The following is a 255,406-nucleotide window of genomic DNA, read 5'->3' as shown; positions in this document are numbered from 1 at the left end:
CACTAATCTGTACACAAAAAACCTTCCTGATTTGTAACTCCTCTAGATTAGATTAGATTAGATTCAACTTTATTGTCATTGCACAGAGTACAAGTACTGAGACAACGAAATGCAGTTTAGCATCTAACCAGAAGTGCAAAAAAAGCAGTAAAAATGCAGAGTATGTGCATATGTAAACTGGAATATGTAAATAAATAAGATATGTACAGTAAGAAATAGATATGGAATATGAACAGTATTGATACAAGACTAGCAGCAATAGAAGTAGGTAGTGTAGATATGATAAGTGTATATAAAGTGCAGGTGTAAGTATAAGTGGTGGTAGTAAGTGAGATAAAAATGAGAAATGAAGTGAATGAGGTAGTAGTAATATTATATACAGAGTAAGTTAAAAGGTATGGTATGATATAATTACGATGAATACACTATGAGCAAGATAAGTATATAAATAGATATAAATATGAATACACTATAGGTGGGATAATACAGTAGTAAAAAAATAACAGTCTAGTGCAAATGTGTGTGGTGGGGGGGGGGGTTATCACCGTGGTGCAGAGTTCAGCAGGGTGACAGCCGCAGGGAAGAAGCTGTTCCTGAACCTGCTGGTCCAGGAACGGAGGACCCTGTAGCGCCTCCCAGGGGGGAGGAGGGCAAACAGTCTGTGGCTGGGGTGTGAGCTGTCCTTGACGATGCTGTGCGCCCTCCGCAGACATCTCTTGCTCTGGACAGCCTCAATGGTGGGGAGTGAGGAACCGGTGATGCGTTGGGCAGATTTCACCACCCTCTGGACCTCTATTCTGTAGGCCGATTCATCATTGTCGCTGATGAGGCCAATCACCGTTGTGTCGTCTGCAAACTTAACAATGGTATTAGAACCATGTACAGGTGTGCAGTCGTAGGTGAAGAGGGAGTAGAGGAGAGGACTCAGCACACAGCCCTGTGGCACGCCGGTGTTCAGGATGAGGTTTGAGGAGGTGTGGTTCTCTAACCTAACAGACTGGGGTCTGTTGGATAGGAAGTCCAGTATCCAGTTGCAGAGGGAAGTGTTGATACCTAGGTCACTGAGTTTCGTGATCAGTTTGGAGGGGATGATGGTGTTGAAAGCTGAACTGAAGTCTATGAACAGCATTCTCACATAGCTGTTGTTATTGTCCAGGTGAGAAAGTGCGGAGTGTAGTGCCGTGGAGATGGCATCCTCCGTACTCCTATTCTGGCGGTAGGCGAATTGGAAGGGGTCCAGTGTGGGTGGTAAACAGGTTTTGAGGTGAGCCAGGACCATCCTCTCGAAGCACTTCATGATGGTAGGGGTGAGTGCAACAGGGCGGAAGTCGTTAAGGCTCGCTGCAGTGGAGTGTTTTGGCACTGGCACGATGGAGGTGGTTTTAAAGCACGTGGGGACAGCTGCTTGGGCTAGTGACAGGTTGAATATGTCAGTCAAGACCTCAGCTAGCTGCCCAGCACAGGCCCTGAGCACACGTCCGGGGATGCCATCAGGGCCAGCAGCCTTACGTGCATTGATCCTGCTCAGTGCAGCACACACGTCGGTGGAGGAGAGTGTGAGGGGCTGGTGGTCTGTAGAGAGCAGAGCCTTGATGGCCGCCCCCTGGTTGTCCCTGTCAAAGCGAGCATAAAAGCTGTTAAGCTCGTCAGGGAAGGAGGCATCGCTGTTTTGGGGGGTGGTGTTGGTGGGTTTGTAGTCCGTTATGGCCTGGATGCCTTGCTACATGCGTCTGGGGTCAGAGTTGTTCTTGAAGTGCTCCTCAATCCTTAGCGTGTGGCAGTGCTTGGCCTTCTTGATGCCCCTCTTCAGGTCAGCCCTGGATGAACTGTAGGCCTGAGCATCACCTGATCTGAAAGCGGTGTCTCGTGCCTTCAGCGGTAGGCGGACCTCTCTGTTCATCCATGGCTTCTGATTAGGGAATGTAGTGATTCGTTTGAGGGTGGTGACACTGTTGATGTTGGTGTTGATGAAGTCCAGAACGGAAGAGGCATAGGAGTCGATGTCCGTGTGGGAGTCCAGTGTGGCCTGAATGGCAAACACCCTCCAGTCCGTGTGTTCAAACCAGAGCTGTAGTGCAGAGTCTGCTCCCTCTGGCCACACTTTAACTGTCCTCACTGTGGGTTTCATACGTTTGATGAGTGGTGTGTACTTGGGGAGTAGGAACAAAGAGAGGTGGTCAGACTGACCTAGGTGGGGGAGGGGATGGCTTTGTATGCACCAGCCATGCTGGTGTAAACATGGTCCAAAGTCTTGACTCCTCTCGTGGCGCAGGAGACACGTTGGTGGAATTTGGGGAGTACAGTCTTCAGGCTGGAGTGGTTGAAGTCACCCGCAACAATAAAGGCTGCCTCCGGGTGTGAAGTCTGTCGTTTGCTAATGGCAGCATGCAGTTCTTTCATTGCCAGTTTAGCATTAGCATCAGGGGGGATATAGGCTGCAGTCACAACAGTAGATGTAAACTCTCTGGGCAGATAGAAAGGTCTGCACTTAACCATGAGATATTCTAGGTTAGGAGAGCAGTGACTCTCGATGATGATAGTGTCCGTGCACCAAGCTTTGTTCACATAGATGCACAGACCCCCACCTCTGCTCTTACCGGAGTCATCAGCTGTTCTATCCGCCCGGAGGAGCTAGCGCCCCGTTAGCTCAATGGCACTATTGGGAACGCTGCTGTTGAGCCACTGTAATGCTGCCACTGTAATGCTGCCACAATCGCTACTATCTCCATTGTGTAAACTGACATGTGATCTGGGGTTCTCCTGTTCACTGAAACTTTTAAATCTGGTCTACTGAAACCAAAACCTGTTCTTCCTGTAATAGGATTTTTGGATCCATCTGTATATACAGGAATAAATCTTTCCACAGTGTGTTTCAATATCCCACTTGTGTCAGTAGAGTAAACAAAACAACTGAAATCATACTTTTGAAGCCTAAGAGTCTAAGATGCCTATGATATCAACAGAACAAAGGATCAGTTGATCAATACGAACAGGTTCAGCAACTGAAGCAGGAGAGTAACACGTTTGAAGTCAATAAACCAGTCAATAAACCAAACAGAAGAAGAAGAGAGAAATCATTGATCAACTTTGTCATGTAAGTCTCTTTACACAGTTTCATTCCTCATTGACTCATATAATCTGAGAATAGCTAACATGGCAACAATACAAGATTGACCAGTCCAGCCACTCATCTCTTTGTACACCTTGCACAAGAGGCATGCCTACTGCACTATTTTGCAGCAGAAATGAGTTGTGCACTCCGCTGACCATCATGACATTTAACAGGAACATTAATACACTCAAATAGGTAAATAGAATAAAGTCAACATAATTATTGACAAATTATTAACAGCAGACTAATGTAAGCTATGTAAGAATTGTTTTCATATTATAACAACAGTAAATATGGTCCCAAAAGGCAATGGCTTGTGTTTTCCTGTTTTTATTTTTAATAGAAAAGTGAAGTCATGGATGTGAAAGAACAGAACCTCAGGAAATCCGTATTTGCTCTCAAGAGGGATTGTGGCAATAATGCTGCAAGCTCCAAGTCATCTCACAAACTGCAAGGATCAAAAGTATCTGGGAAGGAGAAAGGTATTCTATTCAACATGATTTAATTTGTGTTGAAGGAATTGGGTTTTTGGTAAACACAACCTAAATATATTGAATCAAATTCCTACAAACATGAGTAAATACACCCTCCACTCTCTACTCAGTCAGAAAAACCCAAGGAACTGTTCAGAGCCAATGGTTGAAGTTGCCGTTGAACAAACCCCAGCTGGTTTCAAACCCAAAGACTCAGTGTGACAACCTGATCTGCATCAGTGAGCTGAAGATTGGGGAGGGGGATCTATCGCAGCAGCTGACTGAGGACCGGAATGAAAACAAACTGCTGAAGACTCTCCAGCATTACGACACAGTGACAATTCAGCGACAAGATCCAGGAGACAGTATTTCAGAGGTAGGTTGTTGGTTGTTCCTTTGGTGTCTCCCATTCTCAGTCTGATCTGAATCATTGCCGAATAGTTTGCACAGGAAGTTCAGAGACAAACAACACAACTTTTGGTTACCCATCAATCAAATTTTTGATTGAAAAAATTAATGCTTCATCGCTCCAGACAAAATTTGGTTGGTTTTCCCTCATCTTTTTCTAAAATTTCTAGTTCCTAACATTGTCTTCATGCCATTCTTGTTCCCAGACCATCACCAAGTGTAGAAATGAGGTTCGGGCCTTGCTTCGTAACACCCTCGCCTACCGTGACCAACTGGAAGCTAAGCTAAATGCCACAGATAATAGGTTGCTGAACACCAAGGACCCTTTCCAGCACCTGAGGCAACACAGCCAGGATCACAACCTATGGGAGCGAGAGCAGCTCAGCAGCATGATGGCCCAGCCCTCTGCTGAGCAGCAGCAGGAGGACAAGAGGAATGAGGTACAAAGATGATAGGTGGGATGGTTATGAGTGTGTGGGAGTCCAGTGTTTCAGCCACCAGAACTCAAACCAGCATCTGTAGTTGAAGCCCAAATATGTTGATTATAACCCCTGAGGTTTTAATTGGTAATTGTGGATTTTTATGATTTCTTTTCTTTTTTCATTTTTTCTTCCTGTATTCTCGGACTTGGAGGGGCATATTCAGTTGAGCCAAGCCTGGTACAATCGCCAGGTAGCCTCTGGGCAGAAGTCCAATGGCCCAATGTGCTGTTACCCTCATTATCGAGAGCATCAACTCATCCAGGAAATGCGGGTAAGTTGAAAAGACATGCTTTCTTGTTCTTGGTAATATATCATGGGGCAAGCTTGTGTCTTCTAAGATGTCACTAGTAGCTTCCAGTATCTTTGTGTCATATCCAAGTTTAATATAAACTAAACATTTATGGGAGAGTTAGGTGTTTTATTTTTCACCTATGATTGATCACCATGAGTGAACCAATGATACTGATGACTTTATGCTTGACTTGTGTTGTTCCTTCTTAGTGGTCACCAGTGATACAGATAAAACTTACAGATTGTTGTTTATATTATATATATTATATATATTATATTGTTTATATATTATATTTATATATATATAAGCATTTTGCAGACATTCTCGAATATGAAATTATTTGTAATATTGTTCCAATGATCTGTCACACCTTTGCTCATGTAGGATATTAGACTATATATTTATTGCAGTTTCTGCTTCCCTTTTACAGGATGAAGCATGTAATCTACAAACACAGAAAATCCAAAAAAGGATGGCCCCGTTAGGTAAGGCTTAGAAACACAAAATAAAAAATAACAAGTTGTTGTTGTCACGCACAAGATATTGTCTGACACACACATCTGATTCACAGCAAGTCAAAGCAAGGATATTCCAACTGATGGAGTTGTTCTTCCCCCCACTGAGGCTGTGGGTCCTGTTAAGTCAGAAACGTATGAGACTGTGCAGCAGGAGGAGCAGAAGGAGGAGCAGGAAGATGAGCAGCTGGAGGAGCAGCAGGAGGAGCAGCTGGAGGAGCAGGAAGATGAGCAGCTGGGAGGAGCAGGAAGATGAGCAGCTGGAGGAGCAACTGGAAGAGCAGGAAGATAAGCAGGAAGATGAGCAGCTTGAGGAGCAGCTGGAGGAGCAGGAAGATGAGCAGCTGGAGGAGCAGCAGGAGGAGCAGGAAGATGAGCAGCTGGAGGAGCAGCTGGAAGAGCAGCAGGAGGAGCAGGAAGATGAGCAGCTGGAGGAGCAGCCGGATGAGCAGGAAGAAGAGCAGCTGGAGGAGCAGCAGGAGGAGCAGGAAGATGAGCAGCTGGAGGAGCAGCAGGAGGAGCAGGAAGATGAGCAGCTGGAAGAGCAGCAGGAGGAGCAGCAAGATGAGCAGATGGAAGAGCAGCAGGAGGAGCAGCAAGATGAGCAGGAGGATAAGCAGAAGAACCCTGCAAACTTGGTAATTCATTGAAACATTGTCCCATGTATTTTCAACGTTTTTTATTGATTTTTTTCAATATTGATGTATTGCAGAATATAAAAATTGTAAAAACATTAGATTTTTCTTTTGCACTGGAGACTTTCAGATCTATATTTTTGTTGATTTAGGCATTTGTTTTTGTCCCAAAAAATATTTAAGATTCTGCTTCATACTAACAAAGCCTGTGTATCATTTCAGTGCTGTTACGACCCAGTGCAGGCGTCTTTGGATACTGAAACAGAAGATCCTACAAATTCCACAAAGAGTCATGTTGATGATCCTGCTGAGGAATCCTCAGATGAAGAGGAGAAATCAGAGTCACCAGTGGCATCTGAGAACCCGCTGGTGTTCGAAGAAAAGCAGAAAACACAGGAACATGTCTTTGAGGAATCTCTGAAAATGCTCACCAAAACCAAACAAAACTATACATTCAAGAAAACTATAGAGAACCTGCACAAAGGAATACCTGCCTACAGATGTGAGTATGTAAGGAACCCAATGAGATCTCCAGCCGCCGGGAGCGGAATTCGTAAACTTCCGCCTAAAAACCCACCACCTGGAAACCCCACACGAGATGGAGCAGGTAGTCCTCTGAATAGGGATGCCACAATGAGGAAGTTTTCACACTGGGTAATAAACAGGTGAAAACATTGGTGTTACCGATAATGCTGGATATTTCATCTGGAGATCTGTAGAGCAATTATAACATTTATGATCTCTAACTTAATATTTTGTGCTGCGCTCTGCACCAATCTTTCTTTCTTTCTCTCTCTTTTGTGATATTTGTGAAATCTTTGCATTTTATTGAATAAATGACAAAAATGGAAATAAAACTCTGAGTAAAACATCCATAAAAATTCCCCTGGCATACAACAGGACTCCACCGGATCGTTGGACCAGAGGACCCCAGAGGTTGGACAGGGAGAGGAACAGAGTGTGTGTGTCTGAAGAGACTAAATGAAAGATTTCAGGACTTTTCTGTCATGTGCACAACAATTACATACAGCAGTCACTGGCAATGAAATTCTTGAGTCACAGGCATCCTTCTAGCAATGCTCAAAAATATTTAAAAACCACACAAGCAAAAACCAACCAATTGCCATCCTTTGATTTTCTAGTAAATTCTTTAATTAGTAAACAATATTAAAAAACAGTGTGTGGACTACATCAGATAATGAGTATTTTTGATTTATATGATTTGTTATGTTTGTTAGTATTAAAAGGCAGTGGATTGCAAGCTAAACTCTGATATAGCTTAACTAGGGGTGTGCGCGTTTGCATGTCAGGTCACATGACGAGTCATCCCCTTCTCTTTCCTCTTTCACCCACCCTGTCTCCCAATCAAGTTCTTAGCCTGTTTTTAGCATTTTTTGAATTGTTATTTAAAGTGTTTATGGGAGACTTTTACGGTTCACTGCTTGGTGATATCACCGTGGAGACGTGGCACAGAAAAATAAGCTTTATCAGGCTTTGGCTACACTGGTTATGATCAACTCAGTATTTATTTCGGTATTTCTTCTTAAGAAAAAAATATCCAATACAAACAAATATATACAAACAAACAAAAAATGTAATAATGTCCCCTATCAATGACATACCTTTGAAGCTTAAAAATCAGAGTCTTATGATATCAACAGATCAAATGGTCAGTTGATCGATGCCACTTTGTATATCTATGTCTATTTTCTTCCTGTATTTTAGTATATTAAGCATCGTGTTAATTTACTGTTTTATCGTTTTTACTGCTGCGGCTGCTGTTGGCCGCCAGTCACGGGAGTGGCTAGTGCAGTGGTAGTTCACCTGTTGATTTATGGTTATTATCATTTGCGGTTTGCTGTGTAAACACTGACAAATATTAACATTATTAATTTAGTAACCCTATATTTTTTAAATAATGTCCCCTATCAATGACATACCTTTGAAGCTTAGGAATCAGTCTTATGATATCAACAGATCAAAGGGTCAGTTGACGATGCCCCTTTGAACATCTGTCTATTTTCTATCTTTTTCTTCTTTGTTTTGGTTCTATTATCATTTACTTGTAAATGGCAGTAATGCACCTGACGTTGGTTGCCACTTGCCAATAGACGGAACAAAGAAGAACTTTTGTCATGTAAGTCTATTTTGGGGAAATAATCTGAGAACAGATAATTGGCGACAAATAAGTCCAGCCAGCCATCTCTCTGTACACATTAATAATAATAATGAAAGATTTTATTTATAGGCTCCTTTCACAGCATTCAAGGTCACCTTACTGCAGAGAGAACAGAACAAAAATATAAATTAGTGTAATCTTCATGTTAATTTATATTGAAATATAGAATCCATAAAATGTATTTAACAGCAGACTAATTTCAGTTATGTATTGTTTTTATATTATAACAACAGTAAATATGGTCCTAAACCTCCTTAACTTTCGGTAAGGTTGAGTTTAATGTTTTCCTGTTTTTATTTTGAATAAAATAGCACAGTGAAGCTATGGATGTAAAAAAGCAGAACCTCAGGAAGCCTGTATTTGCTCTCAAGAGGGATTGTAGCATTGATGCTGCAAGCTCCAACTCATCACACAACTGGCAAGGATCAAAATTGTCTGGGAAGGTGAAAGGTATTCAATTCAACATGATTTAATATGTATGAAGTCGGAATTGTGTTGTTTTTTTGTAATGTAAATATATTTATTTTAATTCAATCTAAATAAACTTGCCACTCTCACCTCAGACACAAAAACCCAAGGAACTGTTCACAGCCGAAGCGTGAAGTTGCCTCCGCACAAGCAGGTTACAGTTCCAAGGACCCTGTCTGGCGACATGCTCTGCATCTGCAAGCTGAAGAACCAGGAGACGGATCTATTGCAGCAGCTGACTGAGGTCCGGAAGGAGAACAGACAGCTGAAGACTCTCCACTATCACACAACTGTGGCACTGGAGCACTACCAAGAGGCACAAAACAGTTTTCCAGAGGTAGTTTGTTGTTGGTTATGTTCCTCTGGTGTCTCCCATGCTCATTCAGATATGAATCATTACTAATAGTTGTGTGTACAGAAATGTCCGAGACAAACAACACAGGTGTTGGTGGTTTCCTATCCCTAAAAATGGAAACGCTTTTATCTGCCCCATGCATTCCAAATCTGCTCCCATGTATTACCCAAAATTGAAAAATCTATGGTTCATCTCTCCAGACAGAGAATTTTATCAATTTTGTCTCATCATTTTCAAATTCTCCAGTTCTGTATTATTATGTGTGCCTAGTAGTATATATATCACTATAGATATCTATATCTATAGATATTTATAGATATATATCACACATATTATTAACTTTATGCCATTCCTATTCCCAGACCATCACCAAACACACGAACGAGGTACAGGCCCTGCATGCTTTGATCCATGACACCGGTGCCTGCCGTAACCGCAATGCAGCTAAGCTCAAAGCCACAAAGGATAAGTTGGTGGAAACAAAGGACTCTCTCAAGAACCTGAAGCAAGTCACCCAGGATCACAACCTACGGGAGCGAGAGAAGCTCACCTGCATGTTGAATGAGGCCTCTGCTCAGCTGGTGGAGAAGGACAAGAGGATACAGGTACAAAGAGGATGAGTGGGGTGGTGTGGGAGTCCAGTGTCTCAGCCAACAGAACTCAAACCAGCATCCGTAGTCAAAGCCCAATTATGTTGATTATAACCCCTGAGGTTTTAATTGGAAATGTGCATTTTCATGATTTCATTTTTTGGATAATTTTTTCTTCCTGTATTATAGGACATGGAGAAGCATATTCGATTGAGCCAAGCCTGGTACAATCGCCAGTTAGCTTCTAATCAGGAGTAGCTCAACGTCATGACTTCTTCCTTTTGTTGACAAGAGCATCAACTCATCCAGGACAGTCAGTAAGTTGAAAAGACATGCTTTCTAGTTCTTGCTATTATATAATGGGGCAAGCTTGTATCTTCTAAGATGCCATGAGTGGCTTCCAGGGTCCTCGTGTCAAATCAAAGTTAAAGTCAAACTAATATGATTGAGTCGGAATTGAAGTCAAATTGGCTATCAGTCAATTAGAGTGAGTTGACAGGGAAGCGTCACTAACCGGATCTTGCGTACTTGTACGGCTGTGACTAACAACAATGATACATTTCCAAATCATCTCCAGTTGGCACTGCAAAATGTGTAAGCCAATCCTGCCTTCTCAGTCATGATTTCATTCATAGTTTTATTTTCTTTTTCGCTGCAAAACAGAACACACTACAGCGGTACTGCTCAATCTTGGATTTTCCTATGAAGCCACGTTCAATCATGCAAGTTTTCCACACTCCAGTTCAGAAAGTGGTGGTAAAGCACCTAAAAGTTGTTTGCCAACCACCATAAAAAAAGAAGAACTGAAGAAGAGGAGCTGGAGTAGGAGGAAGATAGGACAATCTCCGGGCTGAGAGATGAAGCCAATGCAGAAGTGCAGAAAACTGCAGATCACTAGTGGTCACCAACACTGAAGTCTCCATAAACAGTTAATTTATCACATCAATACAAATTCAGTTGTTTGTTATGTCTTTATGTGTGCCTGATGGTGTAACACACCATGTTTTATATTTGTTCAAATATAAAACATCTCTCAATCTCTCTCTCCCCCTCTCTCTTTCTGTTGATTTCCTAACGAACACAGTCAAAGGTTTTGATAAGATCTCTTCCGCAAATGTAAACTTGGTAAAGAGCGAGGCACTGGTGGCGGGGGAGGGGCTGCTCAGGACCCGTGTACCTGATGGGCTCAGTTGGAAAAAGGGAGGGATCAAATATCTGGGTGTGTTTTGAGGGGGCCACACAAATGTCAATAGAAACCATGAAAACATTCTGGAGAAAGTGGAGGGCAGACTTTAAATGGTCGGTTAGAGGTAGTGTTCTGATCCTCAACAATTTAATTGCATCCATGTTGCTGCATCGTTCGTTGTGTGTGGACCCTCCAGCCAACCTGATCCAAAAATCTAGTTCCAGTATGTGGAACGTAAGGAAGTTCTGCATGATTAACATCACCTGATTGAAGCAGTTTTTGACCTTTTTGGACCAGACTTAAACAATGCTGCTCCTCTCCAGGTCTCCTCTGTCAGACTGATTTTACAACTGTTAAAAGACTGGAGAGACCAGCTGACCCCTGAGGAACGTTGTGTGTCAGTCAGCACTGTGAAAGCTCCTCACAGTTAGAGGTCATTGATCCATTTCCAGTTGACGTTCTATCACCTGATTTTAATATTTACACTGGGGTGTTTTGGGGTCAGGTGCATCAGAAAAATGATTTCTAAGTAACTCAGTAACTCCAGTGGAGGGTGTTACATGGTGTTGTTGCAGTAAATTCCTTTGTGTCCGTGTTTAACCCAAATGTAGGTGAGACCTGCCCATTTTGCTGTCAGAGAGACGGTGTTCTCTTTCAACATTCGTTTCGGTATCTCACTATGGGACACGCTCTCCGCGCTGTCCCCCAGAAGCAATTTTACACTACGCCAGTCCTGACTGGCAGGCAGACGTGACGTCTGTCACTAGAGGAGGGACGTCCTCCTTCTATATAAGACCGGATGTCACGTCATCGCCTCAGTCTAAAACCTCTTCTCGCTCCTAGAAGCATTATCTCAGACAGCAGGTGTAGCTGAAGGGCTAACAAAACTGTTCACAGAGCGAGCTAACCACTCGGTCGACGAGCGCTACCTGAACGCTGCATAGCTGGCTGAGTTTAGTAGATAGTCACCATACTAGCTACTCACCGCTTCCAATTTATCGGAAGAGATGGCAACCATGGACCCTGCTCCTGTTCTCACCATGGACAAAAGCAAAGTACCACAGAGGTTGTGCACATGTGGAAACAAAATCTCGGGGGCAGATACCCACTCTGTATGTTCGACGTGCCTCGGGCTGTAACATGCCCGAGAATCACTAACATCCCCGGACACCTGCGAGCACTGTGCACGCCTTTCCACAAAAGCCCGCCGACGCAGGCTAGCGCGCCAAGCTAGCTTGTCAGCAGTGGATCCTATGATAGGGGTAACCATCCCCTGTCCACAGGATAGTGCGGAAGACACCCAGGGAATCACCTTTCCCTCGGGTGCCAGCTGGGGCGATAAGCTTGACGCTGTGGCACCACTACATGACTCCGACGAGCCTGAGACCGACCTAATGTCCGGGCAGGGCGTAACGGTCGGAGGTGACTCCGACTCACTGGAGTCTATTAGCCTTGGCTCCGAGGATGACGAGGTGGACGTGGAATCCGCTTTCACCCCACCAGCCGCGAGGCTGGCGTCCGAAGATGGTACATGCAGCCCACCGGCTTCCAGCATGGACCTGCACGAGGTCTGTAGGAAAGCGGCCGTTAAACTTGGAATTGCGTGGCCTGAAGCCCTCACCGAGACCACCATGTCCCGCTATGAGGGTAAAAGGCTCCCCAGAGCAAAAGCTTCCACCAAACAGCTTCTGCCTGCGTTTCCCGAGTGCCTGGAGGAGGCGACACGGTCCTGGAGTAATCCACTCTCCGCCAAGAACCCCGTCCAGGGAGGGGCGACATTGGACTGGGCTGATATGGAGGGAAAAGGCTTCTCCCACCTGCCCCCGGTCGAACCTTTACTGGCGACTCACCTCCGCCCGACTCAGAGGTCCACTATGACCTCAGCCGGCCCCACCCTGCCCTCCAAAGCAGACTGTTTCCAGTCGTCGCTGACAGAGAAGAGCTACAAGGCGGTGGCCACATCGGTGAAAGCTCTGAACGCCTCATCGCTGCTGCTCGCCTACCAGGCTGAGTTGGAGGATGACATGGTGGCTTCACCTTCCACGGCAGTATGGGATGAGCTGTGCGTGGTTACGGACCTCTGCCTGCGTCTGCACAGATGCGCTGTCCAGGCATCTGGAAGAGCCATGGCCCTGATGATCACCCAGGAGAGAGCTCGGTGTCTAAATTTATCTAGCCTCTCCCAGAAGGAAAAGGCCCAACTCCTCGATGTTCCCGTGGACCCGAAAGGCTTATTCGGCCCGGCGGTAGCCACCATGCAAAAATGCTGTGAGAAGAAAAAGAGAGAGGGGGAAGCGCTCCAGCTTTGCCTCCCCAGGAAAGCGCCGGTCGCTCCCCCAGCCGCACACCGGCAAATATTCGCCCAAGCCGTGGCATGGCCAGGTTCCCGTATCCCGAATTTGCTCCACTGATGGCACAGCGACCCAGCCTGCCTATTGCAAAGGGCAATATGAGCGCTGGAACCACGCAACCCGTGTTACCCACCGCTGCTCAGGCACTAGGGCCGCTGGTGGCTCGAACCCGACAATGGCGAACCTGTGGGGCATCGGAGTGGGTAATAAAGACTTTGACCAGGGGATACAGGCTTCAATTTGCGTCCACTCCACCCCGTTTCAACGGGATATTGCAGTCACAGGCGCAGGGAGAAAATGCGCATATCTTGCAGAAAGAAATCACTTTATCATTTTATATTGTTCATTTTATATTGTTTTACTACCTTTACTTTAGTATATTAAGCGTCCTGCTAATTTACAGTTTTATCGTTTTTAGTGCTGCGGCTGCTGTTGGCCCCCAGTGGCGGGAGTGGCTAGTGCAGAGGTAGTTCACCTGTTGATTCTTGGTTATTATCATTTGCAATTTGCTGTGTAAACACTGACTTGCCTTTGAAGCTTAAAAATCGGTCTTATGATATCAACAGATCAAAGGGTCAGTTGACGATGCCCCTTTGTATATCTATGTCTATTTTCTATCTTTATCTTCTTTGTTTCAGTTCTATTATCATTTACACTAGTAAATGGCAGTAATGCACCTTGAAGTTGGTTGCCACCTTTCAATAGATAGAACAAAGAAGAAGAAGAAGAACTTTGTCATGTAAGTCTATGACTTAAAAAAAGGACATTTTTGGGAAATAATCTCAGAACAGCTAACATGGCACCATGACAATTAATAAGTCCAGCCAGCCATCTCTCTGTACACATTATTATTAATAATAATAATACATTTTATTCCTAGGCGCCTTTCACAGCATTCAAGGTCACCTTACAAGGCAGAGACAACAGAACGAAAATATAAATATAAGTGTAATCTTTATCTTAATTTATATTGAAATATACAATCCATAAAATTAATTTAAGAGCAGACTAATTTCAGTTATGTATTGTTTTTATACTATAACAACAGTAAATATGGTCCTAAACCTCCTTTAACTTTCGGTATGGTTGAGATTAATGTTCTCCTGTTTTTATTTTGAATAGACTAGCACAGTGAAGCTATGGATGTAAAAAAGCAGAACCTCAGGAAGCCTGTATTTGCTCTCAAGAGGGATTGTAGCATTGATGCTGCAAGCTCCAACTCATCACACAACTGGCAAGGATCAAAATTATCTGGGAAGGAGAAAGGTATTCTATTCAACATGATTTAATATGTATGAAGACGACATTTTGCTGTTTTTTTGTAATGTAAATATATTGATTTTAATTCAGTCTAAATAAACTCGCCACTCCCACCTCAGATACAAAAACCCAAGGAACTGTTCACAGCCGAAGCCTGAAGTTGCCGCCGAACAAGCCACAGCAGGTTTCAGACCAAAGGACCCAGTCTGACTACCTGGTCTGCATCAGCAAGCTGAAGAACCAGGAGACGGATCTATTGCAGCAGCTGACTGAGGTCCGGAAGGAGAACAGACAGCTGAAGACTCTCCACTATCACACAACTGTGGCACTGCAGCACTACCAAGAGGCACAAAACAGTTTTCCAGAGGTAGTTTGTTGTTGGTTATGTTCCTCTGGTGTCTCCCATGCTCATTCAGATATGAATCATTACTAATAGTTGTGTGTACAGAAATGTCCGAGACAAACAACACAGGTGTTGGTGGTTTCCTATCCCTAAAAATGGAAACGCTTTTATCTGCCCCATGCATTCCAAATCTGCTCCCATGTATTACCCAAAATTGAAAAATCTATGGTTCATCTCTCCAGACAGAGAATTTTATCAATTTTGTCTCATCATTTTCAAATTCTCCAGTTCTGTATTATTATGTGTGCCTAGTAGTATATATATCACTATAGATATCTATATCTATAGATATTTATAGATATATATCACACATATTATTAACTTTATGCCATTCCTATTCCCAGACCATCACCAAACACACGAACGAGGTACAGGCCCTGCATGCTTTGATCCATGACACCGGTGCCTGCCGTAACCGCAATGCAGCTAAGCTCAAAGCCACAAAGGATAAGTTGGTGGAAACAAAGGACTCTCTCAAGAACCTGAAGCAAGTCACCCAGGATCACAACCTACGGGAGCGAGAGAAGCTCACCTGCATGTTGAATGAGGCCTCTGCTCAGCTGGTGGAGAAGGACAAGAGGATACAGGTACAAAGAGGATGAGTGGGGTGGTGTGGGAGTCCAGTGTCTCAGCCAACAGAACTCAAACCAGCATCCGTAGTCAAAGCCCAATTATGTTGATTATAACCCCTGAGGTTTTAATTGGAAATGTGCATTTTCATGATTTCATTTTTTGGATAATTTTTTCTTCCTGTATTCTAGGACATGGAGAAGCATATTCGGTTGAGCCAAGCCTGGTACAATCGCCAGTTAGCTTCTAAGCAGGAGTAGCTCAATGTCATGACTTGTTGTTCCTTTTGTTGACAAGAGCATCAACTCATCCAGGACAGTCAGTAAGTTGAAAAGACATGCTTTCTAGTTCTTGCTATTATATAATGGGGCCCAGATCCTAGTGGCCCAGAGCAAGCACCAGTAATTATTTGGACCCATGCCAGGAGTTTTCACTATGGACCAAACCTCCATCCTGGCCCAGAGATGATAGTGTTGGACAAATAAAGTGGACAGGCCCTGGACCTCTCAAGATTCCATATTGTGTTTGCTAACTGCCCGGTGACTGAAATGGAGTCATGGGAGCCTGTGCGCTGTGCTCTCCCTGCTGGGGTTGTGGTCCCCCCATGTGTTCTCCTTCCCTCAGAAATGGAAGTGAACAGATTTTCTGTGTTACTGAGAAATGAGTGACTCAAATCTAAAGCCATCCCCAAGGGCACTGTAGTAGCCCATGTCCACAAAACAGAACTAGTGACTGGGCTTCAGAGAGAGGACGTCTCTTCAAAGAAAATAGATCCTGGATTATTCAACTTTGGAGATATTCCCATCCCTAGGGATTGGAAAGAGAGACTTGCTAGCAAGCTATCAGAGAGGGAAGCAGTCTTTTCCCTGGGGGAATGGGATGTGGGACTGGCTAAAGGTGGAGCATGCCATTCGCCTCAGTGACAGTCGACCTTTCATAAAGCGTTCCAAGTGCCTTGTGCCAGCAGATATAGATGACGTGCGTTGTAACCTGCAAAAGTTACTCGGGCTGGCATAATCAAAGAGTCCTGCTGTGTATAGACTACCGCACACTCAATGCACGGACTATCCCCGACCAGTACACTGTCCCAAGAATCAACAAAGCCATCGCAATGGCAGATGAGGACAAGGAAAAAACTGCCTTTGTATGCCCACTGGGGTTTTTCTAGTTCGAACGCATTCCCCAAGGAATCACAGAAGCCCCTGCCACGTTCCAGCGGCTAATGGAAAAGGTTTTTGGGGACATGAATTTGCTCCCGAGTTTGGTGTACCTTGACGATCTGATTATATTTGGCAGGACGCTGGAGGAGCATGAGGAACGCCTCATTAAATGCTGGACAGGCTGCAGGAATACGGTCTTAAGTTGTCCATTGACAATGTAAATTCTGACAGCGTCAAGTCAAATATCTTGGCCATATTGTGTCAGCCTTTGGGATTTCCACCGACCCCGAAAAAATCTGCGCAGTCACCCGCTGGGAGCAGCCCACAGACCTCAAGTCCCTGAAATCCTTTCTGGATTTCTGTTGGTATTATCGACGATTCATTGTCAATACTCAGCTATTGTGAGACCCTTAACGGACCTGAGAAAAGCCAGCACAGAGTGCCAAAAAGGTCACAAAGCCCAGTATCACCTACTTCAAGAAGTAAGATTGCTCTGGAGATAGGTGGACCACAGCATGCACTGCTGCCTTTCAACAGATAATCCACTCCCTTACAAATGCCCCTGTCCTGGCTTTTGCCAATCCTACAAAACCCTATTTACTGCACGTGGATGCAAGCTTCGATGGTTTGGGCTCAGTGCTCAAACAGTAGTATCCAGAAGGATTGCATCCCGTAGCCTTCGCCAGTCGGAAGTTAAGGAACTCTGAAAGGAACTACCTAGTCCACCAACTTGAATTTCTGGTACTAAAGTGGGCAGTAGTGTACAAAGTTCATGACTACTTATATGGGGCAATGTTCACAGTCAGAACTGACAACAATCCTCTGACTTATGTGCTCACAATAGCCAAACTCAATGCCACTGGTCATAGGTGGCTGGCTGCCCTGTCCACTTATGATTTTGGTATAGAGTACCGGCCAGGCAGAGGGAACGTTGATGCCGACCTGCTGTCACGGAATGCGTGCACAAGAGCTGAGGGGTGGATACCACCATCAGGAGTAAAGGCCCTCTGCAAAAGAGTAAGTGTCTTGGAGTCAGTAGATGCCCCAAGTCGGTGAAAGGACCAGTTAGGTGGATTCCCCTCAGCTACCCCTGACATGTATGTGTACCCAGTTCCGCTGAATGAAAGTCATTGCATGATGATTTTGGACATCTTGGGATTGAGAAGACCACTGAGTTGGTAAGGGACAGGTTCTACTGGCCCAAAATGGCCGCTGACATAGACCAGTATATCAAGACCTGCGGGAGGTGTGTGGCTCAGAAGACCTTGCCACCCAGGGCTACCCTGCTCCATCAGATCACGAGCCGGGGACCTCATTGATTTATTGGCCCTTGAACCAGATTCCCAGGGGGTATCTAATGTCTTAGTGGTCACGTACCATTTTACTCGAGACAGAGTACTTGTTCGTGCCTTGGGAGTTCCAGGAAACCAGGTAAGCTTCCCAACATACCTGTGTATCGTGTGAGACAAGAAGGCGGAAAAGGGAAAGTAAAGACGCTCCACAGAGACCATCTTCTACCCATAGGTTTCTTAGTAATGATGCCAGAAGTTCAAGAGGTGGGGTTTTCATCTCGGAGACCAGCCACCAGAAGCCTTACTGCTCCTACTCCGAAAAGAGCCCAAGTGAATTAGAACAGACAATTAATGAACTAGAGCCTAGTGTATCAGAGACTGAGGAAGAGGATCCCCCCTACACTTCTAGAGGGGTCACAAATGGGATCTGGTCAATGTTGCCCCCTTCTTTCCAGTCTATTAACTAGTGATGGCGAGATGAAGCTTCATGCAGCATTGACACTTTCCATCCAATTGGTTCACTCATGAGCCGAAGCTTCATGGTGCTTCATTTGCTCTACTGTGCCATCAAGTGGACAATAAATGTAAAACAGGCAGAGTGATTATAATGACACCATGGCTTTGGTGTGTGAAGCTTTGAATTGAATAAATAAATGAATGATGTTTGTGATGCCAATACATAAATTATGAACTTATTAATATGGTGTCTGTCTTTATGATACAATGGCGGGGTCAAAAGGGAAAGTGGAAACAAATTGGGCAGAGGGTTGTGATGTGAATGTGCTTGTGTTACTTGTAACATGTAACACGTAAAATAGGGACATTTTATTAATCTTTTTTTTGCAAACAAACGCGCAATAAAGTCCCAAGTCCAAAGAAGGGGGTCCATTGCGTTTCGCTGCTCCTTATATTTCAATTCGCACGCCAAACCTGTGAACCATTTCCTGACTCAGTCACGTGGTACGGCCGGCTCGCGAGGCTTTCAACGTCACCACATACATAATCAACACAAGCCTCGATACACGCTTCACAAAAATCTTCCTGGATTACTCGACACACGCTTCGAAGCCTCGACACGAAAGGACACATCACTACTATTAGCCATGCTGAGGAAGAGCAAGATGTGGTTGGTCTGGATGAAAACGGTGCCCCTGGTACTCCTGTCAGTGAAGAAAGGGTGTCTGACTCAGTTTTAAGTGCAGACGAGGAATCTTATAGTGTCATACTACCATCGGAGGACCCTGTGGTGGACACAGGACTGGAAATGGGAGACGTCCCATCTTCTAGTGAGTCTGATAATGGGGACAACTCTGACAGTGTCCCTGCTGCTAAACGAACTGTCAAGCCAGTCATTCGGTTGAGCTATGATGAACCAGGAGAGCCCACTGACAAACCTCTTATCATTGTACACAGAGGAATGACGTAAGGATATACCTTATGTGTAATGCAGGAGACATAGTCATTGAAGCACCAACTTCTTCCCACAACTTCATGGCCCAGTGTGGCCAGTGCAGAAAAGTAGGGACAAGGCTCTAGAACATGGCAGTCTATCCTGTCTCCTATCACAGACTATAATGTCTTGTCTGGTGAGGACATCCAGACTTTAAGAAGGGGGAGGGTGTAGCCCCAGGTTAATTCCCCAGAGCTATGAGTGTACATAATAATAATAATAATAATAATAATAATAATAATAATAATAATAATAATAATAATAATAATAATAATAATAATGCAGTAGCCACAATATAGGGTATGTCACTTTAAGATGTCTCACCTCCCTATAGTTTCTTATGGTGGTACATCTCCTAACATGTGGGGTGACACACTAACTTCATCACTTTAGGTGTTGTTTGGACCCAGTATTTGTGAACTATAGTTCGGCCTACATTTTTAGCCAAAGCCTGACCACATGTCTTTTTGTTCTGGGGACAAACGAGAGCCTCAAGAACTCAGTCTCCCAGAGTGCTTCAACTTCACACCTTGGTGTTAAAACTGCCCCTGGACACAACTTTCAACCACTATTGGTCACTCTGGGCCCCATGAGGTCACCAGGCCAATATGAGCCCGGTTCCCTCACTCTTCCCATTGCAAAGCGGTGTAGCTCTCCAGCTCACCACTTTCTTTCTACACTTCTCCTGGAGGGGAGGTGTAGCTCTCCAGCTCACCCAGCCAAGGAAACATCCTCCCTACCCAAGCTCTACCAACCTTCAAGCAGGCCTGCCTGGAGCAGATTGCTGAAACCTTCCAAAAGGCAGCAACGCAAGAGTCTGCCTAAGAACTTCAGCACAAGAGCTGCATCGCACAGCAGAACCACAGCAACAGGAGCCACAAACCAGCAAGACGACTTTAATGGACTTCAAACAGCACAGGGCTTCCCACCCATGAGTCAGGTAATACGATAATAATGCACTGAGGTGTTGTAGGCAAAGGCTACATGTTGCAGATAGTCGTCCCACTCACCTCCACAGGCTAGCAACGATCTAGCTAGCTGGTCAATGAGTGTCCGATTAAAGCATTCCACCATCCCATCTGATTTTGGATTATATGGCGTGATGCGCGTTTTCTTAATCCTCAGAAGCTGACAAAGTCTCTGAACAATTTCCGCCTCGAATTGCCGACCCTGGTCACTGTGAATTATCTCCGGAACACCATGAACCAACACATAACCCTCAAACAAACACTTTGCGACTGAATGAGCGGTTTGATTAGGAAGATCATACAGATTCACAAACTTGGTAAAGTAGTCCTCAACAACCAACACATATCTGTTACCCTTAGATGTCACTGGTAGTTCCAGAATGTCCATCGCCACTCTCTGGAACGGTTGATTAGCTTGGGACCCCCCCATCGGCGCCCGATGTTTAGGGACAGGGGCCCTGCGGGTCTGACAGGGGACGCACTGCTCACACCACTGCCGAACATCTTTAAACATACAGGGCCAGTAACACGATTGCCTCGCTCGTTCCCACACCCGCTCTGCAGAAAAATGTGCTGATGCAGGGCCTCCATGAAGGTGCTGCAGCACATCAGGGATAAACGAGGAGGGCACAACCACCTGATACTGAGTGTCCCCTGTGAGAGAGGAATTCACTGACCGACAGAGCACTCCATTCACCACAGAAAGACGAGGATATTCAGTCCATAGTTTACGAAGCCACCGAGAGCTCCCTCTCATCTGCCACCGCGGTGGTAGAGACCCTCTCACCTCAATCCAGTCCAACACTGCACTAATGTCGGGATCATCCTTTTGCCGCAGCTTAATCTCAGTCATATCTTGGGAAAGTGAATGAATAAAGGAAAACTACAGCCCACAGCTCCTTGTCAAAAGTGGACCAGCGTCTTTCGGTGGAAGTGAGCGACTGACTGGCATACACTACCACTCTCTCCAATCCATCCCTGTCCTGTGCCAATATGGCCCCCACAGCGTCCATGGAGGCATCCGTATACACTTTAAAGGGGCAGTTGAAATCAGGAATGGTGACCACCGGAGCAGATGAGAGCACCCCTTTAAGATACACAAAGGCTACATCACACTCCGCTGTCCATTGGAAAGGTGTGTCTTTACATGTGAGGCGGTGCAACGGAGCCGCACGCTGGGCAAAGTCCCTAACAAAGCGTCTATAGTAAGAGCAAAGGAAAGGCCCACAAATGCCCTCACTTCAGTTGGAGTCTGTGGAGTAGGCCATGTTCTGACCTTGTCTGTGTTTCGTGGGTCTGGCTGCAGGCCACGGCAAGACACAACATGCCCCAGGAACACCACATGTGCAGCGCTAAGAAAAGCCAGGCGCCTCCTTTCCGCACCCCTGTTACACAATTGTGCTGTTCACATTGGCTGCGATGCGCCGCGCCACGTCAAGTGTATTTTTTTCGCTCGCCGCGAGCGTATCGCGCCAGGAAACACACTGAAAAATGATTTTTAAACGATATAAATTACATATTTTATATGATATAAATGATCAAATATGCATCCCATACTTTGGATTTCCCTTCTGTTGTCCTGGAATTTCAATTTCCCCCGATTTTTCCCCTCTCATTATTAAATTTCCCCATCTGCCCATCCACTACAAGCACACAAGCAGACAGACAGAGAGAGAAAGAGGGGGGCTATGAAGACCATCATCATTTACCCCCGAACCCCTACATTGAACGGGTTACATACAACAACAAGTGGAGAAAGCAGAATCGAGGGCTGACCGGCGCGGAGAAATGCGCATCCAGTGTGAACAGCCAGGCGGCTACGCGCTTGAGAATGGCGCTGTGCGGCACGGCGCGGCACTTCCGCGTCCGGTGTAAACCCGGCGTAAGACCCGCCGCCTGAATCCTGGAGAAAACTTCACGCAGGCTGGATAGATGTTTCTCAAAGGTGGGGCTGTATATCAGCACATCATCGAGATACACCATACACACCTGCCATGGGAGCCCTCTAAGCACGAGCTCCATCATGCGCTGAAATGTTGCAGGCGAGTTGGTGAGACCCATCGGTATCGAACGCTACTGGTAGAGGCCCCGCCCCGTTGTGAAAGCGTTTTTTCCCTGTCATCTTCAGCGACCTCAACTTGCCAGTAGCCATTAGAAAAGTCCAACGTGCTAAACCACACGGAGCCTCCTCTGATGTACTAAATATCTGCCTATATTCCTCCAGCAGCTCCATCAACTGTGCCCTCTCTTGCTGATTAGTTGGAGATTCCCTCAGAGACACAAAAGGCACATCCATGGATGAGATGGTGGAGACCGTCGCCGCTGGGGTCTGAGGGAGTAGTACTAGCTCCGATTCATCGACCGACAAAAACCCAAATGCATGCCTTCTCTTAGCACAATAACTCTGTCTGTAGGGTTTAAGACACGGGCTGCAGTGACTCAATTTTTCACCAGTGTCACAGTGTGAGCCACGACAAACTCACTATTCTGCTGGAGATTGGGAGCTAAGTATCCCACAACGTCTGGGAGCTGGTCAACGGGCCCAGCTGGGGATACACTGACAGGAACTATCATTTCACTGAGTGGGGGTAGGTTCAGGGCAGTGGAGGCCGTGACATTACAGCACTCAGGAACCAAGTCTTTGTCACTTAAAAGGGGATCCAACAGGGCGTGATTAGGAACAAGAAGTCCAAACCCAGCAGTACTGCTTGTGTAGATCCCCTAAGTCAGAGGTCTTCAACAGGGGGTCCGCGAAATTTTGGGTTGATTAGACAATTTTTTATATTTTTTTAATAAAGAAAAAAAATTCCAACCAATTTTTTTTCCACAAATTTAAATGTATTTAAATACACATTAACATGAATCCAACATATTGTAGCGAACGGATAAATGGAGGCAGAAGACATTATCTTTCATTCAGCAACACACAATAATAAAAACATGAATATATGAACCTGTGTATTATTTGAATAGCTTAGTATTGAATGCACAATAACAGGGTAGCTATGTTTCTACATGGCACTAGGCCCAGTTTAATATAAAACACAATTTTTTACAATATATATATAGTAGGGGGTCCCTGCTCCATCTCTCCATCAGTTTTGGGGTCCTTGGCCTGAAAAACGTTGAAGACTCCTGCCCTAAGTACATAGAAAACCTGCTGCCAGGACTCATTACCCAAGCGTAGAGTGGCAGTTATGGTGCCCAAAGTGTCGAGCATCTGGCCATTCACTGCACGTGCAGCAATGAGATCAGGGTTCAGGGGTCGTCTGCGCAGTGCTGGGACAGCCATGTGGAAATCAGCACTGATGAATGACTCTGTTGCCCCAGAATCCACTAGTATATTGACTTCAGTCCCTTCAATGCATCCTTTCACATATGAGGTGCTCTTTTCCTTCCAATGGCCCATAGGTGTTGTAGCTGGTGTCTGGGCCGCAACATCAGCTACATCTCTTTTCCCGACTGATTGGCTGAGTCCTCTCTTTTGGGGGAGAGAAACCGTACACCGCGCTGTCTCTGCGGTTCATCATAAAAGGGTCAGAAAATGTCTTTGTCCAAAAGCCTCTTGTAGTTTTTCCTTTACTGCAGAATAGTTAGCATGAACGGCTGCCGGCAGGCTATCCCACAATAGAAAAGCGGCTCTGGCCAGGTGGGTTGGTAAAATCCGGACAAGTTACTCATAGTCACCTCCCGCGCCAGTCACCAGAGCCTGCACGGCCACCTCAAACTGTCGAGCCCAGCAGGGGAAACTTTCCTTTTCCTCCCCAGTGAAGGGCAGCGGGAGCTCGATCCTGACGTTGCTTGCGATGGATCTCTCTCCGTACTGCACCTTGTAGTCCAGGGGATCAGCGTCACCCCTCCACGTCTTGATATATGTTGTCATTCTTTCAATTCCTACACTCTCTTATTGCTATAGTGAGGGAGAGCGCTGGATTTCCACGTGGAATACGGCACAGAATATCCGTCCACAACTTTAGCGATACGTCGGTTAGCTTTGGCTAACATTAGCTAACTTGCTAAAAATTTATGAGCTGCTTCGTTCATCTTCACAGTGCACTTATCTTGCGATGGGCTTTGAGTGGGCAGGATCCCACGGCTGCCACCAATGTAGCCGAGCGTTTAGAACCCCTTTCAAAACAAGAGTCCCAACCAAAAACCTGCTTATAACAGGAGCTACACATCAACCTTCCATAATAAAGTCACTAAATAAAATAGCTTACAGTATCTCTAAGGTTCATCCTCCTCGTCTAGACCGCAGACAGCCTGTTACACTCTCTGTCCTGCACGGGATGCTGTGAGTTGTCAGAAATAGCATCCCCTCCCCGATGCAGTATTCTAATTGGCTTATGGATTTATTTCTTCTGCCTTCACCTGCTATATTCGTGTCATGACTCTGGACTTTGACCCTTTTTATGAAGAATATTTTGGATTTTGTTTCTGTTTGTGGACTCTTTTGTTTATGGTCTTTTCCTGTGTCTCCCTGTGTTTTGGGTTGTATTTGATTTGTGTGTATTTGATCTACGTAATCGACGTAATCGATTGAGTAAATACGTTGATTTACGTAAAGTAACTTTGTGTTTTCTGTTTGCTTCATCGGCCACGTATAAGAAGAAAATGGCTCAAACTAATGCTACAGACTATTGTTAAAGTGAGTGAGTGATGTTACAATTTGTAAATTGTTTCAATTACTTTACTGGCCACACACTGATGGAAACATAACTGCATGACTCCTGTGAATAAATAAATCCACGTCATAACCAGTTTACATTTAATTGAAGTACTTAAAATAAAAATAAAATGAAATACTCATGCTCCAGTTCAGGAAAAAAATGTTGCTATGACACACAGGGATTTTATTCATCAATGTGTCACAGCAATCATTTTGAATTCAAGCATCTCACAGTCACAAATGGGGTCTATTGTTATTAATGTAACACAACAGTGATGTCGAATTTATACAAACTTTAAAATATGACACCATTATAATGATTGCAATGTGCTTTATGTGTGTTTTTCAGAATGAGACAAAGCAGTTTGGAGGACTTTTTCCCCAAAAGGAGCCAAAGTGCAGGCACACCCCAGATGTCTGCTGAGCTTTCAAACAGCATCTTGCAAATGATTAGGACATGAGACCCCTTGCTATTGTTGGTCAAGGTTTTTGTGAAATGATCAAAACATTTCACCCAGGCTATACACTTCCCTCCAGGTGCAATTTTACAGATTTGATGGAGAAAAAAATATGAGCCTACTGTTGAGAAAGTGAAAGCTGAACTCAAAAATGTTTCATTAAAAATCACATTCACCACAGATGCGTGGACAAGTATTGCCACTGAGGCATACTTAGCAGTCACTTGCCACTTGAATGTAATGGAAAATTCCACTGATCAATGTCTTATTACTGTTTTGACTATTTTCTGTGCACTTAGCTGATACAACATCAATGTCTTCCACCTCCTGTTGACCTTTATTTGTGCAACTGTGTGCTGGATTTGATTCCTCTTTCTATAACAGTGCCAGACAGCAGACGGTTTGTGTCTGCTTTCTGTTCTGTATCCCATTCATCACATTGTATAAAAACCCTCCTTTTTCATTCACTTGTTGTTGCACTTTGAGCCATGTTGCAGAGCTAATAATTAAACCTCTAAAGACAACTCCGGTGTGAGAAACTCATTATTTCAAATCTCATGATAAGTTTCCACGACAAACTTGGCGTCACAAACAGGATCCCTTGAAAGATCGTTTGGACCCTAGAAGTCTTCGGTGGTTGGCCACCCAGGAGAGAAAAATCTTCTGCCTCTACCTCTGACATTTAAGAGACGAGAGGACCGAAGTGACTGGGGTTCCGGACCTTCTTCACAGGGATCCAAAGACCTCTCTTTGGTCATCTTATATCTGTGAGATGTTGAAATTCTGATTTTTCATGACTGCTTAGAGGATTTCTCAAATAGAAAATCAAACAGACATAGGAAATAACACGTTTATGGTTTTATTTGGAATGGGTGTATTAGTCATTGTCTCTGGATTATTGTTGCTAATGATGTTTATCTGACCCATCCTCATGGCAATCATCCTAGTTGAAGGCATTTTTCCTGTTTTGACAGAGAAAGAAACAAGGATTCGTGGAGACATCCGCGTCTTAAATTGAGTGTTCAAGGGAAATTGTAGATGTGCACCATTTCACACACTTAATTGATAAGGATGGGTAACAAGGGAAGTCAGGGACTTCAAAACCCAGAAAGTCCAAATGGTGGGCTTTATGGTTGCAAGAGTGAGGACGGGAAAGTGTGACATTTCTTCCAATATGGTCCAGAGACTTTGCTTTTCCTCATAATGTGTCATTCAGTGTTGACAAAATTAAACTCCTAAGAGAAAAAAAATAGAATGTAGGGACAGAAAACAAACGTTTAAACAGAAAGAAAAAAGAAGAAAATGAGAAGGAGATTAAAGGAACTGAGAAAGTTGAAAAGAAATCACATAGATCTCTGTATCCTCCATTTACAGGGTGTGGCGGTCCTCTCCTCAACGCCTGCTTTCCTCCTCCTCAACGACAAAACCCTCCTCAATATGATGCAGTGACAAGACCAGACTCTACCAACCAACGAAGAGTCAGTCGCTGACTATCTGACTCGTCTCACTGTCCTGTTTGACCAGCACAGCGGCATCCCTGTCCCTCCGCAACTGGGTGACCAACCGGGTGCTTATGGAACACATCTGAAACAGGCCTTCCTCAATGGTCTGCTCCCTCCACTACGGGCAAAAATATCAACAGTTCCAGAAAGCACAGCTAACCACGATGCAGGCTGTGCCAGCACTGGTGGGGCCCCGTAGTCAAGATGGCGGCAAAAGCAGAGCCAACTTCACTGTACCAGGAAGAGAGGGGCGCGGACGGGACATGGCCGTGGGCGAGGCTTCCCTCGACACCTCCCACTGGGCTGAGACGAGTTTTTTGTCTGCAGACAAAAAGGACATTGGACAAAGGACCGCCCCCAGCAGCGAGAGGATGGGGGGGACAAGAACTTTCACTGCTGACTGAAATACAGGAAGTGAGGGGGGAGCGGGCGGAGGGAAGACGACTTGCCTACCCACAGAGGTGCAGAAAAAGGGAAGTGAAACACACACACACACACACACAATGTTAAATAAATTATGCTTTTAAGAAAATGCCTCAACTCGAACTGTGTGTTAACGGTCACAAACTAAATTTCATGGTCGACTCTGGTGCAGGTTATTCTTTGGTTAGGATGTCTGATTTACCCACATCTCCTGAAATGGGTGGTCACTTTATTTTCTCTCAAGGCTCAACAGCAACAGTAAAGGAAAATTTCACAAAACCTCTCCTGTGCACGGTTAAATTTGACAAATATCCCATAAGGTTTGAACATGATTTTCTGTTGTCTGCTTTATGAATCTCTGTTTTTGCCTTTTCCCGATGATTCTCTGAATGTGTCCAATATTGTTCGGTTGTAGACTTATCCAATGTTTTTTGTTTGTTTTTTTTGGACGACGGGGAAGAACACAACTGTGTTGCTGAACTTCAAGTCCAGTGTTCACCACGACCTGACCTTTCTGACAAACATCTTTCTAACTCTGACTTGACTCTGTATGTAGATGGGTTATCTTCACGTGACCTTGTCTCTGGTACTAACTGTGTTGGTTTTTCTGTTTGTTCAGATAACGATGTTCTCTTCCTCATCACCTCTCATTCCAGACAGCACGGAAGTATGCAATTGGCTACTGGTAAAACACTCACAGTCTACACTGACTCCAGATGTATGCATTCGGTGAATCTCATGATTTTGACGCCCTTTGGCAAAACAGAAACTTTTTCATACACAGACAGTGTGTATCACTTCTGAGATGTCCTCCTCTCTCTCTGCAATACAGTTCACTGTTACTCCTCCTGAGATCTCCCTATGGAAGACATCCAGTGCTATGTTCCGAGCTGGTGTGTGGTATGGTCCTGACAACAAACCCTGTTTGCCAAAACATTTCTTTCCCCATTATGCTAAGTTAGCTCATGGCAAAGATCACACATCTAAAATGGGGATGTTATCTATGATCACAGAACATTGGTTTACGAAAGGTTTCTCCACTTATGCTCAAAAATAGTCAGGCATGCGTAATCTGCGCCAGGCATGCGTCAGGCATGCGTAATCTGCGCCACACACAATGTTGGCAGACCAGTGGCTGGAATGAGGTGCTCATGTATTTTGGTGAACATTCTATTGCAAGGGAAAAGAGTCCACTCCAATGGTGGAAAGACAACGCTGCAAGGTTCCCCACCCTGGCTATTCTGGCCAAGTCATACCTGTGTGTGCCCGCCACACCTACTCCACCTGAATGCCTCTTTTCAGCTGCTGGGAACATTGTGTTAAAAAAAAAGAGCAAGCCTGACCTCAGAGCATGTGGACATGCTCACCTTCCTCCACAGCAATGCTTAGCTAAATTACTGTCAGGACACATGGAAACCCATGGCCTAAGAGAGAGAGGGAGTGAGAGGTAGAGGGAGGAGCAGAGAAAGGTAGGAGGAGAGAGAAAAGTATGGAGGGAGGGAGAGAGAAGAGGAGAGAAGGAGAAGATGAGGAGGAAGAGTAGGGAGGGGAGATAATGAAGAGGAGATTGTGTATCTGGTTGGGTGTGTTTGTTACAGAGTTGTAATATTTGCTGAAAAATTAAGTTTTACTTAAATTGCACTAATTATACCACAAGTGGATATTTTTAGGGCCCGAGCACAGACAGTGCGGAGGCCCTATTGAAACTGTAAGGATTTTTTCTTATTATTGTCTGCCAAATAAATTGGCTGTTTGAGGGCCTAAACATGCTCAAATCCTCACCAAAGTTTGCAGAAAATTCAAAAGTGGGGAAAATGTACGTATTCTGGAGTAATTGGAAATGAGTGTGGCAAAATGGCTCAACAGCACCACCTAGAACGCAGCCCCTGAGACGAACAAAAAAGTCTCAAGGAGCATTATGAATTATTATGAAGCCATTTTGGCTTTAGTGGCCATTTTGGCCATTTTTCACATTTTACTTTGACGAACTTGTCCTAGGGCTTCCATCAGATCATGGTTTTAAGGAAAGGACGGGCGTGGCAAAATAACTGAATAGCGCCCCCTTAAGTGCAGCCCCGGCACCACGATTGGCCGACATATACAAAAATCGGTAGGGACATGTGTCTTTTCATACCAAACAAAAAACTCTTGGATCGATATAATAGAACATGGAGATTAAAACTACCTCGATTTGTTTAGTGTACATCACACGGTCTGACCGTGGCATGGCGTCAAAGTTTGAGGATTCGCCAAAAAAGAGGGATTTATTGTAACTCCTCTGTGCATTGTTCTATCAGCCTCAAACCTCATTCACACATTCACAGGCCCGCCCTGATCAGATCCATGTGTCAATATTGACTCATCGTCACAGTCCCCCCCACCCTGCTGGCGACAGGAAGTAACATGTTTTATATTTGATGCACTGCTCTGGGCTACTTTACAATATACAGCTCAAAAGAGCTCAGACAAGTCATAGGACCATGGTCAGATTTGTGACATTTCCTCAAACCGTGTAAACATTGAGGTGCAGTTGTGTCCTATCACCACCAAAATTATGTCACATGATCAGAGTCCCGGACTGAACAGCTCAATATGACAATACTAAGTCAGGGTAATAATAGTGATGACGCCACCTACTGGCAACAGGAAGTTAGCCTCGTTTTACAACTTTAATAAGATTAACTTAAAATTTGTACCTATGATCAGAGTCCTGACCTGAACAGCTCCATATATTAATATTAATTCAGGGTCATAGCGCCACCTACTGATCAGTTTAAAAATTAAGTTGTTGTAACACCACTGTACATTGTCATGACCACAGACGTCAGGGCGACGGGCCTGTAGTCATTTAATGCTGTGATGGAGGATTTCATGTGGACTGGGATGATGGTGGAGCGTTTGAAGCAGGAGGGGACTTCACAGAGCTCCAGTGATCAGTTGAAGATCTGCGTGAAGATTGGGGCCAGCTGCTCAGCACAGACTTTCAGGCAGGAGGGTGACACGCCGTCTGGGCCTGGTGCCTTCCTGATCTTCTGTCTGTGAAAGACCAGACTCACATCCTCTTCACAGATCCTCAAGGCAGGTGGGGGGTCGGTTTGGAGAGGTGATGGAGGTGGTTGTCTGATGTCAGAGCAGTTGGAGGGTGTGAAAGTGGGCTTATCAAACCTGCAGTAGAACACATTCAGGTCATCGGCCAGTCAGTGATTCTCCACAGTGTGGGGGGATGGTCTCCTGTAGTTGGTGAGGTCCTGCAGGCCTCTCCACACTGACACTGGATCGTTGGTTGAAAACCTGTTTTCCATCTTTTCAGTGTAGCTCCTCTTTGCTACTCTGATCTCCTTTGTCAGTGTGTTTCTGGCCTGGTTGTACAGGATCCTGTCCCCACTTCTGTAGGTGTCCTGCTTGGCCAGACGCAGCTGCCTGAGTTCAGCAGTGAACCAGGGTTTATTGTTGTTGTATGTGCAGAAGGATTTAGTCTGCACACACATATCCTCACAAAAGCTTATGTACGGTGTCACAGTGTCAGTGAGCTCATCCAGGTATGTTGCAGCAGCCTCAAAAACACTCCGATCAGTGCAGTCAAAGCAGGCCTGTGACTCCAGCTTTGCCTCATTGGTCCATCTCCTCACAGTCTTGACCACAGGCTTTGCAGATTTTAGTTTCTGCCTGTAGTTTGGGAGAATATGAACCAGTCATTACATTTACATTTCAGAGGAGGTTGCACCTTGTTAAGCCCTATGAGACAAATTATGATTTGTGAATATGGGCTCGACACACAACATTTGATTGATTGATTGATCCATCAACTCAGTGTGGCAGGTGGCAACCAACGACTGAACAAAGAAGAGAAGAATATATAAACAAATAGATACAAATAGTAAATAATGTTCCCTTTATGTAACATGCCTTTGATGTTGGTCATCTGATCTGTTGATATCATAAGCCTATGACATCAACAGATCAAAGGATCAGTTGACCATTTCTCCTTTTTAGATCTATTATGTCAAGGTGCACCACCACCAATGACAGGTTAATAAATACAAGCCCAATAACTTTATCATGCAAGTCTATGACTTAGAAATTGTGAATTTTGGGGCTATAATCTATAATAGCTAACATGGCGACAATTTACTATTGACAAATTCAGTCAGCCATCACAACATTTAGCAGGAACATCAATACAACATAATTATGGTAAACAGAATAACATCAATATGAATATGTGTGTAGTCTATATATAAATTTATATTGAAATATACAATCCATTCATGAAGTTACTTTGATTAACAGCAGGCTAATTTATGTTATCTAGTGTTTTTATATTATAACAACAGTAAATAAAACCCTAAAACTCCTACCTTACAAAAACACTTTCTGTAAGGTTAAGTCTTATGTTTTCCTGTTTTTATTTTGAATAGAAAAGCAAAGTGAAGCCATGGATGTGAAAAAGCAGAACCTCAGGAAGCCTGCCAGCAAGTGGCAAGGATTAAAATTATCTGGGAAGGAGAAAGGTATTCTATTCAACCTGATTTAATATTTGTGAGGTTGGAAATGTGTTGTTTTTTTGGAATGTAAATATATTGATTTCAATTCAATCTAAATACACTCGGCACTCTCACCCCAGATACAAAAACCCAAGGAACTGTTCAAAGCCGAAGCGTGAAGTTTCCTCCGAACAAGCCCCAGCAGGTTTCAGACCCAAGGAGCCTGTCTAACAACCAGATCTGCATCAGCGAGCTGAAGAACCGGGGGGCTGATCTATTGCAGCAGCTGACTGAGGTGCTGAATGAGAACAGACAGCTGAAGACCCTCCACCATCGCCACACTGTGGCACTGCAGCGCTACCAAAATGCTGATAACGGTATTTATATGGTAGGTTGTTGTTGGTTATGTTCCTCTGGTGTCTCCAATGCTCATTCAGGTCTGAATCATTACTAATAGTTGTGTGCACAGAACTGTCAGAGACAAACAACACAGGTGTTGGCGTTTTCCCATCCTTAAAATTTGGAATGCTTTTATCTGCCCCATGCATTCGAAATCTGCTCCCATGTATTAACCAAATTTAAAAAATCTATATTTTTTCTCTCCAGACAGAGAATTTGATTAGTTTTAAATAATCTTTCTCAAATTCTCCAGTTCTGTGTTATTAACTTGATGACATTCCTATTCCCAGACCATCATCAAACAAACAAACGAGGTCCAGACCCTGACTTCTTTGCTCCGTCAAACCCGTGCCTGTCGTAACAACACGGCAGCTAGGCTAAACACCACAGAAGATAGGTTGCTGAACACAAGCGACTCTCTTCAGCACCTGCAGCGCCTCAGCCAGGATCACAACCTAATGGAGCAAGAGCAGCTCACCTGCATGATGGCCGAGGTCTCTGCCAATCTGGAGCAGAAGGACAAGAGGATAAAGGTACAAGGGGATGAGTGAGATGGTTATGGGTGTGTGGGAATCCAGTGTCCAGCCACAGAACTCAAACCAGCATCCGTAGTTTAAGCCCAAATATTTTGATTATAACCCCTTAGGTTTTAATTGGTAATGTGGATTTGTATGATTTCATTTCTTTGTTCATTTTCTCTTTTTGTATTCTAGGACTTAGAGAGGTATGCTCGGTTGAGCAGAGCCTGGTTCAATTTCCAGTTAGCCTCTGGTCAAAGAATGTTCAACATTACAATGAGCTGTTCATGCCCAGAGCATAACCTCACCGAGGATAGACTGGTAAGTTGAAAAGACATGCTTTCTAGTTCTTGGTAATATTACATGGGGCAAGCTTGTATCTTCTAAGATGTCACTAGTAGCTTCCAGTATTTTCGTGTCATATCCAAGTTGAGGTCAAACTAAGCATTTGTGGGAGTTAGATGTTTAATGTTTTTCACCTATGATTGATCACCATGAGTGAACCAATGATACTGAGGATTGTATGCTTGAGTTTGATGGTGTTGTTCCTTCTCAGTGGTCACCAGTGATACAGAGAAAACTTACAGATTGTTGTTTATGTTTTATGCATTTTGCAGACATATTCACGAATATCAAATTATCTTTTAACCCTTGTGTTGTCCCTGCTTCCCCCGGCTGTTGGCCCCCTCACATAGCCCACCACATATTAGCACGCACACGTAGGTTAATAGACAAGTGAGCAGCCCTTGCAGATGTATTTGTTACACCCGCGGCACACGGTGTGAGTTTTACAGTCCTTTTTCCTGGGGCATATCTGACACCTCTTCCTCTTACTCGCCCCGGGGCTGCTGCTAGGGCTATGGAGGAGCCCGGACGTTCGTGTTGAGCGTCGTCGTCGTGGTCAAGATCTCTCCATGCGGCGGCGGTGGCGGCTTTTACAGCCTTCACAACCGCGGCGGACGTTTCCGTGCGGGGGATGATCTCCCTTCGTGCGATGAACGGAGTCACGAGAGCCTTTCCCAGCTGCTCTAGGAACACCCTCCGCTTGTTCCGCTTGCCCGGCATCCAGTCGGGGTTGATCTCTCTCCATATCACAAAGGCGTTGTAGGAAGAGACGTCGATTATGTTGTGGAAGACGACCAGGGGCCAGCGCGCGGTCATCCTCCTGCAGCTGTACGTTCCGATCACCTTGTCTAGGTTGTCCACGCCTCCTTTGTTGCGGTTGTAGTCCAGGACGATGACGTCGGCCTCCGCGTGCCGCGTGCTCAGGAGCACCACGTTTCTGTTTTTCTTTGGGATGTAGGACACCAGAGTGGCGGTGGGCGTGAATGCGAACTTGGATGAGAACGCGATCAATTGACCACGAGCGGCCCGGTCGGGAGCTCGGGCTTGTTCTTCCGAACCGTGCCGACCACGGTGATCTTCCTCTCCAGGAGCTACCGCGCGAGTTCGTAGGAGGTGAAGTAATTGTCGCACGTGACATTACGACCGTGCAGTCCCTCCGTTACATCGAGCACTACCCGCAACTCCTGGTTCCATTCTGGACGCCCGCCACTCGGCTTTCCGGTGTAGACTTGCATCTTCCAAGTGTAGCTGGATTTTGCATCGCAGGCCACCCACGACTTGATCCCGTATTTCGCCGGCTTGCTGGGCATGTACTGTCGGAACGGAACCAGTTGCTCGTCCACGGTCACTTCGGGCCCCGGGTTGTAGAGGCGCGGCAGCCGCGCCACCCACGCGTCCCAGACCTCTCGCACGGCCGCCAATTTGTCCGTGGCTCGTCTCGTGCGTCTTGTCTCGCGGTTGTCGAAGCACAGCAGTCTGGAGTACGTATGGAAGAGTTTTAGGGGCATCGTGGCACGAAATATCGCCCGGCCGCTCTCGGCGTCCCACAGGCTGGTGGCGGCCTCGCCCCGGGACCTGTACACACCCGTTAAGATCAGCAGCCCTACGTAGGCGCGCAGGTCGGTCTCGTCCATCCCTTTCCTTTCGTCGCCGTATTTTCGTCATCTCCAGGATGATGTTCTCTACTGTCGGCGTGACGAACAGGCGGAACGTCGAGGCTAGGTCACCGGCGCGGGACGTCGCGTGCATCGTGGGGGGGAGGAGGAGGAGGAGGAGGAGCAGCGGCCCTCCTCTCGGCCGTACGCCCTCGAGGACCATGTTATTTCCCCGTTTCTTGACAGGAAGGTCTCTCTTTCCATGAGTCCGGTGGTGGTGTTGGTGGTGGTGGTGCCGTGGTCTTGTCCTTCTTCTTCTTCTTCCAAGGATGACGAATCTTCAGAAGCATCACCCACTGGGTCGTAGTCTTCGTCGTCGTCGTCGTCTTCGTCGTCATCGTCTTCGTCGTCGTCGTCTTCGTCGTCGTCGTCGCCGTCGCCGTCGCCGTCGTCTTCGTCGTCTCTGTCTTCTTCTCGGCCTGCTTTTCTGTCTGCTTCTCGGTCTGCTTCTCCATCTGCTTGTCCGTCCGCTTCTCGGTCTGGCTCTTTCGCGTCCTCTTCGGGTTCAGAGGATGGTTGCTGGGTTACGTGACATCGTGACATGGTCAGTGAGGGTGGCACACGGAGAATGGCACACCGGCTTCTCTGTGGGTCTAATATACCCCCCGAGATTACAATTGGAATCAGGTGTGGGTCTAAATGACCCCACAGAGCAACACAGCGCCCTCTCTGGGGGTCTAAATGACCCCCAGGAGAATCGAGAATGACAATCCATTGGTCTCAATGACCCCAGGAGAACTGGATAATGACAATCCTTGGGTCACCCTAACCCTAACCCTGACCGGCCAGGGCTTGCGGATGATCACACGCACGCACGCACACACACACACACACACACACACACACACACACACACACACACACACACACACACACACACAAGGGTTAATAGTGTTCCAATGAACTGTCACACCTTTGCTCATGTAGGATATCAGACTATATATTTATTGCAGTTTCTGCTTTCCCTTTTATAGGATGAAGCGTGTAATCTACAAACACAGAGAATCCTAAAAAGGATGGCCCAGTTAGGTAAGGCTTAGAAACACAAAATAAAACATAACAAGTTGTTGATGTCACGCACAAGATATTGTCTGACACACACATCTGATTCACAGCAAGTAAAAGCAAGGAAATTCAAACTTTTGGATTAGTTCTTCCCCCCACTGAGGCATTGGGTCCTGTTAAGTCAGAAACGTATGAGACTGCGCAACTGGAGGAGCAGCAGGAGGAGCAGCAGGAGGAGCAGCAGTTGGAGCAGCTGGAGGAGCTGCTGGATGAGCAGCTGGAGGAGCTGCTGGATGAGCAGCTGGATGAGCAGGAAGATGAGCAGCTGAAGATGCTGCTGGAGGAGCTGCTGGAGGAGCAGCTGGAGGATCAGGAAGATGAGCAGCTGCAGGAACAGGAAGATGAGCAGCTGGAGGAGCAGCAGAAGGCGCAGGAAGATGAGCAGCTGGAGGAGCAGCAGGAGGAGCAGGAACATAAGCAGCTGGAGGAGCAGCAAGAGGAGCAGGAAGATGAGCAGAAAGAGGAGCAGAAGGAGGAGCAGGAAGACGAGCAGCTGGAGGACGAGCAGGACGATAAGCAGAAGTACCCTGCAAACTGGGTATGTCATTGAAATATTGTCCTGTGTATTTTCAATGTTTTTAATTTTTGGTCCTCAATGTATTGCAGAATATAATAACTGTAAAACATTTGACATTTCTTTTCCTCTGAAGATTTTCAGATCTATATATTTTTTTTTATTCTAACAAAGCCTGTGTATCATTTCAGTGCTGTAACGACCCAGTGCAGGCGTCTTTGGATACTGAAACAGAAGATCCTACAAATTCCACAAAGAGTCATGTTGATGATCCTGCTGAGGAATCCTCAGATGAAGAGGAGAAATCAGAGTCACCAGTGGCATCTGAGAACCCGCTGGTGTTCAAAGAAAAGCAGAAAATACAGGAACATGTCCTTAAGGAGTCTCTGAAAATGCTCACCAAAACCAAACAAAACCATACATTCAAGAAAACTATAGAGAACCTGCACAAAGGAATACCTGCCTTCAGATGTGAGTATGTAAGGAACCCAACGAGATCTCCAGCCATCGGGAGCAGGATTTGTAAACTTCCTTCTGAAAGCCCACAACCTGGAAAGCCCACACAACGTGGAGAATGCAGTCCTCTGAATAGGGATGCCACAATGAGGAAGTTTTCACACTGGGTAATAAACCGGTGAAAACATTGGTGTTACCGATATTTCATCTGGAGATCTGTAGAGCACTTATACCATTTATGATCTCTAACTTCGTATTTTGTGCTGCACTCTGCACCTCTCTTTCTGTCTCTCTCTCTTTTGTGAGGAAATCTTTGCATTTTATTGATAAAAAATAAACATCTGAGCGAACCTCTGAACCTCTGACTGCCATATAACATAGGATCCTCATCAGCCAGAACACCACTTAAAACCAAAGTATCCAGAGTATGTTATTAAAAGATGAGGTATGATTCAGATGCTTTTGGTTTCTATACACTCCAAGAAGTGAAACACCAGTCGGCGGTGAGGCCGACACCTGTTTCTGTCGATGCCATTTGTGCTGTGTATGAATGTTTATTAGAAAGAAATGCCAAAACTAGGTAACTCTGAATAACATTTGGCAGATTAGAATTTGCCGTACAATATTACATTGTTACAAATTTGTGTAAGTTAATAACAAAATAAGTTGACTAGGTGAGTGACTATGGAGTTATAATTTTAAATGAACACTAGCTAGTGTAATGTACTGAGATGTGTTGGACTCAAATGCTCGACTCAAAGACAGTCCAGTAACAAACACAATATTCCAATAAGTGTCGGGCAGCAGCAGAAGTCGAAGGAGATCCAGTCCAGGTTCGGTACACAGGTGAGGCAGTCCAATAACAAACACACAATTCCAATGAGTGTCAGGCAGTAGCAGGGTTCGGTGAAGATCCAGTCCAGGTTCGGTACACGGGTAGACAATTGTTGAACAGGCAGAGGTACCGACAGGGAAGAAGCAAAAGCGGAGTCGATTACACAGACCGGGGTCGGAATCACTAGAAACTTAATTATAATAGAAATCGCTGGGACGCTTGAGACACGGGGAAACAAAGACGAACTGGCAACGTGACACAGGAACACACAGACTAAATACACTAGGTGATGAGGAACAGGTGCAAACAATCGGGGAGGAGCAGACAATCAACAAGGTGGAGCACACACAAGGCAGGGAGTGAGGAGTCTGAAACGAGAGGAGAGATGAGTAACCAATCACAACACAGAACAGAAGAATAAACGATAAATATCAGGCCAACTTAACTAGTACGCAGGACTGGACGTAACAGCTAGCTTATGTCAGGTAAAGAAAAGCAAATGAACAATGGGCCTCGTTCAATTTGGAGATGGGAAAATGACAATGCAGATGTGAGGTGGTAAACTGAAGCCAGGTTAATGATCCACTTCATCATTCACATTAAAACCAACAGTGTTAGTTGTGCTCGTGTGACATAACTGTTCAATAAGAACCTTCAATTAAAAAAGATATAAAACAACTTACAACAAATTATGTTCAGATAAACAGCAGAGTCATCAATAGTTTTTAATAATATCTTCTAACACTGTGTGTGTAAAATCACTGCAGTGAACATGACTGTGCCATCAGGCGGGGCCAGCACCAGAAACACGAACGCTCTCTCTCTAAATATTTGAAATACCCAGGGCTTACATGAGGAAAGGATAAGTTTTACCCAAGAACCTAAGATTTTGCCTGTAGCACATTTGCATTGTTTTGTGCCCCTATTTATATACCTCTTAAAAACCCATTCACTTAAACACAGCCTGTGCCTCCATTTGTTATTCTATGGACGGCTGGCACTTTAAATCTCCCACGTTCATGGACTAGTAGCAGGGATTCAGCTCAACGTAAGAGGTCATGACCCTTCTTTACCCATTTTATATTCCAATCCGGCTGTTAAATTATCAATTAAAGGTATCTCAAAGGTTCATCCTTCTCGTCCAGACCGCAGACAGCCTGTTACACTCTCTGTCCTGCACGGGATGCTGTGAGTTGTCAGAAATAGCATCCCCTCCCCGATGCTGTATTCTTATTGGCTTATGGATTTCTTCTGCCCCACCTGCTATATTTGTGTCATGACTCTGGACTTTGACTCCTTTTATGAAGTGTATGTTGGATTTTGTTGTTTTGTTTCTGTTTGTGGACTCTTTTGTTTATGGTCTTTTCCTGTGTCTCCATGTGTTTTGGGTTGTATTTGATTTGTGTTCTCCCTGAGTTCTGTGTTTCCTGTTTATTTTGTAGTTTTTTCTCCTTGTGTGTTTCCACCTTGACTTCCTGTCTTTGTCTCTGCAAAGTTGAGTCCTCCTGCTTCCACAATATGCGACAATGTGCCCCAACAGTAACACTTTCCTTTCAAATCAAAGATTTCTGAAAGTCATGCATATAACATGGTGGTGGTTTACTATATTATCCGCTCCCTGACTCTGGTTGTACTAGTAATATGAGCAACTTTTCACTTTCTTAAGATCCTCGCTTTGACGTTGCATACACGGTCTTCATGACCCCATGGTCTTCGGACCCTATATGGTCTTCGCGATATATGCATTGTGCACTGTATTTTCTGTTTGGCCTAAGGACCTTAATTTCTGTTTGTCACGCTGACTTTAATTTATGTTCGGTCGTTGGACATGATAATCTTTTTGGCCTTTTATATAATTTGGTCTTCGGACCTTAATTTTCGTTCGGTCGAATTATCTTGTATTTAAGTTTGGTCGCTTGCTGACCTTTATATCGTTATTGACATCCCTCGTTCAATGTGCACTATATCAATCACTGGTTTGGTTGTGTAAGTAATATAAGCAACTTTTCCATTTTCAATATGCCCTTCCTTCAGATCTTCAAATTCGGTCACTCCCCACACTCATTGCATACACGGTCTTCGAGACATATACATGGCAGCACGGTAATTTACGTTCGGTCCTAAAGATCTTTATTTCAGTTTGTCAAGCTGACTTTAATTTCTGTTTGGTCGCTGTACCTTTTTACAATTTCTGTTGGCACTTTATATTACTTGGGCCTCGGACCTTAATTTTCGTTAGGTCGAATGACCTTTTATTTAAGTTTGGTCCCTTGCTGACCTGTTATTTCGTTCTACATTATACATCCCTCGTTCAACGTGCGCTATATCACTCACTGGTTTGGTTGTGCTAGTAATGTAAGCCTTTTTTCCATATTCAATATGCCCTTTCATCAGATCTTTCAAATTCGGTCACTACCCACACTTGTTGCATTCACGGTCTTTGTGACTTTGCATGGTCTTCGGACCCCATACGGTCTTTGCGACGTATAAATGGCAGCACGGTAATTTACGTTCGGTGCTAAGGACCTTTATATCTGTTTATCAAGCTGACTTAATTTCCTTCAGTCGCTGTACCATTTTATAATTTCTGTTGGCACTTTATATTATTTGGTCCTCGGACATAATTTCCGTTTGGTCGAATGACCTTTTATCCTACTTTGGTCTTTGCTGACCTTTTTTATGTTCGACATTTTAGACCCCATATCACTCATCCACCTGATATTCGGTTTGTAAACACTTTTATTTGGTTCTATGCTCACCTCAATTTCTTTTAATTATGATCTTTACCTCGTTTGGTCGCCCAGATCTTTATCTCATATGGCTTCTCTATCACTTGGGCTGAAGCTGTATTCTAGCAAGAGCTATATCACCTCAATATATTTATTTGATAAATCTGTATATTTGATACATTTTCTAATTATTGTCTGTTCTTCCTAAGGTATGAATTCTTTATTCTCTCATTGCCTAGAATACTACATTTAAAAGGTAAGAATAATTTATCAATTTCAGTTCTCTGTCAAGTTATCCATCATCTTCACTTTCTTTCCCTTCTCTAATCCCGATGACATCACATAGGGTCTAAAACGCCAAAAGACTACAACATTCACATAACTTTCTGTGCACATGTCAATAAATATTGTTAAAACGTTGAATCGAAGTCTCTCCTGATTGAAATGAAGCTCAGCTTAAGTTCAGTTAGAAAAGACTTTACCCCAATTCAATCAATCTCAAATTTCTTACTCTCTCTATGCTTATTGATAAGCTGATTGGGGGCATTTCTAAATGGCCAATCAGATTCTGCCACAGTCTCTTCTAGCCAATAATGCGGATCCTGTATCATGTTCATTGCCCAGCAATTCTTGGGCAGATATTCAAAACCGACTCCTAAAAAGGAAACCTAACCAAAACTTGGTGTGAATATGACACAGGAGAAAGAAAGTGTCTACAGATGATAAACGTTTGGAGGTTATTGGTGCACTCCTGCATTAGAGAACAGACGGTGAGAGAGACAGGAAGCCACAGACCGTATATGATTGGACGACTGAGAGGTTGGGTTAGTTGACCTGTAATTAAATGGAATGTTTTTTTCTTGATCATTTGGGTTTGAAGGACATGACATCTCCTGTCATCCACCTACAAAAAAACACCTTCTGGAGTGAACTGTGCTCTCATATCCTCCCCCTGATGCCACCATTGCCAACAGTTAAAGATGAAACATTCAACTCGTTCAGGACATTTCCTCTTTTATTTTTTCAACCCCACAGTGATGGTGGCTCGTAGATTGTGATTCAGCATCATGATGGTGGATCTGTATTAAGCATAGTGGCGATGGATCGTGATCTTGGTGCTGGATCGTGATGGTGGATACTGATTGTGGATGGTGGTGATGGATCATAATGGTGGATTTAGGATCATGATGGTGGATCCGGATTACGCATAGTGGCGATGGATCGTGATCTTGGTGCTGGATCATGATGGTGGATCCTGAATATAAATATATATACAAAAGTATACATATATGAACATATAAAACACAACAATAATGAGAATGAAATGGGGAAATAGTGCAATGGTTTATGCAGGGTGCAAAGATGCTTCAATAAATATGGAAAGATGTCACAGGATACTTTATATTCATGAGGTAGGTGGAATCTGTGGAGCATGATGGTGGATCCTGATTGTAGGTAGTGGTGATGTATTGTGATGGTGGATCCAGATTAAGCATAATGGCGATGGATCGTGATCTTGGTGGTGGATTATAATGGTGGATCGTGATGGTGCATCCTGTTTGTAAGACTGCTTGATATACAATACGCCTACTCACATATTCGACCATTACCATTAGTGATTTGTGAATATGGGCTAGACACATAACATTTGATTGATTGATTGATCAACTCAGTGTTTTTTGGTATTTTCATACTTATTCTTTGTTCGGCTTTATTGGCGGGTGGCAACCAACGTAAATATTCATGACCACAATCTACTCCTGTACTTCTCTTTCCTTATATGTTTAGAAGAAGGAAGACAAAGAAGAAGAAGTAGATCCGGTGGTAATGCACCTTGACGTTGGTTGCCACCCGCCAATACACTGAACAAAGAAGAAGAAGAATATATAAACAAATAGATACAAATACTAAACAATGTGCCCTATATGTAACATGCCTTTGATGTTGGTCAACTAATCTGTTGATATCATAAGCTTATGACATCAACACATCAAAGGATCAGTTGACCATTGCCCCTTTTTAGATCTATTATGTCAAGGTGCACCACCACCAATGACACAGGTAAATAAATACAAGCCCAAGAACTTTATCGTGCAAGTCTATGACTTAGAAATGTTGAATTTTCGGGCTATAATCTAAGAAATATTATTATTATAAGAATAATAAGAATAATAATTGGCCCGAGCACATGCTTTGGTGAGAATTTGAGGGCTTTAATTTGTTGTTGAATCCTTTGATGCTGATAATGCAGGAGTGGAGTTGTTTGTTGACGGCTCAGCATCAAAGGATTCATGGTCCATGTATGTCCGAGATACAGAACCTCGTGTTTTGATGGCATGTAATCAAACCTTGACGCCACGCCACGCGCCACGGTCACACCGTGTGAAGAAAAATCGATTTTTGAGGTAGTTTTTATCTCCATCTTGTTTAGATGACACTCATCTTAATTTGAAGTTGATCTGATGAAAGCCCTGGGACTTTCATCAGAGTTCGTCAAAGTAAAAATGTGAAAAATGTGAAAAATGGCCACTAAATGCAAAATGGCGGGCTTCCTGTTGCTTTTTTCAAAGTGCACCTCAGACTTTTTTGTTTGTCTGGTCATGATACACCTGTGTATCGATTTTTGTGAAGATCGGTCAATGTGAACGCGTTCCAGGGGGCGCGGGGGGCGCTGTTGAGCCATTTTGCCACGCCCATTTAAAATTACTCCAGAATACGTAAATTTTCACAATTTTCAAATTTTCTGCAAACTTTGGTAACTATTTGAGCATGTTAAAGCCCTCAAAAAGCCAATTCATTTGCCTGAAAAAAAATAAAAAAAGAATCCTTACAATTTCAATAGGGCCTCCCACTGTCTCCTACTGTTCGGTGCTCGGGCCCTAATAACTAACGACTTCAGATTGTCAAGTCCAGTCAGCCATCACAACATTTAGCAGGCACGTTAATACAACATAATTATTTTAGAATTCCAATTGGTAAACTGAATAATGTCAATATGAATGTGTGTAGTATATATATTAATTCATATTGAAATATACAATCCATTCATGAAGTTAGTTTGATTAACAGCAAGCAAATTTAAGTTATGTATTGTTTTTATATTATAAAAACAGTAAATACAACCCTAAAACTCCTACCTTACAAAAATACTTTCTGTAAGGTCTTATGTTTTCCTGTTTTTAATTTGAATAGAAAAGCAAAGTGAAGCCATGGATGTGAAAAAGCAGAATCTCAGGAAGCCAGCATCTGCTCTCAAGAGGGACTGTAGCATTGATGCTGCACACAAGTGGCAAGGATCAAAATTATCTGGGAAGGAGAAAGGTATTCTATTCAACCTGATTTAATATTTGTGAGGTCAGAATTGTGTTGTTCTTTTGTAATGTGAATATATTGATTTTAATTATATCTAAATACACTCGCCACTCTCACCTCAGATACAAAAACCCAAGGAACTGTTCAAAGCCGAAGCGTGAAGTTTCCTCCGAACAAGCCCCAGCAGGTTTCAGACCCAAGGAGCCTGTCTAACAACCAGATCTGCATCAGCGAGCTGAAGAACCGGAGGGCGGATCTATTGCAGCAGCTGACTGAGGTGCTGAATGAGAACAGACAGCTGAAGACCCTCCACCATCACCACACTGTGTCACTGCAGCGCTACCAAAAGGCAGAAAACGGTATTTATATGGTAGGTTGTTGTTGGCTATGTTCCTCTGGTGTCTCCCATGCTCATTCAGGTCTGAATCATTACCAATCGTGTGCACAGAACTGTCAGAGACAAACAACACAGATGTTGGTGGTTTCCCTTCCTTGAAAAAATTGCAATGCTTTTATCTGCCCCATGCTTTCGAAATCTGCTCCCATGTATTACCCAAATTTTAAAAATCTGTTTTTTCTCTCAAAAAAGAGAATTTGATGTGTCTTAAATAATCTTTCTCAAATTCTTAAGTTCTGTGTTATTAACTTGATGACATTCCAATTCCCAGACCATCATTAAACAAACGGACGAGGTCCAGACCCTGCATTCCGTGCTCCGTAAAACCCGTGCCTGTCGTAACAACACGGCAGCCAAGCTAAACGGCACAGAGGATAGGTTGCTGAACACAAACGACTCTCTTCAGGAGCTGCAGCGCCTCAGCCAGGATCATAACCTCCTTGAACGAGAGAAGCTCACCCGCATGTTGGCCGAGGTCTCTGCTGAGCTGGAGGAGAAGGACAAGAGGATAAAGGTACAAAGAGGATGAGTGGGGTGGTTATGGGTGTGTGGGAATCCAGTGTCTTAGCCACCAGAACTTAAACCAGGATCCAAAGCCCAAATATTTTGATTATAACCCCTGAGGTTTTACTTGGTAATGTGGATTTTTATGATTTCATTTCTTTGTTAATTTTCTCTTTTTGTATTCTAGGACTTAGAGAGGTATGCTCGGTTGAGCAGAGCCTGGTTCAATTTCCAGTTAGCCTCTAATGGAGCGTCTGCTGGCCCGGTCGGGGCCCGCTCCTGCTCCCGCCTGCCGCACCCCACTGAAGGATGCGGTGAAAGCGGCCCCGACTCCGCGTCCTTGTGCAGCAACAATGCGACTGCGCACACGGCTCCGGTTCCGCATCCCTGCATAACTCTGGAGAAGCCTGCGGCGGGCGTGTTGCCGATTCCGCGCCCTCGCTCATTGCTGAGGCTGGTGAAGGGTGCAGCTCCGGTTCCGGGTACGTCGGCTGTGATGTCAATGAATGCTCCAGTATCCACGCCTCGTCCTGTCTCCGCGCCCCTTCCTTTTCCTGCACTGAGGCCGGCGGTGAAGCCGTCGCCTCCTGCACCGAGGCCAGTTCCTACCCCAAGGTCTGCGGTGAGGCCGACACCTGCAGCCCCTGTCCCGGGTCCCTCGTCGGCGGAGAAGCCGACGCCTGCAGCCCCTGTTCCTGGTCCCTTGTCGGCAGAGAGGTCATCGCCTGCCGGACCTGCAGCCCCTGCTCCTGGTCCCTTGTCAGCGGCGAGGCCGACGCCTGCAGCCGCCGTTCCTGGTCCTTCGTCGGCGGAGAGGCCGATGCCTGCAGCCCCTGCAGCCCCCGTTCCTGGTCCCTCGTCCGCGGAGAGGCCGATGCCTGCATCCCCCGTTTCTGGTCCCTCGTCGTTGGAGAGGCCTATGCCTTTAGGCCCTGCAGTCCCTGTTCCTGGTCCCTTGTCAGCAGTGAGGCCGACACCTGCAGCCTCTTCAGCCCCCGTTCCTGGTCCCTCGTCGGCGGAGAGGCCAACGCCTGCAGCCCCTGCAGCCCCCGTGCCTGGTCCCTCGTCCACGGAGAGTCCGATGCCTGCAGCCCCTGCAGCCCCCCTTCTGGTCCCTCGTCGTTGGAGAGGCCGACGCCCTTATCCCCTGCAGCCCCTGTTCATGGTCCCTCGTCGGCGGAGAGGCCGCGCCTGCAGCCCTGCAGCCCCCGTTTCTGGTCCCTCGTCGTTGGAGAGACCGACGCCCTTAGGCCCTGCATCCCCCGTTTCTGGTTCCTCGTCGTTGGAGTGGCCGATGCCTTTAGGCCCTGCAGCCCCTGTTCCTGGTCCCTTGTCAGCAGTGAGGCCGACGCCTGCAGCCTCTTCAGCCCCATTCCTGGTCCCTCGTCGGCGGAGAGGCCGATGCCTGCAGCCCCTGCAGCCCCCGTTCCTGGTCCCTCGTCCACGGAGAGTCCGATGCCTGCAGCCCCTGCAGCCCCCGTTCCTGGTCCCTCGTCGTTGGAGAGGCCGACACCTTATCCCCTGCAGCCCCTGTTCATGGTCCCTCGTCGGCGGAGAGGCAGACGCCTGCAGCCCCTGCAGCCCCGTTCCTGGTCCCTCGTCGTTGGAGAGGCCGACGCCTTATCCCCTGCAGCCCCTGTTCATGGTCCCTTGTCGGCGGAGAGGCCATCGCCTGCAGGCCCTGCAGCCCCTGCTCCTGGTCCCTCGTCGGCGGAGAGGCCGACGCCTGCAGGCCCTGTTCCTGTTGCCAGGATGCCCGTGTGGCGTTGCCCATCTGCCAGGGCTCCGGAGAGACGCTGCGCACGACAATACACCAAACAAATACGCAAATATTAAACACACAGTATATAGTATCAAACAAACTATGTGACCATGCTGCACATTTACCAGGACCCCAAAAAAACAGTTAACCCACACAACTGTTTAACAAATCAGTTACTCATAAACAACATATTCCCTGAAATGAACCGGCTGTCTCACAGTTTTTCCAGAACAAGCACAGTTTGGCGAGGCTCCCTTGGGCCTGTGTCACTACCCACCAGCGGCTCTTCAGCCCCACAGTCTCCATCGGGTGACCCCTCATCCTGCAGCGAGGGAGCATGATGAGGAGAAGCTGGGGGGCTACTCGCAGAACCCAGAGGCAGTGTAAGGCTTCAGTCTGTCATAATGAACCAACCATTTCTGTCCAGGATTTTAAGGACAGTTAAAAATTAAACAAGAATGGGAAAAGTGTGTACATGTGAGTGAGTGACAGAAGCACTCCTATGCAATGTCCATTGTATAGAAGTTGGTGGACAGTATAGTCTCTATTTCAGCTCAAAGCTCAGGATAGCTGTTGTAAGTTGACGGCAGCTCCAAAGTTGGGCCACAAGTATGTGCAATTGGCCGCCGTGCCAGCCCTTCCAACGAGGTGAATATGACTTCAATTTCCTTAACACAGATGACATCAGACCCAGTCACAAATCTTAACATCTTCCGGAGGCCTATTTCATCCAATCCCCTTATGTACTGATGTAAAAACCGCAAACTATGATTCTCTGCTGGAGTAGCTGGAGAGGCCGTGATCAGCTTTAACACCTTTCGCGTTGTTGGTTTAAGATCATCACACATCTTCTGGATTTCCAGCACACTGGGGAAGAACTTCCTGAGAGTTGGTCCTGCGACTGCTGCAATGTTATCCAGTGCATATTTCGGTTGCTGGATTATTTGCTCATGGGCCACTTGGAGAAGCACAGCTTTCAAGTTTTCTTGTGTTGGTACTGTTCTTACTGCCAATGCGATCCATAAGATCAAGGAACCCATCATAACCAACTAGAGCCTCTTGCAAAGCAGTGGACAAGAGATCACGCTCAGACTGACTAAGATACAACATCAGGGAGTCAAACAGTAAATCAGGTGAGACAGAATGTTCACCAAATGTGACTGCTGCTGTAAAGGCTTGAGCGAGCCGAGAAGGGAAATATCCATGGTCCTTCAATCCCTTGACCATTATTCCACGATGGCACCCTCACATCTGCACCCTCTGCTGCACAGTCTAAAAATTCTGTCCAGAAGGCAGCATATACGTCCCTGGACACACCATCCACATCTGCACCAATTTCATCAATGAAGCTTTATTTCACTTAGTGAGTAGCTTATCATGGCTTCATCCTTGAATTGAGTTATTAGTTCTTCTAAGAGATTCACTCTGTGAAGTTTCACAGTCACATGCAAAAGTTCACAAGAAGGACTTGGGGCAGCAGGAACTGTCTCAGAATGAATAGGAGTTGAGGTGTAGGTGATAGTGTTTATTTGTGCCTCTTCTATTGGGAGGATAGGCTCAAATGGGATCATCGAAAACACCTAAAAATGGTCCACCTTGCATAGGGCCAAAAATGACTTCCAATGTATTGCACAAAGATGTAAGATCAATAATCTCAACAGCAGTAGAGAGAAACGCTGACATATTGTTGGTACTTTGCCCATCATCTTCCACAGTGTGTTAGGACCAGATTTTCCACTTTTTTTTGTGCTCAGTGTCTTCCCTTCCCCCACTGTTTCTCCTCTGCGTGACTCTACCTGGAGCTGGGAGGAGCCTCCTGTGGTATACCTGCGCAGCTGACACTCATCTCCTCATCAACTCCACCTCACTCTATAAGACCTCAGCTCATTTCCCCTGTCATCGCCAGATCGTCTGTTCACCAGTGTGGTAACTCTTCGCGGCTTCTATGACTAGATGTCTCTTGTTTTTTTATGCCTATTATACCCTGTGCTCCCTTTGCCACAGAATCAGCTGCGCACCTACCGTCTGTTCAACTTTATCTGCTCCGGCCTCTCCCTGCCAGGACTTTTGGATCCCCACTGCCTGCCACCAACGCTCCAGCTTTGTTCAATAAACCTTTTTACCACCTACCAGCTGTGTTTGTGTTCTGCATTTTGGGTCCGCTAAGAAACAAACCATAACACAGTGTGTGTTTGCTGTTCACTGTCTGGTGTTTTCTGTGTCAGCTGCTCAACAATTTCTGTTGTGTTTTTCTGTTGCTTGTCTGCATTTGTCTGTTTATCAGCTCCCTCTGTCATTTCTGTCTTCTCTATTGGTCAGATGCTCTGTGAACAGGTAACATCTTAACACCCCAATGTATGTGTCTCATAGAGTTCTCCCACACTAATACTGTCATCAAGGTATGCTTCCTGAAAGTCAACAATATCATGACTAAACTCCTCCCACTTTACATTTCTCGATTTCTCATTTGGGAAAAATAGCCTCTTAGCATGTGACAGAATGTCTTTCTTTGTGGCTTTCTTGGAAATATCAAGAAGTCTGGTTCCTCCACCATTGCGTTTTCTCACCTGTCTCTTATGTTTCCACCCTAACTCTATTTTTCTTGTCACCTTTGAGGCCTTTTTATTATTTCTTAGATGCATCTTTGTTGGTTGCATAGAATGCTCTTCCTCAGAATCTTGAAGTCTGTCTTTGTTGCTTTTGGTGTACATTTTTCTTTTTAGTTTTTTTGTCTTTTTGGATCAACTCCACCTCTTCTCTGTTTTACCATACAGAAACGCCTTGTAGCAATCCTATCACCATATGCTGGAATGTAAGCAGCGTGTCATCAATTTCTTCAACTACTGAGCTGTCAATCTGTAATTAAAACAGATTTTTGTCCATAATTCAAATATTTTATTTGTTAGTCTTTTGTAGTTCACTGTTATTTATACAGAAGGAGAGTCTGACAGTTTTAAGCGACTCTATACGTCATGGCGCTAATACAAGAAACGTTGCCAAACAAAAGACTGTCTAAGAGAGCAACAGTTACATGTAGCATGCTGAACAAGGGCTCTATGCGAAACGTCCATGCAAAATGTAGCTTCATCAAAATACTAGATAGGTTTATAAACAGAAGCTCAACACAGCTAGCTGGATCGTGCCTTAAGGGAGGCAGGTTGCTGTCACTGTCGTTCGCTCTCTTTTGTTACATGTGGTCAAAAGACATAAACTTTCCTTAATTGTATTGACACTGTTACACTTGAAATCATTTAGCACTGTTGCAGGGTCAGGATGATGCAGCAGCAACCCTACTCCATGCGGGTGAGAGCTTCAGGCAGGACTGAGGTAATGCCTTAATTCAGATGTTTCTGTTTTTTTATGAGAACTTATCTCGGAATTTCCGAGAGAATTATCTCAGAAAAACAGAGCTTTTTTTTTTCAAGTGAATGCAATACGCTTTCGTATTAATGACCTCATTTGGAGTTGAATATGAATGTCTGGGTTTCCGGATACTTGGAGAACACCACAGGAGCAGTATGGAGGCATGTTATTTTTTTCTGTTGTTTTATTACGTCTGAAGACACCATTGACTTCAATTGTCTTGGATGCTGCTCGAACAAAGTTTACCCCCTGAGACTCCAGAAGTGTTTTGTGGACTCAAACTCTTCACTCTGGTGTTGCATCTTTCCTGCCATCAGATGGATTTCGGATTTGTATTTCTGACAGGTCTGACAATTCTGCACAAAATGTTTCACCTCCAAGCTCATGCACTTGCACATTGCAATCTGAGTCACAAGGGCCCCTGGACAAATCATTTGGCAAATCATCTGGCATGTTGTACTTCCTCTTCCAGTACTCCACATCAAAATGGAACTCCTGCAGATGAAAGACCCAGCGGGTGAGGTGTGCCTTTGGCTTCAGAGTATTGAAGACCCAGACTAGTGGGGTGTGATCAAAACTGTGAAGTGTCTATCCTCCAGATAATACGAGCACTATGGAGAATACCACTGCTCCAGCTGGAGAATCCAGTATCTCTTTGATGGTTGGTAATGGATAGGCATCAGTATAGGTTACTGAATTTTATGTTATTAATTCAGAGCCGAGGTTTTCTCGGCATGAGCACTTTCATCATCTGAAGTTTTGCTGCGGATTGACGATCAGGTCTCTGCTTTATTGGCACATTTTGGGTACTAAAGATCTTGTGGGTGACTACCTCGGTGCATCCCCACTTGGTAATGCATATGTAACAGGTGAGGATGGTGATTTTGAAGAGAATTTGGGGTTATTGTAAACTCTGTGGAAGTTCTTGTGGTCTATCAAGGGCAAGAGCAGTGTCTGTGTGACCAAGGAGATTACATAGACTGTGGATGTGCATTAAAGGGATAGTTCATCCAAAAATGAAAATTAACACATTATCTACTCACCACTATGCCGATAGCTCAAACTAAATTAAGAAGTCCTCAGAATGTGGGCTAAACATAGAAGATGAGGGGTGATCTAAAAGTCCATTAGAGGAGCATTTACATTTTTAAGCCTAAACAGGAGGATGCGTGTGGTACCAGCCAATAAACCCTGGGCCATATGCCTCGCAGGTCACTGATTCAGAATCTCCCTTTCTCCCCAGGAGACACGTCCACATCAGCCATGTGCACGCAGCTCTGCTGCCGCCTGTGTGTACGCTACCACACTCCAGCCCTGCCTCCTCTCTGTAGGACTGAGTCTAGTCACTCATGGTGTCTTCTCCCATGGCTGAGTGTCGCCTGTGGCCCTCGGTGCTGTTCTGATGTCCTTTTCTCTGTGTGCACCCGTCCACCCTTTGTGACTGGTTCTCGCCATCTTTCCCCCTCTTGCTCACGTCTCACTCTCCATTCCCAGTACCTCTCGCTTGAAGCTCCCCCTCTGTCTGGCCTGTCGCTGTTTATTTAGGTGGTGCTGTTTATTTAGCTGGTGCTGTGCCACACCTGTCGACACTTTCTTGATTGAAGCCTGGGATTGTCCGTGCCTGTGATGTTCATGGGTAGTGGTGAAATAACAAAACACATGCAATGCACAGAACAATTAAAGGACAGTAATCAGACAAGGAGAAATCCCATTAAAAACACAACCAACAAAAAAATAAAATATAACAGCAATTTATAATCAAAACATGCATAAAACCCCAATAACACTGACCCTGTCACAGATACATCACTGTTTTCTTGTAGCTGAAGGAAGAGGCAACCTTTTAGCTGCTGCATCCATTTGGGTTCCAATGGTGGAATGAGCTCCCCATTGACATCAGGACAGCAGAAAGTCTACACATCTTCCGCCGCAAACTAAAAACACATCTCTTCCGACTATACCTTGAATAAAAGTTTGAACTAACAATTTAGTAGCACTTAAATGGCACTTACTTATAGCACTTTGTAGTTTGGCTTTTTTAAAGAAATTGTACTTTCTTGATTCTTGTTGTTCTGGGTTTGTACCCTCATGGTTGAATGCACTTATTGTAAGTCGCTTTGGATAAAAGCGTCAGCTAAATGAAATGTAATGTAATGTAAGCGTGCATGGAGGTAGTTATCTGTTGTATTTAGTGTACAATGAGTGCATATGTCTGATCCGGTTAATCCCATTGTGTGTATCTTGTGCTATGTTCTGGGAATTATCTTGTATTGTATTAATCTTATTGTGGCAAAGGACGTTGCCATCTCGGTCTCCCAGCAACAGCCAGAGACGAATCATTCACTTTTCAGCATGTTTATTTGTATAACAGGGGCAAAACATAAACTCAAACACTGAACATAAATTGTCCAGCAGTCTTTGCTAGTGTCTTGGCTTGGCAGCTCAGCTCAGCTCTGTCTCTCCTGAGAGTCTGTTGGAATGTGCTCACGAGGTAACAGTCATGCCATTAAACACCCACACACAGGATGCTGACAAAATTTCACAATGCTACCTGAGACGATTGATGACGTCATCATTATAGCTCATCGCACATCTTTTCTCCTTTAGGTCTGACAACTCTGCCGATATAAAGTTTCTCCTCATGTGTCTCTCTGCCATGTGTCTCTCCTCTGTGGCAGCTCTCCTGCACTGATTACTCCCCAGGTACAGGTGGAGGTTCTCTCTGAGCCACCTCCCACATTCTGAAGATGCAATTTTGCAATTGCAATGTTTTTGAAACATCTGTGGTGTTTGATTGAGTCACTGAGGAAGGGCAGATCTGCGATTGCTATGTCTTGGCATGCAGTTTGTTTTATGTCAAGCCAAGGTGGAGAATCTTATACCTAAATTTGTGATGTGCCACTAGTGGTAAGTGGGAGGATCTGTGATGTAGCATAAGAGCTATCTCCATGTATTGGTAAGACTGTGGATTTTTCCAAGTTTATAGTATAATCAGACATATTTGAGTAAGTATTGATGATTGTGACAATTTCTTTGATTTATTTATTTGGGTTTTGTAGAAATAGTGGTACATCATTAGTTTTAGTGTTGGTTTGATGGGTTATATTTATCAGGTTGACGAGATGGTGTGTATTATTTGATAAATGTCTGCCTTTGATAAATCCTGTTTGGTCTAGGTGAATTAAGGATGAGATAACTGGTTCAATTCGAATTGCTTGTGCTTTGCTGATGATTTTGAAGTTCGTGCTTATTAAGGACATTGGCCTGTAGCTTGTGCAGTGAGTTGGGTACTTGTTTGTTTTAAGCAGTAATGTGATTAGTGGTGATAGTGTTTGCCAATGGATGGTAGTGGAGTGTCTAAGCTATCTGCTTGTGATTACATCGAGAGAAACTGTTCTATATCTTCTATATTGTTTTCCATGCTGTCACGATATACTGTAAGTCAGGGTACTGTTGTCTGAAGATATTATTTATTGCTTGTGGATAATTAGTTATTTTTTTCTGTTGAGTCCTTGATTGTTGAGATTAGTGATTTCTCCTTATTTCGTTTGAGTTGATTTGCTAGGTATGTGCCGGATTTGTCATTATGATCAAAATGGTTGTAGCATAGTCTCTAATTTCTTTCAGTGTTTGCTCTGTTGGGGTGGCTACATGGGAATTGTTAGATTTTTTTTCTTCCAATTTGTTTTCTACTTTGTGAGGTAATTGCGGAGTCATTGGTTCCCATAAAAAGAATCTATTCTCTCTTGAAATATGAGTCAAATTCTTTATCTTTAAGTAAGGATGTGTTGACTCGCCATCTTTGGTTGGTTTTAGTTTCTTGGTTTTAGTTTTGTGGTGCAATATGAAGCTGATTGGGGCATGATCTGATGTGATGATTGGATGGATGGTGGGGTTAGAGATATCTGTCATTATAAAGTTGCTTGTCAGGAAGTAGTCTATTTGTTAAAAATGATTGATGTACTGGGGAAAAGTAAGTGAATTCCTTGGCTGATGGGTTTTGTAGCCTCCAAGTATCGCCAAGACCCAGATCAATTGTTTATTGTTCGGTTATCTGTGATGAGTGCCAGTTTTTGGTATGATGTGAGTTTGTTGAACTGTTTTCTGCTGGGTTGACAACTGTGTTAAAGTTGCCCCCTATGATTATGGATGATGTTGCGAAATCTTGCAATGCTGGAAAGGGATCACAATAGAATGTTGGGTCATCTGTGCTCGGGCCATAGTTAGATTGATGTTATTGATTCTGGGTCTGTTACGGTATGTTTGTGGATTAGTGATGTAGTTTTATTTATCAGAATTGAGATTTTTTTGGAGTTATTTGTGGCAAAGTGTATTTGCTTGAAATGCTGCGTTTTTAATTTCTTGTGCGTCTGATAATTTGGTTTGTTGTAGTAAGCACACATCGGCTTCTTCTCTTTTTACGTGATTCATGATTTATGTTATTTTTGCCAGTGAGTTAATGCCACGTACATTCCAGCTGAAACACTTTGGTGCTATGGGCTATGGATTTGTTTGTATATTTGGTACAATTGTAGACATCCTGATTTTTCTCCATACAATCTTCCCAAACAAGAGGGATATGTTACTGTTTCCCTGTGTACATATTTATATACACATAGAATACTACATATTCACTTCTTTAGCACATACGTACTTGTAGTTCAATTGGTAGATGAGTTTTGTTAATTGTTTATATACAGATATTCAAACATGTGCACATTCATTCACACCACCATACTTGTACAAACAGGTGGCCGTCTATTTAAAGTTTATCCAGTCAGTGGGAAAACCCTGCAACCCCTCTTCTCCCTTTCTCACCGTACTGCCTGAGAATTTAGAACATTTAGGGATAAGTACAAAAAAAGATAGACTAAAGAGATGTAGCATATGGTCTGCAGTTGTCAGATGGTACGATAAATAAAGTCTGTCCTTGTCTGATTAAACTGATTGTCTGGTGTGTTAACTAGCACATAATCAGTTCGCGCTCTAGGACATAGATGATCCAAAAAGCACAGAAGAGTGTCTGTCCTGTGGTCTGCAGCCATTGGTTTCACCAAACATGTTGAAAAGAGAATGGGATGATCAATGATGATGGGTCTCTCACCTGCAAGGACTTTTTAAAAATGTGATTCACCTTTAATAGAATGTTTTAAATTAATATAATTTCTTCATTTGGGTTTAGGGTTTGACATGCATAAAGCAAAGTGATTTATGTTTTTTTAAAAGCCTAATACAAATGTCCCACAAAGTGACCTGTCCCAGATGAACAAATTCAGACAGAATTTTCTTTTTTGGCACATCAAAGACCACTAAAAGCTGTGCCATTATTTCTTCTGGTGTGATGAGAAAACATCTTAAGGTTTACAGAATTGTATAATATGTTGATCTAATGTGTAAAACAGATATCGGAATAAATCGCATAATTACAAATTGCAAAAAATGTTTGCAGATTACACAAATTCACCCTTGAGATAAAAAGCCCTGCTTTTCGTAATGTGATAAACACAAGAAAAACCCGCCTTAATAAACAAAGTCTGTTTCATAAAATCTGAAGGTGTATTTACTTGTCACTTCTTTCAATTCTAAAAAGGTGGTTGTGATGAAAGTTTTGTAAAAAATGTGTAAATTAAAAAATAGATTTATTATGAAACTGTGGTTATTATTCATTCATTATGAAACTGTGGTTGGGCAAAATAGACTATGGCAGCCACCATGTAATGAATGAGAATGTAATGATACATAATCCATTTAACAGGATTGTGATGGGACTCAAAATCTGAACTGTTCCATTATTGTTCTATTTATTGCTTGAATTATTATTATTACTGTTATCATTAATTTTATTATTAGTCGTAGTAGTAGTATTTTTTTTCTTTACCTCTTCTATACTTTTGTTTATAGTATGTTGCTGTAACTGAAGAATTTTCATATTATTTTGCAACTTTCACACTTCATCTCTCTCGTTTGCATTGTCCTGTGCCCTATTACATGTAAACTACTGACATGTGACTTCCTGATCCCCATATTGTCCTTTTACTCTTTACATCCAGAGGGTGGTGCTACTGCACTCAAACAGAACTCAGAGGTTTGCATCATTTTGAAAGCGATAATCATTTAATACTGTTCATCAAGCTTTGACTTACTTCTGTGATAGTGAATGAATATAAAAGTAAAAGTGTTGAGATAATTATTTGACTGAGTTAAAAGCGTTCAAATCAACAAAAAAAAACTAAAACCAAAAGGGTAGTTTTTGATCCTTTGTTAACCTGTTAGTCAGCCTATGGTTTTCCTGTGCTGGAACTGAAGGAGACAGCAGTTACCCATTCACCGTGAGAACCCTGCACCCCCACTTTGTCACAGCAGATTCTGCTCTTTCTCTGGTTAGTTCCAAGATCCTACTCACATATTATTTAGGCTAGAGGTTGGAAGAGAAATGAACCACAATGTCATGGACGGTTACCTATGGCAGATTAGCAATACAAGGAAAGGGCAGCCACTGTCAAATTGCTGCATTCCAGACCTGGGAGGATTGTCTGACCTCCAGCCAACTGGAAGGATTGTTATCCCATTTCCTTTGAGTGTAAACCCTAGCATACTCATATTACTCTGTTCACCACTGCAGGGCACTGTATGAGCTTCCTTTTCATGGTATTAAGATATGCTTCGTGAAAAAGAATATATGACAACCACGCAAGAGCCTTTTGTATATTTATATTGAAAAATGAACATATTATTTCATAATCACACAATTCCAACAGCTTTTTTGTGGAAAATACATTACATCTTAACATCTTGTGCAGGGAAAAAATCTGTGCAGTGCAGACTGGAGGCAAAATAAGAGGGGGGAGTGAGACAGAATAAAAAAAAGCTTGTCCAAAGATCTTTTTCTCTAAACATTAAAGTTAATTCAAGAAAACACAAGTGAATCATGGCCGAACTAACACTGGCAAAAATAAGGATGTAAAGAAAAGAATGTGCTCACGAGGTAACAGTCATGCCATTAAACACCCACACACAGGATCCTGACAAAATTTCACAATGCTACCTGAGACGATTGATGACATTATTATTATAGCTCATCGCGCATCTTTTCTCCTTTAGGTCTGACAACTCTGCCGATATAAAGGATTGAGTTGGTCTTATTGTCCTTCACCAGGAAGATGAAGGGATGATCCACGTAGAAGAGTTTAGGGTCCCTCAGCTTTCCAGAGCCAAAGATGTTGGTGTCGAACGGATTTCCATCAGCATCCAGCTCCAGGGCCGAAGCGTGGAAGACGTTGGAGAGGTAGAGGTCCTTCTTTCCAGAAATGTTGGACAAGTCTGCCTTGGCTTTGTCTACGGCTTCAGTTAGCCCGAGATCAGCCAGGTGTTTCTAGAGAAGACAGAAAACAGTGGTGCTCAGATGATTTTTTTGTATGCACAATATATCTATGCTTGTGAGAACCATCAATTCACCACTTGTCCACCCTTTACCTGCAGATTATGGCTGACTTCCAAAGAGATCTTAGGAAGAGAGATGGCCACAGCTCTGTTCTCCATCTGACTGAGCCAAGTATCCACCTGGTTCCTGGTCAGGAGTTTCTCCAGGCGTTTCAGAGGCTCCAGGTGGTAGGGCATGATGAGGATCATGGAGGCCTGCTTCTGGCCCAGAGGCATGTTCAGCACAAAGATACCGTTCACAGTGTCCTCGTAGAAATCGTACAGACCTGTGTGAAGAGCAGTCAAACAAATCAAATATTTAGTTCACACTCTTGTTGAGTCAGACATTAAGAACCAGCAATGATGGAGAAACTCACCTGTACGATGCATCATGGGAACCCCAACGGTGAATGAGCGAGTAACCAGGAAACCACGATCGTCCACCATTTTTTCATGGAACTTCTCATCCCAGTGAGCTGTGGGACAAAGATAAGAAGACTCTGTTACACCTCTGATTTAATTAAGTCATGATCAGAAATGTAATAACTTGGCTTTGAATCAAAGAGATTATTTATACTTACGCTTGAAGAACATGGCGTTGACAATCAAGGCTCCATCTGGGTTCTGCACGTCCTTGGTGACCTCGGAAAGCTTGCCATCAGTTGATTTTGCCGCCCAATCGTTGATGGAGTTCACAGCGCTCCTCTTGTCACGTAAGTTTATTTTTGAATGGTCGAAGTTATAGTGCTTTTTGCTGCTTTTCACAAAATCGTCAGCAAAGGAGACGGAGCTTGGGCCATAAAGGCGATTGTTGATCTTCCAGGTGGTGTTGCGTGTCTTGGCATTGCTCACCTGGGAAGAAACAACATACGATCTGTGAATCTAAACTCAGGGTCTATTTTAAGGCCTCTTGGGTAGAATTACAAAGGATTAGGGGAAATAAAACCGGTTTATTATAAGGTTTCATTTATTGTATCAGTGTACTTACCTCAGAGAGCAGCTCAGACAGTCCTGCATGCAGATGCTCGTCCTTTAGTTTGTCAGCACTGAGGACAGTTTTGACCTGCGAGGCAGTGGAGGACTTTCCACCAAGAGCCATCATTCCCAGAGAGGAGGCCACCACCACAGGAGAGATGAGGATGTTCTCTGAGTCTTTCTCATTTGCCATCTTGTGGTAGAGGCTAAAAAAATAACAAGAAAAAAAAAGTGCTTTCTTCAAGTGCACAGTCAGGTAAATTAACGTTACATATGTATAGCCATCATTTTATAAATGATTATTGTCAGATTGACAGACCTGAAAGCCAGGTTGGCACTGTTGTCAGCCAGCGTGATGGCATGACTGCTCAGCTTCTTGTCCTCTGCAGAGGCCACAAGGGCCAGCAGACAGAGAGCTGCAATGTTTGTCACCCACATCCTGTCTGTCTCTGAATGCAGCTGTAGAAGCCTGCAAAAAAGAGGATAGTTAGCTTGAACATTACTTAACCTGGGTTGGTTGAGTAAAATCAAATAAATCATGTAGTGAGTAGCATGCATTTCTCCATGGAGGGAATGTGTGGAATAAATAAACATTCAGAACTATATTAATTTATCAAATATATTGAGTAGAAAGAAGTGGGAAATTGTGAGGACACAGACTGGGATGTGAAGCTGTGGTAGAGGCAGGGCTGGGCTGGCTCTGCCCAACCAGAAGTTTGGGAATGCCTCCAATTTGAGGCAGACATGTTCCTCGCCACGTCAGCAGCAGCTAGAGGCTCAGCTGTACAGCCACTGTGTAGCGTGTATAGCTCTGTGCAGACTCAAGGCTGTAACAAGATGGCTCTCATTTTTCCTGCATTCATTGCATTCGATGCAAACTGTTCTACATCTGCACTGATATTGTTTTTAGGGCATATTCTTCCCAAGCCTGTGGAAAGGATCAGAAATCACTGTGTTCGACTTGTTCTCTGTAGCAACACTCCCAGACAAGAGTTTGTACCTACTTCACACTGTATCTAACTGATCTCGTCAAACAAAGAACTGCCTTTGCGCAATCAGATTTTTCATTTATGGGCATCATACATTGGAATATGCTTCAAAAGCAGATGGAAATTAGCTGATAGCTCATTTTGAGATCAACGTTTTTGTGCATTGTCCTTGTTTGATAAAGAATAACGAATAACTAGATTCATAGCCTTAACACTGTAATAAACCAGCTGCCCTGATAGGTCTCAACACTTTTCTTCAATCCACCATTGCAGAGATACATTGTCTTTATCTCTATGCTTGCATAACTTGTTTTACAGCAGAAATTACTTTTGCATCATGTTAGGATACCTTGAGATGTTTTGATGTCTGCGACATCATTTTCATTCTGAAAGACAAGAGTTGTATGTAGTAATCTCCACAGAGCAGTCAATAAAACATTATTCAGGCTCTGATGGAAACATTCTGTGTCATCTGATTCCTCCGTCTTATTTTCCAGTTATTCATCCGTGAGAATTAGAGACTTCCAAGTTGAGGTTATTATGCAAGTCTGTTCTGCTTGTTCACACACGATCAGACATGCAAAAAGTTTTCATTTGCTGCGGTGTGTGACCCAGAAAAAAAAGTTTCATCCAATCAGATGTGCCACGGTAGAGCAGCACTGATTTCTAGAGGACAGATGAACCGTCCATCTTCAAAACCGTGATGGATCCAGATTAAGTCAAAAAGCTAGATTGGGTGCATATATCAAACTTTTCACTGAATTTGTACTGAAATACATTTGAATGCTCAACAAAGCAGTGACCGGCAGGGGGCTAACTAATATGAGAATCATCATGCTGGGATAAGTTGAAGAAGGATTTTAAGCTCTGCTGAGTTGTTTTCCTAAAAAATAAGTCATGTGAAATATGCAGGTCAAACAGCAAGAGAAATAGCAGTAGATTTCAAACGGGTTGAAATGGAGAAATGCTGGACTGAAACCTTAAACCTGAAAAACAATGCAGCCCATTCACCCTCTGCGTTTCCTCCTGAAAACAAAGACCATTATCTTCCAATCCTTACCTGGCACAGATTCACTCTATGTGTCCCGTCTGAGTTGTGTCCTGGGAATGTAATGTAACGTTAGTTCCCTCTTCTGCTCTATATACCCTGTGAGAGAACTTTCTAGAAGTGGGAATGGGATATTCAAATGAGGGGTGTCTGTGTTGTCCTTAGGAAGTTGGAGCTGGGACGTCCCACAGGCTGGAAGGAAAGGGGTTGGCTGGAGTTGAACTCCTCAGCACTGGTCTGGGCTCAGCTTTGAGACTTTTGCCACAATGGCTGAAGAGAAACTCAGAGAAAATCTGACTGTGGATCAGTTGTGGTTTGCTGATGTGCAAAGATAGTGCTCAGCCTTCAGGTCCTTATGCCGTTTGCTGACTCAATCTCCAACACAACTTTCATCACATGGAAAAGATTATGCTGCACTTAAATATGAACAGAATGATTTCAATGCACGAGAAAACAGATGGAATGTTCAAGTTGTTTTTTCAGCTGTTGAAGCTTGTGGGAGTGTGTGAGCCTCTTTAGGGAAACTGCCCCTCTGCACTCTCAGCAGACGAGGCACCAGAGAATGGAAGCAGTTGTTCTTTGGAGACGAGCAGTATTTCATTGTAGTAGAACTTGTCTGATTTCATACGGAAACATCCAGAACTTCAGTTCATTCACTTGCAGTAATCTTTCTCGGAAGTTGCAACATCTCCAGCCCAGCCCCCATCACCACCCCTGCCCCCACCCCCACAGTGCCACGTCTGTCCTTCTCAACTGCTGATTACAGGGTGGTTGAAGAATGGGGTTGTTGAGGACAGCCCCTGTCGTAAAAAAACAACAACTGCGGAAATCCTTTTTCAATTCATGCAATATTGCTTTAAATATAATAAAGTAAGGATATAGGCCTAAAGTATGTAACCCTGCTCAGTCTCAACTTATCCTACATCTGCTGCTATTTTACTTATTAATTACTTCCCATGAAGTATTTTGGACTTCTTTTTTGCACTATTCTGGTTTGCACTACTCACATTCTATCTACCCTGTGCCTTTTGACTGTGTACTATGGTGTGCACTTGAGAACTTAATATGTTGTGTACTTATATATTTCTTCTACTTCTATGTCCTGTACATATGGCAGAATTGACAATAAAATTGACTTTGACTTTTTTGGTTTTGCCTGAATGCGCCAGAATTACAAATGCTGTTAAAGGACAGAGCAAGACTGTAGATGGATAAGTTAACACTTGTCTGTGCACAGTATGAAATTTGGATCACAGTGTTTTTCCTATCAGAGGAATTCCATCAATCTCTTAATTCCCATACTCCTCCTCTTTTACGTCTCTCAGCAAACTGTCCTGACATGCCAACTGATGAGTGACGGTCGGGGGAGTTACCCAGAAAGTTTGACAAAAGTTTGAGGAAACTAAATCTCCATAATCCAATCATGTTGTAAACTTACAGATGTTTTACAACATGAGTCATATGTTGGGGACATTAACATAATTAGCAATTTTGATTTTAGATTCACAGAGCATGTTTGCAGCCTCTTCCCTGCTGTGGGGGTGTTAGTCATTCTAAGAAAACCCCAGGAGCCACAGTCAGCAGTCAAATTCCTCAGCATGTGGAGAGTGGGGGGTATTTCTGGGTCAAGCAAGTCAAATCCCCAAGAACATTTAATGTCCATTTAAAGAGTTATACTTTCATTGTGTTCCCTGAGAGGTATAAAGGCACATACTTAAGATGGGGTAAGAAGAGGAAGCTCATGAGGAGGAGACAAAAAAATGTATATAGTAACAGTAAAAGGAACATAAGTTTACTGCATTGTCGCGTTTGCTTTAAAGAAAAGGCTCCTATTATATGCAGCATTAGTGCACACATGTGATGTTACTAAGTATATCTCAATACAGTGTGTGTACAGTATGTGTCTTGAAGCACTTTTCTGATCCACCACCACACACAAACTGAGGGATGTCAGTGCTGTAGAGTGTAGACGTAACAAGAAATGATGCAATATTTCAGCAAATTGAAAATGAACATATTGTCACATTTCTTTCAAAGACAGTCGGTAAAGTCAAGAACCAGGAACATGTCCGTCACGTTTTCTCCACCAGGAACTCCAATAAAAGAGAAAGACTAGCAGACCTCACAGGTTGGAGCTACTCAACAAAATGCAACAAAATACTATTTGAGGACCAGAGCCCATTCAACATCTGCACGTCATCAAACCAGCCTCAGCACCAGTTTTGGTCGGCTGCCGTCTCTTTTGCAGTTGCTTAAAAAATAATCTGGATTTTGATCTCTAGTTTCCCTCAGTAACTTTAGTTCAGTTCTAGTGTATGAATTTGGATTGAACTTTTGTAAGATAATATCAACATTTTTACTAACAGGACCGGATTGTAAAACGACTAACAGTATTTAAGCAGACTGTTACAACTGTTTTCTAAACACCTCTCTTCCTGCTCATCCCTTTTAGATGGACCAGTGACAGTTTCCTATGTAACATACTTTCCATATCGCTGATATTGTATACTCATTCCAATGGTATATAATTCCACAAGTGCAGCCGAGACAGTTTAAGGGACACAGAAAGGACTACAAACTAAATATTTACAATAATATGATATATATATAAATAGTATATACTGTATATCTATCAGTGTTGGCTGTATTCTATCACACACTACTACAGTCACAACTCCACACTGAAGAAATGTAGAGACAAAATGAAGGAATCAGAGCACAGCTGCAAGAAGACCATGATGCAAAACCTTAGAAAAGTTTCACCTCTGCTATGTGATGAAACTGTGATGAACGGTTTCAGTTCAGGCACTTACTGGATGATAAACAGTTTGTAATCTGTCTATGTACATTGTCACTGTAATCCAGACGCATCATCATAATGTTGTAGCAACAAGGAACCTGTTTAGATCTTATGTTTTATGAGTAGCTATTTTAATGAATTTTACATTTGTCCAAGAGTTAAAAGCATTTGCTGTCTCTATTCAATGAAATCTGATATTTAGGTGAATGTAGATAAAGGCTGTGTAGCTGTGGACTTGAAAAACATTGAATGTGTAGCAAAGGCATTAAACAAATGCTGATATGGTAAATGGTCTGCACTGATTCTTTGACCCCTCAAAGTGTAAAGCACTTTGAGGGGTCACTTATAAAAATAGTGCATTCACTATCTCTGGGATTGAACCATGCACTGACATTCTGATCAGTGGACATCCCCCTCCTTCTTTTGAGCCACATTATACATGGATTATAGCTTTGATACATAGGTAACAATACAAAAGTATCACACAATTCATCTTCAGCAGTTTCTGGTGTTAAAGGCGATAAACACTGTTTTCTCAGTTATTTGATTATAAAAAATGTTTTTCATTCTGCTGTTTTTATTCATAAATGCTTCAGCCCAGAAGGTCCATTAAAACTGAACAATGTGAGGCTCAGTTAGAATATGATTGTATTCAGTTTTATGATATACTTAAAATATTCAACATTCATCTGAATTTCTTTCAATTAAAATGAATGGATGGGATGTTAAAACTTTCTAAAACTTTAATTACCTTGAAATTGCACTGTTCTTTCAGCTAGAAACTTAATTTAGGCCTTAACTTTAAACCGGTCACAAGACTTTCAGCTATTAAACTTCAGATTTTTTAATTATGGCAGTCTAAGTTTAAGGCTTTTTTCTGACAATTTTCCCGGCTGATGGCGTGTCATCAGCCGGAAAAGTTGTCAGAAAAAAGACACGTGCCTGAGGTTGGTTGATTAGAAGCTTGGTTTTGTTTAGAAGGAAAAGAGAAATTAATGTGTTGTTTATTAATACATTTTACACAATAAGCTAAATACGTGAATAAAAAATACAAGTCTTGAAATTCAAAAGAGTAAATGACCTCACAATTTAAATTTAAATGTACATAAAATGAACTTGAAAAATAATTGAGTGCCTTAGAATATTCATCATATTGGACATACCAATAAGACGAAATGCATCATGTGTCGAATATGGGAATTTGCAAAACTGTTTTTCATCAGTGGAAATTTGTGCTTGTGTACAAACACTTAGTGTTTTACTTACATTACCTGCATATTTGCAAAGGAAATAAACCACCCCACAAATATAATTTGATTAAAAAGATATAATCACTTAAAATAACGAAAAAAGTGTATTTTGGCCACATAATTTGTGAAATGTAGTTTTCTTTTGTTTGAATGTAGAGTGAAGATGCCCCCTGGTGGGAAAAGTTTGAAATTTTCTTCAAAGACCACAAAGTTTCCTTAACAGTTATTGTTCAAGTTTGTATTGTTGCTTTTTCACCAAAGATGTTTTAAAATGAAATAAAATGAATTTTATTAATCAGGATTCTTCTTACAATCCAGGTTGTTGCAAGTTTTCATTTTCCAGCACAAATATGCACATGAGCGAAACTGAATTAGAAGAGTTCTGCAGGTAAACCAAAGACATCCACCAACTCCTGTATGGTTTTAGGGAAGCTCTATAATAACTTTACATTTAAAGTATATATATTTACTGTGAATATCTACAATATTCGAGGAAGCAACTGCAAAAATATCTGAACCGTGTGGCAGACATAACTTGTACAACAGATAAACTGCCAGCAACTGTATTTTGGAGTAACAACCACTAGATGGAGTAAAAACCAACCAGATAAAGAACCACCACTGTATTTCACTGTAACTATCTTCTTCAAAACAACATCCTGAAACTCACAACAGACAGGATGATTTTGAGGACTAACACGCAAACATCCTAAAGTTACACGCTTGGTTGGCAGATCAAGGGAAAAAGCAAAGCTGCTCTGATTAGAGTCATTAAGAGGAGCTCTACACACACTGATTACCTTAGTCTGATGTTGGTTACAAATATTATATCGATATTATATTAATTTGTCTGCTTTAATAATTCCATCATATCAAATCAAAGTTTTAAATTAAACATTTGTGAGCTCATAGCTGAATCTCAACATCAAGGCCTCACTCTCTTCACCTGTGGGATAGTTATACATACATGTACTCTATATGTAATATAAACGTGCATATTTCAGATGCATGCAGTTATGTTCATACCAACTCCTTAAACTGTAATACAAAGTGAGTGCTGTTCAAATGTCTCTCTGGAGATGATAGAGGCCTCTGGGAAGATTGTACCCTGCCGCCAAATTCCAGCAGACCTTCAAAGTCAGAATGAGCTGTTGTGTTGGCATTTAAACAATAACACAGTCAAACTCTTTGCGCCCCTCCTCCCCATTTTAAAGTACATTCTGTCTCCTCTCAAACGCTATCAGTCACAAAAATCTCCCTCCTGACCCCGGCTGCATCACGTGACACCACCTGCACAGGAGACCCCTACCAGCAGTCCTCCTCCTTCCTGCCTGTGGATGCTGGTTGGCATTTTAAAATGGGTGGAGTTCTATACAACAACTCGGCAGCTGGAGCTTCTGATTAATGCAAACCTGTGGAGAGAGGAGCAGGGAAGCCCAGGTCAGCCACATCAAACAGGGATATGCCACAGGAAATCACCCTGGGAGGAACATTTCCCCTGCTCCCCCCACCTGTGGATGCACATGGAGAGACATTGTCAAGGTGTGTGTGTACATGTGTGTGTCTCCACTAGCACGAGTGGCTGCATGGTTGTGAGGTTGGAGATGTAATCTCCACATTTGTTTGACTTGCCAGATGTTTGGTCTAAATGTAAGAAATCTTGTAAAACAGCATCTACGACCCTGATTGGTTAATGTTAAAGAGTCATCTGATACTCTACTGGATTGAAGATGAGAGAACTAGAAAACACACATTGGAGCTCCCAGTGAACTCCCCTCTTTGCTCTGATCATAAGTTTAATTAATTGGCCTGGTACATTTGGATTTTTTTTTCAGATGCAGTGGGCTGCATAGATTTTGGAAGGTATCAAATTTTAAGTGAATAACAATCACATTCTTAAAAAACCAAAAGTGATAACAACAAGAGGAGTAAACCTCAGCTCTGATGGTGTAAGTAACAAGACCATCATCCAAGCCACGGACGACATGATTTCCCCTGCCAAAGTGTCTCAATTGCCACCTGGTAACTGGCTGCACTATAGGTCATAAATCCTGTATCCTCCATGTTAGTGGATAGGACATGGATCAAAACAGTCAAAGGCAAAGAGTAAAACATGTCTAATTCTTTCTCAAAGATCGTTCCTGTCATTTTAGGTAGTTGTTATCACACTGATGTTTAATCAAGTGTTCACTTTTTAAGTTTGGTTTTAATTAATCATGTAATGCTTTAAAAACAGAATGAAACATCATTATTGACAGCTGAGACTGACTCACAATTGGTTGCGCATGGGTATAGGTGGCACTTTGTTTCCAACAGCTCCCTCCCCTGATCGCAACAGCGCAGTCGCTGGCCCCAAATGGGCAAGATAGCAGAGTTCATATCCAGGATATTTTGAATACATTTTTCTGGATAGTGGGAGGAAGGGAATTAATAAGATAGCCCCAAAATCCCCAAATAAGCTTTTATTTAGCATAGAAAGCGTTAAAGCAAACATTTGTCCTTAAATGTTGTTAATTCAGAAATCATGTTAATTACAAAAAACAGATTTTCCCTCAATTGAATGCAATAGGCTTCCGTAGATACCTGCTCAGACCTCAGACCATATGTCTCAGACACGCTTGAAAATAATTGCATGTTGTTGCGTTCAGGGCCCATCGGGTTTTCTGCTTTCACCTTGGGAAAACCAACCGCGGATGGTAGTTCAGTTTAGTGGCTGAGGCATCTCTCTGTACGTGGTGCTAATTATAGCACAGGATAACGGGAAGTCACTTTGAGACCTGAACAATATCTTACAGTTTTAAATCTGCGCGGTTTAACGACGTGGCCGTGAAGGCGCCGGGCGGCGGTGGAGTCATCTCGGGAACGCGCTGCTCGCTCCCTCACTACGGGAGGGCTGGAGCTAAAAGAGCGACCCGCACTCACTCGCTGCACCCACCCACCCACCCCCAGCGTGTCAGCCCGCCGGTGTGTGCTCATGACACTGCCACACACACCAGGAGACACGCTTGTACCCGCAGACAGCACCGACAGAGGGAAACCGACACGGGACGAAGTGGAGACATGAGACGGGACTTCTCGTAGCTGACAACCGTTCGCCCGGCTCCGTCTCCCCTCCTTTGTGTTCGGTGTAAAACTTCGACCCTGTCAGCAGCTTTATAGCTCGACCGGTGAGCTGCTCACCTCCAGCCCGTCACTTCCCACACGGGTTGTCCCGGTTTGACTCTCTGCTCGCCGGGGAGAAAGTCAGGGAAAAGCCGCTGACACCTTAAGCTGAGGCAGGAGAGAAGTGGCAGCAGCCCGCACACAGGTGAGCGTGAACCGTCCACAGTTACTACACCAGTTCATACCGTGGGCACATTGGTATAGTTGTCTTTATGTTGCATATATGTATATAGATGTACATATCTTAATCTTTGTGCATTTGCATGTGTTTTAATCTATGTTGTGTTTTATTTTAACTGGACCCTGAGTCTGAATAATAAAAGTCATTATTATTATTACAGGATAAAACTATGGTAACAGTGGCTAACATGTGTCCTAATGTCAGTACAAGCTAGTTAGGTTTTCAGGATTGACATTTTCTTGTGTGTGTGTGTGTGTGTGTGTGTGTGTGTGTGTGTACACACACACACGCACACGCACACGCACACACATTACCCATCACGTGCTTACAGCAGTGATCGTCCTTCAGTTCTCTGGATGGGACACACCCATGATGATGGTTTTCACCCCATGAAATCCAGCGTTTCATTAACCTGCATGTGTTTCACATCCTCGGATTGTATTTGTCACTGAATAATAGATGGAATGCAAAGCTTCATAATGCAAGTAGGGCTTCAGAGGCTGATCGTTGGTTCATCCATCAAAATTGTTCCCCACTCTTTACTCGTTTTGCAGCACTCTTCCTACTTACTTGAATAATTCATGACACCATTAATTTCGTTTGAGGATGAGGATTGTCATGTTGATGTTCCTAGTGCATTATTTAGCATATCAAAAAAAGACGGTCATATTGTAATAAAAAAAAATACTTAATTGTAGTGGTGCCAGATTTCACAAAATTGTACATTTGCTTTGTTTAATGTTAATCATATTTATAGCAGTCTTACAATATTCATGTTTTTTATGTTGATTAAAATAAAGGATGGTGCAGAAAAGGTCTTCATAATAATGATAACTAAAAATATAAATTAAGTCAGTATGCATGTACATACATGTACAGCCTATCATACATGTTGCATATTTATACTTTTACATATTCATCTGCCCATAATCACACCCACAAAAAAAAGCATGCAAATAGACACAACTCATCAGGGCATTATTATTTAGTTGTATCCATATATTTGATCCGTTTATTCGACCGTTTCTAATATTCCAGGTCTTGATTTCCAACTTTATTATTTTTTTTTTTTCATTTCCAGAATGCTCTTTGCATTTGACCTCAAGTTGTTAAATGAAGGGATTGTTAGTTTTAACCAGCTCCTTGTTCCTTCGGGTCATGTTTGAGTGTAATTTGTTGAACAGCATCTTAAAAATCTTTGGCTGCTAGAGTGGAACCATTTGGTTCAGTTTCTCTATCCGTTACATCCCTCGAGTCTGTTTTTAACACTTCCCCATCTGTCACTCCTCATCTCCAGTAAAAACAGCTAACACTTATTTGTGTTTGTTCTGAGCTCCAGTTGACAGATGACATTTGTTTACATCCCACATGTATGTAAATAAGTATTTTAAAGAGATTAGAACCTGTTTACTCAGAGTTTCAATAAATGGATGAGTCAGGACTATTGGAGAGTGCAAGGCTGTTATCATTTTATCACTTTAAAAGGATTCAAGGGTTGTGGAGTGCAGTGCGTTGAATATTGTGTTGTTGAAATTACTTGCTTTTTCAGTACAGTTGTCTATATGCTCCTGTGTAGGACAGTGGCCTTGAAGTGCAAATTACAACGGCAAATCACTAAACAACAACAAATCACAAAACTCCACAGCAACAAGAAAAAGCTAACGAAAAGCAGTCAGCAGTTCCCTCATCAGTGTCCAATCAGTGTTGAGCCTTGTTGATAGCCGGTACCTACTTTTCTGTGAGAAGTTAATGTTGTGTTTTGCGATTTTTCATTGTGGTTCCTTTTTTGTCCTTGTGTTTTGTGATTTACTGTTTTATTGTGTGATTTTTGCCGTTGTGATTTGCACCTCAAGGCCACCGTAGTATAGAGACAGGCTCATTTCCTGATAGCAGCCATCACTGTGAAAACGTGTTTCAGTTATGACACCCAAAGTGATTATGCAGAACATGAGAATATATATATATACTACTCTTGATATTCAGACTTCTCCTATTTCAGCTGAGGAACTTTGAGAAAATGGTTGAGTTGATATTTTTGAGGTTATCTGGAAAAATTCCAACATAACATGCATGTCTACAGTTTGTTAAATTTGATTGGATTAGAATAGAATATAGGCAAGGTTATGTGCAGCCATGCGGAAACGGCTTGGGTTGTGTAAGCAGTGCTTTAAAGATCACTCTTGATTTATACAATTCAAAGGAAGAGGTCATAAGGTGGTCTGACTTAATATTGTCTGTTTCAGTCAGTCTCAACTGAGGGTCTGCATACCAGGCATTTTGATTATGACCTTTTTGAACTGCGAATCGTGCAAAGATACTCTCAGAATAAAAATATCAAGTCGAGCATAATACGCCCCCTTTAAGAGAATAAATTGATGATAAAGGGAGATATAATAGAACAGTGGAATTGGTTACCAACTCTTTTACACACAGCAGGCTTTTAGATACATTTCTCCACTGGATATATTTTCTGTTGTGGAGCTTTATCAAACGCACAATAGTAATACTGGGCAGGGCCTCCCTTTGCTCTCAAAACAACCTCAGTTCGATGGCATGGATTTACAAGACATTGCAAGCATTCCTTTGAGATTCTCCTCCATGTTGGCTTGATTATGTCATAAAATTTCACATTCAGCTCATGAATCCAGAGATTTTCTTTGAGTCATGATACATTATTGTGCTGGAAGTAGCCACTAGAACATAGTAAATCATTGCCATAAAGGGATGCACATAGCAAAACAATAGTCTGTGGCATTCAAACAATGATTGCTTGCTATTAAAAAAAGCCAAAGTGTGCCAAGACACCAACATCAGCCTGGACTGTTGTTACAAGGAAGGTTGGGTCTGTGGCTTCATTTTGCCAACACTGTATTCGAATCCCATTATCTGTAGCCTCAGTAGAAATCCAGATGAATCTCACCAGTCTACATATTTTTCTGTCTTCAACCATCCAGTGTTGGTTAACCTGTGCCCACTGCAGCCAAAGATTTATTTTCTTGGCTGAAAGGAAAGGATTCTGACACTGTCCTCTGCTGTTGTAGACCACCAGCCTCAAGGGTCAAGGTGTTCTGAGATGCTGTTCTGCTCACCACATTTGTAAAGAGTTTTGAATAACTGTAGCTTTTCTGTCCTTCCCAAACAGTATGACCATTGACGTCATGCACTGAACCCCAGATATTCTCCTGAAATTATCTGGAGGGGGTGTTTGAACTGTTTAGTCAGACATTCTCTTGAGCTTTTCCTGCTAGCCCCCTCCAGAGAATGTCAGAGTGAACCCATGTGAGAATACAGGAGGATACAGTCAGGAGAATTCACCGCAAGTGAATGGTCATGTTGATGACTTTTCTAACACGGGACATATGCAAAAACAGAAAATAACAGAATGCAAATAGTTTAGGATGAAAAGTAGAAGCCATACATGTAGAAGACGGCAAAGAAGATGTCAACTTTGAAAGACAAGAATATTTGAGAGCTTTTAGTGATAAGGGCCAACGCTGGTGTCAATGTGCTTAAAACAAAAACAGGATTTTTGTGGGTGAATTTATACATAATGTCCTGCCTACTGCATGCTCTACCCATGCATCACCCCTCGCTTGAACCCTCCGGAGAGTCCTGTTATTGTGAAGGCGTCTGCACATCTACTGCTGCGTTATGTATAGGTGAAAGGCACCTATATCTGAAAATGGCTCATGTTTGATGTGAACATTAACTGAAGCTCATGACTTGTATCTGCATGATTTTGTGCTTTGCACTGCTGGCACATAGAGTTGGGGAGTGTCCTTAAATAACTGCTTCTAACCTTAAATAACTGCTTCTAACCTTAAATAACTGCTTCTAAGCAGTTATTTAAGAAACGCACCCAGCATTTCTCCTATGAAAGATGTGGTAGGTTATTTGCTAGCTTCATATATCAGAAGATCTCAGTTGATCAGTCAAACGAGTGGAGAGTTATCCAGAGTGAGACTTGTAAGTTTTCTTGCAATTTTCATGCTGTCTCACTGTCACACGGTCATGTCTTACTGGGACAATTGAACTGAACAGAGCCTTTGTTAATGTTATTCTTAATATCTGCGGTTTTCCTACTGTGACATGTCAAAATCTTCCTGTTATTGCTACCCTGAAGTAGGGAAATTAAGTCCAGCCCTCTCTGTCTCACACCTGCATTCAGCTTTTCTGCCTTTATCCAGTAAGGATAATGAACCTCCACAAAGAGCTGGAGTACTTTTGAAAACCGTTGCTATTTATTTCCAGCACCCACATGAAAAAATAACATTTCATTTCTCAGTGGTTTCATTGACTGAAGTAGTAGCAAACATTTCATTGGATTGGGTAACAAAATTGGATTAAAGATTTGAGAAAACGAGCAGGGACATCATGTGTGCAAGGCTGCGTACATAACAGCCTTTACTCAGCCGAGGACTATTATTTCCACAGTATGTTACATCTTGCTGTTTCTTTTCTTCAACAATTTTTTCCTTCTACAATACATTTTTCCCCACGTTTAGAAGAGGGTTCCTAGAGCTAGATTCTGTGATTGTTCGGGGGTTGGTGAGATGTATGGATGTTATATGTGCTATGGAAACGGATGAATTTATAAAATCTTGGTTTTTCAAAACAGATGTTGAATACACAGTCAGTGACATGCATCAAACAAAGGCGCCTTGTTTCACAATGTTGAAAAGAACAATCTTACACAACACACTGACTGAAAATAGTATGAAATTGAGTTATTGCACCTTTTTATCTGCATGTGATAACACAGGCTTGGTCAGTAACTTTCAGTCCACAGCTTTCAATATCTCAAAGATCAGAGTTGACTGGAGGACTGAGCTTAGATCATCCATTTTCCAAGAAGGTCAGAGCCTCGCCTTTTCCCCTCCCTGTCAATCATGCTTCATATTTGCGATTCATAGCAGATCCTGTCACTGTCGACAAGTTCACTGCTCTACATTACATGAAATATGTGGACGGCTTCTACTGTCTCTACTATGATTTGTCACAAATTGTTGTGAAATGGGCACCATCGGTTAAGAGTCAGACAGAATATATAGAACATGTACTTTTCTGTGCCTCACCTTATCAGTACAGGTAAAATTTCCAGGGCTAATTGCCATTAATTGAGCTCCCATACGAGCGTGAGAGGCTTTAGTTCACCGTCTTTGCTAGTTGGCAACTTGAGCTCTCTTCAAAGCCCAACACTCAGACAAACAGGGAGGTGCACAGTTATTTTGTCAAAGCTGAGGTTCCCCTTTGAAAGACGGCAACAATACCTCCTTGACTGGATAACAGGTCGGCTTATTTTTCTTTCATTCTTGGTAATATTCCCACCATCTGATATCCATCACCATAGAGTTCAAACATTGACCTCTGCAGCTGAGACAATGTAAATTTAGAAATATGAGAATGAGGCTTTCTAGTTTTTCATATTTTCAGTGCCTCAAGTATCTCTGAATTGCCACTTATTATTAGCTAATCCTATGAACTGGAGAAGGAAAGATGTTTTCATGGTATTTCATGATGTGAGCTCATTTCAGATAGGCAGTTCTGTGCTTGTCTTGACCACTATTTTATTACTGGTGAAACAGTTTTGTGTAACCATTACATTAATAGAATTAAAGAGACAATTGTTCATGTGAATAACACAAAGCTGAGTTTTTCTCTTTATTTTCAGAAAGCCAAGTTCACTGTGGTTGCTCCTGCCTCCTGGGCTCAGACAGCCTGTACAGTAGAGGACAGAGCTTGGTGTAATGTCAACACACAGATGGTGGTGAAGAGCCCTCATGCAGACATACAGATGGTACCTTTATAAAACATGACAGTCCACCCACCTTTTTATTGGCCCCTTCCTCGCAACAGCCGTGGTTGGAGGAATTGTTGTCCATTTACTGCATAGACTGTATTTAAAAATGGACAATAGGACAGCTCCCAAAAGTGAAGCAAAATACTCTTTATTGGCTGCTGACATATTTTCAGACAAATATCTTATTGAATGAAGTGGTGACATTTTATATTCTAAACATTAACATTAATTTCTACAAAAAACACCAAATCTCAGCAACAGAAGAGGAGACTGTCACCGTATTTTCTGCAACTGAACTTGTTGGCAGAGGTGTGATGCGATAATTCTAGTATCTTCTCCTCTTTGCAATGAAAAACATTCAGACTGAGGGGTCCTGAGTGATCTGAGCCAATGGTGTTGCCCATTTGCCCACACAGTACAACAATGGTTTCAGCCGTGTTTCTGCATGCCACGGATGTCTTTGTCAGATGTTTGCTTTCCTGGCCACAGTATCAGCACCACAGTATCACCTATGATTAGGAACCAGCCCCAGAATACGTTTTCGCAGCCCTAACAGGCAGAGAGGCCGGGGGGGGGGGTCAAAACTCCTCCTGCCATTGCTCTGTGTTTCCAGGTTGAGTAACAGGAATGATTGAAAGTTTTCTGCCAGGCAGCAATACAATCAGTGATATGCAAGGCATGTAGCTTTCATTACTATCACCGATTTCACTACAACAATCTGACTAGCCAAAGAACGAATCATTTAAATCACCTGAACACCTGAATGTGTCATGCCTCTATGAAACATAATTACACATGTATGTTTATGTGTTGCAGGAAGCAAACAACTCTGTGATTGATTGTCACAGTGGTTTCTTTTGACAGGTGAGGGGAAAGGCAGTTGTGAAAGCAGTGACAAAAAACGAATTGGATCTTTATTTGAAAAGTATTTCAAGTGGGTTGGAGATGTAATTGAAGGTATATCTGTTGCCTGTATACACATTCAAAATCCATTATTTACATGCGTACATGGGCACTTTTTATGTAGGCAAGTATCCAAAAATATCTGCATACTTTTTTTCTCTCATTACCACGTTAATTAACCATTTTATGAACTGTTTGGTGATTTAACCAGTATGTGCTTGGATTGCTGGAACTGGCTGTTTAATGGAAGCTGCTGACGTGCCAGGCTAGCTGGGTAGAAGCTTCAAGCGTAGTTCTCTTTCACTATCACAGATTTAATGATCAGCAAGAAGGAACATCAAATCCAGATGAAAGTGAGACTATAAAGTTGTTTAAAAAAGAGCCTTTTCATATAAAGCTTGAATATGATCCAGATGTGGCTGGTAATGGCACGCTGAAATTAGCTTGACAAGAGGCCGTCTTTATACCCCCTACTCTCCCCAAAACTATGTTTATCCCCCTGTCTTTTTGTTCTGGCCTTCTTTCTCACCCAACACGTGGTTTTTAGAAACAGAAAGTATATCTGAATACACTTGTTTTTATCTTTGCATGCTTGTTACTTTTAGCTGCTTTCATGTAGGGTAGAAAATCATAGCCTTCTTAAATAGCCTATCTTACTGCTGTACATTTGCATTTTTATCCATTCTAGCGACATGGCCTTATGAATGGAAACATTTAGTTTTTGTTAATTGGTTTGGGTTAGCCATGAGGTTCACATCTGTGGTTGTGAGAGAAATGTCTATTGGATGGATTGTCATGATATGTGTGACAAATTAATTTGCCTCTTTTTTTTTTTATCATTTTCACTTTTCAGCTAGTGCCATCATCAGGTCTTAATTTCACTTTTTCCCAATAGTTTTATGTATGATTGAGTAAGGTGGTGTTTCAGTGTGGTTAGAGATGTTTTGTGTCCACAAAGCCGAAAGAATGTTGATTTTCATTGAATGATCGACTCGCAAACGCATCCTTGATGCGTCTTGGGTGTGTTCACACCTGCACATGAAGCTGTCCACTTGAGATCAGATCACTTGAGAAGGATGCTAATACCAGGTCTGAGCTGGGCCTTTGTGTATGAATCATGGACACTGACATTGAGCCCTGGGCTTCCTGTAAATGTCCATTGGCTCTTCTCAGCTGAATCCACCTCCTGTCTTAGATGCTTCCTTTCCTGTTCAGTGCCTGTCCAGAGATCTATAACCACAGGCTATGCTGAAGTTGATGAGGGGGTTCGGTGCAAATATACATTAAACAGGGAGTCTGTGTCATCTAGTCTTTAAAGTGATAATTATTCAGACCCACGCAGCATCAGCTGCCTAAACGGTAGCATGGTGGATCAGAGGTTAGTGCTGTCACCTCACAGCAGGAAGTTTCTGATTTCAAACCCCACAAAGGGTAACTGCGGGTGTTAAGTTCCCATCATACTCCGAAACACATGTATTAGGCGCATCAGTAATATTCTTATCCTTGCACTTTAGCTGCTCAAAATGTAGATTCCAATTTATTCATGGTATCACAGGTGATGCCTCAGTGGAGAAGTATTGCTTTGACTTTGCAAAAAACTCATAAATCAGTTATGAACCCCCCCTATTCACAAGGCTCCATAAAGCTCATAATACGACTTTATTGTTTATTTATCTACATTGCTTTGCCAAGTTCTGTCCCTGCAGCTACATGCCAGCTCATACTTCTCTATTAAACCAACTTTGCTTCTCTATCAAATCCCCTTTGCTCAGAAACCAAACCTTTCTTCAGCCCTAGGAGGTGGCTTCATACTCATATGTATGACTATACTCCTTATGATCTCAGGATGAAAAATGTATTATAAATCCACATGTCAATTGATATACTTAAATCTTAAATTAGATCAATTTACTTTTCCTCTCCCAGTCATTTGTTCCATGCCCTAATAATGGAAATTAATGAGTCATGGTACTTCCTCTTCCTGCTTCCAATATTATAAATTGAAGATACTGATAGCCTGTGATTTTATTATTATTTTCTTGGATTATCTCTGCCCCATATTTTTTCAGATTGATGAGCTGTCAGTCTGATGAGCAGTGAGATGAGAAGTGTCAGATTGTCAGTATGTCTGTACACCAGCGCCTTGCCCCCAACACTCCTTATTCGAGTTATTTGCCTCTGTCAACCAGTTTGCAATGCATCTCTCCTCATTGTTACTTTTATTTATTATTCCCCATTGGCTTTGACCTACTGCTGCACTGTTCACTATCCTGCAAGGCACAAACTAAGGCATTAAAGGGATAGTTCACCCAAAAATCTAAATTCACTCATTATCTACTCACCACTATGTCGATAGGAATGAGTGTTTGAGTCCACAAAACAGTTTTGTAGTTTCAGGGGTAAACGGCGTTGCAGCCAAATCGAATACAGTTGAAGTAACCTTTTCAAACGTAAAAAAACAGAAAATGCCTACATACTGCTCCTGTGGTTTCATCCAAGTGCCCTTGGCCCCGACATTCAAATTTGACTCAAAATGGCGTCGTTAACACCATGTTTTTCGCCTAAATGTTCTCCGATATCCTCCTAGCCTCATGTTTGTGCGCACACACCGCACAAGCTCTCGCCCAAGGGGCCGAGACTAGATCAGTGAGAACTTGCGATAGCTGATAGTTGTATTGCAAGTTCTGGTAGCATGTAAACGTATATGTGGAGCTATCGCGAGTTTATCTATTGATAGCCTTGTTAATTTCATAGAGGATAAAGTTGTTCAACATGATTGGTGTAATCGGTTCTGTTAGTTTCAGAAATAATAGTAATTATATATGAGTAGGAAGGACATTAACACCCTTGTGAGGATTTTACAGTACCCCTCTATTCTCATTTGTCAGGCCAGAATGTTCTGGCACAAGTGTCTCTGAACAAGTATGTGTCAAATACTCAACTCTTCTTTTTTCCATTTTGCTGTCATAAGCTTTGAGAGATAGAGAAACATTGATTCGTGTCTCAGGTCTTATATGCTGTATAGATAAAACATTCATTTTTGGGAAGGGGAATTTTTCTGAAGGTAACCCAGCTGATATCAAAGAACTGGCACCACCAAAGGCTGATTGATGTGTCACCTCACATTCTATGAAAGCAGACTACTAATTGTTACACATTCCTATTCTTAAGTGCATGGTTGACCCTGGTGGCCCTCACAAAGTGGAATCGATGGCTATTTTCTATCATAGATCAATCATTTATCTCCTAAAGCTATTGAAATGCCTTGGTAATTCTTGCAACAGATGCCTGGATTGAGTGGATACATAAATCTAAAAAATATACTCTACTTGGCTGAGAAACCATAAGTATGTTGTGAGGTTGTCTTTCTTACCATGTGGACCTTTAACATATGTCTGAAACGCACAAGGAAGCTGATGTTTTCAGTAGTGTCCTAAATCAAATTCCTTCTACATGTGCAATGGCTATCAATAGACATGTTGACATGGAAACCAATACCACAATATCAACCAGATTAAGGCAATAATCCAAATAATAGACTGCGATGTAAACAGCATTTTGTGAACACCTTTCTAATTCTGAATCGAATTAAGACATCTGGAATAATCTCACCTTAATCAAATTATGTAGGTATGTATACATTCACATTATAACATCCTCAGCTTTCAAAGCATTTTCAATATTGACATACAAACTACTGGACGATACATGCCCATGTTTGATTGTAAACAAGTGTTAGGATTTAATATAGTCTTGAGTCATAACCAGACCTTACTCTTTAACATGTGAAACTGAATATTTTATTAGCAACTCATGTAAACATCATGATCGAGATAGTGTCTCATTCAAAATAAGGTTAATAGTTTAAATATTGCTGTCCATGTAAAATCGTCAGTGACTGGTGCAGCTGACAGGGCAATTCTTGGCGGTTTGTGGTGTCAGACTCAGGATGAACAGGAGCTGAAGGCACAAGTCTCTGCCACACACCACGCTGACTCATGGGAATGATAATGGGATTTTCTCAGAGTTATGTTGATAACTTGGGCTGAACTGATAATATTTATGACTGCACTTAAGATTACTGTTCATGGATACTTGCCAAACATTGTTTTTAGTGGTTAATGCAGAAGATTTCTGTATGAATTAATAACAATTCTGAGCTCTAGTTGAAAAAAAACCCAAATATTTGTTAATGCACAACATGCAATACTTTAAGACTAACGGAAATATGTTGTATGCTTCTTTTCTGAACCTGCAACTCAAGGGTTCTGTGCTACTTAACTAGGTGATGTTTCATGTCACGGAGATGACAAGGAGTTAATGGATAACTTGATTTAGAAATGTAGAATGTAAATTCAGTCCATATGTTGATGATTTCGAGCAATGGGTTTTGGAACCTTAATAAGTTCTTTGACAACAACACATAAAACAAGGTGGTAGGAGCGAGAAATCTGTTTCCACAGAGGGTGAGATACTACATCGTACTGTTTACAAGACTTTATGTCTTCTCTTCTGACGTCACAATTGAATCCTCTGCTCCTCAACTCCTACATAGTTGAAGAGGGTATTAATTAGTCTGTCAGCACATAGTGATGGGTGTAACTTGTTTGGCTGATTTATTTGCATCATACAGGTAGAATAAACTAAATGAAACTGTTTCTTTTACAGCCTGAGAAGACATTTATTGTGAAAGGGTTAATTGACACGGTGAACGCAAGTCAGTTAACTTTGTTTTTTTTATTGCTACATCATTGTCTTTGAAAAATGTTCAAACTTAGTTGTGAGACACGGTCTGTTCTTTATGATACAGTTGATTGCAGGTATTATTTTGCTGCCTTCAAAATGTACCATCAAGATAATATGAATTTATGATACAATGTAATGGGGAAAAAAATGATTAATTAGGAAAATGGGTCTAGTTAGCACATAATATTTCTGATTTTAATGGTTGTTTTGTGACCTGTCATGGTTTAAGGAGAGCTAGACTGTCCCTTTTCTTTCTATACAGCTCTCTTTTTATATAAAAGTTATTTAATATTCATATAATGATCGTAGTTTCTCCCATTCCCCTTTTTGAAATAATAATAATAACATACATTATGCAGTCTGCCTGGCCAGTAAGAACATGTCTTTATTTCTTTTCTTTCCCAGGAAACTCACCCGGCTTTGTCTCATGGTGTGAGGAATTAAAGAAAGCAGTGTGAGGTGTATCCTGCATTTGTGTATTCTTCCTTATTATCTGTGCTTACCTTTGCTTGGACTCTTAAGTGCATTATCTGTAACCTCACAGACTTGTTGATAACAGAGTTTATGCTTTAAATTCCTCTTTAAACAAAAAATCTTTATGTTGAATTTAGTGCGATATTCTATTTAACATAACACAATAATGACTCTATTCACGGCTGGATTATAAAAGTGTGCACATATGCTGTTATAAACACAGGCGTGTTTTATTGCAGTTCTGTCCTGCAGTGCACAGGAAGGGGCAGGATTTACTTCAGAAAGCAGCAACAATGGTTTGTTTAGACTAAACAGCAGAAGAGGTGGGTATTGGGAGTTACTGAGAGTACTGCTTCAGTGATGATGGATCTTTCAGGACTTAATTTAAATGTTGGCAAGTCTCTCTCGAGTGAGAGCTTTCGACTGTCATTGCTGAGCTAGCTGTAATATAGTTCTGATGTAATGACTCTCATTGCTTGTTAGCTTGTGCTTTATCACTGATGTGTCATTTATCAACTCCCTCACAGGCATCTTCTGATGCCACATGGTTTAGCCAAGTCTCAAAGGTGATTTACTCTGTGTCAATTCACATCTCAGTTCAGATCGTTAAGACATGATCACGAAAAGATGAAATTTATGATGTTTGTTGATGATTGGTTTTCAGAAGACAATAGATTACTAAATGCAGATAGATATTTGCATGTTGTATTTATTCTTTTGTTTATGAAAAGACTACTCCATGCTGTTTTTGGAGTCTTAGTGTCAGTGGAACCAAGGTGCTTGTATCTAGTTTTATTGCTATATTGTCTATTAACATACAGAGAACAATAAAAGATCACTTGACAGTGGCCCTACAGTATAGATTGTGAAGCTTGGAGTGTCACATCGTTAAGTTCTGTGTTAACGCTTCGATTCATCAGCGATTTATGAACCACAACATCTTGTAACACAATCTAGTTGAAAAATAAAAACATATCAAGAGTTGTATTGAATTGGAAAGTGTCCATCATCCATTTTCCTCAGTTTACCTGAGGTTCGGTAGCCACAGCAACATCCACCCTACGTAGAAAACTAATTTCAGCTGCTTGTATCTGCAATCTTTTTCACTCAATCACTACCCAGAGTTCATGACCGTAGGCGAGGGTCGGAACATTGATGGACTAGTGGATAGAAAGCTTGGCCTTGTGGCTTGGCTGCATCTTCACCACAATAGTCCACTACAACACCTGCAGTACTGCCGACACTGACAATTGCAAGCCTGTAGTATTGGATTTCGTGATATTGAGCTGGTATTACTTTGATTTTATCCAGTCTGTAAATGACTTGGGTTTTTAATAACAGTGTAGAGGCTAACTAAGCATAATTTGTCAAATTATTTTGGTCAACTATTCTTTTAAGTGTCTCTTGTTTGTCACTAGTTGGTTGGATAGTTCTCTGCTGCTTGGCCTTTCCTTCAGTTCCCTTGTCAGAAGAAGACACTGCTTTCTGCCAGGGAATCTGCTGAAACATTTCCTCCCCTGCAGACTATTTTCCCTCGCCGGGCCAGTTGATGGGAGGAAATGAGGCAGCAGAAAAGGAGATGACACCAGCCGTTTAGGGGGTTTTCATACACCCCAATTGTTGACCTAAGCTGCACAACTTGAGACAGTCACATATGTTAAGAAAACTGCTGCTCCTGTTTTTGTTGATTTCACTTGTTGAATCTGTTTCAGTCTTGAATGAAAATGCAGATGACAGGGTTTGTGTGAAGGTTAAAGAAGAAGATTAATTAATTATAAAACCTGATGTGCAACTTTTGTGTTCAGTTGTTTTTTATTAAGATGATCAGCTTTTGTGACTTGGGTTTTTTGTGTCTGTGACATGACGAGTGATTGTGACAGTGCAGCACACTCTCCTTACGGTGGTCACATTTCTACACTTGTCAGAGGAGTTGCATGTATGTTTGCAATATAACTGCAGTCTTCCATTCAGTCTTACTGTGCAAAACATCACTTCGCTTTGCCAATTCATTGCAGTCTCTTGAAGGATTTAATGTTATTGTGTCCACTAGGGGTTATGAGTTTCTGCTGAGAATTTGTGCTGATAAAGGAATTAATTGCAGCACTTCTCCATCTGTGTTTATACAGCCCAGAGGAGAGCTGGAGCATATGAACTCTGAAGTTAAGAGTGATGAGCCAAGGTGACAAATCTGTAGCCTCAGTGCTGCTCTGTCTAGCTACAGCATAATAAACTCCAACATCAAATATTTGAAATTAAAGAGATTTCTGATGTTTGGCTCAACTGAAGTAGCAGTGATGAGTGAGATATTTTTGATATTTGAGGATACAAGTGGCTGTGACACTGCCATGACTGGAAGCTTTTTGGAAGGTAAACATGTCGCAACATAAACCACTTTGATATTACAACATGGAGACATTGCTGTGGCTACAGCTTTGAACATTATGAGTCAACAAGTGACAACATGACAGTGCAGAATGTGGTTGTTACTTTGCCTTGATGAACGCACCAACAGAGACTCACTGTGTCGCTGCTCGATTTCTTTTTCTGTCTTAAAGGCGTGGTCGACGTGCCCAAACATCCATATTTGTCTTCTGTTCATGTGTGAAGTCATTAATTATACCCAACCATCACTGAATTTCAGGTCAATCAATATTTAAAATAAATAATTTATCCAGTTGAAATGTCATTTGGCATTTGGCACGTGTTAATGATACAGGACTTGATGTAAATTAATAGTTTTATTTTTACTTTTTTACGTCAGCCATGTAAATGTACTTACAATGAATGTGTAGTTCTTAAAGTAGTGCTAGGTCAGATTTCAATTTATCAACTAGATCACAAGAGTTAAATGCTGGTGACTACATTTTTTTTACGTGAAGGAATTGTATGGAAGACATGACACTAAAATGGCAAAAGATAAATAAAATACCAACTGAATGGCACTCAGAGAGCACATACTCCCACCAAGGATAAAGCCCTATTTTGCCTTTTATTAAAGAGTGGGAACAAATGTACACATACACATTATATAGAGCAGCAGGTTTTGTGCTATTTTCCTTTTTGCATTTTTGCAAACTTTACAAATTTGAATTCTGTTCTCACAAAATTATAATCTCCATTTACCCGACAGACATGGTTTATTCGGAAGACATTTCTGAAGAGCAGTAGTCCAACAATGCCTGATTTAGGTCTTAATCCCTGTAGTGTAGTTACTAGGTGAGGTTGGAAGCATATAGCTAAATGTTGGGTAATACATTGGTACAGACATCAAATAAGATACGTTGATTATTGATTAAACACTGGTGAACATTGGTGGGACATAGCAATGTGAGTCTCAGCCTCCCTCTGGTCTGAGCTTGGTTTTGTTTGACAGTCAGTGCATTAAGATGAGTAGACTACTGCATCAACCATGGTATTGCTATTCTTAAAATGTTTGACTAATAGGGTCACTAGTATTCAGTATTTATTTTTAATTTAGCAATACTGATGTCATTCCTTCTGATGAGAAAATCCAAACTCTTCAGAATGAATTGCTTGACATCACAAGTTATTTCTAATTTGCAAATGCTGATATGGGATATGTGTTTAAGAGTTTAGATTAAAAAACAACTATTTTTAGAATATTTTTATTTTTCACTACGTGTTGTTTCCTTGTCTTCTTCTTACACTAAATGATCTATAATTGCTCTCACTGTATGTGGTTAATTAAAGTATAGTGCTCCAACCTTTTCATTCCAAGGCATAGAGCAGCACTGCACATTGCCTGTCAAAGACCCTTGTGGTCCTGCTGGGGTGGGCCAGGATTATTATACCCTCGGGGTCAGGCCCGCCCTCCTCAGAGCAGTTATACAAATAACAGGAAACATGGTTCCTGCTGCAGATGTTAATGAGCAGCTGCCCAGAGCCGGAGACGGCATGATTACAGCAAGAGGAGTATAACATGCAGAAAGCCTCTGGAACATCAGATGAGACTTAGCCACTTGCTAGCTCTGCTTCACAAACTGCAGCTAAGCATGTGGGTGTGTCTATACTTCTAATTGTGTTTATTTGACTCATCAGCAAAGAGCTGTCATTAATTGCACATTATTAATGCTTTGATGACACCAGCATGCACTTTCAACCCCAGATTAAACAAAGTTATGCATCTGAAACTGCAGCAGCACAACAGGCTCCGTCATGTCCCCGGAGGGTGAGGTAAACTTGTGATAACAGTCAGCAATTCTGTTCTATCATTACTGTTATTGCTGATAGCAGAGTATCGGTGCTGAGTCAGCAGCATGGGAAGACTTGAGTTAATGGGAAGACTTGATTTATGACTGAATATTTACAGCTAACACCGCCTGGTGCTTCCTGTGGTCGCTCCAACAGCGTTAGCCAAGAGCTACAGAATGGGTGCTGAGGTTTTTCAGCAGTATCTTGGTGCTCTGCTGCTCCTCCGCACTGGGAGGAGGTAGTGGAGCTGGAGTAGGCACAGGGTAGGGTGCCTCCCTGATAAAAGCCTTAACATTTTCAGATAAAAACATTAAATGATATAAAAGCCCTGTTTGTATTCACAACATCAAATCATCATTGTTTTGTTTGCAGGTTCTGTTGCCATGTATCCCATAAATGTTCCCCAAAGCTGAATACGCTGATTTTATTCATTTATTTTTAAACTGAAAGTTGAAGTGTTTTGCTCAAATGTCACTGTTACCTAACATTCTTGTTAGGCCTGTTGGCCTTTTCTTTCCCTGTTTTTTCTCTGGCCTGACATGAAAGGAAGAGATAGTAACTACATGCTGCCTTTTTCCGCTCAGATATGAAGTGACTGCTTGATATATTCATGGTCAATGTAATTTAACACAATGGTCAATTACTGGTCGGTTCACCAAGCCCTCTTTTCTCCTTGATCATACTTATGAAAGCTGCTTCCACTCTCAGTTGTCATTGGAAATGGGAGCTAGGTTTTGCCTCAGAAGCATGGTGCTTTTCAAGCAGTTCCATGAATTATCCAATGTGGTCTTCCAAACAACTTACTGCTTACTTCAATGTTAATCCTGTTTTCTCTTTTCATCTCCTTACAGGGTTCTTAATAGTCAGTGGGATGTTAGAGGTCTGGAAGCAGGACCAGGACTGACTGAAGGAGCATGGTGAAACACCAACCCCTCCAGGTCTATGAGCGGCAGCTTTGTCTGTCATGTATCACTGGGATCTATGGTTGCCGCTGGAAACGCTATCAACGTTCCCACGATGACACCACCAAGGTGAGTGGGGGAGGAAACCCCTTTTAGTGGATGAAGTGTAGCAATCAGAACCGCTGTGCATCTGGTTTAGAGGGAGGCCCTTAACAGTCTGACACCGTGTAGCATATTGCATAGAGTGCATGATTCAGTGCATGTACATCACTCGTGTTTGCCCTCAGCAACCAATCTGACAATGCACCAGAAAATGACATTTGACAGACCTCATGTGTCTGAATCCTTCGCATCTTACAGATTTACTCTAGTTTTACATTCAAGAGATTGTAGATAACCCTTTTCCCTGTGGTGGTTTAATATGTGGAATTGTCAAAGCATAAAAAATAATGACAAAATAACAGAGCACATGTGTTCACATCAGGTGGCAGCAAATTCTGTCTAATTTATGTCAAGGTAATTTTCCATGATAACTGCACTGCTGCACCAAGACAAATTTATGTCGCTGTGTTGGTTTGGAAGCAAGCTTACACAAAAACTACTAAACGGATTAACGGATCTTAATGAAAAAACTGGCATAATTAGGGGACTGATATTTATGAGTGTGTACAATTTGGTGCAGATCAAGTGAATTTAAATGTGGTTTCATAAGAACTTGGCGGAGGTATGTGATCTAGTGAGTGCCATTCTAGTTTCCTTTCTATTGTACTTCCAATGACGTTATCAACTTCATTTGTGTTCAAAATATTTTTAAGTAAATCATTACACTCCATTATTTGGCTGCTGAATTCAAAAGTTATTACTGTAGCTGTTACATTAATCTGTGTCTTCTCACACCTTGAATAACAAGATGGCTGTGGAGAAAGGGCTCCATTACTGACTGTCCTACTATGAGAAAAAAAAAATCAAACCCATACAAGGCTCTAGTGTACATCTGTGTTTGACATCCAAAGCAGTGTTACACCCCCTGGTCTGTAGATACCCTCCCCTGATGTTTGTCTTTCAACATTGATTTACCAAGAACAATTATCTTTGACCAAATATGTCCTTGCTGGCTTATCCTCCACCCAGTAACCTTGAGCTTTTCACACCGAGGCTCATTTGACATCACAAAACTCCAGTGTTTCCACTGTGTTTAATTCGTTTTTACAGATTTTTCTAGTCGTAAATGTCTACCTATATTGTTTGTGTGCATGTGTGCATAATTGGTATAGAACTTGGCTCTTGTTTGGTGCAGAATATAGTGTTCTTTATTGCAGTCATATCTGGGATGACTTTAAGAAAATTAAAGGATATGAGAGTAATTTATTTGGCATTCAAATTATTGTTAAGCACTTAAAGGTGCTCTTTAAAATATGCCGTTTGAGATGAATGTTTGAATGCATTTTTATTTTGTAGTTTCCCTTTTGTAGCTACAGTTTCTTTTTAAAATTTAAAGCCAAAGTTGCAACCATAGCTGTCAAATTCAACCCCCAACCAAAGAATTTAGTCATTCATTTTGTATCGTATTAGGCACATGCCAGAATCAGTATCACAGCCTGGTACACAAGATGAGCCATGTGTTCTGAGCTTTCCCTTAATCTCCTCTGTTCTCTATCTAAGGACGCAACGGTTATGTTGCTGCCACAAACCCAAACACGCAGCATATAACATTTATAACCTCTAACCAGCCTAATTTTACTCATGTCGGTTAATTTGGTTAATACGTTCCCCAATGTGTATATTCACAAACTGTTGGATTTCTGCTACGTTCCATGCTGTATTACCACGCTGCATGTCCTCCAACCTCACTCCCTTGCTGACCTGCCCTCACTTTACACGTTGACAATAAACATCAACACAGATCAGAGGTTATTAGGACACGTAGGCTACAGTACTTGAAGTTTACTTTGTGTTTAAACGTATTTAAGTATTTAAACGTGGGAAACGCGTACGTAGTTCACACACAACACGAGATGTAACGTGGTGGGCACAGGACATTAGGTTTAAAGTGACTGGAACTATTCGGTGTGTGTGTGTGTGTGTGTGTGTGTGTGTGTGTGTGTGTGTGTGTGTGTGTGTGTGTGTGTGTGTGTGTGTGTGTGTGTGTGTGTGTGTGTGTGTGTGTGTGTGTGTGTGTGTGTGTGTGTGTGTGTGTGTGTGTGTGTGTGTGATTAATTGTAAAAGTTTAAAATAATCGTGATTTTGATTTGAAGTCATATCTCCCAGCCATAGCCATATTATACTGTATATGAGCAGAGACACAGAACAACAATCTCATGTCTTGTAGGCACAAACAAATAAAAAATACATATAGCCTACAATAACCCTAAATGAGATGTTTAAACAACACACTAAGTCATTGACAGCACTTGGATCAAATACGCATAGCAGAACTAAATAAAGACGTATTGATTTTCTTTCCCCCTGTTTGCAGGAAACTTGACACTGTGTAGCTCTATTTCCTGTTGCCAGTGGTTGTCTTTCAGGCTCACTGACGGGATAGTGCAGAGTCTGCATTTTTTGTTCACGGTGCTCATCCTTTTGTTTTGACCGTGTGGTGTTGTACAGCACACGAACATGCTCTTGACCCAAGTGTAAGAAGCTAACAGACACATGCACTCTGCTACAGGCTGCACACCCTTTCCATCCAGGTGATTCCACATATCGAACTGACACACTGAGCCACTACCAAGTGCTGCTTTGTCCTGGTGCTGAAAAGACCTGTCATTTCCATTGCGAGTGCTACCTAGCGTAGGTCAAGGTGATGTCACATAAGCCTGCATCTGTAACGATCCCAGTAAACAAACTGTGACCAATCCAGGGCAGGTATCAGCTACATGTAACTGGACCTGAGCGAATCACAGAAGCGTGAGACCTGAGAGTGTCGTGTTGAAACAACGGTGCAATCCTTCATAATCCACAAGTAGCTCATGCTATTTCACCCCTTTTATCATCTTTGTTCACTGTGATGAGCCGTTTCAGGTCGACCGGCTGTCTCAGCGAAACTGCTTCTGCCTATACTCAAGGTGCTTTGTAGAGGGAAGGCCCACGTCATGCAGTGCAAGCCGATCTGACCTCTCAGTAATAATTGAAAGTATTTCCATTTAGCCACTCATTACCATTCAGTCACACAAAGGCTTCAAAAATAGAAACAAAGCTGCTCTGCCATCATCTGTCAGTGATCTTGTGGTCTTCATTTTCCCTGCACTGTGAGGTATTGGACAAGGCAGGCAAAATAATTACCTAGAATTAGGAGTTACACTTACTTGGCTGCAAGAGGATATAAGCAAATAGTTGTTGAAGAGATTTTGTTCGTGAAATTATTCTATTTGTCTTGCTTCAGACTTACTGTGAAATTTTAATTGTTCTCATGGTTTGTAAGAGTGTCCAGAATTCCATTTTTATGTCCACCAAGGAGGTAATGTTGTCATTGTCTGTTGATTACGAAAATAAACTAAAGAACTTATTTTCCTGAAACATGGTGGAAGGTTGGGATCGAGCCAATGTTGAGCAGAATTGAATAATGGGGAGGATACAGGAATAATAAGGACTAATAAGGGAAGTGTATAAAGAATAATATTGGGTTATTTCATCGGGGATGATTTTGAAGGTCATACATATATTATAATAATAATAATAATAATAAAAATCAAAACACAGCATTTAAATAATACATAAAGATGGGACACCCACTTGTTAGTGCCAAGACAGCAGAGAGGGTATGTTTTTGATTTGATTTTCATCATAGTTTCCAAATCATTCATTGTTGTTACTCACCTGAGTAAAGGCAGATATTTAGATTTACAGTCTTAATAAACCAAACCCTTTATCTACAACATATTTACAATATGCCCTGAAATATGTAGGAAATGCCTTGTTCGCTCATATTATCAATTCATCATCGACGGTAAATATTTGCTTTCAGAAGCTGTGAGCGCAGCTGTAAATGATTCATAGATTGTTAATGAGAGTTATCCTGATGAAGAAAAACTCTCACACTGTGCTGGGGAAAAGAGGTTAAGCAGGGTCAAACAAAAACTATTTTGGTAATAAACGCATTAATCCTTTTCTCATTATTCCCCTTGAACAGCCTATGATTTAACTTAACTTATTTTTGCTATGCTCACCCCACCCGTGCTCGAAAAAGCTTAACGGCTGTGTTCATGGTCAGCTCACTGGTTGGAGCGGGGTAGCTGCAGCATCCCTCAAACACATGAATTGTTTCTCTCTCTGTGTTTACTGTTTGTGTCTCTGATCTAAAGATCTAGATTAGTTTGTGTAAACTATAATGATTTGTGCTAATCCCCAGTGCCAAACATTTACCTTTACATCTTCTCGTTTGAGAGAATCAGCTACTCTGTGTCCTGTGATTGGATACTGAATATCTGATGTCAGCTCGGGCTTTAGGAAAATGTCATCAGGTTTTATGACTATATTCTTCAATACGCAATAGATAATAAAAAAAAGCCATGAGCTGCACCCTTGTTAATCACTGACTATAGTATAAAATATATATATATATATATATATTGTCTCCTGACTTCCCCACATTTCCTTCCTAGAAGATGTCAGTCATGCAGGATACTCTGACATGTTCCAGATCGTGAAAATAAGGCTTTGAAGGACAAGGGATGTATTTTTAGCTTCTCTATAATGTTAATACACTGCAAGGCATGGGTTGCAATTTCATCCTCTAGCCAGTGTGATTTATTTGAATCTAAAACCATCCAACTGTAAACATGCAAGTGTTCGGATTGTTGCAGAGCAACATATTGACTTTATTGGCTGTGATTAGCAAAGCCTCAAGCTTCTTTCTGTGCATCTGCTGAGCCTTGTGACACATATAGTGAGTGACTTGTGCCACATTGTCTGATTGCTCTGACTTAAACAAATAATACCAACCATCAAATGCTACAAGCTAAACAATTGGTAGCTGGAAATGGTCGCATGATTTGCTGCTAAAGCTTTACATTTAATATTAGAAAATGGAGTAAAAAAATAAAGGGTAATACTTTGACATTGTTATCTATATTTCTTCATTTTAAAGTAATGGGAAATTTCAGTTCAGTACTTGGCAAGTGTTTTATTTTTTGATCCTCAGTTCCTCCTCCCTATTTTTGCAGACACATTACTTTCTGTGCCTTACTCTGGTGCTGCATTATAAAGCTGTGCACACCCAGTGTGAAATGCCAGGGACTTATCGGGATATGCTCAGGAATGTGACAAGGGACTGAGGTGTTAAGTCCAGTGAAGATAGAGGCAAAGAGGGAGGCATGTGAGGCTGCACAGTCAGAGAAAGATTAAAAGCTGCAGTAGCTTTGTCTTTTTCTTTTTGCCTTCTCTCCTACATTTACATTAGTTTATAAGTTTATGAAAATATGTTTGTTTGTTTGGATCTATCTGTGAATTCATATTTTTCTGTATCCATCATATTTTCTTTCTGCAGTGTTGGCATGTTAGATGGCAGCATACTGTACTCATAGACTATATTAAAATAGATACAGAATCCAGTTCTGGAAAGTGATGTCAATGCGGAAGTGCCTGAAACCTGAATTCTCTTGAATGACCAGCAGAGGGTGACTTTACTGGTTGCAAATAGAAGTTTGTTTCTCTAGAAACTATAGAAACTTCTAATGTGAATTTCATCATCAGTAAACATTTTCATACTGTGTTTATGGTCTAGACAGCTAATATTGACGGCTGATAAGTGCAGGTGGGCGTGCAGTATCCTCAAGCTCTGTCAGGCTCCACCCCTTGATCCTCCAAATATAGTTACTTCTGGTTTCAAAAAAACCAAGATGGCGCTGGACTAAATCCCAATCTGTGGGCTTCAATGAAGAGTTTCACAAACCAATGCGCGACGTCGTATGGGTTGACACTTGGTCGTACCTAACTGAATCAATAATTTGATTGTGTGTTAACTACCGTAACAGAGATCTACTTTGCACTGAAATCGTCTTAACATAAATCATCTCATAACTGTAATGTGTATTGTGTATGGAGTAAATTATGGTCTATAAATATACATGGGTAATACATTATTAAATTACAATAAATTGCTTACATACGTGTGCTCTAATTTTTGGGTTCTATGTCTTTACATACATTTTCATCCTCTCTTTGTAGTTACTTGTACAGTAGCTACTGTCTTCATTCTGACTAATCTTGTCAGTTGTGTAACCCACACAAACAGCAGCTCTATCACAGTCAGAAGCGCATTATCAGTCAAGCACAAAGTGTGTTGGGAAAATTGTCTGAATTGTAGACAAGTTCAGACACCTTTTTGTAGCCACACACAGTAATGTACTGTACATAATGCAAGGACCACTCCTTCATACATCCTCACACACGGTAACCAGCACACACCCAAACAGGGTCATTTAGCATAACATGTGAGTTCACTCTGTAGTTATACCAAAGAATGCAGTGCTATGTGGTTGAAATGTGTGCATTTGTTATTATAATAACGATCCATATGCTTGCTTGTGTGATTAATAGGCCGTTGGGCTGTTTTCTCTCCCTGTCTGCTGGTAAGGAGGTCAGAGTTATACACAGAAGGCTTGTGTATTGTAGCTTGAAGAAAATGTACACAACAATACACAACCTGACCTATGAATCTGAAGAATGACAGGTTTTGTTATGCAACTTTTTGTATAGCTTCCTCGACCACATTGCATCCTCATTATAACTTACAAATTAGTAGATAAGATTGTCATGTGCTTTGTTTAAATAGTTGTGTGTGTGTGTGTGTGTGTGTGTGTGTGTGTGTGTGTGTGTGTGTGTGTGTGTGTGTGTGTGTGTGTGTGTGTGTGTGTGTGTGTGTGTGTGTGTGTGTGTGTGTGTGTGTGTGTGTGTGTGTGTGTGTGTGTGTGTGTGTGTGTGAGAGAGAGATTTCTTATGTGTACCTAAACAAACATGCCCATGCATGCATGTACTGTGCAATAGAGCAGCAGCTGAGCATGCATAATGTCCCTCCTGTGGATAGCACTCTGTATTGTTGCCTAAATCATGTTGGCATTAGACGTTGTGCACATAGGGAAAAGTAGGACAAGTAAATATCAGAAAACCGCTGTAACCATTATGGAATCTACATTACAAAGTGATGCTACATTTGTCTTTGATTTAACCATGTTCTGAGCATGTCATTTTCCTGGCATGGTTACAGAAAAAAGTTCTTGTAAGTTAGCTCAAAAAGAGTTTTTAAGTAACTTGAGGATGTAGTTAATCTCTTTGCACTCCAACTGACTCACCCGACACAAGACGGAATTATTTATGCAATCATTTTAGTATCCAAATTTATATCTTGGCTGCAAAATGTTGTCACTGCTTTCAGTTTAGCTGGGTATTAAATAATACTAATGATGTAAATGAACATGGCTGAAGTTAAGATAATTGAAATGATCTAAATTCAGACTAGACAACCTGATACTAACCTGATAGTGTAAGTGGACGCATAGACTGTGTATATATAAATGGACAACTCATCTCCAGTCTCCACTTCCTCCCACAATCTAGTAGTTCAGTCATAATATCATGGATATGAACACTGTCATTTTGAGCATTTGGAGCCAGAGTGTGCAAATTTGTCAATCATGACATTTCACCACATTTTTATAGCATCAAATAACTAATTAAAACCAACTTTACTGGAAAAATAACACTTGAAGAAACATCATTGTGATAAACTGCCTAAACAGAATTGTTTTTGACGTGTACGTTTTAGTTTGGTCCATGTTCCAACTGCTAAGATGAAGGAGGTGGGTTTTATGACCTTATGTATCTAGTCACCGGGGGAGATCAAGACGCTTTGGCTTCACTTTTGTGTAGCTGTCATGTCGTCCATCTTTAAATACAGTCTATGATGGGAAGCAATAAAGCACTAGATCTTTCCACTAGATCTTGAACCAGAGAGATGCTACTTTGCCGCTGTGATCACACAGCATTGAGAACTAAACGGCTTGATGGTGTCAGTTTAACAAAAAGAAATAGACGATGGTAACCGAAAGGTTTCCCACAATTACTTCAGACATTTAAGTGCTTCTTAAATGCTAAACTTTGCAAGGATATATCTGTAGACGGATTTAAAAAACAACACAATAAGCCAAAATCATAAATCTATTATTGGCTGCTTCAGTTGTAATCCACTGTACTGGACCAGCTGATAGACATTCAATTTCAAGACAGAAAAATAGACGAACGCAAATCCACCAAGAGAGAGGTAAAAGTGTGTTAGCTGTTATTGCAGTGATTTTGTTATTTTTAACTTTGTCTGAAAAAGGGCAGAAGTTACCACACCTGCTTTTCCCAGATGTTAAATCACTGATACAACTTCCTCTGAGGCAGTGGTGATTTATAGTGACTGGGGGGATTATAAATCTTTAGTAGATACAAATGTCTACATGCTGCAATTATATTTGTCCCTATCCATTTAATACTTCTGTTTTTAGCTGTGAAATTTGTCCAATATAGTTAGGTTCTTTACTTCCATCCTTTTTTCATATTTACGGTTAATTAGTTTTCAAAATATATTTAATGTATGCTATTGCAGCTGTTTGGATTACATTTCTTAAATTAGCTACAAAAAGGAATGACAGGTTTTGTTATGCAACTTTTTGTATAGCTTCCTCGACCACATTGCATCCTCATTATAACTTACAAATTAGTAGATAAGATTGTCAAAAAGGTCCTTGATGATTTTGAAAAGTCATTTGAATATTTTGGAATTATGCTTTAATTACTTGCTCAACTTAATAATTTGATTTGAATAGGAGCTAATTCAGTGGCTCTTAGTTTTCCCAAAGGTGAACTATGTCCTCTTTGTCTTCCATGATTTCTCCAAGGGGCGAACAGCGTAACACTATAGTCAGGGTAATTACTAGAGCAAAGCATGGATGGCCATTAGCGTGCACTGTTCTTCAAACAGTCTGATTCCCAAAGCAGAGCTTGTGATGTTCTGATAGATTGCTGCTGCCATGGGGGTGCTGCGCCTGAATAAAATGCCAGCCATGCAGAATGTTAACGTGATGTCGCCAGGGCAGGCTAAGTCAGGCCACACAAGCTCTGCTGCTTAGTTAGCTGGGAAACAGGAAGAGATGCCATCAGGCCTGATGGGAGGTTTAAAAGCTCACTAACAACAAATTTAAGGTATTCTTCAGAGCTTTCTTTATGTCTTATTTTTAAAACTTTTACAACTAAAATCCAGGAACTTTAGTAACTTAAAGAGATACTGTACACTTAAATGGGCTTTTTGAGCTGTAAACTGTACTGTTCTTTAATAAAATGCATGAATGTACTGATATCACAATTATGATTGTGATATCCCCCCACACACACACACACACACACTGTTGGACCGCTGGCTAAGACAGCCGTCTGTGTGGTTGTGATGTTGGAACGTCTCGGAACTTCTGCGCTCCTCACACATTGCCTATGCCTGCAGTTCAAGCGGCTCAGGACAACAATGGTCTTGGCCGTCAGGAAACTCCAGAGGCATAAGGCCTCTACTTCATACGCCATTTCTATCGCTAAAGTGTGTGTGTGCTGCTACTGGAATTGTTGCTCATAGCAACCTAGATCATTAACAAGCTAATTGGTATGTGGTATGTGTATGAGAGACACTTCAGCTGAAACTTGGGGGTTGACACTTTAAATTAAATATCAAAACGATCCACTCCTTAAGGCCAAAGAGCTACCACTAAGACCCTGGACTGTAAACACAGGATTTTCTTCCCTAGAAACAGATTCCTATTTATCCAACAATAACAGATGACTAATTGTCATATTCATGTCATGTTCTTATGGAACGTATGAAATGTTTTTTCAGTTTATTAGAAGATCTAATCTATTAAAGAGAACTTGGTTCTCTCAGGGGCATCTCGGATCACATCCACATTATTGCAGAGAGGAAGGAGTGAAAGAGTGAAGGGGGTGGAACAATGTCATCTCTCAGGAGCAAGGTCAGATTTCCCAGGTGTTTTCAGGTAGTCACCAAGGACCATGGGAACCAGCAATGGTGCTTTGTCATCAATGAGCAGAGCTGTCTGCCACTTCTGATGTTGTGTTTGTGCAGAGAAGGTTAAAAAATAAAGGTAAAGCTACAGAAAAGTCAAACAGTATTTGCTTTTTATTTCATTTTAGGGTAATTAGCTTAATGTTGAGAGATGTGTGTAGCCAATTATTATTTTGATGGTGCCCATTTTATCTGATGTAGGAGGACCTTAAAGGGATAGTTCCCCCGAAAAAGGAAAATTCACTAATTATCTAACACCACTATGCCGATGGAGTGTTTGAGTTGCCAAATCACTTTTGGAGTCTCTGGGGTAAACAGTGTTGCAGCCAAATCCAATCCAATAAAATACTGGCCGAGTCTGAATGCAGAAGACAGTGTGCATATAGACTATTGAAGTAACTGGTGATCAATTTTTCAAACGTAAAACAACAGCAGATACCATACTGCCCCTGTGGTGTCATCCAAGTGTCCGGCAGCCCCGACATTCAAATTCGACTGGAAACGGCTTAATTTATACCGTGTTTTATGCCTTAATATCCTTCCATGGAGCCGCGTTCACGTTCACACACACACCCTGGAAACACTCACACACACACGCTGCACACAAGGTCTCGCCCAAGGGCACGCCGGGGTGGGGGTTACCATCTGCTAGCATCGCCACTTCCAGTTGCGGACTTTTAGACTTAAAATTTAATTTTTTGGTGAACTATCCCTTAATAAAGTTTATTCTCACACTTCTGAAATGTTCTTCATAAGTCATGTCCAAATATGAGGGGGGATAGAATCAGCATTCCCCTTGACTCTTTTCACTTCTCTGTACAACTGATCGCTCATGCCATAGAACCATGTCCATAAATTAAGTAATAGAACTTTATACCATCATGATTCCCAAGTTCAGTTTGTCCCAGGTTTGAATAATGAAATGTGGGGAAGCAGTATGTTTTATTTATGATTAGAACTTCCATATTAAATACGTGAAGAACTTAAGATTTAGTGAACTAAACCACAGTGAGGATGAGATCAGATATAAACAGCTCGGACAGGCTGTCTTACCTGTATCACATCAGCTGGTCGAGGAGATAATAATCTGATACTTCTGGCATGTACAACACTGGTGCATTCAAGGTGACTGAGCGTCTATCTTGACACTAGTGCGTATAATGCACACATACAGATGATTCTAGGATATTTAGGCAGCAGCTTATAAATATGGATTAGTCTTTGTTTTTCTTGATTCAAATATATGACACGTTAGATCGTACAGGGCAGCGAAATTCCGTACTCTACAGATCAGGGCGCAGGTCATAGTTAACAACAACATAAGACACATAATACATGTAATGTAAAACACAAGTTAGTTTTTTCTTTTTTATTCCTTAAACCTCTTGTTTAAAGACAAACTAAATCCTCACATTGGAGGAGCTGGAACCAGTATAGGTTACATATTTCTCCATTGATTAATCAGTTATCAAAATGCCAACCAAATGATCAAGTAAAAACATGTCATACATCTTTGTTGTTCATACTCGTATTGCCCTTTTTTTGCCTTCCATTACCTTGCCACATGCATGCAAGACACTTGATTACACTTACAGTTGACCCACATCTAAGGAGTACATTGACTGAAAAAAGTGATTTGTGCAATTTTGTCCAGATTTGACTCGCTGCTAGCTAACTAACTACTTATTATCTTTTTAAAATATGCGCATATTCTCTGACCTTTCACTTAAAGAGTTCACTGACGTTGGCTGATAAAGTCCGAAATTACTCTTCAATACAGAGACATCATTCTATTAACATTGTGAACGTGTGTGTCAGCAGCTCATTTGAAGTCAGCCGAAGCAGATGCTGCTCAAGTTCTCTTGTGTTTGTTGTCTTTTAAATGAGAAATAGTTGTCTTTGCTTCATAAAAAAGGTCAACAGGTTCTTTTCTGAGTCACCGCAAAAGAGAAAATGGATTTTCAGTCGCTTACTTTGAGAAAGATGTACTGTAGCGGAGTCTGCCTCCAAATCCTCTCGGGTATGGCCCAAGTGTTCGCATCTGTCTATCTTTTTCTGCTGATGTGGCCGGTTTAATATTTGCCACAGTACAAAAGTGCAGGACAGAGGAGAACAGTAATTAATTGTCCTGCATGTGAAGTTATTAAAAGTAAATCCTTGATAATTAGCAAAGTGTATGAGGGAATACTCTTTGAAGAGTTCAGCAGCCAGTTCAAAACATGTGCTCAAAAATGGATTAGCTTTTGAAAAGTTAACTTCACTTATAAAGTCTCTGAAGATCTTCTGGAAAACGTGTGTGTGTGTGTCAGTCAGTGTATGTCCGTGTGAGAATAATAATAGTATCTATATAATAATGTAATATAATCATGTTTGTGTGTTTGCCCAGTGGGAGCTGCTGTGGTCACTCATCCTCCTTCTCACGTTCTGTCTGCTGCTGGTCTGGTGCTACTTTTGGTGGGAGGCACATAATGACTACAATGAATTCAACTGGTGAGTACACAACCAAACTGACTGCTTGTGTGTGTGTGTGTTGTCATGTCTAAACTAGCACCAGACGCCTGTCACCGTATTGGTTTGGCTGTAAATAGATTTTATCTGTGCCTGTCTGTTTATTCATTTCCTAAATCACGAGCTTAATCTGTCTACTGCCTTAATCTGAGCAGAGACCCAGGACTTCACAGATTACACCATTATGTAACAGAGGTATTGCTCAAAAAACATTTCCTATACTGTCAGCCCTGTACAACATGTACAAAAAACTACTTGATGTGACTGACATATACTGTAAGATACCATGTGTAAGCGTTATTTCAAATGCAAGTAAAATGTATCTATTTTTTAAATCATGCATACGATTTTTGTCAAAGCACTAATTCACCTAAATTGAGACTAGTTATTAGGACTGGGTGTTACAATACCTGTGGATCAACACTAATTGACTGGGGATATTCTGATGAAAAGCACCAGAGGATGTTATTTGGATCTCATCTTCATTTGTGTTTCTGAGTGTGTTTCTGCTTTTTGCTCACAAGACAGCCACTCCTGAGGCAGGCCCAAAGCAGGCTGATCAGACCCCCGGGCTCTACTGTTTATGGTCTCTAATGGCTGTCAGTTATTATCAGTGGGGGAGCTAGGATTTTTCTAAATCTGGGCCATAATTTACACAAAGGGGCCAATTCTACATCCAACATCCACGTACAATTCCTGTAAATTGCAACTAAATTGCACATATGAGTCAGTCTTTGTTGTGTAGGGAGGTGGTATCTTTAACTGTGTGAAATCTGTTGCAGCTTGACTGACTTTAAGGCAACTGTTGGGCTCTGCCATTCTTATTTATAATTGGTAATTGGAAATAGGACAGGCAGTCATCCGCTACGTCAGTCTCAAGGGCTTATCACCCGAGGAGGTCCAAGAGGACACAAGGGTAACACGAAGGAAGGGTGCCCCTTCTTACAGCATGGAGAAGAAGAGATGACACTAGTGGTGCACCGATGTATCGGCCGTATATCGGTAGCGGCCGATATTCGCCTCGTTTACTGCTATCGGCGTATCGGTAATAAACTTCACTTTCACCGATAACATTGGCCGATATTCATTGGTATGTTTTCTGCAGCCTGCCAATCTGGCATCCAGATTATGGTACACTGACGCCGGGTTTACACCGGGCGCTGAAGCGCCGCGCAGCGCCAAGGAAAGCCAGGTGCCTCCCATCCCCCCCCCTGTTAAACCTTTGTGCGGTTCACATGGGCTGCGATGCGCTGCGCCGCGCCGCGCCAGCGCCCTTCACCGATGGTTTCGGCGTGCGAGCGAGCGTATCGCGCCAGGAAACAGACTGAAAAATGATTTAAAACGATATAAATGACATATTTGATATGATATAAATGATCAAATATGCATCCCATACTTTGTATTCCCCTTCTGTTGTCCTGGAGTTTTAATTTTCCCAATTTTCCCAATCACATAATTAAATGTCCTCCTCTGCCCATCCACTACAGCCACACAAGCAGTCGTATAGATAAAAAGAGAGAGAGGGGGGGGGCTAAAGGCTTGCTTGGAGAATACGTCATTTACCCCCGACACCCGACATTGAACGGGTTACATACAACAACAAGCGGAGAATCACGGGCTGACCGACGCGGAGAAATGCGGGTCCGGTGTGAACAGCCAGGCGGCTGCGCGCTTGAGAATAACGCTGCGCGGCGCGGGGCGGCGCTTCAGCACCCGGTGTAAACCCGGCGTTACACACCAAGAAGGCCACATGCAAGTAATAAACAAATATCGGTATCGGCTATCGGCTAGATTGTTGTTTTAAATATCGGTATCGGCCAAGAATTTCCATATCGGTGCATCCCTAGATGACACTCATTCTGGAAGACTAATCAATACCCAGTAGGGTGATGACAAGGATCCTTATACTCCACGACTGGACTAAATATAGGGGGCGACTATATTGTAAAAAATAACAGTGCAAATTTCCCTAAAATTGACTTCATTAGGCCACAAACGTATATCTATCGTCCCTTGTGAATACATCGTTCTATAGGCTAGGCTACAGTACAAATAGCTACTGTGTCCCTTTAATGTAACATACACTGGTCGTCTTTCTTGCCAATTTCCTTATTTCCCTTCCCCCTCCCCCTCTGCTGACAGGCACCTCTACAATGTCACCTTTTTTATCATCACCTTCCCTTCCATTACCTCTTTTAATCTTCCTTACCCAATGCCATTTGTTTCTGTGGTATCCCAGTTCCCCTTTGTCCTCCCTTATTTCCCACCCATTTTACGTTTTAATAGACTCTTTTTCTTAACATCCTTGTATTCTCCATCCTCTTTTTTTCAGTTCCCCCGAACATTCACCCCAGTCCACCTTATCAGCAGTCTCACCACCAGTGTGTTTTCTTGTTATCTTTGGATATCATTGTTGGTGGGCAGACATTAACCATTCATTTTTAATAGGAAGTGTACACATTTCCTGCTCTTCTTCCTGCGTTTTGTGTGGATTCCACAGATAATCACAGAGATGACGTCCCTGCCCTCTATGTTCTCGTGATTCAGTAGCCTTGTGTCCTGGTCCATCTGCAGTATACATGTATTCACAAAGGCCTAAGATCATCAGTGCTAAGTGACCCTGCTGCAGATCCGGGCCTCTCAAACCACTGATAAGGCTTTTGGATGTAATTAGTGCTACAGGCCACCACACACACTTACACACACACTCAAACTCACACACACATACACACAAACAATATCTTTGTTCTGCGGCTGTAAACCTTTTGATATGCCCAGTGTCAGTCTTTTGAGAATTACAGCTCGGAGTGACATGGGTGTTTACTTATACTAGAGTTGTAACTGTGGGAAATCTTCATGTCAAAATTATAGTGACCAAAATGATCATGGTTATCTGTATTCATGTGGTTAAATGTAAAAAAAAAACATAGATATATACACAAAAATTATTTTTAATATTATTTCACTCATGTTTTCTCTCCCTCTCTTACACAAACACACACACAAAATGTAATGTCCCATGTAGGGCTGCACGATATATCAATAATGTATCTTCATCGCCATATCAACATGCGCGATTTACGTATCGCAAAAGACGACTTGAAATGCAATGAGTGGTGTGCCATGGATTCACACTGTGCATGTCAATATATTTGGCCAATCAGATGGAGCCCTACTGCCCTAGATAATAAATAAATTATTTATGATAGTCCTAGAAAATGAAAGAAAAGTAATAGCGCGCACACACACACTGACTCCGCTGCTCTCTCTCTCTCTATCTCTTTTTTTAACTTGTTGGTTAAGTGACTAAACATTATTGTGTGCGATAGGTGAATAGTCTGCTAACACAATGCAAATTGCAGCACAGGGATATGTAGGGTCATTCAGAAGCCCCCACATCAGACTTTGAGCTTTCTTTCCACGTGTTCTGCAGATAAGGTCTTTGATCAAGTTTCCCCAGCACTCTTATATCATTAAAATATGACCGCACTGATGACTTTATCGTCTTAGGAGTCAGAAGGCTGAAAAAACTCCAAGCGCTGGCACGGCCTTCCACCATGATTACACTGATGTAAAACAAGTTACACCTGTAAGAGTGTTGCTAACTTTGATTGATACTGGGCATCTACTTTTTCAAAGAGGACTAATGAGATATGTTTTCACTAGTAATAGCAACGGTAATACTAACATTACAGTTTCATGGGTATGTATTTGTGTATGTCTTGCTGCATGCTGTGAAGTCTGGATATTTTTGTTGTCTGTGTCCTACTCTTACATTCCTCCTCAAGACAGAAACCAGCTATTAATAATTTGCCACCCTTCCATTAATTTTAGCAATCACATAATCTATTTGGTCTGTATGCTCCGTGTAGCCCAGTTATAATGTCTGCGGTTTGAGGCTGCTGTCTGTTATGTTTGTGTTAGTTTTATTGCAACAATAAAGCATTAATCTCAAGGTTACTTGATCGTCTGCCTGTATATCAGAGACCTTTGAAACACAGCAGCCTACAATACTAAAGAGCATGGGTCCTCATTTTTTTAATGTGCTTAACTTTAGCTGCAGATCCACTACAAATATATAATTCTGCAAACACCTAAACTAACATTACCTTGCAAAAAGTCTGTAAATACCAGTTTTGCAATGTTGCTAATATAATGAACTGTCACTCTATATAATTTCAAGTCAATTTATAAGGCATAGTTTATATTTGAGGGATTAAAGGTGACAGATAATCATTTTAAATTCAAACCGCAGCCTTCACATCAGTTAGTTGTGATAAAATGCAGGTGAGTGTTCAGATGAAGAGAAACATTATTCCCTCTCTTGTTCCTGCAGGTTCCTCTACAACCGCTCTGGGGAGTGGAGTGATGGCACTGTTCCCATCCTGGCAACTACCGCTGCTGGCTTCACCTACATTGCATTTTTAATGGTCTGTCCCACATCAAATACACACAAATGCGGAGGTGCTACAGGCTGCGCTCATGATTAATGTGTTGCCATACAAGCATAGTCACATGTTGATGCTGAGCAAGTGGAAATCTGTGAGACAGAACTTGTTTTTGAAAGTTGTACTCTTATCTGTCTTTTTTTTTCCCCTATCTAATTTCAGATTTTAGCACTTTGCCACGTTGCACTTGGACAACAGTTAAATTTGCACTGGCTCCATAAGGTAATGTGCCAAGTGTGAGAGCAACTGTGTTTGTGTGAGTGTTGGTGTGGAAAACTTGGAGGTAGAAAGGAGGTCAGCAAGATTTATAGATGTATGTTTCTCTCTCGCTCTCTCTCTCTCTGTGTGTGTATGTTAGACTGTATAAAGATGGACAATGAGTCTCCACTTTCTCCCACTTCCCAAAAATGAAGCCCAAATCGTCAAAGCTATGCCCCCCAAACGCATGAACTGCTAAAAGCTGACTGTGACTCGCTCGCTAATTTCTGACTGTCTTCTTTGCCTCAGCCGTGTCTCTATAGCTTGTGAAGACTCTGGTTATGCACAGTGAGAGCACGGACAGGGTGCGCGCAGGCTGACAGGTCGGTTAGTGACAGACAGGTACACCTACCAATTATTTCATTCAGTCCAAGTGAAATGATTGGTTGTCTTTATTACAATCCTGCAAGGGCAACAGATCTCAACAAATAAGATAAAAAGTGCTACAGAAACGATTTACCAATGGTACCATAAAAATGAGCACTTGAACATCAGAACTTATGTAAGAACTACTTAAAAAGACAGAAGCCATCTTTGATAAACATTTTCTTAACCTATACTTTGACTATTACTGCAGCCAGCCACCAGGATGGAGATGCTTTGGCTTCACTTTTGGGGAGCTGTCATTTTGTCCCCCTAATATAGTCTGTGATGTGTGTGTGTGTGTGTGTACATATTCTGTGTGTGTATCCTCTTATCTGTTTGCTGTTTGGTGATTGCACGCTCAGCTGAACTTGTCCTGAACCAGCTTGTGAAAGCCCAGTAAATGACCTGCTCGAGAACGTTATCTGCAAAACAAACACAAGAACCAAACAGTGTTGGAGGTGTGACAGGCCTGGGAGCTGTTCAGGGTTAATCTGTTTTTTGTCTTTGTCTGTCTGTGAGAATGTATAAGTACTGTATGTAGTCAAAGTTCTCCCTTTCTGCTCACACAGGTTGGCGTGTCTGTTGCTCTGCTCACCACCGTCGCTGGGGTGATATCTATCAATCAAACATGGGGGCAAGAGTGGGACATCATCCCCATCTCCCTGCAGGTCAGCACACTAAAACACAGGAAAGCCCCAAAGACACTTTATATACCTTGACATCACTTTTTTTTCGGGGGGGGTGACGGTTCCAGTATGGACTCACACCAATGATCTTGTGGTTATGTGGCATTTTCTGTATCCATTCAGCCACAAGGGGCTCTGAGTTTGAGTTTCAGTTCTAAAGTCTTGTCATGCATTGGGGAAGGAAGTCTGTTATTCACAGTATACACAACAACTTAGACTTTAACTCTTAACTCTGACCACCTTAACCAGTGTGAAGAAGAATAATCTATCTTTTCCATATGAAACTAGAAGAGAGAGCAAACCTTCAACAAAGAATTATCCTTAAATTCAGTCAACCTGCACCAAATTTCACACACTAGAATAGAATAGAAATCAGTCCCCTAACACGCAAGATTCTTTCATCTTGCTAACTAACAGACGGGGGTGGAAACAAAATCTCCTTGGTGGAGGTAACAAAGTGTAATATCTGCATTTTGACTGGTAATATTAAGTTCCTTAATAATATCCAAGGAAGTGCATAATCAGGGTGTCTCTGTGAGGAGTGAGTGTTTGAAGTGGACAGATCACGCTACTGATGCCATTTAATCGGCCTTCAATTATATCTATTATTTCATATTTTGAGTAGTGTAACCGATGTGTTAACTCCAGATAATCTTTGTCATTCCATGCCTCTCTGACTTCTTTCTTTATATCTCTTTTGTTGTCTCTCTTAAATTCAAATTCTCTTTGCCCTATCTCTATCTCTTTTTGTCCCTTTCTGTTGATCTATTGTCTCTTATTATTCCTCCCTGTTCTGGCGCACGTCTCTGACCAGGCGACAGGTCCGTTCCTGCACATAGGGGCTCTTGCTGCTGTCACAGCACTGTCTTGGATTGTGGCTGGACAGGTCGCCCGTGCAGAGAAAACAAGTATGTGTACTTTCGCAACACAGAATACGAGACACTGTTGCATGATGTAACATTGTGACGCACACACAACACACACAGAGGCACAGGAAGAGTGGTGAATGATTAACACTTTGTGGACGGAGGCCAGGACCTCTACCCAGGGTGTCGGAGATAACAAACATTCTTTCAGTCTCATGTGATGTTTTCCCGCCCGGACACCTTGGATTGTTTTCTCCTCAGGTGCAGGACTCTCTCTGGGGATTAGCAGCACTGAACGTGTATTCTAACTCACACTGCTGTAGAATAGAACAGGTGTGAATACATTTGAAGTTAATTGTCATTTATGTACCAGGCTTATTGTATTCCGTAAAAATGATCGCCAGATATCTAAGGTATTTATTGTAAATGATGTTGGTCATGTACATTGTTTTTCAAAACTAAAACTAAGCTCAATTGGGAGCTCGGACAGCTCACATGGAGCATCGCATTTCCGGCAGACTCGCCACCATTTTTGAATTAAGTTTAAGGAACGAACACGGACGATGTCTTTCTTTTCCTTCATTTTTTACAGGATTTGTAAATAATCACAGCAGAAACCGGAAGACACGCAACACAGGCCTAAAAACTAGTGTTTCAGGGGGTGTAATACCAGCAAGACTCACATACCTATGCACAACTATGAATGCTCTGCCCTTTGCGTAGGCTACCTGCGTAGCACGCAGAAGCATGAATCGGGCTTTACCATCCTATATCAATAAAGATGAAATGCCCAAATATAAGAAGACTCCTAATCTGTTTTGAAATATGAACGTGTTTGAAGAACACTCACCAACTAGAAATATACACCCACAGGACAGTGACCGAGGACAACTTATTCAGGCATTTGCATTCACACATAGTACTCGTCTAGAAAAGTTCAGGATTGTAAGTGCATTCCTGGACGCACCTTTAGTTAATATTAAGATACATTTTATTGATGATTTTACCTCCAGTGGGTTATATATAACTTTCTGGACAAGGCAGTTTCTGCCTTGTACTGTGAGAAACAAGGGTCTTTTGCTTTTGGAGATGTAGATGAGGTGGAAAGGTTTTGGCCTGATTCCTCCCACTGTAGCATCTCTGCTGTAATGCAGAATGGAGTCTGAAAACCAAGGAGTGTGTGTGGACTGTGAATCTCCTGTGTGTAACAAGAGTTGTCTCCTCAACCCCACCCCACAGCTGACCTTGAAACAAATACATTCCTGTTTGTGTGCGTGCGTGCGTGCGTGCGTGCGTGCGTGCGTGCGTGCGCACAAAGGGAGCACGCACACACACAAAGTGAGTCATTTGTAGCCTTCATCGCTTACTTACACTGATGTGGATGCAGGGAAGGAAGTGTATTGTGTGTCCTTGGCCTCTGATGTCAATGTCACTGGCTTCTTAGTGCAGCTATAGACAGTTGTGAACATTACCTATATTCACAGCCACTGCTTCCATCATACATCTGTTTGAAAACTGAATAAGAGTCCTAGATGTTGCATCAATTTTCTCTTTGTTAAAATGTTTCTCATCATTTTCCAATGATTCTCAGAGGTATGGCTTTATTTATTTATGTCTCAGAATATGAGCTGTATTTTTTACTGGTCACACAGGTGAAGATGATAACTGTTATCGGTCTTAGACTAAATATTACCAAGGCAGTTATTTGGCAAGATAATGTCATATTTTAGTATATTTATGTACTTGTGCAGTGCACATGCTAAACCTGCCTGGTTGTAATGGGCTTTTTGTTTGGCCTGTGGTGATGCTGGTTGCGTTTTTCTTTCTGAAACTGTAAAAGTGACCTGCAGTATTTGAAGACCAGCTGTGGGGCTCAGTCCACAGAACCCTCAAGCTACGCCACCACTTCACAAAGAGCTGTTCATCTGTTTACTTAAAGTTCTGTGACGTTCGACTCGGTATGCAGAACCCTGAACTGGAGAATTGGTTGATGTTGTAACAACCTCAATTACATTGAGAAGGACCAGCCACTGCTGCTCCAGAGCACTGGCTGCCTGTTTATTCAAAGTTAATTATATTGAAAGTATTGTGTGTCCAAAATGCACCAAACAGTACACTCTATTGGTCTCCTGACAATATACATGCCAAGTGTAAAGCCAATAAGGTGAACGTTTCTCAAGATATGTGCTCCACATACAGACAGACGGAGAGAGATCTCTGTAATTATTAGGTGGATAAAAGCAAAAAAGAGACAGTACAAATTTGTATGTGATATATTTGTAACATTTAAAAAAATTGTTTGACATATTTTAAACCTACTTTTTTGATTTCTTGTTGGGAGTTACATCAGAGAATTTATGCCACGTGCATGTCTAGCTTTATAAGATGGGGTTGGGACTGGGTGGAGAGGTGAAACAAAGGTAACAGAATCTGGTCCATAACTCTCTGTAAATAAATGAGATATGACATTTTAATTAGTGATATTCTGAGGTGTTAGTGGGCAGATTTTTGATAGAGCCATGCTAGCTGTTCCCCCTGTTTCCAGTCTTTATGCTAGGCTATGCTAATATTTAATATACCGACACAGTGACAGTTGCATCAATCTTCTCATCTAAATCTCAGCAAAACAAGCTAATTGGATCTATACTTTCAACTTCTGCAATCGTATCTGGATATCAGATCAAACTATATTGTCATATGTATGTGCCCCAGTGTTCCAGGTGGTCGTCATGCTGCTGTATCTCAGTTTGTTACTGGGACTCTATGTGATGCCCATCTACATCACCTCCCCCTGCATCATGGAACACGCCTCTCTCAAACCCCGTCCTGACGTTATTGGTCTTCGGGGAGCCCCCATGGTAAGTCAGCTGACCTCTCTCATGCAATCAGGAGGTGGGAAACAGGCAAAGTAAATTGTATTACATATGCTCTTTCATTACCATACACTTTCAGCTATGTGATACTGGCTTCAGAGGGAATCAAACCCAAACCTTGGTGCCATTGATGACACTGAGGCTCTGTGAAATGGAGCCTCTAGCACCACTTGATTCTGATCTGGAGATAGCAGAGGAAAAACTCTGCTGCCTTTTATAGATATTTGTCCACCTCGTTTTTCATTAACTTTTCTTCTCTGCTCTTCCCAGAGCTATTCTAGTCTGTTAATGACCTCATGGTCCTGCAACTGAAAATAGTCCACAAACATTGGCCGGTCAGAGCCTGGAGCTTTCAACTGCCGGATGCATGGCAAGAATATATTACCAGCTGTATTCTGTGTATTTCTGGAAAATACACAGAATACAGAAGACATGCAGAGATCTCTCACTGATCCAATTTTAGACTCCAGATTACAGTTTTTAACAGGCTTCTGGTTAAGTTTGCTTTAGAAGGAGGATTTATTATGGTTTATGCAGACCTCATTTTAATTTTTCATATTTTATTTATGTGCTTAGTTTAATGTAAACGCTTCTAAACCACTCCTAAATAAGTATCAATGTACCTGGTAAATTAAACTGCTGAGTATTATACAACACTTGGAAGAAAAGGGAAGGTGGATTTTTGCTCCGAAACGCTCCTTGCTTTTTGTGGTATTTGCATAAAGCGATCGATCGTCACAGTGGAATCTAAACTTAGGAGTAGATCTGCGAGGCTGTAAGACTCTCACTGGAAAACTGAAAAAAAATCACATGACTTGACTCAGTTTCCCAGAAGGAATCTGTATTGATTATGGCATCATTCCCAGATATTAGCTTTACTCATGGGGTTTTCATGGGAAGATTATTTTTTTGTAAGTGTTTAACCTATTGACTCTGTATTGAGCTAAACCTTGACTTGAAGAGAAAAAGATGACTGCCCGTTTTCATTTTCCACCATTTCTCTGTGTTCAGTGGAAGGAGTCCATGTTCATATACATCATAATGTTTATGGTTTTCTTTTTACTTTGTAGATCTTCTTTATGTTTTTCTCACATTTTGTTCATCAGTAGTAGGACTTCTAGGAAAGTCATCTATTAGGTCATTGTTACAGGAATATGTTGTGTAATTGTGTGTTAGTTTTTACTCTGTGTGTGTGTGTGTGTGTGTGTGTGTGTGTGTGTGTGTGTGTGTGTGTGTGTGTGTGTGTGTGTGTGTGTGTGTGTGTGTGTGTGTGTGTGTGTGTGTGTGTGTGTGGGTTTCCAGCTGGCTCCAGAGAACACACTGTGGTCCTTCCAGCGAGCTTTGCAGATGAACGTCACTGGGTTGGAAGCTGATGTGGCTATCAGGTGTGCATACACACTCAAACTTGATCAATACAGCCATATGACAAAGCTTAAAAAATTAAGTATTATTTTTTTCTTCGTCTAGATTATGCCTCACTGATTTATTTCAATGACATCAGAATTCTGGTTTCCCTAAAACACATGCATACCAGTATTAAGCATTACGTACTATCAACCACAACACAATTTGTTGCTTTTGTTAACTGTCTACTCTGTCAATATAATGGAATGAGGTGGATTATGATTTCTGTCAGAAAAGACAAGTAATGGCTACGTGCTCTTTAGAAATTATGTCTCATCAAAGAGAAATGAATGAAGTAGTAATATTTCAAAATGTGACAAGAGTAACTGGACACACACTCAGGTTATTAACTGCTGAAGTCAGTCGATGGAGGCATTACATCACCAACATAATGGGAGGTGACAGGCTAAGCCCAGCGGGGCACACTTGGAGGAGGAGAGGGAGGTTGGACAGTGGATACTATAGTGGTGTATGATGGATAGCGGCTAAACTTGTCATCTCATGCATGTGAAGTGATGGAGGAGGAGTTGTTGTGTAGGAGTAGGGGGGGGTTTGCTTTGTTGGCCCAGCTAGGGTGAGTGTTTGTTGGCCTGTATTTACCACTGCAGTGTGTTTCCGGTAAATGTCAGTACACTCTTACATGTTACCCAGCTGCAGACTCTGTGTGTGTGTGTGTGTGTGTGTGTGTGTGTGTGTGTTCGCCCGCCCGCCCGCCTCACTGTCGCTCTGGTTGTCATCAAGTCTAATTACTCAGAAGCTCACCTGTCAGCAATCTGCACCAATCACACAACCCTATATGGGACATAGTCAAAGCGCACAAACACACACACACATTCAAACTATGCCAAAACATTGTTTTGTTTTTTTCTCATGACTATATCACGTTTTCTTGCAGTATATAAAGCTATTGAGAGGCAACACATATTGTAAGGTTATGCAATGAGTATTATGAGATATAGCAAAAGTATTCCTCATAAAACGCTGTGATCCTTATTGGGCGCCGTTATGTCAGGAGTTAACAGTTAACACACTCATATTGATAGAGAATTTTTTTTCTCTTCAGCTAAGTTTATAATGTCAGATATTAAAACAATCAGATGCCATTGTTGTCACTTTTTTTTGTCAGAATAACATCCTGATGATCATTTGGTATTCAAATATCCAGCAGCTTCATTTTCCAAAAAGTTTCATCCCAAAACGTTTGTCTCCTCTGCTCTCCTTTCAGTTTTTCTCGTTTGACATGATTTCATATTTTTGGTAATATATAATAATTGGGAGACAAGCACTGCTGCCTGTAAATAAACATTTATTATCCTTATTGTGACAAAGAAATGATGTATGTACCTAGAATTAAGGCACATGAATAAGAACATTAATGATAATAATTATAATAATAATACATTTTATTTATGGGCACCTTTCATGACACTCAAGGACACCTTACATGTACAAATAATACAAATAAAAACAGACCAAACATAAATACAAAAAATATTGAACAACAGACTAATAAAAGAACAAGTAAATACAACAAATTAAACTGAGTACGCCAATCAGAAGAGGTGAGTTTTTAAACAGGATTTGAAGGTGGGGAGAGAGTCAGATTCACTGATGGCTTGTGGGAGAGAGTTCCAGAGTCAGGGGGCTGCAAGGCTGAAGGCCCTTGACCCCATGGAAGACAGCCGGGCAGGAGGTGTGTTGAGGAGCATGGAGGAGGAAGAGCGGCGAGTACGGGTGGGTGTGTAGTTGTGCAGGAGGTCAGAGAGGTAAGGAGGTGCCATGTTGTGGAGAGCCTTGAAAGTGAGGAGGAGAATCTTGAAGTCGATGCAGTATTTGATAGGGAGCCAGTGCTGTTGGAGGACAGGGGTGATGTGTTCGCTGAATGGGGTCCTGGTGATGATCCGGGCAGCTGCGTTTTGGACCAGTTGGAGTTTACGGAGGAGTTTGAGTGGGAGACCGGAGAGGAGAGAGTTGCAATAATCGATACGGGAGGTGACAAGTGCGTTGACAAGTATAGCTGTGCTGGTAGGTGAGAGAGACGGACAGAGTCGGTTGATATTGCGTAGGTGGAAATATGCAGACCTAGTGATGTTATTAATGTGAGATTCGAAAGATCGAGTGCTGTCAAGGACGACACCCAGACTCTTGACTTGGGGAGATGGAGAAACTGTGGAGTTGTCAACTGTAAGTGAAGAACTGTTACATTTGGCCAGAGTGGACTTGGTGCCAACAAGGAGAAGTTTTATTGCAGTTAAGTTTGAGGACATTTTGAGTGAATCAGGATTTGATTTTTATGAGGCAGTCAGAGAGGGAAGATGGTGGGAGGGCAATGTTGGGCTTGGTGAAAAGATAGAGCTGGGTGTCGTCCGCATAGCAGACATAAGTCTATTATTCATCAGTTCTATATACAATCTCCTCTTTCTTGCCTTTTTTTTACCTTCCTTTCCAACTCCAACCTGTCTCTGATCACTAGTGTGGACGGAGTGCCTTTCCTGATGCACGACCGCACGCTGCGGAGGACCACAGACATAGAGAAGGTTTTCCCAGAGAGGCAGATGGATGAAGCCGCACTCTTTAACTGGACAGATCTGCAGCAGCTCAATGCCGGACAGTGGTTCCTTAAGGTAGTTCTGGGTTGCTAAAGTCAACTGAATTATTTTATGGGTTATTTTAAAGCCATTTCAGCTTTTCACACAGCGTGACGTGCAATATAAGTCATAGGCCATTGAATCATGTTTGTCTAATTGATCTGCCATGACGGTTTCATCTAAACGCTGAGATCCATTTATGTTACAGAGATTCCCAGGGTCAAAGCATGCGTCAGAAAAATTATTTGTTTTAACCTGATGTGCCAGACTAGTGCTCCAGACAGGATGAGACAGACAAACAAGCAATGAAAAGTGTGTATAAATTAGGGATGTCACAGTGTCGAAATTTTCCCACGGTGGCAATAAACTTGTGACAACAGCTGTGTTATCGGTCACACTGGACATTTAACAAGAAGACCGTCTAGTGATGTGGGCGCTGAAGCACAAAAATAAACTACATAAGTTTATGTCTATGAAAAAAATTTAACGATGTTGTGGCCGCTGGGCAAGTAATGAAATGGGTTTGTGCCTGAACACCGTGTAACCAAGTGTAACACCGGTAACAACGGTAACAACCACTACCAAGGCAACCCAAGTGTAAATACAGCCTGTCCTGTAGTGTGTTACAGGCTGCATTTTTCTATCCGAACCCGTCGGAGCCCGAGAGAAACTAATCGAGCCCGGGCCAAAACATTATTTTTTTTGTGTCCAAACCGAACTCAATCCCGATACAGTTAATATAACCTGCTCAGAGTATTTTTCACTTTATCCTTCACATGGTTATTAGTTGTTTTTCCTGATTACAGACATGTGCAGTGTAGAAAATGAACACAACCAACCTGACCAACCAGACTGGAACTTGCAAGTCATTTAAAAGTTAATGTCTTAACCGATGTCAAGTATCCACGCTCTACCTGCTACCCACAATTATTCTTACCAGCCTGCATCCATATGATTTTCCATCTACAGGAAATGAAATGTGGAAATGAAACGGTGACATGACATTATCCATTATTCCTACTTACCCATTGCCTGCTCCTGCACCCTTAACTTCTTACTTGACTGCTTCTTTGTGGACTCTGTAATCCTTCATTAGTCAAGAGTTTGTACTCCTCTTGTCATCTTGCTTCCAAGCTACTGTGGTAAATAATCTCTGTAAAATCTGTTGTTGTGTTTGTTTGATATTTTCTTCTGAAACTTGAGATTTTATGAGATCGGACTGCTGCACAGACACACTTTGCTGCTCTGCCTCTGCTGTGTCAGTATTCGTTTGAATCTACATTATGTTCTCCTTTCAGTCTATTTACACTGCACATGCATACATTGTTGCTGGATATGTATTCCACAAAATACCATTATTACTTCTGTACAGTCACTGTCATTGTCAGTCTGATTTATCTGCCAGAACATGCCACATAATATGTCCTGATTGATTATTAAAAGTGTCATCAAAATGACATGATGAGGTGAAGCACATCATGGATGACCTAAAAAAGAAGCTTGTACGCTTTGACAAGGAGTGAGGGAGCGCTGAAGCGAGAAAGAATGTGAATGAAATAAGGAAAATAATCCTCTATTTTTTATTTCCTGTAGGCGTTGTCCAAACAGTCTACATCACATTAAAATAAATGCATTTATTCAAAGGAACAATTAGGATTATGAATGCATATATATTTCTCTTCAGGTTTCCAAAAACACAGTTGAATTTTTAGCAGTTGAAGCGTTGTTATGTTGTTTTGATCATATTTTAAACAGTAAAACTCCCTTATATGAGGTCCTGTGTTTTAGGATGACCCCTTCTGGACGGTGCACATGCTGTCCCCGCATGAGAAGACTCTGATTGCCAACCAGAGTGTGTGCAGCCTGGAGAAGCTTCTAAAGCTGTCCTCCTACCATAACAGCACAGTGGTTTTCAGGCTCAGGAGACCACCTCTGGAACACCCCTTGTACCACAGCTGGATCAACGACACACTGCATGCTGTGCAGCAGTCTGGGGTTCCTCAGAACCTGGTAGGTGTAGAGGAACCCAATCCATGGGCCAAGCACCCACAGAAGAATGTCTGGCTATTCATTCTGAACATATTTAATGTGATAGGATGATTGGAAATGTCAAATATTCCAAACTATAAATGTATTGATTATCTTTAACCACAGTTTTAATGCATGTATATGTTGAATATGTCACAAACATCTTTATAAACACTACCTATACCTGTTTCAAAGTAAACGCACTCAATGTTTCTGAGACTGAATCCATTCATTTGTTTTTATTGTGAAATATTTCTGAGTCAAGGACTGGAGGATGCACAGCTTCATACCATAGATGCCTGGCATTTATTTAAGCACATAGACTTCTTTTATTAGTAGAAATGCAGTCGTCATGCCAGAAACCTCATGTAGCACCTCCGCAGCAGACACTCCCTGTGTGAACAACAGATGCCCGCAGCGCAGCTTCATTCACTGCACATGTGACAAGTATGGCTGAGGCGTTAGAGACAGGTGTAACAGAGGGTTGTGTGTCCTGTGCTGTCTGCAGGTGATGTGGACTCCAGATGAGCACAGAGCTCAGGTGAGAGAGCTGGCTCCTGGTCTGATCCAGACTTCAGTGGAGAAACAGAGTCCTCAAAGTCTCAATCAGTCGGGCATCAGCAGGCTGCTGCTCAGATACAACCAGGCCAGCACACGGGAAATCAGGTGGGGAACACACATGTGATGGCAATTTAACACTTGTATTATGTTTTAAAACCAATGTGTTTAGATGTGTGTGTGATTGGTTTCAGTGACTTCTCTGAGAGCTACATCAACCTCACCCTCTACACTGTCAACGAGCCCTGGCTGTTCTCGGTGCTCTGGTGCAGCGGGGTGTCATCGGTTTCTTCAGAGGCTCCGCACATCCTCAAAAGGGTGCTTTACCCCATCGGGCGCATGGTAATTATGATAAAATACACTTTTATATTAAACCTTTTATTTTAAAATCCTTCAAAGTCTTCTTCCCTACATACGAGTCTGGACTGTAGACTCTATAAAATAGTTCTGAATAAACATGGATGTAAACTGCGACTTGATTGATTGGCAGTAATTTTAAATTAATCCAGATTTTTTTTTTAGATTCTCTGTTACCTCCGCCACGGAGGTTGTGTTTTCACCCCTTTCCGTTTGTTTCTTGGTTGGTTTGTATGTTTGTAAGAAAGAGTACAGATGCTATTAGATTATAATCAACACACAAGTGTTTCTCTGTTTCTGTAACGGACCACATTTCATTTTAAAATGCTAGACTCCTCCTGTGATGTGTTCATCTTCATTCATGTTTGCGCTTGCTATAAGCTCATGGTCAAGGTGTTGACTTTTGTCCTCAGCCTGTCTCCTCTCCTTCAGCTGCACCTCCTCTACATGACTTAATTAGATTTTTCTGGGTGATGTCAATTTGGGACCCTTGCTTTCCACTGAGCTCTTCCAGTGTGTTTATTACCTGCACTGAACAGGCTCGTCCTATTATTTTCCAGCACTCATCTGAAGTCCCGGGACAGTGAAAAGACCTTTTTATTAAGAGCATCAATAAGCATAGTCACTGTAGCAGATCCTATAGAGAACAGCTCAACACTGCGTCTCTGTGGTAATGTTTCACCTGCCTCGTCTGTGCAGCGTGCCAGCCTGGTCTTCCTGTCTGTGTCGCCATATGGGAACTCAACATGACAACATGTTAATGTGACCCCGGCCCCCCTGCTGTGGTTCAGGGAGAGTTTGCACGGTGAATTTAGGTCAAACTAGAATGGCACTTGGTAGAGCGCACAGCTCCACCAAGGCCCAATAGTCCCCTTAAATTCATTCAAGCTGCACCAAATATCTAACACTCGCAGGTATCTTTCCCCTTAATGTGCATGATATTTTTAATCAATATTCATGGATTATTCCCTGGAAAATAGATGAAAATATTAATTCCTGGATCCGCACCAGATTTGATGGGTTCTTCCCTGGCTCATACCACATCCTTCAACCTAGTTTGATGGAAATCTGTTATGCTGGTCCTGTGTAATTTTGCTTAAAAAACAATCCATCTGTCAAACTAATGGACAGGGGTGAAAACATAACCTCTTTGTCAAAGGTAATGTACATCTTTCTGTGGATGTTGACAAGAATGCACATTTCAAGACCTAATAACTTGTCCCAATGTAATTATAGAGGATTCAGCCATTAAGATCATATATCGTAGGACTAATGTACATATCATGTAAGACGGTTAAGATGATGCTTCTAACATAAGAGACTGTATGTTGATATATACTGCCATCCAGTGGTGGGTCTTGCTATAACATACTTTTGCAAAGTTCACACAAAACATAACTCAGAGATTCATTTTTACTAAGTATGTTCATGTAATGTGCGTGTGGCTGTTTGTGTGCGTTTGTGTGTTTCCAGAGACCACAGGATTACTGCCTGATGTGGGTGACTGCAGACCTCATCTCCTTTGCTGTAGTTGTAGGAATATTCATTTTCCAGAAGTAAGTACGGACACTGGGTGAAGTAGCTGTAGTAAAATCACTGAAGTGAGTTCTAACGCAGAAGTTAATGTTTCTCAAATTCTATGCTGATGAAAGAAGTGGAAAGAAAATTGCGTGCGTGCGTGTGTGTGTCACTTATTGCTGCCAATTAACAAGAACCACTGTGTCTGGAACACATCATGAAAACTGCAGCTTATACCTAACAATTCTCTTCTCCTGTGTTTTCAGTATTTAAAAATGATTTGCTATAACACATACTTGTTATGTGGTTTTATAAGATGCATCTCAGCTGTCCTCTCCTGTGGTGTGACAGAGAAGATGTACTTTCTATGAGCATGTGTCCTCCTGGTTAAAGTGTATACACCCTTCCAGCATTTCTTTATTTAAGAGTGTGGTCTTTCTGTTTGAGAGTAGGATTTATGGATTTCATGTTCAGATGTCTGTCTAAATGTCCGAACCAATAGAATGCCAGGTGTAGTGTTGACAAATGAAATAACCTCACCCTCATTGTGGTTACTTTGCTGTCGGTACTGTTACCAGAAAATACAGCGGGAAAAGAAAAAAACTATTTGGTTTTATAGTTGCTTGCAACAGTTCTCCCATAATATAAAAACTGGATTGAAATCCTTGGTGTTGCTGCTCCATCGTGACCAGCAATCTTCTAGACTCCTGCTCCATGAAGGTGTCGTCCACAACGGGGGCAGGACATTTTCATTCGCCATCGCTACACCTGGCATTCTATTGGTTGGGGAATTTTGACAAACGTAAACAAAATCCAAGAGCAGAGGAGAAATCCGAGAGCAGATGTTTCACGTGCGCACAGAAGCTGCTTGAGCACGAGAGGCGCTGAAGCTGGAGCGCAGGAGATCTGAGCACAAGCAGGGTATATTTGAGTGCAAGTGCAGGGTTTTAAGTGAGAGCGTTACAAAATCTGAACGAGATATTAATCCTGCTCGCAAACTGAAAGACCACACTCTTGATTAAAGAAAGGAAATAAACATTTATTTTCCTCTGTTGGAGAGCAGGAGAGTGTGATGGTCTGTCCTTCAGGGGCCGTGATTTTGTTTGTTTGTTTTCATGATGCGTTGCAGGTTTGCTCGGCTCAGTCCAGTTCAACAGTAGCTTCTGCTGGCTTCTAAACTGACCTCTCTTGTCTCCCGTCCTTTTTTTGTCCTTCCGCCTCTCCTTCCTCTTCCTCTGCCTGATGTGCATGCTCTTCTCCTCCTCTGCTGCATTCTGGCATCTTCTCTCAGCTATCACATGATCAGGTAACTGGGTCACGTCTTTCTGACCCAAAGTCTTCTTCCTTTTCATCCTCTGTCTGTCTTCTGATTTCTTTATCCATCACTCTCTTCTTGGAGGCATTCTTTGTCTTCTGTCTTTTTTTTGTTGCTCTTTATTATAACATCATTCTCCATCAGATTTTTCTATCCACATTACTTATGTATTTATTTCCTCTCTCTTTCTTCTATGTATCTCAACTGAATCGTAAAGCACTGCTGCCACTTTCCTCTAGAGGGTCTTTATCCCTGTGGGCGGAAGATAACGCAGCACAAAATAGCCAGAGCATTTAGTCCCCAATGATATTTATTCATTTATTTTCCGTCTCATTAGCCAAAAGACTTAAACGTCCAAAATGAACGACGGCCTCATCAGGGGAAGTGCCTCAGGACTGATGCTGATGAACTAAAGCCTCGCTTGTTTGCATTTCTGTTTTTGAATGCCTCTCTGCATTAGTCCTGATTTATTGTGACTAATGCTCGTCAGTTAAGTTAATTGAAATTAAGGCTGTTCATTTAAACAAGGATGTGATTTTCGTATACAGGAAATGACTCAGTCTTCCTCCTTGACTGACGTACTAATCCCAGATAGCGAGGGATTGATCCCGTCAGCGACTGTAAAAAGTTAATTAGCTGAATGCTGTCCTAATGTTTCACAGAACAGAGCAGAATGTTCTTTCATGATTATTCACAAGGCACAGTATTATATAGGCTTATAGCACATGCAGGAAAAGTCATAAATATGCCTAGACTGAATTGTCAGATCACATTCAGTGTAGCAGCCAGTTTTAGAAGCACTCAAATTAAACAGATTTATTTGTCTCCATAAAACAGCCAGATTTTGTCAACTAACTCATTAGTTATTAAAAAATGTAAACTTTAACTTTCCACCTGTCGACCCTAAACTGCACATTTCGAGCAGAGGCCACAGCGTTTAGTGACGTCCTCATTGTCTCCAGGTGATTTCTAATGTAACATGTGACCCTGCAGGTATCGGATGAGTGGTATGCGCAGCTACAACCCTGAGCAGATCATGCTGAGTGCTGCCGTCAGGAGGTCCAGTCGAGACATAAGCGTCATGAAGGAGAAACTTATCTTTTCAGGTGAGGCCCTCACAAAGAAATGAAAATGTCCTCTTGTGCGTCTTTGTCGTTTGTTTGTATTGTGTTGTTGTTTGGGCTCCTGAACTCAAAGACAGATTCCTCTCTTTTTACTTTATCCTTTAAATTTACCGATTTTACAAAAACAATCTCACACTTTTTCAACTTGAAGATGAGGAATGGGCCTTTTCTTGAGTTTCAGGTGCCCCACTAGCACGTGACTCCATCCCAGCATGAATCTGTCTGAGTGTCTGTGAATGTTCTCGCTCCTTCTTTTCCTCCTCTACCTCTCATCCTCATTGAAGGTCAGCCCCAGTAAAGCCGCCTGCCTCCTCCATCCTTCGTGTGTGATGTGCACCACCTCCTGTCCATCCTACCTCCTCTCCATCTCTTCACCAGCAGTGATTCTTCCATTTTTATTCCATGCATCCATTGCATCCCTCGTTACCTGCCACCTCTATGCCTATTATGCCCTTTCCAACCATTCATCCATCGCTTCACGCACCTTGTGATCTCCCCATCATTCCTCCCAGTGGAGACGTCGTTCTGTGTAGGGGAGTTTATAGACACCCTGTTCTGTCTAGACAGCCTGTAGTGCTGGGGGTGAAAGGTAAGCAATGTCAGCTGATCATCATTTCCTGTTTTGAATTTCAGTTTTGCACCCTATTACTACTTTTTCTTTGTTCACTAAAGCCCTTTTCAGACATGAAAATCTTCAGAAAATTGGAGTTTTCTTTTTACATATCAAAAACACAGCAGGAGACTGTCCAGGTCAGATGCTTTCACAACAACAGAAACATTTTCAAAAGAAAGGATATGATGTTTCAATTCAGCTGCAGAAATTACGTGTTTTTGTTTACAGCACATCGAAACAGGCATCAGCAGATATAGCTCTCGAATGTCCTTGTCTTTCCATGTTGTCATTTTACTCAGTCTTTTTTTTTTTTACTGTTTAACGTCTGTCGCATGTTGGATACATCATCGGCATGCCTTCAATTTTCTGGACATTTTCCTGCTGTATTCTCAGGTCTTATATCTTGTTCCCTCCTTGGATATTCATTTTTCAACCATCTCTCTACGGTCAGACTCAAAATGATTTTGTTCCTCCATTATCTCAGATAAATGTGAGTTCATGTCATGACACTGTTTCATCTTGGTTAGAAACCCTGCTTGCTTTTCTCTCTCTGAAGCTTGAATGGAAGAAGGTCCTGCCTCCAATGGCCAGAATAGGATAGGTGTATTAGTCCTCACCCCAAGTAGCGATTTCACTCCAGTCACGTAGAGGTTCAACAGACTATCAGGGTACTTTTAAATGTAGCTACGCTACTAAACTATTAGTTATTATTCGAAGAAGAAGTAGGATGCTATGATGATGATGATAAAGTACAGCAGCAGATGGAGCTAATGCACCTTGATGTTGATTGCCACCTGCCAATCAAGTGAACAAAGAAGAAGAAGCTTGTAGCTGTCACATGGGCTCATTCGGACGTTAAAATTTAATTAAAACATCCAGTTCATTTCATGTCTGGAAGCAGCTTTATTGACCAAGAGTGAGAATGTTTATGCAAACAAGAGTTTAAAATTGTATTATAGTTTACTGACTTTTTTTGTTTTATCCTTTGGTGCCCTCCAGAGGTGGGAAACGGAGTTGGCAGTGCTGAGGAGCTGTATGCGGACAATGACTGCGACTACTACACCAATCAGGGCATCAGCCAGTGATTGAAACTGAGCCCTGTGTGGATCTGCTGTGGCGTGATGGAGACAACAACACTCTGTGTTCAAATCATTACTGTTTTTATTCAATGTGAGGTCTCCCCTCTGTCCTACTGATGAACTGACAGATATGCTGTATAGGAGAAAACAACCACCCAGTTATGTGTACATTCTGTAAATAAGTTTTTTTTTTTGCTTGTCAGATTTACTGTTTATCACATAGGACGATACTTTTTATTAAAAGAATTCGCCAAATCCGAGGCCGAGAGGCCCCCCAGGCTACCATCGCCTGCTTCTCTTCAAAACTTTGTTTCCAGATTCTTTATTTTAAGCAGTTTATTGCTGCGAGCAATGTAAATGATATTGTTCTCTTTGTAGATTAATTTATTTTTAAACAAGGATTTTTAAAATCCTTTATTGCCGCATGAGACAAAAAGCTTCATCCCTCGTTATGCTCCTGCCTTCTGTCACCACTCTGCTGTGCTGCTGTTCATAATGGACCGAATATTACTATTTATATTTAAAGAGAAGAAGAAAAGAACACAGACAATTTGTTTACAGAGATCCTGCCTTCTCCAGGTGACGTATGTAAGATGATTCCTTTGATCGAGGCTGAATGAAAAGCGCCGCCCTCTGATCAGTGCATGTTACAGTAACCATCATATCAGACTTGTGTGAGCTGTGCTTCCCCTGTTTTACAGGAGGACCTGGTGAAAATGGTTTGGGGTGGAGATATTTGATGTCTTTTAGTGGTTAATGTGAATGTGTTACGAATAATACCTTCTTTTTTTTTTTAAAAGATGTGTATTGAGTGTGTCCTGACTGGATATGTATTTTTTTTACCCTGTGTGCAGTGCTGTGTTGAGTGTGTTGTTGTACAGGAAAAGTGAACCAATGTTAGAGATGCTCCAGCCGACTACACGTTACATTTTAACAATGTGACAGTTTAATATTACGGCAGGAATAGTCATTTCACTTCACACACGTTCTCTGGGCTGCAGTAGAGTGTGTGTCGTGCTGAGGAACTTCTCACTGTTGGTGTCTGGATGCTGAATGCTGTAATGTAAATGAAGTGGGTACTAAATGTGAAAGTGAAGCTCCAAGCTCGCAGAAGGGACACGGCTTCAGGTGTCACAGGGTCAAGACATTGGTTGCCTTTTGTGTTGACTTCTTTTCTGTGCCTCAGAATTAAACATTAAAACATTTTAAAATACAAGAGCTCACTTGTGGTGATTGTTCTGTTTGTATATCTATTTGTTAAGCATTTTCATGCTTAACAAATTGTGTTTTGTCCATACGCATAAAAATGTATCCTAAACTATTTTAATGTCGTAGGCCACTTTTGATCTTGTGGCCAGAACAAAATGGATGTTAGCCTAAAGTGGCCCATGTGGTAAAGGGTGGATATGGCACAAACAGTACACAACTGTGTGCCACATCTGGTTGAGATGCAGTATTGCCATGGCTAATTACTTGTGGCCCAGCTCTGGCAAACAGGAGCGGACTGCCAATGCGCCATCTACAAGTTTCAAAAGGGGTCTTTTTTTCTTCTAAGATTGTGTTTTAGAAGTTATTTGGCAAAATAAAACACATTTTCAGGGGGTTTGCTAACAGGCACTACAGCATGTGCTCAAGAGGAGCTGGGGATCACCAGGTCTGTGTGACAAACCAATAATAGAACTCATGTGGCTCAGTCGAGTGGTGGCGAGCATGAGATTTGCTCCAGCTAACCCTAACCCTCCAGCTACAGGTAAATTGCCTGAAATGGGTCTTTCCAACCAGTAGACAAAAAAACCTAAAGATGGACTACGTGTTTTTTCTGCAGACGTGGCAACCCTGCTGGGGATCAATGAACTTACGTGTCACTCTACCACCTGAACTACCATCTCACTGTGAACCTGGAGTTATGTTTGAGTGTGTGAAGAACTTAAATTTGATCTAGAATAGATCGGCCACAAAATACAGTTGGTTTAACTTTTTCTCAAAATAAACACACACTGGAGAAGCAGAGAAATGCAGTTTTAATTGGTCATAGCAAATTAACTTCACTTCCTAGGTGGATAGACCGACAATGAGTTACACTTGAAATACAAAAATAGTTTGTTTTTTGGTCTCTATTGCCATAGAGACTGAAACAGTATCTCTACAGTATCAAATGCAAAATATGCAGCCTCATATTGCTTCATCTTAATTGAAAGCTCTTCATTTGACGAAAATGAAATGAAATAAAATAAATACACCTACTCATGAATGAGTAAAAAAAACTGTTGATGGTTCTACAGGAATGTGGTTACTATAAGTTCTCGGTGAGAAAGGTTGATACTCACTGGATATTCTGTATTTCAGAGATAGAGTTCTGGGTTTCATTCTTTCAAAGAAAGAGTTTTGGAACAGAAATGGAATTTAGCCTCCATGATGGATCAATAACCAGCTTAACATCCACCAGAGTCAATGCAGGTGAACCATCTTCATGCTACAATATTAAACAGATTTCAGGCACTGATCAAACATCTTGTGTGTGACAGTAACATGTTTCTCAGTATCAAATATGCGAGGCAGCAGTAAGCAATGCTTTGGTCCTTCTGTGGAGTCGAGCTTCTCTTCCTACAGCAGCAAACACAACCTGGGGTTCCAAACACTCACGTGCAGTGTTGTGCAAGTCAATTCACTTTAAATAAAGCAAACACAGAGGAGCATAATGCACAAGCAAGTCCTGATATACGACAGGGAAAAATACATCATAGTATAAACATGAACAAAGTCATAATACTGTGTTACAAAAATAAAGTAATTGCTTTATTTTCCAGTTAAACCTTAGTAAAGGTTTCACAAATAAGAAAATACTTCTTGCTCAATAGCACCACATTATCATAAGTATTATTCACATATTACAACTTTATTCTTGTAATATTACAATTTTCTTCTCGTAAGCGACTTTCTTCAATGTGAACATGATACAGTGTTGTACTGAAAAGTGCAGCACTAAAAGTAAATTTACTCATGGTGCAAATGATTTCAGCAGTCTCATCTGTTTGCTGCCGTCTCTGCACCTGACCAGGATTCATTGGTTATCAGGTGAGCAGTCTAATCAGTATTACGGTGAAATTGTATTAAATAACTCGTCTACGTATTTGCATGACTTCCAGTGGACATGGGATCATGTCAGGGACCTGGACAAAGGCCTGTCTGAACCACCAACTCACAGCTGTTGGGTTCAGACTATAGCAGCTTTCTGAAAAGGCACAAACACACTGTACATCTGCCTTCAATGAGAAGATGTGAAAAGGGATTTAAGGCCTGTAAAACACCTTCACTCATACATACACACACACACACACACACACACAGCCATACTGTTAATGAAATAAATAAATAAATAGCTGATGATGATGCACTGGTTCGTCTTTACGTTCTTTAAACCAGTGGTGGTTCCCTGAATCAAACACCATCTAAGTATCTACCATCACTCAGCATCACGGGTGTAGCTGAACAGATCAGTAGACACACGACAGAGAAATGTCTCTTTCACATTTCAAGGTCTCGCTGTGTTACATACAACAAAAGCAGCCGTCACTGTGAAATGGGAGGGGAATGTTGACTTCTGTAGATTATATCAATCACTACACGTCAAATAGGAATGTCGGCATGTTTCATTACACAATCTGCATTTTTTTTCTTCTGTTACCGAAATCTCTCACGAACAAGGAAGCAGGACACAAGTTGAAAACCAGAATGTCTTGTGTGTGATCAGCAATATTGACATTAAGCACATTAGAGACATCTGACACAGCGAGGATTCTGTGGCCAGTCTGTTTCATCCCTTTTTATCTTTGTGAAGATTAGCTGAAGTTCGTCTTGCGCAGGTGCCTATTGGGGATTTCAATAGCGCTCACTTGCAGTGGCCAGGAGCCGCCCATGATGCCCGCCTGAAGGGCCACACCTGTTACCACAGCCAGGTCAGGGTCGACAGATGTGTTGGGCTCCTTCCCAAAGTACTCAGCGATCAGCCTCCTGATCCGCGGGATCCTCGTGGAGCCTCCGACCAGAACGATCTCATCTACCTCCTCTTTCGCCAGGCGGCCTTCAGCCAACACCGTCTCAACAGGAGCCAGGATCTTCTTGAAAAGGTCGTCGTTGAGCTCCTCAAACAGCTCACGATGGATCACGGCCTGGAAGAGAACCGGAGCAGGAACGGAGCCTTCGGGCGACTCCGAGCTGCCGTGGGTTTGAAGGAGCAGCGGCACTGTGATGGTGACGCTGGGCTGGAGGGTGAGGTTGAGCTTTGCAGCCTCCACAGACTGTCGGAGACGGTGAATGTCCTCTTTGAGAGTGGGTGGGACGCCAAACTCTTGCCGAACTCGCTCTGTGGCGTACTGGAGCAATCTCTGGCTGAAGTCTTGACCTCCCAGCTTGTTGTTTCCTGCAAAAACCCCATCAGCTTATTTACAGTGTTCAGTTCTCTTCAGAGAAAAAAAACACACAAACACTTCCTCAAACCAAAAAAAGGTTTGTTCTTTCTTCACATCAGACAAACCAGGTGACAATTATGACCCCAAATAATAGCTGTTGAACCAACTTCAATTAAGAACAAAATAATGAATGGTGCTTTTGAAGAAGCAGTCCAAAAGATATTTATTTCAATAAATGTCTGTAAAATTACTTTCTAAATTCTATATCCACATTACTGTGACATCAACTCCACTACACTACCCCGCAGTTTTAGAGCTAGAACGCTGCTTGCCCCATTTAGTCTCGACGGGCAGAAACTGAGACGTTTAGAAACAATGACGCAGTTAAATTCTGCATTTTACAACATGACAACTGCTTCTTGCATAAGAGAGAAGCTATTATTTGACCTATACGTGTCCATGGGGACATGCGTGCCTTCCTGTTCTCAGTGTACACAAGTGGTCATGTAATAAGTGAGACAGTGAGCTTAGCACTTAATGCTACTGCTCATTAAAATGTTTTTTGGCAGAGGATCAGTCATTGCAGGGAGTAACCAAACAATAAGATGAAGAGCTGCATGCGACAGGCGACACACCTCCAACTTTCATAACCAACTAATCTCCCTGTGTTATGTGCAGCATGTGATCAGATCATTGTTGCTGATGGAAAACAGCCAATACTTTCTGACTGCTTTATTAAAACAACATTAGTTTGTTTGGCTGAGGCCAGTAATCTGTGACCTGTTGTATCAAAACACAGTTGCTGTTACCACCACAAACTACAGGTGTCGCCAGACAACCAGGACTGTTGTAGCAACATCTGTCATGAGAGATCCAATAACAAGTGGTCGGCGTTTAAATCCAAATGTGTCCTGAAGCGTCTCCTGTGATAAGATCTCACTTCCCCGCTCTATTTGCAAGTTAATATGTACGTTTCTGTTCACAATGACCAAATTCTGTGTTTTTTAACCAGTCTTGAGTTTAAGGATGTGTCCCATGACAAAGTGTCTGTGTCAGCCCAAGCGAGTGATAAGTGAATAAATGTTGTTGATGCAGCTCTACTATGAGAGATTTCACCTAACTGAAAACAAATACAAATCCTTATGTAGTCAGTGTTGATATTATGGCCACAAATTAAAGTTTGGACAGAGAGAGGAGTCTGTTTGATTTGTGAAATTGAAGCGGGTCAGAGGACATCTTGTCACTATAGGCCTTTGCTGTGCAACTACAATGAGTTCATGTCACTTCCTAATTACTAGAGGAGTGAAGCACCTACCTGCCATGGCTCTGGTGAAGAACATGCCTCCCTGTTTGTTAAGCAGAGACACATCCAGTGTTCCTCCCCCGAGATCGACCACCAGCACGTTAGAGACGTCCACCTTGTGCAGGCCGTAGGCCATGGCAGCAGCCGTGGGCTCGTTGATCACTCGCAGGATCTCCAAGCCTGCAAGACAGTAATGATGGAGTTAGTGTGAAAATTATTCCAGTGACATATTGTGTATGGACCTTGTATGTTTGATGACTCTGGGAGAGAAAAGCTATCAAGGATCTCAAGTGAGTTTTAGACTAAGGTGTCTGATGTGCTGTTTTGTCAGGACATCTAACATCCTTAAGAAACTGTTAAAGGACTGACCGGCGAGGTTGGCGGCCTTGACGGTGTAGTTCCTCTGTCTTTCATCAAACTCTGCGGGCACAGAGATGACGGCTTTCTGGATGGGCACACCCAGCTGCCTCTCAGCCATCTTTCTCATCTTCAGCAACAGCCTGGAGCTGATGAACTCTGGGCTCACGGTGAAGGTTACATTGGTGGAGATCAGAAACTCTGCACTTCCATTGTTGTTGATCACCTGCAGGAGGAGGAGATATTTCAGTAGATCAGATCAGGAAGTCTTAAGAATGTTTAAAAGACCAGAATGTTTTTTAAACAAATGTATTGTATTAAAGTGTGTATGTGTGTGTTCCTGTTGAATTCATAAACGAGTTTCATCAATGAAATCAGCCTGGTTGTAAATCTGCACCACAACCCAGCAGCCACTGCTCCCCCCCACCATTACCCACCTTAAAAGGGTAGCGGGCGCTCTCCTGCTCCATCAGCGGGTCAAACATCTTCCCGATGAACCTCTTGGCATCGTACACGGTGTTCTGTGGGTTGGTGTCGGCCAGGTCCACGGCATCGTGTCCGGCCAGCACCTCAGTGGTGGTGAAGGAGACGGCGGAAGGGATGCTCTTCCTCCCCGCTTCATCCGCCAGCACCTCCACCTCCCCGCTGCCCGGGTGGAAGACGCCCACCGAGCAGAAGGTGGTGCCCAGGTCCAGGCCGATGACTCTGGGTTTGGGAGGAGGAAGGTACTGCTGGCCCAGGTATCCTGCCAGGAACAGGGCCAGGATGACGGAGCCTGCGGACCCATGACGACACAGTTAGCTCATGTGTTAGCATCCAAACACCGGCGAGTTACCGGGAGGAAATATATCTCCCTTAACTTACCGATCATAGAAACCTCTCCGGACATTGTCTCACACTGTTGCGAAGCCTCGCGCCGCTGAAACGTCACAATATGTCGGTATCAGTTGCTTCAGTTCCGTTTAAATTACGCGAAGCTTCAACAGCTGGATGAGAATTCTTCAGACCAGCACTTAAACACACGTCAACGCTGCATGGCCCCCGGTGCTTTCTGGGTAATGTAGTTTACATCACGTAGCACGTTCTCCTAGAATAGCGAAGCAGATTTGAGCTCAATACTACATCTCCCATCAAGGCTTGCGAGACGTGACGTACTCTAAAAGGTTTCGAGACGTGTCCGTGTTTTCAGCCAACCAGACAGAGCCTAAGCAGTCCAGGTTAAAAAATATGTTATTTATAAAGATAAAAAATGAAAAGCACATTAAAACTAGGGCTGCGAGCAGGACTGTGCGGACCCGAGCACTTTCGAACTCTGCACCTGATGCGGCCGCGGGAGAGCGGTCGGGGACCGGGCGAAATGGATAAACTCTTCACTTCCTGTGTCCGTCACGCAACGCCGAACCACGCCCACTAATCACGCACGGTCCCCACCATCAAGTGCAGACCACACGGTGGAAATTTTATGTACATCTAATTTAAGTTGTAAAACGAGGCTTACTTCCTCTTGCCAGTAGGTGGGGCTATCACTATCACTACATACAGACTAATAGATCTGTTCAGGTCAAAAACACTTGTTGATTCTCTTCAGATGGTATAAATCTTTCACCTTTGCAACATCTAAGACATCAGAGGAATCTATGACCACTGACACTATACAGATACAACCACCTTGTGTTTTGATGGCGTGTAATCAAACTTTGACGCCACGCCACGGTCACACCGTGTGACAAAAACTCTAAAATCTAGGTAGTTTTAATCTCCATGTTGTTGAGATGACCCTGATTGAAATTGAAGTTGATCTGATGAAAGCTCTAGGAGACAAAGAGACTGCTGAGTTTACAGACGGACTGTAGAAAACTTCAGGACAGATACAATGAGCTCAAAGCAAAGCTGACATACTCGAAAACTCACTAAACTTTGCGGGCGCGTCAGGCCTGATGAAAATGTACGTATTCTGGAGTCATTCGAAATGGGCATGGCAAAATGGCTCAACAGCGCCCCCTAAAACTCAGAAATTCCGTCTGGTTTAACCGATCATCAGGAAACACGGTACACACTTGCATCATGACCGGACAAAAAAAATTTGATTAACGCAACAGGAAGTCAGCCATTTCGGATTTTGTGGCCATTTTGTGGCCATTTTGTCAAAAAATTTCATGAATAATCAGACAAAAAGCAATGGGAAGTAATAAAAGTCATAATAAAAACTATATTAAAACGAAGTAAAATTATTAATATGGACACTAGTTAAATTATATTAAATCAAATTGAATTAAATATTGTGATAACATTTAAATTAATAAAATTAAATTAAATCAATTTTTTTTACTCTGTTATAGTTCATTAATGCCTGTTTATGTGTCCAGCACTGATAAATCATGTAATGGTAGTTGAAATAATTCCCAATACAAATACACTAGTAACAAAAAATAAATGTAAGCGTATTTCTTTAATTTTATTTACAAAAAGTTGTGGAAACAGATAAATGGCTTTCACATACAGGCTCTCTTTCTCACACTCACACACACATTCAAAAAGTAACATATGTGTTTTACATCATACATACATCTTGTACAGTTTATATTATATTAAAAAAACATCCCTTCAACAATACCACTTGATTCACATGGGAAAAGAAAAGACGATGCTGGACGTTGAATTGAGACTGGGTGTGATGAGGATGATAAAAGTGATATATAAAGGCAGTACATGTAATGACACTGAATGATTGTTAATGCAATAAATAAAAGTGACGTTAAATCAGTGACATGTCACTTCTTCAACATAAAATGGTTACAAAAAAAACTCTTGTTAAGTTTATTATGATCTTGATGAACTGACAAATAGATGAGATGACATTTAGAGTACCGGGGGTTTGTTCTTTCTATATTAGCTGTAGCTTGTGACTTTCTGGTATGAAGGATGTTAATGCAACATTAAAGACATGAATTGTTAAAACCATCAGTCATAAGAAAATAACAAACACTTAATTCCCAAACGAGCAGATCACGAGTCCCCAGCGTCTGTGAGTGGCTCGGTGTCCTCTTTGCTGTCTGAACATTCTGACGGGATGAAGCAGCCCGAGTCTCTGGGACAGTCACTGTCTTCTTCCTTTTGACTGTGGGAGGATTTGTGCTCCTCCACATCCCTGACATCATCACCTGTGGCCACACGACAAAATGGAATTAATACAAATGTCATACTCTTACAATTTTTCGTTTCCAACCACATGAGGGAAGTTAAAATGTGTGCCGAGAGAAAAAAAAAAGCCACATTTAGACATGAAAGGCTGATGCTCTTTGACATTTTTGATTTATTGCTGTTATAGCAAAAGCAATGTGCAATAATTTTGACTGCAAAGTTCGTTACTGTCCAAATGGATGTGTGATTGGGTCACTGCAAATAGCAAAATCACACAAATGCTAAAATAACTTCTGCAGGTGTGACCCAGCAAAAAGCAGCACGAAGCACCTCAGATTCAAGTTGTATTTTTCTACTACCAGACTGATCTGACCTGCACCATTCTTTAATATTTTGACCTCACTGACAGAAGCTACTAATCCTCACGTCCACGGTGCCAAAGCACTAACCTAATGGAGTTCAGCTTGATTAAATTACTGGCATCTCCTGTGAGGCAGGCAGGGTCACACTGCAGCCGCCATCTGTTTAGTCAAACTGTCGCCCAAACAGGAAAAATGACAATGACCTTTAATTTTCCTCGTATAAACCTACTGAGGTTACATGTAGTATAGCTAACACACACCCACAATAACACACACACACACACACATACACACACACACACACACACACACACACACGCACACACACACACACACACACACACACACACACACACACACAGACAGACTGAACAGAAGCAGCCCGTGAACACTACTCCTTCCTCTTGCTGGGAAAGTATTGTTTTGCATCATTCATGCAGCGCTCTGCGATAATCAGCCTTCTGCTTCAAGACACCAGATTACTGGAACAGCTTCTGCCCTCTTAAGCACTTTCTATCTGAGTAACAGGAAATCACTGATAAGCCTCTCACAGTGTGCAGGATGTCTTTCTATTCAGAGTGGCACTAACCTCTCAGTTTCCACCTGCTGTTTCACATCGTTCGTATGTGATGATAACAAACTCGATGTGTTAGAAATGCATTCGTTTTGTTCGTATTTCTGTTTGGATTTGAAAGGTTTATTCTTTTTGTATGAGGACAATGTGCAATAAAAACCCATATTGGACAATAAGCGCTCTCATGGTGACAGGAAGCCTGTAGGGACACTATAGTTTTATAGTAGTTTATTGAACATGAATTCTTACAGACACCTGCAAAGGAATTTTAAAGGTTTAAGTATGGGAACTATTTTTGTATATTATCTCTAACATACAGCCTTAGCATCCATTTAGCATTTGTAAAAACCCAAGTGATGAAACCAATCAGTCATCAATGAGGTTTACCTTGCCTGAGACGCTCCTGTGTCAGGATGAGAGGCCTCCAGCGTTGGGACTGCTTTGCTGTGCCTCAGCCTGGAATTTTTACATTATGTTTATTTTATCTTTTTAATGTGAATAAATCCCATGGTTTATTTAGTTTTTAAAGGTTTGAGGTATACGCCCCATGGGACAACTTGATCACAGCATGTAACTTCGATAATAAGTGAACCGTGACATAAGCATTTGTCTCAATTCAGGGACTTTATCCTTCTGGGTTCCTGGTCTATTAGACCACAAAGACTGAACCGAAATACGATGGTCTGGTCTACAAAGGGTTTCCTTGAATTTGAAGGTGCTTTTCGAAATGGCACAGCCTAGTCTTGCCGCTGCAACGGAATTGGGCTTCAAATGCAGCCTCTGAATTGAGACACAGTATTAAAATCATTCGTCGCAGTCATAGTTTGGTGTGTTTCTAACCTTCTGTGTAGCGGCACTCAGCAGCAGCCAGAAGTCTGTGTCTGTGCTCAGGGTCGTTGACGTTCAGCTCTATCAAGTGTTTCTCTTGCAGGTGCATCAGGTCCTCCACCGTCTGGTAGCCATTCAGCAGCAAGGCAGAGGCATACTCCTGCAAAGCCCAAAGCAAACCTCAGTGAACAAAAACCCACATCAGGTTTCAGATCACGTGTTAACAAATGTGTTGTTTGTCTTCCAAAGCAGTGGATCACCGAGGGTTGATAACATCGGGTATTTATCTCTTTATGTCTGAGGTTGAGGTGTAAATGATCTTGTTAAATTTGCAGCACAGTTTTATATATGGTGTTTTCTGTGCATGAAAAACAACAGTTGCATATTGTTCTGGTTTTAACCTCAGTTTATTAGATTAAGATTAATAACACCAGAGGAGGAAGATGAAGACTCCTCTCCTGTTGATCTTAACTCTCTGACCACCCTGTGGGATTTGACCAGACTGAAACAGAAGAGCGATGTCAGGCGAACACCCCCTCACCTCCAGATTCAGTCGCTCCAGTAACTCCAGCAACGTTTTAGGTCGAGGTCTTTTGCAGAGCTTCTGCTGTCTGATCTTTGGAACTTCTTCTTCCTCCTCCTCTTTCTCCACTAAAACGTCTACGTAGATGAACTTGAAGTTTCCCACTTTGTTGTTCAACATGCCCGTCCAGATGCCCATCGGAGGCTTACAGATGATGTTGATGATGTCACCCACCTAGGAAAAGATAACAGGATGTGAATTGGAGTTCAACTGGGATGCTTCACCTTATTGTTTGAAGGATTATAGTTATCTTTTCTTAAAGCAGAGTCTGTAGGACACAAACATCACTTTAGATGTGTGTGTGTGTGTGTGTGTGTGTGTGTGTGTGTGTGTGTGTGTGTGTGTGTGTGTGTGTGTGTGTGTGTGTGTGTGTGTGTGTGTGTGTGTGTCACCTTGAGTTTGAGAGAATCCGTGTCATAAGGGCTTGGAACAAAGTCTGTGTGGACACGAGCTCTGCCACAGAACGGTCCCTGGTAGCATACGTCCTCCTCCAGCCTCACACTGTCTTTCTGAGCAGAACCATTGGACTCACTGGTCACACCACCTGAACCCACAAACACAGTGTGATTACACAGCGATAGTGATAAAACAACTCTGTGTTCTGTGCAGGATCCTCTATGTGAAGATACTCACTGGAGGTGCTCTGGCCGCTGTACAGACTCTCTAAGGAGTTACTTGTCTTTGCATAGTCTTTCTCAGCTGCAGTGCTGCTCTCTGCTTCTGCCTCCGGATCTTTATCCGTGTCATCACCCTGCAGGGAGAAAAACATTGGGAGGCATGTTATATAAAACAGATTGACACTGTGAAGATCTGAATGAAATGTGCATATGAGAAACAACAATGAAACTAAAACTTCAGGTGGAGATGTAGGTTGCTACTGAAAAGATTCATCTTTGCATCGCTATTAGAATCAAACTTGGAAAGTGCAGTAGGACACTTTGTGGTGTCTGTCATAGTGAAGCATGTCAGCAGCAGCAGCAGCGTCATATATGAGGATGTGGGTTTGTGAGAGATGAAAGTGATAAAGACTCTGAAGAAAAACAGCACAGGTTTGCTGTAACTGACGCTGGTCGTCAGTGAGTCTGGACTTTTACTGCGTATCAAGAGTGTTGTAGATCCTTTGTGCACAGATGTTTGATGGGTTTGCATTTATGTTTAGGGTGGCTAGGAGCGCCTGTGGATCATGGGGGAAAGCAGTTCATCCACTAACCAGAAGGTCAGTGGGTGTATCCCTGACTCCTCCAGTTTGCAAGCCACAGGGCAAGATACTAAACCCCAAATTGCCCCATGTGCCAGCAGTGTGTGATAGAAGTACAGTGTATAGTACCGCTGTATGACTGTGTGTCTAAATTAGGGAATGGCTTGTACTGTAAAGTGCTGTGAGTGGCCGATAAGACTAGAGAAGCTTTATATAAATACAGTCTATTCACCAAATATTGACATTTACGCTTGAATGAGGGATTATGGACACAAATAATTAGGAGCTTTATTCATGGTGCCTGATAGAGTTTGTGTGTGTGTGTGTGTGTGTGTGTGTGTGTGTGTGTGTGTGTGTGTGTGTGTGTGTGTGTGTGTGTGTGTGTGTAATTTTCCAGGGACTCACTGGCTCCTCAGAGAAATACTTGGCGTGCTTTTTGCCCATTTTTCTGCGCATGGTTAGTGAAATAGCCTTCATCTTCTTCCCAAGTCCAGCTGCTTTGTTAGGGTCTGAACTTTCACATTCTTCCACGACCTGTGGGCAGAAAGTTGGTTTAGTAAAGACAACGGATTAAGACCATACTGTAGCTGCTCATATTTCTCCCATCTTCTCATCTTTTGTCCACCATGTGTACAAATTTTTCTATATAGTGCAACATATCCTGTGCTGCAAAAGATTTTACCCAGTATGAACCTTTTCCTGTTATGTTTTTAAAGTGAAAACAAACACATTAACGCACCATGTTTGTGCCATTCTCCTCTGGTTTGGCCTGTGACAAGTGATGTCTGAGACCCTCGAACCTGCCGAAGCTCGTGGAGCGCTGTGGGGAGGATTTAAAAAACAAGAAGGAAAGATGTCATAAAAACGTCTCGCAAGATTTACCAGCATTACATAATATCAAGTCGCCATGATAAAATAACACAGAAGCTTCTATAGCTGTCTTTGTCTATAGGGCACACACACACACACACACACACACACACACACACACACACACACACACACACACACACACACACACACACACACACACATACACACACATTTTCTCCATACAAGTGCACTGACAAATTTATCTGTATAAAAAATTAAGGATAAGTGAATAAATACATAAATAAAACACACGTTATCTTTACTTAAGTTTTACTCGTTATTATCATTTTGTTATTACTGGCAAAATTCACTCACAGTGGCTTCACTCTGGCTTAGTTTTAATTGTTTCTCCTGTTTTTTTCCTCCCACATTTTTTCATAAACTAAAAGTCATTATAATCTCTCCCAAACCCCCATCATCTCCACAGCAGAGCACCAAAACAATTATATAAACCAATAATCCCTGGAAATCCTGGTTAAATATGAATTCCTAGACAGCTCACTGCGGATTGATTTAATGTCGTGTCGTTTTACTCCATTGTCCACAAACGCAGCAGCAGAATCAAAGGATTCTGTTTCAAAGCAATTCTTTCCCTTAATTATTTTTCTGTTATTACATAGTAGGAATTTTACTGTCATTGTCTCTTTTACAGCATGATAATTGAAAATACATTTTATTGTATCTGTGTGCAAAAACCTGCCTTCTAGTCTTTGAGAGTATTTTAAAAAGCATAAATTATCCCTAAATCCTAAATATACAAACATTTTATTACGTTACACAGTAATTTCAAGTACAACCAGAACTAATTTGCACAGAAGACATTTAAACAACGATCTCGGTCAGACTTTGTCACAAGTTTTGAAGAAACTATTTGAACATAAACCTGTACATCATTGGCTTCACATGTATATGCACATTTTCACCTACCTTTGGTTTGCTGCCCTTTGCTTTGTCCGACACATTGGATGCCGCCCTATGTAACATTTTCTATTGTTCTTTAATCAAATATCAACTTTTTCTCTTCTCTTTTCCTTTACCCCACTCTCCCCTGACAGTAAAGTGCTAACTAACACATTAACACTGAATACTGGCTGTCTGAGGTGCTGGCTAGCCCACTTCCTTACAACATACAGGATGTGAGGCAATTGACACAGTGACTTGCTGCAGTTTAGCGTTGAAAGGGAAAAACACAAGTGCTTGAGTATGCATTTTGTGGCCCGTTCAACGATATCGTCAAGATCTACTTCCAGGAACAGCGGTGTTTAAGTTTTGTAAATGTCGTATTTGTTTTTTTTTAATTGTTATCAGATATGAGATATCCTGGTGAGGAGGAGCTTGAGTCATATTTGCTGCTGTGTTACATTTCTGTAGTTGGTTAAGCTCAGAGTTGGACTGTAAAGTCAAGTATAACAATGACATAAGAGTGACTCATAATGTTTCACCCTGACAATGTTTATTCTAAGTGGCCCTTAACCCCATAATAACAGCGTTTTTTTTTAAATAGCATGGATAAAATAGGAACATTTTATCCATGTAAAACATACCTATCTTTGATTCAAATCAGATCTAAATTCATTATCCCTGAAGAGTTTCCATTATTACTAATGAGGAAGTTGCTTTTGTAAATTATGTTATTACTCATTTTCATTTATTTCTTCATGTGGGGTGAGTATGTTGAGGAAGTGCTGACGTACGACAGAGGAACAGCTGAAAGTGGCAACTTTACTGTGTCGAAACCTTTTCCTGTTTATCTCTGCTTTCAGTATAGAGGGCAATACTGAATATTTTATTTTACGTCTCAGAAACACTAAACTGTCAAACACGTGATCCATCATTATTTGCCACTGTGTTTACATTAATGACAGTTTGAATCAGTCAGATGCAGAAAAGGGAATTCAAATACATTGCCCAATCCTGCTGCTTGCAATCACTCGAAAACTCCTGTCAATCCAGATTAAAGCTTCTAATCTATTACTTCAGAACCTCCTGACGGCCTGGAGAGGCCGTCGTTTTTGTTGATGTTTTAGATGATTCAGAGAGAGGGTTTTCGTATTTGGCAGTATTATTAGGCAGATTACTTTCCAGTAATTTTCAGAACTACATGATACGATGAAAGTTTGCTTATTCTAAGATAAAATAATAAAACTGTTCACTGGCAGAAAACTGTCTGTGAAACATCAGAGTAATTTGACCATGTGCTGACAAAAGGTGAAATATTCACACTGAAAGAAGAGCAGAGCAAAACCAAGTATGTTGAGTGTTTTCTTTTCTATTCTGTGTATGACGAGCGAGTCATAAACTCCACACCATCTCTATAGGCTTCATGTCTAATGAAATGACATTTGTCTCTAAGAACCATTGACACTATAGATCCATAGGCATCTTGTAATCTCTACTCCGGATCATCCTTTTCATCTGAGACAATTTTCTCCCAAGTGATGTTAAGCTTTAACGACTGCTTTATGTCACACTGCACGTGTTCGCTGGATATCAGTCCGGGTCTTATGCTTCGTGAGCACGCAAAAGCTTTGACCTCTTTGGTCAAACAGCTCTATTGTGTGGTATTAGCACTGAGTGACCTCTGACCTCACTGCACTGAACTGCAACTGACTGAAAACCTTCCCACTGGGAGAGTTTATCTTTCATCAGAAATTAATTTAAACTTGGAGACATTTTTCCCATTTAATGGATAGGCATGCATCTTAAAACAATGTTCACATGCTTGTATAAACACTCTGTCCTAGAAAGCATATGGATGTGGGCCACTTGATGCAGCACTTCTGGACTTCTTGTGGCCCGAAAAAAATGGATGAGAGCATGTGAGCTTGTAAAATAGAAAATGTGGCCCAAATATCCCAAAACATATATGGGCCTTTTCTTAGCAAGGTCTTATCTGTAAATTAACCTAAGTGGCCCATTTGATAAATGATAAATATGGCCGAAATAGCCCAAAACTAGTTTGGGCCACCTTTGGCACCTTTGGTTGACATGTGGTATTGCTATGGCTTGTGGCCCAGATCTGGCAAACAGGAGGTGGCCTTCCAAATGCCATCATTCCATGTGGTATACAGGATGTGAGCCAAATCTGGGCCAAAACTAATTTGCTATGTCGGTTGGTTGTCGTTCATAATGGCCTCGAACAAACTCCTTCCCAGTGTAAACTCAAACTAAGAAAATCCACAAAAATGTATTTCCAAAGTTTAACCAAAGCTAATAATGTAATGATATCAGCAGTCTGAGTGAAGCATAAAGCAAGTCAAGCAGGTATACTCAAAGTAATGATGTAATGTTGACAATATGGATTTGACAGACTGCTTACATCAGCTCCACTTCTGCTGTTAATGGATTTCTGTACAGAATGAAGACTGTGGCTTTTATGCTGAAATCCAATTAGGACGGTATCACTTCATGGCCAATAAAAATGGGAGGAGTGATTACAGAAAGCAACTAGAATACCGTCCTGTTGTTGTATGCCTCCGCCAACCAGTGTAGTTTCAGTCCACATAAAAGAAATGTTCAGACTCGTATAAGGTCACTATGACCTTTGACCCCTGAAATCAAATCGGTTAATCTTTGAGTCCACTTGAGATATGATGTTCAAGAGGCCAAAAACATGTTTTGTGAAGCCACGTGACCTTTGACCTCCCAAATCGTATTATTTAATCTCTGAGTCTATGTGAAGAAATTTGAAAGGATCCTCTGGAGGTTTTTCCTGAGATACCGAGTGCACAATGCAAAAAGTGTAGTTTGTGGGGTCACACTTTTGTCCTTGTCCTTTTATCTTCGACCACCAAAATCTTATCAGTTCATCCTTGAGCCCAACTGAACGTTTGCACAAAATTTGAAGAAATCCCCTCTGTTTTTTTTTAGATATCATGTTCAGAAGAATGGGACGGACAACCCGAAGACATAATGCCTCCAGGCACTAGCTGTCTCTAACGTGGAGGCATGAAAACTATTTCAATTAACACAACTGACCTATAATATTGTGGAATCTTGAAGAGACTCATTCAACCACTTTGTAAGAATCCAATACTGTTTTCCTAGAATAAAAACACAAAACATCAACATCAACTTACGTCTGGTTCTGACAGATCCAAGTCAGTGACAGACCGTGACACCTTTGGGGGAATCTGGGGTTTACAGTCCTGTTTCAAGCTGTAATCCTGGGCCTGCTCCTGTGTTTCCTCCCATTCCTTCCCATTGGCTGGGGTGAAGTCATGAGAGTACATGCGGTACTCTGTGAGCGGCCTGCGACAGGTGTGTTGGACGGTCCCCCAGGATGGACTGCTGTCGCCTGGGTTGCTCCAGCGCTGGTGGTAGGTGTGGGTGGGCGTCGCACCACCGGGTAGGCTGGCCATGTCTGTGCAGCGGCCTGGCGTTGTGTTCTCCTGAGAGGGGAGGGTGGACGACTTGCCAAGGTAGGGCCTCCTATCTGATCTGTACGGCACGTCCAGATAGTGGGGTCCCATGGGTGGGCTCATGGAAGTGGGTTGGGAGTGAACTGAGAGAGAAGACAGAGTGAGATAAAAGTGACATTTGTCAACTTCCTGAGACTGAAGACGTGAATTGTTAGGGATGGATTCATCATTACCTCGCCAAGGAGGTTATGTTTTCATTTGCGTTTGTTTGTTTGGAGGGATAGGACATGACCCAAAGAAGAAACCATAACCTTTTGTTGCGAATCCAGGACTTTTTTTTTCACTTTCAATTTAACATTGTAAGATAAGGTGTTTTCAATATTTATGTTGTTTGTGCAGAGAATAATTAGTAGATCTTGATGAAAAACACCAGACATGTTTAGGGGACTGATATTTATGAGTGTGAGCAATTTGGTGAAGATCCAAACAACATCTAGATGTATTGAATTTAAATATGGATTCATAGGGGCACGGTTGAGGTGCCATTCTAGTTAGAACTGGAACCAGACCTGTATATTATCTTATTATAAGGTGCTTCATACTTTATGTAAAAGCGTAACACAAGCACAAAACTACCTGGCAGCTTCATACAGTCATGTTATACATAGATAGGGCAAATCATCTGTTTTTCTGTTTTCACCTTACATGTTTTCTGTGGTTTGTCCTTTGCCTGTCTAACCACTATGAGTAGGTTGAACAGATACTTGTTAACCATCAAGCAGCCCCCTGTTGACCTGTGACACCACACACCTACACTGAAGTGGTTGCAAAGCTTAAAAGCAGAAGTGTAAATTCAAAATCTACCAGAGGAAAAAGAAAGTCCCAACCTTTTTTTCCAAGGCTGATGATGCATTTGTCAAAATGTGGTAAATGTAATTACCACATTTTGACAAATGCATCATCAGCCTTTTCTGCTTCTGTAAGCACAAGTCTAATTTAGTTATAGCTTAGTCATAGAGAGGTGAGAAAGGCCAAAAGACAGTTTGATCAGAGGAGAGTGGAGACATATCTTAATGTTTGAGTATTTGTGGAAGGTTGTCTTACCTGTGGACTTGTGACTTTTCTTTGACGCCTCTTTTCCGCTCTTTCCAGCTGGTTTCTTTCCCGTCTTTTGGCTTCTTTTGACGGCAGGTTTAGACTCTGGCACCACTCCAGTGACATGGACACTCTGGTAAGATGCAATATACATCCCATGTAAACACTCAAATACCTAAATCTGTAAAAACAAATTTGACACCTCTTCTGATTTCCACCCATTCATCCATTTTTTTATACCACTTATCCTCTGAGGGTCATGGGGGGAGCTGGAGCCAATTCCAGCTGGTATTGGGCAAGAGGTCAGATGGTCAGATGGACAGATCGCCAGTTTATTGCGGGGCAAACATATAGAGACAACAACCATTCACACTCATGGTCAATTAAGTGTCGATTCAAACTAACCCCAACCCATGTCTTCTGACTGTGGGAGGAAGCCCAAGTACCTGGAACAAACCCAGGCAGACACAAAGAGAACATCTCCACAGAAAGACCCCAGCCAAAGCAGGATTCGAACGGGCAACCTTCATTGCTAACATTACTAATCACTGTATCACCGTGCCACTATTCTTCTGGTTTTTACTCTCAAATAACATAGCTCAGTTTTACAGGTAGGTTGGTGACTGTATCCTATTTGTTGAAATCCTCTTTACATCCCGATTGACATCAATAAAACTTGCCTGAAAAGAAACGCCAGTGTCTGTGGCCTTTGCAAGATTACACCAGTCAATCATTTCAAATGAATAATATAATTTAAAATAAAATGATTGGCTGGTGTACCTGTCTGTCACTAACAGACCTACCTGCCTGTGCGCACACCCGCACTCTCACTGCACATGATCGCAGTCTTTAGCCAGAGATACATACACCGCTGAAGCAGAGACATATAGTCAGAAGTTAGCAAGCAAAAAATTTGGCGTCTAGCAGTTGTCACTGCATATTCATGTGTTTTGGGTGCGTAGCTTTGAAGAAAGGGCTGATGGGAGGCGGTGAGATGTATCAGTTGTATATTTATGGTGGTCTTACCATCATTACCAAACCTAGCTTTAAGCGATTTGAGTTGTCTGGCAATGAGTCTGTCCACCATTGTGGTGTAGATGGAAATATCTTAACAAATATTAGATGGGTTTTCATCAAATTTGGTATAAACGGTTCAGTTTCCATGGATCTCCTCCTTTTCATTCGAGCCCAATTGTCAGGTCAAAGCTTTTTTTAAATTTTCTCTGGTCTTTTTTAGTTGCTTCCACTTTTTGAGGTAATGGAAACCACTGCTGATCCAGTACTGGCAGACTCTGCTTTGTTTGCTTCTCACTATGATGGGCTTTAGTCGAAATGGTCACTGGGTGTCCTGTCGTGAGGCCTCTAAACCCTCATCACCCCAAACACACACACACACACACACACACACACACACACACACACACACACACACACACACACACACACACACACACACACACACACACACACACACACACACACACACACCATGTGGCCCAGAGATTACTTTGAGCGCAGTCCTCTTTGGACCATCTGTACTGTAGTAAACCCAATCAGCATTTTTGTTAAATGATTGTGGCCATTTAGGCCACCAGAGGCTCTCTGGATGTTAAAAGCAGGTGGCAGCTTCAGACTCCTAACTCAACACAAAACAGTCTGATGTGTAATGAGAAATTACACTCTCACACTTGTCATGTACTATCACCTTATTGACTTTAAAGAAACTGCTCTCTGGCTGTGTCCGAAGTCTCTCACTAATCACTACATAGTCTACTTTTTAGGTAGTTCGCCATTTTTTAGTGCTATCTGTATGTTAAGTGAGGTTTTTTATACCTTATATAGCACCCTCATTGTTTCCCACAATGCATCGTAAAAAGTAGTGTGCACCTGATGGTCATTAACCAAGCAATATGTACCATCATGCATTGCGCTCGCGGCAGACGAGAGGAGAGAGGGCAGCGGGAACAGCCCGACCTGTCGTACAAATTTAAATACGAGCAGAGCCGCTCATCACAGCACAAACTGCGGCAAACAAAAGTTTAATTCTACATTTAAACTATAATCATTCAATGTGCATTTTACCTAAAATTATTAATACTAAGTGTAAATTAAACATTTAAACATTTTCCACAGTTATTGTTGTTGAGGGCCAACAATACCATGATCACAAAACCCTGAACGAGGCACCCCAGTTTAATGTAGTGGCCCGCGGTCCCTTTTGCCCTGGAGCCCCCAAAGTCTCTTGAAACGCCCCTGGTGTTCTAACACATTCTTGGCAACTGAGGGAGAATAGAAACTCAAAAACAGCATAAAAAAAGCTTTTCAATAATCTCACCTGACTCGACGGCAGTTTCTCCTTTTTCCTTGTGCCGGAATGATGAGCTCCTTTCCCTCCTTTAGTTTCTGTTCTGTGATTAGGTTTCCTCGTCTCTAGAGGGGACACAACATATAAATGTATACAGGATATCATCAGGAGAGTGAAACACCACAAAAACCAAAGACAACCACAACCATCAACCGAAGGCTACTGAACTCAGTGAGGTGTTTTATTTATGAGCTGCTCCGCTCCTATAGTTTAAAACTCCTGAGCAGTGGTGAGTAATTTGTTGTCTATTAAACAACTGTTCTGAACCTCAGTGCAAATCATATCAGAAAAAAGGCCAGTGCTAAATTTGTGATCACTGCTGGCCTGTGTACCATGATTTAACACCCAGAAATGTGGGGTGTGATTTTGGTGCTGAACTGGTTAAAAAACCCACTGGTCAGCATCTTCAGACGTCATGCTGAGACTCCAAATGACTGCTGGCACACAGATGAGCTTAGCCCATTTATTTCCTATTTACCTTCATTGTGATTGTTGGTGATGTGGACTAAATCTTCTTGGCTCTTGGCGCCCTGCCAGACCGTGGTATTACAGCCGGGGTTATCTGCAGTGGAGAGAGACAGACAAATCACAAACACTGAGGATTTTAAGTGAAAAGTCTGGGGTGAATGGAGGCCACGCAGAGACACATGGTGCTGAATGAAATCGTTCTCTGATCCACAGACAGGAAGCATGGAAGATTATTGGAGGTTTTAATCTAGAATTTACTAGCAGCTCTCTAAAGGTCATTCTTTAGTCTTGAGCGTAGGGGTACAAATTTGCACAAATTACCTTAAACAATATAAAGACAGTGGCTTTCTTGTTCCCATCATACCTCTTTAAACTCATTTTTAGACATGACTTCCAGAGCAGCACAGCAGGAGATTCTCTGCTCAGACGCGTTCAATGCAGCAACAAATCCTCCGCAGGATTCAGGTGAGGGGTGGTGCAGCAGGCACAGGCAGGAAGTAACATATGAATTCTGCTGCGGAGACCGCGTGTTTTTGTTTACAGCTCATCGACACCAGTGTCGGCCCTTATGACCAAAAGCTCTCTTGACCCATTTGTTGGTGTCTTCCACATGTATTGCCCTACTTTTTTATCCAGAGATATTTGTTTTCTTTTTGCTTTTATCGTTTTTGCGTCTGTCGGGTGTTAGAAACATCAACACCCTCACTCACTCGCGGTAAATCCTGCAGAGGATCTCCTGCTGTGCCGGCTCCTTCGGACTTTCTGAGGACTAGGGGGCCAGATGGAGAAAGTCTGCATAAAATGTCCGGAGGCTCTCACTCGGACGTTTGGGTTCACACATACAGCCCCCACGGAGAAACTCCGGAGGATCTCTGGAGTCCAGTGTACATCTGAAAGCAGCTTATGTTAATCACATTATTATTAATCAGGAGGGAATTGCTCTTACTCACCCAATGTTTCATTATCTGATGCAGATTTGTATATATGTGTTCTGAAATAAAAATCAACAGAGATATAATATTAGATGTTTGCCTTTAACTATAGCATCTGAGTAGTGTCTTGTAGTTAAACTACACACCAGAAAAAAACACACTGATGCGATGTTTTGTGTTATGTACAGTCAGTGTACACAACAACAAGCTAAAAGGCACTCAGTACATCCACAAGATTTCATGCAAATTGCTTGAGCAGTTTTTGTGAAATCTTGTGAACTAACGAACAAACGCAGACAAAAACAGTGACCTCCTCGAAAGACATATAACAAAGACACTTGGCAAAAATGACAACCACAGCACATGATGAAGATGAGAGTAAAAACTATCATCTCATATTGAGAAAGTACAGTCTGTGCGATGTACCGACGAGATCTAGTCGATACCGAACTGTGACATAAATTGTGTTTCTTTGAACGGAACACCAGGGGAGTAAAGGTGTTGTGGCAACTGGGGACTATAAGTAGGTGGGCCTTGAATCCGCTTAGTCCAACTTGCCCAAAGCCATAATCTGCCTTCTGCTGGCCCAACACTCCACAGAGCCCTGCTTCTCAAAAAAACTTTCACTATCAGACAAACTGAACAATGCGTACAAAGCTTTCGTTTCAATCGTTTCTAATGGGGCTGCCACTCCCTCTTCTTAAAGCAAAGCGTTGTCTCAAACAGGCCACATGAAGTTGATATAAGGTTAAGAAGAGGAGAAATGCGGAAGAGCCTGTTTGCTCTGCTGCACGAAGGATTTACAGAATAAACCCACAGAGAAAATAAACAGGGAGCCTTTCAAGCCATATTATTACTCTAAGGGAAAACCCTTTCACTTGCAGGGCGGCTTTTTTACTCGGCTTTGCACGCACATCCAGCCAAACGAAACAGAACTAAAGCTACAGTATACAGCAGACATACACAGGCCTGCATGCCTGACAGGATTACAATGTCTTTAATACATTTTCATTGCCTGTTTACAGTCGAATGACAATAATAATATAGGAACAACCTACAAACATGTAAAATGGATTTCCCAGAGATAAAAACCAATGTACTCTTGTTCCACTAATACAATGTAGGCATGATTGTGTCTAATTCCCTGCTGAGCTCACCTTCTTATCTTTTTATTAGAGTTGGTCGCCTGCGTCTGAGGCATCTCCTGCAGGAAAAAAACAAAGCTTTTTCAGTTCGATGTTCATGTGTTGTTTTTTTTGTCACATTCAAATGGATTTGATAAATAAATCTCTGTTTTACTCATTCACTGATACGACATCAAGGACATCTGCCTATTCAACAAACATCTGACATCTTAATGGGCCAGGGAAGTGTAGTGCAGATTTTGGTACCATTTGGGCACGCAATACCTCCAATCGTCCAATCTTCTTTCAATCTACCTTCCTCCTTGTTGCATTCAATGTAAAAGCACAACGTTTGTTTTGTTGCTGTAATCAAGCTGAATTTACAGAGCTTTTATTTTGAAACGTTGTGAACCGCAGGGACTGAAGATTGTGTTGATTGTTTAACAAACCTCTGAATAGCCAACATGCAATGTAGGAAAAATAACTAATTCAGTAAATCATTCATTGCGGATAAACCAGGTATGATGAACACAAATTTTGACTCTGCACAAAAGACTATTTATAAAAATCTCTGCTCACAAAAAGGCCAGCACACAAAATGTAAAAAGAGACATTATACATAGAACTGTGGAGGACTCACTAATGACAAGGAATAATTATTAAGCTCCAGAGCATTAACACAGTCCATTCCAAACAGGCAGGTTTAGAATAGGCACTACACCTTTGCTGAATTAAAAATTTAAAAATGTGAAAAGTCTGGCAGCAGCAGCCGCTCTCAGATGACTTTGTTCTTCATTTCATCAGTTTTAGGTCACAGGTACATTTTGGTTGATGGTCATGATTGTTCACAAGAATCCACCAGTCACAACCTGTGCTCTGGAATTTCACTCAGTAAAAAGCATTGTTGACAACCTGACAATCTTAACAAGTGAAAATCCCTTTCTGCACCAGCTGCCAAATGTGCTTGTTTTGAGTAAAATCATGCTTATATCTGGGCAGTTTGGCCTTAAATGTGACATGTTGTTCTCAGTATAGCATGCTGTCTTTTCCCTCTCACCATGGATATTGATCTCCCGGAGCCTCGCCACTTTGTGTTGTTGTCCAGCAGGACCGCTGGGCTGCAGGAGCGGCTGCAGGAGCGGCTGGAGGAGCGGCTGGGAATGGGCTTTGGGGGCCCGTCGCTGGAGCTCTGCACCGCCTCATACAGGCTGTCCATAGACCCCTCCTGACATACAGACAGACACAGAGCTGTTAGACAGTAGAACCCTGGAAGCAGTGTTCATTTATGAAGTGTTCCATTTGGATTTAGTCTGATTGTGATCGTGTGCACAAATCATGCAGCTTTTGTTGGTACCACTCTCATGATGAGGACATGTCATGCTGTAAAGGGACTGTTAAGTCAAACCTCACACTGCTGCATTTCAGGAATCAAGGAGAAAATCCTCCTCTACTGCAAACACAAACATCATCACTCATTTCAATGGTTGATCCCAGAGCCTAAAACTCATGAAACGCATCACATGCAAAGCATCAAAGTTGGAGATATGAGGATTTGATATCACAGCAGGGATCTGCTGCTCACACTGCTCGATAAAGCTCTTTTGAATTTGCTTGTCGATGTTGGATGTAAGGGAGGATTGAGATTCCTCTCACATCTCAGTGTGGATTAATATTTTGTTGGACATATTTAGGTTCCTTTGAGGAACAAATATCCATTTTCTGTTCTCATCCATTTCATCTTGTGTGTACAATGACATCTTATAAGTGTACTGGACAGACGGATATTTGTTTGATTTCATAATTTGTTCATGTTGTCTTGATTGTGAAAAAACAGACAAACTGAAGATTTTGGAATACGAATTCCTTTTATCTATGTTTTTAATTGTAACATGTCACCTTCAATATAAACCTGTGATTTCATGAATTTTTACAGTGCTTTGTCTTTAACCTTTGTGCCCAATGAATACATATAAGCAAATTACATGCACTGACAATAATTTCCCTAATGCCTCATGAACGTGATCGTGAAGAAAAAGAAGAAATCACGTACACGTGATGTGGAATATTGACAATAGAGAGGACGATCAGTGCAACCACAGTTCAAGCCTCTGTTCGCTGTAGCAAGACGTCAGTTAATCATCCTGATTATTGGTCAACATCCTTCGACATCTGTGCACAAGACGAGTTGCTGTATATGTGCCCTCGTGTCCACGTGTAGAATGACAGCTGCAGCAGCATCTGATGGACCATATGTGTGTTTGTGTGCGTCTGTCACTGTTTCAGTAACTCTTTTCCCCCCACCAATCAAGATTTTCTTTGTGCTTTCTTTTGCATTATCAGTGTGTATGAACACATCAGCAAATTAAATGAACTATAGAATTAAGTCACATATTACAGTGCCACTGTGTCACATTTTTGTACGGCAGCATACAGTGGTCAAAATGAGCAGGTTTTTTTCATTTTGAGAAAAAGTGAGATGTGAATTGTTCAAAAGGAGCAACTCAGTGTCAGGAGGATATTTCTAATAATTAATAGTCAGTGGGTTTATGATGTAACTACAGAAATAGCAGTAGGTGTCTCCTTCGAGATACAGTAATTTGTCTTTGGAATAATATTTAGCTTATTTCGAGGCACACTATGATAAACATAGGTCTTTCTCTGTAATATCCACTATTTAATGCATTCCTTGTGTCAAGTTAACATTTCCATCACAAGGCAAAGTTCTTTCTCTCTCTCTCTCTCTCTCTCTCTCTCTCTCTCTCTCTCTCTCTCTCTCTCTCTCTCTCTCTCTCTCTCTCTCTCTCTCTCACACACACACAGCTTGGTGAAAAGGTACAGACAAAAAAGTGAGTGTCCTACCAGTGAGAAGCAGAAAAGGTTCATGGTGGCGGACAGGGTCTCCTGTTCACGTCCGTGCGTCTAACGGGTGGTGAGACAGCGAGCTGAGTGGCAGCCAGAGACTGAGAGAGAGAGAGAGAGAGAGAGAGAGAGAGAGAGAGAGAGAGAGAGAGACAACAGCTCAGTGTGAGCCCTGGGTCGCCTGCTGTCTTCTCAGATTAATACCACAGTGAAATCCCTCCACTAATCCAATAGATGGACCACCATTTCTCTAACAGCTGAGGCTGAACTCATTCTTGACAACAAGCCCACCATTGGCCAGTGGTGGAGCAACAGATTGAGTCTTTGTTTTGTTTTGTTTTTTTGCAGAGGAGCTTTGTCCTGCAGCCGTGCTCTTTTTAACCTCAGAGGTGACAGAAGTAGTACGTCCTGCATTCAAATTAAAATACTTTCTCTGCAAAATATCTGCGACTGATATATTATTAAATGGTAAATTTTCTGTATTTATATTGCTATGCTAACTATTCTTTTTTACATCTTTATTTTCAGTCAGGTAATCTAATCATGATGGTTGCATAAACCTATTGGAGCTGGTCCTCTGCAAAAGATCACAGGATAAATATTATGGTTGTGAAAGAATTCATGAGAAAAAAAGAAAGTAAGAAAAGTTCTGACTCACAAACTAATATCTTGTATCACTTTAACGTTTGGAGGTTTACAACATTTTACATTTTTTTACCCAGGGAATAATTAATGGATCTTGAAAAAAAAGAAATCACATAAAGGGAACTGATATATGAGTGTGTAGAATTTGTTGCAGTTCGTCCTTGTTGGAGGTATGCAATTCTTCTGAGTGCCATTCTAATTTTTACTTTTTACTTTTAGGTTCAGATCATTGCATTCATTTCAGTGTTATCCAAAACCAATTTACAAAGCAAAACAATACACATATACACTTATACACATTCCAAGAATGAAAAAATGGAGCAGGAGAAAGAAAAATGGCAAACAGATGGCCGTCCCATTTTTCTATTCTTTCACAAATCTCATAACAAATTAAATATTTATCAATCAATAGCCAACATCACAACACAAATGTTACTATAACAGTTAATTATTTTTCCTTATAAGTTTTCTCAAGTTGAATATTATTTGAGCAAAATTTAAAATCATCGTCTAGAGAATTCCAAAGTACAATCTGTGTTTAATAAAGGTATTTAATAGTTTAATCTGTGATACTCATTTAAATGACTATTATACCTTTTTATGTAACATCTTGAAATGAAAAAAAAAACAGTGATTGTATTTGTTGCTGCTGAAGTTCTCGTTAGAACTGGTGAGCATTGCGAGAACTCGTGATAATAGTAACTAGGAGGAGAATAACAGAGGACATGTGGGCTAAAAACATGGTGTAAATGATGTAGTCCAATTTGAATGTTGGGGCTTACGGACACTTAGATGACACCATAGGAGCAGTATGGAGGCATTTTATGTTTTTTTTCTGTAGTTTTTTTACGTTTGAAAAATCGGTCACCAGTTACTTCAATTGTATTGGATTTGGCAGCAATGCTCTTTACCCCTTAAACTCCAACAGTGGACTCAAACACTTCACCCCTCCATCGTCATAGTGGTGAGTAGATAATGAGTGAAGTTTCATTTTTGGGTGAACAATCCCTTTAAATTCCTCCAAATGATGGAAAGTTTTTGGTTTGGGGACAAATCACCGGATTGTGATGCATTTAGTCATTTGGTCCATCTGTGTATATGTGGACAATATGTGTGTGTATTAACCAGTGACACATAAAGTGTAGAGGTTAATCCACCAATCATCCATCTCTGTCTGAATCGCTCATGTAGAGAAGAAACAGCTGGAGAGATTAACACTTATGACCTATATTTTCATGCTGGTGTTAGAGGCAGCATGGTGGTCGAAAGGTATTTTGAACACACACCCTGTTAAGCTCAGTCGCTTCATTGTCATATTTTATGTTTTAACTTATTTGTGATGTGGAGCCAGATGTGGAGGCTTTTGTGCTTTTTAGCAACATGAATCATAATAATAAACAGAAAAGATTCCTGAATACTTCAAAGTCAAAGTCAACTTTATTGTCAATTCTTCCAAATGTACAAGACATTGACAGGATTGAAATAGCATTGGTTTGTGGAAGACGCACAAACACTCAACATATAAGTAACACACTCAACATATAAGAACACAACACAGTAACCAGTCAAAAGGCGCAGGGTAGTTAGGATATAAGGAGTGGAGAGTGGTATAGTGCAAAAATAGATTGTGCAGTACAAAATGACTTAATCGTCGTCGCCTGGAACGCCTTCATAGAAAAGCTGGTCTCCCTATCCATAAAAACATGCACAATGATCACATTATATACTACAAGGATGCTCTCTCCAAAGCCAAATCAGACTATTATGCCAACCTAATTAGGTCTGGCGATGGGAACACAAGAACACTATTTTCTACTGTTAATACCATCTTGTGGCCTCCAGACACTCTTGCACCTCACATGCTCTCCACCGATTACTGCAACAACTTCATGTACTTTTTCAATAGTAAAATTGAAACAATCCATCAGCAGCTGTCCGCTGTGAAACACACCTCTTCTGGTCCACTTCATCCATCCTCCTACGATCCTTCCTTCTCTCCTTTCTCCAGCTTTCAACTTCCATCTGTTGCGGAAATATTAGGTCTCATTCATAAATCCAAATATTCTACCTCTCAGCTTGATCCACTTCCTACTCACCTGGTCAAAACCTATTCACCCTCTTTGTCTTCCCTAATAACTGAAATCAATCACTCCTCTCTCTCCTCTGGTCTTGTTCCACCATCTCTCAAAACAGCTGCAATAACCCCTATTCACAAGAAACCCGGTGCAGACCCCAACAATCTCAAAAACTTTCGATCGATTTCTAACTTACCTTTTCTAGCTAAAATCCTTGAAGAAACTGTCGCAGCTCAGGTCCACACTCACCTCTCTGACAATAATCTGTTGTCACCAATGATCTGTTGATGGCCGCAGACTCTGGACTCTTATCACTACTCATCCTCCTCGAACTCAGCGCAGCATTTGATACCATTTCTCATCACATCCTCCTTAACAGATTAGCTTCCATCAGTATCACTGGCACTTCACTTACCTGGTTCAAATCATATCTCTCAGGCTGCTACCAGTTTGTTCAACTAAAAAACTTCAAATTTACCACCAGTGTTCCTGAAGGTTCTGTTCTAGGTCCTCTCTTCTTTATCATCTATCTCCTTCCAATCGGTCATATCTTCAGGAAATTTGGTATTCATTTTCACTGCTATGCGGACGACACCCAGCTCTATCTTTCCACCAAGCCCAACATTGCCCTCCCACCATCTTCCCTCTCTTCTCACTCAAAATTTCCTCAAACTTAACTGCAATAAAACGTAACTTCTCCTTGTTGGCACCAAGTCCACTCTGGCCAAATGTAACAGTTCTTCACTTACAGTTGACAACTCCACAGTTTCTCCATCTCCCCAAGTCAAGAGTCTGGGTGTCGTCCTTGACAGCACTCGATCTTTCGAATCTCACATTAATAACATCACTAGGTCTGCATATTTCCACCTACGCAATATCAACCGACTCCGTCCATCTCTCTCACCTACCAGCACAGCTATACTTGTCAACGCACTTGTCACCTCCCGTATCGATTATTGCAACTCTCTCCTCTCCGGTCTCCCACTCAAACTCCTCCATAAACTCCAACTGGTCCAAAACCTGCTGCCCGGATCATCACCAGGACCCCATTCATCGAACACATCACCCCTGTCCTCCAACAGCACTGGCTCCCTATCAAATACTGCATCGACTTCAAGATTCTCCTCCTCACTTTCAAGGCTCTCCACAACATGGCACCTCCTTACCTCTCTGACCTCCTGCACAACTACACACCCACCCGTACTCGCCGCTCTTCCTCCTTCATGCTCCTCAACACACCTCCTGCCCGGCTGTCTTCCATGGGGTCAAGGGCCTTCAGCCTTGCAGCCCCCTGACTCTGGAACTCTTTCCCACAAGCCATCAGTGAATCTGACTCTCTCCCCACCTTCAAATCCTGTTTAAAAACTCACCTCTTCTGATTGGCTTACTCAGTTTAATTTTTAGTATTTACTTGTTCTTTTATTAGTCTGTTGTTGAATATTGTTTGTATTCATGTTTGGTCTGTTTTTATTGTTTTGTATCTATTTTTATTTGTATTATTTGTACATGTAAGGTGTCCTTGAGTGTCATGAAAGGCGCCCATAAATAAAATGTATTATTATTTAATGAAAAGTAATGTTTATATTACAAATAGCAGCAGATGTAAAATAACAGCATTTAGGGTTAAAATGACAGCAGATGAAATGATTACAAAAAGTGACCTGTGCATGTTTGCACTGAAAAGGAGTTCAGGTGGAGTTCAGTAACAGTTGTTGTTTGGATGAAGGAGTGTGGGTTGGTGGGGTGGGAGGGGCATGATGCTGGGATGGTGTCAGAATGTTAAAGTCCTTGGACGCAGGCCTGGATCTAGACTGCTTAGATTTGGGTGCAATTAGATATCTGGGGTGGGCACCTTTTCAAAAAGTAGACTTAGTGTGGAGTTTTTCTAATTTTTAAAGAACGCTTCACAATAGGTATTTCAACCAAGCTGTGGTATAATAAGTATAAGAATAACAATTATAATAAAAATTAGTATTATTATTTGATTATCATTTTCTTACATGTGCCATGCAAACACAATTGCCACCAAACTTTTTTACGCCTGCACAGAAACACACATGCAGGTTCCAGTAAGGAAGCTGTGAATGGACGACACTGCCAGTAAACACAACACTGTAGATATTTCTTTATGATAAATGTGTCATTAATTTGAAATATGTTACAAAACAGGTTCAGCCCGGCTTGCTTTAGTAAATAAACAAACTGTGAACACCCGAGACTTGGGCTTGGTTGTCCTTTGTGTGTCACTGTTAATGAGTCCCGGAGAGAATGTCTGAAAATGTCATTATCACTGTTTTTAAAAGCAGCAAATCTAAGGTCTAAAAGCAATTGTTGTTCACTTGGACTCACAGATTAACTGATTTACTGACCTTTTATGAATCCGGGGGGGAAATGGATAGATTGAAACTGCACTGCTTGGCGAATACAACTGCAGTGCAATATTTCCGTAACCTTGTTTTCCTGTTTTATTTTGACGTGCACCCCACTTCCTGTTCCACCTGTTTTCTACCCTTGTGACCGGCTGCACCTGCACTAATGTATTTCACCTGTGTTCAGTTACATCTACTTCTGATGTCTCTGTGTTTCCTTTTGCATTTGACGGTGTGTCTGTTCACATCCCTGGATTTGTTTCTGCTTACTTTTTGCTCTTTCCTGCTTTGTTCCTCTGCTTTCTAAAGTTGTTTTATTCATTTTGGATTTTCACTTCACTCCCCCTGCTCACATTGTCAGTCCACTTTTGTTATCAAATTTACACATTTCACCTGCCTTGCCCTTTTGTCTGCAAACATTTAACCCTGACACACGAGGTGCTCATAAAGTGGCTACACTGTTATTAATCCTTGTAAGGCTCAGTAACTGTGACTTTAAAATATATATTTTTTATTTTTCATTTGATCAATTTTTTATTTTTCTATTTATTAAGTATGGAAAAGATGACTCCAGTTTTACAGTTCTGCAGTGAAAGACAAACCCACATACAGTAGCAGTCGGCTGGTGCAGTGACCCACTAAGTGACATCAGAGAGGGATTACGTGTGTGTGTGTGTGTGTGTGTGTGTGTGTGTGTGTGTGTGTGTGTGTGTGTGTGTGTGGTCGCTCTGCTTCCAGCTCTAGTGCATTACAAAAAATAAAATAAATCATGTCTGTGATAACTTTTGTGTTGCGTAGTTTCAGAAAAGTGGGATGATTGAATAGGCAAAACAAGCAAGGCAAGTTTTTTGTTGTGTTGATTATTTTAATCAAAGATTAAACAAATCAGCAGGATTATTGACAGATTAACATTTGATAAACTAACAAATAGTCTTTCATAATGTTTGTGAGGTTCATTTTTCCACACGACCGTGAACCATCAGAAAGTGAAAGTGGTCTTCGAGCGAGGCCTTGGGCTTAGCATTCGTCCGTCTGGCAGCAGGATGTGAAATCGTCCGGATCACAGAATTGCTCACAGGTACGATCCATCTGATCACCTATTGAAAAACAAATACAACAATTAACAAAACATAAAGCAATAAAACTGTTAAACACGGTCAATCATGGACATCATGGAAAAAGTGAATTCAACTAAACAAGTCGTAAATGTACCATCCGTGACAGTTCTGCAGTAAACCTCTGTCGGCTCGCACTCGACCGGAGTCTTGCATTCAACATCTGCACCACTGGTACAGGTGTTGCATCTGAGTGTGAGCACTGATGATTAGAGAATCAAAATTAGAGACATGCTTTTTATTGACCACTTACAATATTGTTAAATTAACAATTAGTATTTAAATATTTAACAGAAAACAATGTCCTCCCAAAAGTTTACATTATTGATAAAATCTAATAGTTGGACTATTATTGTTAATTATTCTAATTGAATGATTTTCAGCGTTTTAATAAAACTATATTAAATCATATACAATAATATAATATAAACCAAAGTTCTCTCACCTTGAGTGCTACACACAAGCAGGAGCAGCAGCGTAAGAAACAGGACCTTCATGTTGACGAATGGTTTGTGCACGAACCTCACGCTCTTTTATACAGGCAAATACTGTCACGCGCATCACATACCAGTCTATTACTTAGTCGTGCACTTCCTTATGTAAGATATTCCAGTAAATGTTCCTTCCTGTAAACCCTGTTGTTGATAAAGGAAAGACAACACCTGAGAAAACAATGAGGAACTTAATTTGGGGTTTTGTGTTACACGAAACCCCAAATTAACTTCCTCATTGTTTTCTCATGATGGATCACCTTCGACTCTAACTCACTCCTGTGGGTTATCGATGTGGGCCAGACAAAAATTCATCTATTAATTTGATTATGCATCAGATTTTATGAGATTGCTTCACTTCAGTTTATATTTTTGCATTCTTTGGCTCTGCAGAAGCACTTGGCGCCTCAGTGGGGCTCGGCACGTCTGACCGGTCAGACAACATCCGTCCCGAAACAGGACAAGAACATTCTCAATAATTGTTTCTGCAGTCGCCTGTGTTGTTATCATCTTAAGGGGCTTTTTACAAAACTGCACCTGATTCATGATGTCACAGTGCCACCTCGGACATATTTGTGCGGTTGGTTGATAACTAAAACTATCATGATTCCACCCCTGTGTTGAACTTTTGAAAGACTTTTGATTTGTTATTGGAACTTTAGAGGAAACTTTCTGTGCTTATTTCTCCTTATGTTTGGATTTGGATCCTTTGCTTTTGAATATTTGTATTTTGGGATTCATATCTTTGTTTGCATTTCCAGTTCATTACCTACACCAAGGAGGTTATGATGTTTTCTCCACAGTCCATTTGTTTGTTAGTTGGTTTGTAAGCAACATTCTACTTGGATTTTTGGATTTGTTTGCACTTTGAACTCATTATTTCCTGTTTTAGTTCAAGCTTCTTCGCTTTGTCTCAATTCAGGGGCTGCATCCTACAGAGGCTGCATTTGAATACCGATTTTGTGTCACAGCAGCATGGCTAGGGCTGTTCCATTTGGAAGGCTCCTTCAAATGTGGCCCAGAAATGATCCCATCCCAAAAAAACAGAGGCTGCTATGGCTGGATCCTTCCCAGACGACCAACCTATTCCAGGATTCATTGCACTTCAGTGATGAACCGTTTTAAGAAGAGGTAATGGAGCCTAAAAGGGAGTAGACGTCCAGTTCTTGAGTATCACAATTCAACTCAAATGAACAGCTCAGGGTACACATGTTTAAAAAAAAGGGGGTGTCTATCCGGGGGGGTCTATCCGGCCAACGAAGGAGGCGTTCTTTGGGGACCATGTAGTCTCTGTTGTGTCCTGTGTCAGTTGCTTTGTCAGTACTTGGGGACTGACAAATGCTAAAATCAGAATGCTAACATGTTAATGTCAATATCCTGATGTATAACGAGTATAAATGTAGCCAATGTCGCATCCTAGCATGCTAACATTTGTAAATAAGCAAAACGTCTTGCTTTTCGTAGACCTGATTTAGAGCTTATGAAAAGTAATAGATTCATGGGACTGTAGCCAACTTGCCTGGGTGTGGTCACAAGCCTGAACAGAAGGATTGTTTGAATGGTAGAAAAAGAGGTGTGCAAAGTTTGGTAAAGTTTGGTAAAATACACAATGACAAGCCACAATGCATCCAGAAGAATGGACAGACAGTTTTCATTAACATCTATAAGCCATTCCCTGGGAAATCTGTGAAAATATCGAAGTACATCTGATAGTGCAATGTTAAAAAAGAAAATTCCTGGATCAGGCCTTTTGAACATATCTGTGTGAAACTTTAATGGGTTCTGTCGTGGTCCATATACCATCCTCCACCAAGTTTCATTGAAATCTGTTAAATACAAACATACAAACAAATGCGGAGTTAAAAGTGAAGCTTTCAAAGAGACAAAAAAATGTCATCCTGACTGTGAAACATGTTATATTTTTTATATTTTTATATTAAATATATTTTTATATTTCAAGAAAAATTGCAGGTTTTAATTTATTAAGTGGGAAGGTATTGACAATTTTAGCCATGACAGTTTGTGAATCATCCCAGCACTTAAAATTGAGAATATATATTTGATAAACAATTATCATTTGGATGTGTTGTTAAATGGCCACAGTACTGTTGAACATGATTAGCTCATGGTGCTGTCCTTTACTGACCTCTGTAGGCAACCATGGGGACATGCAAGACAGTGTGTGCATGAGGAGTTTTTTTGTCATGATTCAACTTGTTTTCAGTGATGTACTCCTTAAAAGAAGCCGCTACTTCTGTATTTATTAAAAAACCTTCATGTGGCAACTGTGAGATAAAGTTTGTCTGTAAACATCTGCATTAACAGAGATAGTGCCATTTACAAGAAATCCGAAATACATCATAGAGCCCAAGCTGAGCCGTAACAGCCCTTCAGGATGCTTTCTGTGCCTTCTGTGCTTTTGTTGTTGTCACTGTTGTTCATCACTAAGCAGCTTCAACTGTGAGTCACTTGAAAAAAGTGAAATGGAAAATACAGCGATACATTTCTCCGGGAACAATGTCCCAAAACACTCCAGATAATCCACTGATCACACCAGTAGGTTTCACAGCATCCACTCTGTAGAATCATTATGCTTTTTATTTTAAATTTTTTAATTAAAACTTTTTTTTTATTGGGTTAAAATGTTTTTCTGATGTAATTTTTCAACATGGTCTTCATTACAAACCACAGTCATATAAACTGTTTGTAAAAAAGTGCTGAAAAGACAACAGATATTTATTGACTTGGTTTCACTCCTTTCTTCTAGTCCCCAAAGAAAATATTTGACAAAGGACCAGGTTTGTAATGAAGAGTCGACTGTTTCATCCCTGCAAACATTTTCCTTGCAGTCATTTCAAATAGCCTCAAGGAAAACAAGTGAAAATACACATGTATACAGATATATAAACAATGTCAGAGTAACTGTAACTAAGCTTTGTATTAAGGGAAGGACAGACAAGGACAGACTAAGTTAAATACATTTTAATTCAGGATCTGACTTGAAAGCAATGCTGTTACGTTGCTCTGAGCTCCCTGAGGTCCCCAAGAAAATGATCAACTGAACTGTGGTCAGACAGAGTTCAGCTCAGCACCAATTTGTCATCATACTGTGTCATTTATACAATTTATAAACAAGAGCTGTTACAGTCACGCTGCAGAAAAATTCACAAACAAGCTGTAACACAGCAGATCTGCTAGTGATCATGTGTGGACACTGTTTTTAACATGTAGGTCCTGTCTGCTCTGTTGCATGTCAGCCTCAGATGATAAACTAAAATACCACCCTGCGGTTGTATGTCTCAATCCACAGTAGTAGTTTCTGTATACCTTTATTTCCAGATTCATATAAGGTCACTGTGACCTTTAATTATTGAAATCTAATTAGTTCATCTTTGAGTCCAAGACCAACATTTGTGGTAATTCCCTTCAGGCAGTCTGGAGATATCGCATCAAGAGGCCAAAAACATGTTTTGTGAGGTCACTGTGACTCTGACCTTTCATCACTAAAATCGAATCAGTTAAACAGTTGGATCAGTTAACAAGTGAATGATTCCCTCAAGGTTTTTTGAAGATAGTGCATCCACAAGGCAAAACTTGTGCTTTGTGCCATCACAGTGTCCTTGACCTTGACCTTGACCACCAAATTCTAATTTCTAGAAATCGATATTGAGTTCACAAGAATGGGACGTATGGATGGACAACCCAAAAACATAATGCCTCCGGCCACTGGCTCTTGACGTTGTTGAGGCATAAAAAGCTGTGGATCAGTGGTTCAGTGTGTAATATTTAAGTGAAAGGGATCTTTTGGCAAAAAATGTATATAAAATAGTCCAATTGATCTAAATTGTACGAATTGCTGTTTTCTTTACCCGAGAATGGCCCCTTTATATTTAAATACTTTATTTTTACATCAGGAGCGGGTCCTCTCTATGAAGGACACCCTGTTTGGTTTTTTTGCAGTGGTCCAAACTGGACAATTTCTCTCTCATGTTTGGAAGGGGAGGGTGAGGGGTATTAAACTGCAAGATGCAACTTCACCACTAGATGTCACTAAATTCTACAAACTGAACCTTTAAACACACACTGCAATACTAAAACAATTCCTGTGTGTTGCTATTATTATTATCAACACAAAAGTCATGATACACTTTATGTTTATTATTAAAATCTTTATTTGCACATTTACTTTACTAGGTCACAGGCAGGGGTTTCCTCTGTATCAATTAATAATTAAAATGCATTAACTGGTAACTGATGCACCACTATGAAGATAGATACATGTGGAGGGAAACCTGGCACTTAATGCAGGTATGAGGTATATTTCAATATTAGAGATTATTATTAGTTGAGAAAACATGCAGTAAAAAGTGCATGAATAATAAGAAAAGGAAAGTGTTACACACATGTTAATATTGTGTATGTGTGGGTTTTGTTTGGGTTCTGTTGTTTCCTGTGTATTTGATCTCTATATCTCGGTATTAGAAAATTAACACAGGCAAAAGAGACAAGCTGCTAGTGCCTAAAATGAACACACACGTAATCAAACACTAGTCTGTGTATCAATGTTTCCCCGCTCTTGTGATATCCCAATATGAACTGAATGTGATTTAGGTGCAGAGAAAGGAGTGGGCCAATCCATACGCTAAGACTAAAAAGCTCAATATCAACATCAATATCTTTTACAAAAAAACATTTACAGTACAACTCAAAAGTTTATTCAAGCTTCCATAAATTAATTGTTTAATTTTTTTACAGTAGATTTAATGCAGATTTTTTGTTTTTGTGTGAAAACTTACAAATATTAAATACAGTGCAGGGAGAGGCAGAAAAACGTGTGGGCTCATTTTGAAGCTTCTACCAACAAGCGTTGTTGTCATTTCCCAGTAATTTAAGATGATGCTTTGTCTTACATGAGCTCCACTCCAGTCAAGCACAAGTCATACTGAACTGCTAAAGGCCATTTTTATATTGTTATATTCATTGTTACATCAGAACCAACAACACGGACATGTCAGTGTTTTCTCTACAAAGTCAGATTCTCCTCCTCCATGGCGGCCTCCTTCACACTGTGGTTTTCAGATGTTGATTTATTTCCTCTGTGGACGATTTAGATTAGTTAAAAATCTACATTTGTTTAACTACATATCATCCAGTTTGTTACCACACTAACCCGGAAACTGCAATCAAAGTCCAATATATTATTTCCACACAGTCCAAATGCAGCAAGATGACAGAACAAACAGTGTCATATTAATGTTGAAACGCTCAAATGAATTGCCTTCAACCTCAACCAATGTGTTTACCGCTTTTAGGCTTTAGGAGCAAATGCTCAGAAAACGTATTTGCTCAGGCTACACAGTCTGAGAGGAAATCTGAAGAAGAAATACTCCCATTAAAAGAACGATAAGATTTTCCATCACAGTAAGTTCTGTTCTAGACTTACAGATATACAGTACATCTTAACAATATAGACCTAGAATTACCACCACATGGCTCTATGCCTTCACTAACCATGGCAGTTTCAGCCTACATACATTTTTTTCCAGACTCACATCAGATTTGACCTCTGGAATATAATCAGTTAAACTTTTATTTCAAGTGACAACATTCAAAATTGAAAGAAATTTCCTAAAGGCAGATTTGAGATACGTCCAAGAGGTTGAAACAAGATTTGTAAGGTCTCCTTGATCTTTGACCACTCAATTCTATTAAATTAATCTGTGAGTGGCTGTCATGGAATCACAAAAAACTAATATTTTCTGTATCGTTATCATACCTGAATCCTTCAAACTTCCTTTCTCGGTAAGAATCACCTTTCTTCATTAAGTAGAGAAGGACCATGTCACAGAAGAAAGCTCCCTGTTAAATGAAGTGTTATTCAGTGATTAGACTGTCGTAACAGGGAAAACACACAGAGAACATTATTCATGGTACTTACAGCACCCATTAAAGCCAGACCTGACGCAACATTGATTGCTGTTGGGATGATGCTGAACTTCCCGGCCTACGAACGACAGCAGAAATATAAGAATGTGTGTCGAAACTCCCAAAATCATAATCTCAAATATATTCCTATGCCTACTTTTTTTTGGAATAAAAACCCACAGATAAAAGACCATGAAAAATGCATCTTCCGTACCTTCCCATGCACCATGATGTTAAATCTGACACCATAGACTTTGAATAGAGATCGAAAACCCTCATCAGCTGCATTTTTAAAATACCGAGTGTGTCTGTTGGAAGGAATAAAATAAAGAATATGCAGGTATAACTTGTTGTTGGAAAAATGTCATTAATGATAAATAAAGTTAATTAAATGTATGAAAAGAACGGGTGATATTTGCCTGGACAATATGGCAACATGGACTATGGCGGTGTGTCTGTCGTGGGGCTCACCTGAAGTTAAATCCTGCTGCGATGGTCTTGTTTGAGATGCTGATGTCCAGACGAGTGAAGAAGTATTGTGGGTGGCAGTGAGAGTAACCTTTGTCAAGGTCACAGTCCCAATGTATCATAATGCCAATAGAGCCGCCCTGTAAAACACAACTCATTTCAACATGTGTGGAATCAAACGCATGTTAATTATTATTCAAACCAACTTAATTTAGCTTGGACCAAATTCTAAGACTGTTTTATCAAAGTATCTACAGTCATACAGAGAGAGAGAGAGAGAGAGAGAGAGAGAGAGAGAGAGAGAGAGAGAGAGAGAGAGAAAGAGATATTATATATATAAAAAATGTGTTGTGCATAAAATTTACTCCCCCTACTTTGCAACAGATGCGATTTAAACATACAAAATATGATACCAAAAAATTCTTAGGAAATATAATATCCATCAGAAAAAGCAGTGATGAATGTCATTTGTATCTTAGATCTGATTCTGGCTGCACCTGTGACTTGTTGTGATTTTGAATAGCTGAAGGTAAAGTTTAAGTTTTGGAACAATGACTAACTCTTGACGATATGCAGTAAAAATACTAACATATGTTGCCATGTCGTTGAACGCGTATCCGGCTCGCTGGGTGATGTCTCCCAGACGGAAGATGGGGCAGTACGGGTGGAGCTCCTCGTCATATCTGCATTTCTTCAAATACGAGTCATCAGTTGTTTCAAGTACATTGGACCTCAGAGTTGAGAAATGCACACACACACACACACACACACACACACACACACACACACACACACACACACACACACACACACACACACACACACACACACACACAGCAGTGCAGAGTGTATAAATGAGTGTGCAGTGACAAAGTAGCACATTGTGACGTAACAGTGAGAAGAGGACTTACTTTGAAAATTGGAATTTCGGAAATTGGATGAAATTCTTGATGTAGATGGTGAAGTTTTCTGCGTTTGTCAGCAGAGGCCCTCTGTTTTAAAAAACAACAATGATGAACTGAATAAAAAGCCACATATTCTGTACATTGCTAAGAAAATGTGCTGTTGCAGGTCAGGGAATGTAGTTGCTATCATACAGTGTATCTATAGATGGATGACAAAATGGCTGAAGAGAAGCCAAAGCTTCTCGATCACAATGTGGTGGCTGACTGCAGTACAGGTCATACACCCTGCCTCCTCCAAGTCAGTGGATGGGACATGGACCAAACTAAAAGATCAAAATGCTAATCAAATAGATTTATCTAAGATGGTTTCTGTCCTTTAAGGTAGTTCAGTCAGACAACTCACGTTCAAACGTTTATTGCAGCAGTAGAACAGGTTTAGTGTTTGGTGTCTAGGCTCCAACTTAATCACTCCCCCATATGTTTCCACAGGAATGATGGGAGTGATGAGCAAATACTTTTAACCCCCCGTTGGAGCCTACAGGTGGATGCTGGGGTGGTGGAGGGGCTGAAGCTACTGGTGGCAATACTGCAGCAGCAGTGCGAGCAAAGGGGATGATGGTAAATTTCTCTCTGCTTAAATAGACCACCTGATAAGGTGGGTGTGTATGATAGATGGTTGTGGAGAGTGAGGTATGTCACATGATGTATGTCACATGATTGGAGCAGCACAGCTCGAGTTGGCTGCCTGAACTAGCTCGCCAGCGTCGCTCCATTTCTTATCACTCTCATGTTGAGTACTCATTTTTGGCAGTAAGTTTGGTTTTAATTAAACGTCTTATTAACAGCAAAGAGACTGACTCAATATTTGCCAAGTGTGTGTATTGGCGGGACCTCAATACCAAGGCTCTAACCCTCTGGCTGCAAATGATCATCGCTGCAAGATGGCAGCTTTTATATTTTATCTATGGTTGCTATTCGTAAGCATGTGTGTAACACTTATTCTACTATTGCTTTGACTTTTTGTAATGTTGTTTTATGTCTGTCTCTTGTATTAATTTTCTTTTACGTAATCCAAAGCATTGTGAAAGACAAAGCTCATCGATCTAAAAACTGTCAGGTGGGAATCTTGCATCAAAGAAAACTTACTGGTTGTTTATACACATATAAAGGTTCAGACATACTGTATAATAATAAAAGATAAACAAACACAAAAAACACTGGATGTGCAAGGATTTACCTATGTGATCAACTCCATTCAATTATTGAAGGTAGATCAATAATTTCAGTGTTTAAGTTTATATGATGTGACTCCGTTGCTTCTTACTGTGGTTTGAATTTTCTTTCGATGGGACACCAGCCGTAGATTTCACAGGTTCCAGTGGAGTTCACATCTTCTCTCAGGCACCGGCCACTCATAATCCCTTCAGGAAAAGAGCAGAATAAACCGTGTGACATTATCCACCTCATCACATATGAAAAGGCACAATATCTAAGTTCATGCTGCAAAGATATAGACAGGCTATATAACTGGTTCGAACAGGAATCCTGACTTTATTTACAAATTCATTTAACTTACATGTAGCACATAGCCTTGGACAGACAGAAACTAACACAGACTTAAAAATACAGTAGAATCAATAAAAGAATGTTACTCACTTACCATTACCAGCCACTACCATCTTTCCCTCTTCACAGTCCTTGTCATCTCGACAGTGGCCATCCAGCACTTTAGAACTCTGGAAACAAACGCCATAGAAAAAGACAAATCACAAATAAACCAAAACAAATTTGAATCATGAGGTGATTCTACTGATGTGATTCCTCACATGATCATCTGAGCTCCTGTTTTTTTCTGTCACACATGTCCAGCAACAAGCGGATTGAAATTATAGTTCACGCTATCATCATCAGACCTGAATATAAAATAAAATAAAGTCTGTTGAATCCCATGATTGAAGAATGCACAAAAACATTCTCCACTCAACACATACATAAAAAGGTCAAAGGTCACCTATGGAACCTCTTTATACTTATGTCTAAATATCTGGCTCAACTTACTGTACTTGTATATTCCTGATATTATAGTAATATTTCAACATTTCATTCCTGTTTATTTTCAATCAAATCTAGTTTGATGTTACCTCCTGTGAGTAAATGATGGTTAAATGTTCCCTTTGTATAAACTGAAAACATATTTTATTAGAGCGTGTCATTGTGTTTCAAACAGGAAACCTAACTATAACTGTAGGCCTGTGGCCACACAGAGTGTATCACTTTACTGCGTGTAAATATCTTCTGTTATAAATAAAGTTTGAAAACAGTGTAAGTGGAGTCCGATTTTCTTCACGCCATGGTTCGCCTTTCCTAACTCCTTATGGCTTCGGGTAAAGGATGAGTGGTAGGAATGGAGATTTCTTTCACTTTTCGACCGCAACCTTAGACTCACTGCACCATACTCTTTACACCAAGTGCTTAGGTAAAACAATTAGAGCCTCTGGTGTTTCTGCTGTTTTGCCCCCCTCCCTTGTGTTTGTTGTTGCTCTCCTGTTTGTCTCTCTCTGTGTTTGATTGTCTGGGTGTGGTTGTCCAGTTCCCTCCTCCTCCTGTTTACCTGCACCACTTCACTTCATCCACTCAACAAGCTCCTGCAGAATTTAAAGCCTGCTCTTCACTCTGCTCTTTACTAGATCATCACTTTGCCAACGTGGTTCTCCTCGGCCTTCTCACTTTAGAGAAGTGCATGTGTCTTGAGTTCTTCTTCTGGGTCCTGAAACTCTAATTAAATCATAACATCATTTTCATATAATTTTCAATTGGAAGCTCATCATTTAACTGAGCAATTCCTACTTCAACTTTACGTTAGCATGTTTACGTTCTATTGACTTCTGCATATGTATCCCATTTACTGGCTCATATTTTTAAAAAACATTTGGAGATTAAATATCATAGAAACGGGGTGAAACATTTACAGATTTTATAACAAGCACGTCAGTGCTTGACGACACTGCAGGCCCAACTACACCTGGGACTAACACCCATTGGACGGTATCGGCTGTCAATTACACGGCATCCATGCCCCAATGCAAACAGGGCTTTTTCGTCTATTTTACTCAAATGAACCCTACACCCTAAAAATTAATATCATGTAAGTAAACGTGAATCTAGTGATTGAGACCATGGAATCCTTAGGAAAATGTTCACTGACATTATAAATCAAGTGAGAATTATGGTCATTTTCTCTATAGAAACTGACTTTTTGCCTTCAGTGAAGTCGCCCTCTGCTGGTAATTCAAAAGAATGCAGGGTTTTAGCACTGGCTTCACTTTTTACCCAGGTCCACTTTTAATAGCCAATAGTGTATGGTTTGAAACAGTCCTCTTAGTAGTGAGGAGGACTTTCAAATAAAAAGCTTTTTTATTTTCTTGCCTCAACATTAATATGAAAGTTAAAATGTAGTGGTTGAAAAAGAGCAACTGTGAATGGGAACTGGTAAGATATACAGAGCAGTGTTTTATGGCTGCACTGCTTGTAGAGGCGACTCTTCTGGGCAGTGAGACAGGAGACCAAGACAGGCTGAGTTTACATTCCAGGGAGTCTCTGTAAATGTCTCACTAAAGACAGAGCTGAGAGAAATGATGCACAGAATAACTGACACACACACACATTCACTGAAAGTAGAAGGAGGCATCTGACTTTGTTATAAGTTGTAAATTATGATGAAGACTGAAGAAAATGCAGACCAGTGCTCGTCTGACTGTGCCAATGTTCTCTACAGATCAGCCAAAGTCTATCTTACAGCCTGTTTCTCTGCTTATTGTGCACACAGTCACAACTATTTCAATTAAATTGTATTCGTTTAGAGCCAAATCCCAACATACATTATCTAAAGGCACTTTAAGCTAAATATTAAGGCTGAGATCCAACAGTTCATTATAGCTTCATTTCTGGATAGTGGAAAGAAGTGAAGACTTTCTAAATTCCAAAGTGACTGTAATCTGTTGCTTTCGTTTCTTTTACATACGTAGATTAAAATCAATAAAGCTGCCATTTCATTGATTAGAGGTCATTTATACGATTTTTGATATGTATCTTCATCATCCTGGATTTTTTAAGTGGGAGCTGTTTCTGGAAGCTTATTGTAAGAGATGCATGACGAAGCTTCAGTTTATTTATGCAATTTAAAATAAACATTATAAGTCACAGAGTGATGGCACACCATGCCCTCCAGCTCACTGAGTTTGCACCAGTGAACCTGTTTCCTTACATCAAATAAGTAGGTTTGTTTTAAAATCCAAAGGTGACGATACTGCCTGAGGCAATAGTAAGAAACTCAAGAAATGTTAATTTACTGAAACAACAACACTGATCATAATGTGGTACGTTGGAATTTAAAGTCTGTGTATGTTGATTACCTTCACCAAGGAGGTTATGTGTTAATGTGTCTTTGTATGATCGTAGGCAGGAGTACGAACAAACTACTGGATGGATTACCATGAAACTTGCTGTGAGGATGATATATGTGTCAGGGAAGAACCCATTCAATTTTGACTTGGATCCAGATCAGGGGGCATTTTTCAACACTTTCATCTTGACATATGTAGGGGAACTCTAAATTTCTATTGCAGGGGCCAGGGTATAAATAAATAAATAAATAAAATGTTTTTCTCCCCAAAAAAGTCCCTGGTTGGGAGGTATTGCTTTTCAAAAGTACTGAAATCTTTGGGGTGGGGCTTGCACTGTCCTAACATACCTGATTGGTTGACTATGCTAGCATTTTATTTCAGCCACCACTTTTAAAAACTTGTAGCTACTTGTTTTTAAAAATATATACAACAAAGTTCAGGACCACCTGAGTAACAAATACAATTAGAAACATCGGAGGCAGAAGTGTTGAAATGCTGTAAGCTTCCTTTCCGCGCCCATGTTAATCAATTGGGCGGTTCACATCGTCAGCGAAGCTAGGCGCCGCACAGCGCCCCGGCCGGCTCGCGATCTGCAGCGATGATTTGGGCATCTGTTCTATTTTTTCTGCTCGCCATGAGTGAATTGGGCCAGTAAACACACTGAAAATCGATTTTAAACGATATAAATGATATATTATATATGATATAAATGATCAAATATGAATCCCATACTTTTGATTTTCCTGCTGTTCTCCTGGAGTTTCAATTTCCCCGATTTTTTCCACCACATAATGAAATTTCCCCATCTGCCCATCCACTGTCATTGTTTTTTTTTTTAATTATGTACTTATTCCACAAATTTGGAAATTTTGCAGAGCGAAGTTAGAAAACTGCGATCGTGCCTAATTTATCTGTAGAGAAGACATGTTACACTCAGTCCGTAGACTGAAGACACACTGCCCCCCTCACTGACTGTTATGGGATGCTGGTTGCCAGTTCATTCAATTGTAATTAATATTGAATACATAGCATTATTGCACTAAAATCGGCGCTGTACATAGTCAGGCAATTTACACAGTTTGAGTTTGAAGCTGATAGGATGATTGATTCTGGAGATATGCGTTCCCCATACATACAGACAGACAGACGGACGCTTGTGGAATTAGTAGGTCGATTTCAGCCAAAATATAAGATCTCAGATTCCTTCCACTTTTAGTAGTTAGTAGGAGTGTTAACACATGTACAAACTACAAATGGTTAGCTCATCTGAAATGCGTTTCTGGATTGAGACACAAATGACATGCACACTTGACAAACTACTGTTACTCTATAAAATGTATTTATTTAAGTCTGTACAGAGCAAGATTGTTTTGGCCCAGATTTGGCCCACATACCTCAATGAATGATGGTGGTCTGCTACTGTTTGCCGGATCTGTGCCAGAACAAGTAAGCCATAGCAATACTGCATGTCAACCAAGTGCCAAAATTGGCCCAAATTTGTTTTGTGCTATTTGGGCTATATTCAACATTTGCCACATCCAGATTATACCTTGCAGAGAGCACTGCATGTTTGCCAAAAAGGGGCCACATTTGTTTTGGGATATTTGGGCCACATTTGCTGTTTTACTAGTGGGTAACTTTAGGCTCACATCCATTTTGTTAAGGCCACAAGGAGGTCAGAAGTGTTGCATCACTGCCTGAAGTGACGGACATTTGTATGCTATCTGGGCACCATATCGCACAACTTGGCATTCTATTATAATGTATTTAAAATTAACAATGAATTCAATCTAAAATATGATCCACACCGACAGCTCCTATTACAGTCACTCAAAGTACCACAGTGGTCTACCATAGAATCATTAATTTACATTTGAATCAAAACGACAGAATATTCTTACCTCTGCACAGTGTCCCAGCTTCTGGTTCGGTGTCTCTAAGAAATTGGTTACGATGAACAGCACAGCTTCCCCCTACATGTAGAGGAAACACACACTGTGAAGTGGTCTTAATATAGACATCATGTCATGGTGACCACTCTAACGCCTCAGACTCTTTATCTTGAAGTGTGAAATAGTGCTGCACTGTTTTCACACAGCGTTACTGTTGGTCTGATCACAGCCAGACCAGTAAAACGTGTCAGCCTGCTTATTATCACTGCAGTTCTCTTATGCCCTACAACTATGAATTTAAGCACACACGCAATGCATTCAAAAAATGTGTTTGCTACCAGAAGCATGCACCCTGTCTTTGCTGTCATGCTAAATAACACCACCTGTTAAAACATATACGTGTGTGTGGAGTAATAGTCACATAGTCTGTACATACACTGGTGCTGTGGGCTAAACGTTTTCACCTGCGGTGGGATGACATAGTCCTCCGGTCCCCAAACCAGCAGTCCAGACTCGGAGGTGTTTGTCATTGACACTCCCTTCAGTTTAGTTATGATGGAGCTCTGTACGGCCTCGTCTGTTTCCTGGTAGCCTTTCTTGCTTACAAAAACCCACCTGTGGGTGAGAGCAGCTTTCAGCATGAACAGGTCTCGACCCACCAGCAGTGGTTGAAATCAAAAATGGAAATTAAAAAAAAATCGGCTTAAAGATTGAAATTTAAAACCCCCTTTTTATAATCTGATTGTTTGTGTAAAACGTACAAACATGAAACTCGACATAGACAAGTTGTTTGCGGTATGAATACAGTACTATCAAATAAAAGAAATCAAAAGTATTGATATGATATGTTGGATGTAGTACTGTTATAACACTGTACTATATATTAGTTAATAATTTATTTGTTTTGTTATTTTGGTCTATGTTACATGTCTGTTGCTTTGTGACTTCAGTTCTACAAAGCCCGTATAAGCACAGTTTACTTATAATGTCGGACCTTAGATGTTTTATTCAGAGCACTAAACAAAGCACAGGAGCACCCTATATTACGTATTAGTAATCTAAATTAGCCTATAAAACACAGATATAAGAGTAATAGTGAGAAACTGCTCCTGTCACTAAGCCTATAAAAGCACTGACAAAACATTTATAGCCCATTTACTTTATAAAGCCTTGAAAACATCTCAAAGTTCAATGGGTAAACTAACTTAGGAAGATGCAGTTTATTAATCAGCCACCGATACATTTATCTAGAGTAAAGTTTATTGTTATTTTCACATATAACGTTTAGACTTAATACTCAGTTTTATTCTCTGTTCTATATATTCTGTTACTAAAGCCTGGAGCAAGCAGGCATCAGAATTAATAAAACATCTTATCTTATCTTAACTTGTATTATCTTATTGATTAAGCGTATTTATAACTTTATTACCCAGAATTTTATTGAAAGCTCTCCGTTTATTTAACATATGAGATACCGTACATGCCCAAGGTACATTATCTGTTAAATTGTGGTAGATATATGTAACAGTGTATAAACATAATTCATGGTAAATACATTCCCTTCCAGAGAACAATAATTAGCTTCCTCTGCTATATTTGATGAGGGATAAAAAGTATTTTTGCCATAAATTCTTCATAAGTTCTTCATGAGACTGATGACTGACTTTTTTCCATCATCAAAGATAGCAGAAGTTCATTCTTCTTTTTTGACAGATGATAACTCAAAAAGTACACAGTAAGAGTACTTCATAGTATTTGTGACAGTAATCTAACAAGTACTAAGTAAAACAATAACATTCTCATGAAGAACTTATGGCAAAAACACTTTTTATCCATCATCAAAGTTAGCAGAAAAAGCTCAATCTTGTTCTGTGGAGGGGACTTTGACAGAGGATTACTAAAAAAGGACACAGTAGAAGTACTTCATAGTATTTGTGTCAGTAGTCTAACTAGTAAGTCCAACAATATCACTCAAAACACTTTTTATCCCCCATCAAAGATAGCAGAAGCTCATTGTTGGTCTCTCTAATTTCATTTTTATTCATATTTTTTAGACTAAATACTCCATTGTTTTATTCTATGTACGCTGGCACAATAATTGCCTTCCTTCTTATCTTATCTTATCTTATCTCATCTCATCAGATCATTATTTGTTCTTTGTTAAACCAGTTTAAAGTTATCATATGTTAGGAGGTAATGCATCTTGGTAAAATAAACCACATTAAATCACTTACCCAATGATGTAACCGATGATCGATAACTGAATAAGTCTGTACAAAACTCCAACTCTCTTATTTTGGGCGACAATGTATTTTTCCGTCTTGTAGTCGAAGAGGGAGAGGAGACGTGCTTGTAATAAACCTCCGGCCATCCTGCAGCAGGGAGCGGGCAGCAGGCTGTCAGTGGACAGGGACGGTCCTCTCCCCGTCAGGAGGGAAGAGGGACCACCGACCACCTGCAGGCGTCTCGGATCCACCCTCATCAGGTCGGGGTCTGTGCGGGATTGGTTGCCCTCCTTGAGGGGTGGAGACCAAATGCCTTGTGGAAGTGAGCTGAGACATTCCACTGGAAAACTGCAAGTGTCAAGCTCAGGCTCTGGAGGGAAAGTCAATACATTCAGTAGAATAATACATCAGCCCAACAGTTATGAATGCCGTCACTGCACCACAATCCATCCAGCAGAATACTTGTGAAGATATTTCAGTAAAATTCAACAATTTCAGGTTGGCGCTTGTGCTCTGACAAAAACTCCAAAGTTAACGTGCATTATCTTCCACTGTCCACCAGAGGTCACTGTTCACCCAATTGAATAACAATACCACAAACGGGCCCAACAACACTTTGCACTGTTATGCTACTGTATGTGATGTTGTCCAGTCCATATATTGCCCAGTGTCATTGTGTTGTGTCAACTCTGTCTATGTCCATGTCTTTATGTTTTCTTTTCTATTTTTTGAGCTTGTACCTAATAAGAAGTCGACTGACTTGGTTGTATGGTCATTAACATATAATACAGATTCAGACTGTGTATGAAGATGGATGACATGAAGGCTCCCCAAAAATGAAGCCAAAGCATCTGGACTGCAACCTAGTAACCAAACTAATAAGTCATATATGACATATATATAGGTAGTTCTTATATTACTTGATTGAAGTGTTCGTGTTTCTGATAAGTTTGGTTTAATGAGTAATTTGATGCTATAAAAACGGGGTTAAACGTCATGATTGACAGCTGAGACTGACTCGCAATCTGTTAAGCCCACGTATCCGTGGAACCTTGATACTGCGGCTCCATCCCCCGATTGCTACTGCACAGCCTCAGGCTGCAAATGTCATCATTGGTGCTAGACAGCAGTGTTTGTATGTGGGATGTTTTGGTTAAATTCATGGAAGTGGAGACACAATGCCAATCTTTATATACAGTCTAGGATGTCTGCACAAAATGTCATGGAAGCCTATTCAATAGTTGTTGAGATATTTCAATCAGAACCAAAGTGGTAGACAGACACTTTGCAATCCTTGTATGGCTAATCTCTTAAAAAAAGAAAACATTGAGTTCACTTTAATTTTAAGTTTACTGCAAAATTAAATAAAGAAAGTTGCTACTGTCAAGGCCGTTTTTACGAGACACAGCACTTCCTGCTGAAACCCGCCATCTAAAATCATACATCATTATATTTATTGATCTGAGTTTGATGTTATTAATGTGCTACATGATCACCATACACTTAAAATAAACAGCTGTAGCTGTAGCTATAAACATTTGGCTGCTGTTAATGTGAAAGTAAACCTACAGCAGAGAATTTCCGTAGCATGTGTACCAAAATAAACAGTGGTCGTCTTGTGGTTGTCCCATGATGCTTAGAGGGGTTAGGTCGACACACCATCTCACTGTTGTTCACATAGTTGTTAACAATGAATGCAGACAAGTGGATTTTCCCTTTAGCCCTGTGCTTCATTTGTGCATCTTCAAACGGTAAGAATGAGATATTTAGATTAAGACTTTGAATAAATCAAAAGTTTTTTCATCTGGGATAGTGGTGATGATCAAAATTGTAATAATTATTTGGCTAATATCATTGTTTGATCCATTGGTACAGTTTTTCAGTACGTTTATTATTCATCTTATTTTATCTTTATCTTAGTTTTCTTTTAATTCTTGTGGTTGGCTATTTCGATTTACATAAATCTGACAACAGTATCATTTACTATTATATTTAGATATGTTTAATGTTGTAAATATATAGATTTTCATTTTTCAATTTAAAATACATTACGTAATACAACATTAGTTCAAATTGTAGCTTACATTATCATTTTCTTATTCTGCTTAAATGGTCTCTTTAATTGTTATCCAGTGACATGACATTTATTCTCAATGCTGATGGTTAATGCTAAGATATCATAGCAATGAAAAAAGGAGGAATCATTTCTATTGTTGATACACTTGAATAATGAAGCTCATCTAAACCAGAAAATAATTCTTGAGTGCCTCTCTTCCCATCAAGATGAGCAGCACTTTGAGAAATCGTGCGGGCAGTATCCGTATCTGTGTGAGAGGCACATAGTCAGCACTCCACTTGGCTCGTCTGTGCTTCTTCCATGCAACTTTACAACCAACGGCCTCGGGTGGGTGTCGTGGGTCCACGCTTCCGGGGAAAACCTGCTCCGTCTCAAGGCTGATGGCCACGTGCAGTTCATGCTCCCCAAAGAGGGCCGTGTGAAAGTTTTCCCAAACCAGGGCTCAAGGGGGAACTACCCCATCAGGATCGATGAACTTCAGGACTCTGACCTGGGGTGTTACCGCTGCTTGCAGGGAGATAAGTGTCATCAGGTGGACTTGCATGTCACAACAGGTATGTGGGTTTCTCTTTGAATGTGTTAGTGAGTGCAGCAGGTCTGTGAGACAGCGACCTGCAGCCGTTTCCTTTCCACTTCATAAACCCTGTAGACCACGCATTTGAGAGCGGACAAGATGAGCAAGAGTTTCCTGTGAACGTGTCTTTGTAAAACCACAACTTCTTCATGCAGACACACTGAGTAAAGAGACATGGGGACTGATCTACATCTGTGTTGGTGTGGTAACGTTCGTCCTGCTGGGCGTCTGCACCTACTGTGAGTACCTGTCCAGTCCTACTCTTTCATTCCTCTGCAGTTAAAGACGTGTAGTTCATGTGATTGATGGATAGATGTATTAGTTTGTTGGTTGCTGGTTATTTTAAACAACTGTTTTTATTTCAGTCCTCCACAAAAAGATGACACAGGACAGTACCAACAATATTGTATGCGTACATTTTGAGGGTAAGCAATCATTTTTATCATTTACCATTTCAATTAGATCCATGCTCTGTATACTGATGCTTTGTGCAGAGATATTTTAACATTACAAAAGATAATGTTTATACAGTTTACACTATTTATCTTGATTTTGAGTTGCCACAGATGAGGTCACATCCTTTCCTTATGGTTGAGGGACACATTGATGCTTTATCAATCATATGATGTATGACCAGCTAAGATTGGGATAAGGAGCTGGATGTGTTAAAACTTAAATTAGAAAGAAAATGAACAGAATGATACATAACAGAGAACGTAGGAAAAACTAGATCTCAGTAGAGAACATACCTCTGCTAATGCCCAACAGTTTCCGTATGAACCACATTTACATTTGCTGGATCTAGATTTTTATTTGGATCTGCAAAAAATTGCACACACAAATATCAGTCCCCTAAACATGCACAATTGGTCAAGATTCATCAATTATTTTCTAACAAATTAAAATGTTGAAAAACATCCTATCTCACAATGTAAAAAGAAAGTTATATATATATATATATATCCTGGATCCGCCCCCTGATGGGGTTAGGGTTAGTGGAAAGAAGTGGCTGTTAAAAGGTGACACGGCCTCATTCCTTCCCTAAATAAATAAAAAAACAGACACTGTGAAGTGTCAAACTCAGATTGCCCCTAATGCTGGTGTCGCTGTTGAAATCAATTAATCACCCCCCTCTGTGTGATGTTGATCCACAATGTGTTTCTTTTTCTTTTACTTTCTCTAGAAGCGGACAACCATAGTCTTGTTTACGGTGCGTTCACACAGCTCTATGTCCACCTTTGGATTCACCTTTTTAAAAAGCTAATGTCACTCTATCCCTCTTAACACATCACTAATGTCAGTCTCAGTATTTCTTAACTTATCTAATTTTTTTAAAATTAGAGAACGATGACCAGGACCCAGCCAACCAGCAGGGGGACCCCAAAATAAACTATTGTAGTACTGTAGGTCTCCCTGATCTATACAGACCTCAGACAACTCAAAGCACCGTATATCCAAACTTGAACCAGTTTAATTTTGAGATGGTGGAGAGTGAGAGAACTACACATAGATTCCAAAGAGGTGCATATACCTACCTTCTTACTGACTGACCTACCTTACTGCCTACCTGCCTACCTACCTACCTACCTACCTACCTACCTACCTACCTACCTATCTACAGTATCTAACTACCTGCATACCTGCCTGCCTGCCTACCTACCTGCCTACCTGCCTACCTGCCTACCTGCCTACCTACCTACCTACCTACCTACCCACCTACCTACCTATCTACAGTATCTAACTACCTGCATACCTGCCTGCCTGCCTGCCTACCTCCGCCTACCTGCCTACCTGCCTACCTGCCTACCTAACTACCTAACTACCTAACTACCTGGCTGCCTGCCTAACTAACTAACTAACTAACTAACTAACTAACTAACTAACTAACTAACTAACTAACTAACTAACTAACTACCTTCCCAATTACCTACCTAACTGCATACCTTACCTACCTACCTACCTACCTACCTACCTACCTACCTTCCCAACTACCTACCTAACTACCTACCTACCTAACCTATCTACCCACCCACCTACCTACCTACTGAGTAACTAGGTTTTATCTGGCCTCCCTAGAAATCCATGACCGATCAGGAAAATCCTGTTTCACTCAACATGATTATGGTAATTTTAATATTTTTCATGATTTCAATGCTGTCAGGAATTTCACTAATTCGTTTTATTGCACAGTTAACCAAGAAGAAATCAGCAATCAACAAACCATGTCAGCTTCGTTGGAGAATCATGAGAGAGGTATTTGGACATTTTTGTCTCTTATCATCCATCAGAATTAAAAAATAATAATGTCTGTTGCATTCTATATTTTGACAGGTTTCAGGAAGAAGAAAGCCAAAGCGAGTGAGTGCTGACTTCATATGTGCACATGTTCCTGATTAAATAATTCTGTGCACTTAGCTTCTCTGCCTTTTCTGCTCAGATCGTGAATACAAGAACCCAATATACAACAGAAGCCAAGAGCAGCTCAACCTATAGAGAGCCAACTGTCGTGATGTCTTCAGAATCAGCATCCTGTCACGATTACAGTCCCTCATCAGTCATTTCCTGTTTGCTTTTTCTCTTGTTAAGTTCAGCAAATAAAGATCTTCAAACCCACACAAAATCATATCTGTGCACGTGCTGAATTTAGACAAGCATACATACATGAGATTAAATGCTATATGTAATTACTAGATGTTGTGTCATCATTAGCTCATCCTAAAGAGAAAAACACATTCAAACATATACACAGGTTACACCAGTATGCTTTCAGTACATTTCAAAAGACAAGATAAACTGTGTTGATGCCACACCAGGGAAATTCACCTTTTCTAGTGCAGCACGCTTGCATATTTGTACTCGCACCGGTCTGGTGACAACAATAAAATTTAAGCACCAGGTGAAGATTTTGACTCATGTCTCCTTCTTCCACGTAGATGTATATGTATAATATAATTGTTGAGGACATTTTCATTAAAAATAGTACCGTGAGTAGTTTAATGTGGAAAAACAGTGCAGCTTATATACATTACATACATTATCTGAAGAAAACAATGTGTTAAATCACTGAACCACATGTATATGTTTGTTGTTTTGCACATGTGCCTTTTATTTTCTATAATTCTTTTTAGCTGCCGATTCCTGTATGGTTAGAAGTAAGTTCTTTGTACTTTGTTCCTCTTCCTTGTTTTTAATCAGTTTGCTGCATTTTAGTATGCTTGCTTTTATTTACATTTGAAATTAAACTTTTTCTAATAACTATAAATATATCCATCTTATATATATATAAGTATATACGTATATCGCTTACGGTATACATCCTCCTGCAATACATCTTTCTACAAATTATATATCCATCTGTGGTGAAAGGTGTATACTCTGGACATATTCCCTGCATTGTGCATATTTTATCTTCTATTTTATTCTAGTTTAGTCTTTCACATGGTCTCTTGTCTACCTAGCTTATCTTATTTTATCTTATCTTATTACACAATACTGGACAGATTCCCAATAAAGTTGGAGCAAGAATGTTGTATGGGTCACTGAAGAACCTATGAAATTTTGGTGGGGATTCAGATCAGGGGACTGATTCCCGAATTTTCCATGTTTTACCATAAATGGTTCTTGATGAAAAAAAAAATCAGGAGTGTTTTGGGAACTGACATCTGTTAGTGTGTGGCCTGTCGGGCCTCGGTGGGGTCGTACTCTCTACTGAGGGACATTGCTCTTTGAGCTGCTCTCACTCTGGTGGGAATCATGTCAATTAAACCAGATGTGAACCACCTGCTCCACCTGTGTCAGCAAACAAAGATGGAGACCTACACTTCAACTGCTGTCTGGGTGACATTTATTTCTTTACCTCTGCTTCTTTCGAAATACGAAGCCCACGCTGCTTCAGAACTATATCAAGCAACAGCCTATAACACCGTGAGTAATAATAACAACTTGCTCTGCCTTGACGGGTTCATGTCTGTGTACATATCAAAGGTGCAATTCGCTGATCTTCCTCATGCCATTTACGTCCGAGGTAAGTCCGACAATAAAAATGTATCTTGCGTGGTAACAGTACAGCTCTGAAGTGGTTGTGTTTCCTCTGCTGTTTGTGTTCACATTTGCACTCAGATGAACACAGTGGATATTACCAAGCTGTCGCAATAGCAAAACACTGCCACTACTTCCTAGGTGAAAGTGATACTTTCATGATCTTAACAATTGCTTCCCATGGCTGTTTTGTGAAAAGACAAGTACGTGAGTAAAATAGCCTTTTAAACCTTTGTGTTTATTTTTAATGCAGATCTCTATATATTTGTATATATATTCCAATTTTCATTTCCAGTTTTGTTTATTAGAAATACACCACTAGTCTGACAGTTGTTATCATGGCACTTGAAGACAGAGGAGGATTTGGGGTGTTCGAGTCAATACCTCTCATGTGTGAATGGGGAATTAAAGGTAATTCCAACAGATATATATTGTAAAATTATGATTTTTTTTGTATTGTTTGTGTTTATAATTATCTGTGTGTTTTCTGCAGAGGCAAACAAAGAGCGTTATCCACCACTGCCGAGACAGCTGTTCTGCAGCAAGGATGGGTTTAACATCACCATCACCCAGAATGCCACAGTCCCGCCTCTGAACATGAACGCTGTCTGGATCCCCTCCGGTCAAAGCCACATCTGTGAACCCAGAAAAAGATCCACAGATGCTGTGACTTTCCACTTTCCGTTCACTGATTGTGGTGCTCAGTCAATGGTAAATGTAAATCGGTTTCTTCCCTTCAACTGTCTCTGATGGGTCAGATGGTTATTTTTGTGACTGGGGCCGGCTGTGGCTCAGGAGGTAGAGCAGGTCGTCCGCTAACCAGATGGTCGGTGGTTCATGCTGAAGTGTCCTTGGAGAAGATACTGAACCCCATAGGGCCGACGGTGTGTGAGTGAATGGGTGAATGGCAAAAATAATGTATTGTAACGAACTCAGAGTGGTCATCAAGACTAGAGAAGTGCCCTATAAATACAGAACATTTACTAAAAACAACAGGTTTGTTTTGTGTCTCACAGGTGGAAGATGGAGTTATAACTTACTGGGTCAACATGGAGGCGAAACAACGTCCACAGAGAGGCTCTATATTCCGTGACACTCCTTTCAAGTAAGAATATGATCATACATACTCGTTGCTGCTTGAGAGATTTTGAATATTGTTGGTTCTTTTAACTTGCAGGGCTCTCACATAACTACCCACAGCAAGGTCCACAACCTTAATATGGAGCTCTCATATGGGGTTTTAGTTGACTATATGATGCAAGGATGTTTCTGTCTCTGACAAACAAATTCATAATGTTCACATCTGTGGTACAACATAGTGATTTTAATAAGACATCAAAAGAAGTGAAATTCTTCATCTGCATCTAGCTACATGAACAAAGTTGATTAATTCCTATTTTTAAAGCTCACAGACTCCCATTTAGATTTCTTGTTTTGTTTCAGTCTCACTGTGAGATGTAGGTTTGCGCTGGTCAAAATGACACAAGCAAGGATCAAAGTTCAGGGAGAACAATCTGAGTACCCGTCAACTTTGAGAAACACAGGAATACTCAGGACTGAAATGAGGTTCGCCAAAGGTCAGTTTTTTTTTTTTTTACTTTCCATCACTCCTGTTTTTTATTTCATTGTCCACAAAGTGTATTCTTTCATAATTTAATGTCCATGTATTTCTCTATTAATCATCTTTCTTCATAACCAAAGAAAATGTCTTCAGAATTTATTTAAATGCATCACTTTTACTCTGGCTATTTGAGTGCACAGTGAAACGTTGTTGTTGCTAACTCTGTATATGACAACTTTTTTTCTGATCTCTTATAGATTCTTCTTACAGTTCTTTCTACTCCCCTCAAGACCCTCCAGCAGTGACTGAGCTTGGCCAGCCTGTGTACGTGGAGGTGTCTCTTCTCAAACACGAGGATAAGGACCTGGTGCTGCTGCTGGACGACTGCTGGGCCACACCGACAGAAAACCTGCATGGCCCGCAACGATGGAACCTGCTTGTCAACGGGTTAACAGGCATAAAAACTATTTGGCAGATGTGATCTTTTCAGAAATGATCAAAAAATGTAAAAATGATCTGTACTTTAAAAGGAGAGTATACTGTGTTTGCATCCGGCCCAGGTGTCCTTTTACTGGTGATAGTCACAGAACCGTTGTGTTGCAAGTCGTCCCCAGTAAGGAGCTGACATGTCCCTCTCTTCACAAATGGTTTGTGGTCAGGATGTTCTCATTTGTGAAGCCCACAACATCTGAAAACCAGGTATGTATGGGGCTGCCTTTGGTCATTTTAAGTCTTGATGCTTTTAATTTATTGTGCAGATCTTCTCTTTCAGGTATATTTCCACTGCAATATAGAGATCTGTAAAAGACCAGGCTGCTTACAGTCCTGCAGCAACGGTAAGTCAAGACGTCACTTTTTTGTTCAATGATTCTGGTTGATTGACAGTCTTACTTGCATGCAACACCAAGTGAATGATACGTTTTTCTATTTCTTTCAGAAAGGCGTAAACTAAGAAGAATTACACCAGAGCCAGGACAGAGGATTCTTCACAGTGTGGTCTCTGGTGGACCTCTTCTTTATCGACCTTTAAATATCCAGAATAAGAAAACTGCTATCTGAAGTCGTATTTGGAGGCCCCAAGATTTAAAACAGACATGTCCTTGATTTGTAATAAAAATAAATCAATACTTTGCTATATTGGTCTTATTGGTTATCGACTCAACTCATCTGTTGATTGTATCAAATAATGCAAGTTGTCAGAAGGTCCAAAAACCCAAACTGGCTGAGCAGTTTTACTACTTGATCTACTTATCAGAGGAAGCAAGGCAGTCTCCTTATGCGAGGTCTTCTTTCTGTTGGTGCGGGTCATTTGGTTTTCACAGTGTGAACACCTTTCAAATTTTAGTACACTTCACTTAAGTTTAGACAGTGGATCACAATGAATCACATTGAAGTAGGTGCATGAACGTTTGCATCAGTTTAGGACTACTGTTTGTGAACTTAGAGTCTGAAATGAACAAACTCCCACATGAAAGATGTTCTCCTCTACATTGAGCCATATTTGTATTCTTGCATATGTACGTGCATGGTTTGTATGTGCACACTGTATTGGCATGAGACCATGTGCTTTTACCAAAAAATGTATATAAAGATGGATGACACATCCCCACTTCCTCCCACTATCCAAAAATGAGGCCAAAATATTCGATATGAACACATTTGGAGCCAGAGTCTGCGCAGTGAGGTTCTGCCGATATACACACTTGACCAATCGTGAGTCACTCTCAGCTGTCAATCACGATGTTTCACTGTGTTTTTAGTATTAATTAGCTAATTAAAACCAAACATACCACAAAACAATAACTAGCTAAAATGACAGACAACTTCCTTAAGAAAAAATTGACGTGTACTTTGAACTTTAGTTTGATCCATGTCCCATTGACTAAAATGGATGAGGCAGGATTTATGACCTGCACTGCAGACAGCCACCAGGTGGCACTTGAGGCACTTTGGCTTGACTTTTGGGGAGCCGTCCTGTCATCCATCTTTATATGCAGTGTCTATGTTTTTTACTCAATAAGAGCACACTTGTATACACACTTGATATGATCATTTTATGAGTGAACAGTGTTTATTAATGTAGGTTTTAAGATGTGTATGTGTAACAAAACTTGTATTCATTTTCCTTCACAAACAAAAGCCCTGCTTCAAGCCAATTGGCTCGTGAAAGTCAAGTCAATAATTATAATAACTAGGGCTACGTTGTAGCACTAACGGGCCCGAGCACACGCATTTTGAAGCCTGTTGCGGTTAGTGGAGAGAGCAATCAATGACCAAGCGCACGTCTCCGCGTTGCATGCGTTTTGCGCACTGCGGCAAGGATAAACGCTTCACTTCCTGCGTCCGGCACGCGATGTCGATCCTTGCCTGTTAATTGCTCATTACGGTCCACGCTATCAATTGCACATCACACTGTGAAAATTGTATGTAAATTGAATGATAGTTGTAAAACAAAGCTTATTTCCTGTTGCCAGTAGGTGGCACCATCAGTATTATTACATACAGACTAATAGATCTGTTCAAGTAGGGGCTCTGATGTAGCGTGAGCAATTTTGTGTCAATTGGACAATGTTACAACAACTTCATTTTCACACTGATCAGTAGGTGGCGAGAGAGAGAGAGAGAGAGAGAGAGAGAGAGAGAGAGAGAGAGAGAGAGGCAAAACTTCCCTCATCAGTCACCATGGCAACCAGATGCTCCCATTTGAATCTGAATTTGATTGGCAGTGACAGCTGTTGTCTTTTTGACTTTGCCTTAAATACTGTAGTTAGAGTTAGCATCACGCTATCACGTATTACTCATTCATTTAAATAGCAACATTAAATGACAAGAATACCACAGGAATCAATATAAGCAGCAGAAAACACAAGACATTTGTCATGAAAGCAACCAACCTCTTGAAAACCAGTTGGTGCAACTCAAGGGGTTTATCCCATTTGAATAAATACATTTAATAAACAACCAGCACAGAAACCAGCACATTATCAACATTTAAAGGGGACATAGCATGCAAATTCCACTTTGTTAGTGCTTCTACAGGTTAATGTGGGTATCTGGCATGTCTACCAACCCAAAAACTCTGGGGAAAAAACACTCGCGCGTTTTGTTATAGTTCCTCTAAGTCAGAAACGTCATGCTTGAGCGACTCGATTGCGCTTCCTGGGTATTGTGTCGTAACAAGGAACTGGAAGTCTCCCTACATGGTCTTGCCCCCCCCGTCCCGTCCCCCACACTCGTTACTTCGGGTTTACACCGGAGGCAGCGCGCGGCTGCGAGGCAGCGCAGCGCCGTTCCTGCGCGCAGCCGGGCTGTTCACACGGGACGAGCATTTCTCCGCTGGTCAGCCCGCGATTCACTCACATGTGGCATTTGTCTGGATCGTTGGGACTGGGAGGCTGCAGCAGCTGCTCGGAGCGACCGCTCGCTCTCCCGTGCGTGAGCTGGAATTTGTGTCAGCGCCACACAGCCAACAGTGTGGAAGACTTCCGCAGTGTTCAGCACTACTGTAACCCCCGAACCCCGACATTCAGCGGGTACAACAACAAGCGGAGAAAGCAGAATCACGGGCTGACCTTATATATACAGTCTATGGGGCTGACCAGCGCGGAGAAATGCTCGTCCCGTGTGAACAGCCAGGCGGCTGCGCGCTTGAGAACGGCGCTGCGCTGCCTCGCAGCGGTCTTCCACACTGCCAGCTGTGTGGAAGACTTCCGCAGTGTTCAGCTCTACTGTTCGCCGGGTTACAGTAGTTACGCCGGGTACACGGACGCGGAAGCGCCGCTGCAGGCAGCGCAGCGTTCTCAAGCGCGCAGCCGCCTGGCTGTTCACACGGGACGAGCATTTCTCCGCTGGTCAGCCCCATAGACTGTATATATAAGGTCAGCCCGCGATTCTGCTTTCTCCGCTTGTTGTTGTACCCGTTGAATGTCGGGGTTCGGGGTAAATGATGGTCTTCATAGCCCCCACCCCCTCTCTTTCTCTCTGTCTGTCTGCTTGTGTGCTTGTAGTGGATGGGCAGAGGGGACATTTAATTATGTGATTGGGAAAATTAAAACTCCAGGACAACAAGGGAATACAAAGTATGGGATGCATATTTGATAATTTATATCATATAAAATATGTAATTTATATCGTTTAAAATCATGGGGGGAGGGGAGGGGAGCTGGCTCATTAGCATTTAAAGGAACAGGCACTCAAAACAGGTCACTCTGTGGAGGGCTGTTTTATACAGGGTAAAAAGGGTGCTGTTTTATATGATCCTTGTGGTATTTTGACCAAAGTATGTTACAGACATTTCATTAAGACCCCAAGGAACCATATCAACTTGTGGTAAAATGGGCATGCTATGTCCCCTTTAACAGCAGCAGGTAACAGCAGCAGCTTCATATTTTACAGTAGCATCATTTCAAACTTGAATTATGAGCCTGAATTGTAGAGGTTAGCATGCTGGATAAATACAGAGTTCAAGAGAGGGAGACATGACTTACCTCACACAAGGTCAGAGTGCAATAAGAAACTTTCTTCAACTTTAACAGCATTAAAGGCAGAGTCAAATAGACAGACAGGCTTTGATATCAAAGCCAATAAAGAGTTCTAAATGTGACATCTAAGGATCAAAGGACTGTTGTTTTTGAATGATCTGAATTTCAATTGAACAATATTACTTATATATAGAGTATATAATATTAATGAATATAAATATTATAATAATGCCCCTTGAGACTTTTTTGTTTGTCTGGTCATGATACACCTGTGTATCGATTTTTGTGAAGATCGGTCAATGTGAACTCAGGGGCTGCGTTCCAGGGGGCGCTGTTAAGCCATTTTGCCACGCCCATTTAAAATGACTCCAGAATACGTAAATTTTCACCACTTTCTAATTTTCTGCAAACTTTGGTAATGATTGGAGCATGTTAAAGCCCTCAAAAAGCCAATTAATTTGCCTGAAAAATAAAATAAAAAAAACAAATAATAATAATAATAATAATAATAATAATAAAAAATATATATATTATTATTATAATAATAATAATAATGGGCCCGAGCACATGCTTTGGTGAGAATTTGAGCATGGCTAGGCCCTGAAAAAGCCCCAAAAGGGAAATACAAATCCTTTGAAATACTATAGGGCCAAGCATATGGCACCAGTAAAGCCATCATCATCATATATCACATCACATATCACAACATCATATATCACAGATGACACTCATCTCAATTTGAAGTTGATCTGATGAAAGCCCTGGGACAAGTTCGTCAAAGTAAAAATGTGAAAAATTGACAAAATGGCCACTAAATGCAAAATGGCGGGCTTCCTGTTGCGTTTTTCATAAAGTTCCCCATGGTGCGATACTATCTTAATGTCTGAGGAGTGACCTTTAGTTTCTTTTGTCAACAATATGCAGCTCAATCTCTACACACCCACAAAAATGCACACCAGCCATCGACAGGAAATGATGCAGCCTGATAAACGAAAGTGAAATAAAACTAGTACATGTCATTTAGAGCGCATACCCCCACCAAGGCCCCCCTTAAAAAAACCTTTCCATCTCACAAAGTTAAAGAATGAATTAACATTCCCCAGGCAGCTGTACATGCACAGGACCTCACGATGCCCCCGACGTGTCCTGCAATTCTTTACCTCATATCGGTATGAGTTACTCGAAGAACAGAAAGTTCACATATCTTAAGGAGGAACCAAAGCAAAGAGGGAAAAGACAGCTTGTGATTTTAATTAGAAACACTCTGTTACCAACTAAACCAAATGAGTTTCATACAAAATTAAAGCCCTCAAAAAGCCAATTCATTTGCCTGAAAAAAAATTAAAAAAATAATAATAATTATATATTGTGATACTGTAATATTGGTACATAGCTGGGACAAGAATCCCCTACCGTATTAATAAAGTCTAACCTGATGTTATCTTTTGTTATCTTGTTTTATCTTATTATATTCAAATAAAGAATTAATTGATATGGTGTCTCTGTGCCCCTATTTACCAATAATAATACTAAAAATAAATATATAAATAAATAATTAAAGACCTCAAAAAGCCAATTCATTTGCCTGAAACAATTTTATAATAATAATAATTATTATTATAATAATAATAAATACAAATAAAATAATAATTAATAAAAAAAATATTATTATTACAATAATAATAATAATAATAATTGGCCCGAGCACATTGGTGAGAATTTGAGGGCTTTAATTTGTTGTTGAATCCTGGTCCATGTATGTCCGAGATACAGAACCTCGTGTTTTGATGGCGTGTAATCAAACCTTGACGCCACGCCACGTGCCACGGTCACACCGTGTGACGAAAAAATCGATCTTTGAGGTACTTTTTATCTCCATCTTGTTTAGATGACACTCATCTCAATTTGAAGTTGATCTGATGAAAGCCCTGGGACAAGTTCGTCAAAGTAAAAATTTGAAAAATGGCCAAAATGGCTACTAAATGCAAAATGGCGGGCTTCCTGTTGCTTTTTTCAAAGTGCCCCTCCAGACTTTTTTGTTTGTCTGGTCATGATACACCTGTGTATCGATTTTTGTGAAGATCGGTCAATGTGAACACGTTCCAGGGGGCGCGGGGGGGCGCTGTTGAGCCATTTTGCCACGCCCATTTAAAATTACTCCAGAATACGTAAATTTTCATTTTGGTAAGAATTTGAGCATGTTAAAGCCCTCCAAATGCCAATTCATTTGCCTGAAATTTCCATCCAATTGGTTCACTCATGGGCCGAAGCTTCATGGCGCTTCATTTGCTCTACTGTGCCATCAAGTGGACAATAAATGTAAAACAGGCAGAGTGATTATAATGACACCATGGCTTTGGTGTGTGAAGCTTTGAATTGAATAAATTAATGAATGTGATGTGTTTGTGATGCCAATTGCGTTTCGCTGCCCCTTATATTTCGATTCGCACACCAAACCCGCGAACCATTTCACGTGGTACGGCCGGCTTCACAAAAATCTTCCTGGATTACTCGACACACGCTTCGAAGCCTCGACACGGAAGGACACATCACTACTCTTATGTCATTTGCATTAACTAATGTATTAATTACTTTTAATTTTCAATTCGTATGATTTGTTTTACTTGATTTTAATAAATCTGCCAGACTTTTATTTTGGTAGAGGAATTTGGGTCACGTGCTCATTTTTAGACCAATAGGAACGCAGAACGGGTTAGTTTGCGGAAGTTGCGGAACTAGTGTCCTCTGAAATGATAAATGCGAAAGAAATAGGTGTAGTTTGAAGTGTAATAGTGTCTGTGGGGCTCACTGTTTATCTCCTCACACAGTAAACGCTTTCAGTTATGTCCACATCAACCAGACGGGACCGGAAGGACGACACCGAGTCAACAAACCTGCCGATCTATCGGCACAAAACCAAACTGATCGAGGCTGTAAAAACCAGCTCTTTTCTGGTTGTAACCGGGGAGACCGGCAGCGGGAAAACCACACAGCTTCCACAGTTCCTGCATCAAGCTGGTGAGATGTCACTTATGGTCAGTCCGTGTCAACATCATCACACATCTGGGCCGCACCATCACAGATCTGAACTTGTCATGTTGATTTGGTCTCATGACAAACACATGCAACCAAATATCACGTGTGTCAGATAACAAGGATGGTAGACGTAGGCTAATGACGTCTTGGGGACTTCTGGGACGTCCTAGTGGTGCATCACAATTGTATCATGGCGGTATGGGAATGTGTACATTGGAGATGGTCCATGAGGATTCTTTTTGTATACTGACATTACAAACTGTTTAGATAAACATGGAGCTGGAACGGAGCTTTAAACCGACATGAGAACCATTTCTCTGTGACCTGTATCAAAGGAGTTATGACCAGTTAAAATCACCTAAAAAGTTATCACTTCATGAGCCAATATCTCCCTTAACTAAGATCAGAGACATGTACCTTCCATAAGTCTGTCCATCCATCCATTATCTATACCACTTCCTTTGAGGGTCGTGGGGGGAGCTGAGGCCAATCCCAGGTGACATTGGGAAAGAGGTGGGTTACACCCTGCACAGGTTGCCAATGTATCCCAGGACCGACAGAGAGAGGAAGTCAGAGTACCTGCAGAAAACAAATCAGAACGCCCAATTTCATTTAAAACTGATGGTGCGACCCAAAAATGTTGATGATTTGATCCGTAAAGAACCAATTCTGCAGCCCCATCCCTGATAATTTGGTATTGTATATGAGTTACCACCACTGCTAAACACATTAGTATTAGTTATTACGTTGAAAGACAAAATCTAAATACAATTTGACCTAAAGAAATCAACCATTTCATGTTCTCTCTTCTCTTCCGTATAGGTTTTTGTAAAAATGGCAAAATCGGCATCACCCAGCCCCGCCGGGTGGCTGCCATCACAGTGGCCCAGAGGGTAGCCCAGGAGATGCAATGCAATCTGGGAAGAGAAGTCGGCTACCAAGTGCGCTTTGATGATTGCACATCACAGGTGAGAGGCAGAGATGGGACGACCCTGCAGAAAATCCAGCATCTTTATTGTGAATGTCTGATAACTTGGAGGTGGGTCTGTGTTTGAGCCAGGACACGGTTGTGAAGTACCTGACGGACGGATGTTTGCTCAGAGAGATTCTGGCAGACCCTGGACTGTCTCAGTACAGTGTTGTGATCTTGGATGAGGTCCATGAACGCAGCCTCAACACAGTGAGTCAACATATTCACTGAATGTACATCAACGCATGGGATTCCTGCACTGAGCATGTGTTTGTATTTGTTTGTATTTGCTGCAGGATATCCTCCTGGGCTTATTGAAGAAAGTCTTCTCCGACCCCGTTGAAGCCACAAAGGGTCGATCCTTTCCGCTGAAGGTGGTGGTGATGTCCGCTACATTGGAAACGGACAAGCTTTCAGCCTTTCTCGGCGATTGTCCCGTCTTTGTTATTCCTGGGAGGACGTTTCCTGTGGTCTGCACATTTGGTTCTGCCGTGGGACCAAAAGATGTAGAAAGCACTGGTTATGTAAAAGAGGTACTGAGTTTATGTTTGGAGTAGTGATGAAATAGTGTGAACATTATAGTGACCACAATTATCACGATTATCAGTATAATTGTGGTGTTATTAAAATGTCCTGAACATTTTCAAGAAGTACTGATTCACAAGCTAAAGTAATTAAATGAGGTATAATAATGAAATAATATAATTATTTATAGTAAAAATAGTAATATAGCCAACACCAAATGTGTAACACTAACACTAAAGGAAGAAGGCTTTAGTATGTAAGTTGTTTTTTTTGTTAGATTTTTTTACAATAAAAAATTCCAGTAATGCAGTTTTAACTAATCACAACCTTAAATAAGTAAATAAAAGGATAATTTAGTTTTGCAAAAGTCTTGGTGGAGCTCGTAAGTTATTTTAGAACATTGTGATAATGCTGAGGGCTGCTCATTTCACTTCAGCTCAGTGTGTAAGTCTTTAAGTTGCACACTGTTTCATCCCTATTATATACTATATTTAAGTCTTTTTTATTTTAAGATTCTTACAGGGAAAGGCTATTACTTTAACTTTCACATTGATTGTTGAATGTTGATGTTGGTTGCATCTGACTGCCTTTGCTCCCCAGGTGGTGAAAGTGGCCCTGGATGTGCACACCAGTGAGATGTGTGGGGACATTCTTGTGTTCTTAACCGGTGAGTTCCCATTATCAGGCCCTGAGATCACACTAAACCTTAAAGGTCTGTCCGTATTTTTTCATTCGTGTCATCCAATAAAAATCATCATGCACAGAAACTTTGCACAAGAAAGATGATTGGGTCCATCCAAACCTGATAAGCCGCCAGGAACAAGGACAATTTCGTCTTCTAAACGAGGAGCTGTGAAATTATTTTGGTCGGTTTAAAGTCTACTTCAGGATGTCAGTGGTCCAATTTGATATGTTACCAGCACTGATACCGCATATTAAAAATAAGAAAACTAATTTGTGAGATGTGTTAGCTTCTCAAATGACATTCTGGACAAATATGGTAGCTCTGAGTGCTCAAACTACTTTCTGAAAAGTGACGGATGCAAAAAACACAGCATATCGAAACCTGATCCGAAAATTGAATGTCAGATTAAAGTTTTGGAGTCTGTCTGTAAACGTGATTGATACAACGTGAGGTCGTATTTATACATTTATAAACATGCGACAATTGATAAATACGGACTCAACCCTTAATGCTGACAAAATCAGCCACATGATTTCTCTTTATGTTTGACAGGTCAGTCAGAGATTGAACGTGCCTGTGACTTGCTATTTGAAAAAGCAGAGTCTATAGACTATCGCTATGATGTACAGGACCAGACGGTGGACGGTATTCTCATATTGCCGCTTTATGGATCCATGCCCACTGGTAAACACACAACTGCTACGGTTGTTACACCTGACTGCGAGATAGATTTTTACAAATTGAAGTTAGTGTCTGCTTTTTTGTGTGTGTGTTCTTGTCATAGAGCAACAGAGGCAGATCTTTCAGCCCCCGCCTCCGGGAATAAGAAAGTGTGTAGTGGCCACTAACATTGCAGCAACATCTCTCACTATCAATGGTATAAAGTGAGTGAGGCCTGTGGTCAATGCTTTATCATATGTAACCATGAAATTGCAACATTAAATCAACATCACTGAAATGTTTGTTAAGCCACTGAAAAGCCAACATCACTTTCTTCTATAGGTACATCATAGACAGCGGGTTTGTGAAGCAACTCAACCACAACTCACGGGTGGGCATGGATATCTTGGAGGTGGTGCCTATTTCAAAGTGAGTCACGCCGAATGTACAATTATTTCAGACCTGCATATAGTTTTGTTTTAAAGGAGACATATTCTGCTCATATTCAGGTTCATAATTTTAATTTGGGTTATTACTTTAAAAAAGCTTACATGGACACGGAGATTTTTAAAGTCAACAGGACTTTTCCTGGTTAAATAATGGTTGAATAAACTTGCTCTAATGTTCAGAAAACACATCACTTTCCTCATTCGAACATGACTTGGCTTGCATTATGCAAACGTGGGACATCAAGATGGTGTGGAAATATTGACCGGATTACTGACGAGCCATTTCAGGAGCTTCATGAACAGTGTTTTCTGTGGTGATGAGGAGCTCCCTTTACTGCGGACTTTGTGGTTTTTAACTTTGCAGTCCATTGCATGAACAAAAAAATCACATATAAAACACTAAAGGGGAGAAAAAACTGAAAAAGCATAATATGTCTCCTTAAAACATTTTCCTGCCAACAGTAATGGCATTAAGGAAAAAGGATTTTCGTCTGTGATTAGGAGCGAGGCTCAGCAGAGAGCAGGCCGAGCTGGAAGAACCTCAGCGGGAAAATGCTTCCGGATCTATTCCAAGGAATTTTGGGAAAAGATCATGCCTGAATACACGGTTCCAGAAATCCAGAGGACAAGTCTGACAGCAGTCGTACTCACACTCAAGTGCCTGGGCGTCCATGATGTCATCAGGTACACTGGTCCCCATTCTGTGTCTGTTTGGTTTCCCAATTCCTAATAATTTATTTATTAAGACTTTACTGTCTTAAATAATAAGTTGATTTTTTTAAGGTTTCCTTATCTGGACTGTCCAGAGGAGAGGTTTACTCTAGAAGCACTAAAACAGCTCTATCAATTCGATGCTATTGACAGGTGAGTGGTTTTACCTGTGGACCAAGTGTTTGGTGAAGTAGTTCTTCTTGTTGAAGTTTCCTGAGCTCTGTGGGTCTGGTGCTTGGACTGCAGGAGGGGTAGAGTGACCCAGCTGGGGGAGCTGATGGTGGAGTTCCCGCTGCAACCAGGCCTCACCAGGGCCGTGCTCAAAGCCGCCTCGCTCGGTTGCCAGGATCTGCTACTCCCTGTGGCCGCCATGCTGTCTGTGGAGAACATCCTCATCAGGCCAGGTCAGTAGTTTAGCTTTTGGGTTTATAGTGGAATTTGCTTCTAATTAAAGACTACAAGGGGCGAAGAACACACTTGTCTTATCTATATACTGGGTTTATTAAGGGAAATGTCTAATAGCACAGGTACTGCAACTAGTCCGTCAGTCCCTGTGACAGGAAATGGCGTGTGAAGATGAAGCCCCTTTTTCCACGGGTCAAAAAACCCACCAACATCTGGCTTTTGTCCGCAATAAGAATGGATACAATTGGCATATGCTCCTGGGTCAAATGACTCTACAGTAGACCCAAGTTTTTATCGTCTCTGTCGCCGATCTGCAGTGATGGATACATGACACCTAGGTGAACTCACTCATTTCTTCTTCTTGATTTTGACAGTCTAGATGCTGACGCTGCACCTTTCCCAGCACAACGTTATGACATGCCTTTGATTGTGCAGGTGTCGGCACATAAATAGCCATGAATGTTTGTTTAGTTTATGTTTTTTACATATTGGGAGTGTGTTATAGCATTTTTTCATCTTCATATGATGCATGATGCAACTCAGACAAGACAGCAAAGAGAGAGAGAGAGAGCTTCTCAGTTTCCGTTGCGTGACGTGACAAATAATAGAAAGGCAAACTCCTTGTGATATCCTCGGATATCAATTATCAGATGCAGAAACAGAAACTTCTATTGAACTGGTTTTATTGCTGGAACCACCATGCTACATTACAACATGACCAATGTGGGGGTACGTCCTTACCTGGCTAGGGTCATACACACCCTGACCACGACTCTATCTAATCCCCACTATGGAAATGGTTCTGGCCCTGGACTGTGATAACATATCAATAACCCCTTCATGACACTCCTCTACAAGCTATGGGAAGGAGTCATTTGCCTTTTTATGCATCTGTGCTGGCGACGGCATCATATTTTCGGGTTGTCCTTCCGTATGTCCATCCCAGGAGTCGTCAAAGGTCACGGTGGCCTTATATGAATCTGGAAAAATATATATGTGGACTGAAACTGCACTGGTTGGTGAGAGCACACAACCCCACTGCGGTATTTCTAGTTTAGCAGGTTAGCCCATGTAAAAAAAAAAGGGTCTGTCAGTGAATTTCGGTGTAACTGATCTCATGCTCTCTTCAGGACACCCTGAGAAGCAGAAAGAGGCAGATAAGAAGCACAGAGGGCTGGCTAACCAAAGCGGCAGCATGAACGACTTTGCCACACTACTGAGTGTGTTTCAGTCGTGCAAATCCAGGTACAGTACAGAATACATTACTGCTGCAAGATGAACCTGTACTATTTCTTGTTGCTTGTATAAATGAATGACTGTGTCTCACTTGTATTATCACAGCTGTCATAAGTGCGGGCCTTTCTCTTGTATTCTGCAGTGACAGGCCTTCTGAATGGTGTAAAGAGAACTGGATCCACTGGAGGGCGCTGAAGTCGGCCTTTAGTGTGGAGACTCAGCTGCGAGAGATCCTCCTCCGCCTCCAGAAGGTACAGCAGTGTGTTGTTTTCACATCACTGACTGCAGCATGACGTGTATCCATTCTCTGTTGATGTAAACATTACAGCCGCAATGCACAGTTCGTGTTAAGCCATCACAACTGATAGTTGCTCCCCACATCATTGTTCTACATGAATTAAACCTCTGAGCAGATCTGTGTTGTCAGATATTCAACTCAAATATACTGTCTTTTATTAATTTGCCGTTTGCCCACACACTGCAGAGCTAATTAGTATAATTGTCATTATTATTTTTATTGTCTCCCAGAAGAGAGATTTCCCCGTAGAAACATTTGATGGCAACAAGAATGAACTCTTCAGACGATGCCTGTGCACAGGATATTTTACCAACGTTGCCAGAAGGTATCACCAGGGCTCATTTCATTGACCCACATTTAACTCCTTTGGTGTTTTGGGATTATTTTCTGGTTGAAAATAATTTTTAGTTAATTCCTTTCCATCCCACATTCTATAGGTCTATGGGAAATGTGTTTTGCACTATGGATGGACATGGATCCATGGTTCACATTCATCCGTCATCATCGGTAAATGTTTTTTTAAGACATTTAAAATAATTGTATTCACCAAACACAGTTTGAAGATACATTGTGTTTGGAACCAAAATCAAAAAATCTTATTTTTTTATTTCTCTCGCCATCGTGATTCCTCGCAGCTGTCTGACAAGGAGGGGGAGCTGAACTGGGTCATCTTCCACGACATGCTGGTGACTTCACGGGTGTACATCAGGACAGTGTGCCCAGTTCGGTATGAGTGGGTGAAGGACTTGTTACCTAAACTCCATGAGGTGGACGTCTATGAGCTGAGCAATGTGGCAAGAGAAGAAGTGACTGACGAAGAGATGATAAAATGGGAGACCAAGGAAGCAGCCAAAAGACAACAAGGTTTTATGAATATCTAGATATTATTTGTGAAATTGTGCTACAGTTTTATGGTTAATCCAAAATGGTGCCAGAGATTACCCACCTAAAGCACAGGGTGGATTAAAAGGCCAAAAAGGACATGAAGATCTGAAGTGTTTAGCTTGATGAATGAATTGATAATCTATACCAAGACATTCATGAGAAGTTAATAAATTACCTCTGTGCTTCTTTCAGAGGGTTCTACTGAGGATGTCCTGATTAAGCACGAGAAGCGAAACAACGAAGCTTCTGTCAGTGATGCCCGTGCTCGCTACCTGCAGCGAAAACAACAGAGACTACAAAATAAAACTCTCTGACAGAAAACACCTCCTCTTGAGGACATGATTCATTCAAATGAATACTTTTGCAAATAACAAATGAATAATAAAGTTTTTTTTTTACATTTATAACATTGCCTCTTTCCGGTTATTCCCTGCTTCACTCATAATGCTGTAGCATTAGTTTGCACTGCCAAGGGATCATGTTTTCACCCCTGTCAGTCGGTTTGTTCGTTTGTAAGTAAGATTTAGCAAAAATACTGGAGGGAATTGTGTCAGGAAAGAACTTATTAAGTTTTGGTCTGGATCCAGAATAGTTTTTTCTCTTTCTCCCACATTTCACTGGAGAAATGGGACGCTTTTGCTACATCTTAGTTGATTTCTCAGAGAATAATTCATGAACATTGCTGAAAGTTTTCAGGAATGTTTAGGGGACTCATATTTATGCTCCTACTTGAAACACATCAATCAATAATTTGACACTTGATAGTAGTAGTAGCCCATTTTGTTTCTTACTTTTATTATGATATTTATTATCGATTCCACTCTCCTATGCAGAAATACTGGGGACAGGTGGAAATGTGGTTATTACTGGGAATATTTCAAAAAAATCTGCCATGTTTCAGGGAATTTATGTTTTTAAGTGAGTGCAATTTGGTGAAGATTCAAATTGAAAATATCTGGATCTAGTGAATTTAAATGTGATTTCATAAGGGGACTGGCAGGCGCTTGTAGTTTGGGTGTTTGCCAGCTCAAGAAAACAGGTGCTTTCCTCTGAGCAGAAAGTTATTGGTTCACTGAGGAAGGCGGGGACGCTGGTTTAAAAATGAAGACACGCTTCACGTGAATTTGTAATCCCTGGGACAATCTGTAATCCAGCGGTGTGCAGCTGGACCGGGGTTAAGGTTTCAGCGCAGTACTCGGTGTACTTTCACATCGACCGCTCAGGTGCAGTGCGTGGTGGACCCTCTGGCCTCGTACGTCACTTCCCGTCTCAGCGTGAGTCTGCGGGGCTTGTGCGCTGTCTGGCCGGGACGAGGAGGAGGGCTTCCACGCTAAGAGCAGGCGACCGTCCACACTGAACCCAGGGAGAAGAAGAAGCAGCAGCAGCTCTGTGCTCCGTCTGACCGGGATTTCAAACATTATTTTGTACTAAGACATAGGTTGGAGCGCGGCGGACTGTATTCTCGGTGCGGTTCACGTACGCTTCGCCGAGCCACTGCAGCAGCAACAGACTGAACACGCCGCCGCTGTGAGGGGAGAAAACGAGCGCTGTCCGCTGAAGCTGTGTGATCATTGACAGAGTTCAATACACACGGGCTTTGCGTGATAACCGCTGGGAGCTTTGTGCCGCGGACTTCTGCGCCTCTTCCTCCGGGGACAGACCGACTGAGTGGTTGGGCTTAATTTCGTCTCTCTAAAGTCTCGGTAAGTAGAAGCCGGGGAGAGGAGGAGGAGGAGGGTTAACGAGAAGTAGCGCAAGGGGCTAACTGACATGCTACCTAGCCGTTAGCTCGAAAGGCTGCTACGTTGGCTAGCTGCCTTGTTTGGCCGTAATGCGGTCACGGTCAGTGTCCGCGCTGCTGTTGGTCTGTCTGGCGCGACGCTCGGCCCCAGATTGTCCATAAGCTTCGGCTTAAGTGTCGAAGCAACTTGTTTCTTGTTGAGCTCCGAGAGAGAATCTAACGACCCGTGCTGAACTTTGAAGGTAACGTCTGTTGACTTTGCCTCAGTTAGCTAGCTAGCCGCTACGCCGAGAGGAGGATGAGGATGTGTTCACGCTACGAGTCGTGTTTACTTTAGGGTGGCTTGTGGCCGTGTTGAATACAGCCTGTTATTTTAATCATCAGTTACACAGAATTATATTACAAGTTTAATCTGAATACAGTTGTATTTGTAATTTTTCAAATGGTGCTACATGTAAACCACATACCTGGTTACTTACTACAGGACAAATGTCCTGTTTGTAAAGACAAACTCTAAAATTGTTTACTTATTTATTTTTATTTATTTTTTCAATTTATTTTATTCTATTTATCAGATTTTTTTTAAATGTGGGAAGCACTTTGAAAGTAACTGTTCAGAAAAGTGCTATATTCTATCTTTCAGCACGTAGTTATTTGTTGATGCTGATACCTTTGCTATTATTGTACCTGAGTGTGATGACAATAAAGATCTTTGAATCTTGAATAAATACAGATATAATAATGGTAGTAATAATAACAATAAGAGTAAACAAAGCCATTTAAAAACTATTTGTGTCGTGCTCACCGTATTGTATGCACTGTTACATTCAACCCCATCACTTTCACACAAGGGCTGTGAAATTCTGTTAAACCTATTATCTAACGTAAGCTGTTCATTCAGGGCTGACCCTGATCACCAAGGCCTCCCTTCAAACATTCAGCGAGATCCATGGGAGGTTATTGCATTTGACAAAAAATTGCTTTTAGTTCCATTTTCCTGTTTAGTAGCGTCAATGCCAAATTCTCTGATCTTAATCTGGTATCAATATAACACCATCACGATAAATCTACATGTGTTTAGATACAATACGACAGTGAGAGGTCAGGGAGAGTATCTTATTTTGCCCTTTAATATCCAGTTGGGTCATGATAGTCGTACTCGTCCCAGTGTGGATGTCACTGTCAGAATCATTAGATGGTCACGTATGAGGGCCGAGCAGACATGCAGCTTTCAGCAGTTTTCTTTGTTGTGGAGTTGTGTTTCAAGGCAGCACAGTTGCTCGCAAGAAGAATTTATTCTTACTGCTGTGGTGACACAGTTATAAGTTTCACTCTTTGTATTCACCTCCCTTGCTGTATTGCTACTTCCTTTAGACCTGTCGTCTGTTCAAATTTATGTTTCAATGTTCCTCTACATCTAAAAAAAGACAATGAGGGTAAAAAGAAATTGCGCAGCTATGTGAGACATTTAATTATAAATAGTCAGAAGTCACACCACTTTTTTGTTCACACCTTAACAAGTTAGCAGAGGTTCTTAATTTTTAACAAAGAGTGAAAGTGCACTGATGTGTTAAAGTATTAACTGGACATGTTGTAATTCTTGTGACGTTTTTTCCAATGTGGGTGGTTTATAGCTCTTGCCACATGAATGAATGTTGTAACTACATGTTAAAGCTACTTGAGGCATCAGTGAGCTTTGTTTCTGTATTTTTCTATCTTTCTATTAATGATCTTTCTTTCTGTTCCCTTCCTCCAGGTATTATATAGGTGTTTTTGTATCTGAGCCACTGTCAGGCACTCGACCAATAGGAACAGTTTGCACATTTCCACCAGCTTGTCTGCAGCCCCCTCCCAACCCAGACAGTCTTCTGCCCCAGCATGAATGAAGTCAGTGTTGTGAGAGAGGGATGGCTCCACAAGAGAGGTAAGGGGGTCCCTTTTCGCTGTCCATCATTTTGGGTCTACATTGACGTGACTGTCTCTACCTATAGATATAACTATCTTTTGATTACAAAAAACTCCCCTGTAATGTGTCTGTTAAGTTTGGAACTTCACTGATTGAGAACCACAGTGCTCAGTTTGTTTCAGTTAATTTAAGTCTAGTAATTTAAGCAAGTGATCAAACATTACAATTTTTGGCTCAAACATCTTCACCCGCCTGTGTTTTCCAGGTGAATACATTAAAACTTGGCGGCCTCGCTACTTCATATTAAAGAGTGATGGCTCCTTCATTGGCTACAAAGAGAAGCCTGAGGTGTCCAGTGACCACAGCCTCCCGCCGCTCAACAACTTCTCTGTCGCAGGTCAGTTTTCCAGATCTGGCTGTCACATTTCAATGAAATGGCCAGGTTACGTTTTGTTGCAGGTGCTTTCAGTTTTCTGCATAACCTGACATGTCTTTGTTTTGTAGAATGCCAGCTGATGAAAACAGAGCGTCCTAGGCCCAACACATTTGTCATTCGTTGCCTGCAGTGGACTTCGGTTATCGAACGCACCTTCCATGTGGATAGCAACGAAGAGAGGTAAGAGACAAGGATTTTATTTGGTGATTTATTTGGTCTTGAGTCATATTTTCTGACCTTGTGGTAGGAGATGCTTTGGTTAAAAATTTAGGGTCCTTGTCGTGCGCTTAGACCAGTCAACCTAAAACTTAATTTCAAATGCTAAAACAACTTCTTTCCACGTTATAGAACTAAAAGCTCTGTTCAGTTGCATCGTGATCCTCATACTATTTCAGTAAAGCCAACTCAACATACTATTTTACTGCTCTTGATGTTTTTCTTCGTTTCTTTTGTCAGACACCTGAACAAGTTTCAAGTGATTAAAGTGTGATTTGTTCACAGCTAATACATGTGTTTGCTTTGTTTTTACTGCTGCGCAGTAAAATCATGTGCCTCATGTCTAAACATAAGACAAACTAATAATAAGTAATTCTACAAAAAGATTTCTGCTGTGGAGCAAAAAATGTTTTACTGTGTCGTTAATTAAGAAAAGTTCGAATGTGAAATTCGTGCTTTACAGGATAGTGTTTCTCCTCTTAGACTGTTGCGGTGGGCCATACTCAAATTAGTCCCACCACAGATTCATAATGAACCAAAACACCTTTAACACCTCTCATAGTGACATATGAGATCTCTAACTTGGTGTGTGCAGCGCTATTTGCAGCACCTTCACTCGCTCGGTTGCTTTACCTCAAGCTACCACGTGCCCGCGCCATGGTCCATACTGTTTTTACCATCCACACACACAGTCAAACCTCACAGTTTCAACTGCAGGTGTGGCATCAATGCAGTTCTTTCTATCTGGCCAGAACTTATCTTTCACTCTTAAGTCAGTGTACTTGTCACTCTTAATCTGTTGTGCGTGACGGTGACCTTTGTGCATGTGTGCGCCTGTTACTGCCATACATACAAAATTCTGTGTGAAAACTGGTACAGAATGTTACATCCATAATAATGTTTTCATTTTAAAACACCATTTTAAATTTAAAACGATCTCCGTCACCACAAGCGTTTTAGCTCAGCATCAGTAATATTCGTCATCCATACTAACACACCCATTTCATTTGCATACTGGTGTAAACAGTTTACTCTGCAGTTGGGTTGGTTGCTTAGTTACAGAAAATGTTTCGAAGGAGAAACAAACCAAGGTGGCACTGTCGCTGACAGTAAATTGTCACAACATTTTGCATTCACTGTTGGTCGTCAAGTCATGACTGATGATAACCAATCAGTAAATGAATGTGGGTGATCGCATCATCGTTTCCAAACTTCTCAGTTTTTGCTTGTCCAGACTACAATGCAGCCTGGTGTTTTTCAAAGTAAAACTTTAGTCTGTTTTAGGTCCTTGAAAACTCTGTAGTGTGGATGGCAGGCGTAAACATAGCAATAATGTGTTTTAAAACTCAAACATTGTTGTGTGGATGGAGCCAAAGAGACGAGGAACTTTTTCACGAAACACAAAAGGCCTAAATGGTCCATTGTTCACTACAGGCAGCGGAATTTATTTGAGTGTGGGAGAGCAGTAGGAAAGACCATCATGCTGAAAATAGACTTTGCTGCCAGATTAGTCCTGATTATTCACCCCTAACCTAAGCAATCGTCATTGAGTTTTGTTTATGTTGGCTCTGCCAAGTACCAAATCCCAGCATCCCCCTCACTGAATTGTACAGATTATCCTCCACCTTCTAAACTGAGCATTCTCTTTTTCTTTTAAGATATATTGTTGGTGCTCCTATATCATCTCTCTGAACACATGAATACAATTTGTAGTTATGGCTCTTTTTTTTTTACATTTCATATTTGTGTTGAGTAAATTCAGAGTAATGTGGAAAAGGAATAGGCTAAAATTGATACGGGTGGTGTGTGTTTCCTTCTGGTTCAGGGAGGAATGGATGCGTTCGATCCAGGCGGTGGCAAATAGCCTGAAGAGTCAGCAGCATGATGAGGAGCCCATGGAGATCAAATTTGGCTCTCCAACTGACAGCAGCGGCACAGAGGAGATGGAGATTGCTATGTCCAAGTCCAACAAAAAAGTGGTCAGTATTTGCACAAGCAGTGCCTGGCAGCTGAGTGTTTGCTTTGTTTGTCAAGCTAAGCTCATCTTTATTGAGCAAGTTGTTAAAACTTTAAGCCTCTTTCTCAAGGCTTTTTTTTGTGAAGCAACCGTAAAATGATTGGAGGGGAACATTTGTAGATGTATTTTGTCCAGTGCTGATTAACATGAAGTGATTTGTGAACTGCTCTGGTTTTATGGGCATTGTTGGTCTATTGACTTTGTTATGAGATGTGAAATGTATGTACACATGTCATATGGTCTGTATTTATATAAATAGTCTGTGTTATATAGCGCTTTTCTAAACTTGATGAACACTCAAAGCACTTTATAGGACATTCACCCATTCAGACAAATGTTCATAAAGTACATCTATGGGCAGCACTTCTATTAGAGGCAATACAGGGTTCAGTATCTTGCCCAAAGACACTTCGGCATGCAGATTGGAAACTCTGGGATTGAACCCCTGACCTTCTGGTTAGAGGAATACCGCCTCAGCCACAGCCGCTGAGAAGTAGAAATTATATTTTAAATTTAATTTAAATCCTTATTGTGTGGAAATCATTATACTTTTATACTCTTTTATATTATTAGTAAAATAGTGACCAGTGCTTGCCTGCCTATAAGTCATTGAAGTAATTTTTTTCGGTGTTGAAAAATGTCTTTCTTGTTGTTTTTTCCAAGTCCTTATCAAGAGGCTCAGTTTTCAAATTTTTGTAGAAATACTCATCTATTTTAGAAAGTCATGTCATGTCTCACATGTTAGGATACATCAGATGTAGTGCACAAACTTCAGCAGTACGGACAGTACAACGGGAATCCACTGACACATCCAAATGCTCTTTCTGTACATTTCAGAGAGGCTCTTATGCTCTTTTTATTATACATAACACACAGTCCCAATCGAAACTCACAGATGTAACCTTCATTAGCTGTGTCTCAATTCACGGGCTGCTTTCTACGAAGGATGTGGTCTTCATAGGCAGCATAGACCACAAGCGACATCCCAAAATGAGACAGCCTGGTCTGTGGAGGATTTCCACAATCTGCATCACTGATTTGTCCTACCCTTACTACTGTCGCCTAGTAACTGAGCGACACTACAAGAAAGTTTTAATGCCCCTTGCAATGCCCCTAACATTCGTTTCTGAAAAGTGTTAGTTCTGATATTTTCTCGGGGGCTGCCATTAACCCCTTTTTAAAACATTAACCTCTGGCGTGCAATGAATCCTAGAATAGGTTGGGTCTGGAAGGATCTACCTGTTACAGCCTTCATTGCTTGGGGGATTGATGGACGCATTTAGAGGAGCCTTCAAAATAGGACAGCCTAGGCGTGCCGCTGTGACGCAAATGGTCGTCAAATGCAGCCTCTGAACGATGCAGCCCCTGAATTGAGATACAGGAATGGTGTCTTTAATGAAAACTGGGTATAAGCTCACTGTGGTGTGAGTTCATCAGCAGTTCTTTGTCATTGCTTATCTTTGACCTTTGCTCTTACAGACCATGAGTGATTTCGACTACCTGAAGCTGCTGGGCAAAGGGACGTTTGGTAAAGTGATTCTGGTGAAAGAAAAGGCCACAGGGATGTACTACGCCATGAAAATCCTCCGTAAAGAAGTCATCATTGCTAAAGTTAGTGCTGATCACAATCACAGTCAAATTTTCTCTTTAAACTGCTCTAGCTATCTGTTGCTACATGATCTTGTGCTCATGCTCTAATTAAGTCTTTGTGTGGTTATTATTCCTCTAGGATGAAGTGGCACACACAGTTACTGAAAGCAGAGTTCTCCAAAATACACGGCACCCCTTTCTAACAGTAAGTTACTAGTGTCTGTTAAAATTAAGTGACTGTTTATTTAGTGTAATACAAACAAATAATTTTTTTTCTTCCTCGGCAGACACTAAAATATGCATTTCAAACACATGACCGGCTATGCTTTGTGATGGAGTATGCAAATGGAGGAGAAGTAAGTTTTACTATTTGTTTTTGTTTATACCTGTGTGTGTTATTGATTTGATGATAATGAACAGTTTTGAACTGACTTGTTAATATGTTGTAGGGATTGCTTGGTTACTGTATGTCTATATGCTTTAGTGTTTTAGTACATGAGTCTGTCTTGTAGGGCTGGGCGAAAAAACGATATAGATAATTATCGCGATATAACTTTCCGCGGTAGAAATGTATGACAGGTCGATATAACGTTGATAGAACTCATTCTATCCATGACTGGATAGGACAGGACTGACGTTTACTTTGTGTTGGTTTGATTCGCTCTAGAGTTTATGAGACACATGTTTAAACCTACTAGACAGCACGAGATGTAACGTGACGCACACAGGACATCAGGGTTAAAGTGACCGGACAATCCATGAGACATGGTCCGACATCATCGATTAATAACTAAATACGTGTGATTATCAGACCTCAGAGACAAGCAGACACACACAGACTCCTGCAGACAGAAGTTCTTCCTGCAGATTATGAGGAACGCGATGCAGAAGAAGCGACTCCGTTTTTTCAATCTGTTCTGTGCATAAGAAAAAACATTTGTACATAAGAACATTGTACATAAACACAAATGTGCAAACATTTTATTTTCTGGTTATTGGGTTTATATCGCGATATATATCCATATCGTCCAGCCCTATGTTGTTTTTTTTACAATCAACCTACTAGAGACTGCAGATGGAAACCAGGCTGTATGGCTAAATCTGGCACATTTAAATTTTGGACTAAAGTACACGTGTTAATGTGTATTGTCACTTTAAGGGCACTATCTTGCCATGTTAAAGAAGGTGGGGAAAAAATCCTGGAATTGCAGGTTAATGTGGATCTATTACAAAATGTAATGTTTTTTTGCCTCTTGGCTCATGTTCTACACCTCCACAAAATTTCATGGAAATTGGTTATGTAGTTTTTGAGTAATCCTGCTAACTAACAAACACCAACACAAACATAATAACAGCAGAAGAAATAAATATGTTGTGGGCTGGTTGTTAATCCAAAAGATTTAGATTTAAAAAGTTAATTTCTAAATGACATCGACACAAAGGTTTAAAAGCACACATTAGATGATTTGCAAGGAGCAAGAAATCAATTACAAGGAAGAATTTTGATTTAATATCTGTGAGAAAATGAGGAACTGTTCCTTCATCTGTTCATTTTTATTCTTTTACAGCTATTCTTTCACTTATCGCGGGACAGGGTGTTCACAGAAGACAGAGCACGGTTCTACGGTGCAGAAATAGTATCAGCACTGGAGTACCTACACTCACGCAATGTCGTTTACAGGGATTTGAAAGTAAGATATCTGCTTGCTCTCATAATGTGGCAATATATTGTAAAAGTGTCAAGAGGGTTATTCTGAATATGCTGTAATGTTAGATTGTCATATGATCAACTTTTTCAACAACTAACTTGTTTTTTGTTCTGTACCCATGAGCCACCTAATTCATCTTTTTAATACCTTTCCAGTTCCAGTTGTCAACTAATTTAACTCTTTGATTTGAATCTTTCCCTGTACAGCTGGAGAACCTCATGTTAGACAAGGATGGCCACATAAAGATAACAGACTTTGGGTTATGTAAAGAGGGGATCACAGATGGCGCCACCATGAAAACCTTCTGTGGAACCCCGGAGTACCTGGCACCAGAGGTAACATCACATTGGCTGTGGACTTCAGTGACCTGGGTTATGTAAAGACGCACTGATGCCACAGGGCTGTGATTAATGTTGATCAGGATGTTTGATGTGATCATGCTGGAATTTTTGGAGCAACGTTGATGATGGGAGAGTTACTAAGCTGGTGAACCTATAATTTTATGAATCTAAAACTACTCTTTAAAGTTTGTTTTCTTTTTCAGTTTTTATTTTAGCAGAGAGTTATAAATTCTGCAGTTTGATGGACTGCTGCTAAATGTGTACTGATTGTTATTTTGAGTGCAATGGCATGAAAAGGTAACTGGTAGTTCTGCATCCCCACCTGCCTTTGAGTTAACTGAATGTCAGTCTCTTTATTTCTCTATAAACTTTTCATTTCTACCTTGTCAGGTGCTTGAGGACAATGACTACGGACGAGCGGTGGACTGGTGGGGACTGGGCGTGGTCATGTATGAAATGATGTGTGGTCGGTTGCCCTTCTACAACCAGGACCACGAACGTCTCTTTGAGCTCATCCTCATGGAGGAAATCCGCTTCCCCAAGAACCTAGCCCCTGAAGCCAAGGCCCTGCTGGCTGGCCTGCTCAAAAAGGATCCTAAACAAAGGTGTGTGTGTACTGTAATTGCTTTTAGACTAAGAGGTGAATCAGAGAGAGCTGGAGTACCATCATCTTAATCAGGATATAGAATGAGCTCTTCTTATTACCATTTTACCATTTTACCATAACCGTGGTTTCATAATGTCACGGTGTCCTAACCGAAATCTCCTCTCGTGAGTCAATCTTTCAGTGTGTGAGCCACTTTAGTGAAACGTTAGTTGAGAAGAGGGAAATGACTTAACCACCTTATTTCCACCAACGCTGGCCAAAAACCTCCATCGGAGGATTTCACAGCGAGAGGAGAAATCCTTGTTTACTTTCGGTTTCTGACCTCCGAAGGAGTGGCTGACACATACATACATCCCTTTGTGGCAGGTATTGAGATTTTGAAATAAACTCAAACATAATCAAATGTTTTTCTCCACGAGTCCTTAAATTGGATTATTAAAGAAATGTGATGTACAGTGCAGGGCATTTCTCAGTCAAAAAAAACCTTTAATGCCTTCTGCCTATGATATTACTGTGTGAATTACATCAAACATATTTATGTGTTCCTATACTGTAGTGTTGTTTTTTATCAGCCATCAATCTGTGGCGGCAATATAGGAAATAAATGGTGGTTACTGTTTTGTGTACCATTTCATTGTGTAAACAACAGCTGTCCAGCTGAATGTCTGCTTCGTGAAGGTGCATCCAAACAGCTCGAGGAAAAACATTTTCTTCCTGGGATTTTATGGCTCGTCTGCTGCACTTGATTACTCTTCTGAATCTTTCACTGTGGGCGCAACATATTCAGTTACAAAATAAGTAACCACGTTATTTAAGCCCGTGTTCCTGCTTGATCAGTTTTGGTCCGGGATAATGGCCTCACAAGCACATAATTGATTGTTGTTTTGTTGGAGAACCTTGTGTTTCCGGTAACAGTCAAACCACTGCTAAAATTAGAACATTGAGCCCTGCCTGCAGGCTTACGAACATGTGCACCTGTAAGTGGTCAGGAAATGAAGGTAACTAGAAATAAGTAAATACAAGTCGGGAGGAGAACAACACATCATCAGTGCTTGTTGTCGAACTCCTAATGACCGGGTTTGCACAATAATGTGTTTAAAGAAAAGGTGGCTGATCAGTGTGTGATAATGATGGTGTTTTTGTTTTGTTTAAAGGCTCGGAGGTGGACCAGACGATGCCAAAGATGTGATGAGCCACAAGTTCTTCACTTCCATCAACTGGCAGGATGTCACTGAAAAAAAGGTGACGCTGGTGTAAAACAAATAACGTGATATTTTAACAACAAGCTGTTTACTTGTCCTGTGGTAATGATGGTGACAGCTTTCTTTCTTAAACTCTAAACATGCGCTGCAGCAAGTTCAGGCTACAATTATCCTACTACACTTTAAGTTGAAAATGGCATTTCAAGCGTTTTGGCTCTGTATCAGTTTTAATTCCCGTCCATACTAATATGCCTGAAAACACATTTTACATGACCACTCACGTACACTGAACATGTGCCGTAGTTTACAGGAAGGCACACGCCTACTGGTGTAAACAGAGAGACAACAGGGTCAGCAACGCTTGTAATTGACTAACCATGTTGCGTTCACCACTGGTAGCTGAGGCCAATGCCAGTGGTTTTCTTCCGGAATTGTTCTACCTCAGCTTTGCTCGATTTGGTTGGCAGTGCGCAGCATGAATGATGGAGATAAAATAGGAGCACTAAATTACTAATGGAGCCAGTAAAAACTGTAAATAATAACTTAACAGTCAAAACATGTATGAAAAACCCAAAATGAACACTGTAAGAGGACCATTTAATCACTACAATCAAATTATTTTAACAGCATTTGTATAAAAAACGACTACGTCCCAAGCTTTTTGATCCATATAAACGGTTATGTCGTGATCACTATAGCCAGTTTCCACAGAATTTTTCTATGTTATAATAGACACTGAGATTAAAGTCTGTGCGTGGAAGGCTAGAAGGCTGTACCTCTGTCAGTGTCAAATTGGGGGGGGAGGCATTGTCCATCAGCCCACCTCTAGTGTCTACGTCATCGTTTCCCAACATTTCTGTTTCTGCCCTTCAAGACTTAAATGCACACGGGGCAAGCAGCATTTCTAAACTTCTCTGTTTTAGCAGCTCTTAAATCCCAGAGTAGTATGGAAGCCAGGCGTATTCATTGCTGACTTCTTGCGCTTTCAAAGGAAAGCGTAGTAGTGGGGAAGTAGCCAAAGACCGGCTGCTTGACTGCAGAACCCTGAAGCCGCGTCAATGCTGCTGCACAAAGAGTTGTTCACCTGTTAATCCAAAGTCTGTGAAGCTCGATTCAGTACGCAGAACTGGGGAATCAGAATGCTGGCTGCCTGTTAATTCAGCCTTTACTAATATTAAACGCATCCAAAATGTACCGAATTCAGCACTGCACTTCCATGGGCCTGTAACAACACACATGCCAAGCGTGATGCCAATAAGATGAATGGTTCTCGAGATGTTCATTCCAAGTACAAATAGATAGATTTCTGGAATTGTATGATAGATGGATGATGATCAGAGTCTAAAATTTTTGATTTTCTTCTTCTCCTCAGCTTATTCCACCATTTAAGCCCCAGGTAACATCAGAGACGGACACACGCTACTTTGATGATGAGTTCACAGCACAAACTATCACGATAACTCCTCCAGATAAGTGTAAGTAGATCTGCTCCAGTCCACCTTCTATTTGTGGTTGAAGATTTGATTCACATGTTTCTGGAGAACTGAGTTTTAACAATGTTTTGAAATTTTTTTTCTCTCTCTCTCCCATTGTGCATACTCCAGATGACAGTTTAGATGCAGAGGATACAGATCAGCGTACGCACTTCCCACAGTTCTCCTACTCTGCCAGCATACGGGAATGATCACTCAGACTCTTGAACAAGCAGGCAGACTTAACACACAATCACAATCCCACATAACACACTCGCACTGCTGGGGGGAATCTGAACGACACAAACCAAAACTGGCACAAGACACATTTTCATTTGGTCTTAAATGCACGCGCACACATATCCACATACACATATTGGCAATTCAGACAAGACGTGGATCATCATGTATGAAGTGAACACACAGGCTGTGAATGACTGACCTCAGCAGGTTTGTGTGCATAGACTGGCAGCTTTGTCTCTGTACGTCCTCTCAGGGCTGGCGTTAGGCTTCCCTGCAGGACCTCTGCTGCACTACACTGGGCAACACATCAGAGCCTTGATACTTTGAAAACCAGGTTATGCCAGCAAGTCCCACCTCTTTACCAGCTGTACCCTTGCTACACACACACACACACACACACACACACACACACACACACACACACACACACACACACACACACACACACACACACACACACACACACACACACACACACACACACACACCAACCCATGCATAGACTACATATATAAACACAAATGTACTTGATAGAATTTTAACAAAATTAGGAAAGATTCATCAGTTGTTACAGTTTTAAATGTAAAGCCATATTTCTGCTTTTTTTTTTCTTTCATTTTTTTAACAAGTGCTCTTTCTGGAACTTGCTGTTACAAATCAAGTGTGGGACAGTTCCTACCGTTGGGGGAGGGGGGAAATGGGGGGAGGACGAGGAGGAGGGTTGCCATTTCTGTGTTTGCACTGCGTTTGTACATGAGCGGATGCGTGAGTATGGGTGTGTGCATATGAGTGCAGGAGAATGTATGAACAATTTTTTTTTTTTTTGATTCTCAACCATCCATTTGTCTGCTTTATGCATGTTTAAAAAAAACAACAACTCAAAACTGTTGCTGGTATATTGAGGAGAAGACACTACATGGCACAATCAATGGCCTTTTTTTTAAAGGGAACAAGCATGTAATTTATGATAGCTTTGATTGGCTTGGCGCTAAAATTGACTCAGTCAGGATTAGAAACTGAGATCTCATGCATGGCTAATCTTTGCTTTAAATGCTGCATTAATTTAATTCAGAGTGAAACAGCAGTCGGTCTCTTTGGAGTCCACCTTGCTGTGTCCAGACCGACTGACTGGCCGACCAACTCCCTGCTGGTCGGAGGCATATGTTTTCATTAAGGCCAGTCTTGCTACGTGTTAAAGACAGGATTCATAGAAGGAAAGAGGGAACGAGAGACTGTATGCTTAATCACAGTTTTTCCCCCAACCCGTCTTGAGAGACAAATGTAGACGAACACAGCCGTTTGCTGTCCTCGGTCCAGTGATTCTCACTCCCTAGTCGAGGAGTTAGGAACCAATCTTTTGTTCATTTTCAATTTTTTAATATCAATGTATGTGTTTTTAAAAAATAAGCCTTTGAATGTTCCTGTATTTAAAGAATGGAAAAAGTTCAATCGTTGTCAAGCCTTCATGATGAGGCTGAAAACTTGACTGACTTGGTGGATTTTTCACACTTCAAATGATTCCACAGTTGATGTTTAGTTACTTTGGGTTAAGCGTTTTCTTTAATGCTGTATCAAAGCACTTAAATCTATGTAGGTCTATGTCTGGAGCAACAGTCTGCAGCTTTGCAGTCCAGCTACATGCTGCTCGGGCTGGTCGACCAACCATCAACCTGCAGACAGTGGGCGCTAATTAAAAACATCAGCTCATGTTTTGTGTGGTTTTGGGTCTTGACAGCACATGATCGAGAGAAGCGATCATATTGAAATGTTCGCATGTCGACAAGTGTTGTACAATTCCATATTGCTGGAAGAGATGTTGGTTGCGCTTCACTAAAGGAACATCAAGACCTTATTGTTTGTCATTGTTTTGTTTTTTCTTTGTGTGTTTCTCCTTTTTTGTCCATCTATTTCTCAATTTTGGAAGACACTTCTTGTTTAAGTATACATTATATAAAAAATATATTAAAAGTTTTTTTAAACTGCTTTCTTTTTGATTAAGTTCTTCATTTCAATGGGGTTTCTGGCAGAATATTGCTAGTTTAGCTAATGATCAGTAATTAGATTTTATATGGGGAGTTAATTTCTGGTTTGCATAAGCAAGTAAGTGAAATCACTGTTTATAATTAGCATAATTAAGCTTATGTTAGCTTAGCGCGTGTAAGATACACAATCCTAGATTGGTCAAGCTAAAGAAAAATTTGATATGGTTCTCTTCAGAGCACTCCCCCAAACAGCCATTTTTTGCAAGGTTTAGCTAAAGCGTTTGCTGGGACACACCTCATGCCACGTATTGATTTGCTTCTCTTTAAGTTTGTGTGAGTGATGGAGGGTGACTGAGATGTTTGAGTGAACATGATGAAGAAGACACAGGAAGAAAAAAAAGCACCAGATGTTTGACTCATCGTTGCCCCAGCTCCTGCAGACGATAATGTGATGGAATGGCTTTGATTTACAGTTAACAACTCCAGCACCTCTTCTCACTTGGCTCAGGCACAGCCGTCATACTCTAGCCTAGCGTCCTGCTAAGGAAGCAGCAGGACTGGATATCAGAACCACTGCACTGTTGGGACACCACTGTGGATTTGCCTTCATTGCTATCACGGCCATAGGGGGTGCTGCTGAACTTTTTTAATATTGGTTGTAAAGCCATACACTGAATCTTGCTGCTGGCCACGCTTTAAGCAATGCTTCACAGCTAAACATGCAAGTTAATACCCTGACCTCTCCTGTAGGCATACACGGGCACAACAAGTGCCTCTTCACTATTGTGTAAATACCAAAAAAAGCTTGATGAATGCAGAATTAGTAGACGGGGAGGCCTGCAGCTTTGTAGTGTTTGATTTGCAGCTTTATTATGGTTACCTTGCTTCTCTGTATATTTGAATGTGATCAACAGTCACGATTGTCACACCTGATGCTGGTGTAACAAGATTTTCCTTTGCTTGTTGCTGTTAGCTGAGGCTCAGAGGACAATGAAAAAAAAAGCAATCTTTAAGGGGAGGACGTTGTCCTGGTAGACAGTCTCAACCCCCCTTTGCAAGACTTTACAACGTAACGGGTGATACCTGCTACAATATGGTAGCTTATAACATTTGCAACTATAATGTGCCAGTAAACATTTTTACTGAATAAACCTCTGTGTGTGTTTCTCTTTTTTATGCAGTTTTTACAGTATACAATCTCCACCTGCTCCCCCTCCGTTCACTGCTACATACAATATGGCCCAAAAGTATTTCAAGATAAAAACGTTCAAATCAGTTGATATTGATTATCATGATGAGAAATGTAAATGATAATTATTCTTTCTGTCAAGTTTAAAGACAATTTTTTGCTCCTGAGTGAAAATTGTGGGTTTAATCTCTGACCAACACTTAAAATAAACTCAAATTATATTGCAATAATTATTGAAATTGTTTTAATGCCCAGCCCTACTGTAACAGTAATCTTTGGTGAAGTTTGATGTATTATGACCATGAATGTAACTAGCATTGTTCAAAAGTGTTTGCATTATTCTGTCGCCTCAAAATATACGAAACGAGGGTGGACAAAACAACCCACCACACCAGGATGTAGTGAAGGGATGATGGATTGCACACATTGAGACACATTGCATTGCAGCCAATAAATGACGGTCCACAACAGCACATGAGCAGTTTGTAGTGTGTTAGGATCAATGCTTCTTGAATATTGATTAAACAGAATAGTGATACATGATGGTACATGTCAAGCTTGTTCAAACTGACCAGCCAAAGTAACATCTTTATACACGCATACAAACAGCACAATGAATAAAAACATACAAACAAAATAAATATATCAAATTATTTTAATAAGTAGCCTATATTAATAACAATTTATATACATAATATATAATTTATTGTGTGTGTATATATATATATATATATATATATCATGGCATGCTGTTCAGAAAATTAATACTATATATTGACAGTTGGAATGAAACTTCAATATATGGAATGAAAAACGTATATATTGAAGGAAGTTGGAATGTATAAAATGAAGTTGGAATATATGGAATGAAACATTTAAATAAATAGAATGAAACTTGGAAATATTGAATAAAAGTTTGAATATATTGAACGAAAGTTTGAATATCTGGAATAAAAGTTTGAATATATATAACAGAAGTCATGGCATTAGCGCCATGTGCAGTGTAAAATAATAAAAACGATATGTGAAGGAAGTCATAGACACATTGTACAAAACATAAACACACACGCATGGATTTTTAAAGCGTGGACAGGAAGTGCTGGTGCATGGGGTGTGGGTGCCAATCAGTGGGGTCCACCTCTCTCACCTGTCTATATGAGCGGCTCTCTCCGGGCAGCATGGCCGCTCTCTCTGCTCCAGGCCTCCGTCGACACCTGTGGATAAGTAGCTGCAGCGGCCCGGAACGGGAACTCTGTTTCCGGCTGTAACCATGGCCAGGACCGGCGTCTCCGACCCCAAGCCCCTGCTGGACTTACACAAGAGGGTGAGCCTGAGAGCAGCGCGCTCCATACATGTGTAGCAACCATTATGTCTCACCAAGACGCATTGCTGAGCAGTGTCTGAGGGACGGCGGGAATTAAACATTTCCTGGGTAACGTTTTATAAGCAAGTCGTGTAGGACTGTTGTGTTTTAATAAATTCCAATGGATTTTAATCCAACATGTATGTAATTGTATTCAGCTGCCATGAGTTGTCAGGGAGTCTCTGATTGGATGATCAGTGTTGAAGATCACAAGTGAATCACTATTTGATCAAGTTGTTTTCAGTCCATGAAAAACGTACTGACATGCACCGGCTGACCTGCAGCTGCAAGGCAGTCCGATTTAAAAAGCACCTTAATACACAGGTAGATTCAAGGTGCTGTTCAGGGCCATTAAAAAATTAAAACAATTAAAAAATCTGAAGCCACAATTTGTTTTCAAGCTAAATAAAGTGGATTAAATAGAATACGTGGGAAAGAGATAAAATAAATAGGATAAATCTCGATAAGAAATTAGACTAAAGAAGTAAAATAACAAATAAAATTGATGGAACACTGTGAAATACAGGTTGAATAAAATGCAATGATGGTGTGTCCTTGTAAAATAGTTTAGTTAAAGGCACTTGTGAATTAAGTTTTCAACCTGGTTTTAAAAGGTGCAATGGATGCAGCATTCCTAATATCATCAGGTAGTTGGTTCCAGCGCTGTGCTGCATAATGACTACAAGCTGCTTCTCCATGTTTAGATTTTAGCCAGGGTACCACCAGCAGACCACCAAGCTCTGTTTAGAGATTTAAAAATGAGCAGTAAAACAATCCTGTGGTTTATACTGGCAGCCAGTGTAGAGATTTAAGGACAGGGGTGATGTGGGCTGTCTCTTTAGATTAGAAACTCTTGCAGCTAAATTTTGGAAGCGTAACAAGTGCAAAGACATTTTCGTATCAGTTGCGGTCATAAAGAATGGCTGCAAATTATTTATTTTTTGTGTCTAGGATTGCAGTAAAATACCTTCTTGTCCCTCCAGGTGGATGAAAGGCGGCCCCCGTTAAGAGCTTTGGCTAATGCCTGTGGACCTATAGACCGCTGGCAGCCTGTAGAAGTAGAAGAGTCCAGGAAGGTGCCTGTCAAAGTGGAGCCAGAATGCAGATGGGTACGCAGTCTGTCCTGCTGATCACCTGAAACATGCATCTTCTCATCTTAGTTTCCCCAGCACATGTATAGTCTTGGTGTTTCCTATTTTCTCTGTCATGCTTCTAACAATTCCACTTGCAGATGTAATTTGCACGTGTGTAAGGTGCTTGTCTGTTTACAGGAAAGGAGGTTATTAACGCAGACCAGTGAAGGCATCATCATGGGTTTCCATGAAGACAGTCTGATGCACTCAGACGGTAGTGGAATCAGTACCAATGATTTTCCCAGAGAAATGTACCTTATTATGCAGATAACCACAATTTTCAACATTTATCATGAAATTATTAGAATGACAGTTGCTGTTTAACAGTAAAATTGCATAATGAAATTTAAGCAGCCATTTTTCTTCATGGAAATTGGGCTTTCTTAGCAGTGTTTTTGTTTTCTTTGAGAGGCCTAAATGTGTTGCATGAATACTCAAAAAATTAAATGGATTTATTCCTTTTTTTTTTGTTGTAAGGCTGAAACCAATCTGGTTGCATGTTGTGTTACACTATCTTGTTTTCCTTTCCATTTTGTGTAGATGTCGAGGGGTGTGTGGAGGAGCACATGCTTCTTTACCCTCATGGCCTGCAGAGTCTCCACAGCCTTCAGGCGCTGGTACCCAGCCTGCTGCGCCTTGAAGTCGAGACGGCCCTGGAGAAATTGGGCCTCATATGGGACCGAACATACGGCTGGGAAATGTTTTTGGTCATGATGGTGAGACGACATGAACAGAGGTTGCTAAAGTGCTTCATGTCTGAGTGTGAAGGACTCATTTTACAAGGGACAACACAGAACACTAACACTAAAGCTGTGTCTCAATTCAGCGGCCGCATCCTTCAGAGGACACGGACTGTCCCTTGGTCTTTTTTGTGTTGGGTTGAGTTGAACCTTGATACTCAAGCACTGGACGTCTCATCGCTTGCCAGCGCCATTACCTCTTTGAAAGAATGGCTCCTGGGATAGGTCAGGCTGGGAAGGATCTAACTGTTGGAGCCTTTATTTCTAGGGGATGGAAGGGCTCATTTGTTGGCTGTATTTGAGGGAGAGTTTAAAATGGGACTGTATTGTCTTCAAATGCAGTCTCTAAAAGATGCAGCCCCTGAATTGAGACACAGCTCAAGTATTTACCATGTGCTCCTTATTTCCTGCTTTCACCCTACAGAGGACTCAAACACGGAGCTCTTTTCCCAACGCTGACCTGCCCCGGCATTTCACTGATGCCACTCGAGCTGTGCTGGTAGACTGGCTCATTCAAGTTCATGTGAGTCTCACTATTAATGGGTTTCTTCATCCTCAAAGCAAAGCTCGTATAATCATTCATATGCTTGTTGTTTGGCTCTGTCTTGACTGTCTGTCAAATTGTTATACTTTCAGGGAAATTTAAAAAAGCATCCATGTTATGTTGCGAATCAGGCTACATTAAAGGAATAGTTTGACATGAAATGTGCTGTAAGTGGTAACCTCCTCCAAGAGGTAATGTTGTCATCCCTGTCAGTTTGTTCGTAAGTAGGTTTACACTAAAAACAGATTTCCACGAAACTTGGTGGAAGGAAGTATGTGTCAGTGAAGAACCCATTCAATTTTGGTCCCCAACAGGGGGTGGATCCAGGAACTATTTTATCACTTTCTTCAACATTTGTACTGATTTATCAGGGACTGATACAATTTGGTGCAGCTTGATTGAGTTTAAGGAGACTGTTGGGTGAAGGTATGCACTTTACTGAGTACCATTGTAGTTTGTGATGTTTTTGACAGTAAATCGATGGCCAAACAGGATTTATTACAGCAGTTTCTGAGAGTTAAGAGTAAATCAATAACACTTAAATGTGTGTATGGTAAACATTAAGCCAGTTTGCATTGCACAAACACAAGGAAACCAGGGGAAACGACTAGCCTGCCTTTTAACCAACAGCAACAAAGTCAGTGCACTTAACACTCACTAAATGACACATCTCATTTGTTTTATCTTTACAAGACTGCTGTGTAGATACAGTGACTTCCTAACCCAACCAAAGAATACAATAAAATAATTAAACTGTTTTTTATTTTTATTTTTTTCACCAGTTGATTAAAATTTGATCTATTTCCTACCAGGAAATGATGCATTTCCAGGAAGAGACCCTCTATCTGGCCATACACCTCGTCAACTGCTCATTGCGTCAGATTAAGGTGACCACAGCCAATCTGCAGCTCCTCGGCATGGTTTGCCTCTTCATTGCTGCAAAATTAGAAGAGTGTCTCCTCCCTGAGGTACGCTGCCTCCACCAAATGACTTCTTAATGCAACAGACAGATTTCCCAAAACCTCGTTCTTATGTCTGTTTCTTCCTGCAGGTGTCTGGACTCTGCTACTTAATGGACCACACCTACACAAAGCATCAGCTACTGCGACTGGAACGCAAAGTCCTCTGTGGGCTCAAGTTTGATTTGACTTACTGTCCCCCTCTGCACTTCCTTCTCCTTTTTGCCTCCATTGCTCGCTGCAGTGCAAAGGTAGATCTGAAAAATATTTTCTCAGCTTTAATCCTGTGTTAATTGTTCATTTATCCCTTGTTATATGCCAAATATATTACAAAAACATGTTTTAATTCAAAATGCCTGTCTTTTCTCTTCCTGTATAACAGTTTGAACTGTTTGAGTCTTCCTGCACTGTGCATTGCACAATTAAAAATGTTTGCGTTGACTTGAATTGCGTCGAGTGTTCAGAATGAAAAATGTGTGGAAATTGTGTTCAGACATGTCCTAGAGTTTGTCTTTTACATATGAAGAACGCAACAGAAGATTGTCCCGGACATATATTTTCACAACATCAAGTAAAATCAAGCGAGGTTAGGCACCTGGTTAGATGTCGGAGGCATAACATGACATGTAAATTCTGCTCTGGAAATCGCATAACACCAGCGTCTGCCCTTATCACCAAAAGCTCATGAATCTTGAGGTCTTTCCAAATTGACAACTTGACAACTTTTTGTTCTGAGATATTGGTATTGCTCTATTTTATTTTTTTTTTATGCTGTTGCGTATTATGAACGTCACTAACACACCCACTTGGTCGTTGTGCATTTTCTGGGAATTTTCTCACTGCATTCTCACATGGGCTTACTCTGACACTTTAGCAGGGGCCTGGCTGGAAAAGTTCCAGTAAATGTCTGGCAAAAACTGACTCGACGTTTGCTTTGCCACAAACAGCCCCTCTGGGAAGTGTCTGGACTGCAGTGCATGTCTGAAAGGCGCTTTTAATTCCCTCCCTGTGACAATATATTCTGCCAGTTACTGACGATGCACAGACCTATGTTGAAGATCGAAGGGAGTGGCGAGCAGCAGACTGTCACGGCTTTACGTGTGGAGCTGCTCTTAACTCTGGTGTGAGAGTTGTGATACACATCCAGTGCAATTGGCTACTGTTAACAACTCCCTCCATAGTGCTTTTTATCAGAAATGTGCATGTAAATATGAAGAGTCATGGTGTCTTTTTTTTTTTTTTTAATGGAAGCGTCCTCAGCAAGTGAAGTCTGAAGTTTAATTCCAACCTGTCGTCTTGCGCCACCAGGTGGTATGGATGGCTCGGTACCTGCTGGAGCTCTCTCTGCTGGAGGGCCAGTGTGTGGTGTTCCTCCCTTCACAGCTGGCTGGAGCCGCCCTCTGCTTGTCCCGCCAAGTCCTGCTCGAGCCCCCGACACCAGAGGGAGAGGCCGCCTGGTGCCTGGCCTCCAGTATCCATGTCGGCAGGTGTGCACTCACCTTATCAACTGACTCTCTGCTATTACTTGACACTGAGCAATGACCTCTTACCACAATGTCCTTTTTTACGAGCCCTACTTCTGACATTGTTAGCTCTGCAGTCATTTAGCTCTGTTTCTACTTTTTAAATGTATTATCCACTATCAATCCTCACTGTTTTGTGCGTTTCAGTGAGACTGCCCTGCTGACGATGATGCACATTCTGGCCAACGCTGCAGCCAAAGCCCACACACGAGAGACCTGTGCAACTTTTATTAAATTCTCCTCCCCAGAGACCATGCACGTCAGCAGACACCCGGGTCTGAAGAACGCCTCGGCTCTGTTGGGTGTACGTACTTGACATATCTGACTCACAGGAACTTCACAGAATCCCAGAGCTTCAAGGTAGAGGTACTAGACTGTTATAACTTGAGTACTTGACTCCTTTGTATTCCACGCCTCTGGATCCTGAGGAATTACCATGGAAAAGGGTGAGGAAGAAGTTTGAAAGATTTAATGCAAATTGTTTGATAGAGAACTGCATGCACTACGCATGCATGTGATTTAGCCAGGCTAGTGGCACACGTGTTTTATGATCTTATCTTGCAGCCGATTTAAAAAATATTTGAATTGTAATGATGTGTCCTTGTCTTTTCATTTGTGGAGAGGTTGTGGGCTGTCTATATCTATATTTGAAAATTTTAATGTAAAAATAAAGTGTCTGCTGCAAAGGTATCGTACTTCAGCAAGTTATTTTGCCCATCGTTGTGAAGTTTCTGCATTTCTACACTGATTTCTACCAATCCAACAGACTGACTGCAGAGTCACCTTCCCACTGCGTAACTGTAAAGTTGGCCACTCCCAGTTCCAAACCCAGTTTATATTAAATAACGCCCACATCTACATGATGAAAGCCTCGACCGACCAAAGCCTTGTTTCTCACACTAAGTAATACGGAAGAGGGCCTGGTTTCACGTCGACCATTTTTTTTCTTCTTTCAAAACAAGCTTCAGAGTCACACGTGTGAGCTTGTGAAACAGCTGATTGGCTGTGAAGTTAAATAACGTGGGACAGCTGCAGTACACCTTCACGTGAAGAATAGTACTTTTTTAACGTGAAAGGAAAACAAATGCACACAAAGTGGAACATCAATCCTCTCCTACACCTGCTCCACAAATATGAGCTCAGTCATGTGCAGGCTTTTCATTGCAACCGTTTTTCTGATCACAGGCAACATGAGTGCAGATCTGGAGCTGGTGGTGTTACTGGTGGTGTTACTGGTGGTAGGAGCTGCGTCCTCATTTGTCCGCCTCTAGTTGTCTTGCTCTAAACGTGACTCTTCATCAGTCTGCTGCTGCTGCTCTTTGAGTTCTTTTCCTCCACTACAGCTGTGTGCCTGCCACACGTGCGCTGCTCTCTGATTGGCCCCCGCGGCTTCCCGGCGGACCAATGGGCGCTGAGCTTCCGCACAGACGGCTCTCATTGTGTCTGGTAGGTGGTCCGCGGCCCGGGAGGCGGCCCCGGGTTCAGCCGAGGTAAAGCAGGCAAACACCGCGCGAAGCCCCGTGTGTGCTGGTGGTAACTCTGAGCTGCTGCTCCCCCGCACCCGCTTTAATGACACAGCCTGTCATCATTGTCTTTTTCGCCCCTCACTCGTTTTGTTTCTAAAACGCCCTGCCACCTTTAAAACAGCGGCGTCAAGCTAGCTAGCGTTAGCCCGCCGGGATTTCAAAACAAAAGCGTGAAAGTGGCGCCTGTCGGATAAACGCTCAGGTAAGTTCTGCTTGAGGAATATAAAACCAAACCGATGGATAGTGCTGAACATTATCGGAGTAGGTGACCTGGCTGAAAACATCGTCTGTTTTGTTGTGTAACTATTTTGTGTTGAAACCAACCGGATGTGCTGTTGAGTTATTGTGACTAGCTTGAGACACATTGCTTTTCATTGTAGTGGGGAAATATAGCTGATTTGACAAAAGAGGAAAAGTAAAAATAGATTACTGTAGTTCTGGTTGATAACCGCTACAACGTGCTCCTGCTTGCAATATTAGCATTTCTCCACGCCCTGAACTTATGAGGATGAAACTACCTTTTTTGATTGTATATAATTTTCTTTTAAAACACTTTGAGGTAGGATTTTGTATACATGACACATCATATATAACATTGCCTGTGATATCGTCAGATCTCGCCACTTTATGTTCCTGTACCGTCATTTCACGTGTCGGCTTGTTCGCGACTGCAAACATGTCGGAAGAACATTGTGTCGTGTATCGATCAATTTCAACCCCTTCCTGGTTGTTAACGTACGTTTGTATAAGTGTTTACGAGCCGCGTGAGTGTAGGGGACAGACAGACAGAGGGCTGGACTAAGAAGTGCTGTGTTGCATAACATGTGGGGGGTGGAGAGGGCACCTAAGGACAGGGGGTGATCCCTTCACGGAAACGTTCACCCCCGGAAACCTCTGCAGCTTGTTTGAAATGCCTCATCTATAGATGGAAGTGTGTGTAAACAGGAAGATGTCCTGTTTATCAAAGGTGGTGGTCGTTTTGAGGGCTGAACGATCAAAACGTCACCTAGAAGAGCACATGCCTCCACCAAGGCCCAACAGACCCCTAATCGAATCAAATTTCACCCACTCAGATATCAGGTCTTTAAATGAGCCTGATTTTCATCTGGATCCATGAAACACTCCCTGGGAAATCCTCATCAAAAGTAAAAGGTTCTTTCCGGACCCATACCCCATCCTTCCACCCAGGTTCATGGCAACCGGTCAAGTAGATTTTGCATTATGCTGCTAAATACCAGTCCTACAGTCCCCTTATGAAACCACACCAACATTCACTTGATCTGGGTTTTTATTTGAATCTGCACCAAATTTCACACACTGATAAATTTCAGTCCCTCAAACACACCAAATTTGTTTATCAAGATAAATTAATTTATTAATATGATATGTTTGTCATTCTCTGCTCAGCGTAGATTAAAATGTGGATATCCACTGCACTGTTTGTTATTTTGTCCTCATCTCACCTACTTCTCTTCCAGACAAATAACTCAAAGCAGAGAGCACACTGCAGCGGAGCAGCTGGTGTCATGCGAGGACATCTATAAGGGGTAGTCTGGCTGTTAATATCCCAGACTGACTCAGCCCATAATGGACAGCACAAGAATGCGTATGAAAGGCTGTTCTTATTAAGAAAGCTACAATCCCCTGGTTGTTTGACAAGTTGTATCTACACCTGAGGACAGCTTTACCTGAATGCGTCATAGGTAATTGCTTGTCACTTTCTTGTTTGCATACCACTGTAAGTCTTTGTGGTTGGATTTGTAGAACGATGGGATCCTACTTACTTGAGCAATGTGTGGGCAGATTAGTACGTAATCCTGGTCTATCAGCCTTATAATCTTGTACTAATAGTTTGTTTTATACAAGTTTAACCCTCATATATTTGTTTATTTTCCATGCCCTTTATCAGGAGTTTCATCAATTCTCAAATCTTTTTGATAGCTGTCATGCAGGTTTGTCTGGTAGACAAAGTAGGACTGAAGTTTCCTCTACAGTGTTATTTTTTGACAAGCTGTAGCAATCTTGTAAAAACATGAATTGACTGTGTGCTCCATTGTCTTTAGCGGTTAGCTTGAATTACAGCATTTTATTTGGTTACGCTGAGTTATATGCTCTGTATTCTGTCTGGTGTTAAAAGATGGTGTGCACAGCCTGTCATTGTGCATCAGTTGCCACTGTTGCATCCCAAAAAGGCCGACACATGACCATCAGCATGTGCCAGTGTAGATCTAGTGGAGAAAAAACATTTGAAATACTCCTTAATCGTGTAAAGCTGTTGTCCAATAGACTGCACAAACAAATCAAGACAGAATTTAGGCAAATCATTTATACAGCCTATCAAAGAGAAGAGGAGCAACATAATACTTATTCAGGAAGTATGTAGTATTGACAGAACCTTGAAATTCAACCGTAATTTAAGTTTTAAATTATTAAAATTCAGTCGGAATATTAATTTGTAGGTTTTAGTGTTTTGCATCTAAAAAAATAAAATGCTTTCTATCCCGATGGTCATGAGTCTGTCTTAACAGGCAGTGGGTGACGGGCACAGGCAGGGTGCAGCCTCACAGGTCTGAAGTTGTTTTTCTATGCTGGCATTTTCTAGCTGTTACTAACGGTCTCAGTATCATGTTTTTTCTCATTAGGGTACAGTATGCCAAAGGAACAACCTTGCCTGAGCGAGCACAGCCCCTGTGCCACATCCAGCATGAACGCCAAAGATGAGCGCAACAGTACGACTCTGCTGGCGATGCGTGAAACTAAAGACGCAGATGACTCCAGTGGAAGGGGCTCCCTCTGCAGCTCAGAGAAAGACTCCGGCTACTCTGGTCAGTTCATGTAAATGTGGCAGAAATATAACTAGAGAATTTACAATTTGCCAAGTTTGATTCTCTGTTGTATCTTTTATTAAAGCTGGATGGACAAAAAGTGCCATATGTAAAGTGTAGGACGTTTAAACGACATGTAGGGTACCATGTCGATGTTCTGTTTTGATTTTATCAGATGGAGACTGAAAGAAATGTAGCAGTTTTTAAACTTTGTTCCTCAATCGTAGGAGACAGATATTACTTGAAAGAAAGTCACAGACTCTTTAATGAAGTTGTCATAGTTAAAGATTTGTCAATTTCTTTGCTGCCAATGACTGAATGTCTGTGACCCATAAACGACGACCCATAAAGATGACGCAGACACTGAAACACTAAACCTGCCCAGGTCCACTGAGTTCAGCTGACTGACTTTCCCAGTAGAGAATATCTCAATACTGGATCATAAAATCCCCTCAGCCGCTGTGGCTGTTAAAAGATCATTCTCCTGGTGCATTGTCCTAAAACTAGTAAATCAACTGTGAAGTAGTGCAAGTAAGGCTAAGAGAGGCATTAACCGACTGAGCTCACCATCTCTCTGCCCCTGCTGGGTGACATTAAAGACCCTGTTCAGACCCGTTATTAACATCCAGGTCAGAGCTAAGTTCAGATCTGAATGTACCCAAATGCGTTCTTGGATCCAATCTCTCTGACCTCATTGGGAGGTGGTCTGGGACGCATGTAGCCATATTGTTTCCGTGTGTGAACACAAACGCATCCTTGGCCAGAGGCAACTGCCGCCTTCTCAGCTGTTGCCTCTGAGCTGCTACAGTTTCACATTAATCAAATGTATTTTCACGGTTCTCCGTGTCCATACGTTGATTTGTTTGTGGCAAAATATCAACACATACTGACTAATACATTTTTTAAATGGTGATGTCTGAGACCTCTTTAAACTCAGACCGGGTAAAAAACACATCATTTGGTCTTCATGATCACAAATGACGACCATGACTATTTGCATATAGTGGAGGGAAGTGAGATCTGATCAAAAGTGGTCATAGGAGACGCGTTCAGGACACATTTTAATACCAAGGCTGAACAGTGCCTTAGGGATAGGCCTGGGTGGGGAAAGCCCTTCCTCAGTCTGTCAGTGGAACAGAACTGAGACTGAATGCACACCTCTGTGTTGTGAAGGTGTTTTGCAGTGGGTGCTGGGCCTTGTCCCCAATAGACAGCGGTTTTGTTTGTCGTTTCGCTCTGCTACTGTCATGAGTAAGTCAAGCATAAAGCCAATCACAGAGAAGGCTTTCCTCATCAGCATGTGCAGCAGCATAGCATCCCTTTCTACGACTGCCTCCCCTGCCTACCCATGTAGGAGTATTTAGTAGTTCTATGCTATGAGGCTGTGTGTGCACACCTGTTTCCTCAGTTGTGCTCAAATCTTGTGATGGAAATAGGAATTTATGACCGCATGTCTGTCACTCTTCTCACCCCTTGGCAAGATGGTATGGAAAAAAAATGCAACAGTATCACTTCCAACTTGTGTCACAACAGCTCAACTTTCCCTTTTGTACACAGCTCCTGCGTCAGTCAGATTTCCTCATTTCTGTGTTGTCTTCTCGGCAGATTGCTCAGACTGGCAGCATATGGATGTGGAGGACCAGCATAGCGACAAAAGCCAGTCCAGAGGTAGTGAGTGCGCAGAAACGTCACAGCCTGGCCAGAACAGAGAACGTGGGCAAAGAAATTCTGAGAATTCCACCTTGATGCTTGCAGGACGTGAGCTCCCACCCATCTACATAATCGACAACATGGGGCTGAAGCAGGTAAGGCTGGTGTAGGGAAGAGATACACACTACTCCCGTGCTAATAAGGATTCTAAACTAAACGTTTACACTAAGCTGTATTCTCAGGGCAGTGGACATAGAGTCACAGCACAACAAGAGCAGGGTTGCAAAGTGAAGCTTCAAATTGTCAGAGATGGATCAGTGTGACTGGCTCCCACTGTTGGAATGGCCTGTATTGAGTTTTCACATATGTTTTCTAACTTTCCTTGTTATAGCCAGAGCTTTTGTAAAATGTATTTTGATGTTGAAAATTAACAGCCCTGCAAGAAAATGTATATGGACACCAACATTCTGTTATCAAGCCAATAGTCTGAATAAGACACTGCCATGTTGGGCTGGGCAATATGAATTCAAATCAATATCACAATTATTTAAACCTTGACTACGATTAATTAAAAATATTTTCTACCCAATTGCCCAGCCCTACTGCCATGTAAACAACATTTAACCGGATTAAGCTCGTACTCAGAATAATGAATAATCAAATTAAGACGTGGAATATTCTGACCTTAGTTACATTATGTAGTCATTTATACATTTTTATTACATTATAACATCCCCTTCATAAACATGTCAGTTACCAACTGCTTAATGCCCCATGCCCTGGGTTTGAGTGTAAGCGTTTTCCACAGAATTAATTCAATCTATTGTAGAAATGTGGGTACATGTGCTCACGCACAAAGGTCACTCTCAGGCGCAACAGACTCTGAGTGACAGATCCACAGTCATAGAGTGAAATAAGGTTTTGTGAATGATAAAGAACTGTATTGATGACACAACTGCAGCTGAAACTATGAGGCCTGACTGTCTGTGTGGATGGCAAAATGTTACGGAGGAAGCACGAGCATGTGGTTGCAATGTGAGCGAGCACGCAGCAAATTGTGCTTCACACCAAGTTTGGGATCTGTTATGTTATGAGAAGGGTAAAAACGTTTGGGTTCATGATGAAATCTTGTTCATAATAGTTGGGATATTGCTGATTATATAAATGTAGCCATTCATCTACCAGTGAGGAACAAGGGTAAATGTAGTTTTTGAGGATTTTCTTTGTTTTTTTTTTATAAACCTTTGCTGCCTCATCCGTTCTTTATAATTTACATTTACTCGTACCTTATTGGCCAATCAGCCCACAGACTACGTGTTTTTCACTTTGGGTCCTTTTTTTCCTCAGTGTATCATACTTGCTTTATTCTTCCTCCCAGACCCCCCAGCTGGACACGATCCAGAAAAAAGGTCAGCTACTCTGGAGAAATAAAAGCTTGGAAACTAGCAGTTCCGGTGCTCCCCAGATCGTGTTGCCGACCACCCGGCAGCCCCACAAGCCCTTGTCCCGGAAGCCCAACATCATGGGCAAGAAAAGAAACGGCAAGTACCTGCCTATTTTCAACTCCTATTCCCGGATTGCACCACACCCCAGCAAGAAGCCCCCAGATATATCTTTATCTAACGAAAAGCTCCAGAATCGGAGCGAGAATGTGTGCACAGAACATAAGAGTGACAGTACACCAGGGACCAGGAGTCTGCTAGATCAGCACCTTAATAAGCAACCCAAATTAGCATTCTCATGCTCCTCTTCACCCAGAGATACTGTATCCTCCTCCACTTCCGCTATTGCTTGCTCGAGCCAGGGCTCTCCATCTGCGTTCACTGTGCACACCACCGGCTCCTCCTCCCTCCTTGCATCCAGAGGACTTCAAAGGAACGGCACCACTAATGTTCGCCACCGCCGTTTCCTCAACACATTAGAAATCCTCGGACAATCAGGTTTGTTAGACATTGCACTGCGCACCAAGGAGCTGCTGCGCCAAAGCAACGCTATCGAGCAGGACATTTCCCAACTGCGCCAGCACACAGAGCTGCTGTGCCAGACCGCCAGCAACCCCAGCCTGAACGGTGTCACAGCCTGGGAACCTCTCCACAGAGCCATGTCCGAATCCTGCAGCTACCCCAACCTCAAACTCCTGCACAATTTACAAACCCCGCCTCATCCAGATTCTTCTGGTCAACCAGAGAGTATTAACACAGTTGACAGTGAGCAGCCAGCCACTGAGAGCTCGGCTGTGTCACCATCTCATTGTCCCCCAGCCTTACTGGACCCAAACCAGAACTGTCCTGTATCACCGTATCAGTCGGAACAAAGCAGGGAGCTCGCCACCGGTGGGAAAGTCACCTTTACGCCTCCTGACAGTTCTACCGGTTAGCACAATCTGCAGTGCCTTGAGGAGGAGATCCTGCCAGTGGAGAACCGGTAGTTATGTTTGGATATGTGTATTTTTTTTATTTTTTATGTTGTATCTCTGCTTATTTTAGAATGTACTGTACAAGATGTCAGTGTTCCCAGTTGATTTATTAATTTCACGGGAGTTACGTTTTTTGACATCTGAAATTTGATTTCATAATTAATGTGCTTAAGTGCAACTTATGGCCAAGGCACCATCATCTATCACTACTGCAGACGTTGCAGAACCACACGCAGGAGGAGACGCTGTCTGCCCGTGAGCCACTTGATGGATTATGTGAAAATAAAATGTGTTTCCTTATAAGGAAGAGGACATTTGCTAAAAATCAAGTGGCACTTAATGCAGTTATGACAACTTCCGTGTACAATACCAGGTCAGTTTGTCATTTTGCCTTCACAACAGTTGGACTTTATTTAGGGAAAATGGGAATAGATCCATCTCCTTGTAGATCATTTTTGAATGAAAAAGTGAGTTGTGTCCCAATTCAGAGGCTGCATCCGCATTCTTCGGTTGAGCTGAGGCGTGATACTCAAGAATTGTACATCTCGTTGTTTTGCCAGCGAAATTACCTCTTTTTAAAAACAGTTAGTCATTTAAAGCACATCAAATCCTGGAATACTTGGGTCGGAAAGGATCCACCTGCTGGAGCCTTCGCTTCTCTGGGATGGAAGGATGCGTTTGTTGGCCGCATGTAAAGGAACCATTGAAATGGGACAGTCCAGTCGCACCACTGTGATGCCATTGGTCCTCAAATGCAGCCTCTGAAGGCTGCAGCCACTGAATTAGACACAGCTATAGATTCTTATAAATTTATTTCCCTGAGCATGAGCAGTCGCTAAGATTGGTGCCTTCGAAAGAACATAAAAAGGCTCCCAGAAAAATAGCACTTTAAGGAAACTGATCGCATTTGAGGCACAACAGGGAGCCTCATGTTGCAGAGAAACTCCTCCTGTAACGTCACAGACTGCATCACACTGGACTGCTTCAGGGACTTGTTTTCAAACGCTTCCCCAACAAAGCCTTAAAGACTCAAGTGATATTTTACTCTCTACGAAGATGCATAACCGCCACAGGTTGTGACACTCAGTGAACTCTATTCATTTAACATACACAGCACATGCCTTGTTATAATGGAAGCAATTTAACCACAGACTGGATGATGGCATCGCTCAGATGATCAGTTACACCATTTCCTCTCATGCAGCAGCTCTCTCCAGTTCGATGATTTTCTTTTTGTTTGCACAGAGCCACTAACTTTCTTCTTGTGGTCGAACGTTTTTTTTATTCATAGATGTAGCACCGTTTGCATCGTGAGCCTGAGAGTTTGACAGTGTTTTTGTATAAAATTGTTGACTCAGTGATTTATATGCATGTGATATGCGTGGGATTATTCTTCCACTACTTTGGGCTCATGCATATGACACACATTTCTGAAACTGAAAGTTGTTTATGTAGTGCATTTTTTCATAATTTTAAGGTATTCAAATAAAGCAATATAAAAATTACATCAAAATGTGAGTTTGTTTGTTATATGAAATTTAATATAAATTTTGGACTTTGAAATGACATTTAACATTTATTTGAATTATATATTCTTTAGTGTATTTTACAATGCAGCTTTTTTATTTCTATTTTTGATCAAAATAGGTATCAGAGGGTCTGACAGATTATTTTCATTCCATAAAAACAAAGAAGTTATGTTTTCATCTGCGTTTGTTTATTTGTCTGTTGGCAGGATTACGCAAAAACGACCAAAGCCATTTCCATAAAATTTTGTGAAGAGGTGAGGCATGACCCAACGAAGAACCTGTTAAATTAGGAGCAGATCCAGAAAAACCTGCAGATCCAGGAGTTTTTTCTTTCTTTAACATGGTGAAATGGAGTGTTGGCCTTGGTGGAGGTATGCACTCTCTGGTTGTCCTTCAGCATTGGACACTGAAATTTGTTTTCTACATTCTTGTCTGAGAAAAAAATAGAAGGGGATTTGGATAGCGCATACCTCCGCTAGTGCCGATTGGCCACTTTACCACCATATTGCATATACATTTACAAATCTGGAATGACTACAAATCTCACCTGTTTGTTAATATTGGCTATCTACACATGCCTGACATTTTTCATAAAGGTCTCTGCATTATTTCTTGAGCAAGTCAAAAAAATAAAAAAAACACCCTCTCACAATGTTAAAGAAAGGGATAAAAACAAATCCACCCCTTTGCTACAAAATACCCCGTACCCCACCTTTCCACCAAGTTAACTAAAAATCGATTCAGTAGTTTTTTCGTCTGCTTACAGACATACACACAGCAATGAAACACCTCTTTAGCAGAGAAAAACATATTGCAGTCAGCAACCAGGCCGCTCGGTACCAGCTCGTACATGTTGGGCCTGCCGATGCCAAACAGCTGAGGATCAGGTGAATCAGCCAGCTAACTTCTGCACTTCTTCCCCTCCAATGTGCTGCAGCTCATCCTCTCTGCCTTTGGTCAGTGAGCAGTCAGGCTCAGGTTGGCACAGCTGAAGGCAACGCTATGAAATAAGAGATAAAAAGTCGACAATTATTTAGTACAGAGTTGCAACAGAACTGTCATTAGTTGACGGACAACTTGTTTATGTAAAACTAAACCAGTTGTGAGTCAGTTGGATAATGAGTTTATTGCGTTGTTGCAGTGGTATTCGCAATAATTACTATCAAGAATACTGCAATACTATAGAGAATGTAGTTTGTACTACTATGTAATATTTGTACTTCAAATTTAAGCATGTCAAACTTTTAAAGATCTTCCTGCCAACACATTAATAACAATAATAAATAATTATTCTAAAATTTACAGCTTTAGTATTTTGATGTGGATCGGAGACTTCCTGACACTACATTGGAAGCTTGTGCGTCATTGTGCCAAACTGCCTCATGCTTATTGAGTATACTGACTCCAAGCATTCATTAGACTTCAGCTTTTTATCACAGCATTTTATGTGTTTTGTGTTCATAATGTTTTGCATCAGGGTTTTAAGAGGTTAGCCAGGGATCATGAAGCACATGAACTGGATATTGGTTTCTGTTTCATATGGTCATGATAAGCAGAAAGGACTCATCAAGTCAGTTACTGTATATTTACTGATCGTGTTAAACTAATCACACTGTTAAGAAACCTTTCCATTGCTTAAAAGGTCCATAAATTCCTGAGCAAACTTTAAGTATTAGTATGACAGTTTTCACATTTCATCATTGTCCATACCTGACTGAGGGTTCCAGTCCCAGTTCCCAGCTTATATAATGCCCAACCTGGCACAAGCAAGATGGAGGACAGGGACATTACCCAGCCCACCACATATGCCCAGAATGGGTACACATACCAGCGATTGAAGGTCAGAGGCTGGTACTCCACCAAAGAACATATAAAAGAGCCCTGGGGAAGCAAAATGAAACACTTGGTACTTTTCTATTTTGGTTGATGTTTTATGGATGGATGTATTTTTGGCTAAGTAAGCAATCTAGCATTAAAAATGGGGCTGTAAGGATATTCATAATCATCTCGTTTCCCAACAGTGAGTGCCTGACTCACCAGTGAGACCAGCGGTGTGAGATAGAGCCAGCAGATTTTAAAGAATATATTGGCACGCACACCCGTCATATCCTCTATGATGTCATACAACTGCTCGACCCCTTGATGGGAGATAAGTTTGGATTAATGTTACACAAAAATCAGATGAAAACACGTGTGCAAATGACTGGGTGTAATTTAAAGGGGAACACTTTTCTTCAGTCTGTGGTGCAGCGTGTCAGATGTGACAACCTAAACCCTGACGATGTCAAGACGTAAACTACATGGACGTGTACCAGTCAGGGAAAATTTAACCACAAAAAAGAATGCTATCGGTTGCATTATGGGAAATAATGCAGTATATAATTTATTTTTATTTTATTGTCATTGTTTGCCTAATCTAAAATAACCTTTCATGCTGTAGTATATAACTTTGTGGAAGTCATGGATTAAATTGCTGTTGCATTCTTTTAAAGGATTTTGTTTTAGCCCATAAAAAATGAACCAACCATTTACACTTTACAGGGGGGGTTTATGAGCGCAGGTGAGAGTCAAGACTGTCTGAGACTCCAGAACTTTACTCAAGACACGATAGATATTATGGGATATATTATTAAGATACAACACCTACCAAATACCCATCCCAGTGCCAGGGTTTCAAACACACAGAGAAAGAGGATGCAGGCTCCGTTACAAGCGTAGTAGTCAAACAGTTGGAACACATACATCCCTCCCTGGAGACAAAAACAGAGACATTTATTTTACTTTACATTTACTGTCAACCTCACATGTATGAAAGCCTGTTAGAGACATTTTTGTTAAATGATAATTCAATAATTACAATTACAATTGCCCTGAAGTGCAAAACACAACAGCAAGTAAAAAAACACAACGGACAATCGAAACACACAATAGCAAATGTAAAAAAAATAACAGCAAATCAAAAAAAACTACAGCAAAGCAGAAAACACAATGGCTATTTGGGATTTGTATATCCGGGCCACCATACATAACTAGAAAGTATCTACTGATGATAGAATGATTAAACAAATCCATGACATAGAAGTTGCTATATTTTGACAGCAACTCCCTGTCATAATGGAGTAATAAATGTGGATACACGTACTGACCTCAGTGATCATGATGAGCTGACAAAAGAAGCACGTGAGGCAGAAGAGAAGGAGGAAACGTTCCCGTCGGCCTGCTTTGCGCATTACAACAGGAAACATGTCTATGATGGATGTCATCACTACCTCCATGGCGACAAACTGTAAAGACATCAGACAAGACAGAAATGAGCACATGTCCAAATGGCTCTCCTTCAGAGTCCATGCGTGTGTCTTACTTGTGTGTCCAGACCCAAGAGAAGGAGCATAATAAAGAAACAGATGGACCACAGCTGAGGCAGAGGCATCATGGCTACAGCCTGAGGGTAAGCAATGAATGCCAGTCCTGGACCTGGAGAGACAACAGCAGAATGGATCATAGTCTCCTACTGTCTGCCTCTGGGTAACTTACTGGAAATATCAAATAGGTTTGAGATCTACCTAATTCCACAAACTTCTGTCTGTATGTCTGTCTGTGGAACGCATATCTCATCTTATCGGCTTCACATTTGACATGTGCACTGTTAAGGGGTCAGAGAAGTGCAGTGTCGAATTTGGTGCAATTTTGGACTCACAATACGTCTAATATGAATGAAAATTTATTAAACAGGCGACCAGTGCTCTGTAGCAGTCAGTTGAGGTGGGGCATTGTGCCTTCAGTCCGTGGGTTGAGTGAGTCTTCTTCTTCGTCCTCAGATAATGTAACAGCAGCAGTCGGCAAGTGGGTCAAACAGCAGTTGTAACAATCATTCAAACTTATATAAAGGCCACACGTGTGAATGGTAATGAAACACATTCTGTTTCATTTTAAGAAAAGCGTTGACTGTAAAATCTTTATTGCCGATAAACCAGGTAGGATGAAAGTAACTTTACTTACCCACAAACCATAGACTGTTTACAAAAAAGCTCTGCACACAAACAATAAAATTTACTGTATATTGCAGAAGAGTTTGAAGAGGATCAGTAATGACAAGGAATAACTGAAGTAATTCTGGAGTATTATCAGAGGTAAAGCAAACAGCCCATTCCATGTCGGCAGGATTAGAACAGGCACTGTATAGTAAGCCTGAATGATCCACAGAAGGATGTATGGTTTTCAGAAATCAAATACAATTTAAAAAAAACAATTCGTTATAGTTGCAAAATCTCAATTACACTACTTTCTGAGTGCCTGATCGTGTTTTATATTTGGTTAGATGAGAGTGAGGCAACATGAGCATGAGCACGACCTGACAACGACTGAAAGCAGTCAGCTGTGATGCCTGGGTGTGCTGTCAGGTGCACAACGCTGCTACACTGGTATGGGGCCAGATGACTGTTGCTGTACTTATCATGTCCTCAAGATGGCAGCAAAGTGTTTTTGTAATAGAAATAGTTTTTGAACATACATTTTGAACAGAAATGTCTGAACGCACAGTTTGATTAAGTGAATCCAGAGCTCTACGTCACCCGTACTTATTGTTTTACTGTCCATTGTATCATATCCTTAGACACAAGCTTTTGTGTATAATGTCTGCAGAGGCTCTTTTCTATCTCTGATGAATGTAAACCTCTGTTCCTGTTTGAACAAAAAGCGTTTCACTTAGCTCCCTTTGTGGTAAATGATGTCAACAGTGCAGGGAAGTGCTTTAAGTTTGATGTGTTAAAGGCACAGTCAATGCCAAGTTTGTGTGTCATGTGTAATATGAGGAGGAGGATTGTGTTCTAATTCTGAGGTTTTGACTTTGACTGTATATGAGGACTAACAATAGGACTGCTCCCCAAAATTTAAGAGCCAAAGCATCTCCATCACCACCCGGTGGCTGGCTGCCTCCTCTGTGTTAATGGAGGGGTACATGTCTAGACTAGTCTAGACGTTAAAGTACACGTCAAATATTTTCCCACAAAGACGGTTTCTGTGATTTTAGAAAATTCTTATCACACTGATGTTTGTCCAAGCGTTAGTTTTTCCTATAAGTTTGCTTTTGATGGTTTCGAAACAGGGTGAAATGTCATGATTGACAGTTGAGACCGACTTGTGATTGGCCATCCCCACATCGCAACTGCACAGACTCTGACTCCAAATGCACAGGATGGCAGCGTTCGTGTTTTAGCTTAATAGTGTCAGGAAATGTAGAGGTTACCTATCAGCTTTAAAAAATCAGTCTTCAGTAATTGAAGTTAAAGTTTAAAGTAAGAGTAACAAGATGACACTCCAAATTAAAATGAGTAGAGGCCTCCTCTGCAGAGTCAAAGTTGTGACAAGTTGCCTCAGTTCAGTTATTCTAAAGAAAAGGGTGTATCTGTCTGAATGCTCCTGGTGGCTTGCTTTACCTGACTCGGCCACTTCTGAAATGGGAATGCCTTGCTCATGAGCCATGAACCCCAGCACAGAGAAGACCGCGAACCCAGCCACCACACTGGTAGCACTGTTCAGCAAACACAGCCACAGGCAGTCTCTGCAAAATGTTTACGATCCATGAGCGTATAGTACATGGTTGATCATTTTAATACACTGTTGCTTATCTATTGATCATGTCGAAAAATTTGAGAACTCCCGCCCCAAATTTACTGGCCTATTATGATGCTGCTCAAATTTACCAATTTCATTAAAAATAAAGTTTTAGAATACTGGAAATATAATTTGAATAATGTTCGGATGATGAATCCTTTCTGTTGGCTTGATTTTATTGATATTATCGCAGCCTGGGTTTTCACGTTTGTATCTGTGTGAGCTAGAAACACATCGTTCTGTTGTGTGTATTTGCAGCTTGTTTGCGTGTTTACTTATGTTGTCAGAATTTGCATAAGTCTGCAAGCCCAAAGACAAACAGCAAGACTATGCAACACATGCTTCAAATATGTTCATATACATAACAAACACACACACACACACACACACAAACATACCAATAAGGTCTGAAAAGATATTCTGTTGTAAGTGTCCAAAAGTTCAACATGTTTAAATAACAAATAAAACTATTGTACAAGGGGTTATAAACTTTTAGTAATATTGATTACATCAACATTAAAGGGGACATAGCATGCAAATTCCACTTTGTTAGTGCTTCTACAGGTTAATGTGGGTATCTGGCATGTCTACCAACCCAAAAACTCTGGGGAAAAAACACTCGCGCGTTTTGTTATAGTTCCTCTAAGTCAGAAACGTCATGCTTGAGCGACTCGATTGCGCTTCCTGGGTATTGTGTCGTAACAAGGAACTGGAAGTCTCCTACATGGTCTTGGCCCCCGTCCCGTCCCCCGTCCCCACACTCGTTACTTCGGGTTTACACGGAGGCTGCAAGGCAGCGCAGCGCCGTTCCCAAGCACGCAGCCGGGCTGTTCACCCGGGACGAGCATTTCTCCGCTGGTCAGCCCGCGATTCACTCACATGTGGCATTTGTGTGGATCGTTGGGACTGGGAGGCTGCAGCAGCTGCTCGGGCGACCACTCGCTCTCCCGTGCGTGAGCTGGAATTTGTGTCAGCGCCACACAGCAGCAGTGTGGAAGACTTCCGCAGTGTTCAGCGCTACTGTAACCCTGAACCCCGACATTCACGGGTACAACAACAAGCGGAGAAAGCAGAATCGCGGGCTGACCTTATATATACAGTCTATGGGGCTGACCAGCGGAGAAATGCTCGTCCGTGTGAACAGCCAGGCGGCTGCGCGCTTGAGAACAGCGCTGCGCTGCCACCGGTCTCACACTGCCAGCTGTGTGGAAGACTTCACAGTGTTCACCTCTACTGTATGCTGTAGGTACAGTAGTTACGCCGGGGTACAGTAGTTACGCCGGGTACACCGGACGCGGAAGTGCCGCTGCGAGGCAGCGCAGCGCCGTTCTCCAGCACGCAGCCGCCTGGCTGTTCACAGGGACGAGCATTTCTCCGCTGGTCAGCCCCATAGACTGTATATATAAGGTCAGCCCGCGATTCTGCTTTCTCCGCTTGTTGTTGTACCCGTTGAATGTCGGGGTTCGGGGTAAATGATGGTCTTCATAGCCCCCACCTCTCTTTCTCTCTCTGTCTGTCTGCTTGTGTGCTTGTAGTGGATGGGCAGAGGGGGACATTTAATTATGTGATTGGGAAAATTAAAACTCCAGGACAACAAGGGAATACAAAGTATGGGATGCATATTTGATAATTTATATCATATAAAATATGTAATTTATATCGTTTAAAATCATGGGGGAGGGGGAGCTGGCTCATTAGCATTTAAAGGAACAGGCACTCAAAACAGGTCACTCTGTGGAGGGCTGTTTTATACAGGGTAAAAAGGGTGCTGTTTTATATGATCCTTGTGGTATTTTGACCAAAGTATGTTACAGACATTTCATTAAGACCCCAAGGAACCATATCAACTTGTGGTAAAATGGGCATGCTATGTCCCCTTTAAGATAATGAGAAAATAATTTCTTAAACTATGTTTGGGTTATTAAAAAGGCCGAACATTGCTGGAGAGTCAAACCCAGGGACACAGTGAGAAATACTTACTTATAGCAGTTGTTGTTGTAGGTGTTGTAGCTGCCGAGCACTGTTAAAGAGCCCACACCCACACTGTACGAGAAGAAGATCTGAGCCCCAGCCTCCATCCACACCTGTTTCAACAGAGCAGTGCTGAGCTTTGAGGATTTGCCCACTTACTCCGATGACATATTCCCTACCTATATGTCACCCACCTGAGGGTCTGTGAGTCGTGAGGGTTCAGGCAGCAGATAAAACAACACTCCTTGTAGAGCACCAGGAAGAGAGAGTCCACGGATCAGAAGAATCAATAACATCACATAGGGGAAGGTAGCAGTGAAATACACCACCTGGGGAAAAGACATTTATAAACATGTATTGTAGACTTTTAATGTGGCACAGTCTGGAGCTTACATAAATACCTTGCCTGTAGATCGGACTCCTTTCCAGATGCAAAAGTAGCAGGTGACCCACGTGGCAATAAGACACAACAGCACCTCCCACCTGATGCTGCCTACCTCCTCAATCCCCCCTGAAATAGCCAGCACTCGTCGTCTAGATTAGAAAGAGAAATGATCAACAAGTCACAAAATATTTTAGTCATTATTATTGTGTCTTGCATAATACACCATCATAATGGTTATTTGGAATATGAGGAATAGCCTGGAGGCTGAGTTTGTTAATGACAGACATACTCCCAGAACTCTGTGGCAGCAGAGGATGAGTTCGTCTGATTGGTCAATTGAATGGTGTTATTTCTTGTTGAGAAGTCTACACAGTCATCTAAAAAGGAGATGAGAGGGAAAAAAAAGATTTATACAGTTTAACAGTTTTTCACAGTTTTGTGCACCTTTATGCAACTTTCTTTCATGTCCACGGCGGTTTGAGACACAGGAAATGTTTCTTGATTCATCGGTGAGGTTTAAAACAACATATATAAATCATTGCTATTGTTTTCATACCGAATATCTGAGAAAGAGAAAAGTGCCCTCCAATCATTATTGATAAATGTGAGTTCGGGAAGCACTTAATAAAATCACCAGAATTGCCGCTCTGCAGTTTTGTGCCCCCGCCAATCAGTGCAGTTTCCATCTGCGTACATTTTTTTTACAGATTCACATGAGGTCACTTTTACCACTGTGACCCTTGAAATATAATCACAATTTCTGAGTGACAACTATTCAAAGCTTGAAGAAGATCCTTAAAGGGAGATTTGAGATATGTTCAAGAAGCCAAAATCCTGATTAATGAGGTCACCGTGACCTTTGACCCCCAACGTCTAATGTTAACCCATGAGTCTAAGTGAATATTTCTGCCCAAATTCAAGAAATCTGTGAAATGGATGTTTTCCATTTCACTGCTTCAGTTTATGGTTCCTGGTTGTTGTGCTGGTAGGTTAATTTTTAGAACTGTGCTTTTTTATTATGACAAGTCAAAATGTATGCAATGAAAATGGTCTGTAGTTAGCAATAACAGCCACTGTACATGGCAATGATCCAGTCATTTGTCTTATATGATAACATCACTAAATCATGCACATATTATTGTCCACTCTGTGACACAAGTCAACCTTTGTACCTGTGTTCCAGTCGTTGCTGCAGCTGGACCAGGGCAGCTGGGAGCTGAAGGAGAACACCAGGTAGAGCAAAGCCCAGGCAAGAATGATGATGTAGGTCATACAGCTGTAGAGGAGAATCAGCAGTCCACCATATCCGATACCTGCGTGAAAAAACATTACCTACATTACAAAAACCTGACTTTCTCCATTTATCCTTTACCCTAACCTCTTTTTGTTCAGGATCACAGAAACCTGACGAACAAAACCTCTCTGAAATTTCACTTTAAGTTAACTAAATATAAAAATAGTACCAATTGAAAGAAGTAAAGCAAATCTAATCTTAATTTCAAGCTGAAAAACAGGTTTTACTCCAGATGTCACCTAATGGAATGTATTTATAGCATTTCATGTTTCATTACCAGTCTTTATAAATATATTATATATTATATATATCTCCTCCAATTTAGCCTTTTGTGACACTGTTGGACTTATTCATAGTTTTCCAAAATATTCATTGTCAAAACCTACAATATGACATTTAAATGAGAGATTCAGATGTCTGATGCTTATTGACTGTATGTTAAAATGAACATAGACTCCGGAGCTAATGCGGAAGTGCCTGAAAACTGTGTTCTCTTGAATGAGCAGCAGAGGGCGACTCCACTGGCTCCAGAAGTCGATGACAAAATGACCCAAAACTTCTCACCTGATTTATAACGTCATTCTACATTTTCCTATGGAGTTTATGGTCTCAATTAATAGAAGTCTTCATCAATCCAGCATGATGTTCATTTCGTAAAATGATGGTCCCATTTAGAGTAACATTTTAAATAAAGCACGCATAGATGCAGATCTCAGGTGTAGGTAGGTGTGCAGTGTCCTCAAGCTCTCAGGCTCCAACCCCCTGCTCCGCCCCATATCGTTACTTCTTCAAAAAAACAAGATGGCGCAGGACAAAATGCCAAACTCAAGGCTTAATAAAAACATAGACTGTAAATACAGATGGATGAGTTCGCTGCTCCCCAAAAGTGACAGCAAAGCATCTTGATGCCCCCTGGTGGCTGGCTGCAGTCTAGGTCATCAACCCAGCCTCCACCATGATAAATGATGGGACATGGACGAAACTAAAAATCCAAAGTACATGTCTTTGTCCTCAAAGATTGTTCTGGTCATTTTAGATATAGTTCTTACACTGATGTTTGTCCAAGATTTTCTGGTAAGTTTGGTTTTTAATTAGTTATGAGGTGCTAAAAAAACAAGGTGAAATGTCAGTATTGACAGATAAGACTGACTCGTGATTGATCGAGGGCGTGCATCTTTTACCTTTTCACACTTAAGGTCTTCTGCCCAAACCAACACTGACTCTAGTGAAATCACTTCGGGAACTTTATCAAAGGCTATATAGCCCTTGTTTTCCACATATGCAATATAACTCTCCACCTGCAAGCAGATTTTGATGTGTTCAATCAGTAGTGTGCTCCTTTAATTTGAGCTTTTTAAAAACATTATCTCACTTCCATTACATATAAATATTGTTTTGCTTGGTCACAGAGGCCATGTTATTGATGATTAGTCAGTGTCTGGCTTGTGAAAGTGCCCTTCCCTGTTTTATATTAGTTTGTGCTGGCTCCATGTAATTTCAGAGTGGGTTACTGCCTCACATATTCTCCCTTTGTGAAACATGAAACATTGAACTGTCTTAACTGAAGAAAGAGGTTTTCCTACTCTTGGTTAAGGTTTGGTCAAACATTAAACTAACAGCCAGTCCTGCATCAATCATCATTTTAAAATCGTTTCCAGTGAATATTGGTTTTTCGTCTGGCGCTGACACAATACTGCATGTAGTGTATACCTTCTGCCAGTGGGCATAGCTTCCTCCAGCAGGTTACGCTGCCCTCCTGGGTGTACTGGCCTATAGTGGTCTCCAGCAGGAACAGGGGTACACCACATGTCACCACGAATACCACATACGGCACCAGGAATGCACCTAAATTCAAAAAAACAACATTGCTACCATACAATTGTTTGAGTAATACTGTATGTAGTGAGCATCATATTTGTTTACCCCCTCCGTTTTTGTAGCAGAGGTAAGGAAACCTCCATACGTTGCCCAGGCCGACAACATTTCCCCCACGGCCAGTAGAAACTCCACCTTACTGCCCCAGTGTCCTCTCTCCTCCACATCCTCCTTCATGTTTTGTGTCGTAAATTTTGTATTCAACATACCAAAAACCTCCGTCTGGACCCAGTCGTCTTTGTAACCCAGGTACTTTGTCGTCCAGGTTGTCACCACCTTTATATTCACTTCTAATTCTGTCATGTAATCAGCAACCTTCTGACCAGTTAATCAGTTCTCAGCGGATATGTAAATTATCTCCTGCCGAGCATAAATTTCAATCTCTAAACTAGAGGGATTCCAGTAGAGTTCATACCTCTGCCAAGGCCCAACAGTCCCCTTATGGAACCACATTTAAATTCACCAGATTTTTATTTGGATCTGCACCAAACTGCACACACTTATAAATATCGCTCCTCTAAATATGCCAGATTTTCTTCATCAAGAAAAAAATGCCCTATCTTGCAACGTTAAAGAAATTCAAAGATAATTCCTGGATCTGCCCCCTGATCTGGATCACCTAAATATAATTGTCATAGTCTCTGTGCTTCCAGACTTCTGTCAGTTCATCTCTTCAGGATCTGTTCAGGTCAGTTTTTGTTTCCCCATGATGTTTCTGTGTTTTTGACCTTGGCTCCAATCACTAGTGTTTTTTCTGTGTTGATGGACTCGCAATCCAGCTTCGCCTTTGTGTTTAATGTTTAAAGTCTCTTAACCGCCTCTGCAGCTCTTAGTATCTGCATTTCGATCCAGAACAACCCCCCAAAACATGGCACCTCTGTATATTCATACATCCCCATTATTTCCTGGACTTGGAAGTGGTGTCCAAATCGATCACTGTATGGCAGTATTATATTCTGTGTGATATCAGATCTTATAAACAGGTAGAGTATAGAAGTTACAATAGCAAAAGTTAAGCTATTGACAGTGATATTCTAATTATCAATTTCTTTTTATTTATTTAAGAATTACACAACAACACTTACATTCAACAAGCACGAAAGACATGTTTTTTGCATTGAGTGAACTTAATGTTTTTTAAATTTCATCCTCCAGAAATGGACAAGCTTTATAAAGTCTTTGATGAACTCCTGATCTGGAATAATGGGATACAGTGATCAACACAAAGATGAGTTTGACCTGCAAAACAGTTATCGGAAGCGATATCGTCGCTGCCTGCGCGTCTTCACTGCTGGGCAGACTGTACTGGCTCTCATTCCCATCTGCTGACCTTGGGTAGGCGCTCGGGCTGAGAATAAATTTGTGGGTGCAAGTCAGCGGACTCATTGCAAATGGAAGGACAGGTGGACTGCCCTCCTGCAGTGGAGCAGGATGGTGGGAACGTGTCAGGATCCTACAGGAGAAACAGGGAGTGTCAGAGTGATGATCAGTGAGATCACGAAAGTGAACAATATTCTCTTAGTTTTTCAGTTAATGCTCACCGGGGGAACAACAGTCAAGTAAGTGACGGCGTAATTTGAGTCTGCGGAGTCGAAAGCCCGCACAGTGAGGGTGAGTGTGACAGTGGCTCCTGCCTGAGCTGTGGCAGGAGTGTGGAGGTTCACCTGATCGTGGAAAGACCCTTGTTCCGCAACATGGAACCTAAAAAACAAAAACTCAAAAGTAATTATATAAGAAAGAATTTCCCTTATTTATAATAAGCTTTATTTATTTCAATCCGTACACATATGATTATGGTGGTTATAATGATTCTAATAAAGCATACCATATTGAATTTAATGAAAACTATTTTACTTTCCTACTTTACGTAAAGGCAACCCTCAAAGGCAATTCTCAGAGGGCCCCGGCTGGCTGTTGATATTTGCCCTACCTGTGAGGTCCTCTCTTATGAAGATATCCACAGTCGTCATCCATGCTCAGACTGAAGAGTCGGGCCGGGCCGCGGTTTAGGATGTCAAAGTCCACCAATGTGCTGTGGCCGGGTACCAGGCGAGGGACAGACAAAACCTGAGGTACAGAGTTGTATGGAAAGTTGGTTAAGGGAAGTTTACAGACCACAAAACAAAAAAGAATATCTAAAAGACCGTTAAACGCTCCATAGAATGAAGGGAAACTGCATACAGTATGTGGAGTGCAACCGTTCATCTTGTCGGCTTCAACAAGTTCATTAAATCATTCCTTACATATAAACCACACATGTGAACAGTAACTAAGCAAATATAGATTCATTTTGTGAAACATTGAATATAAAATCTTCACTGCAGATAAACCAGGTAGATTTGCTAATTTCACTCTGCACCAGACTGTTTATAAAAAGCTCTGCACACAACGTCCAGCACTCAAACAAAAAAAAGTGACAGTATTTTGTATAAATTGTTTGAGGAGGACTCACTAATGACAAGGAAGAATTCTGAAGTAGCTCCAGAGCTTCAACACAGAACAAGAGAACAGGCCATTCCACACAGGCAGCTTTAGAACAGGCTCTGCACTAGTTTTTAAAAAACCGAGTAAGTGTACTGAGCTACTTGTCACAATTATTATTAGATATTTAAATGATGTCTAACATCACAATGCTTTAGCACTTCTGTTGAGTACCTGTATCTGAACATGAGTGGGCTGCACCATCTCAGTGGAAACCCTCTCCAGCTTGTCTCCTCTTCTGTCTCGGCCTGTGAGTCGAACACAGAAGGGAACTCTGGGAACAGACTCCACATATCCCACCATCTCGTCCACAGAGAAGGATGACGAGAGAGAGGAGGAAGAGGAGGAAGAGGAGGAGTTCAGCTTCATCTGATGCAGGGTGTCCCCTTGAGCTCCCAACAGTGTCACGTGACTGAAAGACGCGTCCTCTTCTGGAGCCAGGCCTGTAACAGCCAGCACCAGAAAGGCAGGGACACCTGGGAAAAGTACAAAGCAGGTTTGCTAAAGGGCAGCCACATTCCTGGGCATGGTTAGTACTGTGCGCTGTGACTCATACATCACTTATTATTTGAGAAAACTATAATCACAATTACAAATACCTGCTACTGGGCTACCCTCCACTCTGGCCAGACCTGGGTGTGTCTCATTGGTTACAGTGGCAAAGTAATACAGGAAATCTACACGGCTGTCACCTGGAGGTGCAGATCAAAAGCACAAATCTTTTTTTCTTACATTCAGTTATATAATATCTAACGTACTGGAAGTAATCTATTAATGGATTTCATGAATGTCTAAGATGTTTTTTCTTTACCTATCACGTTGAATGTGAAGTGTCCGTCACTCTTGGCGTGGACTTTCCACTGGCCTTGTTGTATGGGAAAAAATAGGCTGATGCGGTATAGACCCTCAAAGTGCTCCAAGTCTGCCAGGAACCTTTTTCACTCAACAGAGACTGGCTTTGGCCTGACAAGGAGTAAAAACAGGAACAACGCCATTTTTATTGTCACATGCAAAGACAGGTCTGGGCTGTAGAATATTTATTCTAAGCAAGTACAAAGTGCAGTTCACAGAAAGTAGGTCCCAGAATAAAAACTATAACATAAAATTTGCCTCCACCAACCAGTGCAGTTTCAGTCTATATAAATTAATTTGAGGTCACTGTGACCTTAACCTTTGACCGCCCAAATCTGTTCAGTTGATCAGTGCATCTAAGTGAATATTTGTGCCAAATTTGATGACATTTTTCTCTCTAGTCATTCTTTAGATAACGTGTGCACGAGGCAAAGGTGAGGTCCCATTGACCTTAAACTTTGACATTTACATTCTGATCAGGACAGCAACCTTGACCATGGACCATATGAAGTAGCTCTTGAGATATCGTGTTCATAAGAATGGGACGGACAGACATTTAACAACATAATGCCTACCCGCTGGCATCAGCCAGTGGACGGAGGCATTATGTGTCTATACTGTATATGGTGTCTAGATTTTGCAGACTATAACTGTGTAACATTTACCTGAAGGATTGGTTAGGATACACTCAAGCAGGAGGCCAATGACATGTATGGTAACATTCTTCAATGAACTATCAACTCTGAAGGAATGAGCGGACATCAGCTCCTGGTCACTCTCCACATGGAGCAGGGTCACCTGAGGAGGAAGGATGCAGATGTGCTGTATCAATCTGAATGAGAAAAACGTGTTTCCACCTCAAAGGGCCCATATTTTACACCTTTCTGGGATTTAATTTGAGGTATTGGTAACCCTAAGATGATATATCAGTGGTTTAAAGTAAAAAACACTCTCTGGAGCTGCAGACAGAACAGGCTGTTTTCACCTGCCTCTTGAGCCCCTCCTCTGCAGCTACAGAAGACCAGCCACATATTTACAGTCGGTTATAACAGGATGTTTCTGAACGGTAAGTTACACCGTCCTCATGTTTGTTCAAGTTTTAGCAGGACAGTCGGCCAATGTAGGAGTAACGTCCCGAGTTACAGTATGGAGTTTCACAACGGAGTTTCAATACGGAGTAACGTAGATTTTAACTAACAAGCTGCTAGCTCAGCAACATGTCTGCTTGGTGTCGCGTTCGGTGTGGAGTGGTGGTGGTGGAGGTGACGGGGAGGGGGGTGATGGGTCCGGAGGCTGGACTGGTACTGGCTGGGTGGGGCTGAGAGACGAGTGCGATCCCATATGACTCATACGGGGGAGGAAGTATGAAACGAGACGTTTCGATAACATATTTCTTAGAATGGACTGAGTGAAAAAGTCCGCAGACTGACTGTTTTCATACTTTGAGGGTCCCTACAGACCCACTTCAAGTAATTACGGATAGTAAAAGCCCAGAAAATGTATTTTACACAATATGGGCCCTTTAAAGACATTTAACGTGTCTATAGTCACGATTTCTATAATAAAAACTGATCACAATCAGGATGTGAAAGGTGTCGTTTGTGTTGACAAGGATAATTACCAGACCCTCACTAAGTCAGAAGTGTTTATTTTTCATACTTTAATCTTTACCATGTGACCATTTTATTTGCATAACTTGTTTGATTTAGTACATCTAATGTTGACCCTCATTCAAAGATCTTCCTGCTGTACCTTGTCAGCAGCTGTGTTATCCTCCACTATGGTGGAAACCCTGTGGATGTCAGAGTTGGAGGTGAATATGGTCAATCCTCCTGACACGGAGGAGAGGGAAGAGTAGAGAGAGAAACGATCGGGTGACAAAGGTTGCTTAATCCTCTCCTTTCTCCTCCTCCTCCTGCTTCTCCCTCTGACCTCTGGTGTGTGGTTGGGATCTTCGGTTAAGAGAAATGTCACCTGTGGGAATATCCGGTCAGAAAAGAAATGTGCTAAAAATACCACTTGACTGATTTCCAGTCCTCTTGCCGGCACAATTTCATATCGCAAGTAAATGCACAGTAGATGCAAGTCACATTAGAATCAGAATCAGAATCAGAATCAGAAGTATTTATTGCCAAGTAGGTTTACACCTACCTGGAATTTGCCTTGGTATAGGTGCATACAAGGAACATAAAACATAAAAGCACAGTAAGTACTACTTTTACACATGAAAAAAACAAATATAAAATAAAAAGATATATATAGAAAAAAATATATAAAATAAAGTAAATGCATTAAACCATGTTCCTCCACTTTGAAGAAATCTGAGTAGTTTCTAAAACATGAAAACATCTTCCTATGTACATCTGAACTCATCTGACTCTAGTGAAATCACTTCGGGAACTTTATCAAAGGCTATATAGCCCTTGTTTTCCACATAGCAGATTTTGATGTGTTCAATCAGTAGTGTGCTCCTTTAATTTGAGCTTTTAAAAACATTATCTCACTTCCATTACATATAAATATTGTTTTGCTTGGTCACAGAGGCCATGTTATTGATGATTAGTCAGTGTCTGGCTTGTGAAAGTGCCCTTCCCTGTTTTATATTAGTTTGTGCTGGCTCCATGTAATTTCAGAGTGGGTTACTGCCTCACATATTCTCCCTTTGTGAAACATGAAACATTGAACTGTCTTAACTGAAGAAAGAAGTTTTCCTACTCTTGGTTAAGGTTTGGTCAAACATTAAACTAACAGCCAGTCCTGCATCAATCATCATTTTAAAATCGTTTCCAGTGAATATTGGTTTTTCGTCTGGCGCTGACACAATACTGCATGTAGTGTATACCTTCTGCCAGTGGGCATAGCTTCCTCCAGCAGGTTACGCTGCCCTCCTGGGTGTACTGGCCTATAGTGGTCTCCAGCAGGAACAGGGGTACACCACATGTCACCACGAATACCACATACGGCACCAGGAATGCACCTAAATTCACAAAAAAACAACATTGCTACCATACAATTGTTTGAGTAATACTGTATGTAGTGAGCATCATATTTGTTTACCCCCTCCGTTTTTGTAGCAGAGGTAAGGAAACCTCCATACGTTGCCCAGGCCGACAACATTTCCCGCCACGGCCAGTAGAAACTCCACCTTACTGCCCCAGTGTCCTCTCTCCTCCACATCCTCCTTCATGTTTTGTGTCGTAAATTTTGTATTCAACATACCAAAAACCTCCGTCTGGACCCAGTCGTCTTTGTAACCCAGGTACTTTGTCGTCCAGGTTGTCACCACCTTTATATTCACTTCTAATTCTGTCATGTAATCAGCAACCTTCTGACCAGTTAATCAGTTCTCAGCGGATATGTAAATTATCTCCTGCCGAGCATAAATTTCAATCTCTAAACTAGAGGGATTCCAGTAGAGTTCATACCTCTGCCAAGGCCCAACAGTCCCCTTATGGAACCACATTTAAATTCACCAGATTTTTATTTGGATCTGCACCAAACTGCACACACTTATAAATATCGCTCCTCTAAATATGCCAGATTTTCTTCATCAAGAAAAAAATGCCCTATCTTGCAACGTTAAAGAAATTCAAAGATAATTCCTGGATCTGCCCCTGATCTGGATCACCTAAATATAATTGTCATAGTCTCTGTGCTTCCAGACTTCTGTCAGTTCATCTCTTCAGGATCTGTTCAGGTCAGTTTTGTTTCCCCATGATGTTTCTGTGTTTTTGACCTTGGCTCCAATCACTAGTGTTTTTTCTGTGTTGATGGACTCGCAATCCAGCTTCGCCTTTGTGTTTAATGTTTAAAGTCTCTTAACCGCCTCTGCATCTCTTAGTATCTGCATTTCGATCCAGAACAACCCCCCAAAACATGGCACCTCTGTATATTCATACATCCCCATTATTTCCTGGACTTGGAAGTGGTGTCCAAATCGATCACTGTATGGCAGTATTATATTCTGTGTGATATCAGATCTTATAAACAGGTAGAGTATAGAAGTTACAATAGCAAAAGTTAAGCTATTGACAGTGATATTCTAATTATCAATTTCCTTTTATTTAGTAGACTCTTTTTAAGAGTTACACGACAACACTTACATTCAACAAGCATGAAAGACGTGTTTTTTGCATTGAGTGAACTTAATGTTTTTCAAATTTCATCCTCCAGAAATGGACAAGCTTTATAAAGTCTTTGATGAACTCCTGATCTGGAATAATGGGATACAGTGATCAACACAAAGATGAGTTTGACCTGCAAAACAGTTTTAATCACGTGGAGCTAAAGCAAAGGAGACCACAGCAGGACTAAGAGCAAGAAAAAGACGTCTGGCAGTCTTATCCGCCCAGTTCCACTGGTTTCTGTGCTCCTGTCTCTTTGCTGCCTCTGTTGATCAGGCGTTAGGTTGCAACGCTTCATGTTTCCGGCAGTATCCCACACCAGCAGCTCTGCCTGAGCAGAGCAGCAGCTGGACGTGTACCTCGCCCACAGTGGCTGAGAGGAACCCTGGACCCATTCAGACACATTCAAAGGGGAGTCTCCCTTCTCCAATCTGGCTTTGTAGTGGTGGTCTCCGCTGGTTGTCTGATCCCTGAGTGACTGCTGCTGGTCGGGGTCAAGCTGGGCATGTCCCATACTGTCCTCTGTGGTTGGAGGGCTGAGGAATAAAGTCAGGATGCCTTCACCCCTCTGTAGTTGGAGGGCAGCAAGGCCAGAGCGCCCTCTGTCTGACACGACCAGAGATACAGTCCAGCTGGACTCATTGCAAATGGAAGGACAGGTGGACTGCCCTCCTGCAGTGGAGCAGGATGGTGGGAACGTGTCAGGATCCTACAGGAGAAACAGGGAGTGTCAGAGTGATGATCAGTGAGATCACGAAAGTGAACAATATTCTCTTAGTTTCAGTTAATGCTCACCGGGGGAACAACAGTCAAGTAAGTGACGGCGTAATTTGAGTCTGCGGAGTCGAAAGCCCGCACAGTGAGGGTGAGTGTGACAGTGGCTCCTGCCTGAGCTGTGGCAGGAGTGTGGAGGTTCACCTGATCGTGGAAAGACCCTTGTTCCGCAACATGGAACCTAAAAAACAAAAACTCAAAAGTAATTATATAAGAAAGAATTTCCCTTATTTATAATAAGCTTTATTTATTTCAATCCGTACACATATGATTATGGTGGTTATAATGATTCTAATAAAGCATACCATATTGAATTTAATGAAAACTATTTTACTTTCCTACTTTACGTAAAGGCAACCCTCAAAGGCAATTCTCAGAGGGCCCCGGCTGGCTGTTGATATTTGCCCTACCTGTGAGGTCCTCTCTTATGAAGATATCCACAGTCGTCATCCATGCTCAGACTGAAGAGTCGGGCCGGGCCGCGGTTTAGGATGTCAAAGTCCACCAATGTGCTGTGGCCGGGTACCAGGCGAGGGACAGACAAAACCTGAGGTACAGAGTTGTATGGAAAGTTGGTTAAGGGAAGTTTACAGACCACAAAACAAAAAAGAATATCTAAAAGACCGTTAAACGCTCCATAGAATGAAGGGAAACTGCATACAGTATGTGGAGTGCAACCGTTCATCTTGTCGGCTTCAACAAGTTCATTAAATCATTCCTTACATATAAACCACACATGTGAACAGTAACTAAGCAAATACAGATTCATTTTGAGAAACATTGAATATAAAATCTTCACTGCAGATAAACCAGGTAGATTTGCTAATTTCACTCTGCACCAGACTGTTTATAAAAGCTCTGCACACAACGTCCAGTACTCAAACAAAAAAGTGACAGTATTTTGTATAAATTGTTTGAGGAGGACTCACTAATGACAAGGAAGAATTCTGAAGTAGCTCCAGAGCTTTAACACAGAACAAGAGAACAGGCCATTCCACACAGGCAGCTTTAGAACAGGCTCTGCACTAGTTTTAAAAACCGAGTAAGTGTACTGAGCTACTTGTTAACAATTATTATTAGATATTTAAATGATGTCTAACATCACAATGCTTTAGCACTTCTGTTGAGTACCTGTATCTGAACATGAGTGGGCTGCACCATCTCAGTGGAAACCCTCTCCAGCTTGTCTCCTCTTCTGTCTCGGCCTGTGAGTCGAACACAGAAGGGAACTCTGGGAACAGACTCCACATATCCCACCATCTCGTCCACAGAGAAGGATGACGAGAGAGAGGAGGAAGAGGAGGAAGAGGAGGAGTTCAGCTTCATCTGATGCAGGGTGTCACCTTGGGCTCCCAACAGTGTCACGTGACTGAAAGACGCGCCCTCTTCTGGAGCCAGGCCTGTAACAGCCAGCACCAGAAGGCAGGGACACCTGGGAAAAGTACAAAGCAGGTTTGCTAAAGGGCAGCCACATTCCTGGGCATGGTTAGTACTGTGCGCTGTGACTCATACATCACTTATTATTTGAGAAAACTATAATCACAATTACAAATACCTGCTACTGGACTACCCTCCACTCTGGCCAGACCTGGGTGTGTCTCATTGGTTACAGTGGCAAAGTAATACAGGAAATCTACACGGCTGTCACCTGGAGGTGCAGATCAAAAGCACAAATCTTTTTTTCTTACATTCAGTTATATAATATCTAACGTACTGGAAGTGATCTATTAATGGATTTCATGAATGTCTAAGATGTTTTTTCTTTACCTATCACGTTGAATGTGAAGTGTCCGTCACTCTTGGCGTGGACTTTCCACTGGCCTTGTTGTATGGGAAAAAATAGGCTGATGCGGTATAGACCCTCAAAGTGCTCCAAGTCTGCCAGGGAACCTTTTTCACTCAACAGAGACTGGCTTTGGCCTGACAAGGAGTAAAAACAGGAACAACGCCATTTTTTTATTGTCACATGCAAAGACAGGTCTTGGCTGTAGAATATTTATTCTAAGCAAGTACAAAGTGCAGTTCACAGAAAGTAGGTCCCAGAATAAAAACTATAACATAAAATTTGCCTCCACCAACCAGTGCAGTTTCAGTCTATATAAATTAATTTGAGGTCACTGTGACCTTAACCTTTGACCGCCCAAATCTGTTCAGTTGATCAGTGCATCTAAGTGAATATTTGTGCCAAATTTGATGACATTTTTCTCTCTAGTCATTCTTTAGATAACGTGTGCACGAGGCAAAAGGTGAGGTCCCATTGATCTTAAACTTTAACATTTACATTCTGATCAGGACAGCAACCTTGACCATGGACCATATGAAGTAGCTCTTGAGATATCGTGTTCATAAGAATGGGACGGACAGACATTTAACAACATAATGCCTACCCGCTGGCATCAACCAGTGGACGGAGGCATTATGTGTCTATACTGTATATGGTGTCTAGATTTTGCAGACTATAACTGTGTAACATTTACCTGAAGGATTGGTTAGGATACACTCAAGCAGGAGGCCAATGACATGTATGGTAACATTCTTCAATGAACTATCAACTCTGAAGGAATGAGCGGACATCAGCTCCTGGTCACTCTCCACATGGAGCAGGGTCACCTGAGGAGGAAGGATGCAGATGTGCTGTATCAATCTGAATGAGAAAAACGTGTTTCCACCTCAAAGGGCCCATATTTTACACCTTTCTGGGATTTAATTTGAGGTATTGGTAACGCTAAGATGATATATCAGTGGTTTAAAGTAAAAAAAACACTCTCTGGAGCTGCATACAGAACAGGCTGTTTTCACCTGCCTCTTGAGCCCCTCCTCTGATTGGCTGACTGCACTTTGAGTGACAAGCGACCAGGCCCATCACCGGTCTCATTCTGGTGCATTCACTCTCTCTGGTAAACACAGCTGAAAGTCCCGTTGTTATGTTTGCAGCTATAGAAGAACCAGCTACATATTTACAGTCGGTTATAACAGGATGTTTCTGAACGGTAAGTTACACGTCCTCATGTTTGTTCAAGTTTTAGCAGGACAGTCGGCCAATGTAGGAGTAACGTCCCGAGTTACAGTATGGAGTTTCACAACGGAGTTTCAATACGGAGTAACGTAGATTTTAACTAACAAGCTGCTAGCTCAGCAACATGTCTGCTTGGTGTCGCGTTCGGTGTGGAGTGGTGGTGGTGGAGGTGACGGGGAGGGGGGTGGTGGGTCCGGAGGCTGGACTGGTACTGGCTGGGTGGGGCTGAGAGACGAGTGCGATCCCATATGACTCATACGGGGGAGGAAGTACGAAACGAGACGTTTCGATAACATATTTCTTAGAATGGACTGAGTGAAAAAGTCCGCAGACTGACTGTTTTCATACTTTGAGGGTCCCTACAGACCCACTTCAAGTAATTACGGATAGTAAAAGCCCAGAAAATGTATTTTACACAATATGGGCCCTTTAAAGACATTTAACGTGTCTATAGTCACGATTTCTATAATAAAAACTGATCACAATCAGGATGTGAAAGGTGTCGTTTGTGTTGACAAGGATAATTACCAGACCCTCACTAAGTCAGAAGTGTTTATTTTTCATACTTTAATCTTTACCATGTGACCATTTTATTTGCATAACTTGTTTGATTTAGTACATCTAATGTTGACCCTCATTCAAAGATCTTCCTGCTGTACCTTGTCAGCAGCTGTGTTATCCTCCACTATGGTGGAAACCCTGTGGATGTCAGAGTTGGAGGTGAATATGGTCAATCCTCCTGACACGGAGGAGAGGGAAGAGTAGAGAGAGAAACGATCGGGTGACAAAGGTTGCTTAATCCTCCTCTTTCTCCTCCTCCTCCTGCTTCTCCCTCTGACCTCTGGTGTGTGGTTGGGATCCTCGGTTAAGAGAAATGTCACCTGTGGGAATATCCGGTCAGAAAAGAAATGTGCTATAAATACCACTTGACTGATTTCCAGTCCTCTTGCCAGCACAATTTCATATCGCAAGTAAATGCACAGTAGATGCAAGTCACATTAAACCATGTTCCTCCACTTTGAAGAAATCTGAGTAGTTTCTAAAACATGAAAACATCTTCCTATGTACATCTGAACTCATCAGACTTGAGTGCTTGGATGTAGGCCTTCCAGTTTTTTTCTGTATACTGATCACCTTCAAAAGAAACTAAATCATTTCAACTGGATGTGTACAATACTCAAAATAGTGTAACTTTTATTTTAGGGAAATAATATTTGACTTAAAAACCCACCTTGCTCTGTTTCTCAAGTGCAAGTGCCTTCACCGCATCAAACAAGTGGGCGTCTTTAGGGGAAGCATCAGTGAATACAAAGATCTCTGACAGCGGTGGACTGTGAGTGAGTGCCAGCTGTAAACACAGAAACATTTGAAATTACTATGGCAACTCTCTCCTCTCCCTATCCATGTGATCAGTCATACCTGATCACTTCTCCTGTGACAAAAGAAGTACCTGAATGGCAGAGAGACACATCTCTGGTTCGTCTCCTCCTCCCAGCGCCATCAGGTTCTCCATGTGCTGCATGAACTGGTTTGGGTCATCGGTCTCATACACCGGTCCTACGGCTGAAGAAAATATTAGGTGGATCGATTTTTGAGCAAACATAACAAATTTATAATTGTCAAATTTAACCTTTTAACGTATCAAAGCTTAATTAAATTGATCAAGGCAAAAATTCAAGTGGCCTTACATCATAGTCCAACACTTAAGGAAAGACTTTTTTTGCCAAGCATCAGATGATAAAATAAGATAAGATCATACTTCTTTCATCCTTTTGGGAAAATTTAGCCAAATGACAGAAAGAATTGAGAAAAAATGATTTGATGTGCACTTTGACCTTTTAGTTTTGTCCATGTCTTATCAACAAAGGAGATTTATTACCTACACTGCAATGAACCTCTAGGGGGTGATCGAGATGTTTTGGCTTCACTTTTGAGGGGCTGTCATGTCCTCATTATGTGAGTCAGGGATAACAGTTGTATGGTAGAAAGTTCTTAAAGGGATAGTTCACCCTCAAACTTAAATTAACCCATTATTTGTTATCCTCCTCCGGAGCCGCTTGGATCACAACGTACATTTAGGATAAAAACGTGGTGTAAATGAACTTGTTTTGAGTCAAATTTGAAAGTCAGGGCTTGTGGACAGTTGGACACCACAGGAGCAGTATGGAGGCATTTTATGTTTTTTGGTGGGTTTTTTTACATTTGAAAAATTGATCACCATTTAATTCAAGTGTATTGGATTTGGCTGCAACGCTGTTTACCACTGAAACTCTTAAAGTGTTTTGTGGACTCAAACACTTCATACACCCATCCATCGGCATAGATGGTAGCTGGTGAGTAGATAATGAGTGAATTAGCTTTTTGGGGTGAACTATCCCTTTAAAAGGGGGTTTTACATGAGCGAATAGGTTTAGCTCCTTAGACTGACGTTTCCAGCTCCACTGTTTTCATTTCAGACTGACAAATACTTCACCTGGGTCATGGAAGGGCACGAGTAGGAAGGTGCCTGTCTGCGCCGGGCTTCTGGCTCGGCTCTGGATGATGGAGTGAGCCCGGAGGCGAGCAGCAGTGATCTCCTCAAACATGCTGCCTGTGGTGTCTATAACAAATACCAAGGCAGGGGCCTGCTTCACGCTGAAGAGCCTGTCGAGGGATATGAAGACATAGTACTGTAATGGACATTTTTTGGATCTAACTGTTTGCCCTGAATATGCTCAGTGAGTTCAGTTAAAGTAGCCTGAATCAGCATTATGCTCTACTAGGAATGTTTTCTTAAGTGTGATACCAAGGGAATATTTGTGTACTATGAACTGGACGAATCGGTGCAGCAGAGTGCAGGACTGTTATCACAGATCAATGGCGTGTGACTGAGGACAGCTGTGTGTTCCAAACCTTGTGTATAAAAGCCCGCCCGTCATAAGAGACATTTGTCTTTCTCTTGAGCCCACCTTGGCTTTAACAACTCTGTCCCTATTTGGCCAAATAGTAACACTGTAACTTTGTTTGTGTTCAATAAACTCTGTGTAATTTTGCATCTCGACCAGTATTTAATACCTTGAAACTTGATTCAATCATTCAGTGTAATTGTTTAATTCCTCACCAGGGGTTAAATGCAAATTCCCACCACAAGTGCATATACTCAGCAGCTGAAATTTGTAACATGGTATATTCAGGAAGGTATTGGCCAACAAATTATTAAATCTTTAGTATTCAGATGATTGTTATTATTGTTATCGAATCTTACCGAAGGAAGGCTTTGTCACCCACGTTGTCTCTGAGGTCTCTCAGTACAGTCAGGGTGGCCTCAGTCGCCAAAGCAGCAGCTTCCACATGGAGGTAATAGTGAGGGGAGAATAGAGGTGAGGTGCTGTCTTTGTTGATGCCGCCTTTAGCCCCCATATAGCGGCTACTGTCCAGAATTCCTCCATGACTACATTTACCTGGAAATTGAAAAGCCGTGAAAACACTTGATACAGAAAATGATTTTGACTTCAGAGTTGGGCCATCATACCTTGAGGTTTTGGAGGGAAAGTGCTGAAGTAGCCAGTAGTGAGCAGCTGGGACTGCTGCTGTGCATTAGTCAGTCTTGGCATTAAGTTGTTTCGACAGGTGGCACTGAAGCACTCCATACAGGTAGGAATGTCCTCTGTGGACCGAAAGGTATGGTTTAATTCAAACTCCTCACTGCAGGTTTAGGGTTAGATGCCTTTAACACCACCATGCCTCTACCACCTATGGATGGAATGTCTTTTCTTCAATGTCACATTCACTGAGTGAAGATTTGATCCAGTATGCAACTATATTTCATTGCAGTTAATCTGACAAGTTATAAAGCGAATTCCTCTCTGAGTGATTTAGCACTAACTATACGTATTGCAGTTTTGCTGTGGTCATAAACATTTCATGATTCTCCCATTTTAAGACCGTGTGAGTTGCTAAGAAATCTTGAGAAACTCTTTTGGTACTTTTGATTCCCTGGTGTACCCTTTGTTTTGTTCTATAACCCTCTATGCAATCTTCCTTGAGTGTCTCTCCTTTAGTTATGTTACTTTTTTGTGATCCCTCATGTTTGTTGTTTTCCTGTTTTATTTTGATATTCACCTCACTTCCTTTTCCACCTGTGTCTCATCATTGTTCACTTTTCTTGTGCTTGTGATTGTCTGCACCTGTCCTCTTGCATATGTAGTCTCTCGGATCTGTTCTCCTTCTTGTGATGTCTCCAGTACTGTTCATCTCCCCTGTGTCCTTGCTTCAGTCAGCTTGATGTTTCTCCCAGTGTTCTTGCTAGTTTTTACCTTTCTTTATGTTGGGTTTTTTGTGCGTCCTTCTAGGTCTGTATGACTTATTTCTTGTTTATTAAACTCATGTATCTCTGCTACCTCCCTGTCTGTCTGCATTTGGGTCCTGCCGTGGTTAAAAACATAAACAAACCATAGGGGCTTGATATCTAAATGATGACATGGCATTACTGGTGATGACTTTTGATTTTAGAGATACATAAAACTGTGTACAGTCATGTTATTCTGGTGGGATCATTTTAATTATTGATGACTCTGCAGATTTGAGGCCATAGTAGCAATTAAAATAAGCTTTTTTTATTTTATTTTTTTAAATGAAGATGTTCGATTTACCGTGTTGCAGTTTAGGCCCATTACAAGTAAATAAAAAGCATCCAGATGAAAAATAAAACATAACTGTTGTCGAGGCACTCATCTAAGTTGATTTTGATTGACATCATGATATGCCTACTTAACAAATTCCTGGTTGTGATCGGAAAGTTAAAGTAATCTCCTCTCTGAACACTATTCCTTGACCCCAATGGGAAAACGTCTTAAGATCATGGAAAGCTTTGAAGGAGAATCACAGCTCTTAGTATGGCGGTTGCTGAAATACTTCTGGCTCACTTCACTCAGTTATGAAACTTCCTTAGCAAAATATAATTCTTAAAATAAACCCAAATGTAAAAATGTGCCCTCTAGCGCTTGGAGAGATCAAATAATTATCATGGGATCAGACAACATCCTCAATCGATGCTAATAAGGAAAACGCACGTAGTCTCATAAAACATTGAATCAAAAAAATCTATTGTGCAAACCACTGCTGATGTGATGAAGTGGGTCGTAGTGGAATCACAGGGGTGAAGATATGAGTTACCTTTAGCCACAGGGATGACTGGCTCCTCTGGCTGCAGCAGGTGGAGGTATATGGAGTGTCGGCCCATCTCCACCCAGTTACTGTGGCTGTAGAAGTCCTGGTATAACACATGTTAGAAAGACTTGAGGCCTTTCACGCACATATCTAAACAAAATCCTTCGTAGTTCTCTTGATCCAATCTTTGTTAACAAACAAGTCTTAAACATTTCACATGTTACATTTGACTGGTGTCTAGAAGTAATGCAGGTTTCATTACCATTGGAATGTAGCCTATAAGTTGCGGTTTATTACCATTGCACATTACACAAAATATGTATACACAAAATATGTGTATACATATTTTGTTGTCCTAATTGCAGTGTTGCTGAGTACCTGCAGGGAGTGAAATAGCTGGCCCAAGCTGTGACGGGCAGTTTGGTACTGTTTGGCCCTCACTGAGAGCAGAGTCTGGGCCCAGAACTGCCGTAACATCACCGTGGCGCTGTCCACCCGCTCTGAATCAAAGTGGTACACCGGGTCAGACCTGGTGGAGCTCAGGAAGTCCATGGCGGCATTGGACTTCACCACCTCTCCCAAAGCTCTCCAGAAGCCACGGCCTAGTCTGGTCTGGGAGGGACACATTTGTTACAATCTTTGGAATGAGATGTAGTTGTGGTGCATATATGAACTTTTATAGTTCTCAAAGTTCTTATGAAATCCTTGATGTAAAATAAATTGTTGGCCACTGACGTTGGCTCACTTCAGTCATGTACGTGGCCCTGAGAGCTCAGACTAAAGTGTCCCAGCAATGTTCAACACTTTTTAGTGTCCCCTGGAAACACTTTGATGTGTCGTGAGAATGTGGCTGAGTCACAAGTATTTGGCTGCGTCACGAATACCTGGCTGTGTTGCAATGATGTTTCCTCCATTTGTATGTGTTAGGTCTATTTGCTTGTTTTCTCTGGGCCACGCTAGTGATGACCACAATACTGATATCTGATATGATTTAATGAAGTCTACAAACCAAAAGAAGGTCTCTTATACTGTGTTCTAAACTGAATGTGCAGTAAACATCCTGACACAGCTCACCTGTTCCTCTGCAGGGTTTCCCTTCAGCGTCTCCAGGGTGACATTGAGGACGGCCTGCTCTGTGATATATTGGTGCGTGTGTGAGTCCCAGGACATCGTTAACACTCGGGACCAGAAGTTGGGGAGGAAGCCCATGCATGGTAAAGCCAAGAGGAGAAGGTAAGCGAGAAAAAACCAGCACATTAGCTTCCCACTTCCTTCCCAGATTCTGCCCATTGACATTATGCCGTGGAGACGGGCTGAGTAGGTCACATCCTACCTGCATGAAATAAAAGGCCTTTGCAGTCAGTCGCAACACAAAAACACATTTGAAATTCAGCTGAGTTGACTCAACATCTGCAGGCAAGTCTTTTACTTATTCATGATTTCGTCACATGAAAAGCAGTTCCCTCTTACTAAGTGGTATATGAAGTGACCTGTCCCCTATTGTTCAGAAGAGATTTGTGCTGATTTGAACAGCCTATTCCGGTCATCCATGTGTCCTTTTCTTTCATCACCCACTTCTTAACAATCCCCCCACCCCAAAATCTCCTCCCATTTTTGTCAGCTATGTTTGTACAGAGGCCCCTATTGTTCTTTGCCCACTTTATTCAGATACAATACTTTGGTTTTGTTCCCACAGTCTTTGCTGGGAGACACCGAAACAAAGCACCAGGCCTTTAAACAACAGCTCCTTCCTCTCTGCCTCAGCCTCCAGTCAGCCAATCCGTATCAATTGATCGGTGTGCTGTCCCAAAGGGAGAGTGCAAGTACTAATTCATTCATTCTGCAGGAATGACACAGTTTTAGATACTTGTACACAGATTATTAAACAAAGTTTTGGTTTTTAACACCTTCAATCTTCAGAGCTTGTGGGCTGTGGTTCACATTAAACAACTTTTTATCATCTGTTGCTTAATTTGTCCATCATTACTGAGGTAGTAAAATGGTAAATTAACTAGAGCTTAGTTTTGCACCAAACGTCCTCTTTCATAATGCTACAATAATGTAATAAAAAGTGTGTGTGTATTGTTTTACTTTTTAAATCATGTTTTCTATTGAAAAATGCAACTACAAACATTTCCGTAAAATTGCACATAATCTAAGAAGTTACACAAATTAAAAACGCTCTCACCTCAATTCATCTGGTCAGACTCCTTCTCTTTAGTCTTTGCTCAGATGTGCATTTGGCAGCGACGTCTCCGTTACAATGCACAGGCCTCACATGTAGATTCATATAACCTGTGAGCAGAAGGAGCTGTGTCTGCTATCACAGCATTCTAGTTTGTGTATTAAAATGATATAATCTCAACATTTGTCCGTCCTTGGGGTCTCATCTCAGGCCGGCTCCTCAGTAAGAAGAATAACATCCAAGTTAAGAATGGAAGAAGCATGAGGGTCTGGTTGACACTGCGCGGTCTTGGGTGTGTTTCTTATTGAGGGGGGCACACCGTGAGACAGAAGACGTCCCGTCATAGCTCCCTTACAGCCTCATGCCCCTCCTTACCCCCCATTATTGCATGGTGCATTGATTTACCACAAAAGGGCCGCATACATTATCAGCCAGGGTGTTTGACTCAGGCCTACCCCAACCCCCCCCTGCCCTTTCTGTCTCCATCACTCTTGCTTTTGTAATGACACCAAAAAAAAACACTGCTGCTTTTCACAACTGCTAACACCACAGCCCCTTCCTCACTACCTAGTTACCCACTCTTTTAATGGCAACGCAAAGAAGGGCATCAGTTGCCAGCCAACGCAGAGGACAGTGTTGAACTTTGTGGGACTGAATGTGATGAAATGAACTGAGCATTCTTAAGCTTTGGTCTTCTGTTGTTTCTGAGCTTTGGCTGTTTCTCAACGACATTTTTAAAGAGATAATGTAATTTTCCGGAGCAGAAATAAGACACAAAAAGGAAGTTCCGTTGACCTACTTGTTGTGAACCACGACACCTACAGAACCAGGAAAGACGAGTAAAAACATTTAGACATTGTGCAATGTATGTAACACCACCCACATATTTCCAGAAAGAAAGCAAGAGGTTTCACTATTTTTTACTGAACCTCTTCAGTTAACTGGAAGAAGGTGGCAGGTGAGGTTATTGCAGGTTTCCTGTTCACTTGCAGTAAGTAACCACAGCTTTCTTTTCTGTGCTGATGGTTTGTGGAGCTGTTTTTTCTTCTGACAGAAAATCCTCACAGGCCAGTTTAACCATCACCAGGTTTACAGTAGCAACCACTACTTGTACGTAATGTAGAAGATTTTTGACATGACGTAAAGTTCAGTCAAATTAGGCATTTTATTTTACCATGGACACAGACTCCAGTTTTGAAAGCTGATTGGAGCAGACACTTGTATAATAGTGTAGTGTGTAGTAGAGAAACATCACCATCCCATACAACAGTGTTGTTTTTTAGTAAATCAGTGGTTATCAATAGTTCATCATCATAAACTCTTACAGTCCCCTTTAAATAAACATAAAATGTCTCTAAAGCAATTCCTGAAGGGGACACCAAATATACATATTTTTGGAGAGATATATAACTTAAGGGTTGTACCAGCATATTCAAATCTTTTAAATAATTATATTACTAGAAATAATAATAATTATACCAGTGCTTTGAGAAAAGTTAATTGAAATTTATGCTTTGACTTTTTAGTTTGGTCCATATACCATCCACTGATATTGAGGATGCAGAATCTACGACTATACTGCAGCCAGTGAGGCTGCAGTATAGTCGTAGATTCACTATTGGCTTCACTATTGGGGAGCAGTCATGTCGTCCATCTTTATATAACGTCGATGGTATAAACGCTGTCCTTGTCAGGACCAGTAGACCTCGGAGGGACCAGAGCTTGGTCCTAATGTGGCAAAATGTCATTACTGAGGTTGTGGTTAAGATTAGTGGTAAGATGTGAATTGTGGTTAGGGTAAGGTTAGGGATAGGTATGAATTTGTCATGGTGAAGGTTAGAGATAAGGTGTTG

General features: G+C 41.6%; 14 protein-coding genes across 34 annotated transcripts; 7 read left to right on the top strand and 7 right to left on the bottom strand.

Moving 5' to 3' along the window:
- Window positions 1-56,234: 56,234 nt before the first annotated feature.
- serpinh1b (serpin peptidase inhibitor, clade H (heat shock protein 47), member 1b) lies at window positions 56,235-60,105 on the bottom strand. Of its 7 annotated transcripts, none has more exons than XM_035154938.2 (8): window positions 59,983-60,105; window positions 59,272-59,308; window positions 58,253-58,402; window positions 57,947-58,139; window positions 57,540-57,810; window positions 57,336-57,434; window positions 57,013-57,245; window positions 56,235-56,911 (listed from the first exon to the last, which is right to left on the bottom strand). In XM_035154938.2, exons 3-8 carry the CDS (start codon window positions 58,369-58,371, stop codon window positions 56,609-56,611), a joined length of 1,218 nt encoding a protein of 405 aa, XP_035010829.1. In that variant the 5' UTR covers window positions 58,372-58,402; window positions 59,272-59,308; window positions 59,983-60,105; the 3' UTR covers window positions 56,235-56,608. The 7 variants fall into 7 exon arrangements, with proteins under 7 accessions (XP_035010829.1, XP_035010827.1, XP_035010824.1 ...); XM_035154936.2 differs by having other exon boundaries at window positions 59,251-59,308; window positions 59,983-60,103; XM_035154933.2 differs by having other exon boundaries at window positions 58,253-59,308; window positions 59,983-60,103.
- A 6,828-nt stretch (window positions 60,106-66,933) lies between these two features.
- Window positions 66,934-120,258, top strand: gdpd5b (glycerophosphodiester phosphodiesterase domain containing 5b). 4 transcript variants are annotated; one of them, XR_004695214.2, is made up of 18 exons: window positions 66,934-67,327; window positions 84,350-84,529; window positions 96,838-96,941; window positions 101,296-101,389; window positions 101,570-101,629; window positions 102,601-102,699; window positions 103,532-103,625; window positions 106,296-106,441; window positions 107,759-107,841; window positions 110,334-110,484; window positions 112,237-112,458; window positions 112,985-113,142; window positions 113,229-113,376; window positions 114,865-114,947; window positions 116,201-116,215; window positions 117,218-117,330; window positions 117,633-117,937; window positions 118,961-120,258. XR_004695214.2 is itself a non-coding variant. In XM_035155084.2 (17 exons), the coding sequence occupies exons 2-17, from the start codon at window positions 84,413-84,415 to the stop codon at window positions 119,044-119,046; spliced, it is 1,773 nt and encodes a 590-aa protein (XP_035010975.1). In that variant the 5' UTR covers window positions 66,934-67,327; window positions 84,350-84,412; the 3' UTR covers window positions 119,047-120,258. The 4 variants fall into 4 exon arrangements, 2 of the variants coding, with proteins under 2 accessions (XP_035010975.1, XP_035010976.1); XR_004695215.2 differs by lacking the exon at window positions 116,201-116,215; XM_035155084.2 differs by lacking the exon at window positions 117,633-117,937.
- A 786-nt stretch (window positions 120,259-121,044) lies between these two features.
- Window positions 121,045-126,435, bottom strand: hspa13 (heat shock protein 70 family, member 13). Its single transcript, XM_035154814.2, has 5 exons — window positions 125,974-126,435; window positions 125,547-125,884; window positions 125,122-125,335; window positions 124,765-124,932; window positions 121,045-123,460 (listed from the first exon to the last, which is right to left on the bottom strand). Exons 1-5 carry the CDS (start codon window positions 125,996-125,998, stop codon window positions 122,880-122,882), a joined length of 1,326 nt encoding a protein of 441 aa, XP_035010705.2. The 5' UTR covers window positions 125,999-126,435; the 3' UTR covers window positions 121,045-122,879.
- Window positions 126,436-127,539: 1,104 nt separating this feature from the next.
- On the bottom strand, window positions 127,540-146,010 carry samsn1a (SAM domain, SH3 domain and nuclear localisation signals 1a). Of its 3 annotated transcripts, XM_035154811.2 has the most exons (15): window positions 145,873-146,010; window positions 144,071-144,238; window positions 143,047-143,093; window positions 141,908-141,948; window positions 140,968-141,051; window positions 140,460-140,554; window positions 138,134-138,257; window positions 136,748-137,172; window positions 132,535-132,615; window positions 132,201-132,329; window positions 131,231-131,348; window positions 130,990-131,141; window positions 130,556-130,771; window positions 130,027-130,174; window positions 127,540-128,270 (listed from the first exon to the last, which is right to left on the bottom strand). In XM_035154811.2, exons 1-15 carry the CDS (start codon window positions 145,894-145,896, stop codon window positions 128,116-128,118), a joined length of 2,007 nt encoding a protein of 668 aa, XP_035010702.1. In that variant the 5' UTR covers window positions 145,897-146,010; the 3' UTR covers window positions 127,540-128,115. The 3 variants fall into 3 exon arrangements, with proteins under 3 accessions (XP_035010702.1, XP_035010703.1, XP_035010704.1); XM_035154812.1 differs by lacking the exons at window positions 141,908-141,948; window positions 143,047-143,093; window positions 144,071-144,238; window positions 145,873-146,010 and adding an exon at window positions 141,668-141,773; XM_035154813.2 differs by lacking the exons at window positions 136,748-137,172; window positions 138,134-138,257; window positions 140,460-140,554; ... (3 more) ...; window positions 144,071-144,238; window positions 145,873-146,010 and adding an exon at window positions 133,596-133,894.
- A 5,795-nt stretch (window positions 146,011-151,805) lies between these two features.
- Window positions 151,806-152,680, bottom strand: ly6d (lymphocyte antigen 6 family member D). The gene is made up of 3 exons (XM_035154651.2): window positions 152,522-152,680; window positions 152,174-152,278; window positions 151,806-152,058 (listed from the first exon to the last, which is right to left on the bottom strand). Exons 1-3 carry the CDS (start codon window positions 152,571-152,573, stop codon window positions 151,979-151,981), a joined length of 237 nt encoding a protein of 78 aa, XP_035010542.1. The 5' UTR covers window positions 152,574-152,680; the 3' UTR covers window positions 151,806-151,978.
- A 4,041-nt stretch (window positions 152,681-156,721) lies between these two features.
- Window positions 156,722-168,597, bottom strand: LOC118105764 (P2X purinoceptor 5). The gene is made up of 12 exons (XM_035153573.2): window positions 168,395-168,597; window positions 166,625-166,775; window positions 166,170-166,241; window positions 161,526-161,601; window positions 161,190-161,286; window positions 159,872-159,952; window positions 159,550-159,691; window positions 158,964-159,100; window positions 158,707-158,800; window positions 158,506-158,571; window positions 158,344-158,426; window positions 156,722-157,663 (listed from the first exon to the last, which is right to left on the bottom strand). Exons 1-12 carry the CDS (start codon window positions 168,529-168,531, stop codon window positions 157,591-157,593), a joined length of 1,209 nt encoding a protein of 402 aa, XP_035009464.1. The 5' UTR covers window positions 168,532-168,597; the 3' UTR covers window positions 156,722-157,590.
- A 1,414-nt stretch (window positions 168,598-170,011) lies between these two features.
- LOC118106285 lies at window positions 170,012-173,656 on the top strand. Of its 4 annotated transcripts, XM_035154699.1 has the most exons (10): window positions 170,012-170,136; window positions 170,669-171,016; window positions 171,192-171,275; window positions 171,402-171,461; window positions 172,220-172,246; window positions 172,378-172,557; window positions 173,113-173,160; window positions 173,227-173,289; window positions 173,368-173,394; window positions 173,474-173,656. In XM_035154699.1, exons 1-10 carry the CDS (start codon window positions 170,076-170,078, stop codon window positions 173,527-173,529), a joined length of 954 nt encoding a protein of 317 aa, XP_035010590.1. In that variant the 5' UTR covers window positions 170,012-170,075; the 3' UTR covers window positions 173,530-173,656. The 4 variants fall into 4 exon arrangements, with proteins under 4 accessions (XP_035010590.1, XP_035010591.1, XP_035010592.1 ...); XM_035154700.1 differs by lacking the exon at window positions 172,378-172,557; XM_035154701.1 differs by lacking the exons at window positions 172,378-172,557; window positions 173,113-173,160.
- A 1,078-nt stretch (window positions 173,657-174,734) lies between these two features.
- Window positions 174,735-177,786, top strand: LOC118106378 (zona pellucida sperm-binding protein 4). Of its 5 annotated transcripts, none has more exons than XM_035154868.1 (10): window positions 174,735-175,060; window positions 175,156-175,277; window positions 175,383-175,485; window positions 175,568-175,785; window positions 176,091-176,179; window positions 176,518-176,651; window positions 176,893-177,082; window positions 177,196-177,334; window positions 177,408-177,471; window positions 177,573-177,786. In XM_035154868.1, exons 1-10 carry the CDS (start codon window positions 174,790-174,792, stop codon window positions 177,692-177,694), a joined length of 1,452 nt encoding a protein of 483 aa, XP_035010759.1. In that variant the 5' UTR covers window positions 174,735-174,789; the 3' UTR covers window positions 177,695-177,786. The 5 variants fall into 5 exon arrangements, with proteins under 5 accessions (XP_035010759.1, XP_047195587.1, XP_035010763.1 ...); XM_047339631.1 differs by having other exon boundaries at window positions 175,370-175,485; XM_035154872.2 differs by having other exon boundaries at window positions 175,156-175,281.
- A 6,030-nt stretch (window positions 177,787-183,816) lies between these two features.
- On the top strand, window positions 183,817-191,377 carry dhx40 (DEAH (Asp-Glu-Ala-His) box polypeptide 40). Its single transcript, XM_035155394.1, has 17 exons — window positions 183,817-184,134; window positions 184,975-185,120; window positions 185,213-185,332; window positions 185,419-185,655; window positions 186,248-186,314; window positions 186,885-187,016; window positions 187,117-187,216; window positions 187,335-187,421; window positions 187,943-188,125; window positions 188,225-188,305; window positions 188,399-188,556; window positions 189,688-189,802; window positions 189,936-190,044; window positions 190,322-190,416; window positions 190,529-190,598; window positions 190,727-190,955; window positions 191,169-191,377. Exons 1-17 carry the CDS (start codon window positions 183,960-183,962, stop codon window positions 191,288-191,290), a joined length of 2,226 nt encoding a protein of 741 aa, XP_035011285.1. The 5' UTR covers window positions 183,817-183,959; the 3' UTR covers window positions 191,291-191,377.
- Window positions 191,378-192,192: 815 nt separating this feature from the next.
- Window positions 192,193-206,439, top strand: akt2 (v-akt murine thymoma viral oncogene homolog 2). Of its 2 annotated transcripts, none has more exons than XM_035154629.2 (14): window positions 192,193-192,679; window positions 194,474-194,641; window positions 194,889-195,020; window positions 195,128-195,239; window positions 197,101-197,254; window positions 198,772-198,903; window positions 199,022-199,087; window positions 199,170-199,238; window positions 200,451-200,573; window positions 200,798-200,926; window positions 201,323-201,537; window positions 202,694-202,781; window positions 204,114-204,216; window positions 204,346-206,439. In XM_035154629.2, the coding sequence occupies exons 2-14, from the start codon at window positions 194,596-194,598 to the stop codon at window positions 204,423-204,425; spliced, it is 1,449 nt and encodes a 482-aa protein (XP_035010520.1). In that variant the 5' UTR covers window positions 192,193-192,679; window positions 194,474-194,595; the 3' UTR covers window positions 204,426-206,439. The 2 variants fall into 2 exon arrangements, with proteins under 2 accessions (XP_035010520.1, XP_035010521.1); XM_035154630.2 differs by lacking the exon at window positions 192,193-192,679 and adding an exon at window positions 192,759-192,959.
- Window positions 206,440-208,744: 2,305 nt separating this feature from the next.
- LOC118106347 (cyclin P) lies at window positions 208,745-214,579 on the top strand. The gene is made up of 9 exons (XM_035154806.2): window positions 208,745-208,951; window positions 209,974-210,099; window positions 210,262-210,337; window positions 210,664-210,839; window positions 211,288-211,386; window positions 212,220-212,375; window positions 212,459-212,617; window positions 213,675-213,853; window positions 214,037-214,579. The coding sequence occupies exons 1-9, from the start codon at window positions 208,898-208,900 to the stop codon at window positions 214,203-214,205; spliced, it is 1,194 nt and encodes a 397-aa protein (XP_035010697.2). The 5' UTR covers window positions 208,745-208,897; the 3' UTR covers window positions 214,206-214,579.
- Window positions 214,580-215,314: 735 nt separating this feature from the next.
- Window positions 215,315-223,811, top strand: LOC118106464 (CLOCK-interacting pacemaker-like). 2 transcript variants are annotated; one of them, XM_035155034.2, is made up of 5 exons: window positions 215,315-215,617; window positions 216,894-217,118; window positions 218,058-218,240; window positions 219,846-220,045; window positions 221,269-223,811. In XM_035155034.2, the coding sequence occupies exons 3-5, from the start codon at window positions 218,066-218,068 to the stop codon at window positions 222,265-222,267; spliced, it is 1,374 nt and encodes a 457-aa protein (XP_035010925.2). In that variant the 5' UTR covers window positions 215,315-215,617; window positions 216,894-217,118; window positions 218,058-218,065; the 3' UTR covers window positions 222,268-223,811. The 2 variants fall into 2 exon arrangements, with proteins under 2 accessions (XP_035010925.2, XP_035010927.2); XM_035155036.2 differs by lacking the exon at window positions 216,894-217,118.
- A 916-nt stretch (window positions 223,812-224,727) lies between these two features.
- LOC118105723 (sodium- and chloride-dependent GABA transporter 2) lies at window positions 224,728-241,496 on the bottom strand. Its single transcript, XM_047339660.1, has 14 exons — window positions 241,364-241,496; window positions 241,149-241,283; window positions 232,977-233,117; window positions 232,094-232,181; window positions 231,821-231,953; window positions 231,614-231,748; window positions 231,429-231,532; window positions 229,271-229,395; window positions 227,197-227,309; window positions 226,982-227,119; window positions 226,483-226,585; window positions 225,873-225,973; window positions 225,546-225,716; window positions 224,728-224,835 (listed from the first exon to the last, which is right to left on the bottom strand). Exons 1-14 carry the CDS (start codon window positions 241,491-241,493, stop codon window positions 224,728-224,730), a joined length of 1,725 nt encoding a protein of 574 aa, XP_047195616.1. The 5' UTR covers window positions 241,494-241,496.
- Window positions 241,497-242,590: 1,094 nt separating this feature from the next.
- vwa7 (von Willebrand factor A domain containing 7) lies at window positions 242,591-253,912 on the bottom strand. The gene is made up of 17 exons (XM_047339624.1): window positions 253,557-253,912; window positions 252,443-252,701; window positions 251,747-251,980; window positions 251,375-251,471; window positions 249,732-249,866; window positions 249,465-249,660; window positions 248,694-248,863; window positions 247,671-247,783; window positions 247,452-247,568; window positions 246,880-247,101; window positions 245,682-245,814; window positions 244,972-245,124; window positions 244,748-244,852; window positions 244,336-244,625; window positions 243,615-243,751; window positions 243,226-243,385; window positions 242,591-243,139 (listed from the first exon to the last, which is right to left on the bottom strand). The coding sequence occupies exons 2-17, from the start codon at window positions 252,662-252,664 to the stop codon at window positions 242,591-242,593; spliced, it is 3,033 nt and encodes a 1,010-aa protein (XP_047195580.1). The 5' UTR covers window positions 252,665-252,701; window positions 253,557-253,912.
- Between the last annotated feature and the right edge of the window lie 1,494 nt (window positions 253,913-255,406).

The sequence above is a fragment of the Hippoglossus stenolepis genome, chromosome 4, assembly GCF_022539355.2.
Source record: "Hippoglossus stenolepis isolate QCI-W04-F060 chromosome 4, HSTE1.2, whole genome shotgun sequence".
NCBI lineage: Eukaryota > Metazoa > Chordata > Actinopteri > Pleuronectiformes > Pleuronectidae > Hippoglossus > Hippoglossus stenolepis.
Note: the sequence above shows the minus strand (reverse complement) of the source record. Positions and strands in the feature narration are given on the sequence as shown.

Coding starts and splice junctions, on each gene's coding strand:
- serpinh1b (XM_035154933.2), bottom strand. CDS start 58,527: ATGTTTATTTATTCCACACATTCCCTCCATGGAGAAATGCATGCTACT. Junction 57,246..57,335: donor TCCCATGATGCATCGTACAG/GTGAGTTTCTCC, acceptor CTCTTCACACAG/GTCTGTACGATTTCTACGAG. Junction 56,912..57,012: donor AAGTCAGCCATAATCTGCAG/GTAAAGGGTGGA, acceptor TGTCTTCTCTAG/AAACACCTGGCTGATCTCGG.
- gdpd5b (XM_035155084.2), top strand. CDS start 84,413: ATGGTGAAACACCAACCCCTCCAGGTCTATGAGCGGCAGCTTTGTCTG. Junction 96,942..101,295: donor GACTACAATGAATTCAACTG/GTGAGTACACAA, acceptor TTGTTCCTGCAG/GTTCCTCTACAACCGCTCTG. Junction 103,626..106,295: donor CGCCCGTGCAGAGAAAACAA/GTATGTGTACTT, acceptor TATGTGCCCCAG/TGTTCCAGGTGGTCGTCATG.
- hspa13 (XM_035154814.2), bottom strand. CDS start 125,998: ATGTCCGGAGAGGTTTCTATGATCG. Junction 125,336..125,546: donor GCGCCCGCTACCCTTTTAAG/GTGGGTAATGGT, acceptor CTCCTCCTGCAG/GTGATCAACAACAATGGAAG. Junction 123,461..124,764: donor CTTCACCAGAGCCATGGCAG/GTAGGTGCTTCA, acceptor GGGTTTTTGCAG/GAAACAACAAGCTGGGAGGT.
- samsn1a (XM_035154811.2), bottom strand. CDS start 145,896: ATGAACCTTTTCTGCTTCTCACTG. Junction 141,949..143,046: donor TCTAATAAAAAGATAAGAAG/GTGAGCTCAGCA, acceptor TTTTTATTTCAG/AACACATATATACAAATCTG. Junction 130,175..130,555: donor TGGAGCGACTGAATCTGGAG/GTGAGGGGGTGT, acceptor TGGGCTTTGCAG/GAGTATGCCTCTGCCTTGCT.
- ly6d (XM_035154651.2), bottom strand. CDS start 152,573: ATGAAGGTCCTGTTTCTTACGCTGCTGCTCCTGCTTGTGTGTAGCACT. Junction 152,279..152,521: donor GCTTGTGTGTAGCACTCAAG/GTGAGAGAACTT, acceptor TCTAATCATCAG/TGCTCACACTCAGATGCAAC. Junction 152,059..152,173: donor CTGCAGAACTGTCACGGATG/GTACATTTACGA, acceptor GTTTTTCAATAG/GTGATCAGATGGATCGTACC.
- LOC118105764 (XM_035153573.2), bottom strand. CDS start 168,531: ATGGCCGGAGGTTTATTACAAGCACGTCTCCTCTCCCTCTTCGACTAC. Junction 166,776..168,394: donor ATCATCGGTTACATCATTGG/GTAAGTGATTTA, acceptor TCTCACCCACAG/GTGGGTTTTTGTAAGCAAGA. Junction 161,287..161,525: donor GATGGTAGTGGCTGGTAATG/GTAAGTGAGTAA, acceptor CTTTTCCTGAAG/GGATTATGAGTGGCCGGTGC.
- LOC118106285 (XM_035154699.1), top strand. CDS start 170,076: ATGAATGCAGACAAGTGGATTTTCCCTTTAGCCCTGTGCTTCATTTGT. Junction 170,137..170,668: donor CATTTGTGCATCTTCAAACG/GTAAGAATGAGA, acceptor CTTCCCATCAAG/ATGAGCAGCACTTTGAGAAA. Junction 171,017..171,191: donor GGACTTGCATGTCACAACAG/GTATGTGGGTTT, acceptor TTCTTCATGCAG/ACACACTGAGTAAAGAGACA.
- LOC118106378 (XM_035154868.1), top strand. CDS start 174,790: ATGTCAATTAAACCAGATGTGAACCACCTGCTCCACCTGTGTCAGCAA. Junction 175,278..175,382: donor GCTGTTTTGTGAAAAGACAA/GTACGTGAGTAA, acceptor TTTGTTTATTAG/AAATACACCACTAGTCTGAC. Junction 177,083..177,195: donor TGGAACCTGCTTGTCAACGG/GTTAACAGGCAT, acceptor CATCCGGCCCAG/GTGTCCTTTTACTGGTGATA.
- dhx40 (XM_035155394.1), top strand. CDS start 183,960: ATGTCCACATCAACCAGACGGGACCGGAAGGACGACACCGAGTCAACA. Junction 184,135..184,974: donor ACAGTTCCTGCATCAAGCTG/GTGAGATGTCAC, acceptor TCTTCCGTATAG/GTTTTTGTAAAAATGGCAAA. Junction 190,417..190,528: donor TTTACCAACGTTGCCAGAAG/GTATCACCAGGG, acceptor CACATTCTATAG/GTCTATGGGAAATGTGTTTT.
- akt2 (XM_035154629.2), top strand. CDS start 194,596: ATGAATGAAGTCAGTGTTGTGAGAGAGGGATGGCTCCACAAGAGAG. Junction 197,255..198,771: donor CCAAGTCCAACAAAAAAGTG/GTCAGTATTTGC, acceptor TTGCTCTTACAG/ACCATGAGTGATTTCGACTA. Junction 202,782..204,113: donor AGGATGTCACTGAAAAAAAG/GTGACGCTGGTG, acceptor TCTTCTCCTCAG/CTTATTCCACCATTTAAGCC.
- LOC118106347 (XM_035154806.2), top strand. CDS start 208,898: ATGGCCAGGACCGGCGTCTCCGACCCCAAGCCCCTGCTGGACTTACAC. Junction 211,387..212,219: donor ACTGGCTCATTCAAGTTCAT/GTGAGTCTCACT, acceptor ATTTCCTACCAG/GAAATGATGCATTTCCAGGA. Junction 213,854..214,036: donor TCCAGTATCCATGTCGGCAG/GTGTGCACTCAC, acceptor TGTGCGTTTCAG/TGAGACTGCCCTGCTGACGA.
- LOC118106464 (XM_035155036.2), top strand. CDS start 218,066: ATGCCAAAGGAACAACCTTGCCTGAGCGAGCACAGCCCCTGTGCCACA. Junction 218,241..219,845: donor GAAAGACTCCGGCTACTCTG/GTCAGTTCATGT, acceptor TCTTCTCGGCAG/ATTGCTCAGACTGGCAGCAT. Junction 220,046..221,268: donor ACAACATGGGGCTGAAGCAG/GTAAGGCTGGTG, acceptor TCTTCCTCCCAG/ACCCCCCAGCTGGACACGAT.
- LOC118105723 (XM_047339660.1), bottom strand. CDS start 241,493: ATGAAGGAGGATGTGGAGGAGAGAGGACACTGGGGCAGTAAGGTGGAG. Junction 231,749..231,820: donor GAGTCCGATCTACAGGCAAG/GTATTTATGTAA, acceptor TCTTTTCCCCAG/GTGGTGTATTTCACTGCTAC. Junction 231,533..231,613: donor CACGACTCACAGACCCTCAG/GTGGGTGACATA, acceptor CTGTTGAAACAG/GTGTGGATGGAGGCTGGGGC.
- vwa7 (XM_047339624.1), bottom strand. CDS start 252,664: ATGTCAATGGGCAGAATCTGGGAAGGAAGTGGGAAGCTAATGTGCTGG. Junction 248,864..249,464: donor GGTGACAAAGCCTTCCTTCG/GTAAGATTCGAT, acceptor ATCCCTCGACAG/GCTCTTCAGCGTGAAGCAGG. Junction 245,125..245,681: donor TATCCTAACCAATCCTTCAG/GTAAATGTTACA, acceptor ACTCCTTGTCAG/GCCAAAGCCAGTCTCTGTTG.